At 37.5% G+C, this 288,358-nt stretch overlaps 12 protein-coding genes, 4 long non-coding RNA genes and 1 pseudogene across 22 annotated transcripts; 7 read left to right on the forward strand and 10 right to left on the reverse strand.

The window, feature by feature from the left end:
* The first annotated feature begins 13,237 nt into the window (after positions 1-13,237).
* cdc42se1 (CDC42 small effector 1) lies at positions 13,238-24,091 on the forward strand. The gene is made up of 4 exons (XM_042012059.1): positions 13,238-13,561; positions 20,108-20,212; positions 21,464-21,535; positions 22,099-24,091. Exons 1-3 carry the CDS (start codon positions 13,412-13,414, stop codon positions 21,530-21,532), a joined length of 324 nt encoding a protein of 107 aa, XP_041867993.1. The 5' UTR covers positions 13,238-13,411; the 3' UTR covers positions 21,533-21,535; positions 22,099-24,091.
* An 11,172-nt stretch (positions 24,092-35,263) lies between these two features.
* On the reverse strand, positions 35,264-45,225 carry LOC121656197 (bcl-2/adenovirus E1B 19 kDa-interacting protein 2-like protein). The gene is made up of 14 exons (XM_042011273.1): positions 45,002-45,225; positions 44,220-44,276; positions 41,661-41,794; positions 41,297-41,356; positions 41,144-41,221; positions 40,948-41,013; positions 40,757-40,840; positions 40,204-40,365; positions 39,847-40,092; positions 39,661-39,763; positions 39,225-39,356; positions 37,114-37,200; positions 36,919-37,017; positions 35,264-36,008 (listed from the first exon to the last, which is right to left on the reverse strand). Exons 2-14 carry the CDS (start codon positions 44,258-44,260, stop codon positions 35,984-35,986), a joined length of 1,317 nt encoding a protein of 438 aa, XP_041867207.1. The 5' UTR covers positions 44,261-44,276; positions 45,002-45,225; the 3' UTR covers positions 35,264-35,983.
* A 1,034-nt stretch (positions 45,226-46,259) lies between these two features.
* On the forward strand, positions 46,260-49,351 carry psmb4 (proteasome 20S subunit beta 4). Its single transcript, XM_041967414.1, has 8 exons — positions 46,260-46,417; positions 47,585-47,711; positions 47,796-47,875; positions 47,955-48,101; positions 48,432-48,513; positions 48,657-48,773; positions 48,963-49,051; positions 49,214-49,351. Exons 1-8 carry the CDS (start codon positions 46,293-46,295, stop codon positions 49,224-49,226), a joined length of 780 nt encoding a protein of 259 aa, XP_041823348.1. The 5' UTR covers positions 46,260-46,292; the 3' UTR covers positions 49,227-49,351.
* An 814-nt stretch (positions 49,352-50,165) lies between these two features.
* On the forward strand, positions 50,166-64,965 carry rfx5 (regulatory factor X, 5). Of its 2 annotated transcripts, none has more exons than XM_042012498.1 (11): positions 50,166-50,223; positions 52,307-52,461; positions 53,355-53,388; positions 53,492-53,574; positions 54,960-55,079; positions 55,233-55,349; positions 55,551-55,629; positions 55,812-56,010; positions 57,160-57,242; positions 57,314-57,445; positions 57,615-64,965. In XM_042012498.1, exons 2-11 carry the CDS (start codon positions 52,340-52,342, stop codon positions 58,731-58,733), a joined length of 2,088 nt encoding a protein of 695 aa, XP_041868432.1. In that variant the 5' UTR covers positions 50,166-50,223; positions 52,307-52,339; the 3' UTR covers positions 58,734-64,965. The 2 variants fall into 2 exon arrangements, with proteins under 2 accessions (XP_041868432.1, XP_041868434.1); XM_042012500.1 differs by having other exon boundaries at positions 57,317-57,445.
* A 3,231-nt stretch (positions 64,966-68,196) lies between these two features.
* LOC121656904 (phosphatidylinositol 4-kinase beta-like) lies at positions 68,197-91,300 on the forward strand. Of its 2 annotated transcripts, none has more exons than XM_042012132.1 (14): positions 68,197-68,416; positions 73,994-74,490; positions 77,292-77,800; positions 77,938-78,387; positions 82,262-82,489; positions 83,538-83,795; positions 83,935-84,041; positions 84,320-84,424; positions 84,506-84,629; positions 86,890-87,003; positions 87,206-87,357; positions 87,852-87,984; positions 88,215-88,335; positions 88,755-91,300. In XM_042012132.1, the coding sequence occupies exons 2-14, from the start codon at positions 74,013-74,015 to the stop codon at positions 88,934-88,936; spliced, it is 2,961 nt and encodes a 986-aa protein (XP_041868066.1). In that variant the 5' UTR covers positions 68,197-68,416; positions 73,994-74,012; the 3' UTR covers positions 88,937-91,300. The 2 variants fall into 2 exon arrangements, with proteins under 2 accessions (XP_041868066.1, XP_041868067.1); XM_042012133.1 differs by having other exon boundaries at positions 73,997-74,490.
* Positions 91,301-95,234: 3,934 nt separating this feature from the next.
* Positions 95,235-108,596, reverse strand: mindy1 (MINDY lysine 48 deubiquitinase 1). Of its 4 annotated transcripts, XM_042011886.1 has the most exons (13): positions 108,476-108,596; positions 107,437-107,600; positions 106,962-107,323; positions 104,233-104,481; positions 102,934-103,139; positions 102,448-102,505; positions 102,161-102,225; positions 101,563-101,721; positions 101,192-101,294; positions 99,983-100,125; positions 99,708-99,902; positions 99,468-99,626; positions 95,235-98,281 (listed from the first exon to the last, which is right to left on the reverse strand). In XM_042011886.1, exons 3-13 carry the CDS (start codon positions 107,299-107,301, stop codon positions 98,216-98,218), a joined length of 1,743 nt encoding a protein of 580 aa, XP_041867820.1. In that variant the 5' UTR covers positions 107,302-107,323; positions 107,437-107,600; positions 108,476-108,596; the 3' UTR covers positions 95,235-98,215. The 4 variants fall into 4 exon arrangements, with proteins under 4 accessions (XP_041867820.1, XP_041867819.1, XP_041867821.1 ...); XM_042011885.1 differs by lacking the exon at positions 107,437-107,600 and having other exon boundaries at positions 106,962-107,321; XM_042011887.1 differs by lacking the exons at positions 107,437-107,600; positions 108,476-108,596 and adding an exon at positions 108,236-108,466 and having other exon boundaries at positions 106,962-107,321.
* A 2,515-nt stretch (positions 108,597-111,111) lies between these two features.
* LOC121656769 (E3 ubiquitin-protein ligase TRIM21-like) lies at positions 111,112-115,167 on the forward strand. Its single transcript, XM_042011888.1, has 2 exons — positions 111,112-111,226; positions 112,723-115,167. The coding sequence occupies exon 2, from the start codon at positions 112,732-112,734 to the stop codon at positions 114,373-114,375; it is 1,644 nt and encodes a 547-aa protein (XP_041867822.1). The 5' UTR covers positions 111,112-111,226; positions 112,723-112,731; the 3' UTR covers positions 114,376-115,167.
* Positions 115,168-118,310: 3,143 nt separating this feature from the next.
* LOC121628098 (saxitoxin and tetrodotoxin-binding protein 2-like) lies at positions 118,311-128,853 on the reverse strand. Its single transcript, XM_041967000.1, has 12 exons — positions 128,675-128,853; positions 128,171-128,316; positions 127,776-127,864; positions 126,498-126,623; positions 126,199-126,318; positions 126,049-126,092; positions 120,907-121,098; positions 120,403-120,548; positions 120,009-120,097; positions 118,843-118,968; positions 118,546-118,665; positions 118,311-118,438 (listed from the first exon to the last, which is right to left on the reverse strand). Exons 1-12 carry the CDS (start codon positions 128,798-128,800, stop codon positions 118,389-118,391), a joined length of 1,374 nt encoding a protein of 457 aa, XP_041822934.1. The 5' UTR covers positions 128,801-128,853; the 3' UTR covers positions 118,311-118,388.
* A 4,191-nt stretch (positions 128,854-133,044) lies between these two features.
* LOC121656919 lies at positions 133,045-140,704 on the reverse strand. Its single transcript, XM_042012152.1, has 7 exons — positions 140,633-140,704; positions 140,364-140,507; positions 136,307-136,452; positions 134,989-135,053; positions 133,514-133,678; positions 133,307-133,411; positions 133,045-133,200 (listed from the first exon to the last, which is right to left on the reverse strand). Exons 1-7 carry the CDS (start codon positions 140,669-140,671, stop codon positions 133,160-133,162), a joined length of 705 nt encoding a protein of 234 aa, XP_041868086.1. The 5' UTR covers positions 140,672-140,704; the 3' UTR covers positions 133,045-133,159.
* A 1,888-nt stretch (positions 140,705-142,592) lies between these two features.
* LOC121656920 lies at positions 142,593-149,301 on the reverse strand. Its single transcript, XM_042012153.1, has 6 exons — positions 149,058-149,301; positions 147,463-147,608; positions 143,640-143,704; positions 143,131-143,295; positions 142,934-143,038; positions 142,593-142,831 (listed from the first exon to the last, which is right to left on the reverse strand). The coding sequence occupies exons 1-6, from the start codon at positions 149,175-149,177 to the stop codon at positions 142,785-142,787; spliced, it is 648 nt and encodes a 215-aa protein (XP_041868087.1). The 5' UTR covers positions 149,178-149,301; the 3' UTR covers positions 142,593-142,784.
* LOC121656923 lies at positions 144,923-145,596 on the forward strand. The gene is made up of 2 exons (XR_006013492.1): positions 144,923-145,444; positions 145,522-145,596. It is a non-coding gene; the product is annotated as an uncharacterized LOC121656923 (long non-coding RNA).
* LOC121656921 lies at positions 148,538-149,051 on the reverse strand. Its single transcript, XR_006013490.1, has 2 exons — positions 148,848-149,051; positions 148,538-148,592 (listed from the first exon to the last, which is right to left on the reverse strand). It is a non-coding gene; the product is annotated as an uncharacterized LOC121656921 (long non-coding RNA).
* A 3,164-nt stretch (positions 149,302-152,465) lies between the features above and the next one.
* Positions 152,466-153,957, reverse strand: LOC121628099 (annotated as a pseudogene).
* Positions 153,958-173,880: 19,923 nt separating this feature from the next.
* On the forward strand, positions 173,881-184,651 carry LOC121656922. The gene is made up of 3 exons (XR_006013491.1): positions 173,881-173,986; positions 178,247-178,252; positions 184,640-184,651. It is a non-coding gene; the product is annotated as an uncharacterized LOC121656922 (long non-coding RNA).
* A 748-nt stretch (positions 184,652-185,399) lies between these two features.
* LOC121628094 (cortexin-3-like) lies at positions 185,400-186,028 on the reverse strand. The gene has a single exon (XM_041966997.1). The coding sequence runs from the start codon at positions 185,950-185,952 to the stop codon at positions 185,695-185,697; it is 258 nt and encodes an 85-aa protein (XP_041822931.1). The 5' UTR covers positions 185,953-186,028; the 3' UTR covers positions 185,400-185,694.
* Positions 186,029-218,596: 32,568 nt separating this feature from the next.
* LOC121628122 lies at positions 218,597-220,690 on the reverse strand. Of its 2 annotated transcripts, none has more exons than XR_006008100.1 (4): positions 220,338-220,690; positions 219,208-219,311; positions 218,909-219,066; positions 218,597-218,842 (listed from the first exon to the last, which is right to left on the reverse strand). It is a non-coding gene; the product is annotated as an uncharacterized LOC121628122 (long non-coding RNA). The 2 variants fall into 2 exon arrangements; XR_006008101.1 differs by having other exon boundaries at positions 218,909-219,072.
* A 20,961-nt stretch (positions 220,691-241,651) lies between these two features.
* On the reverse strand, positions 241,652-249,701 carry LOC121656201 (toll-like receptor 13). Its single transcript, XM_042011276.1, has 3 exons — positions 247,165-249,701; positions 245,133-245,250; positions 241,652-244,573 (listed from the first exon to the last, which is right to left on the reverse strand). Exons 1-3 carry the CDS (start codon positions 249,662-249,664, stop codon positions 244,333-244,335), a joined length of 2,859 nt encoding a protein of 952 aa, XP_041867210.1. The 5' UTR covers positions 249,665-249,701; the 3' UTR covers positions 241,652-244,332.
* Positions 249,702-288,358: the final 38,657 nt, after the last annotated feature.

The following is a 288,358-nucleotide window of genomic DNA, read 5'->3' on the forward strand; positions in this document are numbered from 1 at the left end:
ATTGTCATCTAACATGTTAAATTTAAAAAATTGCACAAAAATTTTATTTAAAATAAGTTTACAAAAGGGCAAGTAAACATGCAGGGGAATTTCAAAAAGTAGTCAAATACTCAGTAACACTTAAAATATAATTTATTTTACACATTTTTGTGTGACTGACAGTTTTACGCCAGTAGAAATTTAGGCTCTTATTGTTCAAATGTATTTTTAACATCTTACATATAATGATAATATTTCAGATAATGTGAAATTTGTTTTTCTACAAAAGCAGATTATGAGATACGTTTTAAATCAATATACCTTTTTGCACTTTATTTTAAAGAGGTGGATTTTTCCGGTTTATTTTGTTAATCAAAGAAACTTGACTATGACATGCACTGACAAACACAGACCCGAATCTTATGTGTTGTTTTGGATTTTAAAGAAAAACATTTTCTACAAAATTATAACATAATCCTCATCCCCACATTATTATCACACAACACACCATTAAATAACACAAGTAAAAGAAATGTCTAAACAATTATTAGAACCAACTGTAGTTTGTGCATGTGGTTTTAACACATTTGTGACTTCAAGTTTGGCTTGCTGCAATTATTTATTGTTGGGCTGTAGAAATGCTCTGAAAAGTCTCCAGTTGATCCAGAATGTTCTGATAGGGATCACATTACTCCAGTTTTAGCTTCTTGACTACCTGTATTAAGATTTCTTACATGGCAGTACCCTCAAAACAGACATGGACTCATGGACTTATGAATTATGTTTAATTGACGAAGTGGCTTGAAGACAGGTAAGTGATGACTGACTGGGAAAAAAAAGAGAAACGCTCCTCATCCAGGCTCTGCTTTATTGGATCCAGCCTCGAAGAGAAAAGCTTTCAGTGAAAGTGTATCCAGGACAGACAAATGTTTTCTTCATTTCAATGCTTCATTGCAGGCTATAATGGTCAAAATAGCATCTATTTGCTGTGTATAGTCACATTTTGTAAAGCTGACCCTGTTCTGTGTTTACTCTGTCGACAGGGGGAGCTGTTTGGCTGAACAGAAACATAAAGAGGGAGGGAAAAAGAAAAAAAAGAAGGATGGATTTCCTTGTTGGAGCCACACCTCAGAGAGAGAGTGAGAGAGAGACAGACAGAGAGACACTGTCAGAGAGCTGCAGCTGGTTCATGATCGCAGTGTACAGTTTTTCAGCCGCCCTGATAGTCTGCCGCCCTTTCGTTTCTGGTGAGTCTGCCTTCTTTTTCTTATTAAAACTGATCTGTGCAGGATTACCTCATGTAAGATTACAGAATAAACAATAAAATGCTTTAAAATGTGAAACATTAATATGTCAGCTGTAGGAACCAGCTCAAGTGCCTTCCTTCAAGTGTAGTTGGATTAGTAAATAATTAATTTACAGTGTTCAGGACTCAGTTCAGACATGTTTAATGATGGGACATTATTGACTAATGATTAACTAAAAAATTGGGTATTTTAAAATAGTTTTAGATATCCGTATGTCCATAAACTTTTATCCCAAAACAGCAAAGATTAACACACATGGAGGTGCAAATGAACAGAGGGGAGCTAAGGGACTTTAGGAGTGCCTGTGAATGGTTTTAACCGGTGTTACAGGTTACACTGTTTCCTGTGACCCCCGTCCTTCTGCTTTAGTCTTCACATCCATCGCTGAAGTCGTTTTTCCCTCCAGGACAAGACTGTGTTCAAGGAACAGAAGACCACATTTATTTCCTAATCAGGTCACAGAATCTTACAGGTCACAGGATGCAGTGTAACATCAGAACATCTGGGAAACACTCTTTGCTGTCTTTACTTTGTATAGTTTAGTGGTTTAGATTTCATCCGTGTATGTAACAGAATTGTGTCGTAATAGGAAGTTTGTTCCATATGAAAGACACTGATAAATGTTAACTTCAAGATCTGGTTAGTGTAGTTCAGCATAATGGACAGAAGTAGGAGGCACTGCTAGGCTAGGTCTGCAAAACCTGGAAAGATTAGTAAATGTGCACCTAAATGCAACTCTACCCAATACTACCAGTGTGTACCAACCTGCTTCAAACTCTGATTCTTTTTAATCACAAGTACAATAAAAACTAAGCTCTACCTGGTGCATAAAATACATCCTGGTACATAAAATATGTTAGTCTTCTTGCTTTTTAATGATTGAATGTATACTAATAGGATCTGCATACAAACATTAGCTTATCAAAAAGACTAAGACAAGTCTAATAACATGTCATTTCAGTGGGATTCAATTATTTAGTTGTTTCTTGGTTAGAAAAAGTCCATAACAAACAGTTCTGATTATCAGAGCATCATATCAGACCTGCAGTTCGAAGGTTAAGGGTCAGAGGTCATAGAGCATAGACATACTCTGCTGTAGCTGTCAGGTTCAGGATGGACTTTGGGAATTGCTTCCGGAGAAGTAAAAAACAATCTCTTCTCTGGCTGCGTTGCTGCCTCTGATGGAATAAGTTCTTGTTTCTGGATCTGCAGGGTGAAAATCCAGATCTGGAGCCAAATTACAGGTCTTGAGTGAGTTTAGAGGACAGAGCTGCTGGCTGTGGTCAGATGAGGGGAATACTGCAGATCTGTTCTCAGTGTTTGAGAGACGTATTCAACTGTTAGGATGTGTTCAAGTGAAGCTGGGAATTTTTCATTTTGGACTTTTAAGGCTTCTTTAACCGTCTGTTTTGGTAGTTTATTACCAGTTTAAAACCAGCATGTGGACAGTGACATGTTAGGAAAGCTATTCATTTATACGTGAAGAGGTTGGGGCAGCAGCTGTAGAAAGTGAGTGACCCAGTTGTGACTTTGACCCTCCTCACAGATAACATGGTTAATGTTGTTTACAGCAGCAGAGTATTTTCTTCATCTCAAAGTGTGCGTGTGTCATGCAAACACACTTAGAAGTGAGATTCTTGAGAACTGGTCTGCTCAGGAGTAATGGTTTGCAGAGCTCCAGAACAAGTCGCATGTTTGCAATTTCTCTGCTTTTTAGCTGTAAAATTGAAAATATGTGCAAATGGTTTTGGGCTAGCTGCCTTTGTTTGTTTTTCTTGAATAAATTGGGGGTTGTATTGTTTTTTGTTATTTTTCTTTGCTAGTTTAGTTACATTTCTTTGTGTTTCTGGATTTTTCAGGTTTTTTTTGTATTTTTGGTTAAATTCTGATCAGAGATTTTTTTTATGACTTCTTTCATGTCACTGTTTCCCACGGTAACACTGACTCACGGGTGGATTTTGGCTTCTTTTGAAACCGCTTGGGACCAGCAGATACATGTCATCAGTCTTCACCTCTATGAGAGATGAAGACGTCATAGTTTCAAAAAGTTAAACTTTTTTCAAGACCCTCTTACTAACTCAGAGGATTTTGGGGACTGTGAATGTTCTACATACTTCAAGATCTTTTCATTATTTCAGAAGTTACAGGGTCAGAATTTCCAGTTACTCCAGAATCCAAGGTCTCAGGCAGTTTTAGAATAATTCCTGCAGACAGTTAGGACTAGGAAGTGATTCAGAGCAGCGTTAGAGCAGGCCGACAAGAGGCATGTTGCAGCTGGACTCTGACCTCAGTCACTGTTTGCATGTGGATGGATGAATGACTAACTGGTTTTTCTCTTGGTTTTGATTCTGTTTGGGAACTAAACTGAAACATGGTTCTCCATATTCCTGCATACATTATCCTAATGCAGCTAACTTTCACATGATTTTGAGTTTCGCATCTAAACTGTTGAACTTAGAAACTCAGGTTTGGTCAGTTGAATGTGTGTTGGTGTGATTTTTTATTTTCCGAGAAGTGAAAGCTGTTCGTTGTGTTAAAACAGAAGGGCCGTTAACCAGTCGGAAAGTTTTTCCTTTAAATGTCTGAATGAAAAGAGCTCATTGTGAAACAGAGGGCTCGCTCTCTCTCTCTCTCTCTCTCTCTCTCTCTCTCTCTCTCTCTGTTGCAGTTAATACTCTCTCTACCTGCTGTATTTCTCCCTCTTTACATTTATGGACCTGCAGGGCCTTGCGCTCGTAAATATGCTCACCATGAACATGACAATGTTAGGTTGCAGTGATTTCATCCAACTTTTGTTTTAATAGGCAAACTAAGAGAAGGGCATTATTACACAATTTAAATTCATTATGGGTTTTCTCAATTCAACAAAGAAATATACAAATACCCTGTTAGTTTACTAACTCAGTGGTGGTGAAAGTACCAAAATATATTTAACTTGGCAAAATCTCAACTTCCTGCTAGTAACCACAATTGGCTGCAGATGGCATTGTCTCTGTGCCAACATTAGAGGGGTTTGTTAGATGGGAAAGTCCAAGAAGCTCAGAGTAAATCCGAGAAACTAGCTCACACATTTACGCAAGTCAAGGATGTGTTCTGAAGCCATTCCTAAACAACTGTCATTTTTAAAAGATTATTAGCAGAAATGACTTTATATAAAACTATAAGTTTACTGTCATACTCAGCTGAGAGGAAACTGGTTTGGGTGGTCAAAGATAAAGATGGTGTGTTCAGCCATAATGAAAAGAGACAAGTGTGAAGGAGTGGAGGTGAGGCTTTCGGTTCTAGGCGGTGGTATCATGTTCAAGTGGATGGAGCAAGCAGTATGTTTACATGATGTTAGATTAAAACTAATTATTATTATGCAAGTCTGACTAAAAGCAAACATTTAAATTAAATTTATTCAAGTTAGCACAACTGAAAAACAAAACTGAATTTCTCAAAGTTGAACAAAGCCACCCTAATAATGCATTTGAGAGTCAGGCTTAAAGAGGGCAGATTGCCACCTGTCATGACAGAGTTGGACATTTCCCATGTTGGCATAAGGGGACTTGTTTATCCATCCAATTGTGTGGCTTAAATGAGTTTTAACCATAGATTTACTTAACTGTGCATGTAAACATATTGACCGAAGAGAGTGGTTAAGATGAAGAGGAGCAATGAGTCACATTGTTATTTAAATTGATGGTAAAATATCAATAAAATTTACATTAAAGTCTTAATGGCATCAAATTCACTGTTAAAGGTTTAGTTCACCCCAATATTGGCTTATTACACCAAACTACTAAACACTAACAGTTGATTAAAACATTTGTTTTATCCGAATATGTTTTCTTAAACTTTATTATACAGAAATGTGTATTCTTGTAAATATTTATAGATAGCTTTCACACATGTGCTTCAAACCTGCTAAAACATATAACAGGAAATGTCCAGTCTTTGGTATCCAGTCCTCATATTGTTGCAGTAATTTGTAGCAAAGACTGAAACAAAGAAACTGTTTAAAATGTTTTATTGATTGATCACAAATCAGGGAAATCTGCAGAGAAAAGAAACAAAAACATATCTCTTACAAAGCTTAAAAATAACCCCAAAAACGAAACTCTTTTCCGAAAATATATTTTCCGAAATATGAAAATATTACAATCACAGTCATAAAGGACAGTAAAAATCTTTGCCACAGGTCCTACATCTGTCCAGGCTGAACAGGTTTGTTCTGTGTGCAGGTTGTGCACCTTAAATAGAGTGATTGATTAGTCAAAGTTAATATTTTTTAAAAATAAAATCTCTAACTATAATCTATAGAGTTGTATAAACGTAAATAGTGATAAACATTAATAATAATAAATGAATAATAAAGGATAACTTCAATTTTTATTATTTCACATAATATAATACATAATGAACTTTTAGCACAAGTATAAACTGCTAATAAGTTTTCCTATAATATCTGCCTTTCAGAAAATGTAAACAGTTTTATACTTGTAAAACGTTAACCTCTACATGTTTACTCATATCATCCGCTTCATTACCGTAATTATTTATTGATGTTTTACTTGTCACCGAGCCTCGGTTTCACTTAAACTAAATGTGCGGGTCAATTCTGACATATCTTTCCAACTATGGTGATAAACAGTGTGAAATCATTTTAAACTTTTCACAGTAAAGCCTTCATTTCCTTTTTAGTTTCAAGTAGGCAATATAGTTTTATGGCATTAAACAGTGACATTCATGTTCAACAGTTACTCTCTGGCCTGCATCCATGTTGGTCTCTAGTGAGCTAAAGGACGCTGTTGAGTAAAGACAGGGGGTCTGGAAGTGCGAGTCCAGAACTGTGGGTCTGAATCTGCAGGTCTTCATGTCTCCAGACACATGCTTCTCCAACAATGACATAAACACACTTTTGTAGGTATATTGTGCATTAGTTGTCCTTTCTAAGAAGTGAAAATATGGACAACAAATCCTGCACTTTAATGTATATTTTAGTTTTAAATCCAGTTAAATTGTTCTTTCAAATTCAGCAGAAACAGCATCTGATCAGGCTGCTGGAGCTGACCAATCAGAGCACAGAAAAGATTTTGTAAAGCAAAGACGGACGGACGGACGGACGGACGGACGGACGGACAGACGGACAGACAGACAGACAGACAGACAGACAGATAGACAGATAGATAGATAGATAGATAGATAGATAGATAGATAGATAGATAGGTAGGTAGGTAGGTACTTTTATTGATCCCAAAGCTGGGAAATTAGAAGATATTACATTATTGGTAATTTTATTGGCACTTTTAAGCTTTTAGAAAAGCTTTGCTTTAAATCATTATGAACATATCTTAACTAAGAAACAAACTAGGAAGTTAACAGTCCTGCTAATACCATCAAGTCTCTCACCAATTTGCCATTTAGCCATACAGAAGGTGTGCTTTTTGTATAATTTTGATTGCTGTCAGTTTTAAGAAAACCTAAACCTAAATTAAAACACTCATTCTGTCTCAAAAAAAAAAAAAAATAAATAAATAAAAAATAAAAAAATGGCAGAAGCCAAATTTGACAAGTATGTTATTATTGCTATTTTGATTAGTAATCTGTTATCTTTCATTTTGACATTTACATTTAGAGACATCTTATTAAACAGCACATGCCAGGAAATGTGCTGTTGCGTTGCTTAGATTCTTTAAAAACTAAATATAATGACTTTCAGCAGATCATTCATTCACCTTGTCAAGAACAGGAAATAAGATTAGAAACTCAATTAACTTGAACTGAAAGCAAGATGTTGTCAAATGTTTAACAGTTGTAGAGAATACACTGTAAATGATTACAGAAATTGTACAAGATGTACATTTCATTAGGGTTTCAGTACACAATAATATTTGGTCACCATATTAACAGAGGTACTCACTGAATATTTTAATAGAAACACCCACATGAGCTGGTTTATTCATTTCTGAAACTGCTGCGCTCATGATGTTTTTTAAGACAATCTTTGGAGTTTTCATTTCGTTTGCTGTAAAACAAAAACATGAAGTGAAGGAACACCTGTGCGATGAGAGAGATCAGAGGTTAAACTGGATGGAGTTAACAGAAAAAATACTCTGTAAACTCGAATAACCTCTGTGGAGCTATGGTGATCAGGAAGGCAGCTCACAACATGTCCAACTTTGAGGTGGATGATGCTATAATAACAGAAGAACATGTCAGGTTGCTTTACTTTTGCTGTACTGGAAAAAAACAGCCTGGATGTGTAAATCTCCCTTTCTGCTAAGCCTGCAGATGGTAGATCTGAATGAGCAGCATAAACCGATAAAGAAAACCTGCCTTATGTAAACAGTCCAGGCTGTTTATTGTTTTGTAATGGCGTGGAGCATGTTTTCAAGGGCCCATTTGGCACCCTGTAATACCAGTCATGGTTTGAATTCCGCAGCCTAATACAGTGTTGTTGATGACCGTGTGCATTCTTATACAGCCATGGTTCACCATCCTGCTCCAAACAAAGTATAACGCACCATGCTGCAAAGCAAAACCCATTTCAAACTGGTGTCATGATTGTCACTGAGAGTTCAGGGAGTTCATTGGATGTCAGCTGCCTCCCCAGTCAGCAGATCTGACACCAGTATAGGAACTCTGTGATGTGGTAGAACAGGAGACTAGCAGTTTAAATGTAAAACTTACATATCTGCAACATACATAGTACGTAGTATTGACGTCATAAAAACTGAGAGAAACGAGAAGTTTGACTTTGTGTTAGTGTTGGTTTCCTTAAAAGAAGCAAATGCAAAAGGTCAGAAAGCAGCAGTGAAATGCTGTTGTGCACGCATTCAGACTCCAAATGTTTAATGTTTAATGTTTAAACTACTTAAAGAAAAGCAAGTATTTCGTGAGACAAAAACATGTAACCTGTACAAGTCTTTAACCTTCCTCCTCAGCTCAGGCCCTTCAGAGTTCTGGACCTGCTCTTTAAATGACGAAGCCCTTGTGTTTTTTTCTTATCACAAGCTGCTGACCCTCTAAGATAAGCAGCAGCAGGAAGTAAGCGTCTGAGTTTAGAAAAGAGGAAGTGAACCAGAAACCAGAGAATAACAATTCAGTCTGTTACTTAAGAACTGACTTTTCATAAGGGGCTGCACAGTGTTTTTATTAGACAAGTTACTTAAATATAGTCGTGCATCGTCTACATATTGATTGCTTTTTTCCAGAAATCTTTTCTTTGTTTTTCTGCAAAAACATGGACAAATAACAAACCAGTATCTTTTGGAAGGAACAAATGAACAACTGTGAAATGGAAAATTAAATGGAAACTGCTTCTTAAGATCAATCAGATCATATTGTTATTGATTAGATATGATTTGATATTGAATACATAAAGTCACAACTAATTGCTAAGGTGCTGAAATGGATACTTACAGAAAATGAGACCAACTTGAATTACCATCTTCAAAATCAAATAAAACCAATTAAATCTTCACAGTTATTGCTTATTTATAATCATTTAATACATCAATCTCACAAGTCAACTGCAGGTCATTTGCTGACTTAATTTAAGTTAGTCATCAAGTTCAGTGGAGCAGCCGAATTGTTGTAAAACTGTCAGAGGTCAGACTGCTCAGCAGACGTGAGTAAATAAACCTTTTTCTGCCTTCCTCTCAGCTGTTTGAAGTGTGATCATGTGACCTGCAGGCTGTCTACCCTAACAGATAGACCTCTGTTGTTATTTAGTGGTGTTCCAGCTGATTCTGCCCTCAGGCTGATGAACACTCAGCTGGTCTCAAATCAGGAGGTCAGTGGTGACGACGATGGTGACACATACAGGGTGATGATGTCTTTTTGTCTCGCAAAAATAGTTTCATGTTGCAGGGCATGACACAGCAGCACATTAACCCTTTTATTTTTAAAGTTTTTAAGTCATGCTGTAAATGTGAGAAAATGTTGAATATGAACCAGCGTTTATGATAGCAGTAAAATTACTCACCTAGTTTAATATTGTGGCATCACAGGTTGGCAGCTGTATTAGATTCCATTTCTATATATATATATTTCTATATATATATATATATATATATATATATATATATATATTCATTCATCCATTATCTTAACGGGTCGAGGGTAAGCTGGAGCCTATCCCAGCGTTTTAGCAGGTGAGAGGCAGGATATACACCCTGGACAGGTCACCAGTCTGTCGCAGGGCCAACATAGATATGGACAAACAACCATTCACACACACACACTCACTCCTAGGGAAAATTTAGAATAACCAATTAACCGAACATGCATGTCTTTGGATGGTGGGAGGAAGCCGGAGAACCTGGAGAGAACCCACGCATACACGGGGAGAACATGCAAACGCAACACAGAAAGGCCACCGCTCCCTGGTTCAAACCTCCACCCAGCCGAGGCTTGAACCAGTGACCTTCTTGCTGTGAGGCTGCGGTGCTCACCACACCACCGTGCAACCATATATATATATATATATATATATATATATATATATATGTATATATGTATATATATATATATATATATATATATATATATATATATATATATATATATATATATATATATATATATATATATACATACATATACACCTCTTGATAGTCCCAGACTTTACCACCTGCAGTCAATAGAAGAGGTTTGATAGGGCAGTTATAATGACATCATGGGACAAACATCTTGCAAGCAAACACACAAACACTCACTCTGCAGGTCAGGAGGTTTAAATTAACTTTGCACATTGGCACTGATGCACATTCATTTCTTCATGCATCTCCTGAAAACACTGTGAACATCAGCTAAATGTTTGCATCACTGTGAAATCTGGCACCTCATGAAATGTTTGTCCTTCTACTCTTCTTTCTTCCACTTTGTGTTCCTCTGCTCCTTCTTTACTTTCCCTTTTTCTTCTGTTTCATTGTTCTTTCTACCACTGTTCACCATTACTGTAGCGCTGTAAACAACTTCTGCTGCGCATAACGTGATCAATGAGGATGATGCTGATCAATAAGGATTTATATATACGCAGAAGAGGCCAAACAGTTGGCTTTGAAAATGTAACTTAAAAATACATGTGTTTCTGCTTTGTGCAAAACTTTATGTATTTATGGTAATCCTGGTCAATAATACCATCCATCCACTCCAACCTCCTCCTGACTCTGATTAAATTCAAACATGTGGAGTTTGATTCAAACATGCATAAATCTCTGATATTATCTTGCAGAGAATGTGTTTGTTCAATGCAGCCTAATGATAAAGCTGTTCAATGATACATGGACAAGAACTGTGACAACAAGAAGTGCTTCAAACTGAAATAAGGCCACCAAACAAAGACACTGATCTCAGAGTTTCTAAAGACCTCAAATCTGTCATGATGAATGTTTGAGAGAATTTGAAGATTAAGCACAGATGTGTGGACTGTTTTCATGTGATGGCTTGTTCAGAAAAACACAGGTTCTCAGGAAAAAAACTGTTTGCATTTAAACTGACAGAGAAATAAATGTGGTGCTAATTAAAAGCCCATTTGTGATTTTGTCTCAGTGTGAACATCGTGTAGATTAACGAGAATTGTAACTAGATATGAAATTGAAACTAGATGTTAGGAGCAGAGGAAAATCCCCGTTTTCTGGGCGTTTGAGCTTCAAATTGAAGTTTTCAGTTTATGTTCAGTTCATTTAATAAACTATGAATTGTTTGATTTGCAAACAGGAAGTCCACCTTCAGGTGAAGCATCTGGATGTCACAGCCTTAGGCTGAATTCCTCTCTGTTGATCTGTATGGATGTGAAGCATGAAGCTACATGTTTCTGGCCTCTACATTCTTTCCTTATCATCTGCTGAAATGCGTTGGAGGGACTCCAGACAGTTCCCTCAGAATAGAAACATAGTTTAACCATTCATGTAATCAGCAGACACAGGATGCCACTGCCGTCCAGTCAAGGCTAGCTGCAGCAGACTTCAGGCTTCTCAGTTTAAACAGTCTTCAGATTTAGAGATGAAGAAAATTAGGATAAAAAAAGAATCTGACAGTAACTTCCCATGAGACATTTTAAGCACCATTACAAGCTCACATGAGACTAGTTCTTGCACAATGGCTCAGTTTTGATACCTTCAGGTACAGATTTAATTTTCAGCTGTGATGCATTCATGTGCATGCATCATTTTTGTATTTTACAAGAGACATATTCAGCAATGCCAATTTCCAGCCTTGGAGCAGAATGAGTTCTGCAATGTGTTGCCTGCGGGTGTAAATTTGGTGGAAGTTTCCCAGTTTTGTTGTTCTGGATTTAATAAAGGTCTCATTACTGTGTTCCCAAGTGCACTTCAGTGCTAATTTACATGTCATCAAGGAACCTGGCTCACTCCAGAAAATTTCAACAAGGAAATATAAACAAAATTAAATTAGCTTATGTTTTATTATCATTTTTGTCTGCTCAACTTTTATATATATATATATATATATATATAGTGAATGACATGTTTCAAGCAAAGTTGGACATTTAAATCTTTTCTTTGTCTGAAAAAAATTAATAGTGGTTCTGTGATACTTACATGTTAAAAATATTTATCATTAAATAGACAGATGTTAAATCAGATGGAAGCAGTGACTGCAGAGAAGAGTTTAATTAGAAAAAAAAAGTAACAATAAATCTCCATTAGGGCAGGAAAATTGAAAAACTGGGCAAAATTAGAGAAAGAGGAACTAGTCATGTTCATAAACTACCCTACATTCTGTGTTTTTATTGCAGTACTCAGTCATTAGTCTTTATAAAATCTCACCTGAGAGGTCAAAGGGCAGATGTGTGTGTGTGTGTGTGTGTGTGTGTGTCTTAAAACCTCATAAACTAAACTGAATTGGAGTTTCGTGTCTGATGAGTTCAAGTTGGCTCAGTTGATCTCATCTGGAAACATCAAGAGCAAAATACCAGAAATACACAGTTAAATTCAACGTTACAGCCCCAAGTGTGTGTGTTAGTTCCTGTACTGTGTTTGGACCACACCCAGTGTTTAGTCATGCTTAATGTGCTTGCTGTGTTGACGTCTCAGAGGGTTTGGTTCCCATGCAGCTCAATGGTAGAGTGTGTTCATACTTTCCTATCCTTATGAGGACTCTGCTAAAAGACATTTTTGAGAATGTGGTGATTTTGGATCCTAAGTGCTGTTTGAAAGACTGAAAACGGTAATCACTTATTACACTGTAGTGTTTTCTTGCAACTCCATTGAATTTCACTTGTACAGTCTCATTTGGAGGCTGGAGATGGTTAGCATTAGTAGATGTTGTAGTTAATTCTGTGTAATCGGATCAGTTTGGTGAATGTTACGGCTTTGATTGGTAACAATTTGTTTTAAAGAAAACAAAGATGAATAAAGGTTGGCTGAACTCCTGAATCCAGAGATTAAAAAAAAAGATTAACCAGATCTAATATAGAAGCATTTGAAGGCTTGACTAACATTAGTCTGTCTGGCTAGTTTTGTTTCGATGTCGGGACTTGAAGGAATTTGACATAAGAACCTCTCAAGCAGGAAATCATTGAAGATTATAAAATAAATCCTGGTTGATGATGGATTAAATAGTTTATACGTGAGAGGCAAATTATCACATATATATAAGAAACCACTCAATCTGATTGCAAAATATGAACTTACACAACCAGTGGCATGGTTCCCAGGACAATAACTCATCTGTGAACTTCCTTTTTGTGAAGAGAAACAAAGTGAAGCTTGAACATGATGAAATGTTTACATTATATTAATATACGGGAACCAAGCAGATATATATTTGCTTCTAGGGAAAATTGAAAATGAACCATGTCTAGCTGATGTTAAGTTTTAAAGCATTTTTGTAATAACGTTTTTTTTTTTCATTTCTGTCTCCACAGATAAAAACAGAAGTGGATTTAAGAATTTGGATTTACTGTCATCTGCTTTGAGGAATAAAAGTTGTTCTTTCAACTTCTGAGGATCCAACAACTTTGCTTGTGGAAAGGGTGATTTAGGTTGATATTTCTTCAGTCGGATCCTCCTGGAGTCTTTCTAAAGACTATTTTCTCTCTGAGGTGGGGTATATTTGGGGTTTTCGTCCTCTGGAGGTCTACAGTGGTGTAGTTTTTTTTTTTTTTTTTTGTCTGGATGCCACAGGATTATCCTCAGGCTGCAGCTCATCCTCCAGCCTGCAGGGCAGCAGCAGAGAACGATAGCCGGCTGCTGGACAGGGGGAGCATCAGCATGAGTGACTTCTGGCACAAGATGGGCTGCTGCGTGGTGGCTAAACCTCCACCGGTGAGGCAATCAGACACGTCTGTTGGTCTTTGTGAAGATCCATGTTCATATAATAAAGGACCAGTGAATTCTTTATATCAGTATGTGGAAGTCAGAAAGAAAAGGTGAACTTGACTGAAAAAAAGTTTATTAGATTAAATACAGAACAAGGCAAATGTCTGAATGGAGTTAATTGTAAATGCAATTAATAGTGGTAGAAATGCTGATTAACAAAAGCCAGAAAAAACCAAAGAAAGAAGTAAAAACTACACTTACTTGAAAGTGGTAGCCTAAATATATGACCGAAATAGTGGTAAGTAAAAACTGGTTAGGTGAGAATCCAAGTTGTTATAATAGCTTGTAATAGAACGGAAGTATTAAACACTAGAAAATTATAAATGAAAATAATAAATATTTGGCTCAAAAATGTATTAAATTATTTGTTAAAACATGACCACTAAACTATGGCAGAAACACATGTTTTGGCACCTTCTAACAAAGGCTGACATATGATGGTATTGGCTGGAACACAAATTGGGAAGTGTTGTTTCTTAGACCCAGGATGCTGTAGGGTAATGACTGTTCCAGGAATATACACAATGACTGTGTACTATTGAAACGAGTCAGAAGCAGACTTTTAAGGTTGGAAACTTATTTAATATTTCTTTAACTTCATGAATAATAAGCAAAAGGTACTTGATTAATTGTTTGAAGTGCTCACAAAATCCCATTAAATGCTTAAATCTTTATACATATATTGTGGGACACCCTGCCAATAGAACAGTATGTGCCCCCACTATAGTTAAAGATAAATAATAATAATTTTTACTTTCTCTAAATGTACTAGATGTGGGGGTAAAGGATCTTGCTCAAAAGGTATAGGTTTCTCACTAGTGTTTAGGAGTTAGGGTTATTTACTGGGATGTACAGTCATTTTGAATACATTGCTTCTTTAAAATGTTGATTTTCTGTAGAGTTGATGTAGACAACAGCCTAATCAGGCCACTAAAGCTGACCAGTCAAAACAGATTGGGAGGAGGTTCTCAACAGTTTGTGGGTCATAGGAACTAGCACACAGCTAGTCATTTCATGGACATGCCAATCAGTAAATGTTGACTAAAAATTATTAAAAATGTTGCAAAAGTTTTCTAAATATTTATCAGAAATCTGTATACAATTTAATCAGTTTTAATCTTAAATGTGGTGGAGAAATGTTTGTCATAGCTACATGTGATAAGCTATATTAAATTAGTCAGTTAAAAAATGAATAACAGATATAAAAGTAAAACTATTTTAAATCTGAAAGGCAAACGTCATCAACCTGACTTAAACTTTGGCTCTTCAGTTATATCAAATGCACTAAAATAATATTTATCCTCATGTAACTAATCATGTGTCAGCACATTTTCTGGTAAAAAATAGAATTAATTTGACAAGCTTACTTTTACATGTCTGACCTAGGTGAACCCTGAAACCAAGTCTGAACCTTCATAAAACTTTCTAAGGTCTTGTTAAAAGTGAGGAGAGATTGTCCTCACTTTCCAGAATTGCCCTTACAAGGCCTTCAATTTACTTTGGACCCTTTAATACGGTTGAACAAGAACAGATAAACACACATGCTGTAAACAGGTGGCAGGATTTCCTGTTTCACCTTGACCTCTGACCTTTTTGTGCTAAAGCTTCTCAGTTCCCCTTTTTTTTAACGTCATTTCATGTAAAATACATTCAGACCTACATACACAACAGCAGTGTACATCTACACTAATCTGGCTGTAGTATAGTTACATCCAACAGCTGCCGTGTACTGCTAACCGATTTACCTTTTTAGTTATGATCATTCTAAAATAAGAGTAAATCAGTTTTTGAAAGTTTATGTGACAAAACCACAACTCTGAAAAATTGGAAAAAGCATGTGTGTAATATTTTAATCTCTAAACTATTATTTGATTTGCAGAAACACAATCAGAGTGAATCCCAGCAGTCATGGGAGTGAACCCCGGTACACCACCATGTATAGACTTACTACAGCAGTGCTTTTTAGACAAAGTGTGTGTACTCATGCTGCTGAGAGGAAGTTGTGCAATGTTGTGTTTCTCTCCAGAGACCCTCCCTCCTTCCTCTGCCTGTATTTTTAGACTTTTCTGTTTGTTCTATTGTGCCACTTCAACAATACACCTTTAATAAACACACTCAGACACAGCAAAGCCCAGTCTGACTTCACTCAGGAAGTTAAATCTTTGTGAAGCTTGACTGTAAAGCACAGACTCAAAAACTGCTCATGCAGTAGAGAATAATCTAAAAAGGGAATGGACAGATTTCAAAAACTGAAGCCGAACTTCAGTGTTTAGTATTCAGTGATGAGAAACTGTCTAAAAGAAATTTGAAGCTTCCTGCACAGCTGACCATCTTTGCCCATGTATAAAATGTGGCTCCAAAGAAATCTAGACTCTAGGGCCTGTGAACCTATGATCTATGTTTCAAGTTAATCATTCTCTGTTGGAGATCTGTGAACAGCTGATGGTGTCCACACAGTAAAACACAGGATAGTGCAAGGATGTGTTTCTGTATATACAGTATATTGTATTTAGAAATTCCAGCCAGTTCCTTGAGTTGATGTAGATGACTCAGAGATTGCATGATAATTATGATGATGGTGGTGGCGATGGAGAGCAGAGCTGTTTATCAGCCCAACACAGAGGTTGCCAGGAGATCCTTTTTTTCCCTCCTGTTTGCTCAGTAACTGAGCTGTGGTCCCTGTGTTACATAACAAGTATGTTCCCAGATCAGTTTATACCTCAGTTTGATGTGAAATGGAGCAGCCTGTGTGATTAGCTGTCAGGGGTGATCTGCCGTCCAGTTCAGCTTACAATCACAAAGCCTTGCAGAAATAACCACAATAGAATGCAATACAATTCTAAAGACACACACACACAAAAAGACTACAAAGATGTGACAAAAGAATTGGTGTTAATGGGCGCCCTTGGGCCAGATGGCAAAGCCAGACAGGTGTCGCCTGTCGACTGAATGACTGAGTTTAAAAACGCTGTGTTTTCTGAGCATTCTGTTGAAACATCTTGGCAAACTAAAGGTCTAAAATCATCCAGTATTTCAGCCAGTGTTGGCTATTTTTTTTTTCTTTTCACTGTTGTCACCATGACAACAGCTGTGGCTGTGGAGGAGGAAGCATGTAGGCTGAAGGATGATTCACTCCCAGCTGGTTGACTGCAGGATGCCAACATGCTCACATTTTAGTGGACAATGAAAATACACCATAAAGTCTCTGTTTGATGATAGAGCTTTGTGATGTTTCTTCTAAATTTTACTATCAGAATATGGATCAAGAGCTACAATTCCGACTCCGACTGTATGGTACATTTTAATTTTAAATTTAGAGTGAGTGAACACATTTGATTAGCTGATATAAGTTTGTATCAATTTCATGAAAGACAAAGTCTATTCATGGTAGGTCTTGCTGACTTGCATAATAAATCTACAGTATTGGAGAGAAATAAACATAGTCTACTTGTAATTGAACCTCTCTAGTTTGTGTTTTGTAACCAATCACTAGAAGCCAGAAAACTATTTTTGTATGTTGGTCATGTCAAAATAAAAATTGTTCATCATGTTCTTCTTTGTTATAACTCAAGGAAGGCATCATGCTGCTATGATATCACACTATTACATAGCAGACGCATCTGTCGCAATCTAGTATATACACCACCTACAAGGTAAGGGTATGGTTGGCTGTGGAAATGCAACAGAGAGGGTTTACTGAACCAAATTGCACCAAACTGTCTCATCCCAAACCAGAGCCCTTGGACTTTATCTTGCTATTTGACATACCTCAATTTTCTCTACCTGTTTTCCTTTCTTAGGAAAGCTTCTTGACAGCCACCGTTCTATGAACAACATTTCTAATGAAGCTTCACTGAAAAGTATTTGGATCAATTCAAGGTTGATGCATCTCTTAGGTCCTGTGTCAGGTTTTTGCTGGATTCTTTTTTCTATTTTTATCATTTGGTCAATAACAAAAGTTCATCTCAATACTTTGTTATATACCCTTTGTTGGCAATGACAGAGATCAAATGTTTTATGTAAGTCTTCACAAGTTTTTCACAAACTGTTGCTGGTATTTTGGCCCAATTCTTCACACAGATCTCCTCTAGAGCAGTGATATTTTGGGTCTGTCGCTGGGCAACACAGAATTTCATTTCCCTCCAAAGATTTTCTATGGGGTTGAGATCTGGAGACTGGCTAGGCCACTCCAGGACCTTGAAATGCTTCTTACGAAGCCACTCCTTTGTTGCCCGGGTGGTGTGTTTGGGATCATTGTCATGCTGAAAGACCCAGCCATGTTTCATCCTCAATGCCCTTGCTGATGGAAGGAGGTTTTCATTCAAAATTCTACGATACATGGCCCCATTCATTCTTTCTTTTACATGATTCAGTTGTCCTGGCCCCTTTGCTAAAAAACAGCCCCAAAGCATGATGTTTCCACCCCCATGCTTCACAGTAGGTATGGTGTTCTTTGGATGCAACTCAGCATTCTTTCTCCTCCAAACACAACAGGTTGAGTTTTTACCAAGAAATTCTATTTTGGTTTCATCTGACCATATGTCATTCTTCCAATCCTCTTCTGGATCATCCAAATGCTCTCTAGCAAACTTCAGACTGGCCTGAACATGTACTGGCTTAAACAGGGGGACACATCTGGCACTGCAGGATTTGAGTCCTTGGTGCTGTAGTGTGTTACAGATGGTAGTCTTTGTTACTTTGGTCCTAGCTCTCTGCAGGTTGTTCACTAGGTCCCCACATGTGGTTCTGGGATTTTTGCTCTGTTACTGTTCTTGTGATCATTTTAACCCCACGCGGTGAGATCTTGGGTGGAGCCCCAGATTGAGGGAGATTATCAGTGGTCTTGTATGTCTTCCATTTTCTAATAATTGCTCCCACAGTTGATTTCTTCACACCAAGCTGCTTACCTATTGCAGATTCAGTCTTCCCAGCCTGGTGCAGGTCTATGAATTTGTTTCTGGTGTCCTTTGACAGCTCTTTGGTCTTGGCCATAGTGGAGTTTGGAGTCTGACTGTTTGATTCTTTGTGCCAAAGTGCCTAGAGATACTACCAATGTGTTCTTAGCTAAGCCGACTGTTATGTGCAGACATAAAACTGGTTCATCCATTAAATAATGTGCCCTTTAATGCTTGAATTATTTAGTGGCTTAACAAAAATAACATTTTTCTGAAAATTTGAGTGAAGAAGGAGCTGGTGTTCAAAGAAAAACTATAAAAGATTGTTCAAATATTTGAATGCTTGGTCATGTTCATGACTCGCACATTGCTGTTCAGAGTTAAATTAAATACAATATATATATATATATATATATTAAAAAAGATTTTAAAAATTGAATGTACTATAAATGACACTAAGAATGCATTTCATACAAAACTAATATATACCTGGACTGATTTCACATAGTAAATCTTTAACCTTTTTAATGAGAAATTTTATCTAGCTCAGTCATACAGTTTAGTATAAAACTTCTGAGCTTACTTTAGAAACAGCTGCTGCTCCTCACAAAACACATGATTTCTTGTGATCTTGCAGACTTGACCTCTTGGTTCAACCCATCACTTTGGTTATGCTGAGTTACATAAGATCTTTGAATAATCCTGAGTAACATAAGCCTCTTAAATCACATCGTGGTTGTAATTGTGGCTGAGATGGGTTTCAGCACAGCAGGATTAACTGGACTTTAGGAGCAAAATGGGGTTTTAATGAGATTTTCTGTTGGTGTTTGCCAAAGTTCTGAATGTCCCTGAACATCATAGAAAGCTGCACTATTGATTAAACTGAATTAAAACCTAATATCAGATGTCAAATGTTAAATTTAGAAAATTTTAAGAAGACTTTTCTAGACTAACTGAAGTGTGTGTTTCTGTGACATTTTTTTTTCTCTTGTTATGTCATGTTATGTTGTGAATAAAAATATGGGGACATGTGGAGGCACATCAGAGACACCTGGAAAAAAGACATTTGACCATAAGAGACACATCACACCATGAATGAAACAACAGAGACACACTGAACCAGACATCTTTAATAAATTAGACACACCTCAGACTCTTAAAGACACATGAGACCATTTTGTTTGTTCTTTACATGTAATTGGTAGAAACAAGGAGCAGAGTTAAGGATTTGAAGCAATAAGAATTGATCCAAATAAGACATTTGTGCCTCAAATACATCCATGAAGTATAGTCTATTGTATGGCAGAGCTGCATCAGCTAGTCCAGTGTTTTATCACAGCCTACTGTATTTTATTAAATTGGTCAGTTGAGCATTAAAAGAGTTTGTGACTTCTGCAAAGAATACACCTGTGCATCTTTGCTCATATTCATTTTAAGAATTGAAAAATCCTTCAAGATGTCACTTGGAGGTTAATTTTGGGCCCACAGGCCGGAGGATAAAAGGGAAAAGAGATAAGATGTCATTTAAACAAAGAAAAATAAGAAAAGACCACTTTGTTAATTTCAGAAATATGTGTGTGTGTGCCTTTCTATGCAGAAGAAGAAGAGAAGGAAGATTGACCGCAGTATGATCGGAGAGCCGACAAACTTCATTCATCTCACACACATTGGCTCTGGAGAGATGGCAGATGGCTTGCAGCCGGTAAGACAGCAAACCTGTACATGTTAATCTTTACCTGCTATATGAACTGTTATCAGTCTGTTAGGTAACACTTATTAAGACATAAAAGTAACAGTAAACTCTGCAGCTAATCACATCAAAAGAGACATGTTAACGGATCCGGCTTCCATCCAAAATGAAGACAGAGCGGCATTGTAAGCGTGTGTGTGTGTGTCAGGAAGTGTCATGGGGCTCTATATCCTTCTTGCTTCTATTTCAGCCTTTTTGTCTCACATCTGGTGTGTGGAAATCTGCATCGGATGCTAGAGTCAACACCACTAGTACACTAGTGTTTAGTACACTAAACCACAGTGTAAAATTAACAAATCAACAAAGAAAAGACAACCATTTAATCAGATCCTTTTATTACGTGTAGAAAATTGGAAAATAAACCTTTAATTAAACAGAGAAAGACAAAAAAAAGTAAAGTAAATGATTCCCTGCTCTAATACACCTGATTAAAATCAAATGGATCCAACAGCATGTTGATCCAACACATTAATGTGAATCAAGTGTGTTAAAGCAGGGAAACATCTAAAACCTGAAGGACAGTCAACCTTGAGGACTGGAGTATTACTTTCCTTATCTAAAGTAACCCGAATCACTCAAACAAATTGAAAAAAATAATGTGTGCACAAATTTTCTGCAATTACAGAAATTAATATGAAAGAATTATGTAGCAATACATCAATAATGACATGCAGACATTAACTAATTTATCAAAAGAGACAAATTATGTTTACTAACAAGCAGTAAAAATCCTATAGCAATGAACAGGATAGTGAAGAAGTCATGAGAGTAATTATAAGAAAAAGTTTTTTAACTTCAAGTTGTAAGTTTAATAAATACAAATTAAGTTAAAATGAAAATGCAGAAATGACTTGATTTGTGTTTTAGGCCAAATATCAAAGTTACCGTAATTTTTTTTTTTTTTTTCAGTTTAACTATTTAAAATGAAAAACCTTTTTATCTTAAGAAATATATTTTGCTTTTTGGAAGATCATTTGAAAATTTATTTCTAAAAAACTAACCTAAATTAGCTAGTAATGATATTAGCAAAATTATTTATTAACATATCTACCTTATATTTAACACATTTGCTGTGAAGTGTGTGTTGTTTGTTGTTTCTAATCTAATGTTAATTTGATTTTATTTTTCTTTCTTTCTCATTATCATTGTTTTTGTATTTGAGTGTCATTCTAATGAATTTCTTTTTGTTGTATGTTTCAACAGTCTGGGTCAGTTCAGGAGCAGATGCGGTCCAAAGGCCCGAACATGAACGGCAGGAACAGCCTGTTATAGCTGGTAAACACAGACAAACACTTACTGCCCGTCCGTTTTCAGGGAGCTTATCTATCCATCGCTTGATGCAGAAGATGGTGCAATACCATTGGAAATTGCAGGGGCAGTCCTGAGCAGAATAGCTGACATGTAACCAGTGAAAGAAAGAAATCAGAGAAGAAGAAGAGGATCAGGAAGGAGAAAAAAAATGCAGAAGAAGAATGAAGGCGAGCACAGCTGTAGAAATTGCACAAGCTTTTAATGAAAGACTATGTTTAAGTGTTTAGGGTGTGTTGGGTGCATTTCTGCTGCCAAACGATGTCTAAAACTGACGGTGGTTTGCATGAGTGAACTCTGAACTAAGCACTGATATGACATTTGAAACGGACATCGCTATTTACGTACGTAATGGAGAATAAATGGGCCTTTAGCCTGTTCAGCTCATTTTTGCTTTGCTACTGATAAAGCCTTATTGTGGGTGTAATTAACTTTGTGGCGTCTAGGGGGCAGATTGAAACAACTTTGGTTTATACTTTAAAACAGTTTCCAGTGTTTAATGCTTTTATTTTTTCTGTTTTTTTTTACAGGAGTGTATTAAATTAACTCAGACCAGCTGACTGACCTCCACAATCTGAACCTCTGAGCCTTTTCTCCTACATCCAGCAACTGAAGGCTTTGATTACCAACTCGCCCTGCTGAAGTGTCCTTGAACAACTTGCCCCCATCACCTCCTGCAGGGCTGTTGTGACATGCGTTAATAATCCAAAGCTTTTTTTTAAATATATATATATATATATATATATACTGTATATATATATATATATATATATATATATATATATATATATATATATATATATATATATATTAATACTTTAACACTCATCAACAAATCCAAATGATTATTCCTGCAGTTTTTACAAAGCCCAATTAATCACCAGCTTCAAATGTGATCCATTAAAACAAAGGCAAGCACTTCTTCAATGTGCCTCTGAGCTTACTCTACTTTCACATTTTACCCGAAAGACCACCACAAGAGACATTTTCTTTACTCTGATTATGATGAAATGGAAAAAATTGGATTTGAGAAAGAAAAGATGCTGTTATTGTGCTTATCATTAGAGGGCAGACTAAGGAGATTTTTTTTCCCATCAGTATTTAATTGAAGCCACAGATGGCACCACTGGGCTCCATTTTTCAGAATCCATTTTTAATTACGATGAACAGTTAATGACAGAAAGTCTGTATTTAAAGTGAAAACATAAAAAAGTTAAATTCTCACAGATTAATAAAAGAACATTTTCCAGCCTTCCCAAGAATGGTTTTCAGTCTGGAGTTGCTTCCTTACTGGATGAAATTTTTCAGGATGCATTAGTGTGCTAAGTTCTCTCCTATTTAGATTTTAAAGATTATTACACCTTTGTATGGTTAGAGTTTGTCTTTTGGTGTTTCCAACCCTTTGAATTTTCAGGGGGTCACATGGCCAAAATAATGACTTCTCTAGATTTCATCTCTCAGGATGTCACTGTCTGGCCATCCCCACTGCTGGTGCTTGATGATGAGACTTGTTTTAGGAGATGGGAAAGTCCCACGAATCCCTGCTACACTGGACTTGACTCTGTCTGTCTGTGTGTGTGTGTGTGTGTGTACATGCTGTTTTATCTATCTTTCTGGGGACCAATGTCTGTTGTAGACATTATGAGAACATTGATGATAAAGTTGGTCCTCACTTTTAGAATTATATTTGGGGTCATGGGACCTGCATTATGTCAGCAAATGGCCCAACAAAGATAGAAACACAAGCATTTTTGTGTGTTTGTGTGTGTATGTGTATGTTCCCACTTAATATATAAATGACCCATTTTTGTACAAGTTATATTTTTCACCATCAAACATATTTTATGCTACAAATTTGTTCATCCTATTACTTTAATAAGACTGCTGTTCCGGGACTCTGTTGGGTCTTCAGCCAGCATGTTGAGATGTTTTTAGTATTTTTGTTTAAAACATTTCATGCTGCATGCTTTCTTTGGTGGAAGATCAAGTGTTGTATGGCTTTGCATTGTGAATGGTTGGATGCTTTTTTTTAAGCAGATTGATGTTATTTGAAATTATCTGATGTTTTGAGTAGTTTGCTATGTGATGTCAATTGCTTCTTTGAGTTGCTTCCTTCCTGATTAGCTTTTTCCTAACAGATTTTTGGACTTATATATGTATGGAGATAATTTCTTTGAAACTCAGATGAAATGTATTTCTTGTATTGTTATAAAAAATTAATTTGTAACAACCAAAGTTTTGTAAGAAAAATACACTTTATAATTTGGTGATATGAGTACATTTTATTTAATAGCAAATACAGTTTCATGCAAAAGTTTTGCTTGATCAAAAAGTTTAATTTAAAGTACTTTGTAAGAAATAAACCATTTCAGGGTCATGAATTGACCACAACCATACGCTCTACTGTTATTTCCAAACAAATATTCTAAAAAAAAAAAAATCCTCATCTTATTTCTTTATGTAAATGTTTGCTATATTTTCCAACAGTTTTAGCTAGATGATGATGATCTCTACACTAATTAATATGCTGATAAACTGCAATTCAACGTAATATATCTAATTTAATAGTATTAATTCCAGAAAGTGGAAGAAAACGTGTATGTCTACTAATTTTCACATCATAACAGTAGAAGACATTTGCACATTTAGCAGGAGCTAAAGACTTTTTCCATACTTCTATATCAAAAAACTAATTCATCAATATCCCCAAATGATTATTCCCTCAGATTGATTTATTTAGTTATCTCTGTAACATTTCAAAAACTTTTTAAATAATTTTTCTTATCCAATTTCAATTCAAAATCAACTTTTTAATAATCTAAAGAAATGTCTTTAAATACTACAGATGTATGTGAACACAGACTCAATTGTGTCATGGCAGGCAGTAACTCAGTAGGGGAAATCTATCTAAATGGTTGTCATGGAAACCGCTGAGTCAAGGTGTTCCCCCTCCACTGCGGTGACCAGCCACTTCCTCTCTGTGGCTGACATTGAAGAAACTGATAATCTGTTTCAAGAAAATCTGAGTTGCTGCTACTGGTCGTGATGTGTTCAGGACTCCTCATAATGTGGGAGTTTTTACACACTCCCCTTTTGTCTCTATTACAGCTCCTCATTAAAATCCTGGACAAGGCCTGATTTATGTTTGCTCTATGTGGAGTCTCTATTATGAGTACATATCACAATTTTTGTTTCTTGGTAAAGAAACTTGTAAATGCAGACGCATAAGGAATTGCTCATGTTAACAGAAATGTTTAACGATAATTCACACCGCACATGCTTAAACTGATATCAGTAAAAATTGGCTTATGTGAATCAGGACTTTGAAATCATTTAACTCAATTTACTCTTTCCCTTACGGATTTAGTCACCATTTGGCCACATTATAACTATACGCACTTCCTCCTCTGAGTCAGTTGAAGAGGTCATTGGTTAATGTCAGCATTGTTGCTGTTGACCTCTTGGCTCTATCTGCCTCATTTACTCCTCTCATTCTTTGAAACTCAGACCTGTTCTCTGACTGCTGAAGTCCAGTTCCTTTTGTTTATCTCGGCAATAGTTTCTCTCTTCCTCTTCCTTTTCCTGTTTGATTCCCATCTACGTATACGCTCCAACAAAACTGGAAAGCACTTTCCCTTCGGTCTCATTTTAAAATGAAAAGACGAAGATTCAGTCCTCAATATAAAATGTTGTTTATCTGTTCTCACAAAGTCAATTTTTCTTGTTTTTATCAGTTTAATTGTCTGCTTTTGTTGAACTTATTAGAAATATTGATTTTGTTGAATTATGTATTAGTATTATTTTCCCACTCAGAACATGTTGCATATTGTTATTGTATTAATGCATCCATTCAGAGTATTGATCTATTCAGAGTATTGATCTATTCAGAGTATTGATCTATTCAGAGTATTGACTTTTGGCACCTTAAACCTTAAACCTGGATCCTGCCTGCCAAAACCTGCAAGAGTTAATGGATTAAGTCAGTTAAATGTTAATATTTCATGACAAATCAAGGCACCTGTTTACATGCTTTAAAAAATATTGACCAGTTATTAAATGAACAGATTATCAGAAAAACTTTTCATGGCCTTTTTTTTTTTTTTTTTTTTTTGATAGATTGATTGACATTTGTCCTAGCCTATCACAGTGTGTAGAAAACTGTTCTGGAAAACTTTGAGTATGGAAAAAAGTAAAAACTATAATATATATTTTGAAATACTTATTGTTTCAATGACATTCTGCCAACCTGGTGAGATTTGAGGAACAAATTAAAACACAGGAGCTACACCATTGGTCCTGTTTTGTTTTGTTTTTGTGGATGACAATTTAAAAACTACAATTAGGGCTCCAAAGATAAAATACATCACCTCAATTTTTTTTTCAAGTTTAAAACAAACAAAATAAAGTTCTATGAACAAGTTGGTGACTTCTTTAAAATAAACAACAAAGAAATAAAAATCTTTCAGGAAATTTCGATGCTGAATTGTGTCATTAAAGGTAAACTCATTGGATTGTGATATAATTTGTGAAATCTTCAGTTGGTATTTTGAAGAATTTGAAGAATTTTGCTTTTATCTGGAGTTTATCGTTAATTTGACATTTAATTTATCTCAGATGAGTTTAAAAAAGCTTTAAGCAGACGTATGTGGTTAATTTGGTTTGTGTTTAAAGTGACAGGAATGTGTGATTTCTGTGTGTGGATGATTATTTTTGTATTTGCTGTTTTAGGTTTGTTATGTAACCTTTCCTCCTCAGGAGAAACGGACATACAGATTGACTCTATTCCTACTCGTTATGTAATAAGTGTCTCATGATGGCTGAATAAATCTGCTCTTTTCTCTCCAAATGTGTGTCTGCGTGGGTATGTCAAGACTGGTTTATAATGAAAATGTTGAAGAAGGTGGCCATTTACACTGATAATCTGAAACAAGTTAAAATTGTTTAGCCTCAGGAATAAAGTTCGAAATTAAATCAGTTTATAAAAGTTTGCACTATTTCAAGATGAATTATGTAACATCTAAAGAACATAATCATGCTTTAAGTATAGTCAGTGAATCAAGAATAAATACACATTTTTTTTTTAGGATTCACAAGATACAGAATAATAGTGGTTTCTGTACATATTTTTTTTTTAAAGAATAATTAAGTAATAATAATAATAATAATAATAATAATAAAGTATTTTGAGAAAAAGAAAAATAAGATGTCTAGAATAATGACAATATGTTTTTTTTAATTAAATTTCAGTTATTGTAAGGATAAAGTATGTAATTTAAGAATAATCTGATCATGAATGAAAAATGACATTACCATTGAACATTTCAATGCAACCTTTCACTGTTTCATCCAGTTTGAAGCTGAAAGTTGCAAGTTCGAACTTGTTCTCAAATGCAGCATGAGAGAGAGCTTTTGCTGTTACATTTGTTAACAATGGGAACTTGTAGGAACTTGCAATTTACAACTGGGAAAAATCAAAGAAAATGCAACATGAACTACGAAGAAACCTGGGTTAGGTTTACCACCATCTGTATTTCATTTCATTCTCTAGCTTATCAAATGAACATTACATCTACTACTAAGAAATGACTTTTAACAGTAAAACAACAACAATGAAAAGCACACTTAGAGGGGCAGCCATGTTTTATTTCACACTTTGTGCATCAATGCTTGAGGATCTAGCCAAAATATAAAGTGATTCAGACTTATATCTCCCCCCTGAAGATAAAAAGAAAAAAGAAAAACTGCACTATCATGTCAAGTTGTGACATTGCTATGTCTAGTCTGAGCCAGCTACAAATCTGAAGAGTTCACTGAATGACCTGCTTTAAGCTCCAAACAAAGTGAAAGAGTTGTTTTAAGAATAACCAGCCAAGAGCTGCAGTTTCAACTGGAATAAATGGGTCATTTTCAAGATATGCAGTTTAATGTTTGTGGATTTCATTTACATTATTTTATAGAAGAAAGTTGTTATGGTTTTAGAATGAAAATAAAAAATACTAATATCTAAACAATAAAATTGAAAATATTCTTAAAATAATACTGTAATATTTATAGAATAATGGTGTAAGAATGAAGTGAAAATGCTTCAAAAAACAACAACAAAAAAAAACAAACAAAAACCAAAAACAAGATTAATCAAAAAGCAACATTCCTATCTGAAAATAAAAAATGACATTATTAAAGATGGTTTTAAATGCTGAGTATTCTCTCTGTCCACTCAATGTTTTTTTTGTAAAAAAATCTATAAATATATATTTTATTAATGAGGATAAACTGGGAAATAAATCAGCTAAAGAAGTGACCACATGCCCATATTGCAGTTATTCTATTTATTATATTTTATTCTGTTTTACACTTACTGGAGGGCTTTCAAATTTAATTGCACTTATTGCAATGACAATAAAGACAAGGCAAATGTATTTGCATAGCACATTTCATGTACAAGACAAGTTCTTTCCATAAAACATTACAGCAGGGTGCAGAAAGCAATACAAGTGCATTAAAAAACAAAGATTAAAAGAAATGCAATTAATAAAATAAAAACACAGGGACAATGCTAAAAAAAATAGATAAAATGCAAGAAATAAAGTTCCAGTGTGGGGAAAGACAATATTAAAACATGATTCCAGCATAAAAGAGACAGATGTAGATTTTGACCTCTAAATAAAAACTAGTGAAATGCAGCAGAGAATAGATATGTCTTTAACCTGGATTTAAATAAACTAAGTGTTTCAGCTGATCTGAGGCTTTCTGGGAGTTTGCTCCAAACATGTGGAGCATAGAAGCTGAATGCAGTTTCTCCATGTCCAGTTCTGACTCTGGGAACTGATAAGAAACTGGATCCTGATGACCTGAGGGCTCTGGTAGGTTTGTACTGGGTCAAGAGGTCACTGATATATTTTGGTCCTAAACCATTCAGAGCATTATAGACCAGCAGCAATAAAGTTTTATTCTATTCTATTCTATTGTTCACATTATCTAAAAATAATCATAATAAAGTTTCAAGCTTTATTAATTATGTTTATAAACTTGTTAAACCATTAAGCATTAAAAATAAAAGAAACTGTCTCATGTTTGCATTTGTGAAAGCAGCCTTTCTCATTTTCTATATACATCATATTGTTCACATACTGTCACATTTCTAGATCAGGTTTTATTACAAGCAGCTGTGCTGAGACCACAGAGCTGAAATAATGATGGTTAAACTGTGCGTTGCCACGGAAACGTAAGTCCAGCACTGAGGAAAAGGAAACAACACAAGTGGAAAAATTAAAGATGTGGTCGCTTGTAGCTTGTTTTGAGCTGCGTGTGTGGGAAACACACACGCTAAATATGCGTGACGTCATGTGTTCTCAATGTTCTAGCAGCTCTAATGGTAGTTAAATAAATAAACAAATAAATATTCAACATTGAAAACTTTTTCATTTAACTAGCCCCAAATTAAAACATGTTTTCTTTGAATGGGGTCATGAAGTCATCATTTCAGGACATTACATCTAAAATGCCTAATTACCACTAAACCTTGTAAGTAGCTGGTTTTAACTTCAAGTTAATGCATTATAAGGTCAGATTCATTAGCTCTGACATTATAACTTGAGTACATGTTTAGTTTCAGTTTATGAAAGATTTGTTGGACTTAAATAAGTCTCAAATATACAGTCGGTGTATATTTTAAGTCATGAAGGCTTTAGGTTTATAAACTACATTTCTATGGAGTATTTCAATTCTTTTTTAACTCTCAAAGTGGTTTACAGTACAAAAAGAATAAGCCATTCTCACAGGCCTTTTTTAATGTCTACATTGAGCACACACCCCTAACATACACAGAGTTAGAAGCATTATAAAATTTGGGATTCGGGGCCAGTCATCACATACTTGCTCAACAAACAACTGACTTCACTGTCTGTCCCTTCCTCTGTAGTGATGTCATCAGACATGTGACTGTACTCAGTCACATGGCATGACACATGTATCAATAGATTTAAAAAAGAGATAGTTATAATTTTAGTTATACTAAACTAAAAAGGCTATTTAGAATCTCTGACTTATAGTTTGTATAACCTGCAATGTTTCATGCACTTGATGGCGCAAGATGCATCACATCTCAACTTTTGGTATGTATTGTATGTAAGAAACTTTGGGCATGTCTAAACAGAAAAGTGACGTAGGTGCACACCCTCTATTTTCATACATTTTTTCAATATTAAAGTTAGGAAATCAGTATGACTGATGTCATACCTCTTGAAGGTGCAGCATGTAATATCATCAAAGGTCAACACCAAAAAAAATTTATATATATTTTTAAACTGTTTCTGCCAGTGTCTAATCATTTAACTAAAATAACTGTTGTGTTTTTATTCTCTTAAAATGAGCCATTTATATCTGCTATATCTATAGGTTCATATACATGGCAGCTGCTATATTTGTGCCACAATTTTTGCTATGGTGTCTCTGAATGGACAAACAAGCCTTTGCACGAAGTGAGAACCCTCTGAGCTTTAAGACTGCAGGACTGGTTTTGTTTGATATGTGTTACAGCATCGTTTGAGATAAATATTGCTTTAAAAGGCACTAACAGTAGTTACATGTATTGTTCTCAGTGCTGCACCTGAGGCCACTTAATCCACTTGCAGATGAAAACATGTTTGTCTGGAAGAATTTTGGCCACTGAAGGCCACCGTTCATTCACATTTATGTTTGGCATATAAAGTCATTTCTGTGCCAATACAGTAATTATGTACCTTTGACAACTGGCACATATGCCTAAAGCTTAGTCTCTGCATACGGTGGGGCCGGTGTAGCTGAAGCTGGTGAAAGATGCTCTTGCACTTGAGTGTAGGTACAATGTCATGTTGCACTTTTTTTTCAGCAGTTAACGCACAAATTCAGCAAGAGCTCTTGAAATCCGGTAAACACGTAATTACAAACCGACCAACAACAAAGGAGTATTTTGAGAGTAACCGCCATGCAAGCAGGGGTGCACGTCGGATCTGGACGAGGTGCACATCAAGCCTCCTCGGACCAACGTGGCGCATACGGTGGTGACGGTGCGCAAGTATAAATCCAACTTACATGTTTACAACATGTTGCAAGGTTGTTAAAAGTTGCTGGTGCATGAGAGGTGGGAACTCATAGGATCTGAAACACAAAGCTTAAGTCTGAGACCACATAGGGACCACCATTTTTTTAATGCTTTCATTCTTTTTTCATTGAATTTTCAGTTTAGTTAGTTTTAGGTTTCCAAGTTGGATCATCATAATCTGGTGCTTTTTGATTTTGACACAAATGGCATATCAACTGATGCTAAAGACCATATTCTGCCTTGATATTTGACACTATTGTTGCTAATCTAACAAACTAAATGCACATTTAATTGCATGATGAAAAAAGAGGTCACACAGTCTAATATACTGTTGGATGATTTTTAACTTTGATGATGACATGTCTTCACTGTGACATTTCAATAAGCTTATTCAGTGTCACCACATTTATTTTTGTCCAGAGTTGCCAACCTTTGTACCAAATCTTTTACTGATTGATGATGAAGGAGCTGGACCACTGCGTGAAATATTCCCCAGTATATTACCCTGATGCACCCATCATGACTTTTTTTTCCCTTGATACAGAGTCTAACCTTTATGCTAACTAGCAAACTGAAGTTTTCTTTTAAATAAGCCACAATTTTAAATGAGTTTCTTCTTTTCCACAACCACATGATCTGTTTTTTAATATGTTTGTTAAGGAATGAGAAACTTCAAGGGAAGCTACTTATTTTTCTCAAGGAAAAGAAAAAGGAAAAAAACACAATTTGTTTTATGTATTTTCAGACACAGTATGGGCCGGTATGGGGTTTCTGAGTTCCACACACTTCAAGTTATTTAGGCTGCAGGCAGTTGACCACAAAGGGACCTGGCAAAGCCTCATGGGCAGGTGCAGATGAAATCACCAAAGTACATGACCAGATAAAAGGGTTTATCCCTACAAATTAGCTTTAATTGTCATGACAGTGTGTTGCCCTTTCTTGACTGCTGTGTTGCAGCTGCTTGTGTGTATTCACACAAACCTATTACAGCACTGCTGCTGAGCAGCTACTGCTGGCAAAACCATCCATCCATCCATCCATCCATCCATCCATCCATCCATCCATCCATCCATCCATCCATCCATCCATCCATCCATCCATCATCTACCTTCTTATTCCAGTGCAGGCTCTTTGTAGTCTGTGGTTGATAAGATTCAAAAAGTGAAGACTTGAGAGATAATCAGCTTCAACCAGATAACAGCCACATAAGACTTTAATCCTCAAATGAAAAATTAACATTGGTTTTTCATTTTTTTGGGTCAATATACTACAATGATCTTAACCATTCCATTGGGTTTCTGCTATAACTACAGCCATATGATTACCAACCAGTGTTTTAGCTGAGAACCACTTCCCTGATTCATCATGTGTGTAAAATAAGCAACAGGCTGAAACTCATAAAGCATGCAGCTGCAGGGCAGTTCTAGTGGCATCTAAAACATGTGTGTTGCATATGTAATGCACAAAGCACATAGCTAGTGTGTGGCTGACCTTATACTATACTAGTAGATGCTCATTTTAGCCGAGCATAAAACGTTAGCAAGATGTGGAATTCACAGTGGAATTCCTTATGTCTGTTTGTATTGTAAATTAACTATTAGCATAACTGACTTGGTAATGGTTCGTTCCTTATTGTCAAGTTTTTATTATGTTCTATAGAGATGGGTGAAACTGAACAAGAATGAATCCAGTATAAAGTTATTTTTTCGTGTTTATGTCAATGAATGTAAAATAAAAAGAAAAAAGAATCGGAAAATAATAAGAATAAGAAAACCTTTATTAGTCTCTCAGTGGGGAAATTGTTAGCCTAGATCTGGACTTGTACACAGTCTGCTCTGTGTTTATGGAGTTTCCTTAGCAGCTACCTCACTTCCTTCCTGTCAGCCTCCATTTCCTGACCAGCACCTCTGTTCATACAGACCAGTTATACATTCAAACCATCATGTTTTCATCACTTCAGAAGAGATTACATTAACTTATATGAACCTAACATTGCTATAACCACTGATGTCACCCTTGACTTCTATCAGATTTTACAGCTAATTGTAATGATCATCTTTATGGGGAATCCAAAAAGCCCAGGGTATGACTGTGTATGCTGATGTACCTACCAGAGGTATAAAGCAAGTTTCAACACACACTTCTGTGTTTTCCTGTTCTTTATAAATGACCACAGTGTTCTTTCGTTTGCACCAACACTAAAAGTATTTACACACAGTTCACTCCACTGTTTTAAAAGTTACCTGATAACTTGGAGAAACAAGGTCAGACCATGATCAACCTGCTGGGAGCCCCCAGGACAGATCAGAACTGTGGGCCCCTGTTAAAATCCAAAAAATGATTTTCAAATGACTTCAGTGTTTTACTTTGTTTTGGTAACAGACACAGCATAAAACAACATGATCTTAGTTACTGAAAACATTTAAAGGATGGCAAAGAAAGAATTTTGTGATACACAGTTATATAAAACTTATATTAGGATGTAGGGAATACTATGCTATATTAAAAGGAATATTTTTTAACAATCAGCAGAGATGATCTATCAGAGTAGATGGAGTGAACATTTGTTTAAACCAGGGTTTTACATGTTTTCCTGCAATAATGCATCACACTGAATCAATAACTCATTGTGCAAAACTTCATAACAAGCTGAATCATTGCCCATAAAACCATAAAAATGGCTTAGATAATTAAGCTATGAGGCTTACTATAAACAACATATCAGATGCTGAAACTGAGGTGGGAGGAGACAGCAGAAGGACTACACCCCTCTGAGGATTAATGGGACTTTGGTGGAGAGGATGTGCAGTTTCAAGTACCTGGGTGTGCTCATCACTGAGGATCTATCCTGGACTCTGCACAGACAGCCAGATGAAGAAGGCGAGGCAGCGCCTTTCATCTCAGACAACAAGTTCAGAGTGGTAACATCACCCAGTAGTAAGGGAACAGTACTGGTTGTGATTGGAGGGCCCTGCAGAGGGTGCTGAGGTCAGCAGAGCGTACCATAGGTATAACAGTCCCCACCCTTCAGGACATCTTTATGAGAAGAACAACAGCCAGTGTCACAAATGGCAGTGGAGGTGAGGACCCAAATGCAGGCAGTCAAGGCAGGAGGCAAAAATCGGTGCAAGTAACAGGGTTTATTGTCAAAATGTAGGAACAGGGAACCACACATGACACAGGAATGAACCACATAAGGATCTGACAAGAGCAAACTGAAAACCATGGGGTGTATATGCACAGGAGGAGTAACAAGGAACAGGTGAAGTGAATGAGTAATTAGACCAGGTGAACTAATGAGCCAGAAACAGGAACCACAGGAACACAAGAGGGAAAACCGAACTAAACATGACAAAACTGAAAACCTAAAGCATGAACATAACAGAAACTGAACATGACAAAAACCAAGAACTAAAAACCAAGAGCAAGACCGAACTCAATATGACAAAAACCAAAATCCTAAACCATGATCAACATCTAACACACACCAAAACCCAGGAACCATGACAGCCAGAGCTAACAGAATCATGAGAGACCCTCATCATCCTTACAACGGTCTGTTAAAGTGGCTGTGCTCCAGCTGGTACCTAAGACTCATTAAAGCGAACACAGAGAGACTCTGGAGGAGCTTCTTCCCTCAGGTTGTCAGAACTTAGATCAGGGTGATGTTTACCATTGAGTAGTATCTCCTTAACAACTTTCTGTAAATGTCCAGGAAGTGAGGAAACCAGTTGCTGGAGTTTTAGGAGGTGGATGTTGTCCCATTCTTGTCTGAAGCAGGATTATAGCTGCTCAATGGTCTAGGACTTTTGTTGCCAGATTTTAAGCTAATTAAAAAGTTAATTAAGCAAGTTAACCTAATTAATTGTCAAATGCTCCTCCAGTTGTTTTTGATTTGTGCCAATTATTTTTTCAGTGTTTTTCTTTTTTGCCTCAGTTCCAAATATTCTGAAATGTGCGGCTGCCATCTAATTCAAAATAATATCTCCTCTGAAACTGTAATATGTCTCCGTTTTAACATCTGATGTTGTTTACTTTTTACTATAAATAAAGTATGGGTTATGAGATTTGCAAATCATCGCATTCTGTTTATTTACATTGTCCCAACCTTTGGTAAATGGTAAATAGTAAATGGTAAATTGGTGTTGTAGAACCACAAGGACTTAGGAGACAGGTCCTTTCTTTTATAAAGGATGGTTTGGTGTACCCTATGGTAAAGTAGATAATAAAAGAAGCATTGGGGCTCCTTTCCTTAGTATTTGGAGAATTCTAACAGCTTTTATCATGGCTGCTTCTTAGATACTTCCAGGTCATTTCACTCAGTCAGGTTCTTTCACAAAACAGACCATTTGATCTGACCCCCAGTCTGTGTCAACACATCCAGCTGTGATAATACTTTCTATTACAGGCAGCCAAAATAACTTCTGAGTGAACATGGCAGTGCCTGGCACTGGAGGAGCCTCAAAACCTCTCTAAACTTGCTATTTATTTATTTATAGTATTACAGCTTTAATTCCACTGTTTTGTTTTTAAAAGAACCAACCTCAAAGAAAGAATTAGACAAACAAAGTAACAGAAATTTCACTATGACACTTTTCAGAACAGTCTCAAAACACGTTGCCATTATGATTTTATTCAGTGACAAGAATAACCTAGCACCGGCAGAGCTGATAATTCAACTTGTGGTCATGAATCTGAAAAAATGCAGAATAGAATAAGTATTTAAAACCTTCACCAGGTTGCAGCAACCTTGAATATAAATGTACAACTTCAGTTAAATCTGTTTAACAGTTTGAGGCGTTCTGCTTCTTAAAAATATAAAAAGAAAAAATGAATCATCCCAGTTTCACTATTATGGAGATGATAAATTTTGGTCTTTGGGGACTGAAATGCAAAGGAACCCAAATTTAATGAAAGTTGAAAATAAGTAAAAAAAAAAACAAACAAACATGAGAAACATTTTTGTTTGAGAATAATTGTAAGAAAAAACTTGTTTAAAATCAGGGAGGTTGTGATCTTTGCTGATTACATTATACTGCATTTTTCCCTTTAAATTGGCACTTTGTTGTTCATCTATTTTATACTTCAACCTAAGTCACATCAACACTGTTTAAGATGACCCTTAAAGAAGGCTGAAACGCTCCTAAACTCTTCTTCTTCACCAGCGTCTGTGGGCATTGATCTGCTGACAGATACTGTCAGAGTTTGTCCTGGAACACTGATAAAGAGGCTTTGAAGACCCCGATGTTCTTCCTGCTGGGTGGGGTTGCAGATAGCTGTATGCATAAATACGACAGGAAGGAATATTCCCAATCACCAGCATCACCTGAGCTTCATCTGGACAAGCTCTGGTCGTACCTGCAGGAAAACCAGAGACATCATCACAGCACTGAGGCATTTCTGAGCTGGATAATATTTTGCCTTCATTTGTAGAGCTTTCTGACATATTACAGCCACTTTATAGCTGAGGTAAAGATGATAAATGTGTTGCCTTGGCTTATTGATCCAATAATAATTAAGAAATGTCCAAACAAATGTGTGTTTCAAACTTTGTGATGGCTGCATTTACAGCCACACATGAGTGGTAACCTGCAGTGGACAGTACTGCACACACACACTTTATATATAGTTTTCATGTTGGATCTAGTTTACAGAGCACTATATGATTCTGTTGGACATTAGTTTATTTTAATAAGTAACATCACATATATTCTAGAACTGGCGCGCATTTTGGGTTATATTGTGGTGTTTTAATTTATTTTCTTTTGAGTTGTTTCAGTGGCTCCAGTCCCTTGGCAGGTGAACCAGAAGGTGGCCATGGGGTGGAGCCAACTAATTGGACCAGATCACACAACAGCATCAAGAGGGGGGAAATTGGGTTTTCCTTTGTTAGCTTAGTTAGGTTTTTGTGTGTTACCCCTTTGTGTCTTTTGTTTGGGCTGATCAGCCACTTTAAGTTTACCCTTGTGTCTCAGTTGTCAGGTCAGTTTGTTTCATTTGTTTGTTTGAGTCATTTTTGCCACAAGTTATTTAAGTAGAGTTCTGTTATGTTCACCTCTTTTACGGGTTAGATTATTCATTGATTTAATAATTGTTTGGATTACTTTTTTGGGTGAACATAAACCCCATTTTTTTTACTTTAAATCTGTGACTGTCCTTTACTGCTCGGCCCATCACAAACTTAAAAAAAAAACACACACACACCTGCATTTCTGTTTTGAGTGTGTGTGTGTTATTTATTTTTTTTAAACAAATGAATGCCACTCACTCTCTGACACTTTCTGGAATCTGCACATGCTCAGTGGGGATAAAATTAGAAAGTTCTTTAAGACTGTCGATGAACTGCATCTTCCTGCTGAACTTTGAGCTGAAGAGGAGGAAGAAGAGACAAAAATATTCTGTCAGCTTGTTTTGTTGTTTGTCAGTGTAATTCAGAAGGAGTGATGAAGAGGAGGAAGCACACCTGATGAATGGTTTGATTATGGTGATGAGAGCTTTGATGTACCAGGTGGGATGAACCACATAGAAACCTTTCAGGTTCTTCCTCAGCCTGCAAACAGATGAACAGACAAACAGACAAAACACATGTGATTTTGATAGATTTCTTTTACTTTTCAACCGTCAAACTGCATTTTGTTTGCACATTCAACCAGCAATTAAACTTTATTTATATAGTAGCTTTGTATAGATAAAGACAATTACACAGAATGGTAAATACATAGGAACCAATTACCTAAAAAAGCAGATGTATAAAAAAAAGAAAACTAAGACAAAAGGGAAAACAAACCTCGCAGCAAAATGGAGAAATTGAGCTGATGTTAAATTATGCTGCAACAGTATGACTGACTAAAATAACAAGTTTATTTTTATCAAAGTCAATGTAACACTAAAAAAATCTGACATTAGTTCATATTATCTTTGAGTTTCTTTTATCCAGTGGATCCGTAGCTGCTTCCTAGAGTAAGGATATGATGCTCTCTACTGGACTCTGAGATGACATGGCAGTGAAAATATAGATAGGAAGAATGAAAGGTGGATTTTTTTTAATCCTTAAAAGTTTAAACATCAAACAGTCGTTCCTCTGACTTTTAGGTTTTTTAATGATCTAAATTATCACCAAAGCTGTTAAAATGATTATATTTCTCTGCAACTGCAAGAATCAGACCAAGCTATCTCCTAATTAATTTTATATAATGCTCACTAAAAGAAAATTGAACAGATCTCAGTGTTTTAAGGGCCGTTTCTTTGCATGTTGGATTTCAGTTAATTAAACATTTGGGTTTTAGTTTTTCTGTGGAAGATTTTGCTTGTGTTGTTTCTCCTGTCTATTTAGATCACTGATAACAGTCTCAGACAGGTTTGATTATCAGTTTCTCCGGTGAGCTTTATTAATGGAAAACTATTAAGGAGGCTGTTCTTTATTATAAAGCCAGTCACAGATTAAATGCAGTATAGAGGAAAAGCAAATCAAAATGTAAAATAGTGCAATGCTTTCTGAAAGTAATGAAAACATTCAAGACCTTTCACAACAACGTAAACATGCTCATTGTGCTGTCAAAAAATGTGTGTATTATTCAGAGAGCAAAGGCATTTGTTCAGATAAAAAAAAAATCAAGGAAAGTCTCCATCAGGTAAATGTATCTTATGAAGAGAGCAGCTGTTAAAAAAATCCATTGATGAGCAGCCAGCAAATATTTGAAGCTGCTGGTGTCTTTGGAATCCCAAGAACCTTCATGCAGGATACTCCAGAGGATGCAAAACTGTATTTCGGCAACACTTAACCAATGCTTACAAAAAGAAATGTTTGTAATAGGCTCAGAAATACATGAAGACTAATCTCTGATGTATGCTTTTTTACACTAGATGGTCCAGATGGATGGAGTTCTGGGTGGTTAATCAATAGCCAACATGTCCCAACAAGGTGGCAACATCACCAAAGTGGTGGTTGAAGGGTGTTTTGGCTGGAAGAATGGGGAGTGAGATGGTAGGCCCTGTTAGGATACCTGAGGGTATCAAATGACCTCTGCAAAATATGTGCCGTTTCTAACTGACCATTTTCTGCCATGGTATAAAAGAAAGAACCATGCTGTCTGCAGAAAAGATACCGCACCATCCCATGCAGCAAAAAGTAGCGTTGAATCTTTGATTGCTATGAGTATAAAAGGAGAAAAGCTTATAGTTTGGCCACAATCATCCCCTGACCTCAACCCTATTCAGAACCTGTGGAGCATCCTTAAAAGGAAGATCTATGAGAACCTCTAAAGTTTAGTTGTTAAGGTAATATTAAATGAGGGCTCCTTGGTTTTAACATGGGACTCGATCTGTAAAAATCTTTTTTTTTTTTTTTTTTTTTTTTAAAGAAAATGATCTATGTAATGCAAAAGATATGCCAGGTGTACATTTTTTGTTCTTTACAACTTATTTAACGATAATGTAATGTAATGTTTTGCATAATGTAAACTGACCAAATCAGACTAAATCAGCTCCATATATTTAGTCTTTTCACATCAGAACTCCACATTACTCCACATTTCTATAAGTGTATTTATCTTTTCTGTCCTGTGTTTTTCTTACTTCCGGTCAATGGTAGTGTAACATTCCTTGAGCCAGCTGATTCCTGGTACTTTGTCCTTCTGTCCTCCAGCACAAAAATATACTATCACATAATTTTCTGCTACCATCAGCTCCAGAGTCCCAACAATAAACCTGACAGACAGAAAGAGGTCAGAGTCACAAACAAAACCATTACTGAACTGATTAATTAGGTGATCAGTTTAAAAATCTTACTTCCAAACAACATAGATAACTTAATCAGATCAGTTCTTCTGCAGGTAACTGGTGTTGTACTGGTGTTAGAATTATGTTCAGGCTTGTAATCATAATTCAATCATAATCATATATGACAACATATGATTGTAATCATAATTCAAATACAGAGATTAGACACCTAAGAACACATACATAATACATAACAACACCCACAAAGATAGCAAAAAGAATGTATGTGTACCTGAACAAGTTATCCATCACATACTGGTAATTCTCCAGACTGCTCTCTGGCAGGTAACAGGAGGAAAATACGATGATGTCATTCATACTGTCTTCATAGTAACCTGAGTGGTAACAACCAGTGTTAAGTTAAAGGTAACAGATGATGGTGAAATGACTCAACCAGCACGCGGGGGGCTTCTCGTACCTCCGTGTGACAAAACCCTGAGAAACGGCTGCAGGACGCTCATGTTAACCCGGTTCTCCTGCAGAGGGTCGCCTGTGGAGAAACAGCGCCACCTAGTGCCTGCACTGTCCACCACGTCATCTCTCACCAGAGCTCCCAGTCCACTTTGATCTATCCCTTGAAGCGAACCTGTCCGAGAATTTGACCTAGATCTGGAGCCATGTGCTCTGGTACGACGGGATGCAACGCCAAGACGCTGCAGGTCATCTGGAAAACAATGCAGCAATTCATTAGCTGTTTCAAGGATAAACAGCTTGTCACAGACTTATAGTAATCATATAGTGGCATCTACATCAAAACATATGCTTGGCCTCTCACCTTCCAGGTCCAGGTCATAGATTGGGAAGTGCAACGATTCGCTGTCAGAAGGTGTCTCCATGGCGTCCAAGTCAAAGTCAAGGGCAGGGTCATCATCATTTTCAGGTGAGGGGGATATGAAGGCCGAGGGGAAGTCATCAGAAACCACTGACCCACTGCCACCTGATGAAGAAACACCCTCATAATTAAGTGTCACATGACAAGATGGTGGCGTGTTTGACTGACAAGTCATCAAAAGTCAGTCGTTGTTAACACTGCATCTGTCTACCAGCGAGTTTCAGCTCACACTCCTGGTAGTGATCCACTCAGTTGAGCCAATGAAGATCTAAGAATGAGACTCTACAGCAGGGGAGCCTAAGTCCAGTCCTCGAGATTTACTATCCTGCAACTTTAAGATGCATCCCTTCTTCAGAACACCTGTAACCAATGGCTAAATCCCCTCATCCACATGTTATTCATCTAAAAGTTGGATAGTAGATCTCGATGACTTGGGCACAGTTTAGCCACAGTGCCCAATTGCAAATGATTGCAAACACAGTCATTACAGTGTTACCTAATGACAGACTGAGAGCTGGAGCCACCAGGACTTTCTTCTTTATCGGTCGTGCCCCCGACAAAGCCAGACTGCTGGGAGGAGCTGCAGACAGGAAGTGAGGACACATAATGTAATGAACAATTACATGATGATGAATGTTGATATACATGCACTTTTGATTTTATATTACAGCAGAGGAACTACTGTACCTGGCCTGTCTCTGCTTGGGGTTGATGGGTTTTTTTCACACTCAGACTCCTCAGACTCAACAGCTCCTGATGAACAAGAAGAAAATAGAAAATCCGAGAGAAAGTTGATAGATTAGAAGGATTTCAAACACCTGCTGGATGTAAAAATTATAAATAACTTTCTGAATGAAGAATTAAATGGATGACTCTCCCCCACCCTGCTCATCTTCTTCTTCATCATCTTCATTTGTGGCAGATCTTCCCTCCCTACATCCTTCTCCTTCCTCCTTTTCACCTTACATACAAAAAATATATGTTAATAAATTATTCAAACTCACCTGAGTCTGCTACAGATATGTTTTTCTCTTACCTACTGTGCTGGCATCTATTGTTGCCATGGCAACGCTGCCTTCTTGTGCTACCTCATCGTCTGTGGAGAAAAATTTAGAATAAGCTGCAGGTTAAAGCTCAAGTCTGTTGATCTGGTTAAAATCTACCAGATTCTTCTGTCAGACACTTTTATTTTGTTGTCAATAAAAAAATTGCAATAAAAACAGCGAATAAAACTCAAGAGTGAATATTTATTTGATGTTGCAACAACTTTATTGCTTAATTTCTTAGTTAATTTAATATGAAATACTGATGAATATCCCAGTAAATTACAAATATTGTGGAATTATGGTGATAATGTGTGTTTTGACTGACTTCTTGTGTCCCGCTAAACAGTTTAATACCTATTTGATCATCACATGGTGTAGACAGAGTTGTCGTTGAAGTACTTGCAGCTGTTGCTTTAGTAGTGGTTGCATCAGCAGTCATGATGTTGGTAGTTTCAAAGTTTTCAGCGGTTTCATCTGCTGCAAATGTCCTGCACTCAGAAACATATGCACATTATCAAAATGGCGGACTCAAATGAAGAATTATGTCATTGATTTCCTTTTTGGTGTAACTTGTTTTCTCCCATTTAGCACTTTGAGGGTAAAAACTGTAAAAACTAGTTTATTTTACAGAGTAGAAAAAGAAAACTGATGTCTGTCTGAGCAAGTGAGCTTTTTACTTTTTTCACAGAGGCAGGCTTTTTTATGCTAGTCTGTATAAGCTAAGCTATTAAATGTCTTGACTCAGAAAATGTGTTAAAAGCACTTTATCTGAAGCCCTTTTCACACAGTAGTCATATAAAATCATCACAAAGAAGGCATCTTTGTTATGCTGCAGCTTTTCCTTTATGGTCCTTCTTACTGGCTGAACAGAGACTATATACCAGTGATGACTTTTATCCTTTAAGTATCAGATAATGTCGTTGCTTAGAGTTACTGTATGTATTGCCCCTTTCATGAACTCTAATCGATTTGGCTTAAAGGTGGACCATCTTCAACAACTACTCCCACCTCTGAACATACAGACATTAATCCACAATGAAGGTGCATCAGTCCTACAGCGAAGGGCTCTGCTGTTCATCAATTAACAAATAGTTTCTATGTTATCAGATCTCTACTTGTGTTTAGGAGTAAAACGTTTTGTTTGAACAAGATCCATTGAACTAATTTCCAGGTCCAAATGGTGTTAGTGTTCTTGGTGTTCTTACTGACTTCATACAGTCAACCTCAGGCTAAAAATCTTGGTGTGTTTAACGAGATCAGCAAATCAACTTAGTGGTTAAACGTGTTTTTATCTTTTGTTTGAGGCTGTTCGGTAAGGTCAAGCCCTACGGGTTGAGAAAAGATTGGGAGAAGGTCATCCATTTGCTCTATATGTCCTGAATGGACTTACATCTTCCTTTGATATGGTTTTGACCAGTAATCTCTCCAACTCTTGCAGTTCACTCAGAACCCAGCTGATTGTAAGTTTACTGGGAGGAGATGATGGGATCCCATCACCCTTGTGCTCGCTGCTCCTCATTGGCTTGCAGTTAGTTATAGAATACAAGATTTTATCTCTTGTTTCTAAAGCTTTTCATGGTATGTCTATGCCACACTTGTCAGAGCTGCTATACCAACATGCTCCAGTTGGGACTCTGAGGTCTTCCAGACCCACTTCTTTGTGTACAGCCAAGCTTATTTGAACTTTTTACTTTTTAAAATTCTGTTCTTATGTTATTTGTCTTTACTCGTTTTACGGTTTTATTGTTTAATTTTTTCATTGTACTGTACTTTGGGTAATGGGTTGTTGTAAATGTGCTTTATAAACAAACTTGACCTTGAAATTTATTTTTATTCTGGGATGTTACTGGAATAGCTTTTTTAATGATTTACAGAACAGAAACACAAATCTGTTTTCTCCCTCAATTTACTCACTGTCTAAAACAAGCTGTTTTAGCTTCTGTCTCTTTAAGTCCCCATCTACCTCCCTATTATACCCATTTGCTTCTGATTGGCCAACCTCAGGAAGCCTGCTTGAGGGTAGAAACAATTACTGAAGTTCCAATATAATTTGTTCTGTAGAAGAATGTTTTACCAGACTTTCTAGCCTCTCTCCCTCCCTGGACTTCTGATTTCTTGCTCAGAAGTTTTCCATTGTTCAGACAGTCCAGCTGTATGCACACAAATGCTCAGAAAGAGCAGCCTTTCCTTCTCTGTATAATATTTAAAAATGTCCCCCGAAGACATGCTCTGATTCATACCCACTCTATTTGATCTGAAATAGAAAGATTTAGAAGCTGTTTGAAATGCTGGATTTTAAGTATTGCTGTCTACTAAAGATGAGGGGGTTTGGGGTCTGAGTTGTTCTGCTAAAGTGATTTCCTATGGTTGCATATAACTTCAATGACACAAAATATTCACTGATATGCAGATGATGCTAATGTATTCATTCACTTCCATGGTAACAATAAACTGAAGTACTTGAGATGTCAATGAAATTAATGGTGAATTTAGGTCCATCATTAACTTTTACTTGGATCTTTTTCTGCTCAATTGAAGCTATGAAGAAAGAAGCTATCCCATTTTATTCTCCTATAGAGGTATGGAAACAATGGTATACAGCAGGAGTGTAACAATACATCAATCTACGCTGATGAACTCAGGAATGAAATCAAATTTTCATATTTTAATTGCTTTTTGTGATTTGATATTAATGAGTTGCTGACTTCTGAATCGAGCTGAATTAAAATCATATTGTGGCAGATTTCTTTTACATCAGAAAACATTGAATTGCTATAATGAAATTATATATCATACTGTGATCAGTCTTGTGATTTACAACATTAACATGCAGGAACATTGGGACAATTATTCTTCATGTCCTAATTAAAGAAAGGATAATATAAATAAAAAATCTTAAGGATGAATTCTTACCCAGATGTTTCTTCCGCTTGTTCTTCCTCTCTAGATTCCATGTTGTTCTTGCTGCTTCTGACCAAACCAACAGTGTTGCAATTTGAATTAGTTTACTACAGAAATAGTTGGTTAATAAGAACTTCCAGAGAACACAGAAGCTGAAAATCAGTCACTGCATCAAACGACACTAAAGGTAACTGCTGCTAACAACCACACATCTTTAAATCTGTTTTCAGTAAACAGTAAACAACATGCAAATCAGACCAAGATTAACTGTCACCACCAGAAGTAGGCTACTTGACACTTGTAAATGTCAAATAAGTCTGCAATAATTTGCTTTTAACTTGGATTATCAGGCAATATTTTCTAATTTTAATAAGTTCCCAGGTTGAAGTACACTCAAGTGCGAGAGAATACTGAAGAACAGATCAATTCTGGAATAAAAAGACTGTACTCTGTGTTTTAGATGTCAAGGAATACTTGACTAATGACAGAGTATTTCTTAAGTCCCGACATGATGGAATAAGAAACAGTTTAAACAAACTAAACCTGCTGACATAACACTAAACCATGTGAATTGTCAGTGCATGAAGTTCACTGGATCTAAACCAGGAAAACAAACCCTGTCTTCAAAATTTCGTTGTTGTCATTCTGCAGTAAATCTTTATTCATAAACTACAGCTTGACATTTGCAGGCAAGGACAGAGAAAAGTTTAGCTAGCTTCAAAACGATTAGGAACAACCTTCTAAAAAACAGAAGAGATAATTTCAGAGTGAAGGGTAAAACCGATCAGACTTACAGCAGTTCTGCTCTGTCAGCCCGTCGACTGCCAGGTGAAGAGAGAGACAGGTGTGACAGGGTGAGACAGGTTCAGGACAAATAGCTAGGAAATCACAGAGGAACCTGCCGCACACCTGACGACTCAGCTGATGACATCACAGTCATTTTTTATGAATTTATCAGCGGACTCTGACACCCCCACCGCTTACCTGTCTGTCTCTCTGTACTTTCAACCAACAGGACGAAAGAGGTGTGGTGCGTTGCAAAAATGAGGGTACCGCCCAGTTGTTATGGCAACTGTGACTGTACAACCAGGCGTTCCGGGGTGGGAGCGGCATCGCGCATGTTGATACCTGTGGCTCAGTCTATATGTGCTCTGGGTCGATTGCACTGATATGACTGGTGTTGCAGTTTTGTTTGTGCCAAAGGTTTTGATTGTTTTACAGAAATGATGACAAACCCACAGCAACACTTCTGTGTTTTTATGTGTTGGTATTGGTAAACTGACCTCTGCGTTTTACCTGCCTGTAGTTACACTAGAGAACAGTGGGCTACCATGTCCCAGCGTCTGAAGGGTTGAGAGGGTTCACCGTCCTTGATATGATGGATGGAGGTGCCGTTGGTTTTGGTGATAGTGCAGCTTTTTATTTTATTTTATTTTTTTTTTTATTTATAAGGTTTTTAAAATGTTACATTGTTTTTTAAGTGTTGAAAGAAAAATCAACAACACAAAATACTAATCTGACAGCTATGGGCTTATACTCTACTATAAATCCGAGCTATGTCTGTAAAGGATGCTCAGTTTGAAGTTATACGTATGCCTATTGCTCTGTTAACAGTTTATTTTAATTAAATATGTTGACAAACCTTTTCATTATGTTCATTTTTGTTATTTTGTTTTATAGTAATGTGGTTGACTACATTTACTTGTTTATGTGTAATAGGTCAATCTCTATATAAAAAAATAGGCTACTTTTCAAAAGTATGGCCTTAAGCCATGCGTTTTCTGTTTATACAGACCTGATTGATGTTTAGTCTACATAAAAACATTCTATGATACTGATATTTTTATGTAGCTAGACGTGGCATACAATTCATCCATCCATTTATTTTCTTTTAAATACCCGCTTATTCCAATACATGTAGGCTAATTCAAGTAATAAACAGAATTCACATTTATTCAAGTCAAACAGCGGTTGTTTTATGAAGTAAAGAACTCTCTCAAACGGTAGGTGGCGATAATGTTACACTGACGACAAACTCTACTCCTCACATAAACACGTTGTGTCGTCACTTCCTGCATTTTCAACATGGAGTCGTGCGGCTTGAAGCTGAATTTCTGGGATAATGGACCAAAGCCCGGACAGTTTTACTCTTTAACCGGTGCTAACAGCAGTGGACCGGACACGACATGCGGACCGGTCAGGCACACACTGTGAGTAATTCGCTCCGTCAGAACCTGAACCGCTAGCTTTAATTTTAACCGATCACTGCTGTCGGTTTCACTTTTTAGCTACTCTTCAGTGCTGTATCATCATGGAGAAACTGCTGCTAAGTCATGCTAAGCTAGCTGCAGGTTTACATCAAGCTTTCTGTTTTACTGGTCACTAGAGACAGGATGTCACTGAGTGAACTTCTGTAAATATCATAAATCCTCATACGAAAGGGGAAAAAAATCTGAGTTAAATTTGTTCGTTGCGTTTTGCTGACTGACTGTACGCAATGTTAGCTAGGTTAGCCAAGGGGTAAGTAACCGTCTTATGGTAAATATACTAAACCTAGTAATAATTCAGTGGGTTGTTGTGCTTAATATGTTTCTCGGGTAGATTTAACATTGCCTTAAAACAAATCTAATTTCATTTTAGACCAGGTATATTAAATTAAATCATCTCAGGACACTTTAAAGACATCGATTCGAGCCAATCCATTGACATCCAATCAGTTTTCATACAAGCCGATTTATAATAATGAACAATGAACTCTAGATTTCCAGCGTCACCGAGAGAAAATTCAACTTCAAGTTCAAATTCAGCTATTTCAAACATTTAAAAGTGAACATTTCTGTTCATATTCTGCAGTTTATGTGCCAATGAGTGAAAACTATTCTTGTGGTAAAAATAAAAGGATTGCAACAATCTCAATAGTTGTAAAAATGTAATATTTGCGATCTGTCTTTTTTTGTCATGGTGTGACTATAACTTGTTTGTTTATTGGACAAAATAAAATAGCTAAATACATTAAGTTATGGTTCTTTGGGTATAATTACAATGGGAGCAACAACTTGAAATAACCTAGTGCCAAAAGTTTTAATGTCTCATTGAAGAATAAAAGTATTTCTTTATTTTCATTTCATTTCTCCATTTTCTATGACTTGAAAACAATGTTATTAAAACTAGCTGAGGCCTTGACCTTCCACCTTAACTTAGCCAGTATCATGATTATTACAAATTATGAAATGTAGAGGTAGTTTTGCAGTATTGTCTCCTAAATTCATTGGGGTTCCAGTTGTATACAAAGTTTATGGCTATTACACACTCATGCATGCCAATCTTTAACTTCGTTTTATCATTGACTAATAATGAGAATAACTGTTTCTTTGCAGTAACCCAATGGTAACTGGGACATCAGTGCTTGGTGTGAAGTTCACAGGCGGTGTTATCATCGCTGCTGACATGTTGGGCTCATATGGATCTCTGGCTCGTTTCAGGAACATCTCACGTCTCATGAAGGTAACAACTACTGTTGACAAAGAAAAAACACCAGTTGACATGCAAATGAGCAAAAACCTGCTAAAATCTGTGTTTCCTCTGCAGGTGAACAACAACACCATCTTAGGGGCTTCAGGAGACTATGCTGACTATCAGTATCTCAAGCAGGTCATCGAACAGATGGTGTAAGCTGCTGTGCACTGTGCAGAATTACAACCCACTGCTGTGGATATGTGTCTATAAACATTGTGGTTCATCTGTCAGGATTGATGAGGAGCTTCTGGGTGATGGACACAGCTATAGTCCAAAGGCAGTCCATTCCTGGCTGACCAGAGTGATGTACAACCGTCGCAGTAAGATGAATCCTCTCTGGAACACTGTAGTCCTTGGAGGCTTCTACAATGGAGAGAGGTGAGACTTTCTGAGTATCAATTATATACATTTTTCACCTTGCATAGTGACTTGTTATGGGATGAAGATATAATACATGTATATTATACTAAAACCTGTAGGGTACATTTTAGTAACCAATATTCAACTAGGTTTTGGTGATCTAAATTTGAGAAAAAACATTTACAGAAAATAATTTAAGTATTAAACCATTAACTTGTACAATGATTACATAATCCAGCCAAATGTTTACTCACAGTAGAGGAAAAAAAACACACAACAGCTGTGAAAGGATTAAATAAACCAGCAGCTGCTCATATTTCTCATCGCTCTGAAATTTTCGCCATTTAGTTTCCTAGGTTATGTGGACAAGCTGGGCGTGGCATATGAGGCTCCCACAGTAGCTACTGGTTTTGGAGCATACCTGGCTCAGGTGAGTATGAGCTTTGTTGGAAGGTCAACAAACTCAAGCTTTTCCTTGTGCTGTGTAATTAAAGCTGCTGTCTGCTAAATCTGAACACAATATCAGCTTTACAGAGTGAGTGAATGAATTGTTTTGTGTGTTTTTGTTGTCAGCCTCTGATGAGAGAGGTGGTGGAGAACAAGGTGGAGATCACCAAACAGGAGGCCCGGGACCTGATTGAGCGCTGCCTGAAAGTGCTGTACTACAGAGATGCTCGTTCATATAACAGGGTGAGTGCATGTTTTACTACTTTTTACCTTATTTTGCAAAGAAAATGGGCATTCTTTATAGACTAAGAAAAAATAAAATTATGTAGTTAAAAGTTGTGCAACAGGTTGTTTCTGTTGAATGGTTTATTTAAAATGGCAGTTTAAGTAATTTGATTAATTTGTTTTTAACACATATGTTCATTTGTTTAGCATGAGATTGCCATAGTAACTGAAGAGGGCGTGGAGATCATTGGTCCTCTGTCATCTGAAACCAACTGGGACATTGCTCACATGGTCAGGTAAGGATCAGGGTTTTTGTTGATTGTAAGGAGTTTGACAAAAATCTATTATCAGTGCAAAGATCACAAGTCTCAAAGTAAATCCTAATTTCTAAAGGTAAAACATGGTTTGGATGTGACTTCTCTGCGTTAACACATTTCTTGTCTTGTTTCTCTACACAGCGGCTTTGAATGAAGACAGCAGCTGACTACCTGATGCATCAAAAAGCAACTGTTCACTTGCAACTTCTGTTTTGCTTTAGTTTATATCTGCTTATGGTCACTTTTATATGATGGAAAATAAATGCTAAATGAAAACAAGATTGTGTTTTTCTGGTTTTATTTATGTGGTATATTTTATTATTTCATTAAAAGTAGTTGTCTTTTCTTGAGAGAATTCTTTTTTATTTCTGTAAAGTAAATGCAGACTACACTATAATTCTGTTTACATTTAGTTGGACACTACCATTAAATTAGTCATATTTTATACCAACATATGGTTTATGCATACATTTCTGTCAAATGAGTGTCTTATTAGTTTAATTTGATCTAAAAAAGGAAATATACATTTATCATCATCTAATGTTAATTAAAATTTTTGCACTTTAATTTTTCCTGGTCAGAGCTGACCTCCATTGGGGGTCACTGCCTAGAATTTGCAGGTATCCAAAGTGTGAATTAGAACTGTCCCAGAATTTTTTTATTAGTTTTTATGCTGTTGTATACTAAATTCTTGATTTCTGCCAAATTAGACCTAAAAATAAGGTGAAAAGTATATTGTATTTGGGTATATTGGAAGGTAATGTCCGTCCGTATATTTGTTTATGTAATTTTCTGATAGTGCAGCTAAGTCCATTTTATGTAGCGCCTGATTTTGGAAAACCGCTAAATAACCGCTTGATTTTCTTTCACTTTCATTATCTGAGCCAACAGTTGTTGCTAGGTAAATTTCACAAGATAAATTCATCTGTTTTGTAACTGGGCAGACCAGGAAACTGCGTCCAATCAGAAAAATCTCTGTCAAAATAATAATCCTACTCCACGAATAGAAATTCACCCGGTTTTTGTATCCGAGTAGATGTTTGACAGCTGACCAATAGGAATAGACGTTGACTTTGTAGTCAGGCAGACATAACAAAGTCATCCAATCACAAAAAAATCTGAAAGGGGATTTTTGATGTATCTAGGCTCAGGTACTTTCTTTTTCTTTTTAAAAATAAATACTGATATATGACTCGCTCACCCGATCATACATTAAAAAGAGAATTGATTGACTATTATCTCGAGTTATTTTAAAATGAAAAATATCGCGTAGAAACCTGTTTAAGGGGTGTATTTGCTAGCTAATGCTACCTGATAGCACGCAGCTAAGCTAGCTAGTTAGCCTCCTATAGTTTGCGACAGCGAGACAAATGAAACATTCACAGCTTTAATATAATTCGTCTCCGTAAGAGAGACCTTTCAATTTCTACAGTTTTTAAGCGTTTCTCAATTTTTGTCTAATTAAATTTAACTGACGAGTGGAGGGCGTCTGTGTTTTCCGCTAGCTAGCTAACTTGGCAATAACATGTTGAGCTAGGTCAGTATGTCTGTGTGTTGTGTAGTAAATGGCAGGCACATGACCACCGGCGCTACGCCCTTTGTAAACACAGCAGTCAGACCTGACATGGGAGCACTCCTAGCACACCAGTGTTTCCAGCTAACTAGCGGATGTGTGGAGGGTCTGTGACCAGCGGCAGGTTGCATTTGGCTGTGCCCAGAAACGTGTGTCACGCTCCAGTTGTGGAAGTTAACGTTTAACTGCAGTGTGACAGCCAGCATGTGTTGCTACCCCTCAGCCAGCGGGCCTTTCCTTTTTTTTAACAAGCTGTCAGCGGAACCAGTTTGGGTTATGAATTAAACGACACTATAATGTGATGTTGCAGTGGGGAAAACCGCGCTGGTTGGGCTGCAAAGTGTTTTTCAAACCGTTATAACAGAACTGTCGTCTGTTTACATACAGAAATAGTCCCATAAATTCACGATCGTAAACAGCTACGAGTCTCCTGCATTTAAGACTGAACACGTTTAAATCCAGATCTTCTTCCTCAGATTTACCATGTAAATCATCTAAAGTCTTGCATGGACAGATAGTAAAATGAAAGGTTACATGAGAACTGACGTGCTGTGGCCCTCCCCTACCTTTTTTTTGAAGGAAGCCCTCCCTCCAACCCCCCTTGATCATTATTATGTGTTTTATCTGTTTCTGGTTTTGGTTGATTTGACAGTCCATAGTTTTGTTTTTTTTCTCTCTCGATCATGCTGTGGCTATTCAAGGGGATGCACTCATTTAAGGTCATCCTTTGCTTCAAGTCCTTGGTGCAGATACATTCAGTAGTCCAACTTTGGAGGCCAAAAATCGTTGTTGGCCTCTGATTGGCCTCCAGTACGGCCATAAACTAGAAAGAAGTAGACATTTGTAAAATTATGTCACATTTTAGGTTGTGAAATTCTGTTTAAAAGCATTGAGCTTATCATTTTGGTGTAATACTCTCTTTTTTTCTTTTTTTTTTTTTTTTAGCTAAGAGTAATATGCATGACACTCATCACAACCTTCAGTTTAAATAAAATAAATTATAACCTCCGAGCAGTTGCCATTACCAAAGGAATTAGCTGCAGAGACCAAAGCTGTAAACTAGGCTGTAAATGTGGAAAACTAAATGATGTATCAAGAAGCTATTTGAGAAACTAGAGTTTATAGTATTTCATTTTGAGTCATGGATGTTGTTATGTTGCTGCTTTAGTACAAAATCACTGTACTGTATGGTTACTGTAAAGCTAAAAAATAATTAATGACAATCATTTAACTATGAAGTACATGTTGGAAATGTCTATTTTCATTTTCACAAATGTTAATGTTTCTTTGTTTTATATGAAAGACTGTCTTTTTGAGTTTTTGACATTTGACTAGGTGTTTTAATAGTTTTCACTTTTTGTGAAGTCAAGAATATAATTAAAGTTAGTCATTAAAGACAATATCTGTGAGATCTGTTAATAATTAAAGTGTTTGTTTCTCCAACGTTTGAACTAATTTTTGCACTTATATGATAAATACAGGAGGTTTCTCAGTATTACAACGTGTTGCAAAACTCAAAACACGTCCCTGAGAAAGGGCAGCCTAAGCACATTAGATATTAAAAATGTTTATTTAAAAATGATCTTTTTGCTTTTTAATTTTTCTCACCACATTCCTGTTGCTTCTCTGTTATTTAAACATCGTTTTCTGTACATCCTCAGATGGTGGCTCTTAGCACCGGTTAGTTGGTCCAGATGTCGGAGGACCAGCACCATCAGCGGGCAGAAGCCCCCCAACACGGGGAGAGCTGTCTGGAGGCAGGGGAGGGCGACACTGAGCCCAGTATGCTCCTGCAAAAACTTAAAAGCAACATTTCGTAAGTTACGCTGAAAACTAGGGGAGCTAAGAGGTTTCCTAAAATGAGTAAAACATTTTTACATAAATGTCTAATAATCTTCAGTTTTCATTCATAGGTAGGGGCACTCCAGGAAAAACTGAGGAGTTGAAACACAAAAGACAATTGTGTTTTTTTTCTTCTCCAGATTTTTGCATAGTAATATACATTTTTAAAAAAGTATTATAAAGCATGCAGTATGTTTTCACAGTTAACATCAAATGGCAATATGACGAGGAGGTTCATCAGAGCTCAGACTGTTCTTTATGTGTCATTGTCAGTAACAGTAAAGTTGATGTACTGCAAGTTTGTTTTGGTAATTTAAACTTGCTGCCTCAGTTTAGATTTTTCATTTAATGGCTGCATAAACATCTTATAATAGTATAGCCTTCCCTGTATGTGCTGTAAAACCTGGTTATAATTGAATAATTGACAAAAGCTCATAGAGTTTTAATTCAACCAACATTTATCTTGGCTGCTGTTTAGATAGTTCTAGGTCATTTAAAATAGTCAAAAAGCTTCCTAAGGGGAAAAAAGAAACACATTATCATTTGACCCCCCTCAAGTTTTTTTTCTTTTTTGGGAGAAAAAAAAACCCTCATCAGAGTAGATCTGGGTTCACAGATAATGAAGTTGAAATGTAGGAGTTCTTCATGTATGCAACCACAATAATCTTTTTTTGCCAAGCTAAAGAAAGATAAAGTTATTTATTTTTCATTTAAGTTTAAGGAGTGCTAAAGAGTGTTGTCTGAGAAGTGTTGGTTGTTTCTGTATGAAAAGAAGTTTAAATTCCAAAGAAATTGTGAATGTACTTGAAGCTGTTCATGTTTAGAAGAATGTGAGTACATTTCTAAGTGTGTGTTCTCGTCTTGCAGTAAGAATGTTCAGTCCAAAGTGGATCAGATCCTGGTAAAAACCTCACACTGAATTTTTAAAGTCCAGTTAAATGAAACCTTTAAAATCTGGAGAGTTTAGTGATGGTACTCAGATGCAATCTTTTTTGCTTCAACAGCAAGATGTTCAACGTTTTTCTGACAATGACAAGCTGTACCTGTACCTCCAGCTACCCTCAGGACCCAGCTCTGGGGACAAAAGGTCAGTGATGTTCATAGTAAACGCAAACTTGTATATTTTTTAATATAATTTTTGTACAGATCCTGTAGTTGGAGTGGACCTGGCACATTAATTTCCACTTATGTATTTCTTAATCCTGGGTACCTTTAGATCAGCCAGGGGCTGCTGCTGTGTGCTCACTTGCTTGGTCCTGTTCAGGTGGACAGGTTATTTCAGATGCTTACTGGTTTGGCCTGGGAAGCAGGTCCTGACTGTTGCTTTACCTCGGTTGCCAACTTCTTTGTAGTTTTAACCAGCTTGTCTTGTCATCCATTTCTTACAGTGCATGCTAAACCGCTGAATAGTCAGGGTTTGGTACCTAAAATGCTAAAACTTCCACTTTTAAAAGGGTCCCAGTGGATGATTGTTGTGACAGTGGCCCAATTGCTTAAATAAACAGTCTTGTTTCGGAAATGTTTAAGATGATAACACATTGTTTTAATGCTGCAGATAAGCAAGAAAACATGAAAAACCATGTTATGAACCCTTCGTAAAATCTTTCTTCACACCTTCAAAGGAAGGACATCATGTAGAAAACTGTCATGTTGCATCAGGACTGAAAAGGATAAGCATATGTGGCATCTGGTTTTCATGGCCTTTATAGTTTTGCACCTAATTTACAGCTACAAATTTTGTAAAGGATTTTTCTAGGTGAATAATCTCAGTCGTCCAGTCTGTTATTGTGAGAGGTGTTAAGTAGCCTGTAAGTTTTCCCCTGTCAAAACTGTCTTCCAATTTCAACTAACAAGTTTAGGCCATGTCCACATGGAGATGAGTTTAGATGTGTTTTAGTTTTTTATATTTTGGATTTTTTTGTCAACGTGGAGCTGGTGTTTTTTAGAGTCTGAAAACTAATTTTTTTTAAACTGGGTTTCAAAGTGAATAAATTTGAAAGCTCCCGCATTCTCAAACCCCACCGACAGCTACAACAATGGTTGATTATAGTTTTGCATTGATGCTGCAGAAGCTACTGAGCATGATGTGGCTATTACAGCAGCCCTCTACTACCTCTGTCAGCAACAAGTGGACACGAAGAACAGCAGATGAAGTTTATGCATATATCCATGTTTTATTATCTGCTTTTGTTGCAGCAAAACAGCCATTTACAGGCCTGGCGAATGCACTACAGCATTTTCATTTTGTATGAACACACATTTCTTGAAATGATTTAATCTTTTTACAAAACCTATAAAAAATGAAATCAGTTCTATCTTATTGTAGATGTAGCCTTAGTTGCTTTTGATTAAATCCCTCTTGTATATGAGGAAACCTTTTTGAAAATGCAGAACCTGTAAATTTCATGTTTATTTTGACAGGAAGATTTGTGTTTTGATACACAATTGAATTTTTATGTTTGTCGACATTAGCAGCGACTCCAGTTCCTTCAACACAGCCGACCAGCTTCACACCTGTAACTGGATCCGCAGTCACCTGGAGGAGCATTCGGACACCTGTCTGCCCAAACAGGACGTCTATGAAACATACAAGTGAGCGAACATGTAAACACACACATCTGAATTAGATTAACGGTGGTGACATTCATTGCTGAAAAGTTTAAACTCAAGTGTTTTATTTTACACTGAAGTGAGGGCTTCTCATTTTCAGTTGTCTCAGTTGTTTCTGTCCTCTGTGTGCTGCAGGAGATACTGCGAGAACCTGCAGCATCGTCCCTTGAGTGCTGCCAACTTTGGGAAGATCATTAGAGACATTTTCCCTAACATCAAGGCGAGACGACTCGGAGGCAGAGGACAGTCCAAATATCCTTCCCCTACAGTCAAAACAAACATCATTATGGACCCAGGGGACAAAAGTCTGTTTCTGGTTTAGTTTTAGTTGTTGCTATTAATTAATTGGATTAAGTTTAATTATATCTGCTTGTAAATACTGAGTGTCTCTTGTAAGTGTGGACCAGAATGTGAAGGCTGCTGGTTGAATTCCTTAACCTGCTTGGTTGATACGTACTGTTATAGTGGCATCAGGAGGAAGACGGTTCTCAACATGCCTTTGCTGCCCAACTTGGACCTGAAGAATGACCCAGTACTGACATATATACTCTACTACAGTACCATCTGTACCATTACTGTTAATCGTACTACAAAAACATTCTCCTATCACTACTTGTATATGTATTTGCATATTACTACTCTAAACACTATTAATAGTATCACTCTGGTAACAAGAGATGTTGGTAACACACTCTCATTCCTCTTTGTCTACAGTCTGAGCTGACTGAACTGGTCCAGACCTACAAACAGGAAGTAACAGAGGCGGCGTGTGAGCTGATCTGTAATTGGGCGGAGAAGATCCTGAAGCGTTCATTTGACACAGTGGTGGAGATCGCTCGGTACCTGATCCAGGAGCACATTGTCAACCCTCGCTGCAGCCAGGCTGAGCTGGTGACCTCTGCAGCGCTCGCAGGTGTGTTGCAGTGTGTGTTCTTTATTTTGTTACTTCATCAGACTTTCTCTGGCATTTTCAATGATCTTGTAGTCGTTGGGAACAAACCATGGTATCAGTCAGATCGGTGTAAGTGTAAGTATTTCTCAAAGGCTTGACAATGGCAACTGCTGTATTTATCCATTGGATCACTTGAGGCTTTACACTCTGTAGAGCTGGGCTTTACAGAAGAGTGACCAGAAAGAAGTGATTGCTTATAGAAAAAAAATAAGAAAGCACTTTTATATTTTGCTGTAAGGCATATGGGAGACTCTCCAAACACATAAAAGAGGGTCTTTTGCTCACAGTTAAGAAAGATTAAAGTTAAGTTTTTGGCTATCAAGGAAAACACTACGTCTGGTGTAAAACCTAACACATCCCATTACTCCAAGTACAGCATCCCTGCAGTGAAGCATGGCGGAGGCAGCATCATGCTGTGGAAACATTTTAATGAATACTTACGAATTCACAATTTTTTAAAATTAAATTTTTTTTTTTTTTACATTTTGAGAATTTTTCAAAACTCTGTTTTTTTTTAAATTTTATTTCACTTAACAAATTTGGATTATTTTGTGTAGGTCTGTTATAAATGCCAATGTGGTTGAATAGTTTTGCAAGACACTGTATTGATGTGATACAATATCCCAGATATTCCTGGAGATGAAAGTTATTCCTGACAAAGACCATTTTCCTCATGCAGATGTCCACTGCACTGTTGTTGCTGTTTTTTTCTTCTTAAAGTTTGCTTCTGGTTGGAAAAACTACTTCTTTTACTGAATAAAAATTACTATAAATGGAAATGCGTCTGATTAAAAAATGGATTTATTGAGGGTTCTTTTTGGCTTTTTAAAAGATCATTTCAGATTTACTGTGCTAGTGAATGGAAACAGATGAATTCTGGAAATTCAAGACATTTTTTAAAAAGATGGGACTGGTTACTTCAGACATATTGGCCACGTTAACATGAGAGTTTTACTTCGTCTTTAATTCAGAATAAAAATTAAATCCTTTTCAAAAAGATTAAAAACATTGTTAAAGTATACAGCCTAAGAATTACTGAAACTATCATACAAGCATGGATGCTGCAGCTGTTTGTGACAAGACGACTCACAGCTGGTGTTTTGTCTGCAGGAGGTCCAGCTAAAACCCACAAAGTCATTAAGAAAACTCCTGTGATCTCGAAACCTGATGGTGACGGAGCTGCAGATCTGAAGGTTTGTTCTGAACAATCATTGAAATCATTGATCTGTCTGTTTACTGATCACTGCTTCCTCTCTGTCCATAGAAGGACTCAGGGGACTCATCCTCACTGAAGCTTCTGTCTGGAGACAAATCAGCTGCAGCAACCAAACCTTCATCAATAGATACTCCTCCTCCTTCCTCTACCTCTTCCTCTTCCTCTTCTCTGCGTCCAGCGGTAGGTCAGCAGTACTGAACGGCTTCATTTCCTTTAAAGTAGCTTATGTTCTGTTGTTGAGAGAATTTTAGTGACAGACACAACAGAACTAGTGGCACCAGATGTAGTCTAAGCAGATTAATAAATAATAAAATGATGTTTATCCTCTGAATTTCTGGCTTTGCTACAGATGCAGGCGTTCATGAAGCAGTTACCCAGAATCCTCCCTCGCAGCTCCATTCCTGATAAGACCCTCTCTGTCCGCTCCTCTCCACCGTCCTTGGCTCCCAAAGATGCATCTGGTGTTGGAGGAGCATCTGGACATGGAGGGCCCACTGCTGCTGCCGCTGCTGCCAGCAGTGGTGGGGTGAAAGTCATTGCCATGGCGACGCTTCCCCAGCAGCAGGGTGGGCCTGTCCCTGTGGTGATCCTGCCTCAGGGCTGTTTGCCTTATGAAAGAGAGAAAGTTGCACCACCTCCTCCTCTTCCTTCTCAGCAGCAACACACTCCAGCAGCCCCCACTTCTGTGGTCCAGAAACCACAAACAAGTGGCACCAAGCGCTCCCTGGAGGGGGTGACGTCAGGTGGTGCTGTTGGTGTGTCTGGTGGCTCTGCCAGCAACACTCCTCTGGTGAAACGGAAACGCGGAAGACCAAGAAAACCTCGTCCAGAGGATTCTCTTCCTACTTCTCCTGTAGCTCCTCAGCCTCTCCCTTCTGCTCCTCCCTCACAACCTCCAATCATCACCTCCCTCACCGGCGGCGTCATTCAGAAAGCTTCTTCTTCCACGTCATCTTCGTCACAGCCGGTGCTGGAGCTGGTTATCCAGGAACAGCCAGGGCTGGTTCTGAGCCAGCTGCCGGCCGTGTCAGACATGGGTCACCGGCTGGTGGACCAACGCGGGGTGGTGGTCCAGTGTCAGCCAGGTGGGACGACAGAGCCGGATCATCATAGCAGACCGCTGCTCCTGTTCCAGAGTCCGGGGAACTCCAGCTGGGAGCTGACACCCTCAGGACGGACCCCGATGGTTGAAGTCATCCAAAAAGCTCCAAGACCGAGCAATAACAACAGCAGCATCGCTCATCCTGCAGCACATCACCCGCCTCCTCTTCCCCTGCCCACACTGCATGAGGAACGAGGTGAGGTGGAGATAACGCTGACGCCAGTGGAACTGCACGTCAGCCCGCCGCCTCCATCCACCTCCTCTGCCGCTCCTGCCTCCTCTTCCTCTGACTCCTCCAACACAGATGTGAAGCTCGGGGAGAAAGGAGAAGAGATAAGCACACCCCCGAAAAGAGAGGGACATTAGCTCTCATCATCCTCCTCGTCTTTTTTTTTTAATCATCCTCTCTCACACAGCTTTTACCTCACTTGCTAAAAATCCCCTCCCCTCTATCAGTCCTCCTCCCCACTGGTGGAAATCCCAGATTGGCAGCAGCAGAGAGTCAATCAAGCAGGATAAATGAAGCCGAAACATCCACACGCTGTCCTTTCATTGGCTCCAGTGCACTTGTAAACTGACTGAACGCTGTTAGAAACGTACAAATCTTTTAACTGCATGTGTGTCTGTGTAACCTGTGGAAAGCAGAACCACTCCTCTTTCCTTATTCTCTTTCCTACTTCCTTCCTTCCTCCCTTTCTCGCTTTCTTGTATCCTCTAAAAGTTTTCTGTGCTGAGGTCTGGTCGTCTGCTGCTTTACTTCATAAAAAAAAAAAAAAAAACTTACAAAAAGAAGAGATTCATGCAAAGGAGGGAGAGAAGTTGCAAAAAAAAGGAAGAGGGGAAGAAGACGTGAATGAAGCCCAGGATGGAGTCGATGAATACAGTAGGTACTTACGGGTTAGGGCCTTTTAAAGGTTCTCTGTACTAAACAAACAACCTCTTCAAGTGAGCCCAGCCTCGATTCTGCCAGAAATACAGCCGTTCTTAATCCTTCAGAAGTTAATCAACTAGAAGGTTGTTGGTTGGGGAATAAAATTAAATTGAGTGAAGAGAATTTAAACGATAAAGTGCTGAATGTGAATCGAAGCTTGGCTCTACTCTCCTCTTGTTGCTTTGTTTTAAAACGGTTTGTTTTTATTTTATATCTGTGTGGGTTTTGCACTTATTGTTGATTGAGCTCATTTGAGAGGGAAAGAACGAACATTTTCAATTACTCATCACCCACAATATTGTATAAAATAAGTGGTTTTATATCAAATTTTAGATGTTTAAATCAAATGAATTATTTCAGGTTTATTTATCTTAAAACTACTAAACAATTTCAGTACGATTCATTAAATGAATTAAATTATTTAAGATTGACTCTAAAACAACAAAAACTCTGCTGTCTGAATAGTAACTTAAACAATTGGCTGGATTTTATTGATTCAAGAATCAATTCTAAACCAAATACCTGGTTTCCCAAAGCATCCTTGTCTCATGACAGTATAAAAATAAAACACCCGTGTTGTGCCATTAGAATGCAATTTCTGTTTTGCATGGTGCATAACATGCCACTCTGCAGAAATAATATGATGTCATTTAGTTTATGCTTTAAACCAACATACTGGCAGTGTAGTGGCAGAAAATGACTTGCAAATGTCCACTACTACTACTACTTTTAAAAATGAAGTTAAGTCAGCACAAAGTCGACAGACTGGGATTAAACTGCGAGCTTGATTTTGTCCAGATGTTACAAAACCATCAACCATTAATTTTAAAGCTTAAATATTAAAAATGAACTCCTTTAGTTATTTAAACTGTTCAATGTGTAACAAGCTGTATTTTTTTAATCAGTTACTGTTTTGGTATGTTTAAAAAAATTTTTTTAAAGCAATGTGATGCACCTCTTGTGTTAAATCAGGCAAATCAAGAGCTAAAAAAAGATATTTGAAATCTGACGATGTGTTTGACATCAGTGCTAGAAAAACAGATCAAGCCAACACCAGAGAAGTTTCAAGATATGATGTCCAGTCCAAATGATCCCAGCTAGACCCGACTTTAAGTTTTAAAAGAAAGGTGCCAAAATGCTTCATTCACACTAAACAGCTTGCTAAGATAAAATAAACTATGAAACCCGACATGAACCAGGTCAGTCACAGAAGGGCAGTAGCAGATCTGAATTAAGTGTTAAGATAATGTTTCAGCTTGGGCACTTGGAACAAAGCACAAAGACACAAGCACTAATACATTAAGATGCAGTAAAAAATATTGCTGAGACATACAGTATTTGTATAGAATTAGCTAATAGACCACAATGAAACTTATAGCTGGATTAGTTCTTGTTCTATGATGCGCCCTTTGCACTAACTTTAGCCACGTCTTTGAACTCATCACTGCAGCTCAATCTTGATCAGCAATGTGACACAGCCATGTTTGTTTCTGATTTCTATCACTGACTTCAGCCATCTCATGCTTATTTCAAAGGCATTTTTCAGACACAAAATTGAGTTTAAAGTTCACAGAGCTCAGTGTATTCTCCAAACAGTACAGAAAGCTGAAAAGCAGTAGTTCTTGTACACCATAAAATCAAGTACTGCTATCAAATGTTCTGGTGGTTAAATAAAATGAATGAAAATCACGTTACAACATATTTTTTAGAAAGTACTTTTTGTTTCAGACTTTCAGATTTTACAACTTTAAGTCTAAACTTTGTTTAAAATTACAACAACTTTTTCTATTTACTTGAATGAAAAAGAAAAAAAAGAATCCCACCCTACCTTATTTGTCAATATCTGGAGGAGAATTTGGACCCCCTGTTGTCATGGAAATGCCTCATTGCTGACACACTGCTCTTTTTTTCCTCTCCAGAGAGCTTCTCGCAGTGAGAGCGTCTTCTTCATTGTGCAGGGCTTGACCTTGCTGTCTCTCCTTGCCATTTTCCATCTTGTGATCAGATTTTTTTTAAAAAAAAGAAAAAAAAATGAAAACATATTTGTTGATTTTTGATTTGAGATGTGAAAGCAGCTGAGTGTATGTCCTTGTTTCTCCTCCATTCTGCTGTAACAAAATCTTAAGGTCAGTTTAAGAGACCCTAAAAACATTTTAGACTGTTAAAATTGTAAATTTTTCATTATGGTAAAGTGAGTTTAAGCCCTGTTGGAAAATGAGAAGTGACATGCAGCACAGGAGCATCACCAATGCTACGTTTTGTTCGCTCACATCGGTTTTAGTGGAGTGCTAACCTGTTCGATTAAAGCGCCCCGGTGTCCCTTTAATAGCTGAGCCTCGGCCCTTTTCAGACAGAACTGAGACAAATGTTGCACTGTTGAAAGTTAAAAGAAGTCGTCTATGTATGTTATGAATTTATCAGTCTGAGAAAATGCATTATAAAAAGTATATATCAGTAATGTAACATTTAGCTTTATGCTTGCACCCTGCTACAAGCCAAAAGCTGTCGACTGTTTTTATAGCAAAAAATTTGGTTAGAATAATAATCTTGTTTACAGTATACTGTGTTCAGTAGAAAATCTAGCAGTAATAATAGAGGGAATACACTCTTTTATTATTAAAGTTTTATTAGCTGAAGTGTTTTGAAGGGAGAACGTTGGATTAGTAAAACAAAGAAACATTTCACTTGCAACACGGAGGTATAAATGCTTCTCAGTGTGCTTCCAGTGAACGGGTCTGTAAAAAATGCTTAAATGATATCTGGAGGTGCTAACTCCAGTCACATGCCCTGAACTTTGGTCTGAATTAGTCCAGGAGCAGCTAATCACCGTCATGGTTGTTGGAAAACATGAGACTCGGGTGTTTTTTTTTTTTTTTTTTTTTAGAACTGCATGGTGATCATCTCTGATGTTGGGTAGATGGTCATAGTTTCTGCTCGGTGACACCAGTGTTTTGTTTCAACTTGATGGTCAGGTTCTGAGTCAATTTATTCTTCGTTCTGACTTGGAACTTGTATGAAGGATTTGAGACTTTATAACCTGAGTCTAGATTTTCAGACCTTTTGTTTGGGACTTGTTGGTCTTGGCTGAGGACCTGATCAGCTCAGAGGTCCTGACTTGTCTGACTTGGCCAAATTAAAATTGAATTTGGAGCACCTTATCAGACTTAATCTCTTTCCTGACTTCAGACTTGTTTGTCTTTATTTGAACCAGGGACAGATAATCTGAAAAACACTTCTGTGTTCTGAATGCTTCTGAACTCCTTGTGGAAAATTGCCTGTTGTCCCAACAATTTCCTCCATTCAGTCTCAACTCTGCTCCTTCTTACTTTTCAGCACACTATGAATTCCAGCCTCCTAACCACAGTGATGGTGGCCGATGATCATCATCTCAGACCTGATCTCAAAGTGAAATGTTGCTTTTGGAAATCTAATCTTGTAAAATATTCCAACTGAAACATGAGGTTATGCAGCATCTGTTTCCCTCTGCAGGACCTACTGGGCCAATCTGGCCAAACTGAAAAACCTGCAGTAGCTCTAAATGGGTCTTAAAATGCAAAGTGGAAGTCAGCTGGCACAAAAATCCAGTTTGAACCATTTGTGGGCATTTCTGTTTGGTACAAACTGTGTTAGGAGTAGTGGAGTGTTTCTTAAAGTTAATTTGAGGGCTTGGAGAAAGTCAGCATGAAAATCCCAGGTCGACTTAGTGTGAACACTTATCTGGAAAACTTTGGTTGTGAACATTTAAGACTCATAGTGTTGGGGAAGTCGATATGGAGGCATCAGATAAGTTGTTGGGTCTTTGATTGGCGTCACTGTGATGAGCAGATATGTGAAATTTCCTGAACGTTGAGACATGAAACTGGTTTTTTAAATTGTTTTAAACGACTGCATGTAGATTTTCTGTGATAATTTGATTGATTGATTGAAGTGTTTATTTCAAATATAATTTAGAATATACAAAGATTATATATTTTCTTTGGATATTTGGAAGAAGCTTGAAAGATCAACACACTGTAAATCAGGATCCAAAAGACTTTGAAGTCAGTGGTGAAGGAAGCCCCAGTTTGGCAAAGACACTGGACAAACTGGAGATGTTTAGTACTCAGAAGTGAGAAAAAGTCCAACTTGAAAGGCTGAGATCCAAAGAGAGCTCTAATAGTTAATTCAGAATAAGCCTCTGGGAACCTCTAAAGTGGCCCAGTTTGGGCCTGCATTGGGAAACAAGACCTGACAGCAGAGTCCTTAGTTGGAAACTTTCACTGTGGAGCTTTGTTGCTCAAATAAACAAACCAGAAACGGGTCAGATAATCAAAGATAAATGGATCGGGATTCGGGTAGCAGTGTGTTGATGCTCAAGGATCAGACAAAATCAAACAACCCTCTCTGATGTCACTTCCTGTCCATAATATGTGGATCAGAAGAAGAATGTTTTTTAACTTTACACTGTATGAAAAAGACGGAAATATATTCTTAAATATTAAGTTTGAAGTGAGACACAGCTACTTCAGAGTTTCTTAAATTAAACTTTACTGAAAAGATTTTTTTATTCCTGAAAACCAGGCTGTGCCTGAGGATCAACTGGGTTTACAAAAACTATACACTGATACCAACCAGGGCACCTTCTGAGTAGATAGTGGAGAAGTTTAGGTGAATAATAGAAAAAAAATCTAAATTATTATTTAATTTAAAGATCTGTGTAATGACAAAAATCTTATTTATAAAGAACTTCCTAGAGAACTTAATTAACAGATGGTAGAGCTGATAAAAACGGTGTGAATGCTCACAGTTTAGAGTAGAAATGATAAACTGGAGCTACACCTAAGAGTAAAGGTGATGGTATGACGAGACGTTTGTTTGAGCGAGCTGATCCTGCTCAACCCTGCAGTAACGTGATGATGGCGAGCGCTCAGTCTGACATCACAGTAGCTTTGTTTGCTGTCAGAAACCCACTCAAGGTTTTTATTCATTTAGATCCTGAATATTCCTGAAAAACTATTTCCCTCCCTGAGTGAAGCCTTGCAGGTGCAGCTGCCTCTCAGGCTCAGGAATTCTGGGTAACGTAGTCCTCAGCAGAACTTGAGTGGGATTTCGACATCGAGCAGCTTTTTGCTGCTGTTTTCTGTCCTCTCTGCAAAAACAAGGAAATGTCTGTGTTTTCATAAATCTGTTGTTTATTGTTCTGTTGTCTGTCATTGGTTCTGCTTATTGCCGTGTGTCTTTGATGTTTATTACAATTGTACAGCTTGTTGATGTGCAGTTTTTTCTTCCTCTAATTGTTGATACAACTCTTTTCAGCTATGTTTTATTCATGGGGGATGCTGTCGGCTTCCTGCATGGTTTTCATGTGGTTGTTTGGTTTTCTATATTCTCACCTGTAAATGTTTGTTTTGCTTTATCTGTAACCTGCTGGCTTTGTTTAGTTTTTCTTGTTTTGCACTTTAATTCTAAAGTTCCTGATTAAAGATGGGAGGTGGGGAAATAATAATTTGGTTCATTTTTGGTTTGGAGATGACGGTAATCAGTGAAATGCAACTTTACTTTGCGCTGTTAGTTTTGTTTGTTGGTTTTTGTTTGTTGTGAAGAAAAATGAAGCGATGGAGGACAGAAGCCAGAACATTAATGTGAATCTATTTTCCTACATTGATGGAATAAAAGACGTGATGTTCACTTATTATGTGATGCCTCTTTTCTTTCTTTCCCTCTCTACTGCCATTCCTTGTTTTATCTTTTATCTTACTTCTGTCCCATTTCCTTTTCTTTTCTTGTTCCTGCCTTTATTTTCAGACTTTCTTTATTTCAATATTACAGAAACTTTAGCAGCAGTAATTTAGTTTTTTTTTTATTTAAATTTCAAACACTCAAAAATGTTTGTATGTTGTAATAAACACCATCTCTGACAGTCAGCTCTTTTCAGATTTTGTAATCTTGAAACCATTATCGTTTTATTTCAGGAATAATTAAAAAGCCTCTTCTACAAGACTTTAAGGCTCTGTGGGGCTTATAGGTTATAAGTTGAAATAACTATAGAATATAAAATAAATTTATGAACACAAAAATTATTTGAAATTTTTTTAAACATCCTGAATGATGTTCTGGCTGCCATGTTGTTCTGAAAAATTATGCCACAGGGGAACCTTTAAGATAAAACGAAAGGAAGCTTTGTAAAGAAAAAAGTGTGTGTGTGTGTGTGTGTGTGTGTGTGTGTGTGTGTGTGTGTGTGTGTATGAACAGGGAGGAGAGAGTGATGATGAGGAGAAGGCGACAACTGTACAAAAGAGAACAGCAACAAAACCTGAAAAGAAAAACTAGGTAACCAGGTAGCTGCTACACCTTTAAAGAAACTTAACAGAAAACATCCCATGGTCTCTGTAAGGAAGCAAGGCAGAGAATCATCAGGAGCACCTATAGGAAGACACATTGAGAAACTGAAGAGCCACACACCCATTATGCACCTTCACAGTATTTGTAATTTAACACTGAAAAAGTTCTTCTTTGTGTAGTGTTGAAGGAGCTAAGTCCACTACTGTAGCTACTGAGAACGTTTGACCCAGGTTTAGGTTGGATTTATCGTTGCACTGCTTTATATTGATTGAATGTCCTCTTGATTTCGTATTGATGCAACCTAGAGACATTTATTCCTCTTTGATTGTGCATGGAAGTCAATCTTGTACCAAAAAACAAATTGCAGCATATAAATTGGGGCCATAGTGGTCAAAAACGTTTGCCCTTCTGGGCCAAACACCTGATAACATCCTCCCTTTTTATATTATCCCCCCCAACACATGGGGTCACAGAACACATTTGGCTTCTATATGTAGGATAGGTTAGGATAGGTAATTGTTTCTCACTATCACAGAGCTGTTTAATGAGCAAATTTCTGCTGGACACTTGTTATTTAGACACATTTTACATGCAGATTTTAATGTGTTTTTAAATGGTCCTCATTACATAAGTGAAACTGGGTACATTACATGTCTATTGTTTCCTCTCATTTCTCATTTCCCATTTTCATTCTCTGTTTCTTCCTGTATTAAATTTTCTCATTTTTTCAAGTAATTTTATTCTGCTTTCTTCTTCCCTGTAAATCTTCTGTTCCTTTAAATTTTCCTCACTTTTTCCTTTCCCGTATTTTGCATTTTCAATGTGCTTCCCCTTCATTGACCACCTTATTTCTCTCTCTTTCCTAAGCTGTTTCACTGTGTGGCCACTTGAAGGCATAGTGCTCTGATGTCGGGGACACAGGATTTAAAACGGTTTCAAATGTCATATTCATCTTTCATGCTGTCCTTAAGACTGAGAGTCATACATTCAAAAACAAACAGATGACGCTGATGATTCAATTAAGTAATTTAAACTTAGAAAAGCAAGTTATACTAAAAGAAAACATCTGGAAGAAAATGTTGCAACTAATGCGGTGAAGTAATAAGGTAAAGTTGAAAGCTGCTCTGGTCAGAAGAATCAAAATTTGAAGTTCTTTTTTGGAAATCTTGGATGATGCATCCTCTAAAGACGAGATAGAGCAACCAGCTTGTTGTCATAGTTGAGCCTGGATCTCTTAAGCTTGCATTCAGAATTCAGATTTATGGGAGTGGATTAGTGTCTGTGAAAGTGGGAACTTGGACACCTGCAAAGGCACCATCATTGACATCTTTTTGAGAGAAAGTCTTTAATATTTTAGCAAGACAATGCTAAACCGCATATTGCATGGTGGTGCAGCTTTATAGCGAGGATGCCAGACTACCATGACCTTTTAACAGCTAAAATTGTTTGGTGTCATGAGACACAAAATATGACAAAAAAGACAAATAAATTTCTATATCAAAACAAGAATGAGACTAAATTTCTCCCTCAAAGGTTCAGTTAGCGGTCTCCTGACATTTATGGACTGTTGTTAAAAGAAGAAGGGATACACACATGCTGACATACTAACATGGCTTTGTCACAACTTTTTTTTTTCCTGGTTGAGGCCATTGAAATCAAGATTAACTATTTTTTCCCCCAAAAGTAGTAAAATGTTAAAAATAGAGAAAGAAAAAAATGTAACAAAGGTTAATGGAATTAGCTAAGTATCTATTTACTATCTGTAGGCTAATTCATCTGTATGGAATTGGGGTTGTATGTATTTATAACGTGATTTAATATCGCAGCTGAAATTACATAAATGTGAAATCAAGTCTGTTTTTAATTAAAAGTTTGTGTGTTTAAATTATTTACTTGAAGAGCTGAGTGGGAGGAAGGGATGAACAATGATTCAAACGGAAACACAACCAAAAACAGCTGCTCTGTCAAGACGACTTTGGTATCACCGGAAGTAGCACGTATCCATCTTAAAAGTAAAAGTTTTTTTTGTTAGCGCAACAGAATTCACACCCTTGCTGTTGATTTTGTGAGAAAAGTAATTCAAAACTTCAAAATATTTAATTAACTCTAAAATATGAGACAAACTCAAGGAAAAAAGTGAATCTGTGAAACTTAAGAGCAATTTGTTTAAAGCAGTAAGTGAAAACTAGTACAAATAACTTCTTTATACCCATAATACACTTTAAAGGTTATGTTTTAGTTTTACACATTAAAAAACAAGAACACAATGAGCAACAGATATTCAAATAGAATGAGTCCTCAGTAAATAGTTTTCTGTAAAAAGTGACATAGTTTAGTCATTAAAACAAATTTATGTAGAGATTATTCAGTTAGTTACATGTCTAATTTCTTATTTACCTTAATGAGACCAACTGCCCATGTAGAAATATTACATATATAGGTATGTAGAAAAAGGTCTATACAGCAACATCTTGACACATTTGTATCCAAATCTACAAAATTTTCATATGATTAATGAATATTTTATTTTATTTTTTTTATTTCATAAACCTTACAGGAAGTTCCGGACGTGTCGACTACTTTTAATTGATTTATGTTGCGTCACGGTTCCTTTAAAGCAGACCGAATCGAGCCCACCCAGGCCATAAATTCCGGACCAGATGGACCGTGTCCGAGCCTGAACACTTGCACCTAAACCTGGATTAAAAACCAGGACTCGACTGGGACAGACCCGCAACTGGATTATACCTCGAGTGTCGGAGCTTTTTCAACGGAGTGAAGGCGCTTTAGAGCCCCGGTAGGTTCCCCTTTTCTTCGCCGATTTCTTTTACCCTTTTTTCCCCACTTCGTTTTACTTTTGTTTTTCTCCTCTCAATCTGTTTATGGCCATCTGTTTAATCTAGCTGGCAGTTTTACGCGTTCTTCGGTTGTTACGGGCTGTGGGCCTGTTGCAGTCCGGCTCTCGTCCTTCTTCCTCCAGTTTGTTTTCATCAGGAGGGAGCGGCTCTCCTCCTGCGGCTTTTGGCTGCCAGACTCGTGTATCTCTCCAATAGGCCCATCATTACAGTCTGTATCAGTATAGTATACAACATCTAGCTTTTCCCCTTCATATTGCTGCTATTTATCTAACTATTCTGCAGTTGTGTGTTTCTGAAATGCTACACATCCTGTCTGTAACAGATGGCTAAAGATATTTCTAATTTATCATTTAAATCCGTAGCAAAAATATCAAGTTAGCATCTCAGAAATGTTTTATATAATTTGATCAAACAGTATAATAAAATGTGCTGGATTTCCCTCCTTTTTTATGCGCATATGTGTGAAAGTAATGTTCCTAGTGCTGGAACTACATTTTATTTTAGGATCCTCCACCTTTAAATGAGATTTTTCCACCTTACGAAGGGCTGATTATACGTATCTGTATTAGTAAAATGAATAATAGGCATGCACTATTTTCAAATAAAGGATAAAATGATTGATTAAAGTTTCCCCATCTTGTGCTACCCTAAAAAAGAGCCAAAAAGGGCGAAGTGCTTCACACCTGACATCTTGAATGACAATGTTCTGAAGGGTTATTATGGATTTTTTTGCCAGTGAAAATTAAGCTTTAAAAACACTGTTGTCAACTAAAAGCAGTGTTCTCAGATTTCTGGACAAGATCACAGCAAAACATGAAAAACAGAACGATTTGGCATCTTTAGTAAGTGGTGAACAACTATTAAACGGCACCATTTCGCTTCATTAAACACGATTAATCAACTAAATTTAAATTCAAGCCCAGGAAAAGTTGCCACGCAGCGACACTTCTCACCTGATAAGACGTGGATTTTACTTCCTGTTAAAATATGGAGCTGAGATTTTGATTGTTGCGACATTTTTTCCTCTGTTTGTCTGCGTGTTTGCGGATGTTCTCTGTAGTCTGTCAGCTGTGATGTTGTCCTGATAAATTTCACACTTTGCCCTGAACTGCATGTTGTCCTCTCAATCAGTCTCCAAAGATGCTGCGTTCACTGGCCGTATGTTCAAATCAGCTTTCCTGACCTAAGACATGTTTTCTCTGCTTTAGTTTCAGCCATGATTTGGAAATATTCAGTGAAACTTTATTCTTCTAAATAATTAAGTTTCAGGTGTAGGTGATACTGACAAAATGTCAAGAAGACAATATGTTTTACTGAGTAAAGGTAGAATGAGTCAGCAGGTCAGAGGTCAAACAGTGATTTGAACTCCATCTTCAGACTATCCAAATTTGGTTTGGCTTTTCTTAAAGCTTTTTATTTTAGTTTTTGTGTATAATTTATTTGTGTCCTCTTATTAGACATGTCTAGGTTCTTCATTTAGTTTTCTGTTGATTCAGATTTTGACTAATTAAGATTCTTTTTTCAAGAACTATAATCGACGGCATTTGCAAAATCATCATGTTTTCATCAGTTCTTCGCTTTGCGCTCATGAAGCACTGATCCTGGATAACCTCTCTTCACCAGGTCAGAGGGCCTAATCTCTTAGAGGAATTTTAAAAATGGAGATCTTCAGCTTCCCAGAATAAGCCATTTCTACAAATAAAAATCAAACATGAAATGAATTAAGTTAATACAATACCTGTTGTAAAATGGATAGCTGCTTGAACTTTCATCAAGTTGTGTGTGTGAGACATCTAAGAAGTATCTCCTGCAGGGTGTTGTGTATTTTGGGTGCAGGTATCAAATTTTCTGAAACTTTCTTTCTTGATTACAAGAATTTATGATTAGAAAATGATAGAAGCTGCTGGTTTATGGGTCATTGAACACTTTCACTAGAGTTGAGTTTAGCCACTTAGCCTTTGTTAGCTTTGTCACATTGCACATGCTCAGTTAGTTGTTGCTTTTAAGTGTCTGATTTTGATTTTGTTCGTAGTCCTAAGCAAACTATATTTTTGCCAGTGTGCCATCAGAACAAGTCAGAAGCAAGTTTTGAGATTGGAAGCTGGTGTAGTGTTGCTTTAAGTCTTCCTAACTTCCACACCACAGAGTTTCTTCGAGTGAAAAAAAATGGGCCAAATTCAGATTTGGCACAGAAAATTGTAGTCGGTGTATCTCTGAAAATGTCGGCTCTTATCAGCAACGCTCGTCTAGCAAGTATAACCGACTCTGACTGTAACCTCATCATCCAAACTGTCTGAGACACGTTTGGGCTCAGATTTCCCAGAGAAGAGCAGTAAATGTTAACCAGCGATCAGAAACAGCTGCAGGTTCATTTCAGCTCATATACAAACAGTATCAGCACTAAAAAAAATGACAACACGCCCTCCCTTTGTAAACACCATTACCCCGGCAACAACCTCTACATCATGCACATCTGGAAGCCATCACACACACGCATGAACTCACACATTATCTGTACAGTGCAGTGACCTCATGCTCAGCCATGTGCAATCATCCTCTGATGTCATTGTGAATAAATCTAGATTAATTTAATTATTTTAAAATCCTATAAGTCATTTTTGGGAATTTAGTTGTCTCACAGCCTGAGGATAAAAATCTACTTTCACAGCAGCAAATATTTCTGCATCACATGCCAGACAGCAGAAGGCTGTGGCAGGATGGATTTTCCTTTATAATATCCTTTGGCTTTGTGCAGACATCTCACCGATATCACAACACTCTGCAGAAGGGTATGGATAATGTCCAGAGGAGCTTTTAACACCACTTGCAGAACCTTGACATTTTAAAGATGGATGACCATGATTGGTTATCTGATGTTGATACCCAAGAACCTAAAACTATTCTTTGAAGTATGCAAACACTAGGCAACATGTAGGTTACACACACAAACACAACCAGTAACTGGTCTGTAATATCAATTTTACTCAGTTTAAGTAAAATGCTCTGCTTGGCACAATGTCATAATATGAATTAGGTTTTAAATAAGTTAAACATGTTTGTGGTGTCTGTGCACGTGGACACATCTTTGGCAGGTTCCTCAGTAAAATGTCTGGTAGTTATATAAATGTTTGTGAGCAGGATTATGTTAGCAGGTAAATGTCGTTGCTGTAGATTTACATTGAACCCATTATTTCAGGAGAATGATCGGTGAATTAAGTTTAATATGAGCTGCGTTGAGCTTCATTATCTCGTCTGAATCCTCACTGTTTCCCTTTGCAGCTGCTTGGTGTTCAATTGTCTGCTGGAAGGAGGGAACTGTTATCACAACAGTCAGTGTGTTTCTTTAAGACATCTTTTCTTTTTTCTTTCCCCCGGTCATGTTTTGGCTGTAGTAGTCCATCACATTAGCCATGTTGTTGTACCAAAGCCACAGAAATTTGGCTAACCAGTCTTTCCAAAATGGAAAAGTGGAAAACCATGCTGTTGGGTCGTTTATGCCAGATTCTGAGCCTACCATCTGAATGTTGCAGCTGGAATGTAGACTAGACATAACAGACAACAATTTTCCAATTTTCTGATGTCCAGTTTTGGTGTGTGTGTAAATTACAGCCTCAGCTTCCTGTTCGTAGCTGACAGGAGTCCCTCCAGATGTGGTCTTCAGCTGCTGTAACCCATCTGCTTTAAGGTTGGATGTGTTGTGCATTCAGAGATATTATTTTACCTACTGGATAGTTTCCCTGCTTCCTTTAACATCTTTTGGATAAATGGATGGAAATTAGTCATGGGCTATAATCCAGCATGTTTACATACATATCTTTTTTTTAATATAAAATGTTCATTAACTTGTATTGTCCACATCCAAATAGATAAGCTAACTTATTCTGCATAAATTGGTTGTAACCAGAGGTTATTTAAGGTATTGTTCACTTTCTATCATCTCCAACCAGTTTGCCCATTCTCCTGACATCAACCAGGCATTCTGGTCCAGACAACTGCTGCTCACTGGATATTTTCTCTTTCTCGGACTATTCTCTGTAAACTCTAGAGATGGTTGTGTGCGAAAATCCCAGTAGATCAGCAGTTTCTGAAATACTCAGACCAACAACCATGCTGTGTTCAAAGTCGCTTACATCCCCTTTTTCCCCCTACGCTAATGTTCAGTTTGAAGTTCTAGTTGTTTTGACCGCATCAGCATGTCTAAATGCATGGAGCTGCTGCCACGTGATTGGGTGATTAGTATTTTGTGTTAACAAGCTAAACGTGTGTACCTAATAAAGTGGCCGGTGGTTGTATGTTGGCTTTTTATTGCAGTGTTACCAAGGACAAGGTTAGTCACAATTTTGCAGATTTTTTAATGCCCTCTGGAGCTCTGGTTGATCGATAGTACACTTATAAAACTTCATGAAAAGCAAGGGAGGAGTTACTGTTAATTTTCTATTTATTTTTCTTCTTTTATCATGAGTTTATCATAGAAACTGAGCTCTTGATAAAAACGGTTGCCATGGAAGCAGAACACGTCTGTAACAGCGCTGCCAGGGAAACCATTGTTGTGAGAACAAAATTTAGTCTTCTTTAAAAAAAATAATCAGATATAAAACATTCAATAAGAAAGCTGCCGTGGACATGGAACATCCAAGATGTGATCTGAGAACAAAGAGAAACTAGAGGAAACATGGAGCTGATTAAATATTAAAATAGAAACAAGACGCCTCCTCAGACTGCAGACACACAGACGCTGGTGATGATGATGCTGATGCACATCACCCTCGTCACTCCGCGCGCTTACTCAAATGCAACGAAGATGACGCCCTGTCACACCTCCTCACTGTGTCGGTGGTCGAACCTATCACAGGTTCCACAGAGATGCAAAACAAACATTTTAAGAAATTATTAAGGAAAAAACAACAGAAGAAGAATTTGTCAGTGCTGAATGATAAATGGCTGCACAGACATTTTCACCTGCAGCTGCTCAGGAACCATCCTTACACGTTTGGACTATTTGCTTTAGTTGATCCATGTCTTTTACATAACACACACACACACACACATGCTGAAATTCCTCCTACCTGCACAGCACTGTCATCACAGCTGAGCAGGAAGTCTATTTTCAATCACGAATCATCCTCACATCACTTCCTTCTAATAAGCCTCTGTTACTTACAGCTCATGAAGCCCTTGTTTTTCAACAGGAAGTTCACCTGTTGTATGTAGTTGTTAAATAAGACGTTTAAACAGCAATATCCTTATTCCTTTATTTTAGCAGGTATAACCTTTTTGGGGGTAATTAACATGCCCAAAGTCTTAAATTTGAGTCCGTGACAGGGTGTAAAATTGATTATAAAGGTCATAAATTATAAGAAAAGAGCACAAACACAATTAAAATAACTTGTTAAACTTCTATTATAATTCATGTGTTTATATTGTAACCTGACAGTTGGCGCTGTTGTAGAAAATAAGAATCAAATATTTGATTTATTTACTTTTATAATGATTTTGTGTCTCTTTGTATTCTTCAACAGGCCTCCCCTTGTAAAAATGGCCGACGCCGAGGTCTCCCTATCCCCGGCTCTGCAGCCGCTCCACCTCAGCCCCTCTCACTCTTCCCAGCCTCTTCCACCAGCCTCCTCCTCATCTCCCACCACATTCTCCTGCCCCTCTTCCCCCTCCAGTGCCTCATCGTCCTCTTCTTCTACCTTTTCCACATGCTCTGAGAGCTCATCTGATTGCCCAAATCACCACCCTCACCACCACCACAACCACCACCGTCATCCTCGCCCTCAACTACAGCTTCCCCCACCTTCCAACAGCGAGCAGCCATCCTCCCCCAGCGCCAGCCCTCGCAGCTCCAGCCCCAGTGGGAGCATCGGCAGCACCGGCAGCCTCGGCAGCAGCAGCGCCAGCGAGGGCATCGGCAGCAGCGGCATGTCAAGCGGTGGCGACCCGCGAGGGCCGAGTCCCCTGCTGGATGTCATCTCAGAGGACGCCATGGAAATGGATCTGGGGGCTGATCAAGGTAACAAAGATAAGAAAGTGCAGCTGGATAAACTGATTGCTCCCTGTTTTTCAAAACTGGCAAAAAATCCAGATGTAGTCACGCAGTTTTCGGGAAAAACCTCTTTGCTTCAATCCAGGATTTTGATACCAGATCTGGTTTAGTTTCTGGTCCGTTTGTTTTGACCCAACACACTGACACTTTGAATGGCAGAGACCTTGACCTTGATTACCTCTGAGGTGCTTGGTTACTGGTTGTGCAATCTATGACGCTCCATGTTCTGAGACTTTATGGATCAGGTCTGGCTGGTGCTTTTTACTGGGCCTGACCCAGTATCTCTAATCCAGGCCAGATGATTACATTGTTCCAAGGATTCAAGGACTGTGTGGGGGGGGACAAAAAACTGTATTATCTGAAATTCCTCTTTATTTCCAAGTGCAATGAAGCAATGATTCTACTGGGAGCGTTTACTCAGTCAGATGAACTTACACTTTATAGTCCAGTGGATTAGGAAGGAAAAAGCAATAAATATGTAAAATCCATACTTACATTTCTCAGTTAAGTGCCGAGGCTGAGAGACACTAGATGTTCATAAGATGGTACTAAATTGTAAAAAGTGACTTCTTGACTAGGCCTTTTTTTCTGCCTCCTATCTGCAATGTCATACCCAAACTAAATGAAGCATTGTTTACAATTACAAGGGCTGCATGTATGATCTTGGTCTCAAAAGAAAGTGGAGACATGTAAGATTACTACAGAAATGTGAGAATCAACATGTGTGTTACTGTGTTGAGTAAATTCACCTGGAATACAGTAGAACGGTTATCTCCTCCTAAAAGAAAACCACATTACTCTCAGTGAAAACCAGTATTACAGCCCAATTCGTCTGGAATTGCTAAAGTAGTCCTAGGAATTAGTAATGTCTGATGTGTAACTATACAAAAGCAGAAGCTAAAACAAAGTGAACCTGATCAGTTTTACAGATGTTTTAATAGAGGTGTTTCACCACAGATTCAGGAGAATTGAGGGCTAGCCCCTAATTTCACCTGGATCACCACGAGGATCCAGAAAGAAGTGAACCCCTAAATAGCACCTCATACAAAGAGTGATGACTTTATTATAAAACCCCCTTTCTCTTTGTTGCGTCTCGCCTGCAGTGGAGGCGCCACAAGTGGAGCGAGAGCAAGTAGAAGAGGGGTAAGCGTGAAGATATTCAGATTAGGCTTGCAACATACCGACACAAGCCGACTATCCCCACCATCATACTAGCCAACATGCACTCCTTGGACAACAAGATGGACTACATCAAACTACTTCGTGAGACGGTGCTGTGTTTTTGTGTTTGTGGAAACATGGCTGAACAACCGGATCCCAAACTGCGGCATTCAGCTGGACCAGCTGACATGCTATCAGGCAGACAGAGCTCTTGAGGGAGGCAAGTCCTGTGGAGACGGACCTGTCATTTATATCAGCAATGCATGGTTCATCTGAGTCAGTGTTTACTGATCACTGTTATGGTCAATAGGAGCGAGGGACAAAACGAACTGTACCAACACATCAGTGAGCAGCAAACCTCTTGGCTGGGGATTTTAACCCTGCAGACTGCATTTCCAAAAATACATAAACACATAGTCCTTCCTACTCGAGGAAATAAAACACTTGACCATGTTTTCACACCACACAGAAGTGCATACAAAGTCCTTCCCCCTCCCCCACCTTGGTGCCTCGGAAAATATCACTGTTACGCTAATGCCATTACACAGACCACTGGTTGAAGTCACCTAACCAGTTTGGAAACGGGTAGGGGTGTGGACGGAAGGGTCTTTAGAGGCACAGCAGGACTGTTTCTCCACCCCACACTGGAGCATGTTCTAGCAGGCTGCCTCCTACATCGACACCACAGATCTTCAGAAGTACACAGAGACCGTCATGGCATCCATCTCAAAGTGCATCATCACCTGGTTTTTGTTTGTACTTGTCCATTTTATTTACTCACTTTTATTACTTAACTTGATCTTCTTTTATTGCTTAATTAGTTCTGGTTTTCTGCACTTTTTCAGGTGTTTTTTCTGTTAACTTGTGTGTTGCTTAGTAGCACCGTGGCCTTTGAGAACAGCTATTTTGATTCTCTGTATGTACGGACATACGGCGAATTGACAGTAAAGTAACTTGATATTTGACTTGATGGAAATTACCAGGACCTTCATGAAAAATGTCCAGCAGTCATAGGAGAACACATAAGCAGATTTTTCTTTGAGCTGGCCGCTAGCTCAGTTTAGTCCCACAGTGATGAGACTGACATCTTTGTAATCAGCTGAGTCTGCTTTCATCTGACACCTTGTTAAAGCACTATGGGCAGCGTGCGTTGTAGGAAATGAGCTGTATAAAATCTTGTTTGTGTGGTTTGCTTGAAGTGGAGAAATTGGCAGAAGCTCTAAAGTAAACAGTGCTGCTCTCGTGTTGTTGTTACCTTTCTGTATAAGTACTTGGGTGAAGTCTTTTAGTTGAGTTTACCCTGGTAATTTTGGCATATTGCATGTTAGGATTGATGCTTCCTAACGTGTGCAAAGATTTTCTGCACTGCTCATCTCTCAGGCTGTAAGGGGTCAATACTAATGTTTTCTTATTTTCATGTTGAAAGACAACAATGAAGCATCTAGGATATAGTTTGAGCTTTGATTAGTTAGGAGAACTCCATGTGTTTCTATGATTTCATAGAAAAACATGTGGAGGCATTTTGTTTGTCTAATACAGTGACCAAATATGGTTCCTTGTCTGATAAAGCTTTAATATTTATTTATTTAATTCAATTCTGCTTGCAGTGATCGATCCAGAGGTGGCACTCAAGGCATGCCAGGAGGTTCTTCTCAAAGTCAAACTGCTTGACAGTAAACAGCAACAAGATGAACCACAGCAACACCAACACAGCAAAGACGTCACAGAGAGCAACAGTCCACAGTGGCACATCAGTCCAGACACCGGCTCCATCAAAGAGGAAGACGAGAATGAAGATGAAGGAAAAAAAGACGCCCTTAGATCCCAGCAAGACCCGCCTCCTTCAGCCCCGTCTGAGTCGTCCTCACCATCATCGTCATCTTCTTCATCCTCATCTAAACAGTCATGGCTGTTGCGCCTGTTTGAATCCAAGCTGTTTGATGTTTCCATGGCGATCTCTTACCTGTACAAGTCCAAGGAGCCGGGGGTGCAAGCATACATCGGGAACCGCCTCTTCAGCTTCCCTGACAGCGAGGTGGACTTCTACCTGCCGCAGCTTCTTAACATGTATGTGCACATGGACACAGAGGTGGGAGATGCCATCACACCCTACCTGGTGAGTGCTCACACCTGGTTTTGGCTACTTATATATTGAATGTTTGTCAGTCAGAAGCAGCACCAGATGGAGTTCATGTTTTGTTGTAAATGTCTTGAAGCTAGAGCTAATATTCTGGAACCTAATCTTTGTTTCAGATTCACCGCTGCAGAGGCAGTATAACCTTCTCTCTGCTGTCGGCCTGGCTGTTGGGCGCCTACTCCTCCGACATGCACATCTCCACCCAGCGTCACTCCAGAGGCACCAGACTCAGAAAGCTCATCCTGTCTGACGAACTTAAACCTCCTGGTCCTCCGTCTGACGCTCCTCGATCCGCTTCAGCGTCTGTTTCCGACAGTCCGCTTTCCTCGCCACCCCACCGCCGCTGTCACCGCAGGCACAACAGCAGCAACACGGAGGCCTCCATCTCCACTTCCTCCATTCCTGGCCCTGCCTCGAACAGCCCCGAACAGGGGGAGGTGTTTGTTTCCCCTTCCAGGAGGACCCACCAAAGATCCAAGTCCGATGCTACCATGGCGAGCAGCGGGCCCGGCGCCAGCCTCTGGCGGACTAGTAGTAATCCAAAGGTGGAGGCGGTCCACGAAGAGGTGAGGGGCAGTGCTATAGGGATGACTTAAGATGGAATACCTGTAGTGAGCAGGAAACTGTGGAGTGTGATGTTGGCTCATGAGGCAGGATTAATATGTTAGACGCTTGTTTTAGGTGGAAGCCTCCTGTTTTGGCCCCTCCTCCTTCACATAACTGCTTACAAGTTTAATTCATGCAGCCCTGGAAATTTCTGAATATAATCCACATCCAGAACTAAGCTAAAGTAGGATTTTTGACCCTCTCCTCACCACTGGTTATGATTTAGTATGACTAATTAGGTCTCTAACTAATCACACAAAGCCAACAAGGAGAAAAAAAGACAGTATATAGATTATAATGTGACTTTAAACACCCCAGGGTGTTCGGAGCCTGCAACAGCTTCCCACTTAACCCAGGCTGAAATGTAAAGTTCTGTATTATGAGAATATATATATGAAAAAGATCACTTTCAGTAAATGACAGATGATAAAGCATTTACAAACCTGCAAGATTTAACTCATTTGTTTAAGTGCTGATCCTCTCATGTTTTTGTTTGCTTTCATCCTTTACTTTCTTTCACGCTAAGCCTTTCTTTTGTTAGTTACGTCATCTACTATTTGTTTGATGACATGTGAAGAGAAACTAGTTGGCTTCATTCATCACCTGTTTAAGCTGCTTTTGTGGGTTAGTAGACTTTATTTCCAGCTGTGAATAGTTGGTTTGCATTTCAGATGTTTGGGAACTGAAATGGAGCAGGTATCAGTAGGTGATCCAGAAAAAAACAGGAAGCAACTCATTCAGCTCTGAGCTCACAGACATGAAACGCATATGTTTAGATTCAATGTCACGCCCACTTCCTGAGGATATTGTCCTATGACGTCCATCCAAAACAAACCCTCATAAATTCACTTTAAAAGAGATGAAAATGAAAAAGATTTAGCACAGATTGCATTGTGTGCATAGATGGAGTTTTTTTTCAGTGTTCTATTCAAATGATCAGAAGTACCTAAAACATAATTTTCTATTTAAAAAAACAAAGAAGGGTCGACTGATTTCTACACGTTACTGGTGCTTATAAAACCTCGTCCGTCAACTGCTTCTGCTTTTGTTGTTGCAACTGATCAGCTGTAGCGAGTCAGATGAGGGAGCTGGTTTAGTTTGAGTCTGTAGTAAGAAGAGAAACGGAGGGATCAGTGTGTGTTTTCTGTGTTTAACTCGTCCTTCACATTCCTGGCTGGAAGCTCAGTCACATGCACCGAGGCTTTCCATTGGCTGAGAGCCAGATGCATTGTGGGACGTGATTGGTTGCTCCACAAAGAGAAAAACAGATGATGAAGTGAAAACTTTAAACCTCTCCTGCTTTTCTTCTCGCCCTTCTGATGTTTGATGCTATTTTGCAGTTTTTTTTAGTTGTTTTTTTTGGTACAGGAATGCCACATTGGAAAAATCAAAAGCAGATTAAAGGCTTGGCAGGAAGAAGAGGGATGAAAAATCTCTTTATTTTCTGCAGTTGAACTTCTGATGTCCCGATAAAGAAATATAAACGTCCTTTCCTCAGCAGAATGAAAGGAAATATTTAGAACTGATAAGACTAAATATACAATAGAGATGTAAAAAATAAGGTAAACTTCTGTAGTGGTGGGATAACATTTGCTTAAGCACTCTTCTAGTTCTATATTTCAGGGACAAATACTTAACCATACTCTGCTTTACATCTACTACGGCTTCAAGACTTCAAGAGTTTTAAACAATCAAAACTTTCAGAAAAGACTCAGCTGTATCCATCCCCAAGAAAATTTAATTGATAATAACAATCTAGTGTTTTAACTCTGAAATTGTAGGAGTGAGTCACGTGTTTTTCTTTTGTGTATCTGTCAGGACATTGGGTTCAGTTAAGAGTTCTGTTTGGTAGGTCCTTGTGTTTGAAACACTCAGAATGTGCAGACTCTCAGGCTTTAAGAGTTTGAGCTTGGCAAATCAACTGTGTGCGGGCTCCTGAGTTAAGACGGCAGGAATGTTTGCAGCTAGATCAGCAGCTCGGCTCTTTATTACAGATTGCAGCCGTGGCTGAACTGATAGAGAGTAATCTCAACTCAAAGGTCCACAGAAAGCTGCTGCTGCTGCTTAAATGGCAGAAAAGTGGCTAGAATGATGTCTTCAAATGTCTAATCTAAGATATTATTTAAAAAATGAAAGAAATCTTTTGACATTATTGCTTGAACACCTAATTCACCTCAGTAAAATGTAGACTTGACTCTGATACTAACAGGAAGTGCCATTAGTTTATTACATTTAAAGCATTGAATACATGTTGTGTCACCTGAAACAGTTCCTCTTTGTTCATTTGCTTCCTCTGGTTGAGTAATTGATCTAATGAAAGGCAGAAGTCTGTCTTTCTTTCTTTCAAGAAAGAAACTCTGAGAGTGAAACATGATATGATGCAGCGTAACAAAAAACCTGTGCTACAGGCAGTAGCCTGACTTCACAACCTCTTTGTGAAAAGCGAGGGTCGTCATGGTTACAGAGGGGAGGAGGTGAGTGGGAGGGCAGGAAGTAGAGAGAGGGAGGGGTGGACAGTGTGATGGGATGAGTGTCGGCTTACAGCCAGAGGCTGCAGATACTCAAAACAACCGTGAGAAAACCAGACTTCATTCAAAATAAAGATTAAAATATGTGATTCACATATTTTTATTAAATCTGTTCAGCTGTTTATGGGACTTTGTGGTAGTTTTCCCTCTTTATAATCCCGGGATTCTTTCAGCTGTTTTTTTTTTTTCTTTTTTTTTTTTTTTTTAGGGTTCCCTCAGTCTGCAGAAACCAGGTCATAAAAATATCTTTAACCTTCTTTCCTGTCTTTGATTTCCTTTGTGAAAACGTTTCCATGTGTTGAAGAAAGACCTCAACCTGGTCTGGTTCTGGGAGTGGGGAGGCAACAGAGGATTTTTAACCCACATAATGCTAAAACAGCAACTTGGTTGTCACATGACTGAAACTGCTGTTTCATAATGCAGAGATGGACTGAGGAAAGTCTGTTCTGGTCTGACCAGTCACAGTCTTCAGTCTGGTTTCTGGTGAAGAGTATGAGATATTTTCTCTTGTTTACATTCACTGATGAGAGGCAGAACATTAGGTTGTATACAAACACTTAAAATACATTGTGACTGAAGAAATCATGGTCCAGTGAAATGGAGAAAATTCTAAAGAAAAAGGAATTAAGTACACCTTAACACGTCTTTACTGTGATCAGCAATGGCAGAAAATTAGAGGTTACAAGGAATAAATATACTGGATTTCCTGGCAAAACTGGAACACATTAATCAGTTAAAAGAATATGATGTCTTTTGAAGTGGAAATAACAATAAAAATATTTTTTTTACATGTTCTCATTGATTTAGGAAAAAAAAGGGAAATATGAATAAAAGACTTACAAACTTTACGAAGGGCTGCAGATAGAAACTAGCATAATGCTAAATCTGGTGCAAAGTCTTTTTTATTCTCTGAATAATCAATGTAACTTCACATGGTCCTTCAAAATAATAATAAAAAAAAAGTTTTCAATGAGGACAGTTCAGACCAAAAACACTCAACAACAATCACAACGGTTTCCTCCACTGTGATTTTGGTGTTGTGATTGTTGTGGGTTCTCTATAGTTTGTTTTCATAATCTTGTGATCACGTTCTGTATCTTTAGAAGAAATAATATGGGTCCTGCTGTTTTTCTCCTGGGTTTATATTCTGTTAGTTGGCAGGAATGTGCAAACATGAAGTCTGATATTGATAACTGAAAAGGTCACATTGGCTTTTGCTTCATGTTGAGCTCAGGTTTTTTTTTCATTGTCTGGGTTTTGACTCCTTAAGCTCTTTTAAAGTGTTTTTCTTCCTGTGTGTTTGCAGCTGGAACGTCTTCGTCCTCAGAGGGAATTTGTCAAGTCTCTGTTCTGCATCGGGAAGCGTTTGGCCACGCTGCCCACCAAAGAGCAGAAGACCCAGCAACTGATCTCAGAGCTGTCGAAGCTTAATCACAAGCTGCCAGCACGGGTTTGGTTGCCCACAGCTGAGCACCAGCACCACGTCTGCAGGGTCCCCAACACCCAGGCTGTGGTCCTCAACTCCAAGGACAAGGTGACTGACTTGTAATTTGTAATCATGACAACCTGCTTGTTGTACTGTGCAAACGTCTTAATCCTCAAAATTTTAAAAGATTGCCAAGAAAACAGATTATAGATGAGGTCATTTATTGAAACATGTGAAAACATCAACATAAATCCAGCATTTAAGGCAAAAACAGAGATTAAACGATTCTAACATGCTCCAAAGTCAATATTTGGTGTTATCACCTTTATTATTCAACACAGTCTGAATCCTCTTAGATTCTTTAGTCTTCTGAAGCACTTTCTAAAGCTCTTCATGGGATGCTGGCTGTGTTTTGTTCTGTTTTCTTTCATGATGATGCCATTCTGCTTCGACAATGTTGATGCCCAGGCGTTGGAGAGGATTCATCTCTCCATAAAACCTCTTACCTATTATTTTCAGTCCAATTCTAGTGTCATTTGGCAGACGTCAGCCTCCGTGTTTCATTTTCTTAAGAATGACTTTGTGACCCGCACCCTTCATAAAATCTCTTTCTGTAAAAGGATCACCTGAAGGACCTAATCCATTAGATCATGTCTCAGGTTTACATCACTGTCAGATACTGTTTACCTGCTGTAGATAGTTTTACGTTTAGTGCTGCCTTTTGATGCTTTCTTTTTTATCCTGTTTCCCTAAATGTATTAGGGAGATGTATTTTGTCCAAGATAGGCTAGAATGTTAGCTTGTAGCTCATTAGGTGTCACCTTGGTGGTGTAAAAACAAAAATAACAAACATGTTCCTGACTAAAAACATGACTGAAAATAAGTGAAAAAGCAGCAATGTCCAAAGGAGTGCTGTAAAAAAAAAACCTTTGAATGACAGCTCAAGATCTCTAAGAGATTACAACAAAGTTGTCTCTTGAAAGCAAAGTACAAAGAAATGAAGGGTGGGTTAAAGCTGTCTAGCACAATAAACAGGATGATCAATCATAATAATCAAAAACAACAAAATCCCCTATAAACAAGATTTAAGAAAAAAGCCATGTTTGCGTATCGAGGGAAATTGGTTCATGTCATCAGACTGTTACTCCTCCTTCAGGCCCCCTACATCATCTATGTTGAGGTCTTGGAGTGCAACAGCTTTGAGACATCTCCTGTTCCTGTTAAAATCCCGGAGACGAGGATCCGCTCGGCCCGCTCTGCAGAGAATTTGGACTGCAGCCCTGTGGCTAATACTAATGGTAATAATGGTATTATGACATCAGAGCACAGAGCAGGAAGTTTCTCCACTGTCCCGAACTATGACAACGATGATGAGGCGTGGGCCACTGATGATATCGGACAGCTTCAGGTGGAGGTACTTCTTTCTTTATTCATTTCTTTTTAAATAAACATTTTTTTTTTGCCAGAGGTATACTAGTAAAAGTCAAAGTAAATCCCCAGCTTGTCCTCTTTCCACATAGAAAGACATTAACAGGATTTTGTGTGTGTTGCAGGCGGAGGCTCAGACCAGCAGCAGCGACAACATCAGTCAGTTTTCAGTCGACAGCATCACCAGTCTGGAGAGCAAAGAGCCGGTGTTCATCGCTGCTGGTGATATCAGGTAGAGGCACACTGCAGGGAAATCGGTCGAGCTAAAACATTGTTAGACATAAAAACTGAAAATGACTTTGCATGAACATTGTTTTAACAGTTATAAACAGTTACAGACTGAGTGTTGAATCAAAGTGAATCTCTTTGATTGTAAAAATGAAATTAATAAAGTGATGAAAAGTTTTCATTTTTTTTACCAGTTGCTCTAAAATCCAGTTTGTACCCCTGAAGCTGTATTTATCTTCTTCCATCCAACTTTAAGTTCTGTTTCTGTCGGTGATTTTGCAGACGCCGTCTGTCGGAGAACCTCGCTCACCCTCCAACCTCATTCAGGAGGGACCCTGAGGACCCGTCGGCCGTCGCCCTCAAAGAACCCTGGGAAGAGAAAGTCAGGTGTGTCTTTGGAGATAAGGGCATGAAGCCTGCTCAGCTGTTTTCTTGTGCAACTGCGATAACTCTTGAGTTTCTGCTCAGGCGGATCAGAGAAGCCTCTCCATACGGTCACCTCCCCAACTGGAGGCTGCTGTCGGTCATTGTGAAATGTGGAGACGACCTGAGGCAGGAGCTGCTGGCCTATCAGGTCCTCAAACAGCTACAGGTACAGACAAACCTCTCCTACTCTCACAGAAACCTTAGAAAGCAGACTGAAAAACACTGACTCTTAAAGAGTTCTGGCACAGAGCTGGTGTTCTGTCGAAACATGCTACCATGTTAAAACATCCTACTGCAGCTTGAATTTATAGATATATTAATTGAAAGATAAAGATCTTGATCTTTAACGGAAGATCTATTTGTACGATCTTAAGAAACAAATTTATTTGGTTTAATTTTTAATGCCAGTTAAGTGGGTGGGATTCCCTTAACAATATAAATTACTCTGTCAAAGTTTGCTTCCGTTATATATTAATGCAGGTAAGATGTCTTGACAGTGTAAATTAATGTATCTAGTTTAATGTACGTTTAAATTATTTATAATGTATTGTGAATGTGCATATAAATAAGTTCTTAATTCACAACATGAAAGTCTCATAACAACTCTTAAGCGTAGCATGGATTTATGGGTGTTTCCTCAACCCCACATAGAAATGGCATTTCCATGTATGGTGCAGAAAGCACAGGTAGGATATCTCGAAGAGTAGGATGAAATGTTAGAATACTGGATCTCTGGTTTGAGGAGTTTTTGTGGCAGGGGGTAAAAATGAACTTTATATGTACTCTAATATGGGCTATCGTCATGTTAGAATAGGTTGAGTTCATCTACCAATGCTATGAGAGGAACGCAGCTTTCACTCTCAACCAAACTTATTACTAATCAAGCAGAAGATGAGTGGGGCTTTAAAAATACTTGGTGATGGCAGCATTAGATATCAGTTTGTGGTTTAGAGTGTTTCCACAGCTTTTCTGTGAAACCACATTAGACCAGGTCCTGTTAAAAAACTACATAACTTACGATGTTCAATTCTGGGCCAAATTATTCTTCAGAGCTTGTGAATTCTTTAACAGACAGTCTCTGATTTGTAAAAAATTATGTAATAAAGGTAATTATATGGCATTTTATGGCATCCAGAGCTGTTTAGACCAGGTCCTGCTAAAAATGATGACTTGGGATAAACAAATCCGATCAGAATTTTTCCAGAGACCTTGTAACTTAATTAACAACATTTATGATTTGTGAAACTTGTATTTTATTCATGAAAAGGCAAGTAAAGCTCATCATATTGTTTTTTTTTTGGCATCTAGTCCAAATTAGACCAGATCCTGTTTAAGATTATTGCATACAGATTAAGTCCTATGTTCACCTACTGATCTTTCTTGGTCTTGATGTTTTTCAATACTTTGCTAAATTTGTAATCAGTCAGATACCAATATGGCGGATGAGTTGCTAGGAAACAGAGAGGTCTGAGGTTTCAAAATGGGAAATTGTTTTGGATCAAATATTTTGTGTTAAAGAATCCTCAGTGGGGTAAAAACAAAATACAGGATTCTTTTTCACCTTTATTATTTGCCAAATTCGGTGTCAGTGCAGCCTTTTTAACCCCTCCCCAAAAAGTGTGTGTATGTGTGTATATGTATATATATATATATATATATATATATATATATATTTTTTTTATTTATTTTTTTTTTCTTTTTTGCTTTAATCCCTGTAAATCAACTCTGTGATAACAGGATCTAGTCAGATAAGCTGATATGATTCAGCATGGCACTGAGTAAATAACTAGCAGAGCCTCTATTTAATCTGGAGTAAATGGGTCATTCCTAATTTTATATGCCAGTAACCCACAGTTCCCTTTTATTTTTAGACACAAGGCAACGTGTCTGCTTAAATTAGTGTTTAGTTAAATGTAGCACAAGTTCATGTTTATTTATTTAGTTGGGTGCGTGTTCCTCAGTCCACTTATACCTCAGACAGAGAATATTTATTCAGCTGTAATCTAACAGGAAGCAAACAGACATTAGTTTATTTACAGGCCTGCTGTGTAATTCAAGTAAAGTTTATTTGTATATTCCATTTCAGGTACAAGACAATTCAAAATGGTTTATATAAAACATTAAAAGCATTACAGATGGTGCAGAGAAAGCATTAAGAAGTAGTAAAAGGCAGCAACAAATGGCCAAAATAAACATAAATCAGGATGAATAAAAGATAAGTTAAAAGTTACCGTGCATAGGTACATGAGAAAAAAGGACAATGAGTTGGAGGATAAAAAGCAAACAAATACAGACACAATAGAGCTAAATATTTCTTTTGTCTTCAATAACCACCCCTTGTCACAATTATCAATTTCCCAGGTAACATCAATGCAGAAAACAGTTGTTGTACCTTCATGACCTGCAGTGTGTGTTTGTGTCATCAGTCCATCTGGCAACAGGAGAGAGTTCCTCTGTGGATCAAACCTTATAAGATCCTGGTGATGTCCTCAGACAGCGGGATGATTGAGCCCGTCCTCAATGCCGTCTCTCTGCACCAGGTATGCAGCAAATGAAAAAAAAAAGATGCTGCAGACGATCAGTGTTGCATCCCATAATTTTATCAACAGTTAAACATAACAGAGTTAATATGGTCATTTTATGAACAACATGCTTCACCATATTTGCCTTTGGTTTCTTAAGAATGAAACTGTTTTTAAACCGTAAACGGCTGTAATATTTGGTTTGTTTTCTGTTGATCAGGTGAGGAAACAGAGCCAGCTGTCGCTGCTGGATTACTTCTTGCAGGAGCACGGCAGCTTCACCACCGAGGCCTTCCTCACCGCACAGAGGAATTTTGTCCAGAGCTGCGCCGGGTACAGCCTCATCTGTTACCTGCTGCAGGTCAAAGACAGGTAAGATGCCACACTGCCACATAAAGAAGCATAAAGTCAACTGATAAAGGGAAACAAAACAAGCATGAATAGTGAGATAAAAGATTTTGATGCTTCAGTCCCTCTGTGAGCCTCAAGGTTTCTCTGTACTTCCTGCTCTCTGTCAGGCAGGAAGGGATCCTGGGTTTGATCTGTGGAAATTCGAAGCTTTTAACACATAAAAGAATCTGATTCTGGAAATTTATCAGTTGAGGTCAGAATCAAAAAAATTGGAATAAATTCATCTTTCATTTTACAACTTTGTTCAAAGTTGTTTTAATCTCATTTGAGATACGAGATAATCTGACACCCTTTATTTTAATTTGTCAGTGAGAAATGTAAAACGTAGAAACTTAAACTATAATATCCGCAGCTGTCAGATAAATGCAGCAAATGAATGATCACATCTGTAGTTTTGGTGGAATGCTAAGCATTCCTGCAGCTTTTTGAGGTGACGCTATTTTTAATCTCCGCAGACACAACGGGAACATCCTGCTGGACTCCGAAGGCCACATCATCCACATCGACTTTGGCTTCATCCTCTCTAGTTCCCCTCGCAATCTCGGCTTTGAGACATCAGCCTTTAAACTCACCTCAGAGTTTGTCGACGTGAGTAAAGACCTTTTTTCTGTATGCTGGCATCTGATCTGTAGCAGGAAAAATTTTATTCCGTTGTTCAACTGGAAGCTCAGATGTGGGAGAGATGCACTGAAAGAGTCTCACCCTGTAATTTGCTATCAACACCTTTCAACCTATGGCCTAAGCTTGATTGGAGAGAGCAGTAGTACCTCCCCTGTGTCTGATATCTCCAACCTCCTGGCACATTTCACGTCTTTCAGGTGATGGGCGGCCTGGACGGAGACATGTTTATCTACTATAAGATGCTGATGCTCCAGGGTCTGATCGCAGCCAGAAAGCACATGGAGAAGGTGTTGCAGATTGTCGAGATCATGCAGCAAGGTAACTCGTGTGTTTATGACACTGATATTAATAGTTTGTGTAAACCAGCTGATCAATGGTAACTTAATTTCCTTTTATTATATGCCTGCCATTGTTGAGTACTGGATATATATCAAACAAAACATGAATTCAGGATCAGTGTAAATGTTGGGAAAGAGCAGTTAATTTTACGTCAGGGAGTTTGATCAAATATGTTATGAAGTGTTCTCAGAAGGTGTTATTACGTAAGTAAATTAAATTGCCAATTGGATAATAATTTAGTTTAGAGATTGGAACCATGAAACAGAGGTACATGAATATCTAGAAGTCCTAACCATGTCAAACGGCTCATATTTAAAATAAGATGCTAAAAGCTACACGATGCAATCCAACTTTTACTGTATGAAGATAAAATTCCTGTGTTTTGTCTGCTCCTCCAGGCTCTCACCTGCCCTGTTTCCATGGCTCCAGCACCATCCGCAGCCTGAAGGAGCGTTTCCACATGTCTCTGACGGAGGAGCAGCTGCAGCTGCTGGTGGAGCAGCTGGTGGACGGATCCATGCGCTCCATCACCACAAAGCTCTACGACTCCTTCCAGTACGTCACCAATGGCATCATGTGACAAGAGACCGCAGGAAGAGATGAACACACCTTCAGACTGTGACACATAAACTCTGGCGGCTTTATTTCCTGTTTTCCTCGTGAACGTTGCACCGGTGGGATTAACTGGATCTGAAGTTTGTGATTCTTCTAGAATCTGATGGATGAATTAGGTCAGCTTTTTGATCGGATCTCAGAAAGTACAGAATCTGGAACTTTTCTGAGTCAGAAAAACACAAAACGTCACAGACATAAACTGTACCGTTGCCTGAGATGAATTTAATCCAGACCTAACAACTTCTACTGGACTCAACTCTGAACCTGCACACGAGCTGCTGGTTTTAGGGATTCTTCTGTGTTTGGATGAAGATTGTAAAGCTGCTTCTGAAAACGTTCAGTGGAGAGAAATCATTTCAGCATTGAGGAACTAATTTAGTCATTTATTGCGTTAAACTCTCAATATTTGCACAGTGCAGTTGAACAAAACTGAGCCGTCACCACTTTTGACTTTTTAACTCTCGATTAATCTCTTAACCACTAATCTAACTTGCAGCAGAGCTCATTTCTTCTGTTTGATTGGTAGTTTCATTATTAGGTCATTTGAAGCCTCTGATCTGGTTTTACTGTAAGTAAGAAGAGATTTAGAAAAAGCTTCAACTTAAAGCATCCACCAGTACGGATATTGACTAATTAATTGTTGGAAAACGAATTATTTGTTTGAAGCTAACATCTCAGTCTCAAATGTTTAGAAAGTTTAGAGACGGAGAAAAATGGCAAATCCCTTAAATGATTCTAAAACAATACTTGTAGTAAACCATGCACTTTTTATTGTCTCATTATACTGAGATATAAGAGTTAAAATGATGAATTACAAGATCATAAATACATCTTCAATATTTAGTATGAACTAATTGACTTTTTCATAAGGGGATGGCTCTGACTGCAAAAAAAAAATAAAAAAAAAATGGTGAAACTGATTAGTTGTAACCCCCATCATCTTCTAATTATTCTGATTTAAATCCTCAGAAGATTGCGTGGACCGTCATACTTCTTCAAACCAACATGACAGCAGCCTGGTCCACCTGATCCTCATCTAAAAAAGTCCAGTCCGTCTGGGCAGCAAACACCAGCAGGACGTCTGCCTGCGGCGTCTTATATAAACCGAGGGAATTCGTCGGTATTTGTGGTTGTTCTTAAAGAACAGAAACACTAAATGGTAAAAGCACAACCTAGACTTGATGTTGTTTTTCTCCTTATCTGTTCTCTGGAAAAGCAGATTGTGGTTCAAAGAGAGAACGGATTGAATTGTCATCTTTCTATCGGTGTGAAATGGAGTCTAAGAGGAGTTTTGTTTTTCAGCAGGATTCCTCTACATGTTAAATTTCAGTTATTTCACCAGACACTTACAGAAGCAAAAATCTGAGCTCATCATTAAAATGAATCTTATCTTTATCATGAATGAAAATATGTTGGGGGAAAAAATAGTTTGGCTAAGCATTTTTTTGCAACAAGGTCAGAATTATTACATTTTAATGTTTTAAAAGAGATCTTTACAATCAGCGACAGAATCCCCTCAGTCTAAGTTGTACTTGGTATCCAAATGTTGTAATTTTAAATGCTGGAATGTGTCTCGCATGTTTTTCTCAAGCGCGCTCAAACTATCAGAAAATAAAAAATTAAGTTTGTTTCCAATAGCCGCTTACAAAAGCATGCTAATTAATTGACTATGACCATACACTGTGCATGAAAGATTGATGTAGCCTCCCACTTAAAAAAATTAAACCAATATTGAAGTGCCTTGAAGCTGCATTCTGTCTAATGACCCACAGGGGGCGACTCATGGTTATATTTAAAAAAAAAAAAAAGTCCTGTTCTACAGAAATATTTATAATAATGGCCCCATATTTCTCTTGAACTGTTAAATATTTTCTGGAGTTCATGGTAATAATCACTAATTTCAAGTCATAGTTTGTAATGTATAAAATTCATTACGAATATAATATTCCAAATTTGAGTAAAATGGATAAAAACATAGCATACTTTTGAGGTACCTTGCAATTGAAAAGTCACTTTCCAATGGGTCTGTGGTCTCCATAGTTCTCTATCATATCTTTCACCTGGTGGTAGTGTTAGGTTTCAGAAGAGCAGGATGTCAGGGGCCAACATGCCAAACTCAAGGTTTCAAAACCAGTTTATGGGCTGCAAACTTTGCAAATGTAAGAAATGTCTGGTGGAAAAACTAAGATTTAATGTTTGTTACATCATGTTGGGTCCAAATTGAATTTCATAAAACTTTATGTAATTAAAATATTTCAAAACATTCAGTGCACATGCTAATGTTAACACAAGTCTACAGTGTTGACTTTAAAAAACAAACAAAAAAACAGATACATTCACATGGAGGGTGTGTAGCTGCTTGATTGTTCCACTTAAGCCAAAATGGCAGCAAAGCTGCAACAGTACAATGAATCTTTCTCATCGTCCATGTTTATTGGTCTTAATTTATATCTGTGGTTACTGTTATGAGTGTTATTTTTGCATATTTAATGAACACTCCAGGTTCTTTGTTTTGATTGGCTTCAAGAAACATTCCTCAAACTAATGCCTTCCAATCAGGAAAGGTGGTTCAATGAAAAGAAAATGGACTAAATATTTTTTTTTTTTTTCTTGTCCACTAAAATACTGTATGTAATGCTATTCTCCTCAGACAGATGTTGACGAACAGAAGCTTCTCTAATGTAAAACTGATTGTTGAAACTGATGCTGGACTAACATTGTAACACTGCACTGGCTTTACTACAGAGTCCTGCTAGTATTAACAGATGATTTATACACAGAAGATTTTTTTTTCCATGAGTTTAAGTCTCTCTAGTGTACTTTGAATGTCTTTTTACTAATGATGCTATAAACATTTAAAATGTCAGATCAGCATGTTTCAAGCTAGTGAACAATCTGTTCATGTCTGTGAATTGCAGCTTGTACCTGGGCTGTAAAAAAAAAAAAAGCCAGTAGGTTACTGCTGTCACTTTTTTTTTTTTTTTGTTTTGTTAATATTCAAAAAAATTACCACCGTTGAATGGAAATGAGTTTGTTACAACTAAAAGCGACCTTCTGTGCTGCCTGTCACAATTATTTATACATTAACTGCTCAGGTTACTTAAAGACTTTTTTTTTCTGCATACGAAAGGAAAAAAAAAAGATGGAGGCTAGCCTGAACTTAGGCTTTACAAAATAAAAAAAAAAAAAAAAAACATAGGTTTATTTGTCTATTTGTTAATCAGCATTTTAGCATTGTGCTAACTGCTAATAATAAACAGCTTATTCAATAATTCTTTAGTTAAATGAATGTATTTAACAGCATGTGAATACTGTTCTATTTATGGAGAGAGTCTGAAATTTATTATATTTGGACTCAATAACAAACTAAAGTGCAGACTTTTACCTGAGTAACTTTTATGGTAATTGTTTTTGTGCTAGCAACTATCAGCTAACTCTCAATGTGGTTTAGACTTAAGTCTATAATTTTCTTTTGTCCCCGTCTCTTGGTAATTCACAGTGATAAGTTGGAATGATTTATTTTTATATTATTGATGGAGGTGGTGTACGTGTGGTGAATCACATATTAACAAATGTTTGCCGATACCTCTATAGTGGCTAGCTAAAGCTAGCTGGGCTTTTAGCTGAATCATCATAACCAAATGGTTAACAACTAAAAGTTGCTGCAAAACTTAAAAACTTAAAATCTTTTCCCCTCCGCCTTGGTAGAAGGTAATCTGATTTGTTTTTTCAGTATTTTGGCCACATTAAGACTAAAACTTTAAATATAGCTAGCTGTCTGATGCTGACAAATTACTGTACTTGAGTTCATTTCAGCAGGTCACTTTCCTACAGTGTAGAAAAAACTAGATTAAAAAGGAAAAGAAAAAAACAAAACAAAAAAACAGACCAGATATTTTATTTTCAATTTGCCATTTTAATGCATTTGCTCCACATGGAGTTATGACATTAACTCTACTAAACTCTTATTTTCTACTTCATATTTTCTTTAAAATATTACAGAAATAAGATTCAACAAAAAAGGAAGAATTAATTCACTACTTGCTCTGTCTGAGCAATGATTAGTAAAAATTTGACAAGTTTTTTTTTTCTACTTTTTTAACTTTTTTTCCCCCCTAAATCATTTGTTATAGTAATCTTGTGCAGTAATGTATATTTAACTATGACAGGAGGATGGGTTGGCTTTAAATAAGTTTACACTTAATGAGCAGAGAGTAAAGCCAGTTGAGAGTAAAGTGAACAAACACCTTTCACTGGGGAAAGAAAGTTTTAGGGTTGCTGACAGTCAACAGATGTTTTGTTCAGTTATATTAGGTTATTTTCAGAAAGTTTGTGTTTTTTGACCACTATTGAAAGAAAAGCAATGATGTTATGAAAGCAGCGTCATAAAACCTTCTGCTAACCACACGAGTGCTACTTTATACACAGCTGCGACTAAAGTTTACCAGATAAGCAACTGAAATAGCAAACAGTCTTTGTGATCTTTTTCATTTTTGAATATTTATGTATGTACGTTTACCTGTGGGGAAAAAAAACAAAAAAGATGCCTTGAGATGTACAGAAGGTACAAACTCTTTATCAATGCAACTGGAGGGACGATGGTGTTCGGACCTCACAAGTGCTTTTATATTATATTTGACTGCATCACGGGCAAGTTTCAATACTTAGATGTCCTCCTACCTAACATTTGTCTTAAATTGACATTTGACCATATAAATCTTTGATAAATGGAGTAGTAAATGTACCATTTTAAGTAACTAACGTTACTAAAATTTCCATATAATAAATGCCCCAAATGCCTATAAACATTAAGCTAAAACAATACATGCCAAATTGTGTTTTTTGACTGAAATCGTGGATAGGAAAACACGTGTTTGTTGAAACTTGCCCTGCTATAGAAAATCTTTTATTGCCTTCTTTATTCCTTTCATCAGCGCTGAACAGTCTACAGTTTCAATGTGAAGTGCATTTATCATGAATGAAAATGTGTCTGTCATATGAAAGGATTCTTTCTTGTTTTAAACTTTACAATGTGTAACACTAAAGTAATTAAAACCAGATAAAGTTTGTTTTTTCCCCCAAGTTTTTTTCCACTCCAAAAACAAACTTGTGATACTCTCTCTCACACATAAAAATTCATTACTGATACTGCTTACATATTGTGAAGTCTTTGCTCCTTTAGTCTAATATAACTACAGGTAAACAATGTTTTAATAAAAAAAATACATCTAACAAAAATGTTTTTTTTTTTTTTTTTAATTAAATAGATCCTGCACATACACATATGAAAAATGCTTTCTGTAATCGACAAATCTAAATATGTTAGGAACACTAGTAAAATTTGTCCTCCTTACTTCCAGAATTATTTATTAAGCAAAAAGGTCTCATGAAAACGTCAGTCCATATATCATTGCCTCAGCTCCAAGACTCGAGATATCAGGGAGAAGCAGAGATATATTAATTCTGTCCAGTTATGATCCAACTGACAAGAATTTTTCTGCTGAAAATCGGTGACAAAGTACATGTACAAAGATAATTGCCAGTTCTGTCATGTCCTAACTGCAGGTAAACTTTTATGTTTAAAAAATCTTAGATATCAATATAAGCACATATTAAGATAATATAAAAAAATGTATTAAATAACATCATTTTTATGGCTTTTCTTATGTTTTATTGTTAAATTTAATTTATTGTGTTCTTTAAAACAAAACAAAAAAAACGCTTTTTCTTTTCTTTTAGTCATGAACTGAAAAGCATATGATTATTTAATCATTAATAAATTAATCTTTAAAGGTCACTTCCTCAATATTAAATATAAAAAATGTAATTGTGACCACAGAGGTTATGGAAAACTGAATTTTGACTTGTTAAATCTTTAGTGAGTATAATAGGAAATACAATAGTTTTGAATTTTGAGTCATAGTAATTCATTATTTATCGTTTTGATATATTAGTTTTAATTAATCAAGCCAATTACATAACAGAAAGCATGATTATGAAATTTAAATAGTCAGGTAAATGGTGGGAGCTTTATATCATAAATGTGATACAATGACCACATAAAATGCCATTTGTGGGATGTTATGGCATATTTGTAAGACAATTCAGGCTTTTATCTCCATTTTCCATGTTTCAGGCAATTTTTAAGCATTTTGTTACACTGAAGAATAAAAAAAATGAGTTGACTTAAAACTAAAGGAACGATAAAGATCCGTGCTCACGTTTGTCAGCATACAGACCAGTAAAGCAGCAAACACCAGAGCTCTATGGAGATTCTATTTTTATTGACAATTTGACAAGATGGCAAATTAAATACAAAAGCTTGAAGAGGGAGGCAGCAAATAGTCACAGAAGAAAAACCTTAAAAAGAAAATACCGGAATGATGAAACAAAGCACCCGTGACATCTGAAACACCCAGACAGGCATAACTGGAAAGGTTAGAAAGCTGAATAATAACAAAACACAGTTTAAACTGAGATATTAACTGTTTTACCGTGGCTTTAAAGATATTTATTTAAAATTACAATAATTACTGAATCCAGGTTTGTTTTTTTAATGTTTTAGTTTGAAGAAAAAGGAAATCAGATCATAGTTTAAAAGAAGGAAACCACTTGAGAATTTGTCTTTGAAAACTTCATCCAGATCTGAGTTTGCTTCCACAGCAGAGCCAAACACCTACTGAAACAAAACCTATAGAAGCTTCTTGAAGAAAAAGAAAAAAAAAAAACAATGGAAATAAACTGCTCACTTTAAACCAATATTTAGACAATTTTATACTGAGTAGTTTAATTACAATATAGTTAGTGAATTTCCATTATTTATCATTCTGAGGTACTAGTGTGTACATTTATGTTAAGATATTAAGATGTGTGTATCTTAATAATACTGAAAAGTTTGACAACAGTCTAAATAAAGAGGTTTTAGACGAAACATAACTGATAAGCTTCACTTACAGATTTAACAAGCAGAATTATCTTTAAGGGGCAAAAACCGTGTATGCTAGAGGATTAGCTTGTAAATCACGTTAGCCGTGTCTTTCAGTAAAACCAGCTGTATTCATTCTTTTTAATCGGAACCAGTTTTTCAAATGTGCGACATACTGACAAGAAGAGTTTTACTGGAGTCATTTTCTGTTTGGATACAATCTGACTTCTTTTTACAGGGTTGCAATACTGCTTTCCTCTGCTCCATTCGAACTTTGGGCCGAAACTATAAACGCACGTCTTCAACTTTTTAAAGTCAAATCCAACGGTAAGGAAAAAGGCAAACCTCCCGCTGGACATCTTTAGATATTAGAGTCTTGCTTTTTTGGTTTTTACACAATTTTACACAAACAAAACTGCAGTTATGTTAGTAAACATCCTAAATCTTACCGAAAAAATTGGAAATGATAAGAAAATAAATCATAAATAAGAGAAAAATAACAGGCTAAACCTTCAATGAACACGTATCTGCTGGGAAACAAAAACAACTGGAGATCTGAATTAAGTTAAAAATGAATTCCTGTGTTTGAGTAACTTGCTAACACTGGTTTCAAATTCACCTTCCATATGCATTAAAAAGCCATTAGTCTCATCAAAGACACTGTAATGTTTACTTTGTAGAGGAGGATAAGATTCAAGTGTATGTAACATTCACAACATCTGACAGTTATTAGTTTTTTAACGGATTACCTCTTAGAAATTCTCCATAACGTCCACTTAAATTCAAGTTTCTCAACAAGAAAGAATTTCCTGTAAAGAAATTCTGATTTTGACCAGTGAAAATAGCCCATGAAGTAAACAGGCCTTCAGATAGTTTCCCTTCATCTTTTAGAGGTGTCATCTCTAATTAAATCTTTGTTTATTCAGCCTTTACAGGATGTCCTTATAGTAGGTTAATAAACAGTTAAAGTCATTACTGAAAACTACATGTGAGCTTATTTATGTCTGTGGGATTCTTTGGCTCACAGCTGAATTTAAAAATCAAGGGAAATTGTACTTTGGCAGCCAAAAACGGTGAAAAATGTCAGACACTCCCACAAATACTGATTTTATTTGTCAGGTGTCACTTAAAACCTAATATCTGAGTTTTTGGACATTTAATTGAACAAAATTAGACATTTGAAATCTTAAGTTTATGTTAATTTGTAGGTAAGAAGAAAGAAAGAAAAAAAAAAAACTAAACTAAATTGCACTGGAGCCAAATTCCTATTCTTTCCATTGAACTGTAATAGAAACTAAACCAGTCATTTCTCTTATGACATTAAAGGATAATTCAAAATGCCAAATTTTAAGTGATTTTATCAGGTACAGTTTCATTGATCTCATTTTGTAGCAAATTTTTCAAACAATTTCTAGGTTTTTTTTTGTTGTAAAACCACACAGTTTACACTTTTTTCTGATTAAATGCCACTTTGTGCGACTCAACTCCACAACAAAGGCCAAAGGTTAATGTTAGCAAGACCCATGAATACACAAAACATTTGTAAATAGGAGATATATGTGGCTGAAATAGATCAGAATTATCCTTTTAAGTGCTGCACTGTTGAATATTAGCAACAACAGCTGGAAATCACCTGTTCATTGTGATCATCACATTTTGCTGCTATAATTTGTTCCACAATTGCAGTAAAAAACAATAAACAGATATTCAGATTTATTTTTAGATTTTAGGTGAAATAAGAATTGACTCAGTGGGGGTGGTAGAAGTGTGACAGTGCAGTTAAAGTGTATGAACAATCTGATTATTATCAATATGACAGCATGTGCAAGTGATGGATTACCAAACCACATTACATTAAAATTTTGTTCCACTAATTAGTTTTCATGTCAGAAAACGTTAAAAATCTGATGTGACTTCCGCAGACATCTCTTGTTTGTCCATTCATCCAAAACAATGACTGACATTTTCACAGTTTTTGACTTGGCAACACAAAGTTCTTCTACACAATGATTAAAACTGATCTACAAGCAGCAGTTAATGAGTTTACTGACGTTAAATAAAGACCTCAGTGACTACATAAGCCCTTCAGAAAGGCAGATTTCAGTCAGCGGTACCCGTGTGTTCCACCAGACTCCACTTTTTACTCTTACACCTTTACAAACTGGAATCATGGCTGAAACAAGCTGTGACCTGCTTAGACAAAAAGCACTGGGGTTTGGCATCAAACTGACTCTGTGTGTCTGTGTGTGCGTGAACTCCCCGACAGCAGACACACTGGAGAGTTTCAAGGTGTTACCAACGATAATTATGATTTAGAGTCTATAGGATGACACAGTCTGAGTCTTTTTCTCTTCTCCTGGATTGCTGTGACCCCTGACCTCTGACCTGGAAACAGCAAGAAAACAGTCACAACAGGACCAGCAGCAGAAGACAAGAATGAACTGAGTTTAGTTGATTGGAAACTCTTAAGTTTTTAGTGTTGAACTGCTCTGGCTCAGGTTATGCTATGGTGAAGAGATTGACAAATATAGGATGGAGGAGAAAGATATAGAAATGCCTTGGCCTGAATAGCAAGAGTTCAACTAAGGCTATGTCCACATGGCACCGAAGCCGGTTCAGGTGTGAAAACAGTGTGAAAATGGTGGCGAAAACTAGAGAAAGGCTTCAATATCCTCACAACACCGCTGTAGTACATACTACAAGGTTGTGGGGGGTGCTAAAGAGTAACACTCCAAAGCTAGAACAAAATAACGCATGCACAGATAAAGGCTCACTGCGGGTTGCAGGAAGTTCATATCGGAAACAGAGAAGAGAAGATGGTTAAGGATTCAATGCGAGGCAAAAAAGAAACATTTCTTTAGACTAGTGAAGAAGTCGAGCTTCTTCTTTAAAAAACTCTGGACTACAAAGCATAAAAAACTTGAGGAAGGGTGGATTGGGAATCGGTGTTTCTTCGTCACATTGACGTCATATCCTCTAGTGGTGTGTTTATGTGTCCACACAGTACCGCAGACGGTAGACGACTCAAACCTATCCACTTTGGGACTGGCTTCAGACATGGTTGGTTTCATGGAGGCTAATCCCTGGCTTCGTGGGGACGAAAGGGTGGTTTGCTAAAATACTTTCGTGGTTTTACTGCTATCTGGTGTCATGGGGACGGCCCCTAAGTTTAGGTCGCTGCCTTTAACTTAAACAGTGGCTGGTGTGATAAGTGACACAGCAATGCCTGGCCTCTCAGAAGCTTTGTGTCGTTTCCATTTTTGTAACCTGTTGTGAAGACTGAACAGATTTGTCTCTATAGCCAAACATTATAAAACACTAATAGTAAAGCATCTTAGGATATTGTAGCATGTCCTGATGCCTAGCTCAATTTCAGGTAGTCAGATATTATTAAATATTTTGTTTAACTGAATTATTTATCAGCTTTATTTACTTCTGTCCAAAAAACGTGAATCAAGTTCTCTTAAGCTTCATGAAAATTCAATCAGTATTAACTAAATATTCAGATGTGGATCAGAAAGTAGACTGAGTCCAATGAAAGCCCATGAACTCTGTTTTCTCTTCGTGTTACCTGCTGTGTTGTCTGCACCGATCCTGCTTGATGCTGTTGCTGGAGTTGCTGTTGTTGCTGGTATTCCTCCTGTTGGAGCTGCCGGGCCAACTCCAAGTCACTAAGTGGTCCCGGGGCCCCTCCCTGCTGCTGCTGCAGCGACACTGCTACCAGGTAGTCCTGAAGCCAGCAATGTTAATCAGTGGTGCACTAAAAGGCCGATGCAATAATCAACTAAGCAGTGCCCGCTGGTGGCCTCACCTGGTCGATCTGCCTCTGCTGCTCCTGAGTGCTCGGCAGCAAGTGGGAGGTGGGAGGAGTTCTCTGAGGAGGATGACACAGTCTGAAGTCTGAGTCGCAGAAGTTTCCATCGCCTTCAACGTTATGAAGAGACTCCCAAACCAAACCTTCCTCCTGCAGAAAGCCCTGGTCTGTGACTAGCAGGTATAAATGACCCTGAGAGGGAGTAGAAACTTTATTGACAACAGTTACACTTTGTGTTTGATCATGGCACTGCACAGTGAGTTTGTTTATACCTTGTGTTTGATCATGGTACTGAAGTGGTTGTTTCTGAAGAACACAGAGATCTCTCCTTCTTTGGCGGTTGTATTGAGTTCACACAGACCATGATATGACAACTGGGTCGCTGTCGACTCCAAAAACTGCTCTGCCACCAGACCTAAAAATCACAATGCATACAGTATACACTCACTCATACATTAACACATACCGTATATTGTGCAAACACATAAATGTGTATCCTGTAATATTGTCCTGAATGTATCGGTGGCAGTACACCAGGTAAAAAAAAAAAAAAAATTTAATTCTTCTTAAATTCCCTAAGGCTTTAGTTTTACTGGGCTGTCACAGATGTCAAAACTCTACAACAATGTACAAAAGCAGAGAATGTATTCCAACTTCAGTTGTATTCACATGCCCCAGTTCCTAGGAAGATCTATGCTAAGGTATTGGAGTAAAGAGCTGGTCCCATAGCAGATTTAAAGATTGAAGAGGAAAAGTTCCGTTTTTGTTTTGGCCATGAAACACCAGACACGCTCTACCTCAGGGTGCATGGAAGTTTGCAAACCAGTCAACCTTTACTATGAGATGCGTAACTTTATTCTTTAAGATGTATTGTTGGGGGTGACGCAGGGTTATGGGCTACCAGGTCAGCTTTTACCAGTCAATATGTTTCTGTGCAGCCCATTTTGAGAGTTTGAGTCTCAGTTCGGGCAATAAGTTTAAAGCTTTCCCTGCAGGGCAGCTCTGATACCTGAATTTCATTGCATTTCATTCCTCTTATTTAGCAGGTGTAATCTTGTTGGTTTCAGTCTGCTTTCTGGTCTAGATGAGCTGGTTTGGATACTTAACATTTTTCCTATGTGAGGTGTTTCAGGGAGGACATGAAAGGAGGAAACTGTAGGAGTCGTCTTGAGACATTCAGACTTCTGTTGTTGTCAACTGGACAAAAAAGAGCCACAGATAATAAACATTTGGATCAGGAAGTCAGACTCCTGTCCGCTATCGCCTCCTCCCATTTCCTAAATTCCTACTCTACAAGTTTTTCTGACACATGTTAAAACTCAGAAACACAGAAACACTCATCCTGACCACTCAGTACACGTCTGGATGTGCCTTTGGTGTGAATAACTCCCCAGTAACCCTCCACCTGCTGTTTTTGTCCCCGCTGCTTCTACCAAACATTTGTGTATTCATGTTCATGTGTATATTAGCACGTGTGTTACCTTCACTGACTCTGCGGCTGTCTGCAGAGTGTTTGTAGTCAATGATTTTCTCTACCAGCTGATTGTAACTCAGTTTTCCCACAGCAGCCACCATCTCTGGACTCTAAACACACAATGCAGAGATGCATAAGAGCACATTTAGTAACATGAATTCAGGAATAAATGAAGTCACTACTTATGCTGTTTGTAGTTGTAACATTTTATGAGCCATCAACACTGAAATTGGAGATGTTCTGGTTTTAATTTAATAATTTAATTTCTTTCTTGAATAACTTTTGATTTAATCAGATTTCCTTAGTTTGAATTTTAAGCAATTAATTTAAGCCGATTTAACTTGAGCACGTAGCCGTACTGGCAAACAGCAGTGTTACCTGTGGGTCTACCAGCCAGCCGTGGTACAGCGGGATGTCCAGCAGGTCGAACACGATGCACTCAGGTGTATACTCAAAGTCCGTGACTCCAGTGAAACGCACATTAACATCCAGACCAGTGGACAGCTTTGGAAGGACGGCCATGGCATCGCTCATGTTCTGCAGAAAACGCACAAGTCAACTGAGACTCAGTTTGTTTACATTTATGATCAGTGGTTCAGTGTTTCTCCCACGTTTGCAGCCTTGAAGGATGGTTGGGTGGAGACACACTCATAACAGAAAAAAATTAAACTTTTTAAATGTCCGGATGTTTTTCCTGATGTTTCATTCAGTGGAGTCGTTCTAAATATTTTTAAAGTTCATGTTGATGTTAACAAAACCTACAAGTATTGGATCCATGTAAAGTAAATGCAATTTAAAGCCCTGCCAAAAACAGTAAAGCCACAACTGGTCAATTAGTTCATTAATTATCAGTGAGTTAATTAGTCCTTAAAATGATCATTATATCCTTTATGGTGAGGGATTTGAGAACATGTGATTGTCCTTCTTAAGAAAGACAAATAAACTGTAATGTGAGTGCTGGTGTGTGTGTGTTTACTTGTTGGAAATTGAGCTCCATGCCATTAGCCTTCTCTCTGGGAGTGACAGATAAAACACACTCTCCTGCAAAATGGACCGACACAAACACCAATGAGTTACATCGCAGTTTCCTCCATCTCTGTTCTTCGATTTGACTAGTTTGATCAAAACCAACATGATTTAACTTTTACAGAGGTGCAACAACTAGCACAGAATCAGCCAGGAAATAAATTTAAACAAATTAGTTGATTGAAAATTCAAAAAACAAAATGTTTACAATCTGATCACGCTTTATATTAATCTTACCCAGGTGAGCCATAAGGTCCTCAGTGGTGACCACTTCAGTCTGAGCAGGAAGCTTAGCCTGAACACACACATACACCAAAATTATTAAAAAAAAAACAACCATAGATGGAGACATGTTAACACATCAAGGCAGCATGTAAGCGAAAACCATTCAAGACATTCAATCAGTCTTTCCCCTCTGGCCATTAGACAGAAAGCAGTTTGCAGCTCGTCTGCAAAGGCTTAATTTTTGAGAGATCATGCACATCTTTTATAAAACTATGATCCTATTAATGTTTATATATACCAAGACTTTTTAAAAAAGACTTTTGGACATAAGTTATGCCTGTTCAAAAGTTGCAGAAAAGGGAGGCGGCAGATCCACAGGCCAGGACTCAAACCCAGGCTCGCTGTGTCAAAGAGCTTCAGTCTCTGCATGTGGTGCTCAAGCACCCAGTTGAGCTACCCTGTACCCCATACAAACACCATTATTAAAGTGTGTTTTACCTTCCAGCGCAGGAAGAGCGTGTTCATAATAGCCAGCAGAGGGCAGGGTCCGTTCTCACTCTGAGTGATGATGGGAGTCTTCTTCTCTTTCCACGTGATCCACTTCACCAGGTAGTATGCTGGCATGGAGGGTCCAGCTTCTGGGACTGCAGCTGCAGCAGCAGCACCAGGATGAGGAGAAGCAGCTGCAGCAACAACAGCCGCCCCTGTGGTCAGGAGAGCTACAGTCACACTCAAACAGGAGCCTAAACACACATCTGATTGCAAATATAATTGGACATTAATCAACCTGACATAATACAGACAAAATAAAATCTGACAAGGTCATTAAATATTATTTAAATGCATATTGTGCTTAAAGTTGAAAAGACTTATGGACCTTTACAATTTATGTAAATATATAAACAGTTAACAGAAGTCCTATTGTACATGGCCGGGACTAATGGTACCAGTGGGCCAGAGTGTATGTAGAAAATCAAAGTTGTCCTTCATATTGGTCATTTTTCAGTTTGTCCTGAATAACTGATTAATAGATTTGCTCATTTATGTTTATTCATTGTCTCGTTATCTGTACCACCTCATCCATTAAGGGTCATGGGGAAGCTGGAGCCTGACCCAGCATTTTAGCAAGTGAGAGGCTGGGTACACCCTGGACAGATCACCAGTCCACAGCAGGGCCAACAAAGAGAGAGACAAACAACCACTCACGCTCACACACACAGGGAGAATTTAGAGTGACTATTTAACCTGAAGCCGGAGAACCCGGAGAGGAGAGAACATGCAAACTCCACGCAGAAAGGCCCCTGCCCCCCCCAGGTTCGAACCTCCCCCCAGTCGATGGTTGAAGCAGTGACTTTATTGCTGTGAGGTTGTGGTGCTAACTACCACACCACCGTGCAGCCTGTTTACGTCATTTATGTTTACAGATTGAATATTGAGACTACATTACAAGAGCACAGAATTAAAATACAGGATTTTCTCTGAGTATTTTTAAACAAAACAGTCAAATATTTTCTGAAGATTTTTTTTAAGCTAAAATAAAATAAAAATTTGCGCCAAGAAAACAGCATTTTTAGTTCTTAGTGCCGCACCTTCAGTGCCTGAAACTTCAGGGTGCTTTACATAGTTCACAGGACCTTGTTTGTTGGTTAGGTTGGTTATCATCAAATCCATAAAGTTAAAATCTGATTAACAAAATTATTTCAGGCTGACAGCTGTGGGTAAGTGAGGAGCCAAATTCTGAACAGCTAATACAGCACAGACTAAAGCTAGACAATAAACCATGAGAAGACATGCTACCAGCAGCTTCCAGTGCCTCGTCTTTCAGACTGGGAACTTCAGTGGACGGAGAGCAGCCCTCAACACCCAGAGCAGAGTAGGACGAGGACAAGCCATCCTCCATGTCCAGAGAGTTCCCTGTGGCTGTGACCCCATCTGAAAGCTCCAGACTGGGGATAGAGAACGATGCAGAGTCGGTGGATTCCCGCTGATCATCAGAGCCACCTGCTGTCATCACTGAGGAGCTCTCCTCCATGTCCAGGTCAAGACCTGCAGACACAGAGACCAATCAGAGGCTCTCCTTCAGGTCCAAGTTCATACATGCTGACTGAAGACCTGAAGCGATTCATTAAGAAAATGGAAAGCAAATTTGGTAGCGATACCACCCAGAGATTGATGTGCAGAGGAGTGCTTGATTCAACTGTGGGTTTATGAAGACACCTGAGCCAAGTGCTACTTAAAAACAACTGGTAATAGAGATGGTGAGAGCAATACTAATACAGGGTCTAAGAATAAATAATTTTCACTCAGCAAAATCCTTTGAGAAAAGAGGAGTTACAAACATAGCTGCTCTCCTAGTTAATAAAAAATATATTACAGTAAAACATTTGTAGATGAGTAGATGAAACATCTGTCTAATGGTGATATGCAAACTTCACCAAATCAAGAAAATAAAGCGCTTTAAGATAAGCCAATCTGGCAATGAGTCAAAACCAGTGGCATTAAAACCAGTACATGACATTAACTGATCCATAAGTTTGTGGTTTGACAAAAACAAGTATAGTTTGAGCATCAGGAAAATCCAGTTGTGTTGCAAGGTGCAGCAGAGATGACTGGAGCGGTCTACTGACAGAGAAGGTGGAAGGAAAAAAAAAAAAAGCATTTATTTCGTTTAGATAACTGAAACACTGCAACATAATGAACATTTCACACTGCATTAAATAAAATGCGGGGAAGTTTAGATGATAAAAGCAAGGAAGGATAAGCAAATCAGTAAAGATTTCCTCTAGTCCAAGAGCTACGAGGGCTGCAACCCTTCAGGTTATCAATGTCTCCCTGCTCCAACACACCTAACTCAAATTAAATGGATCCAGCAACCTATGAAATTCTATACAATGACTCATTAATTTGAGTCAGGTGTGTTGGAGCAGGGGCACATTGAAAACCTGCGAGACTGCAGACCTCGTATGACCGAACTGAGTAGCACTGCTTTATTATGATACTGATCATTTATGGAGATATTTTAAGGTAGTACAGAGGAGACTTCGCTGTGAGGGCAACAAAGAAACGCTCCTGAAAGGTGAAAAACCGGCAGAGTAGTGATTTTTATATTTGTGTCTAAATTAAAGCTGGCATCACAGCAGGAAATCTTTCTGCAAACGTTCATCACAACCACAAGTTGACGGCTTTCTCTGAACTTCCTGTGTTTGAAAAGAAAGCTGCAATAAACATTATGAGGTTTAGCTGTTTTGCACATGTTTTCTCTGCTGGCTTTTAGCCACGAATATCCCAAAACAACAAAGGCTCATTGAAGGCGTCTCCTGCTCCAAACACTCTCAGCTTCCTGAATGTTAACCAACTGAAACTAAGCTTCACTAAAAGCAGCAAATGCTCCAGATACACAAACAGGAACATCGCACATTTGTCTACATGTGCAACAATGTAATCACAGTTATGCTGCCAGTCTGATGTTTCAGCAGATAAAGAAACGCTGGGTCAAACAGTTTATGTTACAAACTGTACGACAATACAGTTCTTCATATACATACATACATACATACGTTATATATATATATATATATATATATATATATATATAAATCCCCCAAATGATATGGTTTAAACAGCAAAAACAACCAAATGAATTAAATAAAATTACTTTATTTATGCTAAAGAAAATAATAAAAAAAAACTAAAATAAAATAAAAATAGATTTATATTAGTTTATACATTTTTATAAAAAATGTAAATATTTAGTAAATTAAAAAAAACATATACATAAAATAATTAAACAATATAATTAAATAATTTATAAAGTTAAATAAAAAAAGGAGTATCAGTAGAATCTTATTCATTAATATTAGTAGACTTTTTTTTTATCTTTATTTTGTTTAATTCACAATCAAATGAACAGTTATTGGATCGCCATATTGTAAACAAAATCCTCATTTTTATTTTAGCCCTTTGATTCATGCTAGTTCCCCTTGATTGTTTGTTTGCATCTTTAATATTCTGTGTCCATTCTGAGCATTTTTATGTCACCATGGAGACCTATCCAATATTATATTATCAGGAAAAGGAGCAGCTGGACTTTTTGCCAACTTGCACTCTTTTTTTTTTTTGTCATTAACATATTGGTGTCTTGATTATTTACTCAGAGTTTCACCAATTGCTAATCCGTACATAAAAATTTTAAGACTTTAAATGACATTTGAATAACAGCTCAAGCATAAGTGATGAGATGTGAAGCTTTAGCTATAACATTTACTTCAATTGGATAAAAATGTTATAACTGTAGTACCTAGATCATTTTATTTTGAAATGCGGATGTCTTACACTCAGGGATGAGAGAATAACATACTGTCAGCTGTAATCATTTGCAACAGTAGCCTCGTCAGGGATACCTTTTATAAATTATGGCTGTTAGTCAATAACAGTGTGCTAATAACTCATAATTAGCAAAGCCATTCATTTCAGCTTACACAACCTTCTCAGACAGCCGATGTTTTACTTGGTCTAACTTCTGTTACCTGGCTCTCTGTCTGCTCCTCCCTCTGTCTTGATGTGTGTTGGTAGAACTGACAGAGTTTCATCTTCTGTGGTACCGATGGTCAGGGTTTCGTTTTCCGACGGACTTGGCGACGATTCTGGTGGTGTGGGAGTGGCCTCTTCCTCAGGGACTTTGGCGGAAAGAGAGTTGTCAGCAGCGCCATTGCTGCGTGGGACTTTGGTTTCAAGGTGTAACTCCTCCATTGTCATAGTTACAATAAGTTCTTTGGGGGGGCTTTCTTTGATGAGAGCTGGCTCCTCTTTGCTGTGTTCAATCAGTGGGTCTGCTGCAGTTGTTGGCTGTGAGCTGGATTCTGCCATGATCAGGTCGTCGTCAGATGCTGACAAAACAAGATGCACTGGCTTCACAAGACACACCACCTCCTTCCTTACACTCAGTACATTTATTTTTCTTTAAAAATGTCAAGAAACTGAAGTTTTCACAACATCAACACCTTTTTTTTTTAGAGTCAAGCAGTGTGTTTGAGTCAGATGGCTGACTTAAGGTGCAGGCAAGGTTATGAAGATGACAGGCAACATTTGATGTCCCAACATGGCCACCAGAAAACACTGAGGAGACAGTTATTTATCTGTAACTGTATCCTGGAGGATGTCCCGACCTAAAGAGAAAAAAAATATATATAACAACAAAAGCAGCTTTCCGTTCCTCTTCAGTATAATTTGTGTTTCCATGAGATAGCTTTGCATCTTAGTTTGTCTTTTAACTGATGTCTAGAGTTTTCAAAGCGCAAATATTATTAGTCTCTTCATACAGAGATTCTGGGTTGAGGCACACTGCCCTCTGGAGCTCCCAAGCCCCATAGGTCTGTTCAGAAATCGATCCTTGTTGCTTTCATGATAGCCCAATGCTGTCCTCTGAGTTACACACCCAGTCTTTTAGCTCACAGCTGACCTAGCCATACCTTATCTCGCAGTAAAAACAGTCTAGTTTATATTTACTCACTAATATTTGACTAAAACAGGAAGTAAACGCATACAAATGGTTTTGGAAGTTCATAAGTCTGTACAAAGTAAGAAGAGCAAAAGGTTTCTGTGAGACAGTCCACGAAGACAGTCACCAGTCAACCACATAAGTGCTTAAGTTTCCCATAATACTCCTGAGTCAGATAAGAAACAACACTAATAGTTCAACGTCACTCTGATTAAACATGTTTCGCAGCAAAAACTTGACATTTTTGTTATATGTTCTCACTTTTGACAGTAGTCTGACAATAGTCCTCATAACAATCCTCACCTCAGCAGAAATCCGACAGAATCCGCGAAAAATGCGTCCTGCTGACTCCTCAACATTAAACAGTCTGCTACTGTGACACAACTCTCTGCGCTAGCAAACCTGAAGCTAGCTCTCCGAGCTAACATAGCTAAGTTAGCTCTGTTCAACAAACAGATCAACTAAGGCGAAAGCAGGCGCCCAGTTTATGGCTCTGACTTCTGCATTTACATTTGTACCGGTAGTCAGTCTGATAAGCCTTACCTAACTGACATCGGATGTGGGTCTGTGATCTGCGCTGACGCTAGCTGGCAAACAGGCATGCTAGCTGTTTACATTTCAATCCGACAGGCACAGGAGGCTTAGAGGCCCGCCCACCAAATCTATACGCACCATCCGGTGTCGTGCCGTAAAAAGCACCATGCCGTGAAAAGCACCCCCTATCAAGGAGCGTAGTGACAGCCAGTCGCCAGTAGATGGCGTATATTCATACCCTTGAGAACTTAACAGCATCTAACAACCTGTTGATATTGATTTAAAAAAAAAAATTAAATAAAATTGTCTAACAGTAATAATTACATGGTATGTACAGGGTCTGTCTGTACTCTCAAAGTGAAATAAAAGCTGGGACCAACACGGTATATGCACCCCCTCTCTGTCAGAATATGCACCCCTTTCTATTTCTGGGTGCACGGGTATAGGACTACTTTCCCCTTGCTCTTTCCCCTTGTTCCTTGTTTGTTTAAAAATATAACATCAAGGCAAATTTAACCCCGGTTATTGTTACACATACTGTCTTAGTTTAGACAAAATTGAACTTTTTATGACCTACTTGCACAAACTGATCAGCTTTAATCTAAGTGTAACTGATGTGTGAAATTTTCATAACTTTGCAATTGTAATATAACAGAATAATAATGCTGGCAAGGCAAGGCAAATTTATTTGTATAGCACATTTCATGTATGAGACAATTCAAAGTGCTTCACATAAAACATTAAAAGCATTACAGCAGGGTGCAGGAAGCAATAACAAGTGCATTAAAAACAAACTTTAAAAAGAAATAAAAGAAATTAAATAAAAACAGAAAGAAAAAAGCTAAAATAAAATAGATAAAATGCAAGAAATAAAGGTTCAGTTCAGGGAATTTAATAGTTATTTTGATAAAAGGCAGCAAACAGGAAAGTTTTTAACCCTGATTTAAAAACTGCTGAGAGTTTCAGCAGACTTGCAGTTTTCTGGGAGTTTATTCTACATGTAAGGAACATAAAAGCTGAATACTTAGTTAGCTCCATGTTTAGTTCTGACTATGGGAACAGAAACTATGTTTAAACCTGATGACCTGAGTGATCTGGTTGGTTCATAATGAACCAGAAGATACTGAATGTATTTTTGTCCTAAATCATTCAGTGCTTTGTAAACTAACAGCAGGATTTTGAAGTGAATTGACAGACAGGAAGTCAGTATAAAGATCTGAGGACTGGAGTTATATGATCTACTTTCTTGGTCTTAATGAGGACTCGAGCAGCAGCGTTCTGGACTAATTGCAGCTGTTTGATGGACTTGTTAGGGAGACCTGTGAGGACAGCATTACAGTGGATCAGTCTACTAAAGATAAATGCATGGACAAGTTTTTCTAAATCCTGCTGAGTCATCATTCCTTTAATCCTTGATATTTTCTTTAAGTGATAATAGGGTGACTTCACAATTGTCTTAATATAACTGGTAAAATTCAGGTCTGAATCCATGACTACTCCCAGATTTCTGGTTTAGTTGGGACTTTTTATAATTTAGCTGTTTGAAGCTGAGTACTGACATTTAATCTTTCTTCCTTGGGTTCAAAAATATTATTTCAGTTTTGTCTTCATTTAACTTAAGGAAGTTCTGGCACATCCATCCATCCATCCATCCATCCATCCATCCATCCATCCATTCATCCATCCATCTATCCATGTAATATTGTTAATTTATTTATATGTATTTTTTTAAACAGTGAAATGTGATATTGTTTAATAAAACAAATGATTTTTGATGATTTGGTATTTAAACAAGGTTTTATTGAAACAGTATAACAGTGTAATCAGTGTAATGTATAATTTTAATATAGTCATTGAGTTTTACAATTGCAATATTTTGGTGATCAAATGAAATGAAATCAAATTTGACTGTCAGTAATTCTTAACACATACACACATGACATCATCACACCCACCCAACAGCTTGCAAAAAGGACTGCGTGGATCAACATCAACAGGCTGGTATACTGGTTGCTGTTGTTAAGCTCTTAAATCTTGTTACATACTCGACAAGGGCAGAGACCTGAACAAAGGGTAGTGAAATATGAGCATCATGCACATTTACATGCTGTCCACAGGCGAGTGGCTTCAACTGCGCTTCTTGTGAGGGGGTGCTTTTTTTGGACACCCGTTCAGCGCCAAGCTCAATGGTTGATTTGAAGTGCAACTGACATGCAGTATAGTGCCCTACTTTACAGGTGTGTAAAGTGTGTGGCATTGTATGGTTTGCAGTATACCTCTAAAGCAAGCTAGGTGTGTGTTGTAATGCAGCAGCACTCCTCCCCTCTTTAGTACTGTGGACAGCTTTCTGTTCTTATGAACTGAAATAAATTAAGCTTTATTCTCGTTGTGTTTTCTGCTACCGGACATATTAGTCAGTGATTTAAAGGACTCCCTTCTGAAGACTAAGTCCTGATAGTATGTTTTAAGATATTTTGCTAAATAAACTGCAGTTTTCTAAAAGTATCTCTTACATTTTAAAACCCTTCCATGTCATCTTGTGTGTTCAACTAATCATATCTAAACACCATGGACAAAAACAAGTGCAAACTTGTGCAGTAAGAGGTGGAACCGCCCTGGAAACAAGTTTATTTCGTTTCCTGAAATGAAAGTGAAAGTTTGTCAGATCAGAGATGCAGCTGAAGCAAATCATTTTGTCTCTGTCTGAGGGGAAATAAGCCGAGTTCATCCGTTCTTTCTCATCAACGGACTGAAATACTGGTGAGTACAGCTGATCATATTTACTGTGTTTCAACAAGCAACATCCAGACTAAGAGCTGTTGTAGAAAAATTAATTGTCAAAAGTCTGGATAGGTGAAAATGTAACAAAGTTTATTGTAGAAAAAGACAATCAATTGTGCAAGGAAAGCATCACATCAGACTTGCATGTTGTCTCGTGAGGCTCTAAATTAAGCTGGGCTTACACCAAAAGACTTTTAAAAGACTCTAGAAAACTACCAGCTCACATCTAAAGACAAATGCTTAGTTTTAAATTTCAGCCTAGTCTCAGACTGAGATTTGAAAAAGACTATGAATCACTATTTACAAGACAACAACTAGATTCTTTTAGCTTTTTCTGTGATATGTTGGACAATTGATATGGAATAGGGCTGATCTGCCCACAGCAAAGCAAGCAACGGGAAAGTTTCCCTTCAGGATCAATAAGGAAGTGTGCCTTTGCATCTCCACCAGGTGTTACACCGACTCATCAGAATCTGGAGGGATGAATGTGTTTTCTGTTCTTCTCTCATTTGTTAGATCATGATACTGTAACACATAAATGATCCACAGCAGACATTTACTTCTTAATAACCATCTGCTCTGCTTCCGGACAGTCCACCTTTGTTCATCTTTTTTTTTCGTCCGATTTTGCCGGTGTTCTGACTCCTGCTGGATTCCTGTTTCTGCTTTTGTCAGAGCTCATCTATTGGTTGTTGATTGTGTTTCGCCACTGTGACTTGCGATAATATCAAACATGTTTGATATTATCTCTGATCCAAGACTATAGGGAAAGATTGACATTAAACAGCACAGATTACCAGCTTACACCTAATGACCAAGATGACGGGAGCGCGCTGTGATTCCAGTAAAATTCCTAAGATTTCCTAAAGACTTCCGTTTTTTTCGCGATCGTGAAAATCTTTTGGTGTTAGCCCAGCATTACAGAGACAAAGAAAACTGTTTTTCTATTCCGTATTGTCTTCAGGGGGGTCATCTTGACCAGATAATTGGACCTATGTTGTAAACAACTGGACCTGTGTCCTAAAAAACCGGTCTTATCTTGAGGGATTCCAGCTATGTTTGTAGATTAGTGTCTCCATGAGGCCACAAACATCTGGCTTCCCCAGATCCAAGGTTGGAGGTTGTGGTCACTTTGTACTTAGAGCTTTGATATGTGAGATGGTGTAATGCACAAAAGTTGAATAGTGGATCAAATGAATGGAAATGAATATATATATATATATATATATATATAATGTTTAATAAATGTAAAAGAAAGGATGATTGATGTGATTAAAGAACTCTTAATGAAGTAAATATATGAAGTACTTGGATATACTAAGGAAAATTTCTTCTAAAGAGCTTCAGTTTCATTCATTACTGACACTCATCAGATAAACTCAGTCATGGTGAAACTTCAGTATTACATAGAATTGAAATGTTAAACATTAATGAATATATATATCTGTTAAAATGTTGTTTTTCTGACTCCTCAGAGGTCAGACATGTCTGCTGGCAGCAACCAGAGATCTGAGGATGGGTTTCTGTGCTCCATCTGTCTGGATGTGTTCACTGATCCAGTCACCACACCATGTGGACACAACTTCTGCAAGAACTGCATCACCCAGCACTGGGTTGATAAATTTCTGTATGAGTGTCCCTTGTGTAAAGACACTTTCTTTGCTAGACCTCAGCTGAAGGTCAACACCTTCATCAGAGAGATGGTTGCTCAGTTCAGACGTGAACGCCAGCAAAATGCCAGCAGCAGCAGCTCAGAGCAACAAACTGCCAAACCAGGAGAAATTCCCTGTGACGTCTGCACTGGAACCAAACTGAAGGCCCTGAAGTCCTGTCTGGTGTGTCTGACCTCCTACTGTCAGACTCACCTGGAGCCTCATCTGACAGCTTCGGGTTTAAAAAGACATCAGCTGATGGAGCCTGTGGAGAACCTGGAGGACAGGATGTGTAGGAAGCATGATAAACCTCTGGAGCTGTTCTGTAGGACCGACCAGACATGTGTCTGCTTGCTCTGCCCTGTTTTAGACCACAAGACTCATGAGCTTGTTCCCCTGAGAGAAGAATATGAAGGAAAGAAGACAGAGCTGGGGATAACAGAGGCTGAAATTCAGCTGATGATCCAGATGAGACAGCTGAAGATTCAGGAGCTGAAAGAGTTGGTGGAGATCAGTAAAGATGCTGCAGACATAGAGACAGCAGAAGGTATTCAGGTCTTCACTGCTCTGATGGAGTCTGTTCGGAGAGGCCTGGAGGAGCTTATAGAGGAGATCCAATACAAGCAGAAAACTAAAGAGAAACAGGCTAAGGACTTCATTAAAGATCTGGAACAGGAAATCTATGAGCTGATGAAAAGGAACTCTGAGGTGGAGCAGCTTTTATGCTCCGAAGACCACCTAAACCTCCTCCAAAGTTTCTCGTCTCTGAAAGCTGCTATACCCACCAAAGACTGGACAGAGGTCAGAATCCGTCCACCATCATATGAGGGAACTGTGATAAGAGCTGTGGATCAGCTGGAGGAGACAATCAGGAAAGAGATGAAGAAGTTGATTGAGGCTGAGCTGAAGAAGGTCCAACAGGATGCAATAGATGTTACTCTGGATCCTGATACAGCACATCCTCACCTCATCCTGTCTGATGATGGAAAACAAGTTTATCTTGGTGATGAGAGGAAGAATCTTCCAGAGAAACCAGAGAGATTTTCTTACTGTGTTTGTGTTTTAGGACGTCAGAGTTTCTCTTCAGGCAGATTTTACTTTGAGGTTCAGGTTAAAGGAAAAACTGAGTGGGATTTAGGAGTGGCCAGAGAGTCCATCAACAGGAAGGGAGAGATCGCACTGAGTCCTCAGTATGGTTTTTGGTCTATATGGTTAAGAAATGGAAATGAGTATGACGCTAATGCTGGTCCTCCAGTCCGTCTCCATCTTCAATCTGGTCCTGAGAAGGTGGGAGTGTTTGTGGATTATGATGAAGGTTTGGTCTCCTTTTATGATGTAGATGCTGCAGCTCTGATCTTCTCCTTTACTGGCTGCTGCTTCACTGAGAACCTCTACCCATATTTCAGTCCTGGTCCAAATCATGGTGGTAAAAACTCAGCTCCTCTGATTATCTGTCCTGTCAATCAAACTGTCTAAATGGTTTTTCTAGAGAAGATCCATAAAAAGTGAATATGTTTCTTTTAGGGATCACCAAATCCGGTCCTCGAGGAACAGTGTCCTGCAGGTATTGGATGTTTCTCTACTGCAACACCTGATTCAGATAACATGGATCTCCACCAGCTTGTTATCAAGTTCTGCACAAGGCTGTTAATGAGCCAATTTAGTTGTTTCGATTTAAATCAGGTGTGTTGCTGCAGGGACACATCCAATACCTGCAGGATACCGGCCCCCGAGAACCGGATTTAGTGATCTCTGGTCTACAGTTTCAATCTGAGTGTCTCTGTAGGTCAGAGGTACCTTATTTTGAAAGGTCCATATCTACTCTCCATTGAAAACCAAAGGTCCAGAAAAATTAGCAAAAACATATTTATTGATCAAACTTTTTCACTGTATTTTCTTTCATGTATAAACAACATACAAAACTATGACAATAATATTGTATTGTGAGTGTGTTGGGCTGAGACTTGATGAGTGATGTTATTCACCTATGGGGGGAGTGATTAGACTTATTTGGGTCTGCAGTCAGAGGAGATAAAGAAGGGATGAGAAGGAAAGGGTGGGCTGGACTGGAAGCCGGTGTGGCAGTCAGACTGGAAAAGCTGAAGCCCTGAACTGGAGCTGAAGTGGTGGCACTGTGACGAATGGGTGCTGTTCACAGCTTATAGTTCTGCTGGCAGTGAAGACAACTGAGTAGCTGGCTAGGAGGGGAGGCTGGATGGTGGATTGGAGGATTGCAGTCTTCCACAGTAATAAAGCAAAAACAACTAATACTGACCGTTTTTACACTTTATTTATTTTACAATGTCAGAGACCTCCATGAGGATCCACACACACACACACACACACACACACACACACACACACACACACACACACACACACACACACATTCTTACAATTCATGAGAGGAGCTTGAGTGCATGCACTCAAGCTCCAATGGAGGATGTGTTTCTCTGGGAATGTAGGGATTTCAAAAAGGAGTTTTGTCCAAGACAAATACTTCCAGTATCAATAAAAGGAAATATGACTGGCTGTTTATTATTGATTAAGCAGATATACAAATTAATGTAAAAGCTGTTGTGTCAGTAACAGATAAAATACTCAACAAGACAACTCAAATTAAATAGAACAAAGAAAAACCTCTATATATTCCTAAACATAAGCAATGGAAAGGTAATTTACTGATCTCGGCTTTCATATAACTGATATTTTTAACTGAAATTTTAACCTTAAAGCTAAAAAAGCACAAACATATTAAGAAATCACTTAAAATCTTTGGATATTCCAAGTGGCTGTTCATTAAATCAGCTAGGAAATTAAAAATACTGAATTCATCCCAAAAGGAAATGTAGAAAATGTAGGGAAAAAAAAACTCAAACAGGAAAGACAAGAATAACAAGCCCAAAAATATCATCATTCCATATGTGGCAGAAATGTCTGAGAAACTAAGAACGATCTCCTTTAAACACGACATTCCAGTATATTTCAAACAAGACAATAACCTCACACTGAGGCTGGTTTACCCAAAGAACAAAATATTCAAATACAAGCTGAGTATCCTGCATGCATGGATGCAGTGCAGCAAGGAGTGTTCAGCCCTTAATATTAAGAGAAATCAAATAACCATTTAAAATAATGCATGGCACAACACAGAAGAGGCAACTTTACAGGTCAAGATTGGACAAATCACCTGCATTTCGATGATACTCTTCAGAATAGAGACTAGAGAATAAAGAATAAAGCCTTAATTTTTTTTCTTATAACAGGGACAATTTGTGGACATTAATCACAATGGCTCTACATGTTCAAAGCCTCAATGACCCCCTGTGTTCTTTGGGGGTCCCAGACCCCAGGTTGGGAACCACTGCTTTAGAGGACAGCAATATCAATATTTGGGACAAAAAAGACACATTTGAAAGAAGCAGCAAGGAAGCTATTTATGTTCAGCTGGAACATCAGGTATCACCTAAACAGTTTTGGCCATGCAGGTCAACTATTCACAGGTAACAATACTTGACCTACACAATGTTAAGGTGAGACAGCACATGTGACATTAACAGCCCTCAACATGTTTATTTTATGTGTCATTTTACAAATCTAAGCTCCCCACTGACTAGTTAGAGCCAAAGAGGCTTATTGGATGGGAGGTGAAACATCTTCAGGAGTCTAGAAAAAAAAGTCCAGTTGCCTTTTATTCAAGCTACTAAGATTAAAAGTGACTTTTTCAGCTTATATTCCAAAACTAATTTAACAACTGCAAAGCCCTACTTCACTTTACATTTTATCTTATTGAGCTCATCACATATCATCTAGTTTATTTACATTTCTAAAACCCAGTTTGGTCATAGAGCAGTGTTTCCCAAACTGGGGCACGGGCCCCCCAGGGGGACCCAGAGTTATGCACAGCAAGGTTAAGTAAAACTTATAGTTTTTGCACTTTTAGGAAAACAGTTTTGACAAATTTGTGAAAGTACCAATGGGCAAATGATGATGAATCAAGAACAGAGATTTTAGCTATACCCAAACAAAAAGACAAGAAGATATGATGAGGCATATATTGCCTTGGCCTTGACCAGGTAATGGTCAAATAATGGTTATGGCAATGGTGGGTAATGAAGAGAGACCACAGTGTGTAGTATGTCTCAAAATATCAGTATCTGACAAGTTGTAATGTTACTTGGGGACGTCTCATCCTTTAGAAATAAACTACTCAACCATCATATATAGCAGAGTTGTTTCGCTAAAGCTAACTTTCCTGACATTACTGTTGTCAATGAAAAGGGGACCCTGCAGAAAAGGTTTGGGAGCAACTGTCATAGAGCAAGCTTAGCAGGTTAAAGGTTTATTGATTCTCCTTATTAAAATATTTTTAGATAGTTGATCAGATTTGACAATGGAGCTGCCCCTAACAGACACTGGCAGTGCTCTTTATTCTCCTTGTGGTTGCTTTCTATCTTTTAACTGAATTTTGTATCTTACAAACTGAGGTGTTCATAGAATAAACCCAGTCCCACCAGCACAGACCCTCTGTCATTAACAGCCATAGGACTAAGCAGGTGGAGAGACTGAACCAGATCAAGGCTGCAGATCTGGATAGTGCCAGCCCCAGAAAGACCCGGTTTTATTCCACAGTGAAAAATAAATAAACATGCACGCTACATTAATTGAGAATTCTGAATTAATCTTCAGAGTGTTAGTGTGCATGGATGTCACTTTGTTGGCATGGTGATGGACTGGTGACCTGTCCAGGTTGTAGCTTTGGACAGGCTGCCTACCACAACAGTAGCTGTAACAGGGTCCAGCCCTCTGCAACACTGAAATGGAGTAGAAAGTGGATAGAAAAAAGCTAAAAGATTATTGAGCGATTTTTAGTAATAGGAAGTACTTTAGTCAATTTATTTTGGCTCCACACAACTGCTTGTCATGGACCAGTCCCAAAATGACATATGTTCAAGAATTTACCATTTGTTTTATTTGAAAAAAGAATAAAGTTGATACTCCAAATATGACATTATTTATGGAAACCTGGTTAGTTTGAGCCTCTTTGTGGCTTTTTGTGATTTTCTTTTTAATGTCGTTTTTCTAGTTTTTATGTGGTGGTGTTTTTCTTTCTTGTGAGTTTTAGTTTTTCTGCTGTTGTTTCCCATCTTTTGTAAATTAGATTCTGTTTGTACTTGTTATTCTGGCATCTCATTGTAGCCATTTTCTGTCTGCCCCTCTGTGTACATTTAGTTTATTAATTTAGATTCACTTTATAGTTTTTTTTTTCATTTTCTAAGCTCTGTGACTTATTAAACTGGAATTAAATGATCATGTAACTAATAAACCAAGGGGGGGACAAAAATAAAATCAAGATAAGTTGATAAAATCAGGTTTTCATTAAGGGAAATAAAAAACAATAACAGCACAAGTTTAGAGTTTAGATTTGGTTTTATTTAATTGTATTTTTGGAGAGGTGGTGGTGGTACTGTATGTTTCGTTTGACCCACTTAGGCCTGTGGAGCAACTGCCTCTGGAGCAGATTTATGATGACAGAAATCTGGGATGACAACACATAAGAGTGATATTAGATGTTTTTTAAAACCAGTTAAGTATTTATGATTGTTTATCTTGCTTATCTCCTTGTTCGCCGTACTGGTCACTCACCTGCGAGTCCGTCGTAAGTGTATGGTTTGTCATGAGGGAATCCCAGACACTCAGCCATTTTCTTAAGGTCATCATGGGCAGCTTTCATCTGCTCAACATCCCGATGTGACCCCTCCCTCCCTAATACAAAAACATGAACAAATATCAGTAAAATCTCACATTTTACCCAAACGTATCTGGGGTGAATGTGCATCACAACCACTGCAAGAGAAACATTGTTCTGTTGTTTAAGTTTTCTTTTGCAGTGTCATAAATATCAATTTCTTTGTTGGGCAAATAAACAATTTTGTGCATTACTGTAGCTTAGCAGGTATTTGTGCGATGAGGTTTTGTAGGTCATCAATAGGCAGTCGGTGCAGGTCTCATAGAAGTCCACACGACCTGTATCATTATGCTTCTGATCAACACCGTCCTTCTCCACTCCTAACACATAAATTACACAAATCAAGTGTAAGACACAAATAAAGCACTGAAAAACAACAACAACAACAAAAACCAAAATAAGAAAGTAGCACACATACAATAAACAATTATGACTGAATGATAACTCACTTTAGGACTTTTAAAACCTGACTGTCTGCTTGAATAAACCCTTGATCTTTAAACAAAGAATGATCTGACAAAATAACCATTTAAATATATCTGGGTAATAACTTTGGCTATATTTACATGCAAGATGGTGCTCAGAGAAATTAGAAGTGACAGGATGTCTGTAGCATTTTTTCATACAGTACACACTGTAATGAATAGAGCTTTTTAGAAAAAGCATCCATCCATCCCATCCATTTTCTATACCACTTAGTCCAGTTCGAGGTTGCAGTGGGCAGGAGCCTTTCCCAGCAATTAGCATTGTCCACCAACCGGAAAGTCGGTGGATCGACTCCAGGCTCCCCCTGACTCCATGCCGAAGTGTCCTAGGGCAAGACACTGAGCCCCACATTGTCTCCTGATACGCCTATCAGGGTATGAATCTATGTGAGAATGGCTGAAGGTGATATGTAGTGTAAAGCACTTTGGGTAGTCAACATGACTGGCAAAGTGCTATATAAGTACAGTCCCTTCACCATTGTACCCAGAGAGAACCCACGCATAGAAGGGGAGAACATGCAAACTCCACACAGAGAGGCCACTGTTACCAGTCGAGGCTTTGACCAGTGACCTTCTTGCTGTGAGACAGCAAATCAGTTTGATTGATTGCAAATCAATTCTGTTTTTATTACATTTTACAAAGTGTTTTTGGAATAGGGGTTTTATACTGTCTTCTACTATACTATACTACACTATACTATACTATACTATACTATACTATACTATACTATACTATACTATACTCAGTGTTTGACGGTTCAAGATTAATTGGTGTTTTTGAAGAAAACTTTAAAGAATAAGTCATGGACACCGAGCATACAGTACATCAAATTTATCACACAAGTAAGGTGAGTTTTCACGTGTAAGTTACTTACTGATGAAATCACATGGCAGTGTGTGGTGCTCAGTGCTGTTGTCAGACGGTACTGTCATGTTGATGAAGTATATAGTGCAGGAGTCAGGACTATCACAGAAAGCAACACAAAACAGTCAGAAAACAACAGTCAGCTGTCTCTCAGGCAAAATTTTTACTGTTTACCAATCACTGTGGCTCCTTCATTCACAGTTTAAATAGTCTAGGAGCTCGTTTTGGGCCGCTTATGATCATTTATAGTTTCTGTTAACTTCTACACAAGCTTATTTGGTCAATGTAAAGCTCTTTGAATGACTGATGTGCTTCTTACTGTGTCTGTTAATGATCATTCTGACTGGAAATAAATTATTTCTACTTTAAATGCTATTTAAATGATCCCTTTTATGAAAACTTACGGGAACCTGCTCCTCTCATTGTACATAATGGTTTTATTGTCAGGGCGGAGTTTGAACTCGACGTGGGAGCTGGATAATTGTGACAGCAAGCCATGGCCTTTCTCATGGTTGGAGACAGACCAGGCCAGAACCCACTCCCCAAAAATCTGCAAGAGGAGAATAATAAAAATCAAAGTAAGAGGAGAAGCTCCAGTGGAGGATGTACCCTGTGTTTCTTTGAGAATATAGGGGTTAAAAAAGGAAATTTGTCCAACACCATTGCTTCCAGTGTCAATAAAATGAAATATGACTGCAATTATTGTAATAGCTGTTGTGTCAGTAACAGATAAAATACTCAACAAGAAAACTCAAATTAAATATAATAAAGAAAAAACTCTAAATATAAGTAATGGAAATGTGGTTTACTAATCACTACTTTTATATAACTGATAGCAGCAAGATACAGATCAGACTAAATGATCATGTTTGGAACATGTTGGCTGAGCCTGACAGAACCACACTCACCTTCTCCAGATCTTTTGTCGGCAGCCTTTTGGTCAGACCAGCACACTCTTCTGCAGACGGTGCTGCATCTGAGCCGGTGACTGCCAGCAGCAGCAACAGCACTGCTCCCTTCACTCCGCTCATCATGCCCTGAGATGGAAAACAAACTGACCTGCACTGTGGTCTGTTAGGAATACAGACTGACAGGACAAATCCAAGTCAGTTTATAAAGGCTTGGGGCCTCTGCTGGCCTTTGGTTGGTCTAAAGATCATGTGTGCTTATTGGGTTTGCTCTCTGACTTGACTATTGTTATTTCAGCAATGGAAATATTTGTGAAGCCAAGATGATCATTTCTATTCCCACACAAGGCCATACCCACAGATGCACCTATTCTGAGAAGATTGCTTGACTTTAGATCAAATGTACTCTTTGATGAAAGGAGGAGCCCTTGTGACATAGAAATGTTGTGTCCACATTAGATCCACACACATCAAACAAAAAGAGTAAATCTACTGACCTCATGATCAAATTTACCATGTTAATTCAAATAGATTCATTCATATTTTTTTACCATCAAGTGTAATTTTCATTTTCTTTCCCCTTTTTGCAAAATGACAAAGTGACAGTTATAAAATGTCCTCTCATTCCATAACATGGTCATTTTCTTTAAAGATCTCTCTATTTTCCTAAAATCTATAGTTAGCATATAAATGAAATGAACATAGAGAGATTAACAACCACTCACACTCACAGCTAAGAAGAATTTAGTGTGACCAGTTAATCTAACTCCAGACAGAAAGGATACAGTTCAAACCACAGCCCAGGTTCAAACCAGTGACCTTCTTGCTGTGAGGCTGCGATGCTAACCACCACCAAGATATGGTTTTATTTTTTATTTTTTTCTATTTTCTTTTATCAAAAACTTTAGGGGCTGATTCTAAGCTCTGATGACATGATGGTAAGGTTTTTCCTGCTGATCCTGGCACCTTATCATATGTGGGTCACTAGTGGGAAGAGAGGCCTGTACCAGTGTTGACCAATCACATTTCAGGGGGAGATGGGCTGTATTGTTCCAATTCTGTGGCATTGTCGGGTTTACTAAGAACACTGATCCACTCAGTATTGATTTATTCAGGTTTTTGCAGCCTCTCTTTCACATTTGAACAGTCATCTGTTTGGTTTACGCTTATCAAGAAGTCAGTGACTTCCTGGTCACGCAGCTCAAGTTTGGCCAGCAGGCTTTCCTACTGAAAAACAAGTTATTATGATCAATTTGCCAAGAGTTTAGTAATTTGATAATAAGTAACACTGAATAATACTTTTATTTAGAAACACAGCACTTTTTGGAACCACAATGGAAAGTGCTTTACAGATAATGCAAGAATAAAACCAGGGATTATTTAAAAAGAAAATTAAAATATGAAAATTCAGATGTGTAAAATAGTTAAAAGACCAAGCAATAAAAGTGAGTTTTAAGAGTAGATTTAAAAGTACAAGGGTTAGATCACCTTAACAAACTGGGAGTTAGAAACTGGAGTCTTTCTACAGTATATTTTGCAAGGACAACAGATGCAATTTAGCTTTTGTGGCTAATTCTGGCATATTTACTGTGAAGCTTTTGCTCATATGTTGATTAATATGCATTGTCCTAAATAAATAAATAAATAAATAAAATAAATAAATTTAATTACATTTTTTTCTGTCATTTTATTGTTTTAAACTGCTTGTTTTATTATAATTTGATGTTTTATTTTATCTGTACAGCACTTTGGGTACCCTGGGATATGAGAAGGTGCTATATAAATAAAGGTTGATTGATTGATTGATAAAATCTTTTTCATTTAATTCAATTCAGTTCAGTTCAGTTAAATTCAGTTAAATTATACCAGTTTCAATACTATTTAATTCAGACTGTCAAAAAACATTAGCAGCTTATATTTGAATTTGTTTGCATTTTATAATGCAGCATCACAGTATCTGGTGCTATACACTGTTCATTCTTTGCATTAGCATATTTTGCATAGTGGGATCAAATGGAAAGAGATATACAGAGGACACACTCGCAGGCATTGGTTGACAGATTGGTGATGATTCAGATCTTTTTGTTATCCTGTGGTCAATATTGGTAACTACACCCATAATTAAGTGACAAATTCCATACAGTATACAGAAAGTCAAACTTCATGTGTTTTTATTTCTTAGTAAATCAGTAAAACTAGCAAGACTTCTTTTTTTCCTCAATTTGAATGATAGTTTTTACTAGATGTATAGTATGATATTGTTTGTTAAACGTCTCAACCAACAGAGTGACTGCTAACTAGCTGTTTTACTGCCAGGCATAAGTTCTAGCCAGAGATGGACTGACCATCAAGCATACAGAGGATTTTCCTGGTGGGCTGAAATGCTTTTATTTACATATTTTATAAATTTACAACTGTAAAAGTACTTTACAGATAATACAAGTAACAAAACAAGAAATTATTTCAAATATAAACATCTAAATATACAATTTCAGTAATAGTTAAAAGGCCAAAGTAGATTTTAAAAGTAGATTTAAAAGATTATCTGCTGGTATCTTTAGAAAGAGAAAGGGCTTTAATTTCAAACAGGGTTTTCTGCCCTCATCTGGTTAAAGGTTGTAACTACAACTACAATCGGGTTTGACAAATTACATCAAGGTTAAGTCAAACTAGAAGTAAAACTGGGAGATCTAAAGCATATAAATGTAGACCTTTAAATAGGCATGTGATGCCAAACAGTAGGTAACTGTTATCTGCTTGACTGGAAGATGCTGCTCTATTGCTGTCTCTACATGTCTCAACATTTCCCACTGATTCAGTGAAATTAGTGAATTGCAGCATTTTCTTTCATGTAAAAAATACACAATATAAGAATAAAAATATGTTATCATATGTCTACTGCTACTGTATTGATATAATATTAATTGCCTAATGTTAAAGGCTGCAGGGGCGCCTGATGTTATGATTGGGGGTTGAGGTGTCTGTAGAGACTCTAACCAATAAATACAACAACAGCAACAACAAAACAAAACAAAAATAACAAGATAACTCCTTGATCAAGACCTCTTCTTTAGTCTCGAACTACACAGGGGTTTCAGGCCTTATGTTAAAGCATGCACCCACTATTCTTTCTTTTTTTAAATCAGGAACTTTTTGGAAAAATTAAATATAACCTGCAAATGAACTAGTTCCTCCTTCGTGTATCAGGAGAATGTTTTTAGGGGAGCTCATCTGCTTTTCACAGGAGCCCAGCTCCCCTTTGCTCCCATATAATTTGAACCATATTTCTTCTCAAGACTTGTGATCAAAATGGGTCTTTATCAGAAGAGGAAAAATGGACTTGTCCCAAAAGGTTTTATTTTGGATTTTTGACATTGTGAGGGCCAAAGCTAACCCTAATCTATCTTTTTCACTAGTTCCTCCTTCGTGTATCAGGAGAATGTTTTTAACCTACTCCCAATTCATTCTTTATTCTTCATTTCCACCGCAGAGAGAGATTATTCTTTTGGGCATTGTCCTTTTGGCGAGTGTGTGGAGGGTCTGCTTGAACCCTCAGCTTCACCATCTGACCACTGTGATATTTTGGTGGCCTGAGTTGTGTGCCGAGGAAAGCAGGGGGTTGTCCCAGTTCGTGTTATCAACATTACTGTTGAGGAAATGATTTTGAGGGAGTGTATGAAAGTTGGCACACTGTACTCGGATGTAGAGGTGTAGGATAGTTTAGAGTAGGGTAAGAGGGACATGGGTCAGGAGTTCTCTTGGTCTCTATATGACTTGATTGAGCATTTGGGACTTTATCAGGGGTTGGGAAATTCTGAACGGTGAGCTGTCCAAAATCTGTTAAATAAGCATCTTTCTGTTTTTAGCACAGGTGATACAGATTTAGGAAGGACTCCACTTGTGAGACATACAATTGAAAAAGGGAATGCTGAGCCCATTAAACTGTAGCCACGTCGTGTCTCTCTTCATTTACAGGTTGGAGATGCACAATTTTACATTTTTAACAATCAGATGATTTTAGAAACTAATTTTCGACAGAAATATGATTAAACTTTTCTATAGTGAACTTGTTTCTGCTCTGGCTCAAAGATATTTCAGTCACTTTGAACAACACATGTTTTTTTTATCCTCAGACATTTAGAATAAAAACTACATCAATGAGATCAGATGTATGGATCTTCTTCTCCCAGCAACAATCCTGAAACCAGACTGATCCAGTCCAGAATGGACCTGAACTCAACATGATGATACAACAGCGGAAATTTCTGCTCCTCTTTCAGCTCCATGCTCCTCGCTAGACACGTTCACAACCACAAGCAGCTCCACGTCCAGCTCTTAGACAGATTCAACCTGCTGACGAGAGTCATTCGACTCCTGTAACAGCTTCCTGCATCGCCTCATGGTCCTGCAAAATTTTGGAGGACAAAATGAAAGTTGTTTACCAATGTTATCGTTATTTTCTCTCAGGTTAAATAGGGAACAGACCTTTCAACCAAGAGGCAGAATAATCCTCTAGGTCTGTTGAGTCAATGGCAGTCTACCCATTGATTCTAGAAAGGGGAGATGTGACGTTATAGCTTTGAAATAGGTAAACATAATATAGGTAAACATAATTACCTTTACAACGAGGTAAAGCTGTGCTTCTTCAGGAAGACCAACACAGCTAAATCTGTTGGTATTACCCCCGAATAAATACTGAAAAGATGTTCACTCTTGTTCTTGTGTTTCTTGGAGGATTGCAGTCTTCCACAGTAATAAAGCAAAAACTAATACTGACCGTTTTTACAATTTATTTATTTTACATGTCAGAGACCTCCATGAGGATCCCCCCCCATCTCATTGTAGCCATTTTCTGTCCGCCCCTCTGTGCACATATAGTTTATTAATTTAGAATCACTTTATAGTTTTTTTTTTTCATTTTCTAAGCTCTGTGACTTATTAAACTGGAATTAAATGATCATGTAACTAATAAACCAAGGGGGGGACAAAAATAAAATCAAGATAAGTTGATAAAATCAGGTTTTCATTAAGGGAAATAAAAAACAATAACAGCACAAGTTTAGAGTTTAGATTTGGTTTTATTTAATTGTATTTTTGGAGAGGTGGTGGTGGTACTGTATGTTTCGTTTGACCCACTTAGGCCTGTGGAGCAACTGCCTCTGGAGCAGATTTATGATGACAGAAATCTGGGATGACAACACATAAGAGTAATATTAGATGTTTTTAAAACCAGTTAAGTATTTATGATTGTTTATCTTGCTTGTCTCCTTGTTCGCCATATTGGTCACTCACCTGCGAGTCCGTCGTAAGTGTATGGTTTGTCATGAGGGTATCCCAGACACTCAGCCATTTTCTTAAGGTCATCATGGGCAGCTTTCATCTGCTCAACATCCCGATGTGACCCCTCCCTCCCTAATACATAAAAACATGAACAAATATCAGTAAAATCTCACATTTTACCCAAACTTATCTGGGGTGAATGTGCATCACAATCACTGCAAGAGAAACATTGTTCTGTTGTTTAAGTTTTCTTTTGCAGTGTCATAAATATCAATTTCTTTGTTGGGCAAATAAACAATTTTGTGCATTACTGTAGCTTAGCAGGTATTTGTACAATGAGGTTTTGTAGGTCATCAATAGGCAGTCGGCGCAGGTCTCATAGAAGTCCACATAACCTGTGTCATTATACTTCTGATCAACACCGTCCTTCTCCACTCCTAACACATAAATTACACAAATCAAGTGTAAGACACAAATAAATCACTGAAAAACAACAACAACAACAACAACAAAAAAAACAAAATAAGAAAGTAGCACACATACAATAAACAATAATGACTGAATGATAACTCACTTTAGGACTTTTAAAACCTGACTCTCTGCTTGAATAAACCCTTGATCTTTAACCACAGAACGATCTGACAAAATAACCACTTAAATACATCTGGGTAATAACTTTGGCTATATTTACATGCAAGATAGTGCTCAGAGAAATTAGAAGTGACAGGATGTCTGTAGCATTTTTTCATACAGTACACACTGTAATGAATAGAGCTTTTTAGAAAAAGCATCCATCCATCCCATCCATTTTCTATACCACTTAGTCTGGTTCGAGGTTGCAGTGGGCAGGAGCCTTCCCCAGCAATTAGCAAGCGAGAGGCAGAGTACACCTTGGACAGGTCGGCTGTCCATCACAGGGCCAACACAGAGAGGCGAACAGCCACAATAACCAAACATACATGTCTCAGGACGGTGGGAGGAAGCTGGCGTAGCTCAGGATGGGGAACTGTAGCTCAGGAGAAAGAGCAGTCGTCCACCAACCGGAAAGTCGGTGGATCGACTCCAGGCTTCCCCTGACTTCATGCCGAAGTGTCCTAGGGCAAGACACTGAGCCCCACATTGTCTCCTGATACGCCTATCAGGGTATGAATGTATGTGAGAATGGCTGAAGGTGATATGTAGTGTAAAGCACTTTGGGTAGTCAACATGACTGGCAAAGTGCTATATAAGTACAGTCCCATCACCATTGTACCCAGAGAGAACCCACGCATAGAAGGGGAGAACATGCAAACTCCACACAGAGAGGCCACTGTTACCAGTCGAGGCTTTGACCAGTGACCTTCATGCTGTGAGACAGCGGCGCTTTGTGAGATTTGCAAATCAATGCATTCTGTTTTTGGAATTGGGGTTTTATACTGTCTTCTACTATACTATACTATACTATACTATACTCATCCTCAGTGTTTGATGGTTCAAGATTAATTGGTGTTTTTGAAGAAAACTTTAAAGAATAAGTCATGCACACAGAGCATACAGTACATCAAATTTATCACACAAGTAAGGTGCCTTTTTGTGTGTAAGTTACTTACTGATGAAATCACATGGCAGTGTGTGGTGCTCAGTACTGTTGTCAGAGGGTACTGTCATGTTGCTGAAGTATATAGTGCAGGATTCAGGACTATCACAGAAAGCAACACAAAACAGTCAGAAAACAACAGTCAGCTGGCCCTCAGGCAAAATTTTTACTGTTTACCAATCACTGTGGCTCCTTCATTCACAGTTTAAATAGTCTAGGAGCTCATTTTGGGCCGCTTATGATCATTTACAGTTTCTGTTAACTTCTACAAAAAACCTGTTTGGTCAATGTAAAGCTGTTTGAACGACTGATGTGCTTCTTACTGTGTCTGTTAATGATCATTCTGACTGGAAATCAATTATTTCTACTTTAAATGCTATTTAAATGATCTCTTTTATGAAAACTTACGAGAACCTGTTCCTCTCATTGTACTCAATGGTTTTATTGTCAGGGAGGAGTTTGAACTCGACGTGGGAGCTGGATAATTGTGACAGCAAGCCATGGCCTTTCTCATGGTTGGAGACAGACCAGGCCAGAACCCACTCCCCAAAAATCTGCAAGAGGAGAATAATAAAAATAATAGTAAGAGGAGAAGCTCCAGTGGAGGATGTACCCTGTATTTCTTTGAGAATATAGGGGTTAAAAAAGGAAATTTGTCCAACACCATTGCTTCCAGTGTCAATAAAATGAAATATGACTGCAATTATTGTAATAGCTGTTGTGTCAGTAACAGATAAAATACTCAACAAGAAAACTCAAATTAAATATAATAAAGAAAAAACTCTAAATATAAGCAATGAAAATGTGGTTTACTAATCACTACTTTTATATAAGTGATAGCAGCAAGATACAGATCAGACTAAATGATCATGTTTGAAACATGTTGGCTGAGCCTGACAGAACCACACTCACCTTCTCCAGATCTTTTGTCGGCAGCCTTTTGGTCAGACCAGCACACTCTTCTGCAGACGGTGCTGCATCTGAGCCGGTGACTGCCAGCAGCAGCAACAGCACTGCTCCCTTCACTCCGCTCATCATGCCCTGAGATGGAAAACAAACTGACCTGCACTGTGGTCTGTTAGGAATACAGACTGACAGGACAAATCCAAGTCAGTTTATAAAGGCTTGGGGCCTCTGCTGGCCTTTGGTTGGTCTAAAGATCATGTGTGCTTAATGGGTTTGCTCTCTGACTTGACTATTGTTATTTTAGCAATGGAAATATTTGTGAAGCCAAGATGATCATTTCTATTCCCACACAAGGCCATACCCACAGATGCACCTATTCTGAGAAGATTGCTTGACTTTAGATCAAATGTACTCTTTGACGGAATGAGGAGCCCTTGTGACATAGAAATGTTGTGTCCACATTAGATCCACACACATCAAACAAAAAGAGTAAATCTACTGATCTCATGATTAATTTATGACTAGTTAATGACTGGACACTTTTGAACTTGCATCTCTGCACCTGGATGCTTTTTTTTTGCTGTGAAATCTCAAAATGTTCTGACACCACACACAGCAACTTTGCCAATAATCAATACAAGTGGTCAGGTCAATCTGGAATGCTTTAGTAAGTACAAAAACTGCTTATTTTCACCACCACTGTCTGAGTGTCTCAGTACTATGCACTGCATGTATTTCTGATGAAGTGTGTTGGTCCACACCAACTGTCTTGACACTGCTACGCAATAAAAGCAGGAAGTCCACCTCAGCTACTTTAACCCAAAATCTGCCCATGTAACATATTTCTGAGGTGTTTTAGGCATCTATCTGTGCTTCGGTCATAAAGGGCCATGAAAACTTAAGAGACTAATATTTTATTAGTCATATTTCAGAGTTTTTTATGTCACAGTCTGAGCAGCAACTCATTCTGAAGGTTACTTACCAAAGATCTTGCTCAACGTATGTCATCTCAGCTGTCTTTGACTCTGAAGTAGGGCTGCACCAGTATGGATACCAGTATTGGGTATTGGTCCGATACTATACACATGTACTAGTACTTGGAATTTATAAAAGTTTTCTGACACTACATAACCTGATACCAATGTAAAAAAATGATCAAATTTACCATGTTAATTCAAATAGATTAATTAATATTTTTTACCATCAAGTGTCATTTTTTTTATTTTCTTTCCCCTTTTTGCAAAATGACAAAGTGACAGTTATAAAATGTCCTCTTATTCCATAACATGGTCATTTTCTTTAAAGATCTCTCTATTTTCCTAAAATCTATAGTTAGCATATAAATGAAATGAACATAGAGAGATTAACAACCACTCACACTCACACCTAAGAAGAATTTAGTGTGACCAGTTAATCTAACTCCAGACAGAAAGGATACAGTTCAAACCACAGCCCAGGTTCAAACCAGTGACCTTCTTGCTGTGAGGCTGCGATGCTAACCACCACCAAGATATGGTTTTATTTTTTATTTTTTTCTATTTTCTTTTATCAAAAACTTTAGGGGCTGATTCTAAGCTCTGATGACATGATGGTAAGGTTTTTCCTGCTGATCCTGGCACCTTATCATATGTGGGTCACTAGTGGGAAGAGAGGCCTGTACCAGTGTTGACCAATCACATTTCAGGGGGAGATGGGCTGTATTGTTCCAATTCTGTGGCATTGTCGGGTTTACTAAGAACACTGATCCACTCAGTATTGATTTATTCAGGTTTTTGCAGCCTCTCTTTCACATTTGAACAGTCATCTGTTTGGTTTACGCTTATCAAGAAGTCAGTGACTTCCTGGTCACGCAGCTCAAGTTTGGCCAGCAGGCTTTCCTACTGAAAAACAAGTTATTATGATCAATTTGCCAAGAGTTTAGTAATTTGATAATAAGTAACACTGAATAATACTTTTATTTAGAAACACAGCACTTTTTGGAACCACAATGGAAAGTGCTTTACAGATAATGCAAGAATAAAACCAGGGATTATTTAAAAAGAAAATTAAAATATGAAAATTCAGATGTGTAAAATAGTTAAAAGACCAAGCAATAAAAGTGAGTTTTAAGAGTAGATTTAAAAGTACAAGGGTTAGATCACCTTAACAAACTGGGAGTTAGAAACCAGAGCCTTTCTACAGTATATTTTGCAAGTCATGGGTCATTTATGGTTGAGTGCATTCTCAACAAAACAGAACTGTTTCAAAGAATTGATTGTGATCACTGAAGAAATCAGTTGTGATTTTTAGATCTCTAAAATCTTAAATAAAAATGGAAGCTTAGAGATTGATATAAAATTGAGTGAGACTCATTCATTTAACATAAGTGGTTGGATAATGCCAAAGTTTCACAAAGTCAGTGGGACAATGGAAGCTATTTTATATCACTTACTGTTTGGGCACATCAGTTTCAAATGGAAGAATATAACCAAATATTGAAATCTTCTTCATTTAATTCAATTCAGTCAAATTCAGTTAAATTAAATCAGTTTCAATACTATTTAATTCAGACTGTCAAAAAACATTAGCAGCTTATATTTGAATTTGTTTGCATTTTATAATGCAGCATCACAGTATCTGGTGCTGTACACTGTTCATTCTTTGCATTAGCATATTTTGCATAGTGGGATCAAATGGAGAGAGATATACAGAGGACACACTCGCAGGCATTGGTTGACAGATTGGTGATGATTCAGATCTTTTTGTCATCCTGTGGTCAATATTGGTAACTACACCCATAATTAAGTGACAAATTCCGTACAGTATACAGAAAGTCAAACTTCATGTGTTTTTTTTTTCTTAGTAAATCAGTAAAACTAGCAAGACTTTTTTTTTCCTCAATTTGAATGATAGTTTTTACCAGATGTATAATATGATATTGTTTGTTAAACGTCTCAACCAACAGAGTGACTGCTAACTAGCTTTTTTACTGCCAGGCATAAGTTCTAGCCAGAGATGGACTGACCATCAGGCATACAGAGCATTTTCCTGGTGGGCTGAAATGCTTTTATTTACATATTTTATAAATTTACAACTGTAAAAGTACTTTACAGATAATACAAGTAACAAAACAAGAAATTATTTCAAATATAAACATCTAAATATACAATTTCAGAAACAGTTAAAAGGCCAAAGTAGATTTTAAAAGTAGATTTAAAAGATTATCTACTGGTATCTTTAGAAAGAGAAAGGGCTTTAATTAAAAACAGGGTTTTCTGCCCTCATCTGGTTAAAGGTTGTAACTACAACTACAATCGGGTTTGACAAATTACATCAAGGTTAAGTCAAACTAGAAGTAAAACTGGGAGATCTAAAGCATATAAATGTAGACCTTTAAATAGGCATGTGATGCCAAACAGTAGGTAACTGTTATCTGCTTGACTGGAAGATGCTGCTCTATTGCTGTCTCTACATGTCTCAACATTTCCCACTGATTCAGTGAAATTAGTGAATTGCAGCATTTTCTTTTATGTAAAAACTATATAATATAATAATATTAATATGTTAAGATATGTCTACTTCTACTGTCATTATATAATATTAATTACCTAATGTTAAAGGCTGCAGGGGCTCCTGATGTTATGGTTGAGGGTTGAGGTGTCTGTAGAGACTAATCAATAAAAACAACAACAGCAACAACAAAACAAAACAAAAATAACAAGATAACTCCTTGATCAAGACCTCTTCTCTAGTCTCGAACTACACAGGGGTTTCAGGCCTTATGTTAAAGCATGCACCCACTATTCTTTCTTTTTTTAAATCAGGAACTTTTTGGAAAAATTAAATATAACCTGCAAATGAACTAGTTCCTCCTTCGTGTATCAGGAGAATGTTTTTAGGGGAGCTCATCTGCTTTTCACAGGAGCCCAGCTCCCCTTTGCTCCCATATAATTTGAACCATATTTCTTCTCAAGACTTGTGATCAAAATGGGTCTTTATCAGAAGAGGAAAAATGGACTTGTCTCAAAAGGTTTTATTTTGGATTTTTGACATTGTGAGGGCCAAAGCTAACCCTGATCTATCTTTTTCACTTACTTGCATGTTGACATGCAAGTCAACTGAAAGTCCATTTATTCCAAGTGACTATAATCCCAGATAGATGACTAAATCTGTGAAACTTTAATGCCTTCTATTATTTCATCAGACTATAATATAAATCTCTTTATTCCATTAAAGGAAGAAATAAAAATCCATTTCATGGCTGACAATCCTAAATATAATTGAATATGGCGCCATAAAAACTCTCAGGGCATGCTATACTACTCTCAGTATTTTTTCTACTTTAAAACGGTTTGCACGTTTAATATTAACCTGCCTGAATCAACACACATGTTGGCATATTTTAGTCATTTATTTGCAGAAGCAACAGATTTAAATGTGCATGTAGTCCTGTCAGATCACTCTTTGACTGAGAAGAGAGAATGGTATCCCTTCTATCTCCCCTAAAATGATCTACTGAAACATATTGAGGCCTTTGCCTTCTTCACAGAAACCTGCAGAGAGAAACAGACATACAGAAAATCATCTATGTTAAAATGAAAAGCTAAGCAGTTCAAATTGATTTCACTGATAAAACAGAGAAGTTTAAAAGTAAAGCACTTTTCTTAGCGTCAAAGTGGAAATCTAGTTCTCCAGAGAAGCCGAGGCAGCTCGCCTGCTTCTTGAAATGTTCCAGATCAGAGTCCTTCAGGGTCAACTCGCTACCTGCAAACAAACAGACAAAAATGCATTAATATTAAGTTACGCTGGGTATTTCCTCTCTCTGATTAATTAGGGAACTTCTTAAAAAAGCAGATTTATTCCTACCGAAAAGATAAAGAGCACGAGCTTGGATCTCATTAGCCTCAGTCGGGTCACTGATTCTCATGACCTGGAGGAAGTCTTTGCTGTTTTTTAAAGTGGAATTAATATCAAGAACCAGACAACTGTCACAACTTGGCAGCACATGAACCATCGAGGTGACGTTGATAACTAGAGAGCGACAAAGAGAAAGATGGAAAAAAATGAATAGCAATAAATAACCCAGTGTAACCTACTCCCAGTTCATTTTTCAAACTACCAATAATATTCATGTTCTTGGATTTTTATTTATTTATTTATTTTTTGGAGTGGGAGAGGAGGGATTTAATGTAAAATAAAAACTTAAAACAAAACAAACAAACAAACAAACAAACAAACAAACAAAAAAATATGCCCCTAAAAAATATAATTCCATTACAAAATATTTTAAATATTTGAAGTAAAGAATTAAATTATTAATACTGTAAAAATAGCAACAAAACACACCTTCCCACCCCATGCAAAACAAAACAATCAAACAAAACAGTCACACTTGGTAACAGTACGTCTCTTAAAGTAATCATTAGCTCATTTTGAAAATGATGATAACGGCACATTAAAAAATTCAGAACAAGGGCAACAAAAGGTTGGGAAAGTACCTGGCATGAATCAAAAACAGATGGAGGACCATTTAGCAACTAATTATGTTAACTGGGAACAGGCCAGTAACACAACTGGGCAAAAAAGGAACATTTTGAAGTTCTTGTCCTTACATCTATAAAATTAGTTGCTGATGTCGCTGATGCTTCCATTAGAATGGCTGGTTCTAATGGTTTCAACTGGTTACTGGTTTAAACAGCAGATCTTAGATTTAGTTCTTTTTTGTTTTCCTGGATTAAATCATCTTAATGAAAGTGACAACTTGATTTTTAACCATCATTCATCAACATTAACAATGAGTCAGCAGATTTCTGATTTACTTTATTAGTCTATTTGTTATTGGTTGTGGGCTGAGAGTCAAATACTTTGGATCAAATGTGTTAGAGACAGCTTCTGTGTATGTGTTTATGGACAATATACAGAAATAAAACACTTTTAAGATTGTTTGTTCTTTTGAATTTTTGTCCATAGGTTAAAAAATTGGATGCAGAATAGGTTGAATGCTGCTCAAATATTCATCACTGTGCTGGAGTTTAGATGTTTATTTCATGCAGAAATGATTTTTTTTGGAAGAACATAACATGTTTACTCTCACTGATTCCTGCTAACATTACATAGTTTTAGTGGTTTTAAGGAAATGCCAGGGAGGATTTTTTTTGTCCCAGTCTGCCTCTGGTTATAGGCATACTCAAAGTAAAATTATCAAAAGATGAGGATTAATGAAAACATTAAAGAATTAGTAGAAAAATAACAAGAAAGAGAAAACAAACATACTGTATCAGGCACAATTTGTCCTGGATTTATAAGTCAAGCCTTGTTTCAGATCAAGTCAGAAAACTTACGTCTTGCAGTTATAGTGTTGTTTTCAATGGTGGCGTTTGCTCTTGAACTAAGGCAGGTTCCATTTCTGGAAAACACAAAGGAAGAGTTGAGTTGAACCTTTTATGAACAAAATTTCTCTTTACAGTTCGGTCAGATCAGGATCGCATCTTAGCTTTTTGTACATATTTTTGGCATAATTGTGCTTCACTCTTGAGCAAAAAATGTTTTCAGCAAAAATATTTTTTGCTCAAAATGTACCTCATGTGCTTCAAAAACATATTTGTCAGCTCTCAGAATCGCCCTTCGTAAGCTCAAGTATGAGACACAATAACACCACGGAGATTGTGGTTCTTTTTGTTTTCAACTACACCTCCAGCATGCAATAGGCCAGTTCATAGCTAAGTAGAAATCACCTGGGATGAGAATTAGAGATCATTATCACTCAAAAAAAAGAGGATCCATGCTGGGAGTGAGCTGCTGCTTTAGGTGGAGGAGTTTAGGTATATCAGGGCCATGCTTATGAGTAGGAAAATGGAGCAGGACACTGATAGACGGACAGGGGCAGCATTTGCTGTTTTATGGACTTTGCACTGGCCTGTTGTGATGAAGAGAGACCAGAACAGAGAGGAAACACTATCGATTGACCAGTCAATCTCCATTCTAACCTTTACCTGTTATTTTGAGCTGCTGGGAGTGAATCAAAAAAAGAGATCTTAAATACAAGCAGTACAAACCAGTTTCCTCTGAAGGCTCAACCTCAGGGATAGGGCGATGAGTTCAGTTGTTCCCTGTCAAGCATCTCCTTTATATCAAAAGGAGCTCGTTTAAGTGGTTTAGGTCTATGGCCACAATCCGGTGCATCTTTATCACAGATAAATTTAAATTTAAATATTTCGTATTTCTGTGCAGTTATGTTGACACCATAAAATTCTGTGTATAAATGGATAGAGGAGCAGAACCCCTCTTTCACAGTGTCTATGGATAACTTTAAAAAAGGAATTAAAACTATCACAAATGATAAACTGAGCAGCGTGGACAACCCCATTAACTGAGTGAAACATTATTGTTGTATCATCTGACAAAACATTTTGCTTCAGGGATGTTGGAATATATTACAATGAGACCAAGGTTTGACTCCATTGTGAGGAGTTTTTTTTCAGTCTTTTAGCTAGGATGTGTTTTGAGCGTCTTTGTCTTTGATTAATGCAAACTGAAGTACCAGCAATATGTGTTTCAAAGGATTTCCCGACCTGAATTATTATTTTTTTATATAATAAATCATGGAAATGGGCGAGAGTCTTATAGAAACTTATAGTATTTGGGCCAATATCAACTCACATCTTGTTCTCCTGAGACATAATAACTTCACTGGTGTTGGTTGGTGACTCTCTGATGTTCAGCCAGCCGCTGTCGGTTGCCTTCAGGACAGCTTTAAAGGCCTCATGATCAGTGAAGCCGACGAGAAACTTGAATTTACCATGTATCTGCGTACAAATAGGAAGTCAATAGTTGTCACAGACACCTTTCAAATAGCACAGTATTTTTGTGGCACCAACCCAGATATTTATGTAATTCTTAAAGTTATAAGACTGGTTTGATATAAAATCTGCTTTACATATTCCTGTATTAGATTGTTTTATTTAATGTCATATTCAGTGTTTGAAGAAGAAAGACCTCTTGAATTTAAGTAGCTGGGAAGAAATCAGTCACATCACAGTAAATGAATTATGTGGGAAAACAGAACTTTATCAACATGCTAAAAACACAGAAGAGCCTGATGCTGTTTGGTAAATTTTAGTGATCTCTTATGAGGGTGTGAGGCTGTGGATGTTGAAGAATTTAAATAGTTTGTAATTATGAATTTAATTTTATTGTTCAAATGGACTTCTTTTATAAAATTATTAGTGCCGAGCACGTTAACGCGTTAACGCAACGCTTAATTAACGCAACGCTTAATTAACGCCGTTAATTTTTTTAATCACACATTAAGTTTGTTTTTATTTTTTTGCTGTCCGCTGGCTTTGATGACAGAAAGATGGAGTCCATGTCTCCCTTCCCTGCTGCAGAGGTGCGTCTGATGTAATCAGGAGAGAGCAGGTTTATTAAAATGAAGAGATGTTTTCTGTCTGGAACTTAAGGAAGAAGAAGAAGAACCGATGTTTCTTTTTGTCTAAACCCATGCAGATGACAGAACATTGTGATTTTTGGATGAGAAACCACTCCCAAAAGAAAACGAGAAACTTTCTTTTATTATTATTTTTTTTAATAAATGCGGTTTTAATTTATGCAAGACAGCAAAGGTAAGACAGGCTTTCTGACTTTTACAAACGTAAAGCATAAATCGGGCCTTCTTCTGCCTCTGGTTTGGTGAATCTTGGTCATTGCGAGATGAAACTTCCTGCTGTGGAATCTGTGAGATGTGAGCTTTCAGTAGAAGAGTCGTTTGTTCATGTATATGGGGAGACATCATCTGTGTTTACATATTTTCAGACTTTGTGTACCTGGTCTTTGAATTGTTTGTTGTCTTAACTGTGTTTGGTGGTGATAGAAATGGTTTTACTGAGCTGTTAGCTGAGATTCTGGACTTTCTGTGGATACCACACATGTTTATAGTTACATTTACACATCTGATGCTACACCCGGAAAAGAGATGTTAACCCCTTAACTCCTGGTAGCGGAAGCTGCAGATGCAGTCAAGCTAAAAATGAAAGTTTAGAGAATTTATATCCAGAAATCTGGATAATGCAGCACTGAAGCTGCATGGATGAAAGTTATTGTGCATATTGTGAGTATTTCTCTCTCCTCACCATCTAGAAGCTGTGAGATTCTAACCCTGCTTTCTGTCTGTTCACCTGATGCTGATATTCATCACATATTGTTCCTTCTGTGTTTAGAAGGAAGCAGCTTCGCAGCTTGAAATTCATCCTGCTGACTTTTTACCTTTTAGTTAGTGAATCCTGAATATTTCATCCTTCTTTCTCATAAATATTTGATTTTATAAATATATATGAAGAAATATTTTAACTGTTGGTGTTTAAGAGAAAACTGATGCTAAATCAGTTTATGTGTTTAGTGCAGGGGTCTGCAGCCTTTCCAATCCAAAGAGCCATTTTTCCCCCAGCCAGCTAAATAAAACTCCTTTAGAGCTGCAAATGTTACGAGACTTTTCAAAAAGGAAACTTAATATATATTTTTTAATGAAGAGCCACCATAGGATATTTATTTTTGAAGAACCACATTTTTATTTCCATTTTTAGGTTTGAAAATAAAGAAAAATATAAAACCTTTATAAAAAGAGGATAAACAGACTTTCTTCTAAGGGATGTAGATATTTGTGGAAAATGATGTAAAAGAAAAAAAAAGGTTTCCTGGTTTCCAACTTAATGACAAGAAAGATAGATTTTTTAAAAAAATGATTTTAGCTGCATATTTAGAAGCATTGTGGAAGGTCCAGAGAGCCACTTGCGGCTCCAGAGTTGCAGGTTGGAGACCCCTGATGTAGTGTTTGTAAACCAAACTTTACTGCATTTTATTTATATAGCAGTAGGCATTCTTTTAAAGGAAAGAGACATTTTGCGCGTAACAATGCGATTAATCGCGATTAATTGCAGCGTGTCATGTGATTAATCGTGATTTAAAATTTCAAGCGTTGCCCAGCACTAAAAATTATGCATAAACTTTCCTACATTTTAAGAAGTTTAATAAATGTTTAGTATAACACGTAAAAAGCAGGGGGAAATCTCGGCTGGAACTAGTTTCCGAACAGACCTGTAGTTCTGTATTGAGGAAACCACATCTTCACCTTCACACTATTTCTCTCTATTTAACTGCTACTATCTTCTACTTAAATAAAAAGGCAGAATGTTGCAAGAAATGAAGCAGAAAGTTGGAAACTGAAAGCATGCTACTTTGTCCTTGCTGTTTTCCTCTGGTTGGCTGATTGCTCCAGAGACATTGTGATGCAATGACGATGCAGGTTATGCATTCCTTTATTTTCTATAATGCTTATTTAAATTTAGGGTCATGGGGAAGCCGTTCCAGCAAAAGTCATGTTGTCAATCCCAGCAGTTAGCAGGGTGGACAGGTTGTCAGAGAGACAAACAACGACTCACATTCCCTCCTAGGGAGAATTTAAACTGACCAGTTAACCTTACATGCATGCTTTTGGATGGTGGGAGAAAATTGGGGTGCCTGCAGAGAACCTACATGGAGGAACATGTAAACTCTACAGAGAGAGGCCACTGTTCAAAGCCCCCAGCTCAGGCTTGTGATCTTCTTGCTATGAGGCTGCGGTGCTAACTACCCCACATGGTTTTATTTTTATGGTTAAATAAAAACAGTATAAGGTTGAACCTAGCTTTATATACAACCCTAACCCACTCTATACACTTTACTTGTACCAGGTAGAACACCTTTGCCTTCAGAACTGCCTTAATTCATCATGGCATAGATTCATCAAGATGTTGGAAACTCTCCTCAAAGATTTAGCTCCATATTAACATGACAGCATCACACAGTTGCTGCAGATTAGTCGGCTGCACATCCATGATGAGAATCTCCTGCTCCACCACAACAGGCTTCTTTATTGGATTGGATTGAGTGAACTCATTTTCACATTCAAGAAAGCAGTTGGAGATGATTTGAGCTTTGTGACATGGTGCATTATCCTGCTGGAAATAGCCATCAGAAGATGCTACTCTGTGGTCACAAAGAAATTAACACCATCAGCAACAAGTAGGCTGTACGTTTAAATGATGTTGGTACTAAGGGGCCTAAAGTGTGCCAAGAAAATATCCCTCACACCATTAAACCACAACCATCCTGAACAGTTGTTATAATAAGGCAGGATGGATTCATGCTTTCATGTTGTTTACTCCAAATTCTGACTCTACCATCTGAATGATGGAGCTGAAATTAAGACTTATCAGACTAGATAACATTTTTTTTTTATCTTCAGTTGTCCAATTTTGGTGAATTTTGTGTCAATTGTAGCTTTAATTTCCTGCTCTTAGCTGAAAGAAACTGAGCTCCAACATCACAAAGGCATTTTGGTCCAGAAGACTGCTTTTCTCTGGATATTTTCTCTTTTTCCAGACCGTTCTCTCGAAACCTTAGAGCTGGTTGTGGGAAAAAATCCCAGTAGATCAGCAGTTTCTAAAATACTCAGATCAACCCATCGGGCACCAGCAAACTGTGCCACATTCAATGTCACTTAAATCCCCTTTCTTCTTTATTCTGATTCTCAGTTTGAACTTCACCAAGTTGTTTTGAACTTGCCAGCATGTCTGTTTTGAGTGACATGTAATTAGCTGATTAGCTTCATGTAGGCAAATACACAAGAACATTTGTTTTAAAGCTTGCATCCAAAACCAGAAATGAAGGAGAGGAGGTTTACCACAGAAGAATTGACCAGAGACAGAGGTGTAATCAGTGGTTGGCATTCTTCAGGCGTCAGAGCGGAGCTGCTTAGAAAGAGTGCTGCAAACAGAAGATGACTGCTTAGCCACAGATTCATGATGCTGGTTAGCTTCAACGTAAACTGTAAAAGGAAGAAAGACAAAAAAGATAGAAACAAGCTGAAACATTTCTGCACATTTTAGTGAAGTTACAGTAAACTGATCCTGAGAACTGCTCAGTTTTACACCATGTGACAGAATTACCAACCTGTGGGTTTTCCAGGAGCAGGATGAAAACAAATTTCATTGTTTGCTGTCTTCTGCTTTTCTTTTATCCCACATGTAAACTAATTTCCACGTCCGTGCATTTGTCTTTATTTGTTCTGTTTGCTTTGATGGGATTTTGTAAAGACTTTATTCAATTCATGTATCAATCATTTACCAGTTTGTTTAATTTCTCTTTGCCAAAGACTGAAATGACCTGAGTGTCTACAGAACAGCATACGAGCCCTCAGATTAAACCTGCCACCAGACAACCTGACAGCACCAATGTAACATCCCACTTATCAAAGGTAAAAGTTACATCATTACTTTGGTTTATTTATTGTGTTCCTCCAAATAATATTACCATTATTTTGTGATTATTTTCCTCTTCTGTTTTTTTTATGTATTGTTAAGCACAACTAAACATATACCTAATGTATTACTGCATAGTTACTTATTTCTATGCAAATGATTTTAATAAAGCTAAATTAGAGAATCCTGCAATTCTAAATAAGTAAATTATTCACTCTTTTTTTGACAACATATACAATGAAATTCTTATTTAGGTCATTTTCTGTAACACCGATGATGCAGTTTTTCACAGCATTTGTACTAGTTTATATAAACTTATATAAAATGACAAATCTTTTAAAAAAACCTTTTTTAAGTGCTCATGTGGCCCTGTCCTGTACTAGATTTATGATTCTGTTGTTATGTTGTTTGAGCCTCCAGACTAGCTTGCCACCCAGAAAATTGATCTTGGTCCCTTATAATGAAGCTTTTTTCAGGAATCCTTGAGTAATATTTGAAAATGCCTTTTTATTTAATAAACGCATAAACTCTGTGGTGAGAACGGGCTTGAATCATCTCTAAGGTAAAGCTTTTCTTGTCTTCTCTGATTCTGAGAAAGTTATTCATACTTTTATTTAATCAAGACTTCATTATTATTATTATAACAGTCTTTACTCAGGTGTGTGAGTCCTCTTCTGTCTTGGCTGCAGCTGGGTCGAAACGCTGCTGCCCAGTTGTTAACTGGAGCCAGAGACATCATATCATATCTGTGTTGGCCTCCTTGCACTGGCTCCACGCTAATTTCAGAATTGATTTTAAGATTTTATTGTTATTTTTTACATCTTTGAATGGGTTAAAACCCTCCTATCTCTCTGATCTCTTAACGCCCCACACTCTCTAGATCACTGAGATCTGCAGATCTGTTTCTTCATGCTGTTCTGAGTTCTAGATTAAAGCAAAGAGAGGACAGAGCTCTTTCAGTTGTTGCTCCTAAGTTATGGAGCAGCCTCCTTCTCCATATTAAGATTTCACAATCAGTTGAAATTTGCAAAAACCGCTCAAAGATCCACTTTTATTCTCTTGCTTTCAAACCAGACTGAATGCTGGTATTGTTTTCCTTTCTTACTGTCTTTTATTTATGCCTGTTGTTATTGTTGTTTGCCTTTCTTATTTCTATTTTTTATTTATTTATATTTTGGGTAACACTTTTTATTTTAAAAGTGTTTTATAAAAGTTGACTTGACACTGAGAAATGTGAAATTGGTATTTTTAAACCATTTTTGTCCTCTTTGTGAGATAATTGCTGATGAGGAACCTCATTGTGTGGAATCTTGATGTTGGGATTTTTTTGCACCAGACCAATGTCATGAACCAACACAGAACCCCACATTTCTTGCATCTGAGCAAAAGAAAATACCTGAAGACACAGCAAACCCACCTTCCAACTCTGGCATAGGAACTAAAATCTTTGCCAGCGCATGAGGACTAAACGTACAGTAACATACATGAATAAAATTAAAAGATTGTGTGTGACATTTGAAGTTAGTCATCAAAGAGACATAAGTTTATTCAAGATGTGCCCTGCCTTCAGTTGTCGGCTTGGTGTAGAAGGCCTTTAAAGTGTTTTATTACCTTTTAGACAGAAAGAAAAAAAAACTTGTAGACAAAGACCATGCATTTTTGTTTTTAATGATCCTTTGTTTCTCTCATCTTTTTCACACTCAACTTAAGGTATTTGTGTCTTATGAGAGATGTGCTTTCACTCGAGAAGCTAACAAACAAACTGGTGGGATGGCAGGTTATTGCGGGTAAATTATTTAGGTCATTCTGCTCATCGGGTTCATGATACTCCATCTCAAGGTTATCTAGTGGGAGAACGGCATCCTGATGCCTTCGCCTTCTTTACAGAAACCTGCAGAGAGAAGCAGACATACAGATGAGAAAATCAGTTTAAATCAAATATCAGTTAATCTTGATTTTACTATTAAACCAGAGGAAGTTAAAGGTGAATCACTTTTCTCAGGATTGTAGGTATAGTCTGGGTCTCCAGAGAAGCCGAGGCAACTTGCTTGCTTCTTGAAATGCTCCAGATCCGACTCTTTCAGAGTCAACTCATTAGCTGGAAACAAAAAACAAAAAAAGTGCATGGATGAGTTTTTTTCTTTTAATGTAAAATAATGAATTTATTCTCTCTCTGTGGTTCCTTTGTACCTAAAAGATACAGAGCTCTGCCATGGATCTCATCAACCTCAGTTAGGCTACCCATTTGCATAAGTTGAAGAATCTCCTTGGCATTTTTTAAAGTACTGTTTGCACTGAACACCAGACACCCTTTGCAGCTTGGCAGCACTTGGAACGTCAAAGACATGTTGGTATCTGAGGACGAATGTTGAAAACATGAAAAATAGTTCAGCATTCCACATTTACAGTCAACATTTACAATCAATCATTTTGAGTTTTAAATAAGTTATCTAATCTTTACCAGGACTTAAAATGAAGTAAATACAATCACAAATAATCAACAACCCAATATATGACAGCTTATTATTTCATCTTTTTTAAAGGACTGAACATGAACTAAGCCACAGTTGATCAGTGTGTACACACATAAGGTGATTTAAACCTGATGGAAGCATATTGGGTTTATGTTTATCATGTACTTGAAACTTTATTAACATTTGTGACTCAAGGTTTGGTTCAGGTTGTGTCAAGAAACTTACGTGTTGCACCTCCAGTGTTGCCTTCAATGGTCACATTCGATCTTGAACTTAAGCAGATTCCATTCCTGTTAAAGTTAGAGATATGTTCAAATTGGTAGGAGTCCTTCAAATAGGCTAAACCTTGCTAAAGTGGACTCTGGTCCCATTCAATGCTTAAGTTTGTGCTAAAGTCAAATCAATACTTAATGTGCCAGACTTTTATCCAGCTAAATATACTGTAGATAACTCTCGAATCAATGTCTCTCCAAAAAAACAAAACACAAAAAACAAAAAACCCCACAAAAACAACTACATCTAGTCCAGAGTGCTGCCGCTCGTGTCCTCACAAAGACCAATGAAAAATAGGAATATATCCACTGGACAAAAACACCTAAGATCCGGAGAGATCCAAGAGGATACAAGTCTCTGTATCTGCGGCACATCCGGACTGTTTCCGGGTATTGTAAATAAATTTATAGGGATACTCATCAAGGAATTATTTAAGTGTGCTATGTATTTTCATTTATATTCTTACTCTGTTAATCATATTAAATATCTCTTATCTTTAAGCTCATATACTTACTGACAGTGTGCTTAAGCAACAATGAGACTCTTCATATGGGGTGAGTGAGAAGAACATGTGGGGGGCTGACTAGCGCTGTGTTGCCAATAAAACAGCATGGAATGTTACCCTTAAGGGTAATTTCTGGGTCAACCGGAGTTCAGAGGAGATACCTTGTTTGTCTGTGTGTGTTTTCTTTGTCCCTGTTTTCCAGAACAAAAGAAGCCACCAAATGGATGGGTGTCACAAGGAGGGGGTCGACATCTGCATGAGATCGACCTGTGACTGCAGCTGACCCTACTTCTGCAACTCCAGCATTAGTCAGCAAAACTGTGTATATTCAGACCCCTATATAAGGATTCCAGGATCAGTTAGAGGGAGTTCTGACTGTAACAGCAGCAGACTCCGTATTGTATTAGTCCAGGGGACAGACAATACGAATCCAGAATTCTGTATTTGCACATTTCTCATATCACTTGTAATTAATAAATTAGTTAACTGAGAGAAGTAGTCTGTCATATTTTGATCCATCAAAGAACACGCAGGAGAAGACCCTAAAGAGAAAGGTAGAAAGAAAACGTGTGGAACAGTACCTTATTAATTAGGAAAGTGGGAAATTAGTACCTGCCTATTTTAATACTGTGGGAAGAAGTACCTGTTCTGTATTACTTGTGCATTTTTAAGGTTTTCTCCAACAGTATATAAGGGAAGATTGGTGTGTAACAGATCCTATTATAGGATACTGTAATGATCCGTCTGATAAGGGTCGGACTTCCCAGCCTCCCTGAACGCAACCTAATTTTCCCACTCTGATTGGTAATACGCTTCACCTGTTTGATGCCCTTTAAATACCTGCCTGTGACAGCGTTTCTTCGCCAGATCGTCTTGGTTCTACCCTGCACGTTTCCAGCCGTTGTTCTACCTGTCTGCCTGCCTACCTGCCTGTTGTTGACCTTGTTTTGGACCTGGATTATCGTCTCTGCCTGCCCCCTGACTGGTATCTCTGTTTGTTATTGGATTTCTGGATTATTGACCCCTGGACTGGTTTTTGGATGTGGATTTTGGATCACGGAATAATCTACTCTGCCCAGACGGAGATATTCATTATCACCCACTTCCGTGGGTTGGAGACCCTGACCCCCGCCAATTATTCCCCCACTAACCTGTTCTTTACCCAGCAGTTATCCACCCACTCCAGTGGACTCCCCGTCCGGCTTCCCGGGTTCTGCCTGTACGATCTCACCAAACTGCACTACAGCACCCGGTACGTGGATTTGTAACATCCTGCATCATTATCACAGACTCCCTGCCTTCTAACACCTGTTCTCATACCCCCCACAGAAGAGCTGACCGAACGAGACCGGATAGATCACCAGTGCACATTTACATTGTTCAAATAAATTCCTTTTTACCTTTCACTGGAATCCTGATTCTTTTGAGTCCAATCTCCGGGTTTGTGACAGGATACCCTCCGTATACACATCTATAACAAATCCTAGTATGGGATATGCCGCGGAAACACATCTGTGATAGATCCTAGCATTGGATACCCTCCATTTACACAACTTTAAGAAATCCTAGTGTATGGTATTCTCCGTATACACGTCTCTCGCAGATCATACGTCATATTCTCCGCATTCGTTTCTGTGACAGATCCTATAAGATATCCTCCATACATACGTCTGGAACAAATCCCATAACCCACCTCATATACAACTTAATTTTGCCCTCTCTGGTGACCCTCGTTCATTTTTACCCCTTTAAATGACAGTTTGTTTGAATTATTTATTTATTATTCACTATAACAGTGGCAACAGAAACTCAGACGCCGGGCTGCAGACGCGCCAGATCATGTCTGTGAGGCATTGCTGTGAAAGCAGGTGCAGGGCTCCGTCAGTCCAGGAGAGACGAGAATGGAGCAACATTTTGTCGTCCGCAATGTCCCAATCAGCAGCGGTCAGGGTCCACAAACGCTAAATCTCTAGCTCTCAGAGCTTCAAACGGACTTCCTTTTGCCAAAAATTTATCATTTTTGAGGCTGGTGTTTAAGACATGTAATGACTCTGGACAACAATATAAATCAAATCTGCTGATGGGCCACTGAGGCTTTTAAGATTGCTCAGTCAGGAATGCAGCAAGACCCACTGTGTAACTTTCCACCCTTAAAACTTTTCCTGAACCGTTTGATAGCACCGTGACATTTATTATGCACATTTCAGGAGCCGAGGCTGAGAAACTGCATTTAACGTATTGTGTCACACGTTAGCAAGCGGATTTAAACACAGAGATAAGACAAGAGTCGAGACAAGACAGTCTTTTACAGGCTGGAAAGATAGATACCAAATGAACCATTGGTAGGGGTGTGTGTCACTGCGACAGCCCTTGGCCTGTCAGCCTGTTGGCCTGTTATGTAAATAGTACTATGCCAGAATTTGTTGGTGATTGGTTGCTGTTCCTGTGCCTACGGATCCACCTTTCTTTTCCAGGATTGGTAGCCGTACACTCCGTCTTCTCTGTAGCTGGCCAGTCATTAAGACTCCTCATACAAACTCCTGATCGCCTTCATTCTGGGTAGCTGTGCCAGATTTATGCACAGTTTGCCATTGTGAGCAACACTTGAGTGCGGTTAAAGCTCAGCTTGCTACTGAGGATATGAATTTTCTGTAGATTTACAGATCTGTGTCTTTTGTTCCCTTTTGTTTTTGCTAACTGCCATTGTGGGCTTTATAACTTCTGTAACAGGACGCTTTATGCTGGTTGTTATTTTGTTTTCAAAGTTTGTGTTTAGTTATTTAGTGCATGCACTTTCAAATACTTCTTTGTTTATTCAGTAAATGAATCCTTTGTTATATATACACACATATTGTAAATAAATTTAGTTTCATTGTAAGTATCCGCCTCCAACCATTTGTGTTGCCACCCCTTTTCCCCTGGACTCCGTAGGGGTTGTAACAGTCACCGAGAAAATCAGCAAAAGTTCTACAGTCTGTCTTTACAGTCAGAAAGTTACATAGTGCATCTTTAATGACCGAGCTCCATTGTAATTCTGGTCCCTAAAGTATAAACAATCCTATTGTTACAATGATGCCACTTCACTTAACATGCAACATGCTGTTATAAAGTTTAAATGATAATAAAAAAAACAACAACAAACAAAAAAGCAAACAAACAAACAAAAAAAAACAGGTTGTGCTTTAACACATAAGACTTGATCATGTTACAGGGATCACCAAAAGACAATAATTTACGTTATAATACTGTGTATTTGTTGAGTTAACTTACATCCGGTTCTCCTGAGACATAATAACTTCAGTGGTGCTGGATGGTGACGCTGTGATTTTCACCCAGGAGCTGTCAGTTAACTTGAGTGAGGCTTTATAAACCTCATGATCAGTGAAGCCCACAAGGAAGTGCATTTTGCCATACATCTGCACAGAAACAGGAAATCTGATGGTTAACACAGATGCTCTTGAAATACGAAGCCTAAATATTGAACGTGTGTAATTTTGTGGCATCAACCAGAAGATGAACATTACTTTGAAAGTCTGGTCTGAAACATTTTTTTTAAATCAAAACTTGTAGTCCCCCCAAAATTACACCATTCTTGGAAAGCATTATGCGATGTAAGAACTTAGGAAACAGAAATGGGCTACGATGAGAACCCACCTACTCATTTTAAGTTGTGATGTGGGTCTGTAGAGGTAAAGTTATTCAACAAATATTCCTAAAAAGTGCTCATATGCCTTGTCTAATGTGTTCTTAGCACATGGAGCTTCATCATATATATCATAATAAGATTAAAAATGACCTCTTACATCATCATAATTGTTGCTTTTGAAGAAAATGCCATTAAAGTGTAAAACGTTGTCACACACTGCTCATATTCTGTGTTCATAAACATTTATATGATTCTCTGTTTGTTTGGCTGAATGAAAAATACTTGAATGATGATTTCAAGATCAGAACTGTCTCCTTCCTTTAATAAAGGGTGGCTCTGTTTTCTGGAAAAAAGTAAAGACTAAAACACCTTTCCTTAAAATAGAAAAAACTCTCAGCCAGCTCTCATTACTTCAGCTTCTTAAATAGTTCTCAGTTATTTCCCTCAGGTAGGAACCTTTCTAAATACCTATTCTATTTCTGCACTTTGTGTCAATAATACTTTGCCCCCTATAGTATTGACGATAATGTGGATGAGTGGAAATCAGGAAATGTTAAGAGTTTAATAATTAAGAGTTTTTCTCAGTTTTTGTACTAATACATTTCCTAAATAAAGTGTTATAAATGGTCTGTTTAAAAGACTAAATAAATCAAAGCATTTATATTTTCTCCTGCTTTAGTTTAATTGGAATCTGGTTTCAAACAGGAAGTAGTTTTCTAATGAAATCACAACTTAAAAACTTTTCACAAATAACCTTTTTTTTTTTTTTTAACCCTGTCCTGTCCAGCATCCTAACATACAGAACGGTGGTCTGTGTGCCATATTTTGCTTGACAGATTTGCTCTACCAAGGGAGACATGTTATATACATGGCTGCCCTTGATATTTTTATTATTTTTATTGTAATCTTATTTTCTTTAGTCTTATATGTCAGTGCCGAACCTGACAGGGAGATAGAGGAAGAGAGAGAGAGAGAGAAAAAAAAAGGGAGAAAAGGACAAACAAATAACCTTATAATCTGATAAATTAAACAAAATGGCACAATGTTGAAATGGAAACGAGATGCTTAGTCTGTGCTGGTTTCCTCTGGTTAGCTGCTGCAGACACATCATGATGTTATGAAGATTACATAAAAATTGTAATCAAATGTTAAGCTGGCTTCATATAAATGTAATCAGAGTGAGACGCCAAACACAAATTAGGAAGGAGAGGAGGTTTACCACAGAGGGGTCGGCCAGAGACAAAGGCGTGATCAGAGGTTGGCATTCTTCAGGTGTCGGTGCTGAGCTGCTCAGAAACAGAGCTGCAAACAGGAGATAACCGCTCAGCCACAGATTCATGATGCTGCTTAGCTTCACTTAAGCTGTGAAAAGACGAAAAAAACAGAAAGGAAGAACCAAGCAGGGATGTTTCAGCGCTCTTTAGGAAAGTTACTCTGACTGATCCTGCAGCTGCACAACTTTTATACCATCTGACAAAACCTGTGGGTTTTCCTGTTGTTGCATAAAAAAAAAGTTTTTTTTCCCCCTCAAACTCCATCTCTTTGAAAATTTCTTTCCTTTCATGCTATTTCACAATAACTTTGTTCAATTGATTAATCATTAACTTACTTGTTTAGATGCCCCTTGCACAGACTCACAGATAAACTAATTGTGTACAGCACAAACCAAAGTAAACATGCACTGACAAACAATATCTGCCAACATAATTTATTAACTAACATTTGAAAAATCAAACTTTACAACTGAGAAAATGCAAAACACCAGCAATGTGAAGGAGTAAAGATACATCTCAATTAGATTCTTGCTGGCGTTCACAAAATGTCTGTAACCCCGCTAGTTTGTCTCTTGCTTCACCAAAACCATGAACTCAGAGATCCTCAGTAGACAACAGAGGAGTTTTCTAAAGCAGCAATCTGGATCCACGAATGATCTTTCCCAGACAAGATGAAGACTAAAATAAAGGCTTAATAAATATTAGAGCTGACTTCAGAGACAGGGCTTATAAGCCAGATTTAGGCCTTAATCTAGTTAAACTGACACATTTAAATGACTTTTTAAATCTCAGTTTAAATATGTTTTAGTTTGTCTGAGACTATGGAGTCCTAAGGAAAGCAAAGCTAAACCTGCATGAAAGAATCGAGTTAAGTCTCAGTATGTTGATCTGCTGGTAGTAATAAAAACCTGGAATGGAGTAAAAAGAGCTTATACTAGTGTGAATATGAAGATAAAATGATAGCAGAGGTAAAATAAGTCATTCAGAAATCTTCAGTGAATATGAAAATATGTTATTTAAACAAATTGTGTCAACCTTTGCAATTATTGAAGGTAAAAACTAAAAACCTGCTACCGAGCAAAAGAACAAACAGCTTGATAAAAAACAACTGTGCAACAAGTCCTGTTTACACATCATTTCTATGCAAAATCCCAAATTTTTCCCTTTTTGTGTTAGAAAAAATTGCATTTAGCACAGTGAGGCAAAAAACACCTCTGTTCAGATTAAAAATGCAAATAGGGCTGGAAAGGATGTAAAGTGCATGACAGGCCTGTAGTAGGCGGTGCAAATTTACAATGACACACCCCACGTTGCAAAAACGCCAGGTTTTGCTTTAAGAGACCAAAAAAACTTAAAAAGACTCTGTAGCACAAACTGAACACTGAGGTCTGCCATTGTTGTTGTCGTTGTTCGTGGTTGTAAACATAGATGTTATCATAGATTGCAGTTCATGTTTACATGGACAGGGTTCATCTTGAAAATTTCACTCTGGAGCTTGTTCTCAAACCTTTGTGGTTTTGTCTACCCTGTTTACACATGTAAATGGGGCTCCACACTTCTCATATTTATACTCTGACATCACTTAAAACCTCTTGATGGGACACCTAATGACTATTTACCTCCGGGGCTGCTGCATGGAGCAGATAAATAGTACACTGAATATTAAACTTTTAATGGAAATACATGAACTCTTTCAGTTGGCATTACACAAACAATTCCAGTACCAAATTAGCTGAGGATGTATTGTAGTTGTACAGAGAGGTTAATTAATTTAACATCTGATTAACTTTATCCCTTTATGTCCCATAGTCTAGAACACTTTTTAACTATTGTTACCTTGAGATAACAAGTTAACTATCATGTTATAATTAGATAATAAACATTTTCTTCAGATCACAATACTTTTTCTTGCTATCTGAAGATAACAATTTAAGTTTTTTAAAATCTATGATAAAACGAAAAGGTCTTCCTTTGTTTCCTGGCAACAGGTTTACTGGAGTTAAACACACAGAATAACATGTTTGCTTGTCATATGTTTTGACCAAATGTTGCAATAATCAATTGAATTAAGTGCTCACTTCTCAGTAACACCTTAATCAGCCCATGAGCTTGAAAAAGCAAAGCTCATTATCTTTTGATAACCAGTTACAGCTTATTGCAATAGGTCCGCTGCTGTCAACTCCTTCTGTTCACATGATGGCACACACATTCAGAGCCAAGTTGACTGACAGTCTTTTGAACCCCTAAGTAATATCTCCATTGTTAGTGATAGCTGACCCAGATTAATTAAATACATTTTAAATGAGGTGTGATTAAGATGGTGCACCCACCTGGCCATGTGGACCAGGTACTGTCGGCTAATCACACAAATGGTCTTCCTGCTGCTGTAAATGTCTGGGATATTCTCTATAGGTTTACCTATGGAAACATCAGGTCAGCTGAACTGAGGAGAAGATGATCTTCTTCTACTGGCAGTAAGACGTGACGGAGAAAGAACGTACGTAAAAGAGTGTTTTAATTATCATCTAACAAGTGGCATCGTCTCTAATATGCATTTCTTTGCTATCTTCAAATACAATATATAAAATTTTTAGAGGTCATTAGCTTTGCTAAGAAGCTGTCCTTTTAATCAGAAGCTTGGCAACTTTGTATGGGAATTTAATTTGCCTTTTGGTGGGTTGTGGTGTAAAATATATTTGTGCCCAGTCACTTCCAGTACCTGACCTTAATCGGTGTAAACAAATAGCATAACAGTCACTGCTAATGGCTGTTTTAATAATTTTGTGGATACACAGAGTTGTAATTCCTCCTCCATTTGCTTTCTATATTGGTAAAGGATTCTCAGCCTGTCAGCTTGTATTACAAGCTGTTTACTAATAAGTCTTTTGTTGACCTTCTCTTGTCCAGATGACCCCTCTGGAGTGAAACCTGTTGTCTGGGTTTGGGTGTCCTCTCTGCCCTAATTTCAAGACTGCGAGTGATGGAGTGATCGAGAGGAGCTAAAGGAACCACACAGCAACTGCAGTACATTTCCAGGGTATGTTGATAAGAAATATCTGTTTCTGGTCTTTGACAGTTTACAAGTATCCATTATGTTGAATTGCTATATTTGTTATTGCTTGTGTAAGGCTTTCATATTTTAACTGTTGTTATTGCGTGGAGTTCTAAGCTTGGCATGCTATTCTAATCACCCCAGATTAAAAACAAACCAGGTGTCCTCATTTAGTTCTACTTACCTTACTCCAGGACTCCACAGTCAAGACTAACTCAACCAAACTATATTCATGAAAAACAGTTAAACATTTCACTTTAAATAGTTTGAATTAAGTACTACTTATGTTTTAAAGTCCTTTTTGTGCAAGATGCCAGTAATATAAACATGTTTAAGACAAATTACTTTCCTTTTACACTTGCAGATGACGTTTTCTGCAGAAAATGTCATCTGCATATGACCCATCCATCTAAGACCCATGAGAACATCTGGGAAGATGGCTGTTGTTTTTGATAATGAGCTCCCTCATAGATGTTACCGTTGTGAAAAACGGCCTGTCATGCACTTGATGGGTCAGGCTGCTCCCGTCAACAGGAAGACCTACAAGACTTTGCAACTGTCAGCCCTTTAACATGAGCTGCCTGACAATAACTGGTGGAAAAACAACAATGTCCAGACTGTCAAATCCTTCAAAAATATTTTTTATTCACTTCATACTTGTCAGATGCCCGTTTATCCAAATACGTGAGGGAAGACAGACTCCCAAAGTCGTCCTTTGGAAGATGAGGTAAGCCATTTCTGTTCAGTCAAAATCTGAAGGTTCTTAAAGTATCATACACCTGAAAAATGGTATTTCCATCAACTCCAAGTAAAATGAAATTCTTTAAGTCCTTGAAAACACAACCTCTTAGTTTTTTTAAAATGTGATTGTAGCCAAGGAAGAGCCAAGGAATCTAACTTTTGGATGTCATTTGAACATATTGAGAGAAAAATAAGTGTAGAGAGACCCTTGATTTCTCTCGGCACGCTCAGCAGGAAGTTGTAATCTAAACGTAGGCGCTGGATCTTATTCACTGGTTTAAGCAAATTCTCTCATTGATGGTGTATTAATAAAGACAGCCTAGTGATTTTTGAGCAGCTCTCCAGTGATGTGTCGTACAAAACACCAATGTCATTATTACACAGATTAAGACTCGTCATTGTGGGAAGTTAGCAGGTGAAGTCTATCAGACTTTTGCTAAAACCGTTTCTTACATCTAGCAGCCAGAGATACTCCAAAGACTGCGTACTCTGAAGTATCATCCTGTACGTTTTAAAGCTTATTTCAATCCCACACAACAACAAACTAGTCAGGCTCCTGAGAAAAGTCTTATCAGGGACATTTCATTCATTGCTTTATTTGTTTAAAGGCATGTCATCAGACTCAAGAGAAGAGAATCTGTTTAATATTACTTTTAATTCATAACTAACTGTAAAATTGGCACAATGTCATTGATTGGATACAGGTAATTTTCATTAAAATTCACTCTAAGCTGATGAGGGATTTACAGGCTAGCAGTGAGATAACTGATTTTGTTGTAATCTAGAAACAGATTCACTAATTTAGACAACCCCTGGGGGATGTTTTCAGTTAGGTTCGTGAGGACGATATAGTCGGCCTCAAGGTGGGCCGACCATAATGTCCTCACTCCACTGAGTCCACAAAAGCTCCATCATCTGTATAAGATAATGAATTTGATCTAATAAAGAAGCTTTGATCACCCACAAAAATCTGTGCTGTTTATCTTCATAATCTGATTAGAGCTAATGTTCAGAGACAGTACATTTCTGGGAATGTCATCAGGAACTGCTGTAAGGACTCATTTACATCTCTCCTTCAGAGAATGTTTTTTTTAGTGAATAATGCAGCGAGAGGTTAAGGTGAAGCAGCAAGACAGGAGTAAGAAAAAGAAAGATGAAGGGCAAAGTACATCCACCTCAGAGCTCCTGTGTGAGGAAAGTTTGGTGTCAACACTGTTTATCAATATACCAAAGAGCTGGCTGAACACAGACCTAAAAGGATGTAAAATGACCCAAGAGAAACTATGACAAACAATACGTAAAATAACTGAAGGAACATAAATTGACAAAATTCAATATAATGGAAAAGACAACAAAGATGCAAAACAATTTAATTACCAAACAGCAGGATGGAGAATAATAAATAAATAAGTATGTTAAATAAATAAATAGAAGTTAATATGATAAAATATTTAGATTTGTTTTTCAGTGTTTTTGTACAAAAGAACAATGGTGATGGACTAGTGATAGATTAAACATTACTATTAACAGGTTATAGCGGGATGTGCATTATTCTGGCTTTGCTCTGATTTTACATTTAGAAAAAGCAGATGGAAGTAGCCCAAGCAAAAGTTTAGACACATCACAAGATTTCAACTGTTACATGAAAAAGTTAGAGTTTGTTAAAGCAGTGCCTTGTTAACAATACGAGTATGTCCTCTCCAACAGAAAGCTTGTCTCTGTAGGTCTATGGTTAAATATAAAATTATACTTATGGTCGTGTTTTGGTTTGAGTTTTGTGTTCAAGACTCCTCCAGAACTGATGAGAAATTTATACCATGGCATACTCACCCCAACTCGGGGTTGAGTATTTTTTTCCCCTAGTATTGATTTTACAACTTGTATATCTTTCTAAAGAACTACCATCAAAATGTATGTTTCACTTATCATCTGGCAGCAGCATCTCTCGCCTGGTTGGAAATCTTGCTGCTGCAATGGTTTCAGTCCTGAAAGCAGAGAGAAAAATGTAATACATATTTTATTTCACTGAGACTTGCAGCTCCAATTTGTACTTACCGGTCCAGTAAGGACACACACTACTACTCTCAAATTTTATTCAACTCTCTTATTGATTTTGGGAAGTGAGAGGCGCATAAATCGCCTTTCGTTAACTCTTGCAAAACGAGTCATATAATCCTGAAAAATAAATTAGAGTGCAAATAAAGGAACTGCAAGTGTGTGGACACGCGTCACTGCTTTATTTTAAACTTGTGTACTCTATTTATTTCCCCTAGATGTGATGTGCTTGTGTTTTTGATGGGTTCTAAGATCTTTCTCATGTGTTTATCTTTATCATGATTTGCTGCAACAGAAAATTTTAAAGCAACCATTTTCAACCACCTTGAGTCACAGAAAGGAAGTTCAGAAATTCACACATTTAAGAAGAAACCCTTCATATGTTATAGCCTGTATATGTACTTTCCTATAAGATTCATGCATAACTGTAAATGTAGAACTGCAAATTTTCACAAAGTATCTAAAGATTTAAGCCTCACAAAGACATTTAATGATTATGAATTTTAAAAATAAATTTAACAGCTTTTTAAGACACATAGAGACATAATACTGGAACACCTTATGTAAGTTAAGACTTGGATCTGGCTGTCTGGCATGACGGTTCACAGTGTTATACTGTTAAGCTCTTTTGAACACGTTATAGTTCTTGGATATGTTCATGATGTTACACATGGACCCCTCAGAGACAAGAGAAGGATTAACAGGACTTTATTAAAGCTTAGAAAAAGAGGAATTGTCTTACTGATGCTGGGAGTAAACTGGCAATCCTGGAAACATGGAGCCTAGAAGGGAATGGGGTCGAGTCCATGCTGGTGAATAACGTCAAGGTCACAGGGAGTAAACGTGGAGCTGGTGAATATAAAGCCGGGGCAGGTGACTGAACACAGGTGTGAATGATGCGGAGTCTGGAGAATGACTGACTGGAACAGGTGTGAATGATTGGTGAGGGATTACTGTGAAGATTGTCAGGGCAGAGGATGACAGGGACTGGTGCGGGTCTGACACATGACACCTTAATGTCATGATTAAAGTAGACATGTTACAATCTACAAATTAAAATGTAAGAACGTAATATTTTCAGTGCTTTGGAAATGTGAGGATTTTGCCATTTTTGAGCATACATTACAGAGCTGCATAATGCAAATTATAGATGTGTTATTTTAAAAGGCAGATGTAAAAATCTGGGGCCCCTAATGCATTGTGACTACTGTTTTATTTTATTTATTTTTTTGTCAAACTGCGGTGTTTTTGATATTGGATGCAGCTTTGAGTGAGTCTGTATTGTCACAGGATAAACTAAACAATTGTATGAAAGGTTTAAAAATCAGGATACCAGTAGCAGTGACCAAGCTGTGGTATGTGGAATAAATCCTCTTTTCTGCCTTTTTCTTCCTCTCTTCCATGTCTGTTCGTAAAATGTGATTTTTCAAAGCTCTACAACTGGCTAGAATGAGGAGGCGGCTGGTGTTTTTGTGAATCAAACAGCTGCGACATTGTTGTTCTTAATTTCTGTTTATAAGAAAAGTTTAGAACAGGTTCAACAGCATCAGTGTCACTGACTCACAGTGAAAAGCAAAGTGCAAATAAATAGGCCAGTTCAGTTCTGGATAAACATGTTTTGTGTTTTTTCTGTTTCTGTTATTATATCCAGGAATGTAAAACAATCTGTGCTTCTACTTGAACCAATAAAAGCTCTTTATATTAATAAACATGACCATAAAACATTTACAAATACAGCCTTTGTAACTTGTACAGCAGAGTCAATGTAAATCAATGGGTTACTTTAACGCACACATGGATAAAAGTCCTGTATTTAACCACAATAACATTTATCCTTTGTCATACAATTTTGGACATCATCATAACTGCCTTTTTGGAAAAATAACTTTAAAGATCATTAGGGTACCTCCTTGCCCTTGCAATATTATCTATGTTACACAATATATTTCAAATATTTACTTAGGAGTCAGTTTGAACTTCATGCTTTGGCTTTCAGCTCTATGCTGACCTGTGTGGTTTATTCACACTTGAAGCTTAGACTCCCAGGTTCTATCAGCCTTTCCCTGACACCTAAAAGGGATGAATAAAACTCAACAAAATGAAATAGGAATTCTAATTCTGCACGTCAACGGTGACTGTAGTAGCAGTTAAACACCACTAGAGGGAGGCAGAGTTCATATAAATGACCGGGAGCAAACTTGACAGTTTCAGAGCTGCATAACTGCTATTTTACATCTAAGTATTTTACCATTCACATAGTTTTGAAAGAAAATAATTTATTTTAAATTTAACAGTCCAGTAGACTTAGTGTCTGTTTTACAATTAGATGAAGACAAAACTGAGATTTTTATGTTTCGTGGTAAAGAAAAGAGGGTCAGCATTGGTCATAATCAACAGTCCAAGTAAGAAACTTGGATAGATAGACTCAGATCTGACTTTCAACTATCAAAGCTATCACCAAAACAGCTTTTTACCAACTCAAAAACAGAATTAAAAATTTCGTCTGCCAATAAGACCAGGAGAAACTCCTCCATGCATTCATCTTTGTTTGAAATACCTGTTTAAAGAAAGAGACGCTTCCAATCAACTATACCATTATAGATTTATTTATGAAAATTATTTAAAACATTAAACTGTGCTTTTAAAAGGTTTTAAATTTTTAAATGTAACCCTGAAAGAAAGAATGATTGGCCCAAAGATGGACGGGCCACAGCGATATTCTTTTTAGCCCATATTTGGCCTTAACTTATGGCACTGACTCCATGTAAGTGTGGCTGCCAAAACTCAGCCACAGGACCACCACATGTGGTCCACAAGGAAGTTACCATAATATTCAGTACGACACACTTTCCCTTAAAATCAAGTGGGAAAGTGTGTCTAAACGTTTGACTGGTACTGTATGCCCATGTCAGCTCGTCATATTTGGACAACTTCTAGCCCACACAACACTTGCTGTAATCCAAGTCAACAACTGACATCTGGACCACATCTGGTCTGCACATAACTTACCAGTGCCATAACTGAGACTTAAGTACCAGAAATTGCCTGGATTAGGCCAAAAACATATCTGGAAACATTTTTTGTTGTTGTGCTTTTTTTTTCCCCAGAAAGAAGAATTATGATTTACGTGAGTCAGTCAGAGCAACAACTCATGTATTTTTTGTGAGTGGCCTTTCCTGTTTTTAAGTTTTCAGTTCAGTTTTCTTTCTCATCTCCCTGCTCTCTTCTTAATTTATTTTCAATCTTGGTGGACTTTGAACAAAGGGCTCAGACTCTTCAGCAAATACATATTTCTATATCTGGATAAATAAAGAAAAAGAAAACAAACCAACAAATAAGCCAATTTATATTTGGTAGTCTAAAGGTAGACTCTGCTTAAGCTGTACACAAATACTTTTTCTGTCTTGCTGTTTTAGAGGAAAAATGACTTTAAATAAGTTGAGAGAGACCTGTCAACAACATTGAAAGACAAGGAATTATATTTTCATTCTAATAATTAATTTGAAATAAACAAAACTGTATCCTGATGCAGAATTATTGCATAAACCCACCGTTTAAGAAAAACATTAAGTTAAAGTTCCAAATCTTAATCCACTGTGAAAGAGTTAAAGCTTTAAATCCTCATGTGGGATAATGAGGCAGTCTTGTAACAAAAGCATCAGAGAGGTGAAGAATAAGTAAAATTCCTTACGTAAATAATACACAAATAATGCAAACAGCGTTACAGGAAGAATAATGATTGGTGTTTTATTGTTATTATAATTATCAGTGAGGAAGAACCATTAAAGGCTTAATGAAAACATCAAGTCGGAAATTCTGGGATTTGTTTCCTGCTGCGCTGATGAAAAAAATGTGGTCAAATGACCTCATCAAACCTGAGTAGACTTCTATTTTGCAGTTAGATTTGGTGCTTCTTTACCAGAGTCAGAGGGTGGTGAGTGGACTTGCTAATGTCATGAAACCCTAAAAGCCCAAACTTCTGGACCACTTTTTGAAGAGATAAAAAAAAAAACAACAACAAATATTTAAGAAATGAAAATAAAAATTCACAAGAGATGAAAACTTCAAAGAAATAAATATCATTTAAAAAAGAGACAGCAGTCCTGAAATATTCTAGAGATTTTCCAAAGACGGACAGATAGGAAAAGTATACATTCCTTCGATTGTCTGGCTGTTTCCCTCATCAAGCTTTAAGATCACCAAGAAAATATATGAATATAGAAGTTATCCTTCAGAATATTTACTGTGCTGCAAGTGAATGTGCATGCTGATTTGAAAAGTTGGTAGGGGTGTGTGATACTGCAAGATTTGGTATTGATCCTATACCAAGTAAATAAAAGGCTGGTATCATCGATACAAATACAGTACTTTTTAATATAGCTGCCAAAATGAATGAGTTAGTGTGAAGAGATTAATCTGTGTAATTAATGCTTTTTTCAAAAAGTATTAACACCTAATTATTCATTCATTCATTATCTACCACTTAGTCCATTATGGGTTCATGGGTGAGCTGGAGCCTATCCCAGTGTTTAACAGGTGAGAGGCAGGGTACACCCTGGACAGGTCACCAGTCCATCGCAGATAGGGACAAACAACCATTCATGCACACACTCACTCCTAAGAAAAATTTAGAGTGACCAATTAACCTAACATGCATGTCTCTGGATGGTGGGAGCAAGCTGGAAAACCCAGAAAGAACCCACACATACACTGGGAGAATATGCAAACTCCACACAGAAAGGCCACCGCCCCCCAGATTTCGAACCTCCCACCCAGCTGAGGATCGAACCAGCGATCTTCTTGCTGTGAGACCACCATGCAGCCCAACAGCTAATTATGAAGATTCTTGTTTTCAAGGCTTACATTAAAGTATCAGTGTTATCACACCAGTATTGATCGATATCAAAACCAGCATTGGTTTTGATATTTTTGTACTGGCACTGTTTACCAAGACCCCACTGCAGGGTGGCTCTTGAAAATGCTGGAATGAAACGTTTTTCGTGTGTGTGTGTGTGTGTGTGTGTTTATTTTCAAATTTTTAATTAACTGATGCCGTAATAAAAGTCAGTCTGGCTGAATATAGGGGCTGAAAGACTGAATTTTGCATCAACAATAATGATTAATGTTCTTTCTGGGCTCTGTCACCCATCTAAAGTTGTGCAAAATGGTTTACTCCATGCCTGCACTGGTCGTTCAACTGAGAGTGTAGCCGCACAGCAATATGTTTCCCTAAGAAAGCAAAATCTGCATACCAGAAAAGGAAAGGAGAGAGAGAAAATAATAATAATAATAATAAAAGTAATAATAATAATAATAAATTTTATTTCTTGGCGCCTTTCTATACCCAAGGTCACCGTACACAAAGGAAAAAAAAAAATAAATAAAGTAAAAAAATTAAGGGAAGCAACTTTTTACTCATTTCTTTGAGAATAAAGGTGAAAAGCACACCTGAACTGACACACAGCTAAAGCTAATATAAGCTAATAGATTCGTTTAGAGAAAGGAAAAATGAATTACAATCATTAATTCATCAGTGTTACCCATCAATCATTAAAAATGTCATGGATTAAAAAAAAAAAAACACAAAAAAAACAACATCAATTTAAATAGATGTTTTAACCCTTTCCCAGTGATCAATCAGGTCATATCGTTTCAACAGATTCATTGTAAAAATCACATTACCTGAAAAAAATAAATGCACCAGACTGGTGAATATTCCAACTTTAAAGCCATAATGAATGATGAATAAGGCAGTCTTATTTTCATAAGCATAACCACTGGTAATCTATTATAAAAGTATCTCCTTGAAAAAATGTAAATTACTGCTGAATTAGTTAGCTCACTGCTTTAATTAGAAAATAAGGGGGTGTCATTAATCAGAAAGCTGCCCAGCCTGCATGTTATAAGATACAGAGACTAATAAGTCCACAGTCATACAGGGGGTACAATAGAAAATATGACTGAAATGTCTTAGTTGGTGTAGCCTAGCAAATAGTTTATTGCAAAGCAAACACATATATAACCTTTCAGTGCCAGTTTAATATTGTAATATATTAGTAAAGCTTAATATCATGAACCACATGAGCCCTCAGTTTCAGACACAGCAGCAGGTCCATCATCATGTCCAGATGATCAATGAGGATCTGTGACAGGGTGAGCTCATGTAGGCCGTAACGTTATTCAGTTTACAATCAATCATCTGTAGCTGATTCAGATTAAAAAAATCTTTGTGACACTTAAACTTATCAAGTAACTTTGATTCTGTTGTTATGCTATAAACACGTTAAGATAATCATAAATCTATTTTGCTTGTATGGGGTGTGTCATGCTTCTAGCAAAGAGATGGAGATAGAAGATATGAGTGAAGAGAAGGGATGTGAAGGTTGCACCGAAGCTAGTAAGGAGTCCGAGGAGAGGAAGAGGAGGAACAGGAACATAATGAGAGGCTCAGCAATGCAGTAGCATGTCTTTCTGAGGACTCAGGACTATGGCCAGAGATGCTCATAAGTCACCAGTGAGATGTTGTTCAAACACAAGCCATCTCTTTATTGGATTCAATTTGTTAAAACGTTAGGCTTTAGTCAGTCATACACAATGATAATTTTTCCATTAATAGTCCACTTTTTCCTCATATATATACTTATGAAAATGATGGAAACAGGCAGTGTGCAAAACAATATTTGCAATTTATAATACATTAGACAGTACATGAAGTATATACATTTATGGACTCATGGTTTTCTCACATCGCCTATTAATATAACACATATTAGTGTGCCAAGCACACTTTGGTTGTGTAAAATACAGTAACAAATGATTGGAGGAGGCTAAAAATAAGTTTTTCTACATGTTGCTTTTGAACACAGTACAAGGGTTTTAATTGCACTGGAGCAACAGCAGGGTCATGAGGTCGAGAATAACGTGACGTCATTTGTAAAAGAAGAAGCTCTGTCTCTAAAAAACATATTGAGTCCAATACTTCTGTCAAAAATTTATATCAAACTAAATAATGGAGCCTTATATGCAGCAAAATGGTGGTGACAGTTAAAATCATTGATATATGCTCAAACGGAGCAGAGGCTTCAACTACAGCCATCATTCATTTGGCTCAGGAGCTGAGAAAAAGACAAGTCAGTGCCACAGCTGATGCGGCTAGCCTTGTCATGAAGTGTGGTTGAAGGTAATGGACTCGCATGCAGAACCACAGCCAGGAGGCAGCAGGTGAAATGGTAAATGGTCTGTATTTATATAGCACTTTTACCCAAAGCACTTTACCATATACATCACATTCACCCATTCACACACACATTCACACACACTGATGGCAGAAGCTGCCACGACCCATCAGGAGCAATTTGAGGTTCAGTGTCTTGCTCAAGGACACTTCGACATGAGATCGACAGGCTGAGGATCGAGCCTTCAACCCTTAGGCTGCAAGACAGCCTCTCTACCCACTGAGCCACGCTGCCCCCAAAGCAAACCAGTCATTAATAACTCACAGGCCTGAAGCAAAACTTACAGATGATGCCAGAGCAAATCTCATAATAATCAACATAACTAACAGAACCAAAGCCCAAAACCAAGGTGGACAAAGCACAGAAACCAAACAGAGCCACAATGAGCTGGCAGTGAATGAAGGAGACGGGAGGAAATATTCTGAGGAGACTAATGACAGATGAAGAACAGGTGGGTGGCAATCAGTTAACAAAGACCTGGGGCCTGTACAACAAAGCCAGATTAGTGTCTTATCAAAGGAATTCCAGGTCAGTTCTGCATTTTTTTGGTATCATGAGGTTGGTTCACTTCTTGCTTGTATCACCATGGTAACTTATATTGGAATGGTAAAGAAAACATTACTTCCTGACCAGTTGGTTAGAAAATAAAAAAATAAAAATTGGTGTATGAACAGTAGAACCCCTTCTTGATTTTACTAAAGTCAAAGACTTTACTGCACTTTATGATTTTCATTCATTTTCATCTTTCTAGGATGGGCCATCAGCAGGGAACACTCATGTACAGAGACTGATCACTCTAAAGTTTGCTCTGATAATCTGATCATATTTTTTTTTTATTTCACACTATCAAACTTACCAAACTGCATCAAATGATGTCTGTATATTTATATTCTTTCACACATTTATCATTAAAATCTTATTAGAAGTAGTTATAATCATCAGACAACTAAAAACTTGTCTAGATGACAGAAAATAAACATCTAAAATAAATTAACTGACTGGTTTGAATTGCTTTTCTTTTTGTTTTTACTTAGGTGCAATTTTTTACAACTTATTTTAATTTTTTATTATTAGAACAGGCAGGGATAAATCTGGCAGAATTAATACTGATGGATCCTCCTCGTGTACCTCAAGAATACATCAGCAAGAAACAAATTTAACAAAATACTAAAGTGTAAATTGTTAGATCTACTAGTTCTTTAATGATGTGGCATTGATTCTGCTTGTATTGTCAGTTTACATGTTCATGTAATCAGCACTTTTCTCATTTTTCTTTCCTGCTTTGGCTGCAACAGCTGTGTTAGTTTTAAATCTGCTGAGAACACATGATCGTGATTGGTCTTCTGCCATCAACTCTACGTCTTTTAGATGAGCATGTATGCAGTTTTGTAGTATGGCTTAAGAAGACCTCCATGGTTAGGGTTATTTAAACCAGATCCCCAGACACCTGCTTTTCAGGACAGGTCCCAACAATCGCCAATAAACAAGCCACATTTTCTGGAAATATGGTTTTTAACCCTTTTAGAAGTTGGCGCCTCCCTCCTGGTCGGACGCCTGTTGCAGCAGCTCCAGTTCTGCGGGTGCTTTTACTGTTATTTAGTATTTATTTTATCTTTCCTTTGGTTTTTTGCTGTGTTTATTATTTATTGCAACGGAACAGCAATGGTTTTTGTATGCTCCAAGTTCTTCTTTTCACTTTTATTGCTACTCTCGTTACTCCTCGTAACCGAGAGCAACGCTCACAGTGGCAGGCCCATTGTTTACTCTCGCGACCAGCTGTTAGCGCTGAGTAAACCTGTACTGTCGCCGGGGGTCAGGCACGATATCCCGAAGGAGCTACGGAGGAGACGCCGGGGATGCAGAGCTGGAGTGATGGTGAAGGCAAGGAAGTGGAGCTACAAGCCTGCTGTTCCTGCCATCATAATGGGGAATGTGCGCTCTCTGGCGAACAAGATGGACGAGCTGGCGGCGCTGATTAAAACACAGAGGGAGTACCGTGAGTGCAGTTTACTGAGTTTTACGGAGTCGTGGCTGCACTCACATATTCCGGACCACAGCGTTGGTGTACCCGGCTTTGTGACCGTGTGGACAGACAGAGACGTGACAGACAGCGGTAAGAAGAAGGGAGGAGGGATTGTGCTTTATGTGAATGAACGTTGGTGCAATCCCTGACACGTCCGTGTCAAGGAACGTCTCTGCAACCCAAACGTGGAACTGCTGGCTGTTGGGCTACGGCCGTATTACTTGCCAAGAGAGTTTACATCAGCCATTGTGTTAACTGCTTACATTCCCCCATCAGCTGATGCGGAGGCCGCCGCTGACTTCATCAGCTCCTTCGTCTCCCGGTTGCAGACGCAGCAACCAAATGCCTTCATGGTAATCACAGGGGACTTTAATCATGCTAGCATGGACAGAACACTGACTGACTTCACTCAGTATGTGGACTGCTCCACTCAGGACAATAAAACTCTGGACCTACTGTATACAAACGCACAGGGAGCATACAGTGCAACCGCCCTTCCCCCCCTCGGCAGGTCAGATCACAACCTGGTTCTGCTTTCACCAAAGTATGTGCCTATTGTCCAGCGGCAGCCTGTGCCCACAAGGAGAGTGAGGAGGTGGACACAGGAGGTTGAGGAGGCCCTGCAGGACTGCTTTGACTGCACAGACTGGGATGCACTCTGCCTGCCTCATGGGGAGGACATCAACAATATGACGGACAGCATCACGGAATACATCAAATTCTGTGAGGACACTGTCATGTCCTCCAGGACTGTTAGATGCTTCCCAAACAACAAGCCGTGGATCACTAGCGACCTGAAGACCCTACTCAACAAGAAGAAGAGAGCCTTCAGGTCTGGAGACAGGGAGGAGCTGAGGAGGGTGCAGCACCAACTGAGGGACAAGTTGAGGGAGTGTAAGGACTCCTACAAGAGGAAGCTGGAGGCCAAACTCCAGAAGAACAACATGAGGGAGGTGTGGTCGGGAATGAAGGAGATCACAGGATGTGGGGGGAGAGGCAGACTGGCTGATGGTAATATGGAGAGAACTAACGAGCTTAACACCTTTTTCAACAGGTTTAGCTCTCAGACTGCCCCTGTCTCCTCTGCCCCTACCCCAGCCATCCCACACCTCCCCCCTCCTCTTCCAACTGCTCCACTGCCCCCCCCCCCCCCCCCCCCACCCCCCCTACAGTGAGCCCACTGGACTTCAACCCATAACACCTCCCCCCGCCCCAACCCCTTCCCCTGGCTTGACTGTAACAGCCTGGCAGGTGAGGAGACAGCTGGAGAGAGTGAACAGACACAAGGCTGCTGGCCCGGACGGTATCAGCCCCAGGATACTGAGGACCTGTGCCAGCCAGCTGTCTGTAGTTCTCCAGCACCTCTTCAATCTGAGCCTCAGCCTGGAGAAGGTGCCACAACTTTGGAAGACCTCCTGCCTGGTTCCTGTTCCTAAGAAGTCATCTCCATCTGGCCTCAGTGATTACCGTCCAGTTGCCCTTACATCACATGTGATGAAGGTGCTGGAGAGGCTGGTGTTGGCCCACCTGAGGCCGCTGGTGTAACCTTCTCTCGACCCTCTGCAGTTTGCCTACCGGCCACGTGTGGGGGTGGATGATGCTGTCATCTATCTGCTGCAGTGAGCTCACTCGCACCTGGATGGTAGTGGAGACATTGTGAGAGTCACATTCTTTGACTTCTCCAGTGCCTTCAACACCATCCAGCCTTCTTTACTGAGTGGGAAGCTGCGGCTGATGGGTGTCTGCGGGTCCTCTGTCTCCTGGATCGCTGATTACCTGACAGACAGGCCGCAGTTTGTCCGGCTGGGCGGTGTCCTGTCTGATGTGGTGACGAGTGATGTAGGAGCCCCGCAGGGCACTGTGCTCTCTCCATTCCTGTTCACCTTATACACCACAGACTTTCAGTACAACTCAGAGTCATGTCACCTTCAGAAATATTCTGACGACTCTGCAGTTGTTGGATGTATAAGTGGTGGACGGGAGGAGGAGTACAGGGGGCTGGTGGACGGATTTGTGGAGTGGGCGGGTAAGAATCACCTGCTGCTTAATGTGGACAAGACCAAAGAGATGGTGTTAGACTTCAGGAAGAAGGGATCAGCTCCACAACCCCTCTGCATCCTGGGTAGTGATGTGGACACGGTTGAGGAATATAAATACCTGGGAGTGACTATCGATAACAGACTGAGTTGGAAGACCAACAGCACAGCTGTGTACAAGAAGGCCTGCAGCAGACTCTACTTCCTGAGGAAGCTGCGGTCATTCAACGTGTGCAGCAAGATGCTGGAAATCTTTTACCAGTCTGTTGTGGCCGGTGCCCTGTTTTCATCTGTGGTCTGCTGGGGGGGCAGCATTGCAGCCAGTGACACCAACAGACTGAACAAACTGATCAGGAAGGCTGGCTCTGTCATTGGCTGCAGACAGGACACTTTAGAAGCAGTGGTGGAGAGGAGGACACTGAACAAACTGTTATCTATCTTGGATAACCCGGACCACCCTCTCCACCCTGTGCTGGACAGACAGCGGAGCTCCTTTTCCAAAAGGCTCAGACAGCTTCGCTGTCTCAAGGACCGCTTTAGGAAATCTTTCCTGCCACACGCAATAAGACTGTTTAACTCATCATCATGGTCTCAGAGATAACAATATGAGTGACTGTTGTAACTGGTGGATTTTTGCACTGACTGGATCAACCTTGCACAGTTAAACTCCCCATCTTCACTACTAATCATTGCACTGGACTATATTATTTGCTGGCTATTCTCACTCTTACTGTGTATAGCTAAATATCTCCTTGTATAAGTCTTGTAAATATTGAAATTTTTATACTGTTTTTTATTTTTTTGCTACCTTAAGAAGCACAACTGCTAAATGACTGTACCGCTGCAACACCTAAATTTCCCAGCTTGGGATGAATAAAGTACTTCTATCTATCTAGACACCTGGGACACTTTTCTTCTTTTATTCTAGGATGAGCTGTTATTTAGGCATGTAGTCCATTTACATTGCACTAATTTTAACTTCCCCTGTATGTGATATTGCAGGCTGGGTAAAAACTCAAATGCTGGAAATGAGTTTGGATCTAAATTCTAATAATATATTTGCTTTAAAATTGTAGCTCAAAGGTTAAACGGTGTTAAAGTAAGACTGTGCTCATGCACTTTGTCCCTTCTTGAACCTTTCACAAGGGAGATATAATAAGAAATATTGAATTGTCTATGATGTCGTTTCAGTGGTGAAAGTTGCAACCACTGAATAAACAATCAGAAACCAAAACCAACAAACGTCCCAGACCTTCATACATGTTGTGGCAAACCTTTACTTCGACTTCAATATTTATTTACTTTGCTTAAATTTTCTGCTGGCACTTTAATGCCACTCTTAAAACTTAGTGTATAGATTGAAACTGTGAAACTTCTATCAGAAAACACACTTATTATAAATGTCACTGAGGGCAGTGATGTAAACCATCTGTAAACAGACTTTTTTTTTTCAGCAGATAGCTGAAGGAGTTAGCTCCCTTGGTTTGATATATTTGATCAATTAATAAGCAGCTGTGGGACTATAGCCCCTGCAGAGGCCATCCATTATACATCGCTGAACATTGCCATCATTTGTAGCTATACAGTATAATGTACTGATCAGCCAATTCATAAATAAATTAAAACAACTATAATGTCCAGGAAGATCCGCGAGTCTACTAAAGACAAAAATCCTCTGATCCTCCTCCTCTGTGTGATTGCATCTCACTTCACTGCTGCAGTCAATATGTGAATCAATAAATGCAGCCTTTTATTTTAAACTTTATATTTACACAATTGAATGGAAAAAAAAAAATTCTGAGTCCAATCAAGCCCACTAGAAGCAGGCCAGATTTTAGGATGAGTCACATTAAATACTGGTTTTCAGTTCAAATAGAGAAATTTTAAACCATTTCTAGCATTTGTGACATCTCTAAAGTCTCCAAAAAACAAAAAACAAAACAAAAGGAAAAAAAAACACAAAAAAAAAAACTGATGTTGCTGTTGCTACAGAATCACCTGGTTGTGTATTTTGCATCGTAGGTTTACATGTGTGTATATATAGGTATATATATTCACAGACATGCTCTATTGTATTTTTCTACTGTATTTTTCTTACACTCTTACATATGTTCTTTTCTTTAAATTATTCTTTGTATTTGTGCACCGTAGGATGGAGAGACACGTCCTTTTCAATTCCTGTGTATGCACTCACATACTACAGTTAACAATTAATAAGCCTGAATCTTAAATCTTCATCCTAAAATTAAATCTTCTAACTACTGCAGTCTTTTCCAGGAGTAGAATCTTTTCTTATAACCCATGGAGCTCAAATTGTGAATGAGAGGTTTAGTATCGTGAGATATAATTCTCTGCTGTGGCATTGATTGACCACTGCACAGTCCAGTCCTTAAATTAATCTGCAATCTTTGGATGGAATAATGTGAATATCCAATTATTAATACAGATTGACAAAAAAAATGTATTTAACTCTTGATTGAAATAAATGTTGTCATATTGCTTAAGCTGATGGAAACAATGCAAAGGGAAAGTGTGACGTGATCATGGCTTATGATGGTCAAAGAAGATGTTTGCGTGACTTTTTTTTGGGCAAGTGTTTACCTACCTATAATTTTTAGCATGTCAGGTTCTAATTTTGTTTCCTGACATCAGCCCGCAGTCAAAATTTAGTTTTGTAAACCAGAGTAAAACTGAATATATGCTGTTTAAGATTAAACCCTTCATAGCCTCTGGGTAATACCCCGCACTCATTGGACAAGGATCCTCTCTTCTTCGAAAGTGAGCAACCTCAGTCGGTGTAAGGCCACATAAAATGATCATGATTCATCTTTGGAGCCAAAGATATTCAGGTATTAGTGAACCTTTAGCAGTAATTATGGAGCCATGTTGTGCAGACGGGAGGATGGCATTGGGATCTTCAAGGCTTTCTTCAATGCGGCCGAGGCAAAGCTCTTCTTTTGCCAGTGTATGACAGGAATTATCAGCATCACTGGAGCATGTCATGGAGCGATTCATACCTTTTATAAATGAATTCCTGTCATAACTGAATAAATTCAAATTCTCTGACCTGCTCTCTCTCTGTCCTGATCAGAAACCTGCTCAGGTTTTTCTTGGAGTTTCATCTCCTTCATTAAAATGCTTCGCCCTCGGGCGGCTGTGTCGCTTCACAAACCTCCTGCATTTGCACAGGTGCTAGATAAGGTAAAGCTCACACACACACACACACGCACACACTCATACACATGCTGTAATCAAGGGAAAGCGAGGTGAGTCAGCTCAGACCCTCTGCAGGGTTTTACAGAAGCATCACCATACACTGATACCTAATTTTTCTCATTTACACTGGTCTCCTCATTTCAGACTCTTATCTGCAGCAGTCCAGCTTCTGGCTACGAGTTGATCCAGAATTAAGTTATTTGTATTGTTCGGACAGTTTGAAAGACACATGTTCTATATTCAAGTGTCAATTAATCAACAGCATCCTCTTGGTTGTAAAATATCCTACAAAGACATGTAAAGTGAAACAAAGCAGTGTGAAACAGTCAATCATAGAATATAATAGAATAGAATAGAACAGAATAGAACAGAAAGCCTTTATAGTCATTATAGAGAGTACAATGAGATTTAATCATAAAACAATTATAAAAACAATCATACAAGAATAAAAATAAATTCAGTTACGGTCATAAAAACTGTAAATCAGAAACGTTTAAAGGTCTTTTTAATGGTCTCTGTGGTCTGTAGAACCATAGATGGTCTAGAAATGAATTCTAGAGATGAGCAGACCACGTGTCTTCTATGGTCGAGGGTTGGGTCGTGGTAATGTGAAGAAGAGATGAGGCTTTCCAGCGGAGGGAGCGTGTTGTGGTTTGGGGGGGTGAGCAGTTCCTTGAGGTAGGGGGATAGCGTTACCATGGATGCACTGGTGGGTGAGAAGACAAATCGTGTACTGTATTGTGCTGGGGATAGGGAGCCAGTGGAGGGAATGTAGAACTGGTGTGATGTGATAATGTTTTGGGTTTTTGTAAGTAGTCTTGCCGCACTGGTCTGAATGGATGGGAGTTTCTGAAGATTTCTGTTAGAGATTCCAAAGAGCCTGGAGGAGATGAAGACTTTTTTAGCGTGAGGCAGGGTAAGTGACGAACAGAGATTTGCAATGTGGGATTCTAGTTTAGTTCATTAGTAAGGCGAATTCAGGCTTAACTCAGAGTTTTCAGGATCACAAAGATGGGTGATTTCTTATTGGAGTATTTATTATATATTTCAGTGTGTTTAGACCAGGGATGTTAAAGGGCGACTATCCAGCAGGTTTTAGATGTACCCCTGCTCCCACACACCTGATTCAGATTAAATGGATCCAACAGCTTGTTGTCAGGGTCTGCACAATGAATCATTCTGGCTGTGTAGGTGGGATATCAAAATGCAAAATAATAGGGAATACCCCATAAGATGACGTATACACAGCCCAGAGGGGCGGATGTAGGATTGAGGAAGACACAGACTGAATATACATTTACATACAACCTGATAAACACTTCAGAAGATGAAACACATCAGACAAAATCAAGAAATCACTCTGGAAGTAAAATTATCGGCAATTCAGTAAGACATGAGGCAGGGGATTTTCTAAACATAAAATAGGAAACTCAGCTACATGAAAAAAACAAGATCATGAAACTGCCATGTAGGCACTTTCATACTATCAGAAATTCAGGGGTTTCAAATGAGTGCTGATAATAAGCCAGATGGTCTCTTTCCTCTTTAGTCTGTCGGCTGCGGTGGTCATGATTTCCAATAGGAATTTCATATTTAATTTCCTCTGACCAGAGCCGTTTTACACCTTGCCTCAGACCATGTAAAATGAGCTGGTCCAGAAATTATGGGGACATTTCTGTTTGCATGATAGAGCTTGACCTTGCATTTTTGGATATAATGATGAACAGACAATGATTACTGGAAGAGCTTCTGAGTTCATTCCAGTAATTTCCATAACAGAATCTATATTTATATATATATATATATGTATAGAAAGCTTATCTTTACAAGTATTATAAGTGATTAATATGGGTTGCTTTTGTTTATTGTGTCTAATTACTGTGTGTGTATGTTGTATAATTGTGAGAATTGCTTGAATTATGTACCACAACTCCACCGGTTAACCAACAGGTTTTCTTAAAATAATAATTAAAAATAAAGTCTTTCAAATATTGGACATAGATCTAGTATCCGTTTTGCACATACTGTAGTTTATTTGTGTTGATTTGAAGTTAAAAAGAAGCTTCTGCATGGTTAATAGACAAAATACAATTTCCTTTTTTTGTTATAATTCCACCACTGCAGCCCAGCAAATAAGTATTTCAGGAATTATCTGTGTAAAGAAAATTGGATTAATTTCTACCCACAAAATAACAACCACATAGAGAGAGGAATCATACAAAATGTTAGACCTGCTAATTCTTTTAGCCTCTGCCCCTGTCACTGATTCTGAGCCCATCATCTAGAACTGTTATACACAGAAACTTACAGCTCAGCCTACAAACATGTACATTTCCAGGACTTTAAGACATTTCAGACCACTTCATTAAACAAGGGCTGAAACATGAAAATAAAGGTATATTTTAACTTGATACAGATATACATTTCCACTTCATTTCACTGTTAACTATTTGTGGTTTTGCCAATAAAGGATTTTGGCACACTACTATTTTCAGCTCTGGTTGCTATGGGAACTCTTGGATTGGTACTGAAGTTACTGAATGGTGATTGTTTGTGCATTTGTTTTGTATTTTGTGATCTCTCTCTATGTTTCTCTCTCTCTCTCTCTCTCACACACACACACACACACACATACACACACATGCACACACACACATTTGACTATCAGAGTATGATAATTGATGTGGTAGATTCCAATTACCAAACTTAACCCTTTAAGGCCTGACCCATAAAAAAATGGTAAGAAAAGTCAAATTTTTAATATGAGGTCTTTATTTGGCCCTTTAACAAAATGTAACAAAAAATTAAATAATGTTTGGGGGATATTTACCATTTATTACCATGTGAGATGTCAAAATTATTATAGTGTAATCTCCTACTTCCTTTTTCTATCAGGGGACAGAAGGCAAGTATCAGATTGAGCAAAGTAAACCCAAAAAAAGTTGTAAAATGTCTGGGAAACTATGTGTAACAAATATGGTTCCCGGTACGGTAACGGCAGGTATCGCCACCCCACCGAAAAAAAAGAGAACTTTTAAAGTTTATTTTTAGGTAAATTGACCAGAATATAATTTTTAAATCAAATGAGAAATTGTGGGTCCACTGAAATTATAGTTATAGTTCTTTTTCTAATAGGGACCATGTTTTACTACAGGAACCAGGTCAAATACAAGGTGGAAGCTGAATGGCAAAACTAGCCACAAAAGACATTAAAACAACTACTAAAAAGTTCAGTGTAAATATAAAACAGATGTTCCAGTTTAGTGGTAAAAATTTCCAGCAAAACTCTGCTATTTACCAAGTAATACTGATAAAAATGATGTGCAGCAAACCTAAACTCCAGGGGGCCATTTGTCAATTTCCCTGTTTTCAGGGTTCCAGTTGAGTCATTTGATGTTGCTTAAATCTTGCAGCCTTACCAAGAACTCATATCTCCCTCTTTGTTAGCAGCAGCATGCTGTAATTTGTCATCCACCCATCGACCATCTGTCAGCCTTCATGTATGATGACTCACACATGCAGATTATGGAAAATACAGACTAATATTAGCTCTCCACATGACTGAGATAACGTGAAGCAGCTTAATGTCCAAATGCAATTTCAGTCCCAAAATGAAACTTCTGCTTTTTTCTTTCCCTCCACACTGGTTCTTTCTACACTTCAAACGAGCAGAAATAACTGTCTTTTAAATAAAAACATGGCAATATAGAAGTAAAATATTAAATCTTCAGCTGTACAACACTTAAAGTTACAAGAAACAGTATGTAAATAACATAAAACACATAAAAAAAAAACCCTAACCCTATGAAAATGAAAACTCAACAAATATGAGAAAAAAGTCAAAAGCAAAAACATGATGAACACAGTAGAGGAAAGAGATAGAAAATCTAAACAGCAAACAACAGCATCAAAAACAACAGAAAACCATACAAGCAATCAATTTTGGTCCAACAGAAAGTTTTATTTATCTACAAAACAAGAGTGCAGCCTCATAACAGGAGCTCAGACGGAAGGCGGGAATAAAAATCTACACTTCAGTTTTTACTTAACAACTTCCAACTATTTAGAAAAAGGAAAAGAGCTCTGTTCACACACAAATATACTCACAACCTGCACATCACTTACACTGTAAAAAAGAGCAGATCAAAACAACTGATAGCTTATTGTATCGCACAGTTATGCAAGCAAATAAGTCAGAACCACTGAAATACCTTTTTATATTTAAACAATGTTGCTTCACTTTTTGTCCAGCCATGTTTAATGATTCTCAAAGCTTAGATTTGACACTGAACCACTTTGCTGTGAATATCATGCACAATAAAACCAAAACTGCCAATTTTTACACTATTATCGAACAACATTACATTTGGTTGCGTCAGATCTAAAATTGATAGTTTTTGTTTGTAAAAAAAATTTTTTAATTGAAAACAATTTTGTAATGACAGATATAGGCAAGTTTAAAATCATTTCTTGCCCATAAGGTTTCAAATTTTAATAATTCTTCTTGTAAAAGTATGTCATTTGTGAGCATTCACTAATAATTCATTTTCTTTCAAGATTTCAGTAAACAAGATTAATTTATACTTTTTTCTAAAAAAGCATTCCTAAGGAATTTCTGCATGATGTGTTTAAAAATGCAAATATCTTGAGTGAACATGGTTTTCAAGCAAATAGATTTCAGTGTTTTTACTGTTTTATTTGATTTTACATCATATTTTGTTTGCTTTTTCTTTAAAAAAAAAAACATAAATGCTCACACATCCGTCAAGTAGCTACTTCACATCTTTATCAAAACTAGAAACTTTGATAAAATACAGTGTTGAAACTCACAAACATTGCAGACGTTTCAAGCATCCATTCGCAGATTTTTTTTTGTTGCAACTTGGAAAAATCCTCACCTGTGTCAGCAGATAGACACTACACAAAGAAGGACAAACAATTTGTACAAAATCTCCAAAACATAGAGTGGAAATTTACATCAGTTTTCACTTGTTTGTGTGACACTATTTCATAGCCACAATACACAATAAACCAGAGAAAACAGTTCATCAGTTGATTATATATATTTAAAAAAATATGAAACAAGATTTCACAGTTTCAAGGCAGAAACATTTTCAGGACGACACAGTACTAAAAGGAAAAATCCACCATACAACCCAATTAAAACATATTTGGCATATTTTTAATGATATCTTCTTCACTTTGTTAAAATTTGTATTTTATTATTTCCCAGTATGTGAAAATACTTTCAGCATAATTTTGAAAAAAGAAAATGTTTCTTTCATGTTTTTGGTTGTGTGTCTTTCTTGTCATGTGCCTGCAGCACTCTACAGTTTTGTCCTGTTCCAGTTGTTTTGCTCTATTTTATGCAACCTTAATAATAATAAAAAAAGTTCAGATGCTTTATAAAAAGTAGTTTTAGGCTTAGAGTTTGTCAAAATCCAAATGAGCTAACATCACCATGAAACGGTAAAATGTGTTGGTTTCAACATTTGATGTTGTTTTTGTTGTATTGGGAATAAAATATAAATTCATTAGATGTGAAAATCATTGCATTCTGTTTTTATTTACATTTCACAAAGTGTTGCAACTTTGGTGGAATTTGGGGTTTTAGTAATTTTAGTCATTTCTGTCTATTTCTAATTGTTTTGGCTCCCAGACTCACTGTCAGTTACAGGCTGAATTAAGTTGAGTTACGGTCGGGGTTTGACCTTCACATTCAAACGTACCACTGTCCTTGTCCTTGTATTAATGCAGTAGGGGGGAAACAAGATATAGACTGGTTCCGTGATGCTGTGGACTGGGATGGAAAAACATCCAGCACATTCTGCAGCTAATTATTTTCTCTGTGGGAGTTCATTACAAATGTAAATGTAGCTCAAATCAATGCACAATGCAACATTATCTTAGAATTACTTCAATGGTGTTTTGGTTAAATGAGGCTGCGGTTAGAAAATCAGGTTGTTAATGGAACAGAGCAACAGTCTATAAATGCCTTAAGTGACCATGAGTTCATATTTATATCATGAGTTGACACAAGCCCTGAATTTTTTTCCCAGTGTCATGTAAACATACTGCTTGACATTTTAGACTTGTGGGCCTGTGCCGACCCAAGCCACTGTTCCACTGATCCATCTGTGTCTGGGTGGATTTTTCCTTCAGGTATAGTGTGAAAAACAAACACAGCATCTTCAGGGCAACGTTTATCTATGAAGCTGTGGCCCTTTCCCAAGTTTAACATGAACACACACATCATAGAAACAAACAGCCACCAGAAATAGAAATCCAGTACCGGACTCCCTTAAAGGGTAAAATACAGCAGCGAAAGCGCTGCTTTACTTCATAATCCTATGTAAACAGACTCAGTGTAAGGCAAGGAGGAAGAGGAGGATAAGCAGTCAGAGGAATAACATGAGGATGAGGAGGAAGAGAGATGAAGCAATGGAAGGAAGGCAGGATGGTGAAGAGGAAGAGCAGGATGCAGATGGTTAAAAGGCAGACAGAAGAATTAAAGGGCTCAGATACAAACTTCTTTTATAGGACTTGAATCACAAAAATGGCCCTGCAGCCAGAAATGGAGCAGAACATTTTCTAACCATCTGTTAGTTTAGAGGAAGGAAGTTTCTTCCTAAACAGTCTTTCATTAAATAAAAAAAAAAAAAAAAAAAAAAAAAGTTTTTATTTTCATAATTTTTTTTCCATTTGCTTTGCTTTTGTTGCCATATTTACCTATAATATTTAGTCAAATATCTTATTTCTAATCTATTGTTTTAAGTATTGTTTTTTTTTTATCTTTATTTATTTTATGAACAAAAAAAAAAAAAAACACTCATCCTGTATTTAATGTATGATTTGAGGTTTCACTGATTTACCAGTTGATGCATATGAAATATTTCCAATAAAAACATAGTTATAAAATATGTTATGGATTAATATGTCAATATGGATGTTTTGTATTTAACTGTTTAGTGTTTGTAGTCTTCGTTGCATCTCTGCTCATTTAGTCTTGAGTCAGTTTATATATATATATATTGCGTTTGAGTGTTTTTCACCCATTTTCATTGATTTCTGCTGCTCATTGTATGACACGTGATTATATGTTTTAGACTAAACCAGAGATTTTATTTTATTTTGCTGGATGTTTTATGAGCCCTTTTTATTTCAGGATTCTTTGAACTTTTATCAGTGAATAGACATCAGATGCAAAATAGTTATTTGGCTAATTCTGGTATATTTACATGTTGATGTTTATCCGTGTTTACTGTCCATTTTAAATAAACCTGTAAATAAATACATTTTGTATATTATTTAAACTGGACTGTGAAATTTATTAATCTCGGTTAAAATTTGTTTAATGTCTCTTAACTTTGAGTCCCTATTCAGTATGTCTCTGTATTCATCTGTCTAGCTGCTTTGGTTCTTTTTTGCCTCTTTGTAGTTATTTCAGGCTTCTTGTGACTATTTTGTGTCTCATTGACATTGTTTTATTATTAATTTAATCTGTATTGTAATTTTATGGTTGTGTGTTTTAGTGTGAGTGTTATGAGAGTTTAGCTTTTTAATCTCTTTATAGTCACCTGCAACTCTCAAAGGTCCTTCTGAGCCTCTTTGTAGCCATTTAATCTTTTGTATGAAAATGTCTTTATTTTAAACTACAACGTGTAATTTGCTATGTTAGATTAAATATGACTGGATCATACCTGAATGGTTTTTCTCTGTTGGCTGTTATTTTTGTCTGGTTTTCTTCTCTTATTGAAAAATGAAAACTGCTTTTTGTATCTCTACAAGGACTTCTGAATGTTTATTTGCATACAGTTAGGCTGCGACTCAGTTATGAAGGCTTAAATAATGCCTCACTTTCTCTTTTGTGTCTGTTTTCTTGCTGCTCTCTTTGTATTTAGACAACATTTTGTGTTTCTCATAGATTTAAAAAGACACATGGGAATTTCATATTCAGTTGGATCCACTGAGCTCATATACTTCTGTCTCGTTTTCATCTGTCTCCTTTTGGTCTTTATGCAGGTAATGACTGAAGTCTTTACTGTCACCCTGGGTAAACATGCTCCATTATTACACAGTAAAGTCACTTAGATGTGGGGCTAATTTACCCATCAAGGCTCAGATTAACTCATCTCCTTCTGGTGATTACCAGATTGTCAATTTAAACTGCAACCAGCACTGAATATTTGCAATTCAGGGAATACAAAGGTTTGAGACCTGGCTTTTTCTGCCAAATTGGGGGTGGGGGGGGGGGGGGGGGTGGTGGGGGGGGGAGCAATAAAAAAAAAAAAAAAAGAGAGAGAAAAAGATTAGGAAGAATAAGCTTCAATCAAAGCATCCAAGATGTGATTTAAACTCTAATGGCTGCATGGACTTTGCCCTGCACATTGCCCATCATATACAGTACAAATGTGAATTGAGATCCATATTCTTATAGAATGGAGTTTATATAAACTCCCATGTTATGCCATTGACATCCGCAGATAAACACAAGGATGATTTTTGCATCTGGAGGCTCATTTATGCTCTACGTTAAAGAAGGATACAGAGTTCTCCATCTGCTCCTGCATCCTTTATATGTGTAATTTAGTCCGTTTCCAGGGCTCTTGAGATACAGTACCACTGGAAATCACAGAGGCAAAGTTGCACAATATTGCTGACATAATATTGCTGACATGCAACCAGCGAAAGGAACAAGAAGAAAAAGAAGCTGCAATGAATTTAATGGCTGAACAGTCTGTTGTGCTGCCTCATTTTATGTCTGTTTCTGAGAGAGTACATTGTCATGACCTTATCAACTGTTGTCATGTTTGTTGTTCTCTGAAACTGATGTCAGAACTCATGAGGGCAGTATGAAGACAGTGACGTTTGAAAAAGACATACATTAATATGTACCTAAAGGGAGCATAAATGAGCCTTGAGTCTGACAGATGAAGCCAATGCAGGAATTTCCTTAACTTGCACTCTATTTAATGACCAGCAGGGGTTAATCCTTTCAGCAGACTAGAGTATGCTTTATGGCAGTGACTCCCAAACATTATGTGCTACAACCCGTAAAAATTGAGGCTCCCCTCATTTAAGAGAAAGACTCTGTCCCAACACTGCTTAAACATAAGATTATGTCTCTACATTGTAGATTTATAAACTTCTCTGTGACTAATTAGGTCACCTCAAGACTCTGTCTGGTAAAACTTTAGAAAAAAGAACAAAATAGTAAAGGTTTCCATGTCCCTGCAATTAATATCTGTATGGATGTAAACGTCCTCACGGTGAAACAGTACATACAACACAGGTGTGTGCAGTCGTAAAGCACATTACTGGAACTTAATAAAAAGGCCCCCACACTGATTTTCTCATCCTGCAGCTGCTGACAGCCGACTAATGAGTTTCAGTTCTTTTAAAGGAGGATGAGTGTGAGAGAAAGTGAAGAGATAAGACAGTGAGACAATTCAGAGAGAATTATTTTCTTCCTTTATCACACTTTTACCTCTTTATGAGCTTTAGCAACACAAATGTATTTCACCTGTCAAAGCGAGCAGAGATTAAAAAACAACTGAGGAGAGGTAAGGGTGGGGGGATGAAAGATGAAGTGAGTAAAGGTATGAAGGGACAATATAGAGACAGATGTAGGGGACAGGAGAAGAAAGGAAGGTCTTTATTGTTTCTTGGTTTTAGTTTGGCAGTGAATTGCTGGGGGTGTTTTTGTGTTTGCACGCAGCATATCCATTGCATCAGGACTTGTGGTGTACAAAACATGCATGAAAGCAGATGCAGCGTCGACTTTATCCTTCTATGTTTGTGGGTGTGTTCTGTTAGGGAAATAAATCTGGAATATATGCTTGTACTTCTATCTTGGTGAGCAAAGACACTTTAAAGTGAGCAAGTTGTTTAAAATGATTTATGCAAAAGGGGGACTTTTAAAATTGCTCGGATATTTTGTAGATGAATAACATCCAAGAAAAGCAAGACCAGTTTGAAAATGATGGCATTTTTGCAGCGAAAATGTTCTTCCAGAGACTGGAGAATGAGGAAAGCTGAAATAAATCCTGATTTTGCTATAATAAATTTCTGTTTGGAAAGAACGTTTTTCTTTGCCATAATTATTATGGAAATTATGACATGAATATTTATATATTATATTATTTTCAGCAGTTGGAGGCTATTTGTGTAAACAAAAATTTAATTATACAATTAAACCCTTTGTTTCCCTACTATATTGTTTGAGAAAACATTTTTCAGTAACCTGTATCTTATCAAGATATTATAGAAAAGCCTGCATAATTATCTTTACCACTTGGTTTATGTAATGTTAAATGTTTGTAATATTTCATTAGAAATTTAAATAACACTCAAAGCATTTGTTGAAAACAACATTAATCCTTGTTACTGCTGTGAGGACACAAAAAAAAGTCTTCAAAGTTGTTCATAGTGTGTAAAGGTTAAGCATGCCAGTAATGAAACTCAGAGGCGTAAAAGTAGAAATGAGTGTGTGCAAACAAGTAAACTTTTACATTCGTAGCATAATACTTAAGGATTTTTACTTAATCTCACACAGGCACATTTTCCTGAGGTCACCTGCAGAGCTGCGTTCAAAAGCAAGAAAATCCAAGGATTTGGGAGACAAAAAGCCAATAATATTCCAGTCAGTGACAATTTATTATTAAATAATTAGCTCCACATGTGAATGGAACTTCCAGGAAATTTTGAATAAAATTTTGATGAAGTTGAGTTTTTGTCTGAATTCAAAATGTGAGATGAGAGTTGAGGTGGGGTAGAGGCGGGAAAACACAACAACTGTTTAACGGGAATTTAAAGCCCTACCTCAGGCTGACTTTAGCATATCCATACTTTTGAGTATATAAAAAAATAGTTTGGACAGATTTTTTTTAACTTAATAAAGTACAGTATAAGTAAAGAGCTCTTCACTTTCTTTCATCAACTTTGCTTCAAAATAGTAGAAAAATAAACCCAGTAAAGGTTGTATCGTAAAGGTGGTAAATGTGTGAATAAAAGAAGTAAGATGCATGATTCTTATACATTATTTTGCCTAATTTTCTAATTAGAAAACATGTTTCATTTTTCACACTTTATTTTTAGTTTTAAAGTAACTAAGCTGTCTTAGTTTTGTCACTGACAAAGAAGGAAAATGATTATTTAAACTTTTGAGCCAATTTTGGAGAATAGGCTCAATTCTGGTTTTATGGCTCTAAATTTAAAGTTCGGTTTTCCAACAAGAAGAACCAACAAAAAATAAATCCTGAACTTTGAAGATATGCCTCCAATCCAAAGTGTTAGAGTGTTTTGAAGATGCACTGGAATGATGGCAGCGAGACAGTAATTCACAAAATGTGCAGACAAGCTCATATGCTATGTCCTTTTTTAAACAATGACTCAGCACATAATAAAAGAAAAACAACAACAACAACAAAGAAATACCGAGGTGATTAACAGCCATGTAGAAACTTGGCAATTTGAGGCATTTAGTTAATGAGAATCAAGAGGACATGGGTTTACCTCAATAGATGGAACATTTATTGAGGAAAACTCCTCATTTTGGGGCTAAAGAGTTCCTGATGTGAAACAAACAAACAAACAAAAAAAAAAAACAAACGAAAAAAAAAAAAAAAACACTTTTTTTTCTTTTGTATTTTATTCTATTCTATTCTACAGTCATTATTTATTTATTTATTTTCATCTCTGATCTTTGGGGGATCCTTGTCTGAAGTCAGAGGAAGCCCCAGATCTTTTATATTTCCAGAAATGGTGGGGAAACAAAAGCTTGTTTAAAAGAAAAAAGAAGAAGAAGAAGAAAAAAAGAAAAAATCCAAAGTTCAGTTGATGAGATTTCAGCCTCCTTTCCACCTCATCCTGCTGCGTTCAATCAGCAGAGACTTTGACAATGAAAGGACAAAAGAGGTCTTCCTCTGCTTGAAAGAGGAAATATAATATGGAAATCACCATCCTTTTTAATTTCCATCAGTTCTTTTCTTTAGACAGAGGATCAGTCACCTTCCCTGCAGTGAGGAACATTCTGGAGGAGATAGAAAAACCTAACAGATTTAGTCCATCTGAGGAGGACAGAGGAATTTATCCACCAAGCTGCAGAGAAATAGTGGCAGTTGTGGGGTTAAAAAACAAGATTTAGAACCCCCAAATAGTTTTGGACTGATTCTATATTGGTTGCAAAATGACATTAAGCTCAATTGTTTTGTTTTCAGCCAGAAATGACTTTAGAAAACAAAGGGAAAAATATCAGTTTATTGGATTGGTGTTTATCTTTGTTATCCTCTTGTTCTTGTCTCCTTCTACACAGGAAGTTTCGGCTTTTAAACTTCCCTGAAGGATAAGCCCATAGACTGGTTTTTCATTTCCCCCTGATTCTTCATTCTGACTTCAAACCTTTCCTCTGCACTGGGGGGGTTCTCAGCTTACAGGTTTGACAAGAGACCTCCGACCATGAAGAGGCCCATTACAGCAGAATATCTGCAGATTGCCTGAGGGAGCCTGCTGCAAGAGAAAGAAAATAAAACAACAAAAAACCACATCAAGGCAGTTCTGCTGTGCTTAGAAACATGCATTAGAATTTAAATGTTCATTAAAATCATACTGAGATAAAAGCTGCTCTGATCCAAGTATGAATTTCCACCTAAGAAAATGAAAGAAAGTCACCAGATTTTATTTCAAGAAGATTATATATTTTATCTCTTTTAAGTCCGTGGCTGTCCTCTACTTTCACTCCACCCTTCTTTAGTAGGACGTTTTTGTATATCTATAATCAGGAATTTGAAACTTTAAACATATAGTTGATTTAATGAGATTGAGCTAACTTGGAAATCATTTTCAGAAAAGCTTTCTGCCACTGGAGGGGCAGCTGATACCTTCACCGGGTATCGCTGTGACTGAGCGTCAGCATTAATTTACCCCTCTGAGAACAGCCTTACCTCAGAAAGACTTTTTATAATTTCCCATTTGTTGTTATGTGCCAGAAGTGGTTACATTTGAAATGGGATTTGAACTGAAAACTGGCAACATAGATAAAACAAAGACCCTCCTTGATTATTAAAGGCAGATAAAGCAGGCATGGTTGAAGCTAAAAACAATCTTATTGTTAAATTCTCCGTCATCTCCAAACTTTGGGACAGATCCTGCAGCAGAGGGAACAGGTTTCTTTTCTTTCACAAAATGTGAAAAACATTCCTAAACTCCTCCATTATTTATTATAATACTGCCATTCATTCCTAAATAAGCACAATGATTTTCGTTCCGTGTGACATCGGAATAATCTGAGTGCTGATGATGATTGTAACAAAAATTATTCACTGAAGTCAAAGAATTTCAGTTCTTTCAAATGACTTTAGGTGCAATTGCGCCAGACAATTTGATAAATTCCCTTTTGATGTGAACACAGAATTAGAGTCACGAACTTTGAATCATGGGGAAAGAATTAAAAAACTTTTTGAGATGTTTGGAACTCACATCAAAGATTGTAATGCAGTCCAGACAAAGCATCAGAATAATCTGCCATAAGAGACAAAACAATCTAAAGTGTTAAGACATGTTTGTCCCAGGGATAATGGAGGAGTTTAAATTAATTTGTTGTAAGCCAGCAAAGAAACCAAAGGAAGATTTTGCCATGAAGTGTTTTCAGTTTACAACAACCCTGGCATATCATTACTTCGAAGGCTTTCCCCCAACTTTCTGTGCACACACTTCAGGAACAGATGGGCTTTTTATTTTAGCTTCTACTTGCAATACAGGAATTGCAGCATTATTTTTATTTCAACCATCCACAAGTGGGTCATAATGTTACCTAAATGTTCCATTCTGCAGCACAAATGCAACCACAGAATAAAAAAGAAAAAGTGCTCCTATAACTAGTTTGTTTAAATATGTTAAAAATGCCATGGTTAAAGTCTACTTTTGTGAATAATGGCAAATAATGGTTTAATCCCAGCTGTAAAACAGTAAATGCTATTTGGAGTGTACACCAGACAAAAACAATGGCTGAATCTTTAAGCTGGCAGAATTTGCTTAAACAAGAAAGAGCAAAGTTTAATTTTTCTTTTATCAAAACTGAGCTGTTTGGGTTCCCATGTTGTTTTTAAAGGAGACCTTAGTAAACTGGTGGATGATTAACTGGGATCAAAACAGAAAATCTGTTGGTGTTTGGATGAAATCCTCAAGTGCTCTTTCCAAACAATATGAACAGTATGGCTGCATCAACTCATATAATGGAATTTTATACAATATGAACCTCCATTAGAGTTTCTGGCTTCGTTGGAAAATCTAGAAATTTTCCTGGAATTGAAGTGTTTAGTTTTGCTGAGGTAATTAAAACAGACTCACCTGTTTACATCTTTTCAGAAAACCAGTAAGTTTCGATAGTTCAAGTTGCAGCTCATGGTCAGTTTGTTGCCAAACTGGTAGAAAATGTAGCTCTATGACAAATGTTGTGTTTGTGGTGGCCACTTGTCTCATCTCCATTCCTTCAGAGCTGATCTTTTGGCTACAGACTTCATTGGCATTGAAAACACCAGTTACTAAGCAACGGGCAGGCTGGCAGGACAACGGAGAGCCGCTGGAAACCGACTCGTCTCATCTCTCCAGTCAAACCGATTCAACACGGCTTCGTTCACTCTGTTCTCCTGCCTCCAACTCTCCTGGGCCTCCTCCTGCTCCTCCTCCACCTCCACATGTACTGCTTAGGAATAACACTGCGTCTCCTCAAGTGAGCTTCTCAAGTTGTCTAAGTTTTTCAAGTCTCTTAATAAAAGCTTAAAAAAGAGAACATAAAGTAAAAAAATAAAGAACAAATTCTTCTCCCGTGAGAGACAGCAACCCTAACATGCTGCCCAGCAGGCAGTTGATGAAATCCCAGCTCACCTTTCACGCTCCTGCATTCACTTCATGCTCTCGCTGCATCGCTGCTGTGCTGATTCCTGCAGTGCTGCTGTCAGAGAGCTGCAGAGCTGAGGGATTGCAACAACCTATACCAGATCTGAGCAGAAACCACCGCTGCACCAATTTACAAACACCTAATGTGTGATGTTTAGTTATCTGTCTGATTATTTCAGCAAATTTGCACTTGGTGTAAATACGATAAAACTCTTACTTGCATCGTTTGAGGAATTTGGGAAATGCATGAAAGATACACATTGCTAATAGAAAGTTAATCTATGGGGGTTTCATTCACTAGTAAATGTTAAATTCATTAATCGATATGACATGCTTTCTGTGGTACTGTGTTTAAATGGTTGGTGTTTTCTGCCCAGACGTCCTGCCTGCCAGGCAGACTGAGACGATGATCAGACTTAAAGCAGAGACACAAAGTGCACTTTTTATTGTTGACCTGCCACAGGGGTGAGTGGACATGTCCATTCCATTACAGTTATAGTTTGTTGACTTACTTGGGTTGTTTGTATGATCGCTTGCATCAAGTTATAGTGGATGTGAGAGAATTCCAGTTTAATTAGGTTTAAATGAAGTAACCAAAGTCTGCGCTTTCCTGATTAGGCCAGCGCCCATGTGACAGGACCTCGGATAGGAAATGGATGGATAAATTTAGTAACCAAAGCTAAAATACTCAAGTTTTTTACTCTTTTCTTATCCTCTTAACTAACTTATGAAGACACAGCTAACATTACCAGGTCTTAATTTGCAAAATTCTGTGCTGCAGGTTGTGCAACCAAAAATCTGAACTAAATCTTTTCTGAAGCTGTGTTTTGATAACAGAACCAAACACAAATGTTGGAAGAAAGCAAAGGTAACTATAATTATTAATGGATAAGAGTTGTTTTCTTGTCAGACTGTTAGATTTAAGCCCATGCAGTATTTCTAAAATACTCCAAATTCTCTGATTTGTCCTGTTACCTTGCAAGAGTTGTGGCAACCAATTTTGGAGCTATTATGTTTGGCAAATCCCTGCCCAGGTTGTGGTTTAACAGGATGAATCTTAGTTTTAGCCCAAAGCAGATCCATTTTTCAGATATTCTTTTTTTTTTTGTTTGTTTTTACAAATAAACAGCACTTTTGAAAAGAAATCAAATGTATATTTTGCCACTTTAGAAGGTAATTGGGAGTTTGGAATAATTGTGGTTTTGATGGATCTCTGTGGTCATCACCAGTGAGAAAATGTGCACTTATGTATCTTTCTTTATATCTTGTGTGACCATCGTCTCAGTTTAACCGTTCATTTGTTAGGGTTGCTGCCTCTCAGGCTGCCTGTCAGGAAATCCGGTAATCAAAGGTGTCCTTCTCCATGTAGTCTGTCCATGTGGATGACGGCATGCTGCGGTATGGGTCCAGAAGGATCCGGAAACAACGGACAATCAGCAGACCCAAAAAGATAAAGAGAATGAGGACAAAGACAAAAGCTGCCCTCTGCTCGAGTGTGAGGAAAGAGGCAGATGCTGAGGAGGAAGAGGAGGAGGACAAGTCTGATTCTGAAGGATAGAAGGTGCTGCTGTAGAGGTCATCAGCCATGTTGAAATGGTAATGATTGGTCGGTTCAGGTCGTGACCATCTATCCAGAGGATGACATCACCTTCATGGTAGAGGATTGTTGGAGTCACAGAGGAGATGACTGCAGGGTTAAACAAACAAAAGAAACAAAGTAAAATTAATGCCACAAAAACAATGCATAAAGTGCAAAATGAGGATAAAATGTCTAATAATTGCATTAACAGTTAAACTAATGACAAATGCAACAAAAGGGTAAATTATATTAAATTCCCAACACAGTATATTTTACTCATTCTAATTGTTTTATAATTACAGTTATGGGAGTTTTGTTATTTTTGGAACAAAGCTGTCATGAGATTAATATACTTAAGACAAACTTTTGTTTGCTAGATTTTTTTCTCCCCTTCAGTAATACCAGTTGGTATTGCATTACACATTGTTGCAAAGCCTGATTAATCACCTTTACAACAAGGTATATCTTCTAAGGATCATGCATTCAGGATCTGAACATTTTATATATGATTTTACTTTAAAATTTAAGGTAGAGATTTTATAGGGGTCACAGCAATATCAGCCCAGTTTCTTTTATTTCTTTTGTGATGGACAGTATTTTTAAGATGAGCCTTTTCAGTTTTTCTCTTATTGTTCTCATGCCAGCAGTCTGTGGGTGGGACTGTAGGTGTCATTTGTTTTAAACACATAATTCTGTGAAGAAGCTCTTCATTTGCTTCCCACATGTAGATTAAAGCCTAACTCGATTACCTTATAATCTTACCATGTTTTCTCTTTTCAGCTTGTCTCCTTTTGGTCCAAAACTCACAAGGCAAGAAACTACAGTATATTTACTAGACTGAAATTAAACTGCTCATGCCACATGCTCATACAAATGAATGAAAACTACATGCGATCATGACCTTCTGAAGCCACAGTTTTTGGTTGTTAAAGGGAAGAGAGACCAGTCTTCCTTCAAACAATAGCTGCATTACAACCAAAGATAGCTCATGTCTGTTGTCTTTCACAGCCAATACAGTCAGGTCTGATGAGCTTAACTGATTAATGTTGCATGTCTACATAGTTCTGTACCAATGTAAAATGTCCAGATTCTTTTAAGTTGCTTTCTAATATAACAACTCACTTTGATATAAAATCTTCCAAAATATAACTTTACATGCGCCACACAACTCTGAGTCTGATTAGTTTGAACAGGATGAGTGCAGGACGTCTTTGGAGGATATGCTGAGTCTGCACATTTAAAGCCTCTCCTCCCACCCTCGTTAATATTTCACCGCCAGTCTTCCTCTCCTTCCTTATTTTCATTCAGTTCACCTTTAGTTTCTGAACTTCTGAAGGAGCAAAGAGGAAAAGAGTCTTGGAATTCATCTCCATGAAGCCTGGAGAGATATTGATCCTAAAAAAAACTGATCTTTATCGTATCATGTCATTAGTATTTACACCTGGTGCCATTTTGTGTGCCTTTAGTTGATGTTAAAATGCAAAAAACACAATGCTGGAAACAAAGTTCCAGAGTCCATTCAGGCTGCTGCCTCTGAAAATGCATGAAGCTTAAAAAATGTAAATAGACTTTGGAACAACCAGACCTCAGAGATGTCACTATCAGACTGAAGACTGATCACAGCAAACAGGGTTCAGGCCTTTCAGGAGCCATCTGCGTAAAATCAAAGAAATGTAAAAGGTTCATGGCGTTTGAACCTGGCTGAGCTCAGAGCTCTCTTTCTTCACTTTGTTTTAAAGTGCCAAATAAAAACCCAGACAGTGTTTCTGTGACAGTTCGACCGTGTAATGAAGAGCTGGTTGCACTTACGGTGATATTAAAGGGTCACCTCACTGGTTTTAAATGTCAAGGCCAGTTTAATCTTTGTCTTCAGGCTAAGTCAGCTCATGCAGACTTTTTCAAGTCTCCAGATGTTTTAAACAACAATAACAACAACAACAACAACAATAATAATAATAATAATAATAATAATAATAATAATAATAAAGCAACTGTGTTATCTAATAGAGGAATTATAAAATGTAAAATAATAAAAAAAAAGGGTAATTTCTTTCAGAAAATAGAAAAATCTTAGTTAATCCCACTTGACAGTGACGACAGGCCAGGTTAAGAAACAAATACCAGAGGAAGGCTGCCGGTCCAGATGGGATCTGTCCTAGGATCCTGAAGACCTGCACCACACAGCTGTTTCCTATCTTGCAGCACTTATTCAATCTGAAACTAGTCAGGAGAAAGTGCCAGTTCTCTGTAAGAAGTCTTGCTTGGTTCCTGTCCCCAAGAAGTCGAGATGGCTACCGTCCAGTGGTCCTCACACCACGTCATGAAGGTGCTGGAAAAGTTGGTCTTGGCAAACCTAAGGCCTTGTCCACACGTAGCAGGGTATCTCACAGAACAAAGGTATTTGTCTACGATTTGGCCTGTCATCCACACAAAAATGCGGCTTTACGGCATTAAAAACGACTCTTTCAAAAACCCTGGCTCAAGTGAAGATTTACGAATACTCCGTTTATGCGTCTGCATGGGGACATAAATAACCTGGGTTTTAGGTTTTGAAACACCACTGCCAGTGACAAAAAAATTATCTCACGTCACATGTGCGACCTGTGTTTAAAAAAGGAATTGATGCCCTCAAATCTGTGTCGGCGAACGTCGATTGTCCAGGCGCTTTTTGCTTGCTTGTATTTACAAGCTCAAGCACTGCTCCATGTAGAAGACCACAGGTGAAGGACAACATTAAAAACAGTTATTTTCCACCACCTACATCTTCCACGCCCGAGGTATGTTCTTTGTTAAAGACGCAGTATTTCATACTTTGTGGAAATGATGCAAAGATGAAAGGTTATTCTGATTGGATAGGATTTTGGGATCGCGCCACCAGCTAAAGGTTTGGCATGTCTATGAATGTGCTTAACAACGCAAATATGTGGTTAGGTGTGAATGGAATTTTTTTTTCTAAAAACAAAGTAATGTAAACTCAAGTTTTTTGTGTAAAAAAAACTTTCTGGGGGAAGGGGGCATTCGGTTTTACAAAAACTTGCCTATGTGTGGACATGGCCTAAGTCCACAGGTGAAGGAGCTGCTGGACCCTCCGCAAATTGCCTACCAGCCCCATTTCAGTGTTGACAGCGCAGTCATCTACCTGCTGCAGAGAGCCCATTTGCATCTGGATGGTGGTGGCCGCACTTAGTGAAGGCGGATTTATACTCGAGCGGAGTCTACGTCTGCATCACCGCCATAGGCATTGCATAGGTCCCCAGAGGCTCAACAGACCTGACGTGCACCCCTACTACGCAGACGGTTACGCAGAGGCACTCCCTTGTAATTGGTCAGAAAACGACGCGTACCACCTACGCTCGAGTGCAAGAGCAAACTCACCAGCGTCAGCTACACCGTAGCCGACTGCATGCAGATGCTGCGCGAGTATAAATCCTCCTCAAGTCACTTTATTTGATTTCTCTATTGTTTTTAACACCATCCAGCCACTGCTGCTGGGTAAGAACCTGCGGGGGATGGGCATCACGTAGTGGAGCTCCTTAGGAGACTGTGCTCTCTTCTTTCCTTATCATCTTATACACCACTGATTTTGAAAGGCTGAAGAAGTCTGGCTCTGTCATTGGGTACAAACCGGACAAACTTTCCTAGTAAATCCAAGAGGAAAGTGTGTCCAAACTTTTGACTTGTAATGTACATTACATTTAATATATGTAAACATATTAGAAATACTCTGTTCAAAAATTATAAAAGCTAAACAGAATAATCAATTTACATGCAGCCATTGTTATTTACATTGTTTACACTCTAGGTAATGACATATGGGGGTTGCTGCGGTCTCTATACAGTATATTCAACACAATGTTTTCTGTTCAGTCTTTTCAATGTGAAACTAAGTGCAATGACAAAAGGAACAATGATGGACAAATCACTGAAAATACACTAAAGATGAGGACAATCAGATGGATGAAGATGAGAGTGTCAATACAAATAAGTGCTCTTTGTTTAGCAGCTGCTTGCCATTACACTCAGAGAGAACGTTTGATGTAAAAAGCTCCTGAGCTTTTTGTCAGTAGCTGCTCAGGGTAATCTTTTGCTACACCTCAGCAGAGGGGCATCCAGTGTCTCTGTCTCTGTCGTTTTTCTCTGTGTTTTTCGCTTGCCTTTCACTGGCATCAGTGCAGCATCGTTTCTTTAGATCCATGGAATAGAGTGAAAAGAAAAGTTAAGCACAAACAAGTCACATTTGCCTTCACTTCCTGGTCTTCCTGATATATAATCTCCCACAATACATTGCACAAGTAAAATAATGACCACCTTCCTAGATCAAAACCCTATAATAAAATATACATATTTTTTTAAAGTAATTAGGGATTTTCACATGTCAGTGTCAAAGAATTTTAGTAGAAAAGGAAAATTACTACATTTTAAGACCAACAAGTCAGGTTAAAATTGTGTTAATTCAAATGAAGATGGAGTTATTTCCCACTGCTGTCTGTGAGTGTGTTTAGATAAAAAATAGAGCTAAATGTGAGAAAATATTGGACTTAGGCTGGCTTCATACAGGGAACATGGGTTATGCGTTGCGTGTGCTGTGGTAACCTGCTACATTGTGGCTGTATGTGTGTATTCGAATCAAACTTTCTGCTATGGAGCTGCTGCAGTGCAGTCTGCTTAATCCTTTTTGACACATCATCCTATATAAATAGGCATAAACACCTAGAGTTTTGTCTAATCCATGGATAAGACATCAAAGTTGCAGATGTTCAGCATCAGAACAGTCACACTGACTTCCCAGAAACAACAGAATTTCTTTTTTTTAACCATCATTGTAACAGGTAAGTTTTTTTTAAATGTCTGTAAATACATACTGACACTAAGGTGAAAAATGCTTTCTTGCCGATACTGTATGAGGTCAATGTGACCATTAACAAGAGGTTTTAATGTGTATTTTTTTAAAGAGATGCTTCCTGAATCTTGGCGGGGGGGGTTCGAACCTTGAGGGTGGTGGCCTTTCTGTGTGGAGTTTGCATGTTCTCCCCGTGTATGCATGGGTTCTTTCCGGGTTCTCCGGCTTCCTCCCACTGTCCAAAGACATGCGTGATAGATTAATTGGTTATTCTAAATTCTCCCTAAGAGAGAGTGTGTGTGTGAATGGTTGTTTGTCTATCTGTGTTGGCCCTGCGACAGACTGGTGACCTGTCCAGGGTGTACCCTGCCTCTCACCTGTTAAAATGCTGGGATAGGCTCCAGCTCACCCTCGAACCATAATGGAATAAGCGGTCAAGATAATGGATGGATGGATGGATGAATGGATGGATGGATGGATGCTTCCCGTTTCTGTTTAAACAGAAGCTTAAAAGTAAACCATCACATTCTGTACAGTTAATTAACACATTATTCCATAATTGTAATACGTAGCAGGGAGAAAGTTTTTAGTAACAAGTTAAACACCTTAAAGCAGTGATCCCCAACCCTGGTCCTCAAGGCCCACAATCTGCAGGTATTAGATGTTTCCCTGCTGCAACACACCTGATTCAAATTAAACAGAGCTCTGCACAAGTCTGCTATTAATCCATTCATTTGAGTCTGGTATGTTGAAGCAGGGGAACATGGAAAGTCTGTAGGACTGTGGGCCTTGAGGACTGGAGTCGGAGATCCTTGCCTTCCAGGATAATGTGAAAGTATTTAAACTTCATGTAGCCTGAAAGTAAAGACAGAAGTTAGCTCCAGATCGGCCATTTTACTTAATGTATCTCCATCTGGGGACACTTGTTGTCTGACCTAATCTCAGATTAATTACTGGTTTCAGACTGCCAATATTCTAAAAATGTCCCTACAGTTGCTGAAGAGCTAAGAGCTGCACATGTGTTAGAACTACTTCAGGTATGATGTAAACAGACAAACGGTTCTTCCTTAATTACTTCAATACATTCAGCTTTTCATCACAGCTGCAGCTTATGGACAATGGAAGAATGGAAAATGGACTGTATTTATATGGTACTTTTCTAGTCTCACTTGAACACCCAAAGAGATTTATTGCAACATGCCACATTCATCCAATCATGCTCACATTCATACAACACTTCTATGGATTTATACTAAGTGTTTTTAACTGTCAGATCGCATCCATACCCTGGTTGGGACACTGGGAGGCAATGTGAGGTTCAGTGTCTTGCAAAGGACACTGACGTAATGAGTGGAAGCCAGGAATCGAACAACCAGCTTTTTGGTTGATGGGCAAATTCTCTTTCTCTTCCTCTTGAGCTGCAATTGTTCCAGCTGCTCTTCAGAAACTGCATCCAAACACTCTGCTGATACATTCACTGGCACCTTGGGTATTTGGACATTGTTTGTCACCCTGCCGTGAACTTATTCTGATTCATCGCCAATTAAAAGAAAAAAAAATGTTATTAAAACATCTACAACTCTAATCACCAGCATGGACACACATGATGACACATGTTTAATGCTGTTTTATTGACTTTCATCAATTTGGAAAAATGTGAATAATAATAATATTCAATATAAAAATTTCAAACAGATATATTTTAATTAAAATCCCAGAGTCTGTGTGTAATATCAACATGTTTCTGTCACTACAGTCAAAAGTCTTTGACTTTCATTCTGTTCCTGGAGATAAAACCTTGCTTTGACTCCCACCGTTGCTACTGCCTGAGGTGGAAACGAGACAAAGTAAACGTCCTGCTGTAAAATGCAAAATGTGTTGGCATGGAGAGCAAGCAGAGGAGGGAGAGTGGGCGAGGGAGGAGGATGTCAGTCTGTGTGGGAAAGATGCAGAAAAGCGTCAGCAGAGGTGTAAGCCAGCATTGAACATGTTCTTTTTTTTTTTTTTTTCAAAGCTATTTATTCAGTTAACCTCTCAACGATTTTTGTGTTGTTGTTAAATGACATTGACTAAACCAAACATGCATGTGTTTTCCATGCTGAAATGAATTAAAAACTTGTATGGTTTCTCTTACAATTGTAATTTAAGCAATATTATATAGAAAATTTGCCATTCAGTGCTTTCTGATTTTATTTATTTTACACAGCATCTTAGCTCTTTTGGAAACAGGGTTGTGGTTTAGATATGATGCAAATTGATTCCTGCCTCAAGCTCTACTGCTCAGCTGCATTTCATACCCTACCTGCTCATCATCTCTGCACACAGATGTAATAATGGGGTAATTCAGCCATACAGTTCATACTGAAGCAGAAAAATGGGAGAGGGATTGTGTAAGGCTGGCTACAAGTCGATAGATCAGAACAGTAATAAATACTAAAGTATTTCATTTCAGGCTTTTTTTTTTCAGCTTTATCAGTGTATTGGAAATTGATAAGATAACAAGAACCCTAGATTTGACTTTGTCATATATTACTCATGTTATATGAAGTTTGTTTGATTGCCAGGATTGGTCCTCTAATTCTAAATTCACCTCTGGGACAAATAAAGTATTTTCATTCCTAAATGTGTTACTTCAGAAACATGGGCTGTCTAAATTTATGTTTTTTAATTGTCACTGATCATCATTAGCAGAAATCCTCATCTATCAAATTGATTGCTTATTTGACCCATGACATTTCTTCTAGTATATAAAAATATTCTGTAAATATAATAGTGGTAGCAGACATGTTTTGTGTGAAAACACATCCTGTGTTCATATTATATTGTCTAAACATATTGTAAAAAGTCTATCCCCTTATGGTGATAATGTTATTGATAGTTTTTGTTATTGTGATAGTTTCTGTTATATGGCTTCTATTCTACCTTATTTTGGCCCCTGTACCATCTGAAACCACAGAAACCTTGAGACATAACCTTTAAAAATAGCGTATGGAACAGTGTGTTCATCATTGTAACTTTCTCCCTGTCAGGATTTTGGGTAGTTTTGGAGCTCTCTCTTTTAAAATCTTTGCCTTAATACAATAAGCAAAAGAGAAATGTTGGATTTCCAGTCTCAATATGTTTGTTTGCAGCTGACATAGTGGATTAATGTCCCCGGAAACAGGTATTCAGAGGAAGTTGACAATCTCAGTGCTGCATTGGACAGTCTAGGACAGGGGTGTCTAGCTGTGGTCCTCAAGGGTCGCAGTCCTGCAGGTTTAAGATGGATTTTAAAGGACAGTCCTGGCTTGTTTCCGTGTTTCTATAAACAGATATGAATCTTCTAGGGTGGCTGTGACTTTTGGAGTCCAACAGGGATCAGTACTTGGCCAGTCTAATTCAAAATCTTTATGTAGAATTTGGGCCAACTTCTCCCAAACTACATTACTGAATCAACCGGATACATCAAATGATTTCTTTTACTGAACAATCTGGAAGGTTTTCTGAAAAAAAAAAGGAAAACAAAAGAACATTTGGAAGGAGCAAACTAAATAAAACAATGAATGGGTGATTGAAAGAAACCCGAGACCTATTTAATTAATTAGATGAATCAGACATATTACAGAACCCAAAAACTCACCCATACAGGAAGGCACATAATCCAAATGTTTGTGTTTTGACCACAATGATTAGCTTGATGCTTGGTAAGATGGATTCCCTCATGACCATGATCTTGCAGTTTTTATGTGAATCCACTAGCCTTTCCATGTAAGCATATACAATGCTCAAATATTTTAATCATTACCAGACCGACTCCTTGTGTGAATGTAGAATGAATTATTACTGAATGAATCAAAATGTCTCTTTTCCCACCAATTAACAAGAGATAAATATCTTGATTACCTACTTTCAAATAAATCCACAATTCATCCTGCTTCAACTGTAACAAGGCAGATCTTCATCAATATGCCATTATACTGTCATTACAGTGTCTGCAGCTCATCCAAGACATTGTTGCTAGAGTTTTAACCAGGACTAAGAGATCTGAACATATCACACCAGTTTTTAAATCTTTACACTGGCTTCCAGTCAGTCACAGAATAGATTTTAAAACCCTTCTGATCGTTTACAAATCCCAGAATACATCTGTGATATGCTCAGAGAATATAAACCTAGCAGAGCTCTTAGATCCAAAGACTCTGGTCAACTAGTTCAGACCAGAGTCCAGACTAAACATGGAGAAGCAGCATTTAGCTGTTATGCTGCAAACAAATGGAACAAACTGCCAGTGGAGATTAAACTTTAACCAAATGTAGACGTTTTTAAACATGAAATATGCTATACAAATAAACTGCCAAACTGCCAAAGGTGATGTGGCATGCTTCAGATCACCAGCTCTTCATTTTTTATCTTTATATCTTCTATATCTGTTATCTTCTCCTTCCATCTCTCTGGTACAAGTTAATCTTTGTTTTATTAGTCCAAAGAATCTCCACCTATGCATACTTAATTACCTGTAATCATCAGCACACAACACACATAACAGTTTTTTTAATGTTTAAAACATTTACCTGAATTTTGAGGGGGCATCGTTACTCAGAGGGAAACAAAAGAAACATTGATGGGAAATAAAAGATCCATCATGTCTGAATCACTTCTAAAAATGTAATGGTTTTGTAACAAAAACACAGAACAAAACAAAACACTGCATTCTGCTTTAGATGACATTTATATTTCATATGAAATAAATATTTCACATCATCACATCTGCTGAAAAATACATCCTTGTACTGTTCAAATAAATCAGTACAAAAACTAACTTTTATGTTTTGTTTTGAAAGTTGCTTTGTCTCTTTGTATTTTTTTAGATGTTTTGTTGGTTTTTCAGTTTTTATATATACAGTATTTGCTTTACTTCTCATGAGTTATTTATGTGTTTATCAATTTATTTTAGCTATGCATCGGTTTATTAACTTTATTCTGTTTATCTCTCTTTTTGGCTGTTATGCGTCCACTTTTTCATTTATTATAATTTTTTTTACTTTGGCCATTTCACACCCCTTCAGTTGTTTTACACCTTTTTAAAAATTCAGGCTTCATTTTTTAAATTTTATTTCCCATAAATGGCTTTTGGGCTCTCAGGGTATAGTCACACCAAGATAGTCCAGGGGACTCGGTTTGATTGAATCGGGAATTCCAAATATTTTCACACCTCAGTTTGGTTTGGTTTGAATTCACACTGTACTTCACCAAAGCAGACAAAACCACTTGCCCAAGTTACGCACGCACGCACAAAAACAGCTCTCTAGGGTGCTCACTGAAACGACCACTGACCAACAAGAAAGAAAAAGTGGACAGAGCAAGAGATAAAACAAGACTCAACATCACGCTGGCCTTTACAGACTGGAGAGCGCTCAGAGAAGAGAAAAGATACAAAACAGATGCTGATTTGGACTTCGTTACGGGGCGCCAATGAGCAATACTCTGCCAAAGGTTAGCAATGTAGCTTTAAGGACCTGTAACACCTGTTTTCCCTGATAAAAATCACTCAGTTAAGGTACCACAATCTTTGTGGAAAACTGAAACACTGAATGGGGAAAACTTTAATTAAAAGCAGATGAGTGATTTAGCCTGACAAGATGGAAACTCTTATTTCTAAACACAGTCATTCATCAGATCAGTGTGCTTCAGACAGAAAACCTGCAGGTGTGTGTACTGACTTCTGCAAAACACGAAACGCTTATCTCCATCAATGTCCGTTCATTTGAAAATATATCTGAAATCACAAAGCTCCAGTTAGTGTACTTTCTAGAGACTGCAAATAATAGGTATAGAATTAGAAAGAATTAGATATAAAATATAAGCAAGGTGAGCGGATCATCCACTGATGAGGTTTTTGCTGTTTGGTGTTTGGCAATGATCACATGTACTGGATTTATCTGCGAAAGGACATTGTGACTGTTTCATTAATCTTGCCTTTGACAATAATTATACTTGTAACCATGGTAACCTAACACAGAAATAGAGATTACTAAAAGCCGAAGTGCTTTGAAGATATGAAAATTAAAAACATGAAAATTACCCCGACATGAAAAGGATTTTGGTGAAAAGGTTATTTAGCAGCCAGAAATCTCCGTGATAAGTATGAATGTTGCTCAGGATGTTTTTTCTTTTGTTTTTTCTACTTTTGTTGGGCAAACAGTTTGTGCTGCTGTCAGCAAAACATGTTCCAACTACAAGTTAAAATTTACAATAATCGTGGAGTTTACATGAATAGTCTCTCATTTGACCAATCAATTAGAAGATACTTGCTAATGCTGACACCATAAACTGCCACAAACATTTTCTCTACGATGGGCACAGAGAATCCTAAATGAACTAATTACTACAAGCCTTCTTTAAACAACAATGCTGTCATCAGGTTTAAATGTGTCAGTGCCTCAGTTTGTTTTCTCATTTCAGTGAACTGAGAAGTAATTCAGGTGGATGAAGAACAATGAATAAAAAATAGAACATTCATTCTATCAATTTACTGCTCTGCTGTTTTTATACAGTGTTAAGGTGTGTGTGTGTGTGTGCCCAGCTTTCATGCAAGAGAGAATTCAATTAGGGGATGATGTAGTTCCTCAGAGCCTCCAGTTTGGATTTGTCAACTGAGAGATGATGGCATTTTATTCATGCAAACAGTTTGCAGCTCATCTCTCTGTCACATAAACACATAATGACACACATAATGTCTTTTGTTGTGGAGATTTTTCCCATAGTGATGATGGATGAAAGCATTTTAGGCTGTGTTTTAGTAGATTATTATCGCAAATGAGCCGATTTATTTACTTATTTTTTTTGTCAATGAAAAACATAAAAATGTTGTCTAATCTTATTATTAATAATTTTCTTGCATTGACTCATATCTTATCTTGTGTGACAGTTTATTGGTATTTTTTTCCCTTTATAATATGACTCAACTGGGTGACCAGAAACTTCCTGCTATTAAACTCAGACAAAATTGAGACTGCTGTCCTCAGACCTGAGGATCTTAGAAATAGATTAAGTCATTTATTTTCTTTGGGTGGTCTTACTTTGACTGCTATAAAAACCATAAATCCTTTGACTCACATATAAAACAGATTACTAAAACTGCCTTTCTTCATCTCTGAAACATTGCAAAAATGAGGAACATTCTGTCTCTCTGATGCAGAAAAGATAATTCATGCATTTGCCAGATTAGATTGCTGTAATTCCTTGTGTGTTATTTGTCCTAAAGATTCTCTAAACAGTCTCTGGTACAACATGCTGCAGCAAGAATTCTGATGAGGATGGACAGGAGACAACGCATTTCCACAGTTCTAGCTTTTCTTTACTGGCTTCCCATAAAAATCCAGGATTGAATTGAAAGTGTTAGTCCTTACATATAAAGCTATCAATAATCTTGCCCCATTTTATATTAAAGATATCCTTGTTCCATATTGTTCAGTGAGAACATTCTGTTCTCAAGCTGCAGGCCAACTTTTAGTTCCCCCTGTTTCTAGAAGTAGATGGGGAGGCAGCAGAGCAACCAGCTCCTTTCTAGTATTCATGATGCGGACTCTGTCTATACTTTTAAGGCAAGGCTTAAAACCTTTTAAGAAGGTATATAGTTTAGCTTCAGTTCAAAGTCTATTATATATCTTTGCTGTAAGTCATCATCAGTCAGCTTTATTCTTTCAATCTTTCTCCTTGTCCTCTTTTAAAGCATTTAATTAATTGTATTGATTTCTTTTATGTGAAGCACTTTGAGTTGCAGCTGTGCTTGAAAGGTGCTATATTGTAAATAAAGAAATTAAAAATTACTTTTACTATTACTCAAGTAAAAGCAACAAAATCACACTGGATCATTTTCCCACATTTGAAAGAATATTTTAAACAATATTTTTGTTTATTTGTCATATCTTTTTCCTTCCACCAACACACACACACACACACACACTCACATATATACACAGAAACACACAAATTGCCTCATGCAACAAATTGCAAGATTTTTACACATTATGCCACATTTGAACATATTTTGCAAACTGATTTTATCATCTAGAGATTCTAGACACACAGCTATACCAAAAGCAGGATTAAGTAGAAAAAACAAACAAAAAAAGCCCCTCAAAAATTAAAGCAACCTGTAATGGGGGTGTTCACTGGGGGTATACCTGTATACCTGTTCTGAAATGCAACACCACTAATCAAGGGAGACTGCCAAGCAAGTGACACCATGAAGACCAAGGAGATGTCCTAACAGGTCAGGGACAAACATAAACACAAATCTGATTTGGTTTGTAAAAAAAAAAAAAAAAAATTAAATCGTTGAAAACCCCACAAAGCACCATTAAATTCAACATCACAAATGGAAAAAAATGTTGTACCATAAATTACTTAATATTTGTAATTTATCTATTTTCTTTATATTCTAAGATGCTAAAACAAACATCAGAAGAAAAAACCCAAAAGAGACCATGAAAATTAAGCTTGCTTTGACCCGTTCACTGTATTCTTTTATTTAGCCTTCTTTTGCTAGATGTTCAGTCATAGATGAATGGAGTAGAAAGGATGAGACTGTTTGTGTCTACCTGAGCTAAACATACTGAATTCATTTTACATTTTAAAGCAACATTACATAAATTTTCAACTGATGGCACATTGACATTCATTATACACATTCCTTAATTTATTGAAACATTTATGCTTTCTGAACATAGATTGTAAAATACATACGTGGGTCTACTGAAAAATACAGAATTATTAGACAGCAAAGGTTTTAAAAAATATGTTTTACACTTCTGATATGACTAAAGAGGGATTATTAGGTGGTTTTAAACCTCTAACCATCAAGTTTGAGATCTTTGGTTCAAACCAATGAGCAGCACCATCTTTCCTCATCACACAAGTACTTTTCTACTTCACTCCCACCAGCTAATGATTACACTTACAGAGCAGAAGTTAACGTCGACTGACTTTTCCAGGAAAGAGCTCAGAAAATTGATGGGATGCAGGATAGATTTAATCAGGTTGGATGGACAGTGTTCACCTGATGTGATTATTTTTTAAAATATTAAAACAGGAATGTAGTTTTATCAGAAGTTTATCAGTTTTTTGTAAAGCACCTTATGTTGCTATTTATTTTGTATGAAAAAATGCATGTGGGTCAGAAAAGCCCCAATGTTTGAGTCTTGAAGGCAACACCGCACTGAAACATCCAGGTATATTTAGACAGAGGCTCAGAGTTCTGTCTTTCTGAGCAGGATTTTCAGGTAACAAACAGGATTTTTGTGTAAACTCAGAGCATATACTGTCACCAGATCTGTGTGTGCAGCATGCCATCCTTGCCTCACACTTCTGTGTCTTATCCATTACTGTGTATAACCTGACACCCATCTGTAAATGCACAGAATATACACGTTCTCCAATCCTTTGTGTTGAGTGCACCAGATATTCAAATATGTTTTTTTCTTCACACATCAAGTTATAAAAAAATGCATCCTTCTCAGCATGATGCTGCAACTCTGAATGACAATAACCCTTTGACTTTTCCTGCAGGCTGAAACAAGAAAACCACTGCAATATCAGAGACAGAACGCACACACACACACACACACACACACTGCAGTTATGGCTTGTGTAGAAGCTGTTGCGGGGCTCAGTGTAAACCTCCTGCTGTGTCAGAGTCTACACATATTTTCACTGACTGCACCGTTAAAGCTTTTCGGTTTAATTAATTACTGCTTCCTCTGCTGAGCCACATTTGGCTTGAAGGAGGAAGCAGTCATAACTCTGGACCTGTACTTTGACTTATCATGGTGGAGAACAGCTTTTCATATAGATACTGTATGTGCTTCCAAAAAAGACATGTGATCCACTTGAAAGTCCTGGAAAGGTTAGGGAAGGTGGGGGGCAATTCTCTCAAAAATAATCCAAGCTTGGAGAAATTGTCTGCACATGCATCATCATCACAAGTTTCATATGTGTAATAAAACAGATGGACTTAAATTACTGTTTTTTTTAGCCTTTTGCTATGTTGCTATTTATTCACAGGACAGTCGTATTCAGATTTTAGTCTTCCTGAGCTAAAACTATTGTAATCTGAGACAAAATATCATCTAATTAATTTCACCCTGCTAGTTTATGTTTTAACTGATGCAAGTTCAGTGGGACTTACAAAATGCCTTTTATATGAATTAATTCGTTCTTTTGAAATATTTTGAAACTGCTTCTGTCATCATGTTTCTTGTGTGCATCTGGTGATGGTGTTGGACAGGCATTCGCTCAGGATGCAATGCAAGCCGCAACTGTCCCTGCATGAAATACACAGTAATGGGTCTTTTGATGTTTCCTGAGGAAAAGCTTCTCTTTAAAGCTCAATGCTAGAACCGATCAATCCAGATACAATTGGTGAGTTTGGATAATCAGTTCATAAACATTCAGTTAAAAAATTTGAGGTATAAACAAAAACCTAAGCCTTCATCTGGTCTTTACAGGGTTTGAAAATATTGGGTCCAAATCTGGTCCATATATATTTGGACACTGACACAAGTTTTGTTATTTTAGCTGTTTAGGATATTAAAGATAATATGCTGTTAAGGCATGATAATTAAGATGCAGCTATTTAATCAATATGCACTGAAAGTGTAGACTCAGCTTAAATTTGAGGGTATTTACATACAAATGGGAGGAAAGGTTTACGAAGTAAAATAACGTATAGAATAGAATAGAATACAATAGAAAGTATCTTAACGTGAGTAAAAGAAAAACACCTAAATTGAGAAAATTCAGACAATAATGAAGTGAAATTATCTCTCCATGCTGTAAGATAATTACATTTGGTAAGATTTCCTGAAAAATTAAAAATATCTAGACTTTAGACAAGTAAGAAACATATTAAAGCTGATCATATCCTAAAGCTGAAAGTTGATCACATTGTTGAACCACTGACCCTCTGCTTACTGGACAACCTGGACTACCACCTGAGCCACTGCCACCAATCAAGCCACACACACTGCTGCGCTACCAGCTCTTGAATTCCTTATTAGTTGCTCTTGTTTTCAGATATCTTCTCTCAACGTAAGAAAGAAACTGCACTGAAAAGATGCATTAACAGGCTAATTTAGAGCCTGCTTCATGAAAACTATTGTCCAAATATTTATGGTTCTAACTGTAAAATCTCAGATGAACAACAACACTATATATTCCACAGTGTCATCATTTATTTAGTAAGAAATAAGAAAATAATGAAAAAAGCAGAAGCAGTATGTGAAAAAATAAAGTGAAGCCTTATTACTTCCATGGGAACAGAAAGGGTAAGTAGCAGCCAAGTGCTGCAAATCATATGCACTTGATTCTCAAGATGTTGCAGTGAGTTCACCCTAAAGTTAGACACTGCAATGCTCAGCAAAACTGAAAAAACTCTGCATCAAAGAATACCTGCAAAGATCACTGAACTGAAGCAACTTTGCAAAGAATTGTGGGCCAAAATTCCTCCAAAGAAATGTGAGAAATTGACATCATAAAACGATTACTTCAGGGTTTTGCTGCTAAAGGGTATTCTACTGAATTATAGAGCACACAGTGCTTCAACACTTCAGCTTAGTTTTTGTTAATTAATGAGATGATAGAATAGGTCATTTGATATTGTTTTTGTGAGCTTGTATTTACCTCATTTTAACACCCAGAAAGCAGCATTTTTAAAATATGTCCCACCTTCAAGCCAAGGAGGTTCTTTTTTTAAATTACATGCATGTTTGAAAAGAGTCGAAGCACAACAGAGCAAAAAAGTAGCTGAGTCACAACTGGGGTGATTAAGTCTATAAATTTAGTGTGAAAGTGAGTTTCTTTGTTCCATTGCAGTGATGGAGTGACAGAAACTTGACAGGCTGGACTCCAACTTTAGCTCTCTATAAAATGTACAGCACTCTCATTCATTTGTTGGACATAAAGGAAAGAACATTATATGTTAGTAGCTAAAAGATCAAGACTGAGGTGCTGACAAAACTCAAACTATTGCTTCTCTGCACCACTGTAATATAAATCTGGAGCACATGCTGGCATTTTCTTTTCAGAAGACAAAAAAAGCCACACAAATTTAAATTTAGATAGAAATAAGCCAAGTCCTTTATATAACTCAAAATAATTTATCATGCAGTAAATTATTTCCTTTCATTGAAGTGAATACATTGAATTTCAGTTTTTAAACAAATTTGTCTCCTTAACGACAGTAAAAACTAAACACATCCTTCTTCTCTCTGAAAATATCTGCTTGTATGCAGATTTTCACACTTAAAGGATTACATGGACTTTATTCCAACAACATTTGGCTGCTCAGCGCATCACAAATCACCTGATCAAGTCAATGTCATTGGTTAATTTGCATAACACTTATAGGCATGTGCTGTGTGTGTTCTTGTCTCTGTTACTTCATAACCGCCTTTTGTGGTAGATTCACTAAGCTTGTCAGTTGTAAATAGACCTTTTTGCCTCCAAAGCCTGCTCCTAATGAAGCAGAAAACATCATTCATGAGGTGTAAAATTAAGATCAGGTTAAGGTTAGAGGCTATGATGAAGGTTAGGCTGTATAAAATGAATAGACATCAGTGCAACGTCCTCATAAGGATAGGATTTATGAGAGAAAATTACAGCTCTTTGGATTATTCCAGGCACCGAGTCGTCAGCAGAATCTGTGCAAACTGACATGTGAACTTTATTCCTCTCCACTGGGAAAGGTTGGAGTTGTTGCCAGCTGCTTCTGACCGTCAAAATGTCAGTAAAGTGTTTGTGTGTGTGGTTTGTGGAGCTTGTTCAGCAGAAAACCAGCCTGTGGCGCCAGTCCACAAAAAAAACTAGTGTTAAATGAATTTTGTGAAAAGTATTTGGCATTTTGTATGTAAATTTCCAAAAGTGCATGGTATTGAGTGATAATATTTTTTGATTATGTGTAACCTACATGTAAGCTACTAATAGAGGAAGACATAATAAAATAAAAGAAAGAAATAAAACTCTACATCTATGTAATGAGGGGCTTGGTTTCTTTCTCAGGGATGTTGCAACATGTAGAGGAACTGGTGATTGGGCCATTGATTTTTTGTTTGGAGTTGATTTTACCCAGTTAAAGGAGTTTGTTCATGTGGATGAAGAACAGTCTAAAAATTCTTTGGATTCAAAATGTAAAAACTGTGCTCTCTGGCATTTAAATGAAGAAAAATAACACAAACACTCACCTACAGAAACAGTAATGGCTATTGATTGGGTGATGGTTGTCTCTTCTAATATGTGGTCATAATTGTTCAGTCCCACTGTCAGTCTGATGTGAATGACTGGAAGCCGGCTGGACGCAAAAAACACACACCCACACACACGTCTGTCTTGTTATTTTGTGAGAACACTCAGTGATTTAGATGCACCTCAGCACCTAACATAAGCTCACATATGTCCTCAGAAAAATGGACATACATGTACGCACGCATGCACACAAACATGAACGCAGAGTCATCTGTTGAACAGACTGTCAGATTGTAGCTCAGTGCCGCTCTTCCGCCTCCCTGCAGACTGGAAGCTGTGAATGTGTGTGTGTGTGTGTGTGTGTGTGTGTGTGTGTCATGAAATGATGCTTGATCATCATCATTGTTCACATTACGTAACAATTGCTTTTGACTGTCATTACCCTCTTGTTACTGACATATTTCTATGTGTGTGTATAGATGAATGAGTCATGTTGTGGGGACATTCATTATGGCCAGATTGCGGGGACCTTTGGGGGACAAACACAACGCCATATGAGGCAAATCATCAACATTTGTATGGGTGCATTAGTCAAATGCAGAATAAGCTCAGGGGAAAACAGTGCAAGTCAGTGCACCATCCTCTAAAATGTTGGAAAAGTGTGACTGAATGTAGTATAATCCTCTGTATGGGAGTTATGCTGATGTATGCTGTCAGGGCTGCATACATACGTTTGGTTCAAACTCAGTGAAGCAGGCAAAAGGATCAAAAAAGCAAATTTTCAGGGTTTTTACTGTTTCACATTTTAAAAAGATTTCCACAATGTATAGACTGGGATAGTCACTATAAAGACAGTAAAGGCCTACAAAAGCCATGACTGATCTCTTAGTGTAATCCACAGGTTTTTAATAGGCATACAGAATCAAACACACTGTTTAGTTACATTTCTCTTTGTGACCTATTGGCTGCATTTTAAAAATTGTTTTGTTGAAAATACGAATCATTTTCTCTGCCTGCTTTTCCAAAATTGTACCTGTGCAAGAAGACAGTTCTAAAAAACAAAAACAAAACTAAAGTTTTATTCGTAAACAAGCAGACAACTATCTGTGCAGCATTTGGTGCATTGATCCCAGCAGATGGTACTGGAAAGCTGCTGGTAACAGTGGGTAAATAACTGTTATAGCTCCAAGCCCATCTAAAAGTGCTGTGGCAACAGGCGATAAGACACCAGGCAATGAGTGGAGAAGCAGGGGAACTAGCTGAGGTAGGAGGTGCAGCTGCAGACAGAGATCTGAGTGTGGGCACAAGTAGTTTGCAGAATTTCTTCAGTTGAGAGACAAAAAAGAGAGACAAAATGAAAAAGCTCACCTGTGGAAACTACTGTATGAACTACTACAACACAAAGTTTACAACTTTCAGCATCAACAGGGTGTAGCTTGAGCTTAGTAGGGAGTACTGCATTGGCCCAACCACACAGCTTTTTCAATGTGAGCAGAAGACTGTTCTAGAAACTTAAATCTGAGCTGAGAGCTAGATTTATAATGTTGGTAAAGACAAGGTACCTTTTGCAGAGCTTTTATCAGAAACTCTTCTCAGGCAGCAGATAACCTGGTCTACATGCTAATGTTTTTAACTGTGGTCAGAGTTCCTTAACCTGCTCAGCCTGACATTACAACTTCATGCCTTATATTGTATATTGAAACTGTACTGATTTTTGATCATTTTTGATAATTTTTGACATTTTTGACTTGACAGTTGGAGGTGACTTGCAGCATCTGGCTGTGAAAAACTGACATCACATGACTCTTTTTGTCATTTGGGTTCAGGATAGTGCATGTTAAGGAAGCTTGATTAAGTTGGGATCTGGGGTGTTTAGCTGGCTGGGTCAGGGGTTTGGGTACTTAGGTTCCTCTAGCTGTTCCAGTTTGTCTTTGTTCTGTTGTAGGGTAAACTGTGCTGAAAGAGGAGGCTGCCAGTGGGGAATTCTGTTGTCATGGAAGGGTTTGGGTAAGGGTTAGGGTTTGGTCTGCAACATTTTAAGTGGTGGTCTATATCAATGGTTCCCAACCTTTTTTCCTTGGGGACCCCCTTCATGCATATACTAAAATGCCGTGGACCCCCTGCTCCACCCTGTGCTGAAACCATGCTTGGTTTTAGGCTTTCAAAAGTGAGATTCTTACCATAAATAATGTATTCTGGTTGAGTCCTGTTCTTTGATAAAGCCACAGTTAAATGAATAACATACAGCCTTACTTTGTTTCCCTCAAAATAGGGACAATTTGTGGACATTAATCACAATGACTAATGTTTGAAGCCTCAGGGACTCCCTGTGCTCTTTGGGGGACCCTCTTAGGGGTCCCAGACCCCAGATTGGGAACCACTGGTCTACATCAAAGTAGTACCCACAGCAATGTCAAGATTTGCAGCTTTCTGCAGTTTATTGCATTGCATCTAGATGCCCACCTGTCTGTGGTTTTAATGATGTGACTAGTCTGTTTATTAAACTTTTTATGCTATTATTATTATTTTTTATGCTCTTATGCTTTTTAGCTGCATTTCTATTATATTTTTTTGCTGAATAAATGTGATATTTCTAAAATTTTGACAAAGTGCAATTGCGATTTGCAGGTGTTTCCATTGAACAGTGTTAAGCGCGTTAGCCGTTATTCTTGTAAAATCTCGTCCCACGAAAGTCCACTTTGAGAAGGAAAGAGATTTATCATTTTTTGTAAAACTTTGCATTTTACTGTTGTGTCCTATCAAGGATGGTGGTTATACTTTTTATCTTTAATTATCTGTAAAAAAAAGACATCCATGTCTGTGGACATGTAAATGTGAAAAAAGTTTTCCCATTACACTTTTGCGATATACTTACATCTGAAAAACTACCTCATGAGAGCGTAAAAACTTTTTAGTGATATTTCAGAGGTTTTTTGCTCTCATAGTTCTTTCCATTACCTGTATTTTATTGTGATATTTAGGTTTTGTGCAACTCTAGGGGTAATGAGGACACACCTACAAACACAGTCATGACTGATGGTGGGAACCTTTCTTTTTCATATGTGTTGCCACAGAATCTGAACTTGTTCATATCATCATCAAAGCTTTTCTACCAGCACAGACCTGGTTCCATTTCTGTTTTCTGAACTTGATCTAAACAGGAAGAAAAAAAAATTGAAAAGGTAAATAAGAACTAGACAATACCAGGATCCGGGACCGGATAATTTGTGTGCACTTTTTTTTCGGGCTCATAGAACTGTTCTTAAACAATATGATAAATTAAATATATATGACAAAAAAGGACGACATTGTCTACATTTATTTGGTAAAAAAAAAAAAAAAAAAAAGTCCTCCGGATGAATGTCAAAGCTGCGTGAACCTGCTTTCTTTCTAGAGACAAAGGAAACAATATCTGATGAATGTCCTGTCATCTGGAGTGTTTCTCTGCTGGAACAGACAAAAAGCAGGATTAAAATCTCAGCACTTCTATTGTAGGAAGGAATGTTTCTCAATAAAAAAACAAAAGGTAATGACCACAAACTTGTGCAAATATTCAATTAATCATAAGTTCAACAATTTCTCTTAAAATTCCAATTATGACAAATATGCGGTAGGAGATAAAGCGGCATCTGATCAATTTCACAGCAATGACATCTTTAGCCCATTTATGTAATGACGTTTTAAAACTTTTAAAACTTAAAATCTAAAAAAAGAACAAAAAAAAAAAAAAAAAAAAAAAAAACTGTACAAGCTTTTAAAAAAAGCTTTTTTTTTTTTTTTTTTTTGCCATTATACATTCCTTAATAATTTAGTGCAACAAGTTTCATTGCGTCCCCTTGTGGAAACATCAACAGACACTGGTTCAGGTGAGCACTGTAGCATGCCACCCACAGATCCTCTCAATGCTAAGATCCTTTCAATAGCCATCCAGAAACAGTACCACACAAGTTTGTTTTGCAATTAAATAACTGTTGTATTAACTAATTAATGCATTAACACGTTAACATCCTCTGATATAAATGAAAACAAAAGGGCTAGTTCCTGGATGGGGGGGCCTGATTTGTGAGTGGGGAGACCTTGCCACCTGGGGCCCACCCATAGCGCCGGGTCTGTTGGTTCTATTTTATACCTCAGTTATTGTGACGTTCCTGTAATTTGTAATCTGCATTAAAAAAAAAAAAAAATTGAAGGATAATCTTAATTTTTCTGAGCGTGAAAATCAGACACATTAGCAATTAAAATTTATTTGGTGGTCTTTGTTTTGGACCCACAAACAGAACAAAAACTTGCCAAATTAAAAAAAGCAACAGATGCAATCAACTTCAAGGTCAGTGCAAAGAACCCTGCAGAATTAAAAGAGATGCTCAGATTACACCAGAGGCAAACAAATCAAACAAACAAGCAAGAAATACCACGCATCACATTCCAGGACAGAGCCATGGTCGAGCACATTACATTACGTTACATTAGTAACCTTGATCTGCAACACATGACTGCACAGTCTATTCAGCATACAGTCTTATGTGAAGTTGATGATGAGGGAAATGGACTGAACATGCATCATCTTATTCTCGTAGAGCATGGTATAATTATTTTAAACAGCCTTTAGAAGTCTTAATAGGGTATAAGAAATTCACAGCTATCTTTAAATACTCAGGGAGTATTAATAGATTAATAGTGGCTCACAACACATACATCTTTATTGGAAACAAAAAGGTAAAAACTGCTTTTGGAACTTAAAAAAAAAAAAAAAAAAAAGGACGAATGTGAGCTGACTAACAGGCACAGTTTCCGAAACATGTCCAGAGGAGCTTCAAAGTAAGAAAGAGATGGAGCTGCATCCCAGTCCAGTTTACGCTCTGTGTTAGTTTTACCACGTTAATAAAGTGTGGGCCAACACTGTGTTTATCTCTGTCCTGACAGTGAACACATTGATCAGCTGCTGCAGTGTTCGAACAGCAATAGCACAACCACTGTATGAGCTTCCTAATGAGGGAAAGTGATTGTTGCTGCTGCGGTAATGCCTGACAGCTTGTCAATAAGTCATCTCAGCAGGTAGACTGTTGGACATTGATGGGCAAGAGCCCAGATTTCTGCCCACAAGACACATAGAAAGAAGAAGGATACTAGGCTGAGCATATAGTTGTTTTTCTGCTTACTGCCATGGAATTGAGAAGCCATCTTAGCAGCTAGTGAAAATAAAAAAAAGAGAAGACCACTGCTGTGAGGTCCAGCTGTGTTTCAGACAGGAGGCTGATTGTGGTGCTCATACTGAAGATGAAATATCACAACAGTTTGTACATACAGGACTACTGTGTGGACAAATGCTGTTTCACTGAGATAAAAAAAGAAAAAAGAAAAAAGCCTTTGGAAAAAAAAGACATATTCCAGCTTTTTTTCAGTGAATCATGAGAACCTGATTCCATTTTCTTAGTACTGGATATTTAGGCTGAATCTTTGCCTGTGTTTACTTCTGAGAGACTCTGCATCTCTAAGGTGCTCATACTCAATTATGTTACTGACCTGTTGCCAATTAAATTGGACAGTTTTTTTTTATTGGCAGGTGTAAAATCAATCCCATTGGATAAATAAAGAATCGAAAACAATGCTGATTGGCCAGGGATGCAGAGAACAGCATTCCAGGGAGAATCTAGACAGAACCAATGAGAGAGCAGCCTCAGGTCACTTGTTTGAAGGTCACATACACATTTGGCTGGCGTCCCTGGCCAATGACATTTATATGTGTTTGCAGGAAGTTATCAAGCAAATACAATCAGTTCTCAGTAAATGCTGACAGACCATGTAAAAGACCACGTTAACAAGCTACTGCGGGCTGTAACACTGCCACAGAGACACACAAAAACAAAATAAGACATGAAGCATTGACATAAACTGTGCATATGCTGTTCTCCATGTCCACTTGCTGCCGTATTAGACTGTAGTGATGGAGTAGAAGATGTTCCTTGAACAGCCACACCACACTTAGATGTTTCTGCAGCACTAATCTGCCATTGTTGTAGCTGTAAATGGGGTTTGTATATGCAGGTTAAGGAAGAGGTGGGGCTATGACCTCATCAGTTCAGGAAAGATGAGCATGAGTTGTAAATACACAAACAAAACAGTGGTGTGTTTTCCTATTTATCCACATTTTGGCCCAGTTTAAATGGTTTCCAAAATGCTGGCTGTATGTGGATAAAACATCAAAAAGATTAACAAAAGAAAAAAAAAATGTGTGGATACCCCAAAACTTGTCTAGGTGTTGACATGACAGGCTTTTCCTCCTTTACTTTGTGAGATCACCACGTAACACATTACTATTATGTGTGGTTACTGACCACATCTAACAATAAGTTTGTCAATCAGCTGCAACAACAAATAGAAAAAAAATATGCCTTTTTATTTAAAGAAAAACATACATACTCAAGTCATTTTTTTCGAAGTAACATTTTGATTCTGCAAATGAGCATAATATGAGCCCTTCAATTTAGAAACAAAAAACAATTTCTATGCAAATATATTCATGGTAATACAGGAGTTTACAGATTGTGTGTACCGAAATCCCTGTTTATGTGTTCTGCACTATCACAGCTGGTCCGGTGGGCTGTGCATATTAATACAAATGTTCCTGCCATGTAGTTCAGTGCAACGACCTTCCAATTTTTCGCCCCTGAATAAACGATAAGGAACCATAGAAAACATACAGTAGTTCTGTTTTTTTTCTATGAGAGGAAACAAAGATTTTAGTATTTGTTTAACTTGTTCTGGACTCATGATTCAGCTCTAATGTGACACACAGTGGTTTCCTCTGGCTGTAAGCTGCACCTTTAATAAAACAATTAGACTGATAATGAAAATATCGATATTGTTTGACGTTATTGTGGTGCTTGCCAAAGAGACCATCAGAGTGAAAACTTCAGCGTCCATCAGTGGGGAAGAACCAGTAACACATTGTGTCTGGTAGGATATTATGTTAATTTAACATTAATATATGTCATGCCTGCATGATATGAAAAAGCTATAAAAGTGAATAATAAGACAGCCTTTGATCACCAGAGATGAGAATGTGATAGTCAATGTATATTGATAACCATAGTTTCCATTATAGTTCTTGTTGTAAATGGCCCAAACTGTTACAAGAATTCATGCCTTAGCTGGCCTATGATTTCAGTACATCATCATCTCTTTAATATTGAAATTTGAGCATTTCGGTAACCTCTGTGTCAGATTTCAGTCATAAATAGGCTTATTTAAATTTTTGTGGCAAGATTTGTGTTAAAACATTTGCTAAAAGACTATTATAGCCTCAGCTGGAATCTGCTTTTCATGAAGATGCTTCTGATCTTCATATTATTGTTTTGCTGTATTTGCAACTTTTTGAAGCTCATGAAGATATTGTGACTGTGAATGTGACAGTAAGGGTGTTTGATGCATTTCTGCTCCCAGTTTTTAATGACAGCGTGTGATTTTAGCTGATGCCGTTAGACTTGTTTTCTTTCTCTCCACACTTCATCTCACTTTATTTCACTGCCGTAATTACTTTCTCCGTCTCATCCCCCTGTTGATGAAATCTGTCTTTCTTAACAGGAAGTGTTGAGCTGTCACTGCCTCTTTTCAATTCTCCATCTGTTCATCCCTTCTTTATTTATCTTTCACTCTCTGTTTGACATATTTTCTTTTCTTGTCCTATTTCAGGTTATGATTCTCTAAGATTAAAATCAGTTTATGGCTCTGAAAATGAATCAGTCTGTTTTGGAGTCTGCTGCCTCATCTTCATTCATAGACATCATCAACATCTCATCACCTCCTCTAGCTCTGCCGCCTGCCATTATTCCATTTCTGTTCTCTTTGCAGTTTAATCTTTTTTGTTTTAAATGACCATTTTAAGTCTCTTTTAGAGAGTTTGAGTGTCTTGGTAGATGTTTCTCCACCTGCTATTTCTAAATGTTTTGGGGCTGCTTGTGTCTCTTTACCTGTTGGACTTCTTGGTCCATTTTTGTTATTTAATATTTCTGCCTGTTTTTTATGGACCATCACGCTTATTTTTTTCCTGTTTGTCCTTATTTGGGGGACAATTAGTGTAATTAATTAAATAGTGCTAAGAAATAAGGACAACAAACACTCATTTTAAAATGTTATGTTAGGTTGTTGCTGTAAAAAGGATTTACCTTAATGTTGTGGAGGGGTACCTGACCCTGAGGTCTTTGTCATCCAGGGTATCAGCCTCTGGTAGCGGGATTGTACAGTCACTGTTCAAAAGAACTGAAGGTGGATCAAGCATCTGATTAGGATGCCTCCTGATCCCAAAACAAACAACTGGAAGGAATCCATGCCAAAAATATAGAACACAAGATAAGCCTTTATGCTGATGATGCATTACTTTTCCTCCGGAACTCACCGTCATCTCTCCCCCAGACAATCACACTCATTAGCATTTCTAATCAATATCTGACTACTATATTAACTGGTCTAAGACTAAAGTTATGCTGATTAACTGTTAATACAGTCTGGAAACATTTGATGTTTAGGCATAAACACTTCTCCCAGATTATCAGAACTAGCAAAGCTAATTTATGTTAATCTACTGAAAACAACAGAGGATGATGTCTCATGGTGGAGGCAGTTAACCATATCACTCATGGGGAAGGTTGCCACAATTAAAATGACGGTTAAGTCAACTCCCAGTTTTCAGTGATACCTACTATACCCTCCTCCAGTTGGTTTAAGCCACTGAACTCACTCACATTGTAATTTCTGTGGAAAAACAAGCCATCATGTATCAGTCTAAAAACTTTACAACACATTAAAGACAGAGGTGGATTGTACCTATCCAACTTTAATCACTATTTCTTAGTTAACAAGCTGCAATATATCACCAAATGGCTAAAATCACTCTCCATGCCATGACCATGGGGGGCTCTGGCTGGGGCCTTTCTCCGTCACCCCCTGCATAGGTTGTTATATGTGTTTCAGGTACGTTGTTGTGATACATGCTTGTGTGTGTGTGTGTGTGTTTTGATTATTTACTTTTAAGAACTACTGATGATTGTCAGCTTTGTTTTCCTGTAAAAGCTGTGGGGAATTTTCTGTTGTGTTGTGTTACAAGTGTAGCAGTTGGTTGTCTGGTGTTAGACTGGATTGAAGGGTCGTCACCTATCTGATGTATCTTTGTCTCCTCTTTCTTCTTTCTACTTTCCTTTTTATCTCTCTTCACTAGTCTCCTCTTTTTATGTCCCCTCCAGTCAGGTCCAGCTAAATTAAATAAATTCCATAATTCTAAATGAATAAATAAATAAAATTATCAAGAGGAGCCTTGTGCCTGCTACAATGTTGGACAGGAGAAGTTTAAAAAAAAAAATAAAAAAAAAAAAAGACAAAAAAAAAAGGATGCCTATTTCGATCTACTTTCTGAACCTGTTGCCTTAACAACCTGATTTAAGATAAGTTGTAGAAATTGGATGGATAGATGGATATTATTAATAATAAGAGTATATTTTATTTATCTCAATTGGTAAATTGGTCTCTTCATTTTACACATTTCTAGTTATACAACATAGTTACACTAGAGAGCAGTGGGCTGCCATGTTTCAATATGCAGAGAGCAGTTGGGGGGTTAAGGGCCTGGTTCAGTGCCCCACAGTGGTTTGCTTTCGTTGCCAGTCCAGAGACTCCAACCTAGGTCTTCCAATGCCAAGTCTGCCCCTCTAACCAATAGGCTACCACTCCCCAAGAATAGATGAAAACCTTTTGTGGCAGACTTGAAGAAGCCTCTGACTGCAGGCATTTTTGTTACAGTGTGTAGAGTGTGTGCCAGTATTGTTCATTATGTTTAGCAACTAACAAAACATTCATTTTTGCTTTAGCTCTAGGGCTCCAGAGTGAAAATGAATGCATAATTGGTTTCCAGCAGATGGTGGTTATGCTCCAAAGTGTTGTTGGGCTGCTGGTACACAGAACATAAAGAAGAAATTTTTTTTTCAAGTTCTAATTTTCTATCAGGCACATTCACTTAACAATATTATAAGCAAGTTAGGCACAAGATACCAGTAGCATTTATCCTGTACATTTAGTGTTTCTTTGCAGTCATTCAGCACCTGTTGTGGCAGTTTTGCATTACATAGTATGGCACGGCTCCCTTTTTACGGTTCCCCTAGTTACAAATAACTAATGCTGGTAACACTTCAGCTGAGGCTCCAAATCAGCAAAGATCATACTATACAATGACATGAAAACACTGTAGACATCACCTGTGGACATAAATAACAGCTCTGCAGCAGCGCACACACCAACACACCTCCCTGTTTTATGAAGTTGTTTGAAAGTCCTACACTCAATTTGTAACATAAATCACATTTGTGTGCAGTGATTGCATATTGTGAGCATGATTAATAAATCCATTAGTGTTTTTTATCAAGTATAGATTGATGGATTGATCTGTTTTTATGTCATGGGCTGACATGAAGTGAGTGCTCAGTTACTCCCAAAAGATTTTCAAGTTGTTTTGAACTAAATTTCCGTCTCAAGCTTGTTCAGTCAAACTGCATCATGCTAAGTATAAAAAAATACTATTTGTGTCTCTTTTTGTTCCTTTCTTTGTCAGTGGGTTATTCTTGTCTCTTTGTGGTCTGTTAGCCCTGCATCTAATTTCTATTTTTTCTTGTCATTGTTTCATGTCTCAGTCTTTGTCTTCCACGTCTTTGAATCTATACTCTTGTCTCTCTTCCTTAGGGATACTATTTCTGTCTCCCTTTTGCTTCCTACCTGTCTAGTGTTCCCCTCTGCAAGTCTGCAAATGTGGACAACACAGACACACACACAGAGATCAGTGCCTCAGAAATCTAAATTTAAATTAAGTTAAAAGAGGTCAGTGTAGATATAAATACTCTGACAGCTCATCTGTCTTGTCTTCTTTTTCCTCCCTCTATCTTGACTTATCTGCTTTGAGTCTCAGGTTTGTACTGAGTGTGCTCAGTCCACTCTGGGAACTGTTACTGGGTGAAACACACCAACAGATTTAGAATTTCTGTGTTTTCACCCGTTATGTTTTAACACTCCTGCCTCTTATGGTGCGAAAAACCATGTTGATGTAGCAGTTTCTATGAGAGAAGTGTTACAAGCTCCATGTACACACTTGTCATCTTAAGTTAATTTGACACATTTACCACACTGGCCTTAGCTCTTGGATTTAGAAAGAGACATGGATCAAGTGTGAGCAGAAACTTGGGTGGATAATCTGTTCAGCTTTAAAAGAAAGCAGGCCTAAACATGCTGATTCATTCAAGTTTAAAGCAGAAAAAGTAATGCAGACAGAAAACTTCCCATCTATTTCAGAAGTTCAATGTCTTTCTGTAAATGAATTCATTTTTTACAATCTGCTGTGTCCTCCCTGCACTAGATTGAAGCAGTTTGTCTTGTCTCTCCTCTCTTTTCTTGCCTTCAATCTACAAATGAAATTTGCTTTTAAAACCACATCCTTCATACATTCTTTAAGTCTAAAAAAAGTCACTCGGGAATAATAAAAAAATATATATTTTGTTTTTGAAAATGTTCAATCATTCATATCAGAAAATGTTCCAAGAAGATTGATATTACCACAATTCCTCTTAAATGTCATGCCTGTACCGCTTTATCTTGCACACAGCTGATGTAATTTTTCATAAAACCCTCGTTCAGACATGAAGCTGACACATTTGGTTGCCATCAAATTAATGACAAGGACTGCGTGTCTGAAAGGAGCCACAGAAAAAACACATCAACTGAAACTAAATCAGTCTGCACATTTATCACTAATCACTGTCAGATGCTCAGAGTTATCACAGCATGGTCCTTGCTTAAACATAATCCACTGTTATGCACTCACATGTGCATGGACTGATCTGGCATCTCCATCTTAAAACATTTTGAATAATTTCAGAGCTGCGTCATCTGAGATGAGGGAATTAAAGCCTCTATCAGCCTTTGGAAGTCGTGACACACCTTTCCTCTTCTGCAGCTGTGGCTACAGCTGCTGAAAGCCAATGTTTTTGGAAATCAATTCTAGGCTCCATTTTCATTTTTGTGCAGACTATCCACTACCAGGGAATCACTCAAACAAAAACCAAATAAACATATTTATAACAAAATGTGGAAATTAGTTCTGAAAAGCTAAATGTGTATTTACAGCAGCAGGTTCAAAGTACCTGAGACACATATGTACATATATTTACATATATGTACATATATATTGCCAGTAGAAATTACACGCAACAGGAACTATGAAACTTTGGAAGGTTAAATTCTGCCTATTTCATCTCCACTGCAGGGACCAAAACCTAAACCAGGGATGTCAAACTCCAGTCCAGTTTTAGATTTTTTTTAAACTCAAATTGTGCAGAACTAAACAAGTTGTTGGATCTTTTTGATTTGAATCAGGTGTGTTTGATTAGGGAAACATCTAAAACCTGCAGAACAACGGCCCTCAAGGACCAACTTTTGACATCCCTGCTCTAGAGAAATCCTTGGGTGATATTTTATCCCAAACAGCAGTTGTAGGGATGCAGTATCTTTGGAATTACCCTGAACCTGTTTGAAGGTTACTTGCATTGCAAAATATTCCTTAATTCCATTGTTTTAATTATCCCTTTTTTCATTTAATTTAATTTTCACATTAGTTATGTAAATCTTTTAACATTTCATTTGTATTGCAGTAAAAGTTTTTACTATTTGAAAACAACATTAAACTCAAGCACTTCAATCAGCCAAAAAGACCCAGCAAATGACCAACAATGAGCTCAACCATAAAACATTAACTTCTGATTGGTTCACAGTTGTAAGGCACAAATAAAACCAACCACAACTTCTTGCAATTTCTAATATTAACAAAATTCTAGTTCATGCAGCTGATGCGCTTCCCTTGGTTTGACCCCTCTGACAGCTGTTTTTGCCACAACACTTCAGCAACAAGTGTTTCAACTTGAAATGGATTCAGTTTTCATAACCTATGCCATACCTTGGATCTCAGTAGAAATGCAAATGACCAAGCACTGAAATTTTCTTTTAGCTCCTTTAATAAAGCCCTGTGCCATTTAAGTCTCAAATGTTACTGGTAAAAATGTACCTAAGAGGAATAACTTGCCCTCTGAACTCATTAAATAAGCTACAGCAGCATTATGTCTCTGTATCCATATGGCAACAGGCACCTTGAGGCCAGATTGCAAATTACACAACCAGCCTCTATATTCACGTCTATCAGGTCATTGTTGGTGCTGACAGTAAAACTTAAATAATACAACATTTTATAGATGAACATAAAACATTTTGCTCATCTTTACATCCATTCATCAGCTTTACACACTTCATCCTGCTCAGGATGTGGAACACATCCCAACTCTCGGTGGGTGGAAGGTGGGGCTGATATTTAACATGATGCCCACCAATTGCAATGCAATATTCTCCCTCTTTAAACAAAACAAAGGAAGAAGAAGAAGAAAAAGAATAGTAAGGCTTTTGCCAGAAAATAGTGTGCAGCCAGAACTGATACCTATTGAAATGAAACATGTTAAAAAGCTAAATAATAACAAAACAGGGCTGAAAATAACAGCCATGCTGCTGTTAAACCGGATTAAATTTCTCTCAATAGACTTCAGGTTCACACCCTGTTTTTCACTGTGAAAACCAGATTAAAATTAAACAATGAGATTGTTAAAGATGAGCTATGACTAAATATGCTTAATGCGTCACAGTGAGGTGTTGATTAAATTCTTTACTATAATTACACAAATACTGGCAAAATTACATTTGTTTTATGTATGAAAGATGAGTTGAACAGAATTCATTCCCTGTGGTTGGTGTAATTGGGCTATAAACATGTTTGTAACAGACATGGACATTCAGCAGGATTAAGCAAAACAGGCAGCAACAAACAGCAATGAAATTGGTAAAATCTTTTTAGAAATGTCCTTTAATCAAATTAAACTAGTCAATTTTGCTAAATTTAACATGTTTGTCAGACTGCAACCACATAAGCTGAAAGAATAAGAGAAAACGAAGTGCTACCAACCTGTAGCTGGCATCACAACAACACATTAATGAGCTCACTGGGTGGAGCTCTGACACATTTCATTTCTATCATCATGTTGCTTCCCTGATAAGCCTTACTGTCCATGTTAATATCATCCCATCAGATTTTCCTCTATTTTCAATTAAAGCTGAATTGTGTAGTAAGATGATAAATTGCAGCAGATCAAAGAGATTTGCTTTAAAATAAAGGACGACGCTGTGGAAAACTAAGAGGTTATTTCAGCTGATATAATATTACAGTTTTTGACTTGAGCAGAAATCACTTGACAGAGCAGGTTATACATTTTACTTTCATAATAAAAACTGCCATTGGAATGGGAAAGAAAATAAAAAATAAGATCAGAATAAGGGTTTTAAGTGGCTTGGTCAAAACTAAATTTTTATTATTGGATCCTTTGGGAGGTCCTGACCCGCCACTATGGTTCTGTATGATGGTTTAAACACAGTTTAATCCACTAGACTGGAGTTCTTTTGCTTGTTTTAAAGATTTAAAATAGTTTTTTTTTTTAACTATCAGACATTAAAATAAAAAAAAAACAATGACACCTGCGATGCATATAAACACAACATCTCCTGACACAAACATATCACAACAAATATTAACAGTGTTTTGACAAAATCTTTTGGGGTGACAGTGACAGTTTTTGCTCCCTATGATGCCACAGTTTGGGTTTACCAGCTGGAGACGTCATCACATACCCCTGTCACTCATGCAAAGGTCTATGGCAGCGTTCACCTCGCTGCATCACCCCAAACCTTTCCATTTTCAACTCACAGGGCTCCTGATAAACATGATTTAGGTAAGAATACAAAGCTCAAAGTGAAAAAAAAGGGAAGTTGGGACTCACCCTGCAGAGGCAGCAGCAGCAGCGTCAGCAGCAGTGCCGGTCTCGGTCCCTGTGATCTCAGTTGTGATTTTGGGCGTCGGGGTCAGACCCTGCACTCCGAAGCTGCTGAGTGCTGAAGCAACACTTTCCTGGATGAACAAGTTGTCACCATTCTCCGGCTGCCCCTCCAGGAGATGGAACACAAATAAAAGAATCCAGCTGTCTTGTTGGATTATTTTTTTGTTATTTTTTTTACATTTTGTTGATATTGTTTTAGAGAGAGAAAAAGCCTCCTCCCCTCTCTGCTGCTGTGCTCTCACCTCGCCTTCTCTCTTCTCTGCCTGCCGTCGACAACAACTGAGGATGCTGGCTGGCGCTGGCTGTGTCTCGTCACCCGTGGCAACCAGTTGCTATAGCGATGGACCTGAGCTCATTGGGAGACGGAGGTGATGATGGAGATGGGGGGAGGTTTTATGGTGGGACAGAGAAAAGATGAGTTTGTTTACATGGAAGTTTCCTTTAAACCAGATCAGATTGTTAGTAAAGTTCACCAACTGCTCCCCCCTCTATCTTAACTGCCCTCGGACAATTTTGTAAAATGACAGAAAAACAATGTAACTAGATAAATCTTTAACTTAATTAAGTAGCGGAGGTACTGACGATGAGACTACCTTCAGTTAAACTTTAAAAGCACTCAGTTATTCTTTTGAACATAAACCCCACCTGGGGTTTATACATGGATTTCCTCTTTCAATATTGCAAACAAAGCAGGCTTTTTTTGCTCTTTTTCACTATCCTCTTCATGACACAAGACCAGATGATGAATTGCGAATGTTTAAAATCCTTGAATTATTACTGAGGGATTATGTTTTGTCACATTAACCAGCAAGATGTATGACTTTTAAATCCAAGCATACCACCATAATATACAATGTGCCTTTTTAAGGCATTTGAAGTGTAATGCATCATTTTGTATGCTTTGTCTCCATTGTAAAGATTAATTATAGTTAAATAGGGAAATAGGGACAGTTTGTTGCAGAAACCTTCTCTGAAGACATTCAGTTGTTAAAAGAGTTTGTCACATGACAAAAAAAAAAAATGTTTTTAACTACTCACCCAAACATAAGTGATTAGACTATGAAATCTACTAAAATGAGTAAAATCAGGCCTCAAAGGCACAAGGAAATGACCAATGATTGTACAAAGATAGGAGTGTATCTACTAACTGCATGAAGACAGTTACAGACAGAGATAGTTTTAGTCATGGCAAATTGTATAATTTAATCAATGATGTAAACCTGTACATAATCTGGCAGATTAAACCACTGAAATACCTCCATAAAGCATGCCATCAGGTTAGAGAGACTCTATCAATCCCAGGTCTCTGGTAAAAGTTGTTAAAGCTACCAATTGAAAAATGAGGCGGGTGTTGGTGATAATGCTCACTTACCTGTTACCTTGCTTATACACACAAAATTATGCCACCAAAGCTCCACTGACTGTAAACACTCTGGATCTCTCTGTTGGCTTACAGCCCTTAAACCTCCAATGCACTGCTGTTTGTAGTGTGTTGCCAAAGCAGCAGTAGTGAAGCATTTTAGCTCATCAAAAAATGTATCCAGTGTTTCTTGGATTTTTTCTCTGTAATTTAAATAGACAGTCAAAGTTGTATTTCTGTTCTAATAGAAATGTAATTTCTATGATGAAAGCATAATAGATAGCTAGCTGCTAGTTTGTGGCTAATGCATTAAAGTAAGCTTCTTTTTTTTTTTTTTTAAACAGGGTTATATACATGACAGGACATATACAGGTGACAGGAGAGCAGGTAGTGAGACCAGACCAGAGACCAGGCAAGAATCCAAGAGCAGTCCTTTGCCCCCCCCCCCCCCAAAAAAAAGCTCAAGATAAAAACCTGCTTCCTCACTACTAGGCAGGTTTAGAAATCTAGGGAGTTACACACAGAAGGCTCAGAATACACAAAGCAAGGCTGGACACTGACAGAATGGAGAACTTCTGGCAGCAAACAGAGGAGGGACTGCTGCTTAAACGGAGAATAGCACAGGTGGGGAGAATCAGCAATCAGTGCTGAAGATGAGGTGCATTCAAAGGCAGCTTGGAAAAACTTCAACTTGAGACTGTGACAGTTCCAGGGTTAGAGGTGCAGCTGGCCTTTTGTCTTATATACACAATCCCTCTGCATCTCAGAAATGTGATTTCAGACCTGCCCTAAAAATCCTAAACAGACAGTCATTGAAAAACTGGTTTTCTAACTGCACAGTTCAGTAAAAACAATTCTCAGCTTAAAAATGCTTCAAGCATGTAATGACAAAAATCATAACACGGTACCATCCAAATCTCTTAATTACATGTCTTCATTCAGACTGCTGTGTAGAACACTTGGTACTGACCGGTGGCCCTGAAGTGTCACAGCAATACAAAGTCACAACACAAATACAAAAATCTGCAACAGACTTTTATTGAGTGTGTTTGTGGTCTACTGGGAGCAGTGCTGGTTTCCACGCTTTGGGTGCAGCAGTCTGTCCTTGAAGGAGCTCTGCAGGGCTGTAATTGTTCGGGAGGGGTGTGGAGTAGTGGAGAGGGGGACTGTCCTTTAACACCTTCTAACACCTCAACTGGTCACTCCAGGGGGCATCCCAGTACAAAGCTGTTCTGTACTGGGATGCCTCAGTACAGTCACGCCAGCATCGGATGCAAGCTGACGTCAGATCAGGAACATCCATCACTGATCAACACATCCAATTTAACTTCTATCAAGTCTGACAAAAGTTGAAACTGTGATATGTCTGACAATTAAGTTTTTACCATCAATCATTCACAGACTTACATATACACCATGACTTCCCTCCCCAGCTGTCATGGGGTCTACTTTGATCAATTTAATCCAGTGCAACACACTAACACTAACTTTTGAATTCACCTTAATCATCTTAAATAACAAGATAAATTATCCCATTTTCACAAGAAAATGACCCTCGTTATCTTGAGATTATGAGAAAATCAACTAGTTTTTATTTCCCTCTTTTTCAAACTTGTTCAGAAAAAAAGAAAATAATCTTGTTATCTTAAGATAATGATTAAAAAATAACAATAGTCAAGCCTGGCTGCTCTCGGCTTTCATAGAATTGTGCTAGAAATGTGATGTGTATGTCAAGAAAGGAGAGCGAGCACCATCTCCTGTGGTGCTGCTGACCACTGTCGTAGACAAAAAACAATAACAAAAAAACAAAGAAAACTGTGAACAAACTGTGGTCTGTTTGTCTGCCAGATGAAGATTGTGGAGTCCCGTGAAAGCTGAGTAGGAATTCAGACTTTGACAAACATGCTGGCTGCTAACATTAGTAACTAAAATAAGTTACAATTACTAATGTCCATCCATCCATCCATCCATCCATCCATCCATCCATTATTTGCCGCTTATCCGGAGTCGGGTCACGGGAGTAGCTGCCTAAGCAGGGAAACCCAGACTTCCCTCTCCCCGGCCACGTTCACCTGCTTGTCTAGGGGGATCCTGAGGCAAGATTACCAAGTCAGGGATTTTAAATAGGTGCACCCAACTGACCCTTTGAGAGCCTAACTGCACTGGGATGCATTATAAAAGACTCCCAATCCCAGTTTCACAGTGTTTTATGCATAACTGCAACATTTCTAATTTTCTAGGTACAACTACAGCGGCAGTTTTTATTACTGTCTCCAAATAATATGTAGAAACATTATTAATATATCTATTTGCAACTTAATATAATTTATTCAAATAGATACATATTTGTATAACCTGCTCTACTTCCACTTATACCAAATATCTCCCTTAAGACCTATATCTATACTCATACTTGTCTTAAAGACTATTGTAAAGCTTTGTTTGGGGTTATTAGGGTGAATATTATGGGAATACTAAAAGAAAAAACTATTTCATTGATTAGTGATTAGAGTTTTTAAAGGCAACAGCACCTCGTGGCTAGAAGAAGAATAGATATTAGACGTTTAGTACTGTTCTTTGGCTATTTTCCTTTGTAACAGTAAACCTGTGAGCACCATCTAGTGGACAAACTCTGTAATGGTGGCAGTATTTAGAAACAGAATGATCTAATACTGAATGTACACTTATAATGATAAAGATTATTATATTTGATTCTTTTCACCACATGCAGTGTTTAATCCCAGAGCATCAACTGTTTTATGTACTAAGTGTGTTTGCCTACAAGCAAAAAGAGAACATGTGACCCTAATCAGTGCAAGCCTAAAATTATCCCAAACACTCGTGTTGCTGCAGCTGCACTGACAGACAGCTGTGTTATTACGACAGGATAATTTTAATGCTTGATGGAGTCGTCAGTAAAGCAGCTGCAGCTTGGAGAAAATCACAACTCAGAGTCTGCAAATGCTGTAATTTTCTCCTCTGCTTGTGTGGAAACTTCAGTTATAAATAACACAAAGTGCATCTTGTGGTTTTATTGGGCTTCATTGGAATATTTTATTTGCTTCTCAGTGGCGGAGTTAGACGTATGTATGTGAGAGGGCCAGGGAGTGGGCAAAACTTTATCGGGGGAGGTATATGCCACTCTTGGGGTCCTTGGAGACACTCAAGGGGGAATGTGAGAAGATAAAAAAATGAGAGATAACTTTTTATATCTTTAATCGCTTGTTTACTTAAAAGATCCCACTTCAGTCTGTATTATGAAGTGAGTCAGTTCAGGTGCAGTATTCCTACAGAGTTGGAAATGTACTTGTATGTACATAAATAAAATAACTTTAAGATCTTGAAAAGTTACTCTAATCGTATTTTAAAACAGTGTATTTCTCTGTTCCAAATACCAGTGATTAAATACTTTGTGATGTTGCTGCTCCATTATGATTTGTAAGTTGTAATAAATGTATTAATAACTCAAATAACTTAACTATTATGCATATGATAAATATATAAATCATGATATAGTTGTTTTTAAAATGTTTTTAAAATGTACAAAGTTGATCAATTTTATATATTTTTTTAAATATATAAAATGAATTCTATAATGATATAAATTTACATTTTTTCAACATTAAATATATATAAAAAAAGGCACAATAAATAAAAAAAAATTAAATATGTAAAGAGATTAAATAAAATTATGTAAATTTGTAACCAAAGCTAAATAAAACTGAAACTTTTCTTTTATCAAGAAATTTTAGGTTGTTCATTATGTTTTCTTAAAGAATTGTTAATTAAAGACAAACATCTTGATAATGTACGTGTACTTATTTTAAATAAAATAAAGGGAAAAATGAGGAGTTTTTGTTATTCATAGGTTATTATGCTGTAAAATTTAGTGGTCCTCCTCACTTGAAATTTAAATTGTGCCGTATGTGGCCCATGAATTAAAATGCAGATGGACACTCCTGGTTTAGGGGCTGAAAAATGATTCCATAGGGGGTGCAATGTTCAAATATAATTTGAGAACCACTGCATTAGAAAACATGACAAATAAAGAATCTTTACATTAATAATCTGAATCACCAAGTAGAAATATTTTCAACAAGTTCAAAATGGTCCATAGAAAGTTAAGTTGGTTGTTTAGGAATGCAGTACAGTATGTGGGGCTTGATGTAGGAGGTTCAGGGGCTTCTCCCCACAGCAGTTCTGGTTTACTGTCTGGTGGTGGTAGACTGATCTTTGTGTCTGACCACAATGATTTGAATAGCACACTGGGAGTTGGATACTGAGGTACTCTTTGAGCATTGTCATAGTTTATTTTTAGAATATTTTTTGATTAACTGAGTTCATATGTGGTTCCTAAATACCCTCACTGAAAACTAAATAAATATGACACAGTTTTCCCACATTATCTTAAAAATAATCTGCTACCTGAGGAGTAAATTAGTATTGCTAGGAAACTCCACATTAATGTCAGGCTAATAGCCTTTTATAGCATTAATAGTTACATGAACGAGGACAAAGTCTCCTCTAGAAATATGCAGCTACATGTCGATATTATTAGGAAAAGTTAGGAAACTATTTTGAAATTAAAGATTTTTCTGTCCTCCAGTATCGTTTAATAACCCAAGGTGGAACCTAGGGTTTGCAATCTAATTTCAGCTCAGCTCCTCAAGCTCTGTCGCCGTTTCAAATTACATATTTGTAGATTTTTTTTTCTTTTTTAACAGAGAAGAGCCTTAAGCCTCATGAAGTTGAGAAATGGGAAGTTTGGGATTATGCTGTAAAGTCTGATGTGGCAGAAAAATATGATTATTTTCAAATTTGTTTTGTTTTCTTTACTTTAATAAGTTACAAAATGCAGTAAAAGTGATAGTTATAGTAACAGTGCTTTATCTAATAAAATCAAAATCAAATCAAACTTGACTTATGAAGCACTTTTCATACAACAGCAGCACAAAGTGCTTCACATATTAAAAACAAAATTTGAATATAAAACCTTCACACACAGGTATAAAACAAAGATGAATAACACACACCTGGTCATTCTTTCTTTCTCATACACACATCATCACACTCAAACCCTCTTTGCACAAATATAAACTCTGACTTCTGGTGTCTGACTCTTAAACTGAAAAATCATTATATAAACATAACAGGAGATAAAAAATGTTTTATTTGAAAAATGACTTAACAGTAAAGTTGTTCCAGAGTAGAAAATTGAAGTTCTTGTTAGATTTTCTTTCACATTTTTTTCTCTACAAATTAAAAATTAGAAGTTCAAGTTGCCACTGAACACAGCGTTAGTACGCTGGTCTGATTATGGAGAAATATTCAAACACTGACATTTGTTTAAGTGGCACATAAATATTTTACAATTCTGTACATGTCTTTAGTCTATCTAATTCAATCTAGTCTAAACTGTGTCCACATCTGTCATGGTTCTGCTGATCCTGGTTGTGGTATATATATATATATATATATATATATATATATATATATATCTATAAGATTGTGTGATGTGTTTTTGCACGTGTACAGTCTTCTTCATTAAATTGTTCGTAGCAAAACCTAACACGACAAGTTATTGAGACATTGTTAGCTTTTCTTTTTAAATAAAAATTGTTTTAAATGAAATTATCACCATGTTTCATAAATTTCACCTGAATGTTGAATATACATAACTTTTTGTGAGTAGTGTATTGTTCTTTTATAAATAAAATATCTTTCTAAAACCTTGTGTTAAACATATCCACAGCTTATTTGTCTAAGTATGGTTTAAATTTTAATGGGTTTTGATGTAGACCTAAAATAAGTGAAGCATTAAATATTTCAATGAGTATATTTTTAAGCTTTCACACACTGTAATCCAGATTTGATGATTTTAAATTAGTTCCTTTTAGTCTGGAGCTATTTTCTACATTACACTAAGCGGTGCCAGTTTTGACCTAACCAATCGATCAATCAATTCTTCTCTACAATTCAAGGTAAAATATAAAGGTAACAGTTATTAAAATAAACAAATAAATTTTAAAGATATTGAAAAACCAAAAGCAAAAAAAGCACACAGTTTAGTCAGAATTGGTTTTTGAGCTTCTCCTTGTCAATTTTCTCCCTCGAGGAAGAGACTAATTAATACTTTAATTTTAGATTTTTTAATGAACAGCTTAGCATTTTGAGGATGGAGTCCATCTGAGTGTGACAAAGAGCCAGTTTGGGATTAAAGTGATGCAGTGGAACAGCTCTGAGACTTAAAGCTGACTGAGACCCTCCAGATTCAATTCAGCCAATCAAATTATTGATACAGCTTCTGATTTTTTCTGTTTTTTAAGAAATAAACGTGATGTCAGGAGTGATAAAGGTGGATTCCACTCAAACTGTTAAACAAGCAGCACCTGACTTTAGAGTAAGTTTGCTAAATGAAATGTAGCTCTCGAATGAGGACATGCTGGTGTTTTTATGAGCCACTAAAACACATCTAATCAGGATCTCAAAAGCTGATGTATAATGGTTGTTAGATGGGCGTGGTTCAGACTACATGTTGCCCCCTTTCAGTCTACTGTATTCCAGGAGATAGCATGGCCCTCCTATTGTACCTCAGTAGATCTGCACATATTATGTCATTATTTGCATTTTCTTTGAAATCGCTGAGATTTAAAACTGTTTCTTACATTAGTTTGGATCCTGTGCTGCTGAAATGAGCTACCAACAGGAAAGTTTTTAAAGGTGAGAACAGGTGATTGTGCTTTCAAAGGCCCAAGTAATACCTGAAATAAAGACCCCAAATCTTGAGAAGTTGAGGAGATGTCTATTGTGTAGGACAGGAGAAAAACTGAAGATAATAAGAAAGATGTTTAAACATTTTCTGTCCTTGATCAACACGGGGAAGTGACATCATAGGCAAATAAAAGTGCATGTTAACACATGAGATCTGAATCTGTGTTTATATTCTTCCTGATAACTTAATCCTGATATGATCCCAAAACAAAGATACATAACAGCCTGAAACAAGCTAATGTCTTTAGGAGATCTACATGAACACAACCCTGATGTTTTACTGGCTTTCAAAACCTGAATTTGTGTCCATACAACTACACTTTCTGTATAAAACATACTCTTGAAAGTCAGCAACATGTATTGATGTCACGATTACTTGATTTCATAATTAATTGCGGTCAAAAACATCCACACACCTCAGGGGTGTGTCCAGCGTTCCATCCTCTACACCCTGTTCACCTATAATTGTGTGGCCTACCACAAGGTCAACATCATGACGGGATGCATCACTGGCAGGGACAATGCGGCATACAGGAAGAAGGTGGACACTATGGTGACATGATGTGAGGACTACAACTCACCCTTAATGTGGACAAAATCAAGGAGATGGTAGTGGACATGAGGTAGGAGTGGAGGTGAGAAAATTCAAATACCTGTGGTCCACATCAGGGAGGACCTTGGCTGGACAATAAATACCACACAGCTTGTGAAAAAGCTCAGCAGATTCCTGAGAAGTTTTGGTTTGTCACCAAAAGTCCTCCACATCTTCTACGCTTGCAGAGAGTGGTGAAGACTGCATCCAAAACCACTGGACCCCCTTGCCCTCTCTGCAGATCATCTACCATCACAGAGTCCACAGGAGGGCTGCCTCCATCATCAAGAGCCCCTGCCAGCCTTAACACAGATCCACAGGCCGGAGGTACAAGAATCTGTGCAGGACATCCAGACTCTCTCTTTTCCTCCCTGACAGCTGACAGTTGTCTACAATAGCCAGAATGACTGTTTACAGTATATCTGACATTTGCAATTTACCATTTATATTAAACAAGAAAACGCTCATTAATCCTGAATTTGTTTATTTTTTTTTTAATCTGGTTACTTAAGTTTCAGTGTTTGTTTGCTGAAAAATAAAGTCCAGCTTCTGAGTGAAATTATTGGATGTGAATGTTGTAGGGGAATAGAAAACCACTCGGGGGCGCTGTTGATCTCCTGGTGCTTTGAGGATGGGGCTGGAGAGGAAACCACTAATAAAAAGTCAGTGGAGGTGTTATTCCTAAACCTTTAAAAGAAAATATTTCTCAGAAGAGTTTCATCAGTTAAAGTATTAAATAAAAAGCCTGACTACAAAAAGAAAAATCCTAAAAACTCTTTAAGTACTGTACCCAAAATTAAACTTTGAAACTTCTTAGTTTAAATTTAGGATAATCATCGACTGACTGACACTATTCATCTCTACTTTTATTTTAACATAATAACATCTTAAAAAAAGCACAAAACTTTCCTGATTACAGTAAAAAAGATAAAAATACATCTTCTTAATAAATCCAGGTTTTATCTTCTGATGGAAAAAAAAAAACAAAACAAAATTAAATAATGTCCTTGAATGCAGCATTTTAGTTTGTGTTACTGCAATTGAATCAAGTTGCAAAGAAGCTGATTTACACTGTCATGTTTTCTTTTTCTATATTTACATATTTACTTTGATTAGTGAACAGCTTTACAGCTCTTTTACTAACCCTTTATTAAGCAAAACAACTATGTCAAAAAAAAAAAAAAAAATTACACAAAGTTGGAGAGAAAAATGTCCCAGCAGGTTTTGATATTTCATGAGAGGTTGATCAAAGATTAGAAAAGATACAAAGAAGAAAATATTACACAAACTTCTAGAAAGGAGTTTTTTTTTTCTTTTGTTTTGTCAGACAGATGGAAAAAAGAGTAAATAGAGACCTGATAATCGAAAAGACAGTATGAACCTGAATGGATTTCTAAAAAAGAGGTCACAAAAAAATGATCACAGAAAAAAAAGAAAGAAAAAAAAGAAAAAGAAAAAAGCTGCAAGGCAATAAATGTTGGGAAAGATACAAAAATAATCAACACAACAGAAACTGAAATACAGAATACTGAATACAGGTTACAGAAAGACATAAATGAAATAAAACTGAAGCCAAACATGTGAAACGTTGTGAACTGCCCACAAACAGTCACTTAAAATAACAAAAATGGCAAAAAAAAAAACAAAAAACAAAAAAAAGTAGAGTCTTAAATCAAACCTGACATGTCACAAGTTATTTTAGAGCAAGTTCTCAATGATTGCGTCAAAATAAATGCTCAAGTGCACAAGCCATGAGCCTTAAAACATTTTCATAATGGACTTTTTTTTTGCATCCATTAGCTCCAGGACTTTCAAGGTAAAACTATGTCACAACATTCAGGATGTCAAGAATTGGGCCTCTGACAGCCAAATGAATACGAGGGCTTTGTTAAATGTCCCATTTCACTAAAGCCAAGATTCAAAGCCTCGCAGTAAGCTACAGTTTAAGTCTAAAGTAGCATTTCTCAATGGGGGCATTCAGAGACCGTCTGGGAGCTGGGAGCATTATTTCTAAAAGGGGGGCATTTAAGTGCTCTTGGGGGGCTCTGGCAATTCATTGTTCACTTTGATGATAAGTTAATATAAGTATCAATGTAGTATATGTAGTATATGGATAGATGGCATGCTCGAGCGTAAAAAAAACTTTTCATCTTTATATAAATAGCCTGGGCCTTTGTGAATCATAGAACAACGCAGAGTGAAAACATTAGACCTTAGCATCGTTTTTTTACCTGGAATATATGTGTTTACCACAGAACAGAAAAGGTAAGACAGACTATGATTTTTAAAGTCATAGTTTTTGTGATTTTAATCGTGCTTCATCTGGGTAGTAATGCTCGGTAGAGACTTTTTTTATCCAGCCATTTTGGTATGCTAAATTCTTAGATTGTTGCCTCTGTCTGAACTTCGTGTTTGATGGTTCTCTGATAATTTCTACTGCATGCACAGAAGTCTATTTCAGCTGTAGTATACCTGACACCTCAAATCCAAGAAAGTTTGGTACTTTTAAAACAATATATGTTGTGGATCTGGTGACCTTTATAGACTGGAGGGTGAGATGCAGCTAAAAGAAAAGATTTGAGTCAGGGCCGTAGCCTCTTTGGTGTATATGACACCTGCGCTACCACATGAATTAACCACTTTACTGCAAATACAGCACTGGGATTGCATCCAGATTGTCTGGCTGCATCCCAATGCATGTAGTACAGACAATATGTTATTCGTGTGCAGCAGGATTATTTGCTATTGGATGCTTATAATGCTGTTTGTCAATAAGACCTAGTTAGATTATTATATTGCATATGTAATGTCTATTATCCATAACTGTCTATATCTATTCTATTACAGGGTTTTAGTTTCACTACAGAATTTTTATGATATAACTCAGAATAATCAACATTAGATATTTTTGGGAAGACACTTAAAATACATTCACACTGTAGATAAATAGAACTTTGTTTTATCCATATGTTGCCTCTATCTGATTTTTCTTGTCTGAACAGTTCAAGTTGTGTCATCCTAAATCCGATCCATGTCTAATGTTTTCAGTAACCTCAGTATGTGTGATCATGTCACGTTTCATTCCACTTTTATGTCACTGAAGAGAGACAGACGTCACAATCTACACAGGAGGAGACACGATGTGGTAAAATGTAAACAATGAGCAAAACAATATTATATCTGACCTTTAAAACAGCTTTAAAACTGATCCACACTTTGCTTGGCATCCATTTTTACTTCCATGAACACGGCCTGCCGAGTGTGACGTCAGGGCTGTAGACTGGTCACACTGATGCAGGTCATGTTGAAATTATAACACCAACAACCATGTTATAAAGAAGTAAATGAAATCAAATCTCAGAAAAAGATTGACCGTTAAGGCCAGCAGTGTAAACGTAACCTTACAGTTTTTAACAATTGTTTACATACTAAAATGAAAAATTTCACACAACTGACAAATTTTTACACGCAAGAAGCAGAACACACTGGAGTTGCGCAACAATAAGTGCAGACTCAGCCTCACACTTTTTGCAAAACATCACACAGTTTCACACATTTTCACACCTCAAACACAGATAAGAATTGTGAGGCTACTTCTTTCTCATTACAGAGCCCTGGCTTGCCAATGATCACATTAATGAACAAAGTGGATAACCACATCCACCAGGCGAGGAGACTCACATGTGCTTTATTGAAAACACAGCGATCAGGTGCTATAAAAGCCAGAGGGTGAGATCACCAGTCTTCAACAAAAATTGAAGGATTTAGAAGAAGTGTGAGAACGAAAGGAGGAGCTCAAAGAGGAGACAAAAAAGGTAGAGTAGGAGGTAGGGAAGAAAGGTTTTCACAAATGTTTGTTGAATGTTTCATGGTAGTGTGTACTAGATTAAAACAGTGTACGGTCACTGACGTGGAACAATAAGTTTTTTATTCATTTGTTTATGGTTTTGGCTGATATGTTTAATTTAGAAAAAAAGGGATGTTCAGCAAATCGGGTGTGGTCTTTGGTTAGTTGTTTGAGCTGTTTAGAAAAAATTACCCCTGTTTTCAAAACTGAGTGTGGAAAAAAAAAAAAAAAAAAAAAAAAACTGTAATGGTGGGGGGCAGTAGAGGACTTGAATATTACGTAGGGGGACACTGGTCTAAAGAGATTCTTTGAAACATTTCATTTCAGAGTCCAGTTAAAATGTCCAAAATCAATTTTTTATTGTACTTTAAGGCAAGATTGTATTAAGAGTCAAGGGAGTTGTTACATTTAATGTTCTGAAGTCCTATTTTAGTCTAGATTTATTCGAACACGTCCCAGAGATACAGCCATCTTCCCTGGGTCTGTGTTAAGGGGTTTATTTCTTTTTGAAGGAAGAAAGGGAGTTTTTTTTTTTTTTAATTTTCTTTCCTCTACTGCTAAAAGGTTGCTCTGTGTGAATTTTTGAGATGGCCTTTTTGGTGACGTGGTTTTGTGAATGAGAGGACTCAAACACAAGAAGGCAGGCAGAAGTGGAAAATAAAAGAAAATGAATTCATAAGAAAACTGAAGTTACTGCTGGAGCAGTTATCCAAAGAAACAGAAATCCAAAACACAAGAGTAGAAAAAGGCAGGAAAGGAACTCAACTTGGCACGAGGAATAAAGCCCACAGCACATAAAACAAAGATGGGGATTCATAAACTGACAAGAGACCAAGAAGTATAAATATACTACAGGATGTGATGACAAATACAAACAGGTGTGTGTGTGTGTGGTGGGAACTGGGAACACAGTAGAGCTATCAGCATAACTCAGAGGAGAAACAAACACAAGGTGTAAAAGGAGGTGGAAAGGATTTAAAATCAAGACAGGAAATGAACAATAAATGGGAACTTTACAGGAGCAACTGAAGTACAAGGATACTATGACTTAACCTGACTTAAAGATTACAAAACACAACATCATCCGACAAACAAAACCTAAACAACCTAACCTACAGACCACAATAGTAAACAGGCACCACTAAAAAACAGAATAATAGATAGAAGATAGAATAAAGACTAAATATGCATTTTTTCACAGTATTATTCAAACTGCAGTCAGATTTAGTTTGTCTCTCAAATCTTTATTGATTTTAACTCACCAACACATCAGCTGTCGACTAAAGACGTACCTAAAGTGACTGAACTGGAACAAGAATTGCGGGTTCAGATATCGTCAACTTCAGGGTCATAAAAACTTGCGGAGAACAGCTGTGTGGGACTCTGCAGCACCTCTTAAACTTAGACCTGAGTCAGGAAAATGTTCCCTGGTTGTGAAAGACAACCTACCTAAGGGCTTGTTTATACTCAGCATTAAATAGTCATATAGACTAAGCCTTCTGTGTTACATGCGTATTTCTGTCCGTTTTCAGAGATGCAGCAAACAGAGCAGCATCACAGTCATCTGTGGGGGACAGTGTTGCACAGTGTAGCTCATGTTTGACCAGAGAAAGGAACAAAAAAGTAGATGTGACGTATGCAATGGGTGCACAGACAATCACCCTCTACTGTGCTGCCTCTTATGACTCTGAGTGTGCATTATCATGACCTCCTCTATTGTTGCCATGTGTGCTATTGTTTGAGACTGACTTGAAAGAGAACTCTCACTGCACTGCCTCCAATTGAACGTTTTGCCTTACAACCATGGAAATGAAAGGACGCATGGGAATATGTGGGGAGTGATGTTTGAAACGGATGTACCTATTTGCATTCATAAAAGGAGCATAAATGAGCCCTAAAAAGTCTCATAAATCTCTCCTGAACAAGTGCAGTTGCCCTAACACAGTGGTTCTCAACCCATTTTCCTTAAGGACCCCCTTAATGGAACTACCGAAAAGCTATGGTACCCCCACCCCCACCTGCCTTGTGTTTCCTTTGGATAATTCTAATAATAAATAATGGTTTTGACAAATGGTTGAGATAACAGTTGATGATCTTGTAAAAGTGAAATGGCCAAAACATGAAACAGTAATGGGATAACGAATTTTTAAAATTATATGCCACAACCAAGTGGTAGACATGACTCAGGCAGGTTTATTTGTGTAAATGTTTAACAAAATTCATAATAGTCACTGGAATATTTGCTCTACTAAATGGCAGAGCAGGCAGCTAAAGGTTTAAAGTGACTTTAAACATCTAGCCTTACCTTCTTTTTTTTTTTTCAAGGATGACTCCTCTGTACTCTGGCATTTCTCAGACATGTTTAATTAATTAAAATGGTGCAGGGAAAATCAAGGTTACCGGGAGAGACATAAACTACTCCACTACCATAGCACCTCAAGCTCACTGACCTCCCTAAACATCAGTACATGGACAAAAATTGATTGAGCACAAGGTTTGGCCTACTATGTAGCTTTCTTTGGGTTTTTTGACAAAGAATATGTTTTGTAATATTGATGTATCAGCACATTTTGATTACTTCCATTTATTCAGTTTGAGACCAGGAATGTTTTCAGGCCCCAAAAAGCTGGTGACATGTGAATGAAATGTAAAAACGATAAAATAATCTTAAGCAGACGCATTTCAACTCATCTGTGTTTTGACATGGCCTAAATTTTAACAATTACAATAGCTCTGTATGGACAAAACCTTGCAGACCCCCTGCAATCTATGGGAACCTTAGGGGTTCAGGGACCCTAGGTTGGGAACCACTGCCAGACCCAGAGAAAGTGTTATTGGCTGACCAGAATAAGCACTTTTCAGCACCAACTATAGCTTGCTTATGATACTGAGGTTGGTAATGAAGATGCCATCATCTGTTTGCTTTAGCGAGCCCACTTTCACTAAAGCAGTAACATCATGTTTAATCTTTATTTTTGATGTCCTTTTTTTCCATTCCAAATGGGTATTGTGCAATATGTTTATATATTTCTGCTGTGTGGTTGGATGTCTATTACAGTGTTTTTTTGTTACGTTGTGTATTAATATTGTCAAGGCAGCTATTATAACAGCACTCTCAAATTTTCCTATGGGGCCAATTAAGTGTATTGCATTATATCGTATCATATCGTATCGTATCATATCATTGAATTGTATCGTATCGTTGTATCACATTGCATCGCATCGCATCATACTCTGATTTGAACAAACCAGGTTAGGGTTAGGAATCAGGTTTTTTTTAAACACAATTTAGCCTGTACTGTTATGTGAGAAGCTCCAGAAAATAGATCTACATGCCAGAATTACCTGATTTTTCGCTAGCTAACAAACAAGCTACTATTTCTGAGACTGAAGGGTTGTGTGCCAGTTATATAGGATCACCACAAGCGCCTGCACTCTCACAGATTATGTTGTACACATCAGACCAATACAACTCGGTCATAATAATCTCCAGAAGTGCTCAGATGGCTTTACATTTGTGTGTCATTTATGGACATAGAGCACAAAGAACTTGTCAACTTTTTTGTGGCATTGAATGGAAGCAGTTCCTTCCTTTTTAACATAAACAAGATAAATAGAATGATTGTGAACTTTAAAAAAGGCTGGGGAATAAATTTGCAGCAACAAGATCATGGATGTGACTTTAGACATAGAGGAAAGAGTCACAGACTAAAGAACATATTTTACTGCTGGGACAAGAAGAAAACTTCCATTTTCTGTCAATATCTTTATTATAGTGATGAGCATTTTGATACTTGAAGAAAATATTAAGTCATTTTCATCAAAGAGCTGCATCCACTAGCTACACCTGTAGAGGGTGGCAGAGAGGTGTAGCCTGACCCAGCTGAAAGTGAGCAAGAGGCAGAACATCATCATAAATATAAAAGATCACACACACGCACATCCAATTAGTCTTAGTCATTTGAATCATCAATTAGTCCTACGTCTTCAAGTTGCAGGAGAGGTGAAAAAATCAGTACATTAAACCACAATGTTCCCAACCGAAAAATATTAAAACCATAAATTTAAACTGCTCTGAAATTTTATTGGGTTCAATATTAACCAGAGCAAAACACACAGTGAGCTGGCTGAAGATTATTGCATCTATAAAATAAGTCTGGTGCAGATTTATTTATTTATTTGTGGATTCAATAAGTCGCTCAGTAAAAAATGGCCGACTGAGGAACAACCACCACGTATACTGAGGGAAAAAAATGACAAAAAGTACTACAAGCAACTAATGACAACATTGTTTGTGATACTTTTAAATTGTTCTGTTAGTTTGGTGTGTCATTGAGGCCTTTTTTTTCTGGTTTGTTTTTCTTTGATTTTCTTAACATTAATGTTTTGTCCTTAGGTCGTTTTATGTGTGAATATTCGTTTTGAGCATTTTTCTTTTGTAAAAATACATTATTTTATGTATTTTCAGGTATTAATGTATTGCCCTGTTTAAGGAGATTTTCCATTTGTTTGTAATCAGAAACACACTAGAGTAATTATTTACTAATACAACAGCTTAATTAATTTTTTTTCTGTCTGTGTGAGTTGCAAAAGTTCTTCATAAAGAAAAGAAAAAGAAAGAAATTACTATTTATAAATACTTTATGGTAGTTTTGAATTAATTTTGGTAATTTTGATAGAGGTTTCAAATATGTAGTTATTTGTGGTTTTTAAGACAGCTTGGGCTGCTTTTAGAAACACAGCTTAAGAACAAAGCATAGACTTTAATCTGTACTAGTTAAGACTCTCTTTAAGGATTTAATCTCGGTTTAAGGGTGTTTTAGTTAGTCTGAGAATACAGAGTCCTGGATTTAGCTAAATAAACCTGGTGATAACAAAAGAAAAAGATCATGTACTGGTGTGAATCTCAAAATAAAACAATAACAAAGGTCAAAAGAAGATGCCAAAAAGAATTATGAATATATGTTGTGCAAACAAGTTGTGCCAAACTATATAATTAATTTGAAAAACAAACTGCAACTGGGGGGAAAAAAAGGAAATTTGCCATGAATACAACATAAATTAAAATTAAAATGTAACCCCCATTAACTTCAAGTAAGTCACTAATCGATTCCAGACTTCTTGTATATATGACATCACTTCCATTATATTTTATCTGCTTTTATAGACCTTTTGGAAAAACCTGAAACTGGCACGAAAACAATAAAAAGGCAGACATCGGAAGAGAGTGGTTTAATACTGGTGGTGAAGCACCATGACAAAACAAGACTGACAAAGTAAGTGACCTCCTGTCTGAAACAACAAAGAACCAGCAACCCCCTGATGGTCTACCCAATGATAAGCATTTACACAGAGCAAGTAAAGAACTTAGCATAAATGGCAAATTAATTACACACACACACACACACAAAAGATATTTATTTCCTTTCTAAAATAATCTTTTGTGTCTATAGGATCTTCTTATTCTTATTATAATTATTGTTGGTTATAGTTGTTGTAGGGTTATTAAGTATTTATCTTAGGCAATAAGTTATTTGTATTTCTAACAATGCTAGGATGGGGCCCAAAGTGCTAAAATGTCCACTCCATTTCTGCAAAAGCACATCCCCTCTCGACAGTCCCAAAAAGATAACCATTCATAAGAAGTTAGCCAAAAGATTTCATGAGCAAAACTTGAAATATCTGAAAGAGGAAAATGAAATGAAAATAAATTCTGCAAGTTGAATTGAATATGAGGTTGGTGCAAAAAAGAAATACTAATGAGACAGCTGTGATTAACCATCATGACATAAAATGAAAAGTAACAATCTTTTTTCTAAATATTCCTTAGTGTGTTTCAATGGCTACGAACTATAGCTAAAAAGAGTCTTGGGTAACTCACTCTTCATCCACAGTTTTTGGTTTTGCACATAACAAATGCAATCAAATAGACTGTAATCAAAAACCAAACTGTACCTTCCATATGTGAATACTGCTCATCTAACTGAAGTGCTGCATTGTGAAAGCATCTCTGAGTGCAGGTCCTTCTTGGTAATTGCTCAAGCATCAGCTTTAAAGTATTTCCTTTGTATGTATAAAAGTGGCCTGGAAAGTTATTTAATTAAAATAAATCAGTCTGCAAGCAGTCTCGTGGAAGATTGGTCTTCATTTAATAATTCAGATAGCTCATACTCCCCAGCAAACAGCAGAACTTAAACATGAATGAATGGATGGGTGGATGGATGGATGGATGGATGGATGGATGGATGGAAGGAAGAGGGGGATAAAAAAAACGCATTAAAAAGACCATAGAAGAAGACAGGACACATGTACACAATGTTGAAGTAGTTACCTGTGGTAAAGTCATTGTTACATTTGATTGTTAATGCTCATGTCTGAAAGAACTTTGGCCACTGATGGCCCATATCCCATTACAACTGTGCTAGATATCAGTAATTTGTAATCCATACTACTAGATGTTCGTAATTCTTACTCATTGTACCTTTAAATTGGACTGAAACACATGACTGCATGTGGATAATCTGAACTGCAGGGGGTAGAATGAAAGATTAAGCTGCTACAAGTTGATTTTAAAATGAATAAAATCTGAATGTAATATTACTGTTTTTCCTGTGGGAGCATACTGATATCACAGTAAATCATCTCGCCCTCCTCACAACAACAACACATCAACCTGATATATTACACTGAGCCTGAACTGGGACCCTGCAAGTTTTACAGTTTGATGATTCTAATAATAAAGTCTGCTGTGGTTTAGTTTCACAAATCAAGTCAAGACAAGACAAAGCAAAATAATCAAATTAAATTATGGTATTAGTGCACTGCATGTCAGCTCAAAATGTTGGTAATCAAACCTATGAAAGCATGTCAGCAGAAGAAGAATTTAACAGAAAAACGTTTGTGTTCGTTCTATTATTTCTCCCTTGACCCATGAAATCTGCACAGTAACCTTTAACTTATCTTGCTTTTAATTGTTTTAATTTGATTTTTTATGTTGTTGTGATTTTGCTATTTTTTCCTCCCTTTTATTAGCATTACAGATGGTGAAAAACAACATTTAATGTGCTATGTAAAGCACTTTGAATTATCTTGTACATGAAATAAACCTGCCTTGCCTTTTATATTGTAGCAAAGCCCAAATGCCTCAAAGTGATCCTGGGTCTAATTAAAGAGCAAAAATTTGTTGAATCCTTAAAAATTCAATATGTCAGGGACACCTTGACATGAGTTCTGCAGGCCGAGGATCAAATCAGCAACTCTCAGGCTAAGTGACGACCACCCTACTCACTGAGTCACACCGCTCCTAAAAAAGTGGGCAATTTCTAAAACAACCTGTTCTACTAAGCACTTCTCCATGTTTGTCCTTCAGGCAGCTTTTCTTTCCAAACTCTAAGTTCTGTTACCAGAACAGTTGCGTGTCTGTTTTAAAATTTGACCTCAGGACACAAAGTCAGAGATAAGCATCTCTTCCTCAGGAATGACTGATAAACATTCACTCTTTACCACTTTTAAACTGGTTTAATTTTCGTATATTTTTGTGTCAGATTGGTTTGTTTGCTTTTAGTAAAGGTGTATATTTTTTGTCCATGGGTCTGTTGTTTTGCATAAAAATAAAGGTAAAATAAGTAAAACAGATCATAAAAGGTCTTAAGAGGGGGAGAATAGAATAGAGAATAGAGCTCAATGCAGGGTTATGAGAATTATGTTGTTTATTCTGTTTCATGAAAAATAAAATGTTTGTTTAGAGGACTGTTTTAAACAGAAAAGTGCCACCTGTAACAAACAAGGGCATTATGGATCTTCATGTGGTAATAGTTGCTGGCTGATCTAATCTCCAACGTATTAAGCTGCACATGATTTCAAATAAACAGAATTATCCTTTAATTATCTGATTAGATCTCAGAATTAGGCTGTAGTATCAGAACCAGGCGACTGACACTAAATTGCTGCTGAAATGTTAATGAAGTTGGATTAACGTCTCAGTCATGGCAGACAGTTTTCAGCAGATTTAAACAGTTTTACTTGGAAATCTCGGAACATTTTGCTGATCAAACTTTTACTTCAAGGATTCTACTTGTAAGGAAATTAACTTATTCTACCACTTTTTCTTAAGAAAGGGATCAGAAGACTTGTCCCTACACTTTGGGGGATAGTGTTGCATTTAAAGGAGTAAAAGTTTCATCATGGCTGATCTCTGGGAGCCTGTGGACGTGTTTCTTGAGTCTCAGCCTGTAAGGTGACATTGTAGAGGTGTGTTTCTATGTCTGCACTCGCTCTGGGGATCAGATGAGGTGTAACAGCAGCAGATTGCTCTGCAAATCTGAAGAGTTCCTCTCACTGCTTCTAATGTCATGCGATAAAAAGCTGCTACTTGACGACTTGTTACCAGGTAACATTCTCATTTTAAGCCATTAAAGCTGACGGCACTTCGGTAAATGTGTCGCTGTGTGCTTGTTTAAGATTCTAGTTTTGTGACTTGCTTCTTCTTTTTTTGGGTTTTGATTTCTTTAAACAAAAAATTATTGGTTTTTATAAATTATTAAAAAGTTTGATTGTCATGACACAAATAGCAAACGTTCTATAACAAGAATGATGAAATCCACCAGATCTAATGACATGATGGCTGCTCCATACTAATACATTATTTTGGGGGTACTAGTTATTTGAAATTCTCATCTATAGCCTTTCCCATTACTTATCTTTTATAATCAACAGCTGTGCTTATTTTCTTTTCATAAGAAATTAACTGAATGTGGAGCAGAATACATTTTACAACCTTCATAAAACTGATCAACCTCTCTAAAGATGGCTTGGTTGTCATCTGTGTTGAAATAATCAGCTTCAGCTCAAGTGGTTTGCAGAGTTCGTAATAAAATGATAAACACAAAGACCTGAAACTGACGTTTAAAAGGAGTCGACTGAAGCGTCTTTCACTGCGGATTTGCTGAATAAGACCAAACACTGTTCAACCAATGAAGTATGAGAAACACGGGCATGCATGCACAATTACTGCAAGGTTTGATCAATACAGACATATTAAGAAAGTATTGATTAAGGAAATTAAAGGTGTAATTAATCTACGAGCAGCTGGTCTTGGCCCCATTTTCTCCTAATCAATAACACACTGATGCTGCTACTTAATATGCAGCACCTTTACGCCTCTGATCAATAAAACACTGAAGTTGCAGTCTGTTGGTCACCCCTAAAGACAAAAACACTGGAACATTTTCAGGTCAGATTACATAAAGTCTTATAGTGACATCCAGTAATTGTCCCTTTAACATTATAGATACAGTATAATGTGTGCTGCATGCATTAACACACAACAGTTGAATACCTGGTATATATCCAATGAACTAAAAGAATACTAAATATTTAAGATAGTTAAAGTTACAATCAATTTATTGTTTAAAAAAAAAAAAAAAAAACCAAAAAAACCCCTTGGTTCATTATATCACATAGAATCATTTTATTAACAAGTAGCATACACATAGGGCTTGAATTACCCAGGGGGCTTTAGGGGGGCCTTATTCTCAGGCATGCACTGTGACTTCACAGGTCATGTGCACTCATATATTTGTGCTCAACAGTTTTATCAAAAACATGTTTACTGCCACAAACATTCTGATACTTCTGCATGAAGCTGATTCAGTCATATAGGGAGGAAAGTTATTTTAACAACCACAAAAATCAACCAATTTGAGTGGCCGCTGCTTGGATGACTTGGATGGCTGCTTGGATGGGTCACAGTAACTACTTGGTATCAAATCGATATCAAGTAAATCCAGGGCAAGTATTGCAGATATGTTGTGCTTGAAATTTCACAATCACTTAATGATATTTTAATTATTGATGATTATCATTATCCTTATCAAGCACAGCACAAAGATTATTGTAAAATAAAACGTGTTATTACCAAATTAACGGCAGAACTGAAAAATGGTAATTTAAGCATTTTATTTGTTAACAATACAAAATAACATCATCAATGTAACAAAATAATAAAATAACTGTTATTCCCTTTTATCACACACATTTGCAAAAAATAAAGAGTGAAAATTTGCCAAACAAAAGCAAAATCGGCTATTGGTTGGCTCTCATTCACATTCTTTGGCTTTTTTGCCCCCAAAGACATCTGAAAGAAAAATATTGACATCATCCTGCTGGTTAGCGATTGATACTGATACTCGCCTTGGTTTTGATAATATCAATATTTGAATCAATCCGCCCAGCCCTAGCTCACAGTACAAAAACAAAGAAACAATGCTGGTGTCCAACAGGTGAAAAGACAAGGAATGGATCACCTGCATTATTCAGTTTTTTTTTTTTTAATAATATTGGATTAGATTTACATAGCGCTTTTCAAAGCACCCAAAGTGCTTCACGCTGTATTCATTATTCGTCCACTCCTCATTTACACATGGTGACGCACCATGTGTTGCCACAGTTGCCCTGAGGTAGACTGACGGAAACATGGCAGCTAATTTGCTCAAACGGCCTCTCCCACCACCACAGAACAATCAACCACATTGATAAACTGGCGATGCTCAAGGACAAAATGATAGATTGACTCGGGGAGCAGGATTTTAACCTCCAACCTTCCAGTCATTGGATGACCCGATTTACCATTTGAGCCCCAATCATTCAGAATATTTAACGCTTTAAATGAATAAACACACAACACTTAAAATTTATACTATTCTATTTGAAAGAATCATTTGTCTGTTACTTGGCTGCAACAGAAAAAATCAAGACAAAATATTATTCCTAAAGGTAACAATTTATTTATATCATGCAAAACTTTTGTTTGGTACCAGGCCCAGATGGACTTAAGTGTTCTCCACACTAGCCCAAGTGGACCACGAGGCAGAAGTAACAAAGTCTTTTATACACTCTGGTCAACATGGGTGGGATTTCCTCTTCTCTCTGTTCATTTCTCACATGCTCTCTGATCCCAACTCTGGTTTTATCTGGTTCTAGCTAGTTCACTCCTGCAGCTGTTTAGCTGCTGATTACAACAACAGATCCATCTCTCAGACTGCTGACCCCCACTCAGTTGATGGAAAAATACTGTGTCACCGGTACTGGGACAACATATGATTCACACAAAAACATAGATATGAGCAAATAATATTCATTCTTACATTGTTTAAGAAACAACAGGAAACTTATGGAAAAATTAAATATAACCTGAAAGTGGAGTAGAGCTCCCTCTCTGAGTCTCCGATGAATGCTTTCATGGGAGCTCATTTGGTTTTCAGGGGAGCCGAGCTCCCCTCAGCTCCCCATTATTCAAACCATGCTAAAGCATTATATACAAAGCCATCTTTCTTTCACTTCAAGCATACAGTTTCTCACAACACCCTTTTTTTTATAACTATATGGTACAATCCATCTGGTAAAAAAAAAATATATATATATATATATAATAAAATAAAATAATATTAAAAATGAATGGAAAAAAATCAATGCAGCTATCTGGCCTATCACAATTAAAAATTATTTATACAATTAATCTTTTCATGCATAAATTTAAAGAAAAGGCAATGCCACATTTTTCACATACAGTATTTCACTTTTACAAACATGTACAGTGATGTTTTTTTAGTTCTAAATTTCTAAATCCTGTTTTACTTTTATTAATTTAATGTATCTTTATCTATTTTAATATTTTTAAAATAATATTTATCACATGAACATAAATATGCTATAAAAATATTGCTGTGTCTTTTTCTTTTCTTGTTTATCATTGAGGCAAACTTGGTAATTACAAGGAATTTATGTATATCTATTTATTGTGGCAATGTATTGGATGGTTCACAAATGTACATTGAAGAGACTAATATAGAAGTATACCATCCTCAGCCAGGCATGTAGAAAACAGCTTTTGAATAAGGGTTCAAAATTGTGGACATTATACATAAATGAAAAGAAAATAAAAAACAAAAACTGATGCATGTATAATCCTTGTAACTCTATAAAAACAGATCATTCAAACCTACAGTAATTTTACATCACTGTAAATATGGATAAATCACATTTTAAAATACACTTTTATTACTCTATTTCTCTATTCATTTCCAGTTAATTAGCTGTTTTACATTATAACAAATATGTGAATAATGAATATCCGTGGAATTAAAATATAGAAAGAAAACTAAATTTTTTTATGTTAGTTACATTATCACCCACAATTTTTAAATTATACCAAATGCAACTTGCCACAATTTTCCAGGCATAAGTTGGATTATTTGTGAGATTAAAACAAAAAAAGACCAATAACATTTTTCTCTTTAACAAATTGCAGTGTTGACAATTTTTACTCCAGTTAAATAAAGTAGTATTATTTATCTTCTCTTTTATATTGTAGCTGCTGATGTGAACAGATTTTGAGCTAGACGTCACATGAACATCATCAACTTCCATATAAAATGAGGTTCATAAATTGCAACAGATAATAAAATGAAGCAAAAATAAATTTATGCAGTTAATGACATAATGTAAATGAATTGATATTTCTGTTACTTCCAACCTAAGTATGTGTATATATATATATATATATATATATATATACACACACACATCCATTGGTGTACACTTGGTGTACACTTATTTTAGGTGTTTCAAATTCAATCATAGCCCCCAACACCTTTTTTTACATAACATTTATTTCCTTTTTCTCCTCCTTAAAATTTTCTGTTCTTCATTTCTTTTCCACTCATGTGAGCATTTCTGCTTATAAAAGGGTTGTCTTTATAATGAATCTTTCAGTTAACTCATAGGATACATTAGTTTCCTCAGCATCCTCTCTCTCCAGTCAGCGGGTCTGTGTTCTCGTTGAGTGTGTCCTCCGTTTGCAGAGCTCTCTGGACGTTCTGCCAGAAGAGCCCTGGGTGTTGTGCAGCCTGAGGCCAGCTCAGGTAGCTACGTTTCTTTATCAGCTTTCTCATGCGGAAATGTGGAGCAAGCTGATGAGAAGGGATCTCCTCCAAAAACAGGAGGATCAAAACGTCCTTTTTCTCATCAAACAGACGGAAACTGTCAAAGGTTAGAAGACAAAGAAACTGTATTTGTAATGCAGTTTAAATTATAAAATTTCTGCTACCTCATACTATTTATTAGTCCAGTATGATTGCCTGATAGTTATCACATTGTGTGACTTTACTGTACCTGCATTATAATGAACTCAGACTTTAATACAAGCGTTTTCAAGACTTCACTTGTCTTCTAAGACGTACATACACTATACACTGTACACTATCGTCCCCTAGCACAGATTCTGATAGGTCACAGATTTTGGTGCATTCTAATTGAATAAATAAATAATTCCTTATTTCGATTCATGTAAGATCAATTTTTTCCAAACTGCGTCAGAACCAGAGTAACCAGTTTTTTTTTTTTTTTTTTTTTTTTTGTTTTGTTTTAGATCGTTTCATATAATTCTATCAGCTGTCAGGACTTAGCGACGGTTCAGCAGATATGACTGAAAGCGATTTCTATTCAAATAACTAAATTTGCTTTAGATGGCATGTGCACAGATCTTTATTTCTGTATATCTGTCAAAAGAAGACAGAATGACGGAAGACAGTTCCCCCACCTGGCCATCTGGATCTCTCTGGAGCACCACTCGCTCTGCAGGTAGTGCCGACTGATCACACAAATGGTTTTCCTGCTGCCGTAGATGGCATCTGTGATGTTCTCTATGATGGGTTTACCTGCAGACACAACATGTATTCAGCTGCGTTTTCACTGGTTTCTTGACAAACAGACAAAAGAATGCCACGAGTACTGTTCATCAGTTGATATCTTCAACTTTGCTCTGAACTGTAGAAAAATTATAAAGAAAAGATTAAATGAGCCAAGCTGAGGTAGAGTTTGCTGCACTTTTTATTATCCTTTTGAAACTGACTCCAATGTGTCCAATCTGCCCAAGGGTTGCTTTTTAGTAAGTACCTTTAAATCTAAGAACTGCATGCAAGTACATCAAATTGTATCTTCGTGCCACACAGCATAACCAGTGGAACGTGTTTGATGAAAGGAACATCAGTGCATCTATATGTGACTGACTCTAGGAACTGAGAAAGGGGATGTGAAATCTGCAGAAAATAAACTGTATGTTTAGCACTCGACTAAATTAGGATAAATCTTTACCAACTTAAACAAACTTCAAGCTTGACTGGCCTTAGAAATCTTTATGTAAAAATGAAACTGTAAATATAGTCATTTACAATGACATGCACAAATTATCTATGAGTCATATTACCCTCCTGGGACAAAGCTGCAAATAAAATAAATAAATGTAACTAAATTGTCATTTGATGATGGATACTGCTTTAAACTTGGATTTAAGTTGGCCTCTTCTCAAATGGCAAATGGTCTATATTTATATAGCGTTTTTACCCAAAAGTCACACACACTAATTATACAGATTATTGATAAACAGATATCCACCCAATGGTATTGTTAGGGAGGGCTGGGGCTACCCTAAAATGTTCTTAAGCCACCCTAAAAAATCCTAAATTTGTTAATGGCATTAATGGTTTTGGTGATTGTGTTGTTAGCAGTCGACTGAGCTACAGATTGAAACATAAAATTTGAAATCCAGCAGCCAAGTCTGGTGATTGTTTATTTCTTTTGTCACCTTTCACTCCATCTGCAGTTGCACCTGCATGTAACACCATAAGTCTATCATAAAATGTAAGGGGAGTTTTTCAAAAGATGAGAGTAGTAGACACTAGCTCCAGTTAGTTAACAGCAAAATCTTGGCTATTATTGATAAAGTACTCTCTGTTTTATGAAAAACTTGCGAGATCTGTTAAGTGAAATTATCAGCATAATTTTGTGTTCTTTTATTGCTGGTTTGCTCTCAAAATAAGAAAATGCCACCTGTATAGAAAACAGAGACATCTGTTCAAGAGGCGATGGTCTCTGATACAGACAATTAACAGAGTTTATTTGGGAAGTAAAGACTAAATTAGGATGAATTAAAGACCAATGGATGTTTGTAAGCCAAATCAGGCTGACCCTTCAAAATGGGGAGTTCTGTTTCTATGTTCAAGTCATTATAGTGAGGGCATGTAGATCCAGAGAAACAGAAGGGGATGCAAATGAATGAAGAAAGAGACCAAACAGATCTAGAGATAGAAGAAGCAACTTCTTCTATGGTGGATTTGATTTAGGTATTAAAGCCACAGGGTGTTGATAAAGGAAGCAGAACAGCAGCCCACAAAGTTGTGGTGCACAGAAAAGAGTGTTACATTCCTTTTTATGGTAATAATTAAGGTAGAAACAGCCCAGATATGTTTGGAGTTTAAAATGAGGTAATAAAGAGTTAGATCCTTTTCAATACAATCCAGTTAGATTTCACTGTGAGCTTTAAATTCTCACTTGAGTCATTCTCCTGTATTCTACAGGAAAGTAAAAACTAAAGCCATATCCTGGTCAAATCAACAGTGCAGCAATTGTAATTGTGATTTTAACACTGGTGGAAAGGGGCAACTTTGTATGTCCTCTCATTGGAGTTAGTCCCCCCATCTTTAAACATTGTCTTTAAACATCCCTGTATCCACCAGTTAAAATTTTACTTGTGAAAATAGGAAAAGATGATGAGAGATGCAGTTAGATTTTACCTGGTTGGAAGTCTCTGTGGTGCAGACAGAGTCTCCAGCCCTGTTCTCCCTCCAGCACGGGAAGCATCTCTTGAAAAACCCATTCCTCATCATGGATGTTGTAGGAAACAAAGGCATCAAACTGATGGCGATTTACTTTCTTTTTCTTTCTGCTGTCGTAGAGAAAGGCTAGGAGGAGGTGGAAAGCGTAAACCAGCTGCCACCGCAGGAATTGGTAGAAAAAGGATGTCATAAGAGTCAGAACAACTAGACAAGTGCTGGAAATGAAGTAGAGGAAACTATCAACCATCCAACAGGATTGGACGTCAATGTCTAGTAACATGCTTCCTTGTAAAGCCACAGGAAAAGAACACGTATATTGATGAGCATTTACGACGTATGTTTGACTATTTTTCTTTACCCACTGAATGAAGCCAGCATTGGAGCAATCACAGGTAAATGGGTTATTGTTTAGGTCCAAGTATGTTAAAGATGGGAGAAACTGGAAGGCGGTCTCATTGATTATTGTAATTTCGTTGTAGCTCAGTTTCAGATATTTGAGTGCAGTGAGATTAGCCTGAACCAGAAAATCCAAAGACTTGAGTTTACACTGAGTAAGATTTAGAACCTGCAGGTTTGGAATTGTTTGAAAAAGTTCAGGACCCAAATCTGACAAATCAGTTTGTGCAAATGTCAGACTTTTGAGTTGGTAGTTATACTGAAATGTGTCACATTCAGGAGCTTGAAGGTAGACATTCACAGCTGTAAAGTCCTCCAAATGTTGCATATCATGGAGCATTCCTATTGGTACATCAAGAGGGAAGCCATAGTGATAACCACTGCAGATTACTGTGAAACGGTTCAATGATTTGAAGGGTATATAATCAACTACATCATTCAGACTCGAACTTCTGAAAGTGTCTGTAAATTTAAAGTGGATCGTAAGATCTTTCAAATGGTGTAGTCCATTGAAGCTGGGTTCATACTCAAGTGGAAGAGATACAATAAGACTTTCCATGTTATGCAACCCTTTAAATGTTCTACGTTTCACCCTTGTAACATGATCTGATTTCACATTCAGAAGTTTTAAGGACTGTAAACCTTGAAAATCCCCCCCTTGTAGAATGGCTATAGAGTTTTGGCTTATATCCAATACCTCCAACTTTTGCAGGGTAGTTTTAAAAGTGCCATCCAATCTCCACAACAGATTGTTACTCAGGTCTAAAATCTTCAGATTAGTAAGATTTTCAAAGGCACATCTATTCAGTTTGGCAATGTGGTTAGTGTTCAGAGAAAGCTTTGTAAGATTTGTTGTGTTCACAAAATCCTCACAGGTCAAGTCAGAGATGAGATTGTCCATCATGCTCAAGATCTCAAGGGAGGCAAGGGTCCTAATGTCATCAGGAACCTTGGTGAGCAGGTTGCTCTCCAGACTCAGGGCATGCAGTTTCTTCATTGATTGTATTGAACCTTTTGGTAGTTCAGTAATGGTAGTAAGTGACAGATCAAGCTCTCTTAGGTCAGAGCATGGTGAAAGTTGAAGAGTCAAGTTACCAAGATGGTTGTAAAACAGTTCCAGCCTCCTCAATGTTGGCATTTTGCATACTGTGGCAAATAGTCCTTTGTTAAACCACCTGGTCATGTAATTAAGTCTTAGATGCATCAGTGAGTCGAGACTCCACAGGACTTTTTGGATATCTTTAAAGGAAAGCATAGGGTTATTAAGATACAACTGTGTGATATTCCTCAGGAAACTCTTGTCAGGTATGTTCCATTTCATTCCAGGTCCTTGTCCGGTTTGGGAAAGTTGTATCCTCTGAAGGTAAGGAAAAATTGGTGTCGTGATGCTGAACCTTTCCAGCTCATTACTAGAAATATCTAAAACTCTTAGATTGGAGGAAGAATTCAGCAGCAGGTTTTTGGTCTGAAAGGATGAAAATTTATTTGAATTAATGTGAAGGCACTGTATTTGTGGGAGCTGTAGGACAGGCTGAATCTCAGTGACTTCTTGGAGCTTATTAGAACCTAAATCCAGAATCTGTAAACTAGTCAGAAACTGGAAGGCTGAGATATGAATGAACTTGATCTCATTATCGCTTAAGTCAAGCAGGGTAAGGTTGGACAGGCCCTGAAACATATTACATGTCAGATTTGTGAGCTTGTTCATGCTCATGCGGAGAGTTTCCAATGCCACCAAATCAATAAAAGATCCATCATCCACATGAGTGATGTGATTTGAATACAGACTCAGATTTCTCAGCTTTGACATGCCACTGAAACCTTTGTTAATCCTCTCAAGCAGATTGTTAAAGAGTAGTACGGAAACAGCATTTTTGGGGATGTCATCAGGAATGGCCACAAGTTTCTTGCTTGAACAGTCCAAAGACACATCATCCGAGGGATTCTCCCTATAACTAATGCTGCAGTTTTTTAGTGAATAAGCCAGTAAAAGGTTAGTATGAAGGAGAAGAGACAGAAGTCCAAAAATAAAATGTGGAGAAAAACCTCCCATATTAGGCATACTTGTCGAGTTTCTGTGAGGTTGTGGTTAATGTTGGTTTTGGGTGATTATCTGTAAAAGACACAAACACACAAACATAAAATCTGAAATATTATACAGTACCAATTTAGTCACAAAAGCAAGCGTTTCTCAGTAACCCTAACCCTAACCCCCTGCTATAAAAGCACTTCTTTTTTGAGAGTTGAGTTTATCAAGTCTTGTGTTGCACATTTAAAAACAAGTCACTCCCAGGCGTGTGTGAGTGTGAAAAACTTTACTTCTTTTTTTATTTCTGAAAAACAAAAACACAAGCACGTTAGCACGCAGCTGCACACTGCTGGCTATACTTACTGAACGACACTTCCATGTTTTTTAGCCTCATCAACACTCACACGACAATATTTTATACACTCACATAACTAGTAGTCTGGCAGACAATAGTGGTTACACCCACGACTTTTAGGTGAGATGCTAGCCAGAAAAAATACTGTCAAGTTCCACATTCTCCATTTTAACTTCCAAACTTTCACACAGATATGCATTCCTACAAGTCCGACACTTTATCACACACCCATGATGCTACCCTTTTCACACTTTCCCTTTTGCTCCTGCTTACCTGAAACACAAAGACACAAGCACATTAGCACATGGCTGTACACTGCTGGCTTTTGGAGCTCACTGAATGACACTTCTACATTTTTCAGCCTCAAGGACCCATAAGTTGCCAAGGTGCCTGCGGAAGTTTACTAATTCATTAAAATGACCTCCCAGAAAATTAGTAATTGATGATTTTACACCAAATATGAATGAAAGTAATCAAATTAAAGATTGGAGTGAGTGTCAAAGGTTCATTTTCCACAGTCCACTTCTCATTTCAATATAGCCGACATTCCTGTAGGTCCCCCACACCTGTCTAAAATTAAATATGATGCAACAGCTAAAAAAACCAAACATGGTTGGTAGTGATATAATTAAAACATACTGTAAGAAACCAGATACAAAGATGACTGCAGAGACACACATTTTACCAAACGCATACAAAAATTCCACAAAGACACTCTAATGCTAATTAAATGCTAATGTGAAAAGTTATATAATTTAATTTTTTTCTCTTGTTTTTCTTTTTAGTACACAAAACACATCCAGAAAGCTTCTCTGTCTCAGAGTAGTAAGTTCCATAGGTTTGGGTCATGACTGACAAATACGACATCTCCAGTTTTTTTTCTGGTTCATTCTTTAATTAATTAACAACAGACGATCAAAGTCATATCAGAGCTATAAAGTGCTTTAGTCTTTTGAGCTTGTTTGTGCCCATTTTCTAAGTAAAATGACTTAAAAGTAAATTCTGACAGAAACAGGAACCCAGTGTAAAGCTGCTAAAACTGGACTAATGTGTTCTCTTTTCCTGGGTTTGGTTAGTAGCTGGGCTACTAGTTATGACAAAGTTTTCCCTGGATGGCCAGTAAAAAGTGCACTTGAGACAAATACATCAGTCTTTTGAATTGGTTTTGTTTTTTTTTTTTTTTTGAGTCATACATGCTTTAAGTTTTGCAACATTTCTAATGTAAAACAATGATGATTTTGAAATGTTTTTAAACTTTCAATGTTTGAAAAAGAAAAGCAATGGAAAAACATTTCCTTACCTTCTTTGTTATTTCTGGGGGACAAGGAAAATAATGTTTTTAACAAATGGTTGAGATATCGTAAACATAATTATAGTAAACATTAGTTAAATGTTCAATGCTTGAAACAGTAAGATGGTAATACACTCTTTTAGTATTACATACCCAAACCAAGTGGTCGAGATGACTCAGGCAGGTTTGCTTCCACCATTGTGGAATAAAATTAATTATATGAATGAAATAAATGAAACATTTTGCTCTAGCAAATGGTGGAGGAGACAGCGAAAGTATTAATATCCTTCTCAAAGCTCACATTTGAATCTGAAATAACACCCAAACGTGTAATTTTCAATTTGACCCAGGAAGTTCATTTTCTCAAGTTGGCAATTAACATTTCTCTTTTGATTTAAGGTCGAACTAATAGCATTCCTATTTGTTTTTATTTAACTTTAAAAACATTATTCCATTTGTTTATGGTTAGTGGACATATAGTGATGATTTTATAGCAGCACTATCACTTCAACAGAGATACGGTTAGATGTCAGTGGTAAAACTACAGAAATATACAGTACATTGTGTTCTATAATGATATCAGCAAGTGGGAGCATATATAAGAAAAATAAAGAATAAGAAAATTTTTCAAACCAATAACTAATTTAATTTTCACAGAAGCCTGGAAAAAAGGTTGGAATCATTTACAAAAACAGGTTTTAAAACACACATTCACACTGTTTTCAGTTTAAATGCTGTTTTATAATGTTTGATAATCAAAATAAGTTATTTTTTGTGTCAAATGTTGTGATACTCACAGCTCATCATCAGCTCTTCGTTTAGCATCCATCAGAGTTCAGCAATGAACTGTGAAGCACCACTTCCCTTCTCTACAAAAACATACAGGGTACATTTGCATCTGGTAGTTGTTGCTCAACTTCCTTTCAGTAGATACTAAGAATTCAAACTCTAATCAATCTTGGTTAAAATTACTGAACACTTACTTAAACACAATTGGTGACTCAAAGACATTTACTGAGCAAAAGCAAAATAGAAAATGACACAAACAATATATATATATATATATATATATATATATATGTATATGTGTGTGTTTAGATTTTTGCTTACAGTAGCTATAGATGCCGTTAAATTAGAGTTTTGTTCAAAATAATCAGCAGTACTAAGTTGGACAAAACACATAATAGGATTAAAGTTTGCAGAATTTCTGCTGTGTTCACACCTTTTTTTGACTAAAGTATCCATGAAAATACAGAGGTTACACATTTGAAGGAGTTAAAATTTTAAAAAGTGAAACAGAATACAAATAACCTAATGTGTTAAATATATTCTCAAAAATGCAGCTTCAGAACACAAGTGTGAGCTCCAGCCCTCCCCATGTGCTTGCTTCCCTAAATCATTAGTTCCTCTTCATCTTGTTATGGCCACCACTGCTAGGTGATAATTACAAAGTCCTGCCAGCCTTTATTTTTCTGGTGTCTCCTTCATTAAAGTGAGTCTTTTTATTAGCCTTCAGTCCATCAACAGTTTTCATCTATCTGAACATCTTCTCTGACTGCATTCATATCAATGCTTTTAATTTTGGACGTGTAAATGAGACCTCTTGCATGGTCCCCATAGCGGGCTAGCTGGTGACAGACTTTAAAGAGAGGAAGAGGTCAGAGAAACCAAAGCTGTCTGAATTAGATTACACACAGTATACATACTATATTCAAAGGTAGATGTGTATGAAATAGTTTACAAAGCAGCTTTCATATATGTGGTGATGTAAAGAAGTGTTCTAAGGTTCTTTACTCAACACCTAATCAGTTAACTAACTATATTTTAGGGACTGTTATGACCTGACTCTGCTGTATAAATGAGCAGGAACGTATGGAACTGTGGCAAGATTTTAAAGGTAAAACAATATTGAGTTTATTATTATGACAGGGGATGTGGTACAAACAATGGTGAAAAATGAAACTAGGGGGGTTAGGGTTAGCAATGCTGCTTAACAGAATGAAAACAAAAACAATCACCTAATTAACTCAAAATCAGCCAGTAAAAAAAGGACTAAACCCAAAGAGCTGGCCTTCAAAGTTAAATCTGTATACAAAGAAAATAGAAGCAGCACCAATAATTGAGAATCCTAACACTATACAAGTTAATACAAAAAAACAAACACTATGTACACAATAATATTCAACCTTACCTACCCCAACTCCACACTAACTGAGGGGCCACAAGGCTTTACAAAAACTATACAAATCAAGACTTCCAACAGTCAGAAATAAACACAAAACCAAGTAGTTTTAACATACTGGAAAATCAAACAGAAACCTTCGGTATAAACAAAAGAACTAAGCTATTAATCTATCCTATGCTATCAAATATAACCAATCACAAATCAGTTCAAGCAAGTTCTGGGGGAGACTGCTACTGAGCCAACTGTTGTCAATTGACTGAGCTGTTGCAGAAGGTTCTTATTTCCTGGTGGTCTCCAGCAGAAGCACTGATTGGTCCACCAGTTATCCAATGAGGAAGGTGAAGGCGAAAGTGTGACAGCTTCAGCCAATCCCAGCCAGGTAACAGAGAGTATTTACATCAACAATAACAGGGACAGTAATCCGGTAATGTAATTTATTAGTTTTAAAGGGAACAATACCCAACATGGGCTATGACAAAGTAAGAAAAAAAGGCATGTGATATGTAACTACAAAAACATAAAACACAGAAAATAGCTAAATAACTAAATAACTAAACTAAAAAGTGGCTTAGGTCTATCTTTGTAAAAGCAATATTGAAGTTAGGGCATCAGTCACAGGGTCGCCTGACAATCAAGGCATACAGAGTAAATAGGAGGAGTCTGTACACATAACCCTGTGGGATGCCAAATTTTTTACCCATGTTTTTGATTTCTAACAATGATTGTTTTATTTTTGTTTCATCTTGTTAACTCAACATAAAGAAAGTGTATTATTCATCATAATGTCAGTTAATAAGTTACAACAATGTCATTTTATGTTAAAATGGTGACATTTCTTGTTACCTTACGGACATAGAGGAGTCTAATATGACCACAATTTCACTGCAGCGTACAATCTGCTGTTGCTTTAGGAAGAACAAAGATAGTCATCTTTTGTTAATAATGTTTTAAATATCAAAGCTAGAAAAAACAGTTTTAAGTCAGACTTTGTTTCTGTCCTTCACTACATAACACCCAGAGGTTTCTGAGACAATTTTGTGTTGCCTTGACAACAGCATACTTAAAGTCTTAATGATGACAGAAACCCCTTTTATTTCTATCAATAATGGTACTGACGGAAGCAAGCAGTTGACATTATCTTCTATTTTTGGTGAGTAATACTGTGTTTTTTTTTTATTGGCCAATGGAAAACTAAACAAACAAACAAACAAACAAAAAAATATTACCCATTCTTAGTCAGTAATTCAGCATTTTAAAAGTTGGCTAGTTGGACTGTAACATAAATTTGAGACACAATTGTCGAGTGTTTTCTAAAATAAAGGGACTTTCATATATATTAAAAAAAGAAACGAGCAAAGTTAAACATTTAATCAAAGCCAGCAGAACAAAACAGGTTGAGCAGCAGCAAGACTGATTATCTTGTCATCTTATCATGCACTTTGCATGCCTCATCCACACGCTCACAGGTGCAATCAATGAAACCAATTAGCACAGTAAAGCCCATGTTCCACCCAGAGACTCTGCACTACCAATGCATGTCATGGCTTATGGGGTTTTGCTATAGTTTTATTCCTGTTCCTTAGTCTCTATTTTCTTGTAGTATGTGTTTTGGTTTTTTGTTTTATTTTGTAGTCACACATTTATATGTTCTGTTATCTTTGCTTCCTGTTCAGTTCACACCTGGTTTTACTTTTTCTGATTGCTCCACCTGCCCCTCATTTAGTTAGTTCTCCTTTTCAGTGTATAAAATACCCATGGGTTTCTTTTGTTCTCCGTCAATTCATCACCATTGCATTGTTCCTTTTTTCTTGTCGTTGTAGCCCATCGCTTAGTCCAGTCTGTGTATTTATTTTTTCCTTTTGGTTTGTGTTCCGAAAACCTGCTGTAGCAGTGCCATCTGTTTTAGGACTATAAACAGCTAACACCTTCCTCTTGCCTTGTTCCGCATTTTGAGTCCAGTCTCCACATCACACCCTGACACTGCTAGACACATTGGGGCGTAACAAGCAACTTTTTGGATCGAACAGCAGAATAAGAGGTGCATTTTATTTAAACAGAGCAGATACAGCTTAACATAGTTTCAATAAAGAGAATGCATTCGATATGCTGTACGAAGGGTTTAGCTGTCGCTTATTTTTAACATTCGTCCCTAGTTAATACTTTTACATCAACACAATAGAATTTAAATGACCAACATACTAAATGACATTATAGTAAATTAAGATCTATGCATGCTGTCATCACAAAAACCTTTAAAATGATAAATATTACTTGGTACACCAAAATACATACCACAAAACCACATAAATGTGCTACTTCCTTTAACAGTAAGTACATGGCTCTGACGGCACATGTGAGCAAGCTGGTTACAACTTTTTATTTAATTTTAGTTTATTTTATTGATTGATTGTGTTATGCATAAAAGCTGTGCAATGTAAAAAAATAACTGGACAATGCAACTTTCTATCTTATCTGTTGTTTGCTTGGAACTGATATGTAGTTGCAGTTCACGTATAAGTCCAAAAGCTCAAGAAAAACACATCAGGTGTATTCTGAGTTTAGAATCTGCCACACCAAATTATGTTGGTGTGGTAAGAAGAACCTCCTGCAAATGGTCACACCAACTAGTGGCACAAAACAGGAGATTTTAGCTGAACTTGAAAAAGTAAAAAATCAATCTTTTAGTGTATAAAATGAATGGTTTTACAATGATTGAGCCAAAAAACTACGGAAGTTTCTATGAAGTGTCCTTGACTTGCTCACTTGTTGTTAACTACTTGTAATAAAAAGTAAAATACTTGAAATGCAAAATTCAAAGCTACTGGAGGGCTCTACACTGCAGCAGGACCACATTACTTGAGACATTTAAGTGCTGCTTGAAATGGACAAAAGGTCTTTTACTCAGTGATGAAATTTGCACAAACACTCAACACTCCTTAACAAGCAGAGAAATACATTTAGTTTTCTGCTCCTAGATTCAGACAGAGGGCTGGAGTGCTCTTTTTAACTATTTATTTTGACATCAAAACACAGAATACAAGTTGCACATTAACCCATTAAGACCTGACCCATGAAAAAATGGTAAATTCTTTAAATATGAGGTCTTTATTTGGCCCTTTAAGAAAATGTAAAAAAAAAAATTACATTTTTGGGAGGGATACCTACCACTAATTACCATGTGATATATTAAAAATATTATAATTTGAGTTTTTACTTCTGGGTATCTATAAGGGGTCAGAAGACAAGTATCAGATTGTGTTCAACAGGATTTTAAGCAAAGTTTATACCATAAATTGAAGCAAAATGTTTCAAACTGTATGTGACAAATATGTCACGTCGGGCTCATATGGGTTAAAACAGATGAGATAAAACAAATCAGTCCTTGCTGGTTTAGACACCAACAAAAATAACTACCTTCTACTGATAGGTTTCCATCATCACAGAGGTGCATGCACAACTATGGGATAATTATCAGAAATCTGGTTTGTTTGGAAGAGTGAAGCTCCTAAAGAGAAGTTACAAAGCAGTTACTTATTGTGTGGTGCAGTAAAAAAGGCTTTCCTGTAAAGGCTGGAACACACAAGGATTTTCTAAATCTGAAGAGATTTTTTTATCTGTTAGAACCCCCGCACATGAAGATAAAAAATCAGGCACCTATTTTTATTTATTTATTTTATAGAGAAATACCATCTTTTAAGTTTTGAGAATTATAAAAGTTTTAAATATGCTTGCCTCATCTTTAAATCTCTTCATGCCCTAGCCCCTTCTCCTCTGGAGAAATTTATAAGACGTAAGAATAGTAACCTTAGGACCAGATCTACTTCTACAAGGGACTGTGAGGTGTCATTTAGGCAAACGGCTACAGGACAAAACACTATTTCCGTTATGGGTTGCATGAAATGGAATAATCTTCCAATAACTGTACGAGAGTATTGCACTTTATTGCTTTTAGAAAAAAGCTAAAAATGGTTCAAAACCAACCAAATGTGTCAACATAGGTGAGGTTTAATGCATATAGTGTATTGTAAGTATATTATTGTGTATTTATTATAAAGGCTATTTGTTATTGTTTATGTTGTTTTTAATATCTGAGGACTACAGATGGAAAAAAGCTTCTAGCTAAATCTGGTATGGAGCTGCATATATATCTGCAAAAACGAAGAAGAGCTATAGTGACAACCAGAAAACACAACACCCAGCATGGCAGAGGACAGACATGATGAAGTAATGATGGTGAAAAATCCAGAACTGAAAAAAATAACAGACTGGAGTCAACGTGAAAACGGACCTTATATCCTTCCTTGTTCCCCAGTCAGCTCGCTTTCTGATTGGCTACATTCCGTTCCACGTCAAAATCCACACAGTCACAACTTGGGAGTCGTCGGCTTTCCACACACACTTGAAGATCTTTGGTCGAAAACATTGAACATGTTCAATCCTTCACATTGTCGGCCGCGACCCATTTCGGAGCTGATTGTTGGGACAAATTCGCTCTGAACACACCTCAGACCAAATGATAATTTTATAGGATAATCGAATAAGACTTAAGATAATCGGGCGTTTGTCATCCTTGGTCAGGAAGGTGGAAATAGCCAAAACTTTCTTCTTTGAGTTGAAAATGTTCTAACCTGAAAGTTCAGTTTACTCACAGTTTTAAGGCAGTTTTTAATACTTTTGTTTCTAAGTATAAGAGACTTGAAATTTCTCTGTGGAAGCTTTTGTGTTGTTAATTTAGGCATTATTTGCCCTCATGGAACAACTCTGAAAGCATTTTGTATTTGTCCTCATTTCAGAAAATCCATTTTCAAAGCTAAACTTACAATCTGTGAAAGACTGAATACTTTAAACTCTGGTATTCTTCTATGCCATGTCAGAGCTGCGGTGGTACATTCAACAGAAAAGTTTGGGAACAACTGCCTTGTGCTGTCCAAAGCTCTTTTTCAGTTCACTTTTTGACCCATTTAAATTCATGCAAAAATTAAAGCAGCTTCAGGGAAATGTGTGACAGTGAGTTTTGCCAGCTAGCTTTCAACCTCTGCCCACCTCTTGAAACAGAGAAGCTCTTCATAATCAGACTGCAGTCTAAATCTGAAAGACACAGCCCTGTTAAATATAAAACAATCTGATTACCACCTGCAGTGAAACTTGCTTTGCTCTTCACTGCAGATTAGATTTAAATGCATTTTTTTTCACCTCTGTGGGTTTTTTCATTCTCCACCATCAGTCCTTCAGGTTCAGAGCTTCACCCACTCAGAAATCAACCTTACTCCCTCCATGTGGTCCTTGCTCTTCTTTTGTTTGTATAGCGTTGATTGGTTCTGCTGCCCTCTGAAGGAAACCTCAAATAAATCATGAAAATAAATAAAACACTGAGGGACACAAGTCAAAGCCTGGGCAGCAAACTTAAAGGCATGCTTCTTCTCAGAAAGGTTTCAGATTTTTACTTTTCACTTCATTTCCTCCACAAATCAGGAAAAGAAACTGAATATAAAATAATATTACCAAATTTTACCAAATGAATTTGTGGTTGGAGAACAAACCCACCATTTCATATGCAGCGTAATAGTTTTGTCTTCAGTGGTGTTATACAGTGAAGGAAATCCTCCTAATAAAGAAAAACAAAATGCAATGTCACCTTCAAATGTCATGTTGCTTTTCTTCAGTAGCAGATTTTACTCCACACTGTGACCAGCCTCCATTCTTTTACTCCTTGTCTTTATTGTGCACCATTTGACTTCTAGTTATTCCTGCATTTTTATCTAAAGATAATATTTTGCCAAATGATCAAATCAAAATTTATTTATAAACCACTTTTCATGCACGAGCAGTACAAAGTGCTTTGCTCAATACTCAAATGGTACCCTGGAAACTAAGCTGGCAGAGCCCCTAGCATGGAGGATCTCCATTCAGAAAACACTGGAGGTAAAAATGCTAAAGGTAAAAGCAATTATCAAGTAAACTTAAAAAAACAAACAAAAAAACAATAAGCTAGGAGCACCACCAAGAAAAGGACGGTGCCACTGATGTCACTTTTGAATACAAATGTCCATTGCAACATTTTACTGCATCTCAAGATATTCCTCTCATCATTTCCCTTTCACCTTTTTCCTTTTTGGGACTTTTATCTACTTCTGTTATGCAGCAGATTTTGGCTTTGATTTATTTCTCCCCAAACTCTGTAACCACAGATCCACTTAAAGAGACAGGGAAAAGAGAGGATATCTGAACCTACCTAGAAGGCAGATACGCTCTGTGTGGAAATACAACCCCCCACCCAGGTAAATTTCCTGAAAAAAACAAAACGAAACAAAAGAAAAAAAAAAAAAAAAAAACCTGTCATTGCCTTTTTATGCAAAACTGGAGTCCTTATTGTATCAGACTATGACACTTGGGTGGATTAAGACAACACATCAGAGGCTTTATGCAAGAAAATGCACGTGGTATGTGAAATTCACAGAAAAGATAGACGGGTACATTTTTTTTTAATATATTAGAGCATGATCTCGCGGGAAGAAACAGTTATCAGAAAGCAGCAGGGTTCATCTGATAGGAATAATGGGCAAAACTGTCAAACCAAAATCTAGCTGGAAATGAAAAAAGGAAACTCTTTTGCTCCTTTTCGAGTGTCAGCAAAAGGACAGAAACTAAATGATCTTTTCACAAAATTGAGGACCTCCAACACACCATCAGCTGCTCCCCTGCCTTTAAAAAATTATCTTCAAGAAATCATTGCCTTTAAAGATCTGTATTAATATTCTATATGCATTTAATTTGGAGGCTGTGAGTAAATAAAGGTGAATGCATCTGTTTTTTTTATTAAGAGGTCCCAGGATTTCTCTTTTTTCCATCTTCCGACAGTTTTGGGGCACTGATTATGCAGTAAAAGAAGGCTCTCTTGCCATTCAAAGAAGCTATTTGAAGTGTTTTCTTCTTTCTTTTCGGGGCAGATTTTGGAGGCTTTTATCAGGCGAGCAAAGCCATAGAGTCGTGGTTTGTTGGTGGATTACGCTCTGGTTCTTAATCATCTGTAATCCCTCCATTCTTTTCTACGTTTTCCAGCATTGCTGAAGTAGTGTGAAAAAGTTAGGAAACCCAACTTTGGGGTTTTCCAGTATTTATCTGTGACTTTAGCTGTTGGGTTACACAGAGAAGGGATTAAAGTCTCTAGTCAGCAAAAATCTTAAACAGAGTATACATATTCTTTTTTATAGCTTTATTACTTTTAATTTTACACAACAAAAAGTGCTGAAGGACCAGAGTTAAAACAGAGGTTTATTTTGGTGTTTTTCTCTGATGCATGAAGCTGCCGCAGAGATGATTTATCTGAAAAGTCAATCCTGTTTTTCAACCTCAGCAATACTTGAGTTCATTTTCCTTATTGTACTGCAAAATAACTTTTGTTAATGTTTATAGAATCGTGGCTAATGAATTCAAATGGAGAGGAAAACTTGGATTTTTAAATGTATGATTTAACCTATCTGCATAAAAACCAAGGACTAACTGCTATTTCTCTTTACGGAGAAAAGCTTTTAAAATGTTCCATCTATTTTCAGAACCTGCATATTCAATGTCAGTGTCATGTGTGGCTAGAGCCTATCCCAGCAGGTACTAGGCGACAGGCAGGGTACACCCTGGACAGGTTGCTAGTCCATCATAGGGTCAACACAGAGAAACAAATGGCTACTCACACTGAGTCCTAGGGATGAGACGTAAAGTAACTTAACATGCATGCCTTTGGAGTGCAACTACAACTGCAATATCACTATAAAATTTGTAGTCTGTACAATCTCTGTAGGGTTCAGGAATCACCTCATGGCACTAGTGACACTGACCCTCATCAAATGCAAATCTAGTGAAAAACAAAAACGATGAGAGGGGAAAAAATGTCAGTCTCATGTAAAACCATTCCTGTTTTGGGAGTCATTTTGTTTCCCCTACTAGTTCACCTGTCAATTTTATCAAGACCAAAGCAGCAGAAACCGATTAATAACCCTCTCTGCAACTTAAATGACAAGGTCAAAACCCTAGAAGTTAAATTGATTTGATGATGTACGGAAACAAAAAAGAAGGTTTCCTTTAATGCTTTTGAGCAGTGTGTTTGCTACAGGGTCAAACTGGAGTTGTTGGTATGTTTGGGAATCTACCTTTCCTACATGAAGATTGTATGTATGTGTAACAAAATGAAAAAAATAAACATGTTGCAAATATTAAATGTACGAGTTTTTTTTTTTTAAATATCCCTTTTTAAAGGAAAACTGAAAATGATATGTTGTAAAAGTTTTTTTGGATTTTTTTTATTTATTTTTTTTACCTTGTCCTGTCATCATAGAAGGCAGAATGATGGTCTCTACAGACCAGGGGACCCCCAGGACTCAGAAGACCAGGCACCACCCCAGAGCATGAATCCCAGCCAGCCCGCCACAGCGCCAACCATGCATCTGCCCAGAGGGCGGCAGAGGAAGGCCCCAACCAGAGTGCCCCATGGCCATAAAGCACAGGCCCCAGGAGGCCAGGGACAGCAGCCGTCAGTCCCGGCAGGCACTTCCCCCCCAGAAGCGGACAGAGCGTAGGACCCCAGGAGCCCAGAGTGACTTTGTCCAGATTAACAGGAAAGCCAATGGGAATATGAAGCTCTAGCCAAATGCCCACAACAACCCACCTTCTACCTCATATATCTGCATGGCATCTTTGGAATCTGGCCCCATTCTGTTTCACAATTTTCAGACTTCATCCACATCCTCAATAACCATTGTCCTTCCATCATAGTTAAACGCACCATACATCCTACTCAAATCCACTTTCTCGTGGAGTCTTTTTTGGGTATCAACACCACACATAACTCAGACAAAATTATATTTAAAACACATGGACACATGCATTATTCCACAAATCCAGCTACCATCCTAACACACACATTTAAAGGTATTCCAATCTCAACTCATCCAGTTTCCATTGAATCTGCTCCAACCCCTTAGATTTCCATACAGCCACCAGTATTTTATTTAAGAGCCTCTGAAGTAGGCTGGATAAAATGGTAGCCATTAAGTTTAGTTGAAACTCTGTGATTTAGGGTGTACTAGCTACACAGTGCTCCCTAGCTTCTGTGCCGCTTGCTGCCGGTCCAGATTTTCCCTTGGTCTGGTGCTGGTAACACCTCCAGCTTAGAGGCTACTCCAAGCACTCTTGCCTCTCTCGCTCCCACTCGCTTTTTCCTTTCTCCCCACTCGCCCCTCCCTTCCTCCACTTCCCGGGTCCCTGGGTCTAGGCTGCCACTTCCTCTTCCCTCCTACCCGAACCAGGGTTTACATCCACATCCCCGCCTATACCCTAACGCCCTAACCAACCTCCCCCCCATGCCTTTCACTCAACAACCTCTTCTTTACCTTCAGAAACTACTTATTCCTCCCTCCTACGCTGTTGTTTCCCCACCTCCACCCTCTCCTCCCCACTACCCCAATCCCCCACACTCCCCCAATCCAGAGGCACCTTCCCCCTCTACCTTCCTACGTCCCCTGCAGGCCAAACCCGGCCTCTCCATTGAACACAATTCCTGCTCAATGTTGCCCCCTCAATACCTCAGACTCAGCCACAACGTTTCTTTCCTCTCCCCACCCACCTTCCCCCAGAATTACCACCTCCACCCTCTTCAAACCCACTTACCACATTGCACACCCCACCAGTAAAATCCACGACTGGCTTTTCAGACCCCAAAAACCAGTCCTGGTGCTCAGCGATTCTAACATCAGTCGTATTCCACCTCACAGTTTCAGCCAAATCCAGTTGGACAGTTACCCTGGGACAAACGCATACCTTTTCCTGAAAGTACTTAAAAAAACCCTTCCTAACCCACAAGTGAAAGTCATGATATTTTTCATGGAGGGGAAAACGTTTACTGGTGGAAAATATAATCAACAGTTGTTGTTTGAGGAATACTATTAATGCGATAAGATAAAATAAATAAAAGGCCACACATCTATGTTATTTATCAGGTTGGACCATTTCCTAAGTTCATTGGAAAACCAACTCTGATTTGTTTATTTCACCCATGTGTTTAAACGGGGTGTTCTTGCTGAACAAGCTGTTGGATCTGAGCCGGTCATCCTGCTGATGCCTCGGCTGATTGTCCTGTTTAAATGAAGTGAAAACTCCGCAATAAATGGTGCGGACCTGATCACAACACAACACAGCAACTCTTCTACTCAAGTGTATTTTCCAGTTTCAGCTGTATCAGTCCGCTTTCTCTCCTCTGTAGCAGTAGCACAATATGGCCCGAACAAATGTGAAATGTCTGTTCACACAAACAAAAATGAATTATCCTACAATAGTAGTAAAAAAGTAACACCATTTTTTTTAAATGCGGTTACTCCCATCACTGGTTATAAGTAGGTCAATTTGGTCCAAACAGAACCGGCCGAGGATGACCAATTTCCTCTCCTAAGCTAGAAACATGATGGTGCCAGAAAACATTTTTGATAGTGAATTAATCTTCCTTCTCAGGAATTAAACTAGGCTTCCATCTTAAACTAAAATTTAGCTCTATCAGATTCAGAAATCCTTTCTTCATTCTTTTGAGCATTAACACCACAGTTTAATTCATTTAATTTTGCTTACCATTTTAAACCTCTTTGTCTCAAGAAGTTTGGCTGAACCTCATGTTTAAATATTTTCTGTTCATGTTTTTCTTTCCCCTTTTCTTATTTTTCAATATTCATATTTTATAGTAAGTAGTTTGGAGTCTAGTTAATAAATATTGATGCTACAGTGTTTCATTCTTCCCATTATCACCCTTTTTAAAGAGAATTACTGCCATCAGTCGTTACAATTGTGTATTACATCGTTATGTATAGTAAGGCAAGGCAGGGCAAATTTATTTGTATAGCACATTTCATGTACAAGACAATTCAAAGTGCTTGTAAAATTGGAAGGATTTTCAGTTAGTCAGTTAGGTTTTACTTTTAGAACCTGGAAATTGTTGTCATAAAACACCTGTAGCAATGATTATCACTACAAGTCTTAAGCTTGTCTGAATATAAAGCTGGTGCTGACTAAATACAGGCAACAGCTGCATAACATTTTTTTAGCTCAAACCTACAGCACAATGGTTATAGCTTGCTAAACATACCTGGATGTTGTGATTTGACACTGGGTGACTCAACCTTTTCTTTTATGTGACAGTCTCCTCTTTGATAGTGAGGCAGCTGGTACTTTTTTTTTCTTACTGTGCCACTGTTCTGTAGTCTTCGTATTGGTCAGGCATACACACAGTTTTCGAAACATACTGTTGTCTCTTGCAGTGAAACACCAGTTGATGGTGGCACACCATTTACATGCCATTAACTTTCTCCAACCACCTCTACAGGTAAAAAAGCTGTCAGCTTTTGATTTGAGGGATGACAGAGCAGCACTGGAAACAAAGTTCCCTGGTGAGTCTTTGATCCAGATTACACACACAATGTGTTGCAGTGGTAGGAGTTACTTTACTGGAACGATCTTGGCACATGGTACAACAGGTGGTCTGCCAGATTTTGTGGAGCTGATTCAGATAGTTGTTATAAATGGAAAAGTTGACTTAATTGTTGAATGTTTAAATGCTTGGCATATGGAACATCTGAGAAGCTTTGAGCTTAAAAGGTGAAGAAATATTAAAGTCATTGAACCAAGTGAGTTACCTGACATCTTCCCAACACACACAGTTGCAGAAAAGTAGATGGTGACTGATGCTTTACATTACAGTAGATGGTCATCATATCATGTTTGTGACTTTGCATACATGACTTCATGAAATGCAATCAACTGCATTGCACATAATGTTTATAGTTTAATAAAGAAAGGCTTTTTGCATTATTACATTCCACCTATACACAGATAACGTTCACATCCTGGTTTTACTTTTATAAAAATGCAAAATAGTAATCTGTAACCTTTGTTGTAACTGAGTGCTTCAGATAGCTTGCATGTACTGTGACTTTTGTGAAATGACCAAGTTTATCCATAATAATATCATGGTCTCTAGTTTTATTTGAATTACGTTATGCTGTGGTGAAAAATACTAAATTGGATAGAAGCCTTGAATGGTTTCAGACATTTTTTGCTATGTTATTTAAAGGGCTCTTAGTTTTTGTGGCAAGAAAAGTGCAATTTACATAATGCAAGAATAAGAGTTGTATAATGAAAAAGTAAATTTTTTTGCCTGCTTTGTCAATACAAGTATGCAAGTATACAAATATATATATATATATATAATTCAAAACAATGGGGGAGTCTGTTCAGACTTTTGGCTGGTAGCGTATGGATTTGTTTTCCTGATCTGTCCTTGGTACCTTTAAAATTCAAACAAGTACGCTTTCTGACATTGTCTAAATATAAAGACAGCGCAGGAAGAAAAGCACATGACTCAGTAGCCCCGCCCCCCTGCAAGCTTCAACTTAACATTTGTTCAATCAATAATGAAAACCTGAACAACAGTCAAGACAATTTACAATTATAAGTTAAACATCCAAAAACACATTAACTTAAGTTCTGCAAGCTAAAACTCATTATAAGAAGTTGAGTTTAAGTACATATAACCTGATGGGGTTGTCCATTTTTACAGTGCAGGGCGCCCTCACATGGAAAATTTTGGAATTCAGACAAAGACTGATAACCAAGAGGTCTGAGTTATCTGATCTCCAATCAAACAGCTTTTCCCCATCCTGCATGTAGCCTCAGGGAGGCTGCTTTGGTCTGTTTGAGTGCAGATGGAGGTCAGACAGTCACTCAGGACCAACAGCTCAGTCTGAACTCCTGATGACTAATGCTGCTCTGGGAACAGCTTGAATGGTAGAGTCTCACAGGTGGAGAGAGGCAGCAGCTCTGACTGACCTCTATGATGGGCTGTCATTTAAACCTGTATGCAACTTCTTCCGTAACAGATGTTTTAATAATAGCTGTATGAAATTAAATTTAAAACTAAAATACGTGTCTTTGAAGTAAGGCAACTAAATGCGGTAATTCTGTTATAATTTTGGAATATGGCAGTAGTCATAAAAGGCAACCTTTTATATTTCTGAAACAGCTGTAACCAGGCTGTAGAGTCAGGCTCTCTAGCCATTTTAACATAAAAGCATTATTATAAAGAAACAAGAACATACTTACACCAACACATACTTATACAGGAACACACAGCAAACACACACACAGTAAAGTTGCAGGACAGAGCAGAGATTACCTGCAGACATGTGACCATCAGAAACATGGCATGCTCTCTTCTGTCTGCCATTTGGCCAATCATCTTACCAAATATTTTTCCTACTCATTTTATCTGATGACATTGCACAAAAAAGTCTTTAATAAGTTAGATTGTGCCAATAAAAACTTTGCAAATACTGTAGTAATTTTTCACACAGATACACATTAATTTATCTGAAGATATACGCACGTTGAATGTTATTATTTACGTCTGGTAATCCCGCGCATGCGCACTACGCTGGAGGACAAAAAGATTTGCTTTCATGATGACCAAAACATTGTAGTGTACAAGTATATCGTCATTTTGACCAAATCTGTTCACATAATGAAAACTAAAGATTTAGGTATTACTAATTTAGATCATCTTTGTGCAGATGGTCGCGAAAGGTACAGTGCAAAGCTAACTGTATTTAACGAAAAGCTTACAGACCCATTTAAAATAGCTGACGATCTATGGGTTGACAGTCCTCAGAAATGGCCACCAGTTCAGTATGGCGATATCTACAACTACCTCATTATGTTATCTTAAAATCTTTAGCTATATTTATATAAGAACATACCTCCAATAAAGTGAATTGAGCAAATTCTATCGTGAGATTTTGGCTCCCAAGGTTTGGACGGATCATCCAGTCGCATTCTCCTCATGGCTGTTATCCACTGCTTTCGGCGTTTTACATCCGCTGGAAACCTATGAAATTTGACATGACTGTCCTTCTTTCGTCTATTTGTGCAGCCTTCAGTGCTACACGTGTTAACCATACTGATTTAATAATATTTCAGGGGCGAGATTTAGATTTAGCGTAACTTGCTGTCAGCTTCACGTCTTCTAACAGTGGAGGGCACCAGCTTTTCTTGCCCTCCAACTAAAACTGGGTCAATGAGCACGTGGGCGTGACATCACTTGTCAACGTGCGTATATTAATAAATACACATTATATGTATGTATAATTGACACCATTTCCTCCCAATGTCTTAAAAGGAATTTTTCCCCCCAACCATGAATTCACTGCTCTTTTCTCAACTGACTTAAGGGTGTGTAATGAGCTCCACTCCCTACCTGTCTTCCAGCTACCATGCATACTTACTTTTAGACCCAAATTACACAGCATGCAATATCTAACCTTGAGTTCATACCATGACACTAACCGAGTTCTCACTTCCACACATGTAACTGTTAGAAAAATCATTTTTTATTTTAAAATTTAATATTCTCAAATATCTCCAGTTTGACCATTGGTAGGTTTTATTGACTGCTCTTTTGGTTAAAAAAAACAGACCACAGAACATAAGAGCCATTTGGTAGGTACACCCATCAAAAATCCTACTCATATCATTTAATTCCTCTGACATACATGTTGGCTCGATAACATCTGGGGTTTACTATCTACCTATACGTCTGTAGTATAATTTTTTGTAACATCAGAAGGTGAGGCATTTTAATGACAAATTGTAAATCAGAATTTCCAAATTATAAACTGAAAGGAAAATGAATGATAGCCAATTACAACTACATTTTAGTTTCTGGGTATAAACAAAGAACTAATAGAGCATATAATGTAATTTATTTAAGTAAAGTAAATTATGTAACCCTTGGTTAAATTGGAAGTTAATAGCCAATAATGAGAGCAATATTTTAACTTTATTCTGAGGTCCATCTCAAACAGCATAGTTTGAATTAAGCTAGGCATATTTCTACTTGTAGTTGGGATTATTGAAAAATAACTGGAAATCTGAAATGCACAATGACTTAAATTTTTTTTCAACCAAGTTGACACAAAAAAGGTCTTTTTTTTAAAGTTGATACTGATTTCAGACATAAGAAAAAATAATATATATTTTTTTATATTATTCCCTTAAAATGAATTATGTTTATTGATGTAAAGGTGACTTTGTCTTTTTATTCTGCAGATCAGAAACTATGAAAATGGTATTAAAATGTAATTTTATTGAAACACAGAATCCAAAGTCATGTCCACTGTTATTTGGAACATTTAACATGCTGCTGTGACTGCATGCAGCATCATTTTGCTTTATTTTGTTGCAAAAAATTAGAGGTAGTTAGAAATGTGGGTTCCGGTCCTGTTGAATCTGTCAAAGATTTGTCATTATGGCGGTTTTACTTGCTCTCTGACAGCTTTTATACAGCTTAGTAAAAGACAGTAGTAATACAGCAGTATTCCTCACCTGCGCCTCAGTTGTGCAGCTTTTACCATCTCAGTGTGAAGGATTTTTTTTCCCCCCAGGCTTAATCAATAGAAAGAACATAATGGATTAAAAAGGTTAATCACCACATCAATTATACAGCAGACTGGATGTGTTTTTTTCAGTTTTCTTGTTCATGTTAATGTAATAACATGAATTAAAACAGCAGGCAGAGATGCCCACACAGTTCTTTTTCTGTAACTTTCCTTGAACTCAAGGACAAGTCTGAAGGATAGCAGCGTCTGTCTTTGAATTTAATTGGTCTTTCAGTGTATCAGTCCTCCCAGACAGAGATATTCACTCAATTTTCAGTCCCCCTTGCCCTTAATCCCTCTCCCCAGACCACTCTTTCATAATCTCAAACAGAAATACACTCAGATCTCTGCACTCCCCTCCATACTTTCTTTCATACAATCATATGCTCTCTCGCCTTGCATTTTCTGTGTGTCCCTGGTTATCAGCTCTCAATGAGGAGCACATTTCAGCATCCTCACCTTGTCAGCAGTCTGCTGCTGGCCTGCTGACACTTAGAAAATTATTTCGGTTAAATTCTCTCTGAGTCCCACACTGCGAGTCCGTCAGGCTGCAGTGAAACCAGAGAGGAGCAGCTTGGGTTTCAGCCTTGTACTAAACCACTTCACCCATCAGGTGAACGCCATATTTCACCTCCAAATTTCATCACTGCCTGACCTTTATGATTGTGTTTCTGGCAACCTAGTTTTCACTGTCTAGATATATCATTAACTTGTTTCTTTTTTAAATCTATTTTTTTTCTGGGTAATATTTGCAGTTTTCAGCTTAATAAAAAGCTCTTTTAAAGACTTTAAGTATCTGTTAAATAAAGCCTTGTGAACCAATTAAATCCAGTTGCCAGAGGAAACATTTTCATTTTATGTTCTGTAAAAAAAAAACTATTTTATCACAATATTTCTATCAAAAGGGACCAGTGATGTTTTGTGGGGAATCTGGACGTGTTTTAAAAGGTTGTATGTTATACAAACCTTGCATTTTCTCTCCTGGATGGTTCTCTTGTGGTCCTGAAGCTGATTGAACAGAAAAGAAATGTTAAGCAAGCACAAGTTGCCTAACATAATGGAGTTCAAGTTCAAGTTTATTTATATAGCACATTTTCTGCAACAGCAGTTGCCCAAAGTGCTGAACAAAAGAACATCGAACACTCCACAGTTGAAAATAAACCACTACACAATTAAACAATAAAAACCAATGAAAATAAAAACAGAAATAAATTTTATTATATAATAATTTATAAAAAAAAAGATGAAAGCAATAAAACATTTAAAACAACAAAACCAGAAAATAAAAACTAGAATAAAACTAAAATAAAATTAAATAAAACATGCGAATGTCAAGCTCAGTTTTGTTCAAATGCCAGCACAAAGAAGTAGGTCTTGAGTAAAGACTTAAAACCAATGACAGACTGAGCAGCTCTAATGTGAAGGGGAAGCTGTTCCACAGCTTAGGAGCGGCAACAGAGAAAGCTCTTTCACCCCTAGATATGGGACCTTCAGTAGGAACTGTGAAGAAGACCTCAGAGTCCTGGCCGGAGCATGCTGGTGTAGCAACTCTGACAAGTATGAGGGGGCCAAACCATTTAAGGCTTTAAAAACAATTAATAAAATCTAGTACTGGGTCCTAAAACTAACAGGAAGCCAATGCAAGGAGGCGAGCACAGGGGTGATGTGATCACGCCGTCTTGTCCCTGTAAGCAACCGAGCAGCAGTGTTTTGGGAAAGCTGCAGTCGATGTAAAGATGACTGGTCAATGCCATAATATAGGGAGTTGCAGTAATCTAAGCGGGAAATAATGAGCAGGTGGATAACTTTTTCAAGGTCATGCTTGGGCAGGTAGGGCTTTAACTTGCCAAGCAGCCTCAGATGGAAAAAAACACTTTTGACTACAGAATTGACCTGCCGGTGGAAGTTAAAGGAATTGTCTATGATCACACCCAGATTTTTGGCATGGGTTCGACAAAACAAAGTCAGCGGACCGAGAACATTAACTGTACCATTCAGAAGCTCAGAAATAGAGAATTGTTTACACCCTCTACAACATGGGGAGGAAACAGAGTGTGTTCATTGAGAGACTGCTGCAAAACAGAAAGGTACAGGAGATCATTCCTTCCAGCAGCCATCACCCTCTGGAGCAAGACATTTCATGTCATCTACATCATTACATCGATCGAGTCTATAACATTGATCCAAAATTAAAACCCTGATCAGCATTGATACATTAAAAATGTATAAGATATACTTAAGAATCAACAAGACGTGAGTTTGTTTTGTTCTGAGAACCAAAATTCCTTTTATTTATTAGATTTTTTGTTTGTTTTCAGTTTTCTTTACATTATGTGAAAATTTAAACATTAGTATAGAAAATGAACAGGTTAAATCTTGGTAAAAGAACATATTATTTTTAAGGCTGTCAAAATAATGCGTTAACAACCAAAACTAATTTATGAAATCAATTGCCCAAAAAGTTTTAATGCATCCAGTGCATGCGCACCGTCTGTCATTTATGATGATGAGACATGGACGTGTCTAAAGGTGAGCTGACTCATACTATGGATGGACTTGAGGGCATCACACTGGTGGGGGAGGTGGATGTTTTAACACCCACACTTTCCTGGTGAGAGGGTTCAACACCCGCACTTTTCCTGCATTAAAAAAAAAACAAAAAAAACAAAAAAAACTGACATAATTTACACAAACATTACTGTTCGGTGGTCTCTGTAGCGGTACAGTGCATCATGGCAACCTCCTCTTCTCCCCCTCCTGTTATGAAACATGATGGCTGTCGGTAACCAGCTGATCGGCTTTTCTGTCGCTAGCACTGTCTCTCGTTGCGTTTGTTTATCCTTCAGATGAGAAGGAGGAAACTAGCGGTTCATGGTTAACACTGGCACATTTTTACCCAAAAGTTTTGATTTTGGTTGCACTAGCTAAAGTAATAAGCTAAATATACCAGTCTCATGTCAATCAGACCCATGTCACTGTTACGTGAAGCTGAAGAATGAAATGTGTTGTTAACAGCAGCCTTTTCTCAGTTAGATATTGGTTGCCCTTATTTTCTATAAGTTTTCAGTAAAAATGAGGTTTGCTAGTGAAACAGCTGTAAAATCTACTAGTCATGAAACAGCCATAGACACACCTATGAAGATGTGTGCATAGAGGTTCAGATATCTATTGAGAGTTAAACAGCAAAAGGAAGCAAGGGGACGTCTTCTCTAAAGCAATGATGCTGTGCAGATGTTGGAGACACAGGTCTGATGATTTATGGGCCATGAATGAGGTGAGAGAAATTATGAACAGGTTCTGAGATATAAATCAGAGCAGGACGCTTCTCTAACAAAGTAGTTGACAGGTGGGAAAAAGGCTTTATACTTCAGATATGCAGGGACGGGCCTAGAAAAGTTTTGATGGGGGGGGCAGGCAGGGGCACTGACCATGAAAATGACATATATATATTTTTATGAGGTGTTGATTTTATGTAAAATTGAACTGTTTATTACAACTAAATTGATCATCTTATCATAGTTCATGGTTTATGTTCTTCTTACATGTGTTTGGTTTTTGTTGGTTTCTTGTAGGTTTAGTTCTGTGTTCTTTGATTCCTGCTCATTAGTTCGCCTCGGTTAACTGGTTTATTCTTCTCACCTGTGCCTTGTTAGTTCCTTCAGTGTATTTAAGCCATTGCTTTCAGTTCCTCTGTGCCAGATCATTGTTTTTTCCCCATGTTCCAGTTTGTATCAGTCTTCACTTGTACTTTGAAATGAAACCCTGGATTATCACATTTGTCTGCCTCCTGCCTTATTTGTCTGTATTTGGGTCCTCACCTCAGCCTCACTGTTGCACATTTAATGTAAAAATGAGACAAAAAAAAAGACAAACCCCAGTGAGCACTGGAATATTTCAGGCATGGTTGTGAATGGTGATTAATCATGATTCATTGATTTGTAAGCTGTGATTAATCCAACTGAAAATTTTAATCATTTGACTGCTCTATCTTCCTTTTTTTTCATTCTAATGTCTGATAGGGCACAGGAATAAAAAAAACCCAGCTTTTTATTATTTTTTTTTATATGATACAAATGGAAGTGATTAAAATAAAACTTTTTTAATTCCACAACAGGAACATTTGTGTAGACGAGGCAGGATGCAAACCGGTACAGGTAAAGGGTTTTAATAAAAAGTTAATTTCCATAACAAAAGTCTCCGGTGGCAAAAACTTCGACATGGCATGGAGCTAACAAAACTATGGCATGAAACACATCTCTAACAGCAAACCGTAGACAATGAATTGGCAAGGAAGAACTGAACCCAGTGGCTCAAATACAATGAAGGACTAACTAGACACAGGTGAGGTGAATGAACAATCAGACCTGAGGGGTATTGCACGAAACCAAGATAAGGGATTAAGCCGGGATATGTTGGTTATCCTGGCTGAATTTAGCCCTAAGTCGGTTGCATGAAAGCAGCTCAAACTAATCCCGGCCAAGTTACTGTGGTGATTTATCCGCTGCAGCTAGCCTGCTCCAGACCAGGCTAACTGCTCAGGCTAAGATTAATCCTAGCGAGTCACCTGCATGTCCAACGTCAATTCTATGAGGAATTAATGTGTTTTACAGCTTGTCCATGGTCTTCCTAAGTATGGCGCGTCATTTTAATCATCCAGTATTAAAATATTACATATACAGTCACTGTACATTTAATCGAAATCTGTTCGTAATCGCAACAGCCTTTTTATATGGATTCGAGTTGTAGTATTATTATTCTATTCTACAGTCATTTAGCAGACGCTTTTATCCAAAGCGACTTACATTTGAGAGTAAGAACAACACAAGCATGAATTCAAACAAGATGGGACGTCAGAATTAAGTGTTAGTCAGACCGCTTTTGAGTCCAGTTGGACCCAGGTGCTGTCGTGTAGTGCTAGTGCAGTGCATATAATTTTTTTTTTTTTTTTAGTCATTTTATTTAAATACAGGATCACGATTTCATCACACAATATCAACTTGGTCATAAGTGCATGATTTCATCAGGCCAAGTGTTATATGCTAATGAAGACTGCTCGTCAAATTGCTGTCAGAGGTTTTATAAATGTGTTTTATTGCATTAACTGAGATTACAAAACACAGCGGATGAGGTTACAAAGGTGTATTCAAAGAAATCCGTGACGAGGGCAATGTAGAATATTCAGGTCCAACTCCCCTTCACCTGGTCACTCTTCATAATGGCTCGCCCTTTTTCGGAGGATGTGCTGGACGAGGAAGCCCGCATCCTCAGAAGAGCATTCAGACGTGAACGAGTCTTCAGGGACAGGTCACATCCCCTGGCCTTTAGAGATGACTATGTCATTGAGAGATACAGATTTTCGGTTACTGGATTTCCAGGTCCAGTTTTCTGAGTGTCCGGCGTTTAATCTCAAGATCCAGCTCCATTTCTTGGAGCTTGCTCTTTTTGAGTCAGCTTTTAACATCTGCCAGCTCTATCTCTCTCTCCAGGTGCCCTGAATAAAGCGTTCTGACAGTTTGTGAGGTCTGTAAAGGAAATGTCAATTAGCACAGCAGGATTTGTGCATAACGTAGATGTACTTTAGCCAATACTCACAATGTTACCAGGCCGCTTAGGAGACTGTGCAGCATCCGGGTCCTGCTACACATTTTCTATTAGCACCACATCACTGACTTCATATCCTTCATGGAATAAATAAGCAGGCCAATCCCATAAAACTGACATGCCTCAAGCCTTCTGGACTCCACTGACACAGTCTCCTCATCTGCAGATGTGCATTCTGCAGCTGCAGATGTGCATTCCCCCTGCCGTATACATGCAGCGAGAGGACTTGGATTAAGATTTCACAGAACATACCAAGCCTGTGATTTCGAGACACTGTACTAACCGGATCATCTTCTGGTGGCTCCAAAAGTGTAATTGTGTTCCCACTGCAAGGTTATCCAAAGTCAGACACTATATTATATTTGATTGTGTTCCATGTGCAGTAGAATTGCAGTACGTGATGTACCTTGTATGAAGCGGACAGTTTCTGTGGCTGGGACAGAGTCAGTTATTGTCCCTCCCTGCATCCCCTCCATCACTGGCCTCCCTTTATTTAAATGGAGTGCCAGTTCCTCTGCTGGAGTCACATCCTGGCTTGGTGGGCCGCCCCCTGTGCCAGTTCTATAGGCCTTTTTTTTAACTGCTATAATCATACAGACATTGAACATGTCAGCAGACACCTCATCTATTCACCTCATTTGTTCACAGTTATCTACTTTGGAGTCACTTACCAGCCTGCAAAATGTTCTTATATTTAATTTTTTAACTTGCTGCCAGGTCCTTTTATGGCCAGACAGGTTTGTCCTTTATGAAGGACAGAAAGATAAAATAGATAAAAACGTTACATGAGAAAAATAGATTAAATGACACATTGTGGATAATTGTTTGCTCTACATTTCCTGAGTAACATGCACCTGCTTGTCACTCTTAAAGTATACAACAGTTAGTGGATTTGAAAAGTAACTCCTTTAATTGTAGCCCAATTATGACAGTTCCAGTGGAGCACTGTTTATTAATTGTACAGTTTTTGACTACTTACGCATTGAGCCGGTCGGCTATTGTCTGCCAGGCTCTCTCGCGTTCTTTACTTATGGCATTGGTATTGCCTTTTTTCCTTATAATATCCTTAACTTCGTCAGAGAACTCCGTCAGGAGCTGTTGTTCAGCGGCCGTGAAGTAGGACGCGCGACTTTTGTCCAGTTCCCCATCGGTGATTCTGTGAGCGATCGCGAGGTCTGCTTCAGTATGCCGTGCACACGCACTTATCCCAACTATCTTCACCTGGCTTAACCTAGCCGCACCTTCTCATCCTGGCTCAGCAAACGTGCAACCAATTAAGCCAGGATAGGCCGCGCAAGCTAGGTCAAGCTGGGCTTGCTTAATTATCCTGGATTTCTTTATTCTGGTTCCGTGCAATACCCCTCAGGTGAACTATTGAGCAGGACCCAAAAAGCAACACAGAATTAAACATGACCCTAAATACCAAAAACCACAAACATAACCCAAGAACATAAACTGTGATCATGACACAATTGGGTAATATCTGTCTATATGTATGGACATACATATATACACACATACACATATGTCCTACGTCATCTAGTTACATGCACCATCCTAATGTTGTCCTCTGTTCTGTTTTGTTTTTGTTTTGTACGTGTTGTTTTTAACCATTTTAATGTTCTGTACAGTGTTCTTGGGTGTTTTGAAAGGCGCTTTTTAAATAAGATGTATTATTTACAGTCATATGCAAAAGTTTGGGCACCCCTGATTATTTACAAGATTATTCTTAATAAAACATTGGTTGTTTGGATCATCAATTGCAGTTAAATATATCATATAGCAGACAAACACAGCGATATTTGAGAAGTGAAATGAAGTTTATCGGATTTACAGAAAATGTGCAATAATTACTTAAATGAAAATACGCAGGTGCATAAATTTGGGCACCCTTGTTGTTATGTTGATTTGAATACCTTTAGCAATAATTATTGGAGCACAAAATTTGTTTTGTAAGCTCATTGACCCTTGACCTACATACACAGGTGAAGCCAATCATCAGAAGGGGTATTTAAGGTGGCCAATTTCAAGTTTTTCTCCTCTTTGCATCCTCTCTGAAGAGTGACAACATGGGAACCTCAAAACAGCTGTCAGACGACCTGAAAACAAAAATTGTTCAACATCATGATTTAGGTGAAGGATACAAAAAGCTTGCTAAGAGATTCCAGGTGTCAATTTCCACTGTGAGGAACATAGTGAGAAAATGGAAGACCACAGACACAGTTCAAGCAAAGGCCCGGAGTGGCAGGCCCAGAAAAATCTCAGATAGGCAGAGGCGAAGGATGGTGAGAACAATCAAACTCAATCCACAGACCAGCTCCAAAGACCTACAACATGACCTGGCTGCAGATGGTGTCACTGTGCATCGTTCGACCATTCAACGCACTTTGCACAAGGAGATGCTGTATGGGAGAGTAATGAGGAAGAAGCCTTTTCTGCGCACATGCCACAAAAAGAGTCGCTTAAGGTATGCTCAAGCACATTTGGACAAGCCAGCTTCATTTTGGAATAAGGTGCTGTGGACTGATGAAACAAAAATGGAGTTGTTTGGACATAACAAGGGGCGGTATGCATGGCGAGAAAAGAACACAGCATTCCAAGACAAACACTTACTGCCCACAGTAAAATTTGGTGGCGGTACCATCATGCTGTGGAGCTGTGTGGCCAGTTCAGGTACTGGCAATCTTGTTAAAGTTGAAGGTCGGATGGATTCTACCCAGTATCAGCAGATTCTTACAAACAATGTTCAAGAATCAGTCACAAAGTTGAAGCTGCGCCGGGGCTGGATACTTCAACAAGACAATGACCCTAAACACTGCTCAAAATCTACAAAGGCATTCATGCAGAGGAACAAGTACAATGTTCTCGAATGGCCATCTCAGTCCCCAGACCTGAATATTATTGAAAATCTGTGGTGTGATTTAAAGCAGGCTGTCCATGCTCGGAAGCCATCAAATCTGACTTAACTGGAGATGTTTTGCAAAGAAGAATGGTCCAAAATACCTTCAACCAGAATCCAGGCACTTATTGGAGGTTATAGGAAGCGATTGGAGGCTGTCATTTCTGCAAAAGGAGGATCTACTAAATATTGATGACATGTTTCTGTTGGGGTGCCCAAATTTATGCACCTGCCATTATTTGTTTAATTAATTATTGCACACTTTCTGTAAATCCAATAAACTTCATTTCACTTCTCCAATATCGCTGTGTTTGTCTGCTATATGATATATTTAACTGAAATTGATGATCCAAACAACCAGTGATTTATAAAGAAGAATCTTGAAAATGATCAGGGGTGCCCAAACTTTTGCACATGACTGTATATACACATATCTACTCATAGACAAGCATATACTGTGTATTCATACAGTTATATATTTATACCTTTTTCCATCTTGACCGCTTATTCCATCAGGGTCGCGGGTGAGCTGGAGCCTATCCCAGCATTTTAGCAGGTGAAAGGCAGGGTACACCCTGGACAGGTCACCAGTCTGTCGCAGGGCCAACACAGACAGACAAACAACCATTCACACACACACACTCTCTCCTAGGGAGAATTTAGAATAATAAATTAACCCTATCATGCATGTCTTTGGACGGTGGGAGGACGCCGGAAAGGCCACCGTCCTCAAGGTTCGAACTTCCCCCCAGCCAAGATTCGAACCAGCGACTTTCTTGCTGTGAGGCTGCAGTGCTAACCACCTCACCACCGTGCAGCCCATTTATACCTTTTCACATACTCAAATGTCTACACACATACAAGGTGCTTTATGTGTGTGTGAATAGGTGCCAATGGAGGTAAAGCGCCTGAGTGACTCATAACATTGTGATTCGTTGTGGAGTCTAACCGCTGTCGGGATGAATGATATACAAAAACGCTCCTTTCGAGGATGTTTAGTCTGACTGAAGGACCTGCTCAGCGTACCCAACTTAAATGAGCTTGTGATATTAGTTTATCTTCTCTGCTTGAAATAAACTCAAATAATAACATCTCATATCAGTCACTGGCTGCTGAATCAGATTTACTTAAAACGGTATAATGGCAGAATTATTGATACCAGCAAACATGAAGTAAATGGTCCGTATTTATATAGCGCTTTTCTGTACCAGGATACCCAAAGCGCTTTACAGTATACAGCACATTCACCCATTCACACACTGATGGCGGAAGCTGCCATGCAAGGCGCTCGACCACGACCCATCAGGAGCAACTAGGGGTTCGGTGTCTTGCCCAAGGACACCGAGACATGAACACGACTTGGCCGAGGATCGAACCGGCAACCCTCGGGTTACAGGACGACCGCTCTACCTTGCTGAGCCACGCCGCCCCTAAGTAAATTAAACCTGTGATTTACAGCCCTTGTAGGATGGACATATCAAAGTAACATCAACGTGAATGTAAGGACTGAAGATTTCCAGCAGAACATTTTATTGTAATGAGGCATTCAATGTCTTTTACTTCATCTGCAAAGCACTCTCTATTGCTTCCTGCACCACTGTAATGGTCTTTTAATATTTTATGTAAAGCACTTTGAATGTTCTTGTACATAAAATGCACTATACAAATAAATTTGCCTTGCCTATCTGTTATTGACTTTCATATAGTGGTTTATCGGTGTATTCGATTATTAATTGTTTACTGAGTCTTTCTCTAACTTTTCCATCACTTATAGGAAGATGACTATATTCCTCTCTCACCCTGAGTTTTTAGGTTCTGACATGTCCTTTTATTATTTCATCCTCTCTCTGGGCTTGTTCTTTCATTTCTTATTCATCCTGTTTCTGCCTTTGATTCTGGTCCTCTTTGATTTCAACCATCATCTGGATGGACACAGCAGGCTGCAGGGAGGACCACAGAAGTATACTTGCTGTCTTCTGGTGTTAAAAAGAACCTGGATGAGGAGGAGCAGTCCATGCTTTAGTAAATTCAGCACATGGCTAGTTCAGACAAACTCTAACATCTATTTCTAATGTAATGTAGCTAAAGCTTGTAGAAAAGTCCATAAATGTTGAAGGGCAAATGTATTTGCATTGCACTTGCTTTCAGCTTTTCTCTTCTAATTTCCTCTGTAGGTTTTTGCAATCACACACACACACACACATATATATATGACATAACCTCTGGTTATGTGATGATTTTGTCCCATTTTACTTATTTTTACCATTATTGCTGTTTTTATTATTGCTACTTTTTCCCTGTTGAGGTGGGGTAATGGAGTTAATACTGTTGACTTGATTATTTTTGGCTTATTGACCTGCTAATTGTTATTTTGTTGTAAGAAAAACATCCGATACTGTTTTTTAATGCACCTAAAAAGCAGCTTGTAATGACAAAAACGGTCTCATTTGTGCCCCCCTTTTCCTGGTAAGTGCACTTGCCTGGGCCCCCTTCAAGAGAAAACTCGGTAGCGTTTTCTCTTGACAGCAAGAGAGAAAAGCCGATTACTTGGCCAACCTACTTCCAGGCTGTGTGTCTCTGTTGTTGATTTTGCAAATTATTAAATCTAAATAATAAAGAGTAATTATAAAGCAGCTTGTTTCTGACACCTCTATGAAACAGAATTATAGTTAAACACACTCAAGAAATAATGTGTTATAAGAAGTTGACATTTAAAACAATTAACTGAATAATAACTTAATGATAATGATAAATAATAACAATTTAAACAGGCATTTTAGCAGTAATATTCATGAGTAATTTGGACAACTTAGGCCACACCACAGTATGCAGGGTTGTAGCAGATATGTTTCTTTCTGGTTGTTTTAATTCTTTCTATGTTACAGGCAGTTGCTGCTGGCAATGAAACCAGGGCTCCGTGCCAGTTTTTGCTGTGATTTCATACTTTAAGCTGTAGTTTCTAAGTGCCCAGCAGAACCAGGGGGTAAGCTGCTGCCAGAGTTTTTTCTCACTGATGAAGAGGAAGTAGGAGTAGAGAATGGCTTAAAGACCACATTTCTGCTTGTCTGTAGACATCTAAAATGTGAAAGTGGAAATGATGGCAAACTTTTAGTCATGAACTCATGAACTGAAGATTCTGAATGAGTCCCTGAAGATTTTTTTTCTTTGGTCAGCATCATGGTGTGAAATTAAAGAGGAACTAAAAGCAGGAACTCTGGAATATGCCAAATAAAGGATAAACAGGAAAGTAGAAAGAAGAAAGAGAAGACAAAGATAACAACAGACAGAAGGCAACAACCCTTTAACAACCCCCTGACAAACTTTTTCAACTCTGAGTTTGGCACCCTGCTGTGGCAAAATGATGTTATCTGTCATGGACAGTTAAATTGAAGATTCTATATCATGTTGTCAAAAATAAATGAATAAATAAATAAATAAAAATCTGTCCATGTGCACTACCTGCCAGTGTAAACGTCTGCCTATGCCATGTTAAATAAAGATATGCATTGGTTGCAAATTGCGTTTTTTATTAATGTGTATGTAAAAAAAATTATGTAAAATGTGCAAAATAAAAATACAAAATATATACAATAAAGTCAACAAATGAGTGCAAACATGCCAGTGCAAATAAATCATGTACAAATTAAAGAAATCAGGTAAAGAAATTAACTAAATAAATCAGAATTGAAATGAATGAAACTTGAGTTGGGGCATTTCAGTCTTTGTCTGGGGTGTCAAGAGCACTGTAACAGATTGCACTCAGTCTGGTCACTCTTTGGAGTTCATGGTGCTGGTGGAGCAGGTTATCGTGAAGATGTAATATTTTCTTGTAACACTCAAGCCCACCAGGGACCGGGATGACTCACGTGCTGGTGTCGGAGTGGGCAAATCGGTGGATGTTTGATTCTGTTTTAGAAACAGAGGAACAACAACTCAGTTTTGCAAATTGTAACATCCAGAAGCATTAATATGAGCAACATGCTAGTTCAATAGCATTAACAAAAGCCCTGTTTATGTTGTGTCAAACAACTTGAACAACATGAACTGAATGACCGCATTGGGTTAATACTTTTACTATTAAATATGCACTGTAAAGGGTCTTTCTCTTTAGCAATAACATGTTTTTCTGTTAGTACCCCACATGTTTACGTGTCAGTAACAACAAACTAGTTAGCATGTTGGACAAACACCGAGCACAAAATGGAATAGGCAATTGGAAAATAACTTACGTTTTCTTTGTTGAGGTTGGACTACATCTTTTTGTGGCATGTGTGTGGAGCAAGCCAGGATAATAAGATTAAAAAAGCCAGCATCTTTTGTCCACCAGTGTCCCCATTTCTCCCAATCATTTTTCTTTTTACCTGCTTGTACTTATCGCTGAGGTTTTTCCACTTGCTTCATGCATTCCGAGACCTCTATAACGACTGATGGCTGTAGAGGAAGGCCCCAGCCAGAGGCCCCCATGGTCACTAAGCACAGACACCGGCTATCCAGGGGTGGCCAGAGTGCAGGGTCACCCCAAGAGACCCCCAAGCACCCACGCCAATGTTCCAGCTGCAGGTTTTGTTTTTTTTTTGTCAGCATCATGATGTGAATTTAAAGGGGAATTAAAAGCAGGAACCCGAGAGGAAACCAAACAAAGGATAAACAAAATCCTAGCCGACACAGAAGGGTTTAAGTGGTCAGGCTTAACTAACCATGACAATAACTGGTTATTAACTCAGTCAGTTACTCCAGGTTTTCTGACCCTGGATTTATTTAAAATGGGCAAAGCTGTCATCAGTCCAATGACTAGCAACTGCATGTTCCTTTAATTCATGGATTAAATCATGATTGTGCACTTGCATATAGCAGGATTCATAAAAGAAAAGAACCGTAAACATAGCTTTATAAATTTGGCAAAAAATATGTGCAATTCTGCTTTTTTGTGACAAAAACTGTGTGAATGCACAAAGTACATCGTTTTATGCATCTGACTGGTGCATTGTAAAGACAAATCCTGTGGAACAGAATTTTGCATTTTTCAACAGCTGGTGGCAGAGGGAACATTTCAGTGGTAGAGGGAAAAAATTAATTGAATAACAGATATGGGGGGCAAAAGACACAGACGAAAAGAGCGTGGCTTCTAGAACTCAGAGAAGCATATTACCTAACAGCCCAAGAATCTCACAGACTTCAAACTATTTGCATATGAAATGTGTGGAAATTTTCCAATGAGGGCTTCAAGACTCAAGGTCCCAATCAAAAGTCAGTTTGAGTTCTACTGCTTGTCAACAGGTGACCATATGTTTTTCCAAACCTTTACTTTCAACCCTTTTGTCTATTTTTAATTTTAACTATAGACAGTGAAACAATGGAAATAAATATAATAATAATAATGTTTCTAGCTATATAATATTCATTCACAGAAACTAGTGGTTTTGAATAGAGTCTGAAATTTTGAACATCAATATACGAGTCCTTATACTCTATATTTAAATACCTGTGAATTACATTGAGAAAACTGTGGTGTACATGCAGCAAAATACTTCTGTTCTCTCTCGGCAGTTTATGACTCTGCCCAAACTTTAATGGACAAAATTAAGATGGATATACCGCAGACAGCATCTTTAAAACTCAAATCTGAAAAAGACTTTTTGCATAATGCCAGTGATCTGCTTTTATCTGCCACTTCGTACCACGTTCAATACAAATGTGAAACTGTGTGAAACTGCTTCCACCGGCTGTGTAAAATCATTTATATACAGGGAATAAATTCACTCTTGACCGCCTTCAGAGATGTTGTTTATTATAAAAACATTGTTTAGATTAGAATACATCCATCATTTGGCTGTAGATAACCTGAAGGGTTTGTGAGGTTTGAGGTTCTGGGTTTCTGGTTTTGATAAGAAGCCATAGAGTGCATCAGGTCTTTACAAAGGCAGAGGCAGAAGTATCTGTGTGCTTTAGTTTGCAGCTGTTTAAGAGCATCTTTCCAGCAGTGAGTCACTCTGCTGCAGGGATGTTAAACCACTGAAACTACTGTAGCGCTGTTAAAGATGACAAATTAAACCACAAATCTGCTGCTGCAGTACTCTGACTTTTTTTCTTTAAAAGCATTTTCAGAAGAGAGAGATAGAAAAAAAAAAGCTAGATCATGAATTTTGGAGAGAACACAAAAGCCTTTTATCCTTGTGACACCTGAATTATTGACAAAATACATGAATTTTAGAGTTGAAGGATTTCATTTGTCAGCTGCATTCTGCCTTCTCTGCCTGTGCTGCCTGTGATGTACTGCTTTTCTATTTATTTTTATATCAAATCAGTTATGTAAACTTACATTTTTGTATATGAAATTCATTCTACCTTAGCCACATGTGGACATTTGCATCTTTTTGGTGCAGATCTTGAACATTTTTATTTGTAGCAGAATAAAGACTGAAAAGGATGAGACAAAATGAAAATGTTGTAAGTATTAAAAAGTCAAAACATGCTAGCCCTTTTTTAAAGTTATAATTATAAACCGAAGAGGGGATTTGAGCTAATTTTAAAAATGATGGTATGCGTTTGCTACTGCATTGGTTAATAATATTTGTTAAATATCCATGTTTTACAGTTTGAGGCTTTATTGCAACAGCATGCCTGTTTTGTAGTACTAGCTCTCAAGACTACAACTTTGCAGGGCATCAGAACTAGTTTTATTGCCTGTGCATTTCAGCACCGACATGGAATACAGTGTTTTTAGCATTTAGCTTCCCTGCATATATCAGGCATGCATGTATTAAATAAATTATGAATGCAAACAACTGAAAGGCAATCATGCAGCTTGTTTCTTGTCAAAAACTTTAATCTTAAATTAATTACTGAATCCACATGTTTAATAGTTGTCAATTTGATAAAATAAAATAAATTAGGTGAGGACCAGTTATTTTTATGAGGGCCAAAGCTAAGTCCCAGTGTTTGCTGACTCATCTCTAGTGGCTGGAAGCATCAGTTTTTGTGTACTGTTGGTGCTGCTGCTAATCTCACTTTCTGTGATTCTGTGATTTATTTAAACATGCTGAATAATCCAATATTACTGTGCAACAGTCATGTTGTAACATGTAAGTAACATGCTCAAAGGGAGTGGGAAGAACCTCAAGCTTATTTTGTTCCACCCCTTCTTCTCCACAGGCACATAATCAGTCAATTAGCCCCAGTTTACACCCAGTGCTAGTTACAATTCACATCGTTTACATACATTCATCTTTAAAAAACATACAGATACATCCACATAGACAGTGAGGTATAGATCTATGTGCAAAAACAGATACAGAAACAATAAATAAAAAAAATAAATAAACAAGAAAAATGCATAAAAAGGACAACTTGTGTGGTAATGTGTGGTGCTATCTCCTGTTCAAGGGATCTTATGTTCAGAGATAATAAACATCTATAGATTGACCCAAACGTCTATACAGTAATTTAAACATGGAGAAACCAATGACAAAATATAGAATATGAAATTATTTATTATTCAAAATGTCTTTTGCTTCACTGAGAATTGAGATGCTTCTTAAGACCTTATGTTTAATGTCTAGCATGAGATTTCAGACTGATTCTGTCATTTAGTACTATAGGGACTTATTTTAATTAACGTCTTCTATTTCTAAACCATCTATACTGAATGAAACAGAAACCAACAGTGGCCAATAATTCCAATAAGAACCTGTAGCGTTTTAATATAAATCATGGGAAGCAAAACTACATAAAAATTTAAGGAATTTTGAATTACACAATATTTCAGGTGCAGAGTTTTTACAATTTAGTCTCTGTTTATGAAAAAAAGTTCCATATCTTCAGATTCAAGTTCAGCTTTGATCATAAGTTCAAGAAGTCAAGTCTAAATCAACGCTCAAATTAAACAATGCTGCATCATTGTTTTGTTATATCTCACAAGTCTTTGGTAGGTACACTGAAGAACGGACTTTACTGTTGTTCCACTGGAATGCTGGGATCTATTTCCTCCAAACAAGATGTACTAAATGTGATCTCACAAATCAAGCTGCCTCTTAAGATGTTTTATCACAAGTCTAAAACCAAGTCTCAAGCTTGTTCAGCCTCAACCAGACAGGTCCAAAATCCTACCAGCTCTTACTGAAACTATAATGGTTAATAATTAATTTTTCACTGTGTGAGTGAGTTTTATACCTGCAATTTGCCGGTTTTGACTTTGCTTCAAGTTTTATGTTAGAAATTCAGACATAATTACGTAATGGTATAGATACAGATGAAGGTTATTTCTTTTTCAGTAGTTCTAATACACCATTGTGGACCAGGGGTGTATGTCTGTGAAGTGAATATAAAGTATATTTATGCAATATCATGGGCTAACACTGTCCCCACAACAACAGAAAACTCTCTAGTGAAAGGACTAATGCTTTACACTCAAACATTGCACACACATACACAGAAATATGCATACACACCTTCACTCCTATGAGTGATTGATGGTTATGTGTGTGTGTGTCTACACAATAGCAAAGTTATTAAAATCAGTCAAGCAAATGATCATCCACCTACACACAGCACTGTAGGCAAAACAGCAACACCACCACCACACATGGAAAATAAATGTTTCTCGCTAGCTGCACCCTGAAGCCTTGGATGGAGAAATGGAAAGATGATGAGAAAAGAAAACCACTCAGTCTACATAAATACCAGATGAGCATGTGTAGGATTTAAAGATACTTAGAGACGAAAAACAGTAAAATTAAAATTTAAAAAAAGGTTTTATCCTATCTGTATTTTAAACTCATCTCATATTCTCTGCAATCCAAAGATTTAAAGAAAATCCAGCTTATTGCAGTCTCACATGACAAATTTGATAGCATAGCTAACCCCATTTTTATTCCAAGTGGTTTGAAAAAACATCATGGAAAAGATTTCTGTTGATTTACTCTTTTTAAAAATATGGTTGGAGATACTTTTTTGTTTTGGAGAAGTATGGGATTAGTTTGGACAACATGTCATTTTTAACAGAAAGTTTTAATTTGAAAAACAAATGGAAACAAGTAGCTTCTGGTAAAGCCACACCACTGAAGTTTGGCAGATTTTTGCATTTTGACGATGACATCTGTCTTTCATCGGCCAGTCAAAGTCAGTCTGATGTGAACTTGAGTCTTATCTCTGGCTCTGTCACATTGTTTTCCTCACCTCCCACAGATACTGTCCTCTTGTGTTGGATTTGTTGAATCAGCCACAGTTCACATTCAAAACAGCCATTGTGTTGACATCCAGTTGCTGCTGTGTGACCAGTGCTGTAGAGCAAATGCAGCCGTGACAGGATGCCCTGGGCTGGAGAAAAGAAGTTTTTAAGTGTGGTTTCTCAGCCTCTGGGACGCTGTGTGTGCCATTATTTAAGAAATTTTTTGCGTAATGTGAGCCTGTTTTAAATTAATTCACAATTTTCAATCATTTGGGACAATCTGAGTTAATCTGGACATATTTATATAATTATGGATAAGGTTCAAGCAAGTTTTTAGAAAAAAGTTTAAATAGTTTAGCTGTTGTAATTTTTTTTTAACAGTTTTCAAGCTAATCCATTTATTTAGTCTCTGTGGGTGGCTGCATTGGCCTTTGTCCCACCATATTGCATAATAAAACCTGAGTTTTCAGATTCTCTCTTTGTTTGGAAAAAACTGAAGAGAGACAACAGAGAAGCATTATTGCCTGAAGGGGAACTGGAGCTTATTAGAGACACAGGGACCTCGGACGCACTCTCTCACAGCTCATAAATGATTTATGTATTAGTTTTGTTTGAACTTCAAACTCTGTCTCTGCAGTAATATTGTTAAAGGACACTGTTGTTTCTCAGTTTACATTGTTAATGATAATATATTGTTTTTGTTTGTTTTTTCCATTGCTAAGACACATGCAGACTACAAGTGTGCACAATCCATTCATCCATCCATTTTCTATACCACTTATTCCAATTCGGGGTTGTGGGGAAGCTGAAGGTTAACCCAGTAATTAGCGGACGAGAGGCAGGGTACACCAGTACCAATACAGTACCCTGGATGGGTTTTCAGTCTATTGCAGGACCAACACAGAGAAACAAACAACCACTTACAGTTGCATTCACTCCTAGGGAGAATTTAGAGTGACCGATTAACCTAACATGCATGTTTTTGGACTGAGGAAAGTAGCCAGAGTACCCAGAGAGAACCCACGCATACAAGGGGAGAACATGCAAACTCCACACACAAAAAAGTTTGCATGGAGCAGGGTTTCACATTTACTGTTTTCATTATATTTTAGGTTCCAAATTGGAATACATAACCTCAGTCACATTCACTAGACCAAAGAGAAGCCTGTGTAAAAAAAAAATAAAGTTAAATCGCTCAACCTCTCAAATCATGCAGCACATAATTGCTCGGTGATGGCAGAATTATATTTTACTGATCTTTGTAGAAAACTCCATAATGTTGCACAGACAATTACTATGATGCATCACTAACAACAAAGCAGCAGCAACAACAACACATATTACAAGTGTTTTAGCCCCCCCCCTTTATTTCCACTAACTACTGCACACTTCATTTAATACACTTTAAGCTAATTTCACAGTCAGATAAAACTTTGAAGAATTGTCATTTCTGTCTGAGCTAAACGTTTAAAATTTAAGAGCACCTTGCTTACTTCAGTTCACATTAAATTACTTGGTTTGGTGGAGGCAGGTGCAGTGCCTTGCGAAGGGAATCATATCCCTGAAATCTTTCCACATTTTGTCACATTTTATTGGATTTTTATGTGAAAGACCAACACAAAGTATGAAGTACAAAGAATATCATACATGACTTTGCAGTTTTTAATAAATAAAAAACTGTGTGCAAAGACATTCAGCCCCCTTCACGCTGAGTGCAACAAACTGTTTTCAGAAGCTCGTTTTTAATGATTGCTGAATGATCAACT

This window comes from Melanotaenia boesemani, chromosome 17 (assembly GCF_017639745.1).
Source record: "Melanotaenia boesemani isolate fMelBoe1 chromosome 17, fMelBoe1.pri, whole genome shotgun sequence".
NCBI lineage: Eukaryota > Metazoa > Chordata > Actinopteri > Atheriniformes > Melanotaeniidae > Melanotaenia > Melanotaenia boesemani.

Coding starts and splice junctions, on each gene's coding strand:
- cdc42se1 (XM_042012059.1), top strand. CDS start 13,412: ATGCCACAGGATTATCCTCAGGCTGCAGCTCATCCTCCAGCCTGCAGG. Junction 13,562..20,107: donor TGGTGGCTAAACCTCCACCG/GTGAGGCAATCA, acceptor CTTTCTATGCAG/AAGAAGAAGAGAAGGAAGAT. Junction 20,213..21,463: donor TGGCAGATGGCTTGCAGCCG/GTAAGACAGCAA, acceptor ATGTTTCAACAG/TCTGGGTCAGTTCAGGAGCA.
- LOC121656197 (XM_042011273.1), bottom strand. CDS start 44,260: ATGGAATCTAGAGAGGAAGAACAAGCGGAAGAAACATCTGG. Junction 41,014..41,143: donor TGAAGAAGAAGATGAGCAGG/GTGGGGGAGAGT, acceptor CTTGTTCATCAG/GAGCTGTTGAGTCTGAGGAG. Junction 37,201..39,224: donor TACACTACCATTGACCGGAA/GTAAGAAAAACA, acceptor ATCTGTTTGCAG/GCTGAGGAAGAACCTGAAAG.
- psmb4 (XM_041967414.1), top strand. CDS start 46,293: ATGGAGTCGTGCGGCTTGAAGCTGAATTTCTGGGATAATGGACCAAAG. Junction 48,102..48,431: donor GGCTTCTACAATGGAGAGAG/GTGAGACTTTCT, acceptor TTCGCCATTTAG/TTTCCTAGGTTATGTGGACA. Junction 48,774..48,962: donor ATGCTCGTTCATATAACAGG/GTGAGTGCATGT, acceptor TCATTTGTTTAG/CATGAGATTGCCATAGTAAC.
- rfx5 (XM_042012498.1), top strand. CDS start 52,340: ATGTCGGAGGACCAGCACCATCAGCGGGCAGAAGCCCCCCAACACGGG. Junction 53,575..54,959: donor CCCAGCTCTGGGGACAAAAG/GTCAGTGATGTT, acceptor TGTCGACATTAG/CAGCGACTCCAGTTCCTTCA. Junction 57,243..57,313: donor ACGGAGCTGCAGATCTGAAG/GTTTGTTCTGAA, acceptor CTCTGTCCATAG/AAGGACTCAGGGGACTCATC.
- LOC121656904 (XM_042012132.1), top strand. CDS start 74,013: ATGGCCGACGCCGAGGTCTCCCTATCCCCGGCTCTGCAGCCGCTCCAC. Junction 84,425..84,505: donor CCCTGGGAAGAGAAAGTCAG/GTGTGTCTTTGG, acceptor GTTTCTGCTCAG/GCGGATCAGAGAAGCCTCTC. Junction 87,358..87,851: donor CTGCTGCAGGTCAAAGACAG/GTAAGATGCCAC, acceptor TAATCTCCGCAG/ACACAACGGGAACATCCTGC.
- mindy1 (XM_042011885.1), bottom strand. CDS start 107,301: ATGGCAGAATCCAGCTCACAGCCAACAACTGCAGCAGACCCACTGATT. Junction 102,506..102,933: donor CGCTCTTCCTGCGCTGGAAG/GTAAAACACACT, acceptor GTGTGTGTTCAG/GCTAAGCTTCCTGCTCAGAC. Junction 100,126..101,191: donor CAGCCGCAGAGTCAGTGAAG/GTAACACACGTG, acceptor TGTGATTTTTAG/GTCTGGTGGCAGAGCAGTTT.
- LOC121656769 (XM_042011888.1), top strand. CDS start 112,732: ATGTCTGCTGGCAGCAACCAGAGATCTGAGGATGGGTTTCTGTGCTCC.
- LOC121628098 (XM_041967000.1), bottom strand. CDS start 128,800: ATGATGAGCGGAGTGAAGGGAGCAGTGCTGTTGCTGCTGCTGGCAGTC. Junction 127,865..128,170: donor AATGAGAGGAACAGGTTCTC/GTAAGTTTTCAT, acceptor TTTCTGTGATAG/TCCTGAATCCTGCACTATAT. Junction 120,098..120,402: donor AATGAGAGGAGCAGGTTCCC/GTAAGTTTTCAT, acceptor TTTCTGTGATAG/TCCTGACTCCTGCACTATAT.
- LOC121656919 (XM_042012152.1), bottom strand. CDS start 140,671: ATGAAATTTGTTTTCATCCTGCTCCTGGAAAACCCACAG. Junction 136,453..140,363: donor CTCTGGTCAATTCTTCTGTG/GTAAACCTCCTC, acceptor ATTTGTACGCAG/ATACATGGTAAATTCAAGTT. Junction 133,201..133,306: donor CCACTTTGACGCTAAGAAAA/GTGCTTTACTTT, acceptor TTCTCTCTGCAG/GTTTCTGTGAAGAAGGCAAA.
- LOC121656920 (XM_042012153.1), bottom strand. CDS start 149,177: ATGAATCTGTGGCTGAGCGGTTATCTCCTGTTTGCAGCTCTGTTTCTG. Junction 143,705..147,462: donor ATGTCTCAGGAGAACCGGAT/GTAAGTTAACTC, acceptor TAACTTTAACAG/GAATGGAATCTGCTTAAGTT. Junction 142,832..142,933: donor TACCTACAATCCTGAGAAAA/GTGATTCACCTT, acceptor TTCTCTCTGCAG/GTTTCTGTAAAGAAGGCGAA.
- LOC121628094 (XM_041966997.1), bottom strand. CDS start 185,952: ATGGCTGATGACCTCTACAGCAGCACCTTCTATCCTTCAGAATCAGAC.
- LOC121656201 (XM_042011276.1), bottom strand. CDS start 249,664: ATGCCTAATATGGGAGGTTTTTCTCCACATTTTATTTTTGGACTTCTG. Junction 245,251..247,164: donor CCACAGAGACTTCCAACCAG/GTAAAATCTAAC, acceptor TTGTGTCTGCAG/GTAAACCCATCATAGAGAAC. Junction 244,574..245,132: donor AGAGAGATCCAGATGGCCAG/GTGGGGGAACTG, acceptor AACCTTTGACAG/TTTCCGTCTGTTTGATGAGA.